The sequence below is a fragment of the Betta splendens genome, chromosome 9 (genome assembly GCF_900634795.4).
Source record: "Betta splendens chromosome 9, fBetSpl5.4, whole genome shotgun sequence".
Lineage (NCBI taxonomy): Eukaryota > Metazoa > Chordata > Actinopteri > Anabantiformes > Osphronemidae > Betta > Betta splendens.
Genome location: NC_040889.2, coordinates 27,332,143 through 27,604,642, shown reverse-complemented (window position 1 = coordinate 27,604,642; position 272,500 = coordinate 27,332,143). Strand labels below are relative to the sequence as shown.

Below are 272,500 nucleotides of genomic sequence, written 5' to 3'. Positions count from 1 at the left end.
CAATCTGACGTTTCGTAGTTGTCGTCACAAAAAACAGCCACGGGGGAAACGGAGACTGTGATTGAGACTGACACCGGTTAACGTATTCGTTACAGTAGATCAATGTGAAAACCTTTTAGTCAACGACGAAAGGAAATTACACCGCGGGAATGAAGCCGTCACTTTGTATCGACAGCTCAAGAAAAATAAACAGTTGCACACGTGACAAAAGGCTTCAGTTTGCTTCAAACCAGGCAAACGTTGGTATTTTTTGCAGTGTTTTGTGACAGATTAAAACAATATGAGGAGACTTGAAAAATATCTGCTTGAGTCACAAACACCGAAAAAGATTAAACAGGAACCAGGACTATTTACTGGTCTATTAGATTAGGTAAAATACATACGTGTATGCAAATGCAATGCATTCTGGGTAATAGCTGTCTGCCCCCATTTACTCAGAATAGATCGGAAATTGATTTGAGTACAATTACACCTGAAAAGTAATCAAGCTAATCAGACAAACACTTAGCTCATTTATTCAGATCACTGGGTTTCATTTGGCGCCGACGGTCGAACATCTGGGAGAAAATCCTGTCCTTCAGTGCTCGTTCTTTATTTACTGGTTCCTCCACGTCTCGTCCAGCGCCGCTGCGTTCAGCTGTGATGACAGCTTGACGCGCTCACGGCACTTTGGCATCTGAGGCACGGCTCACGTCGCCTCCGGCGCTGTGTGTGACACTTCTTACTGCCTGAAAATGCTGATAAAGTTCCCGTTTAATCACAAGCACGAATGCAACAATGTGCTCTTATTCTTATATTTAGTTCCTGTTCAGAACCAGGACGGACGTTAAAGCATCATAAAAACGGACCCTGAAGAGGGCTCAGAACCGACATGTTGGGCCGCGGCGCCGACCCGCTCAGAGCCGCTTCCTCTCTGCCTGAACCGGGTCAGTGCTATCGGCTGCCGTGGTTCCGGTCCAGTGGAGAGGCCTGGGCCGGACCGGACCGGACCGGACCGGGCGAGGGGGCGTCGGTGAGTCACGGCCGCGTGGAAGCGCTGATAGAGACGGGGAACAGCTTTAAAAGCTTGGGCCTAATCGACTGTGGCACCTCCTGAAGCCCAAAGCGGAAGAGCTACCAGCTTTTCATCTTTTGGCACCGATGATGAGCAAAACAAGCAACGAGCATTAATGGCCTTTAGCTGCTCTGATTTACGTCACCTCCATTTTACTTCACTCTGAAATATCACTTCATAGTTCCTTTTCTCTGGATGCCACAGCTTTGCGAGACAAAGACGGAGCTTGGCTGAGCAGGAAGACGCTTTCCAATGTGATTTGAAGCCAGTGGGCACGACCTTCTGCCCCACTGAGTGTGAGAGTGAAACCTGACCAAGCGTGAACGCCTGTCGTGTCCACTCACACGCTGACACACTGCTGATTCATAGACGGCCGCGTCTTCGCTTTTTATCTTCAGGTCTGAATACTCGACGCGCCGACAAGGAGTGAAAATACAGCAAGTTTCTTCTTCTCCCCATTTCAGAGATGGGAAACAGAAAAAACAAAGGCGTGAAACCGTTTGTGCTGATCCCAAGGCCAGGAGGCGCTTTCACGGCTCGGCTCATGTGCGTTTACAGCGAAACGCGTTTACAGCGAAGCCGCCGCACTGGAGCCGATTGTGAAGGAGCTGAAGTCGAGGCTCTTTGTTTCCGGCGCACGCTGTAAACAAGCAAAGTCATTCAAAGAGCAGCTGCTTCGTCACTTTCACCGATAGCGGTTCTTCATGTGGTTTTCACACCGTCTCAGAGGAGGGACGCACACTTTCCACCTTTAACAGACCCGTGTGACGTTCAAGGGACCTCAGACCTCATTGGCAGGTTGTGGACCTTCAGACTGAGCGCTGAAAGAAGGCGTCTAATCCACATGCATGGACTTAGAGGGAACGTTCAGATCAGCACTGAGGAGGTTTATCTGCCTGCAGGACGGCAGTCCTCCAGCTGTTTAGCGTGTTTTCAGGATCAGAGAGCTCTCAGCGCGGCTGGCGCATCAAATGTATATTTATGATGTAAAAGGAGATGAATTAACAAGCCCCGAGATTCTACACTTACTGTAGCCCATCACAGGCTCTGCCGGATTCAGGGCCTTTAACAGCCGTCAGCGCTCGCGCTTTAGTTATTGCAGCATTAAGGTCGGAGCTTTGCTCCCGGAGGACGGAGGTTCAAACCACGCCTCATAGACACCAGTCAAACACCTGCGAGCGCTGTGGCCGGTTCCTACGTCACACCGGTCGTTTGTACAGGGACCGAGCAGGAAACGTACGATTCATCAGGACGCGGGGAACGAAGCTGTCACGCGGGTTCGATGTGCTGTGGAAACGTTTGGATCCAGACGAGTTCTGTCTCAGGTCTGATTCAAACCCATTTTTAGGCTGAAGACGACTGTGAGGATTCTGGGTCCAGATGTCTCCAGCTGCATTAAGCATTAGGAGCAAAGGCTGATTTGAATAATTTACATGAAAACATGACATTTACTTTGCCTGTTTTTGTCTCCGATTATCACGCGCTCGGGGTTGAGCATGAAGACGGCGCTCTATTTACATCTGAATGCACGTCTGCATCATTGCCCCACTGGAATAGAAACGGAGTGAACGGAGTGGAAGCAGGATCGAAGGAAACCGTCATGTCTGTGCGAATTCACGATGGGAATCGCCCGGAGCCGTATGCAAATCAGATTTCACATAAAGATATGAAACTATATTAAACGTGCGAGTCCAAGCTTGTGTGTTTTGATTTAGATTAGCGGGAAGGCAGCACGCTGGCTATTGAGTTTCATGACTCCGGGGCTCCTTCTCTCAGCATCACCCTCTGCTCACTGAGATAACAGCAAATAAGAGCTTAAACACCATTTTGGGCTGATTTCTCCATTCTGGCGTGTTGAGTGTTGCAGCTGATCTTTGTGAAATTGATTTTTTTCCGTACATGTCCTCGGTCGCCTCCAGCTCCCGTTACACCCGGCTCACCGCTAAGTGCCAATCAGCGGTGGAAATCACATTCGGCTCTGTGTCTCCCTCCAACGGGAACCGTGGACCGTCTTAATCAGGCTCTCGCCGCCGACGGTTTTGTACAGTAATTAAATTGCGGCCTGCTAAAACGCCGGCCGATCGGCCCGCCTCTGTGCTGTCAATCACCCACGCTGCTTCCTCAGGGGATGTACAGTAGAATAGGATCAGAGCAGGATGAGACGTCTGACTGGGAGCTTCAGTCGTATCCTCAGCGGCTCATTCTCTTCTAGCAATCGATGATGGAAACCAGTGAAGTGGTCACGACATGAACATACAACAGTTGATATACTGTACAGTATAAATTGTTGCTACTGGTTAACTTCAGATGGTTTTGGGGGTTATTGTCTCCACCAAACGGCCCACGTGGTCATTTTCTGGGGTTGGAGCTTCCTGTGAGTAACGTTGTGCACACATTATTGGCATCTGCTGCTTGATCTTTGCGGAAAAGTAATGATGCTGCCCGACACTGTGACAAGTCAGACAAATGTGTGGGCGCCGCATCATCCCAGCGTGGAACTCTGGCAACCATGAAATGTTTGGTCAGACATCGATCTGGTTTTCTCCTTAATGCAGAAATAGAGGTTGTGCCTTGTGACGTAACGCGATGGAAGTCTAGCCGATTTCAAGGTAGACTGCCCGGCTAAATTTAGGAGCTGTAATTCATTCATCACCCAGTTAGTGAATCCACCAGAGACGCCCATTCTTCTTCCTGGGTGTTAAATCTGTCCTTCAGGGTCTCTGCCCATGACTTTGAAACAGTCTGGTGAGCAGGGATTCCTCCACAAATCTACCTGCCATCGGCTGCACAGCTCTGTCACGCTTTGATGTGTCCAGAGAGAAACTTTCCCGTATTAAAGGTGTTTTTCCGTATGTCTTGCAGGACCTGCACGTTCTGCACCGTGTGCATTTATTACGAGGCCAATTTGTAAAGACCAAACACTGCACGCGGGCATCGATCTGGGCCGGTGGTGGAGCAGGCTTATTGCAAGTGTAAATCAACAGTAGGACAGAGAAAAACAAGGTGAAGCTGCTTATGCTGCCCTGAAGTCAGTCCCAGCCGCTGAAACGTGGGGGAAACGTACACTTATTAACTTACACACAGATGAATGTAAGGGAGTCTGACCACTGACGGAACAATGAACCTCTGACAGGTTAGAGAATCTTAAGACATTTTAAACATGAGGAATGCGATTCCCCCACTCATTTCTATTCATGACACTCGTATCGTCAGGCAGTGGCTGCAGAGTGTATGAACCTCAGCTTTCTCAATAAATGAGGAAGGACAGAATAAACAGCTCCCTCACTCAGCACCGGTCCAATCATTGTTCTGCCAGCGTGACTAAGCAGATCTGTCAGGCTTTAGATTCCCCCACATAGACGCAGTGTGCATGGGGCTGTGATACCAGTGATACTGCGCTTGAACTGAGTTTGGTAACAGTTTGCATGAGGGTCATGGGTGGATTAAGCTGTGGGCCTGTTCAGGCCCACTTTCATGCCAGTGAGAGCGGTTCCCCTCAGTGCTGGTTCCAGGTCACGGTCTGTGAGGCCGCGTGTTATTGTCAGACGTTTGAAGGAACCGCTCATCGATTAACTGGACCAACGCTGAAGCCTTCGTTGCCAAATCTCACCCACTCGTCTGTGTTTTCAACCTGGAAGCGGAGTTCTGGTCCAACAGGTCCACCATCGTTCCCATGGTGTCATGGTGATGCCTGTGGTGTGTAAACTAGTGAGGACAAAGGGCGCATTAGCATTAGCATTAGCGATGGAAGCGCTTGGTTTATCAGCCTTCTTCATCCACTGCAGCGGTGTGAGCGCCAGCGTTTCCTGGATGACGCCGTTCAAAATGAATGTTCATAAAGACATTATGTCCATTATTCATGTGAAAATGCTCTGACTCCATAAGTCAGCCTTCACGTGTTCTCTATCCTTTTCCCCTGTTGTTGTTCAGTTTTTTCGAGGAACAGAAGTAAAGCTATAAATACAAACACAGAGGAGTTAATTTCCCAGCAATGGACGCGATGATTCCTGATGCAGGATTCGATGGAGCTTCACGAGGCCCTAATCGGCTGAGAATGAGAGCAGGACGGTCGGTGTGTGTCGCTGCAGCAGCAATCAATTACCGGCTTCTCCCTCAATAGCATTAATTGATGTGAAATTAGCATCCACGCCTTCAGCTCTCAGCCCATTATCCAGCGATTACGGTGCAGAAATAAAAAATGAGCGTCTGTGCGTTCGAGCGATTTCACGCTCCGAAAAGCCCACTCACAGACACGGAAGCGGAGCGATGGCGTGAGCTGCTGAGTCATGGCTGCTGAGTCATGACTGACTTCTGTGAGTGGGACTGTCAGCGGGCCGAACTCAGTGCCGGCGCCACAGAAAGTAAGGGAAGAACCGAGCAGGACGACGGAAAGCTAGCGGCTAACGGCTAGCGGCTAGCCGCTAACGGCTAGCGGCTCGCTGGGCTAACGAGAGGGTCACCGGCAGCGATGGCGCCCGCGGGGACGCGTTACTCAGCGCTTTAATGGCTGCGATGATAATCATCTGTGGCAGGAACTGCAGGGAGGCAGTTAGGGCCCATTCACAGCTCGGTCCAAAGCGCACACGCTCGTATTAATGATCTGCTGCAGCGTCTGAAGGAGAATGAGGAGGTGAAGGGCCGGGACCGTCACCAGCGCCTGCTCCTAAATGGGCACCACAGCGACGGTGGAACCAGTGCACTCCCTCATTTAACCAGTGATGGATGATGGTCGGATTTGACCTTTAAAGGATCGGGGCTGCTCCTCTTCCTCACTTCTCCTTTAAAGAATAAACAGACAAAACAAAAGCTTTAACCCAGAAAAGATGATTCCTGTTCGCTCTGAGGCTGCTGCAGTTGAATGTACAGTATCTGTGCCCATTTCTGGCAAACAAGCAATTAGTGTGATAGAGCCGTCCATGAAATTTACTGCTGCTGCTTCATTCCCACTTATCAGCGGCCAACTATGCAAGTTTCTATAACTATACAAGAGAAAGCAGAATTGATTTTTATGCGTCCCTGTCTACGGGTGTGAACCGACGTATAATCATATCAAAATATAATAATCCATTTGTCAGTCAAACTGATCCACCCCTTTGAAAAGTCAGGTAAAGATGACGAACGGGACCCAGCACTAGAACACAGCACTAGAACACAGCACTAGAACACAGCACTAGAACACAGCACTAGAACACAGCACTAGAACACGGCACTAGAAACACAGCACTAGAACACAGCACTGGAACACAGCACTAGAACACAGCACTAGAACACAGCAATAGAAAAGCACTAGAACTGTCATGATTTGGGTTTCGTTTCTAGTTGTTTCCTGTCGTCACGCCATGTCCTGTTTTATTTTGTTAACTTCCTGTTCCAGTCAGCTGTCCACTTACCGGTTCTCAGTATCCACACCTGTCAGTAATTATGTAATCATTCTGCGTATTTAGTCACCACCTGTTCCCATAGTCCGTTGCCAGATCGTCGTTCGTGTTTCTTGTGAGTTTCGAGTTTCATTAGTTTCCCGTGTTTCCCGGGCTTCGTGCCCCTCGTGTTTTGTTCCTGTTTTGCCTCGTGAATCCTGCCTGATCCTGGACTAACTTCTGACCGTGAGTTTGTCTCCTCCCTGCCTGTACCTTTGCTGAGCCTACTTGTGTACGAACCCTGCCTGGACATTGGACTCGAGATTGCCTGCTCCCTTGTTTACTGCTTACTGAACTCTTCCGTGTATGACCTGGACCGTCTGACTCTGCCTTGGAAAATAAACCTGTGCTTAATCATTATCCTGCCTCCGTGCTGTGCATGTGGGTCCGCCGCCTGCTTCGAGCCCTGACAAGAACACGGCACTGGAACACGGCACTGGAACACGGCACTGGAACACGGCACTAGAACACAGCACTGGAACACAGCACTGGAACACAGCACTGGAACACAGCACTAAAACACAGCACTGGAACACAGCACTATAAAAGCACTAGAAACACGGCACTAGAACACGGCACTAGAACACGGCACTAGAACACGGCACTAGAACACGGCACTAGAACACGGCACTAGAACACGGCACTAGAACACGACAATAGAACATGGCACTAGAAACACAGCACTAGAACACGGCACTAGAACATAGCAATAGAACACGGCAATAGAACACAGCACTAGAACACAGCACTAGAAAAGCACTAGAACACAGTACTAGAACACAGCACTAGAACGTAGCGAAGCTGCTGGACTGCGTCTCTGCTGCTTCTATTCCTGTGCCTGCACTTATAGAAATGTACATGAGCAAACAGTCGTCTCAGTGCTGGACCCTGGAAAACCTCCACAATCTCCATGTGTAAGTTTGAAGCTGGGAGTGAAGGGAGGCGCTGGAGACGTGTCTCCATTGGATTCGCATGGATGGGGAGTAAATCCCAGTGTGGCTGTTCATGTTAGTGGGCGCTGAATGAATAATGGATGCGCTGCTGGCTGATGCCCCCCCCCACAGCCGCCTCGTCCACTCCAGCAGCGGCCTGTGACCGTTTAACCTGATAGAAAGCCTGAAAGCCTTTAAGCTAATTCACTGAGTATCAGCTGATGCTTTCTATATTAAAGTATAGCGGCCGCCGGTTACGATGACTCTCTAATGTGAAGACAGGGACTTTATTGCTGCTTATAGACACACTCATTGGTGCAGCTCGTGTTCGGCTCCGTGCACCTGCAAACGAAAAAGTGCTGATGCTGCGTTTTACACCGAGCGTCTTTAAAGTCGTTCACGTCTATACATAATATATGCTCCGTTTTGTTTTTGCTCCTCTGTTAGTGAATAGACTTGTCATCACTTTTACTGCATGTCTGTGAGGACACAGAGATTCCACATGAACGCGTGGAGCTGAAAGATGCTCCACACGCGTCCACTCATCGCACAGCGAAGGTGAAGCTGCAAACGTGGATTCAGACCATCAGTCATGGCTTCTGCACCTCCTGCTGTGACCTTTATTTTGACAGTCACTTCTTTTTCACTCATCGTCTCCTCCATTCTCCAGGGAGAACTCCATCTCCCAGAAATCCTTGCACTGACCATGTCCTCACTAACAGCATCACATACTCTAATGTGGTACCTGATATAACATCTGATGGTTTATGATCAGATCTTAACAGTTATTATGAGGAGTATGTGCTGACAGTCTGCAGTAGGACGACTGGACTGAACTGGCTTTGGCTAATTAGATGGCGCTGATACGTTGTGTAGAAACGCTGTTACCTGAGAAGAGGTGTAAAAAATGAAACACACGTGACATCATTAAAATAAGCTATTATATTTCCTGGTTCAAATGACTTGAGTGTGTTTTTTCAGCCTTGAGATCGTTTTCACCAGCTGACATCCTGAACCCAGAATATGTTGACTGTTGTGCAGGAAACAGTGTGGAAGTGATGATAAATACGAGGCGTCAGAACGCACGGCGAGCAGCTATATTGTGCTTCACCCCAACTCAATCTTGTTATATTAAATCTGTCAGGCATAATTGGTTTCCTACCAGATTAAAACATAAAACTGCAGGGGAGACACTGTTCCCAGCTCACCACCATCTGTGCTCTGCGATGTGACGCTGCAGCGAGACTTAATGAATTATTAGGTCATTAAACAGGACGCGTTTGCGAAGCTCGATTTAGCACCTTTAACTCCTGCGTCTCTGCGTTGCCGCCTCCTCTCTGCTCCTGTTCTGGGCCCGTCTCACCTTTGACACGCAGCCCACGCCGGCCTCATGGAACCCGTCGCTGCACTGAGCACTGAAGGTCCGCGCTTGAAGCCAAAGAATCTGATGTGATTGTGACGTGATCTGGATGTGTCTCACACTGGTTAAAAAGCTTTGATCCTTTATGAAATCCTCTCCAGTACGACTCCATCGGCCACCGTGACCTCAATAATAAGCACATAGTAGAATTATCACCTTTTTGATGGCGTCGACTTAAATGCTTCTGACCTTGTGAAGGTGAAATTAATGGCAGAGCTGCCTCATTGAATTAGCCTGTGCAGGTGTGCTTAATAAAGTGGCCCACATTAAACCTGGAGGACAGCTTTTATATTCAAGCAGTGTTTTACAGGAAACACTTTTTTTAAATATATTCAAATTGAACTAATTACAGTTATGCGAGTTTATACTGAAATAAAACAAAAAATGCAGCACTATATAAATAACATATTTTTGTCCAAAGAAACCCACTAATCAAATCTAAATGACTTCTCCCTCGAACGTCGCAGTGACAGCAGCATTTACAAAAGCTACGCCGTCAGAGTCTGGACGCGTTCCAGTGTCAGAGAGAGAAATAACATCCTGCCCGAGGCTTTTAGCTCCGCTGATAGATTTGATTTGATCGCTGGCAGGGGAGAAGCCAGACATAAATTACAGCAATGGAAAAGGCGGAATGACCATGTGTCGCGTCTATTTTCTGGAGATAAAAGAAAGTTAAATTTTGCCATCATCCAGCATTGCTTGTCTCGTGTGGCGGTGACGCTGGCACCGAGCAGCAGCAGATGCCTGTGATTAGCTGCCATTACTCCTCTTTGGTTTGACTCGCCAGCATATTCCTGGGTTCTCCCACGGGCCGTCGCCGCTCCAATGTACGACAGCGATAAACAGGCGCATGAGAGACACATGGAACAATGAGGCAGAGCGGATGAGACGCAGCCACTTCCTGTCTGCGCGTCCAGGTTGGACAGAGCGGCCGGGTCGGCGTGGAGCCTCGCGAGGCCGCTCCAGGAGATTAAAGCGGGACTGGCTTTGAAGCGGGCTTTGCTGTGTGCGACCGGAGTGGAGCGCGGTTTGTTGTGGTGCCCGGTGCTCCAGCGTCTTTACCCGGATGAAGAGGCAGCCGCTCGTCCAAGACGTGGGCACAGAACCAGCACTTGTCCCACACTCGTGTTTGTTGTAAGAGCCTGGAACCGGAGGCGAAACAGAAGCTGTCAGATGAAATGAAACACCTGAGACAGCGAGAAATATCAAAATACCATTTTGTTGGATACAAGTAATTAATATGTACAGGAAATAACCTTCACCTTTGAGTCTTTCACTTTCTCAGAAACTTAACTTTATAAATCATTTTTTTGTGTTTCACGGTTTATGCTTAAATGCACAGTCACACATCACACACGGAGGCTGAGCTGCTCCTCCATCGTCCCTGCTGCTCATCACCTGGATCAGGCGTGTTGTCAGTTAGAGGCTGGAGGAGGAAGGAGAGTGGAAACGAGCAGGGCTGTGATTAAAGCCCAGACCTACAGTAGAAGAACCTCCGACCCCATTGGGACGAATCCAACTGCCACCGAGCGCTAGCAGCATCTCTGCATCCCAGCATTTACCTTGTTTACATCACAGCTTCTCAACCAGACTGAGTGCTTCTGTGTTCGTGACACGGAAAAATGCAACCTCTCAAATATCAGTGCTTGATAAATTTACACCCTCAGCCTCTTCAAGCTCATGAGTCATAACAACTTAAATGCATGAACATGTTTGTCTCACGCCTCAGTCCTGCTCCTGTCTTTTTCCTTCAGCCGTCTGGATCTCAGTCCAATCAGCACAGGCAGGAGTAAATCAGTGCAGTAAAGGTCGCAGTCATGGAGTGGATCACGAGGCTGTCAACACACTTACTTAGTCAGTGTCTGTGAGTAGTTGCTTGTGTGCCTGCTCTCGGTGATGATCTCGGGGGCAGTCGCGTCTCCGGGAGCCTGATTGCAGAACCCCCACATCAGCGAGCAGAGTCTATTAACATTAGTTACCCACAGATATGAGCCATCAGAGACAACACGACTGGAGGAGCCGGAGGGAGAAAACAGAAAAGACCGACAGACAGGCAGAAAGCTGGGATGAAGAGACGCGAGGAGAAAAAGTCAGAGCTATTGATCGTCCCCTCTGCACCTGCCACAGCTGTAGAACAAGCCGCAGACAAAGTTAAATGTCATGACTCGGGAAGAGCCGGCGGCGTCACTGACTCATCTCGCTGAAGGGCCACCGCGAGGCGTTCGCCATCCCCTCCGACATTTATCAGGATTCATCAGCGCTGCCACTCACCCAGAGCCGGGTTCATGGCTGCAGCGGACCGGTCCACCCAGCACCAGAACCCACCCACCAAGGGACGTTCTGTTGTCATGATGAATAGAACATATGGGAAAAAATTCATTCCATTGATTTATTGTTTACGAAGGCTTGTGAAAACGTGTTTGTTGGTTCGCAGACAGTCACTGTCGCTCCAAAACCTTTTAACAGTAATGATGCTCAATGAGACAAAATAATTCATTCATTTATTTAGTTTTGTAAAATGATCAAACTTAAATCTGTCACTTTGATGCATAATTTATGATATATAAAAAAAGACTCCACTGATTTAATATTTCTAACATAGATGGACACAGAATAGATGCAGCACAGTCTGCGTGAAGCGAGTGTCAATAACTCAAACGAGAGACATTCGTGGCGAAGCCCATCAATGATTCCTTAAAATGAACCTTTGATATGGATTTAAGGAATTTGATCCTTTTTACAGTTATCAATATTAGCTTAAACCCGATGAAGCTTCTCTTGCCTTTCTGAACACTTGTATGTTCTGCATATCTGTCCTCCCACTCTTCTCTCCACTTTTCGCCCTTGAAACCGTTCCAGCGCTGCGTTCAAGGACCTCTCCATCGACGCTTTATTGTCACAAGCAGCGCCAGGCTCCTTCTAATCTGTGCCGTGTCTTCATGCTGATTCTTGACCCCTTTCATCTCATGACATTCATTTTCTCACAGGGTCACACGGAGCCTGAAGGTTGAGGGAATACGATGAATGCAACTTGCCTTCAGTTCTTTCTGCCCTGAAACAGTGGTTGTGATAACGCAGAGGGCACTTTGCTGATGTCTTTACCAGCTGGGTACCGGTAGCTCTTCAGCAGCACTGACTCTGAGCCCGTTAAGGGAGAATTCAAGGTTGGTCTGAATACTCTGGAAAAAACCCTTTTCATTTCATTCAGTCTGAACTGTTTTAGCAAAGCAACCCACTCAGCAGCTGTCATCAAGTAAAACAAAGGAATCATCACCTGCTGCTTTCTAGGAAGCTGTGAACGGATCTTTTAGGAAACAGGAGCAGATCTATTCTGACACTTTGAGACCAGATTAAATAATTCCTCTATGACTGAGTTGTTTCCAAACCGCTGCTGCGTCTCAGTGGGTTTGACATTTTCTTTAAGTCCCGCGTGCATGGTTTCAGCCTTTTCTGTGCTGTGTTCTGGGAGGACCCTCCAGCCGTGCAGCTTCTAACAGGTGCCTTCAGTCTTTGGGACAATGTGCCGCTGATTGAATGTAATTATGCTGTGATAGTTTGTGGTGCCGTGTGTGACCTTGCCTTTGTGAGACGCACCGCACAGCTGGAGCTGAAGGCCGCTGGCACTCGTCCTCTCATTAGAGCCTCCTTCACATCAGTGCGACGCGATGCTTAGAGACACGGACAACTTCCGTTTGAGCTTTCGCTCTCCACCAACGGTGTCGCAGAACGGTTGGTTCCTACATTCACATGATGAGCGTGAGCGGAACGCTGACGCCACAGTTTCACCGTTCATGGTTAAAACCTTCATATTTACATGCTTCTGCGCTCTGTTCCATTCTTAGCCCCAAGAACTAAAACATTCAGTGGATTTTCATACGATTGAGTTTACGTTTATTATGTTGCATTAGCTCCATTACTGGAGTAAATGCAAAATAACCCAGGTCTTTAGAAAGATGTCATGGACAACGTGAACCCAGCTGATTTGAAGGTCTGTTGCGTGTCATTTCTTGTTGTACATAAATTAGTCTGTCTTTCATCACCGACTGGAGCCGTCAGTCAGAACCAGAGAGAAAAATGAAGTGGTCTCTGACGGACGCCCGTCATCGTCCCCCCACTACAAAACCAGTAGACGCACCAGCCTTTAACTGGAGCTCACATAACACACGTTAGTGCTGTTACCACGTTGTTCCTTTCTCTCAACCTAATTACATTTACACTTTTTGTCCTGGTCTGATTAATTTCATTTGGAGGTTTTTATTAACTTACAAGGCAGAGAAACACTCTGTGAACAACGGGAAACCAAAAGTGCTGAATATTAGAGTGCATTAATGGGACACTCATCTGGAGTTGTGCATTTCCTGGCTCCACTGCTTGTTCTGGTCTGTGTAACTTGTCTTAGTGGTAAATATGTTCAATTGTTTGGGTTTTGCATTTACAACAGGTCGACTGGTGACATGAGGCACATGTGTTTTATTCATTTTTATGAGTTTTGTCTCTCTTTCTGGTGAAGTCCTTTAACTATGACCTCTTGTGACTGTTTGTGCTGCACTTGTGCACCGCTGCGGGTGATAATGAAAACAGGGGAAGGTTGAGGTGAGAGCTGGGACAAAGCCTCACGCAGCAAAGTCTGCACAGCATCTCATCGCTGCCCTGAGGCTCGTGTGCTCATAGAAGCACGGACGCAGCCTCGACCGCGTGTCGCACCCTCATGTGTGGATGTGCAACCATCCACTCCACTCGCTCGCTCGCAGGGGGCTGGGGAGGGTGGGGCTCTGGGCCGGCGTCGATAAGGAAGCCCAGTGCGCAGAACCGCGTGCCACTTCTAGATAAAATTAAAGGACAAAGAGAGACGGGAAAAAGAAACAGGCAGATTTTGTCCCCGCGGCGACTCCGTTTCAGCAGAATCAAGGCTGCAGAGAGTGAGAACAGACACATTTCCAAACACCGTAACCGGATTAGTTTCACTATTGAGTTTAATGTGGCTGTGTGAGTTGCTGTGTGTGCGTTCACCAGCAAGGGAAAAACACACAACCGCCCCCACCGCTGGCAAACACATGCTTACACACACACACACACACACACACACACACACACACATGCTTACACACGCACGCATACAAAACACACCCGCACACACACACACACACACACACACACACACACACACACACACACACACACACACACACACACACACACACACACACACACACACTCACTTGATGCAATGGTCTTCACTGCACAAAGGACTTTATTCAGCTGTATGTGGATTGATTTCAGTCATGTGTTTGATTCGACTCTAAAGTGGGTTTTTACAAGCCATTTTTATAAAGTGCGCTGGTGGATTTTGGAGGGAAAAAGCATAATATGAGTAAATGCCACATTAGCATTTCCTGCTACGAGTCGATATGACTGTTGCCTCCTCTGCTGGAAACGATCCTCACCTGCGGCAAACAGCTAAACACATCTGCAGGCTATGAGCAGACTGGAGCATTCTGGGAATTAATCATAACATACCTGGAAGAAAATTGGACTCGTAAATCTTAACATTTAACAATTTCATAATAAACTCCAAACCGACACTGGCTCCTTCGTCTGCACGTGCGAATTAGGACAAAACGTTGCCAACCTGCATCATTTCACCTTAAGAACTAGCATCATCTGTTTCATAAAAGCAGAGTATGAACAGGTTGACAGAAGAACCATTCCTCACACATACAGTAATGCTCAACACCCTGGATCTATTTATTCTCCACATTTCACTGTGTTAAAAAAACTCCCTCTGTGTTTTAATACAGTGGCGGCAAAACCTGACCAATGTTATGTTCTTGCACATCAGATGAAAGGAGGAGGAAGAGGTGAAGGTCAGAGTTAAGGAGCTTTGAGCTGCATCTTTGACACTGGAGACCTGGGCAGCTGCTGGATGAGCTCCCGGCACCAGGAGCCCTGACATCTTAATGGGTCTGTTCCTGTGGGAGCGCTGAGGCGACGCCGGTTTTCATTTCCATGTCAGGTCTTTTGGCAGAAACCTGGGGTGTCCCTCCAGCACCTGACACCATATTAGCATAACTTCACTCTGTGTGCGAGTGACACATTGTAAACAGGACACAGTGTTCGGGTCCGACTGGCTGCTTCCCCCGGGTTCCAGTACCGAGGCTGTTAACAGTCCTCAGACTTGAACTTTAACTGGAGACTAGCAGTGGTGTAGATTTTTTTTCATCTGACGCTTGGCAAGAAAGCAAATAATTGCATTTCTCAGCTGTGTGTTTAATTTGCTATAGGATTATGTGAGTGACATGACAGCTGTGGCACACAAGTCTATTAAACGCCAAGCTGTGGCGCCGAAGCCTGAAGGTTGGAGATATGTTATGTCTTAAAGTTGCATTATTGTCAGGTAGCTCTCTGACAGTGATGTGCCTGGTGGCATTTTAATGATGGCACCCAAAATGCAAATTTGAAAATCTGTGATTTCAAAAATATATTTGATGTTATTATAGTGTCTGTGCTTTTCTTCCACACACACCTTAATTGCACTCGTTGTGTCAAAGCCAATAAACATCTTGTCACAGCTGGATCCTGGAACATCTGTGGTCCTGTCTGTGCTGTTCCCACTGAAGAACCCACGGCCTTGTTAAATCTCTGCTGTGCTGGCGATGTGCTCGTGACTGATGGCGACGTCGCGCTCAGCTCTGACGCCTGGTGACGGCAGCCATTTTGGATCGCTGAACGAGAACTTTGAAACGTGACGATGATTTGAGATTTGACTGCTCCGGTTCATAAATGAGAAAAACCTGGATCTTTTTACAGTTTAGCAAAGCACATGCAGGCACATTTGATCTACAGACTCCAGAGGAGTGCACCTGGAATATTAAGAAGTTTAGAGGAGCGATAAAACTCCAGGAAGGCATTTACTTTCTGTCCACAGATATTTCTAGTCACTGCATGGTTGCGTGAGATTGAACTCCACTGATACGGAGGTCCTGTCCCCAACCAGACGCTGGGAAGCACAGAGAGGCTTATCTCATCCTGAAGAACTCCCAGTGAAGGAATGTCTACGTTGCTCCCACTCGTGGGCCATGACTCACTTTAACAACAATCTCCGCTGCTGGAGTGCTCCTTCTGCTTGGGAAATAAATGTCAATTACCTTATAAGATTTTTTTTCTGTCCTGCAATATCTTCTTAAGAACGGCAGACGTTGCAAAGCCCCAGTGAGCTCACCGAGCTTTGGAGAAGAACACAGAGAGACTAATGTGCATCTGAGGCTGGAAAATTGAGTAAATGTTTTGAGGTGTGAACAAACCTTAACATTCGAGAAATGTAGCTGAAATCAAAGTTTGTGACTGATGTTTCTTAAACAGGTAACCTTAAATTTATTATTTTACCTCCTGTTTACCAGCACTAAATAATTCATGCATGTTGATTCTTTGAAGCCAGACTGCACAGAATAAGAACTAGCTGGGTTGCATGGACAGTGTCAGGCTTTGGTTGTTTTAGCACCCAGCATTTAGCTCCTACAAGAAGTTGGTTTAAGGGTTTCAGTGAGCTGCTTGTAAAATATATGCCTGTAATACAGAAAGTTGCGAAGCTCATTGCTGAAACGCATCCGTGTCCATCTGAGAGTCGGTCCCTCTTCCAGCTCAATGAAGCTGAACAAAGCAGAAACAAGGGGGACTGGCCAGAGGGAGCACTTAGACATGGACGTGGGGGTTTGTGCTTTTCTTTAGACGGAGGAAGACGCTTACGGCAGGAAGCTTTTTGTATAAATGGCTCATACTGTTGAACTGGCTCAGGTTCTAGCTCGGGGACTCTGGCAAGCTCCAAGTGGCTTCTGACCCTTTTGGAGTTGTATTCCAAATGTTCATCTCACGCAGCAGACGTAGACAATTTAATAACATTTCAAGTGATATTTTCACCATTCTCAGTGAAAACTACATGAAAATGACAAATCCTTCAGCTCGGTCTGGAGCAGAAATGCAGCCCATCACCTTCCTCAAATGCAGGTGCATGAAGCAAATGCTGCAGCAAATATACACAGGTTGTCACGAGGCTGTTCTTATCTAGGTAATCTTCTAATTTCAGAGGCATACTTTATTACTGTATGGAAATAAGCTGGCCCCTGAGTTAATTATATTTTACCATCCAGAGTTATACGGCAGTTGGAGACAGAATAAGTTATTTCCAAAAAGCTTAAGTGCGGTGTCCTGGTGAATATTAAACAGCAGGTTTGTATGATATGGGACAAAATGTGGCGTGATGCTGGAGAAGGTACAGCAGGAGGTGTACTGGTGATGCTGAGGACAGGAATGTCTGAGTTTTAAAAACTGTTTAGGTGTAGCCAGAGCTGTAAGTAGCAAAACTGACCAAACAAAGTATGTAAAAAAACAAAGATAAAGGCATAAAGTGCAACCATAAAAAAAGAGTATGTACGCAGTCAGTAATGGCAAGAAACCAAAGGGTATAAACCCATAAACTAGAAAAGATTCTGCTGGTGTTTGAATTTAAGCCAGCGGGTCATTAAATGTTCAATAATCAGACTTCAGTCATTTGCTACTCTCCAGCGCTGCTTTGTAGAAAAACATAACCGCCTCTGTTCAACAGGCATCAAGCCAGGAAAAATGTCACAATGACAGTTCAAGGCACAAGTCAGCGGGCGGCTTTCCAAACATGACAAAAAATATTTTTAGACTAGTTGAAAGAGGTTCAGCACAATTACATCACTGGCATCATTTTGGTGCAGTGACTGATGCTAGATTCAGACTTCACACATTCATGCTATATCTATTCAGGTACAGTGTGCTGCCGCAGTAGATGTGATCGCCCAATTCTAACTGATGAGACAATCAATTTCAATCATCGATTGATTGAGAGAATCGGTCAGGTGAGTTTACGTTCCTGTAGGAACGGGCATCTTGGCATTTTACGATCTAGTGACAAATTAAACGTTTCAACCTGAGAAGATCAGATGTCCCAGACTTCCAACTCTGGTTAGATTAATTTTTTATCCACTTTTTAACCTAAACATGACGTGTTATATTTAAATTAACATGTTTATATTATCATTTTATTTTATGATTTTTTTTTTTTTAGTTAGGCTTACATTTTATATAAATCTGTTATCTAAAAAGTTTGAAATTGGCACAACAGCGCCCCCTTCTTCTCCAACGCTCATTAAAGACCACTGTGCGTGTGATCAGATGTGGTTTTGCATCGCGCCAACACAAGGTGAGCTCGAACTCTGAAATCATTTGTATTTACAGTAGATGTTGACGGGAAGTTGTAAATGTACTGGAAAATACTGAGAAAACATTCATAACGTCACGAAAGCACCGAGGGAAGCCAGCTGTTTTAATTAGCTCGTTTGCTAGCAGGTTGTGGAGGAAGCTAGCGAGCTACCAGCTAACCAACGGCTAGCGAGCTACCAGCTAACCAACGGCTGGGCCGTTAATGCTTGCTCCGGAGCGTGTACTGCTTTTTGCAGTAAGCTTTGTGTTTTTACTTCACAGTAGTCACACTTTGTAACTTGTGTATTGTGTGTCGTGTGCCATAGATATATTAAATTACACGAAAAGCAAGTACGCTGAAGTTGGTATCTGTCAAATATGTTCTGTTGGAATTGGGAGTTTTCTCAGTTTGGTCGTTGTTGTGAGTGAGCGTCAGTTACAGCACAGGTGAAAACTTCAATTTATCCATAAATGCAGTTTATAACTTACCTTCGTTGTTGTTCTAAAATAACCCCCAATCCAATTCGATTTATTTTGTATTAAAAACATTAGACATTACTTTATTTCGTTTTTGCCTCATGTTCTCTCACATTCCCTCTCACTGTAGGTTTTTCAGTAGAAGCTGCATCACCGCCCTGCTGCACCGCTGTATCTCTCCGCCTTCACCTGTGGCTGCGTGCAGTAAGTGAGAAAAGTAGTGCTGCCACTCAAGCGTCTTAGTTTGAGAGTTTAAGGGCAAACTCGGGTTTGACTTTTTCACCTAATTTAAGCTGCTATTTCAGACTCAGTGACACTTAAACCAACACCAGCCTCCTCTTATTTTCACCCTAAAGAGATGGATCAGTGCACCTCAGCGAGTTTTTTTTTTTTTTTTTAATGAGTATTTGTTATTTATACAGCATCAGTATTATATCCATCTATTCAGGACCAGAATCTATGAAATCAAGCTATTAATATTAATTATAAAATGAATTAAAATACATAGGAACAAGAAGTAAGACATGCTTTTTATTGTATTTTGGGACAAAAGTTTGAAAAAGTTTTAGGCTGTAAATCCCTTGTTATTTTACTGCCTGTATTTTTTTTATTTATTTTAGCACGTCTCTGATGATGAGTGTCACAAAGTAAAATGACTGAGTCATTAATTTCTGTCTTGCTGTGTGAGGACAAATTGAGCCAGAAAATAACATTATAAACAAGGTGCCTGATGAATATTATACTGACGCTTTCCAGCTATTTCCTTGATTCAGGTACTGCTGGCCTCAAAGACACAGCATCCAGGCTAATTTTTAGATTCAGAATCTTAGGAAACTCAGCGTGTAGAAGGAAGGCTGCCCAGAGATGCTATTTAAAGCACAAATCTGTGGCTTATAACGTCGTCTTCTCTGTGTGAAGCAGAAACAATTGCTTCAAACACTTTAAAGCCATTTGTGCGCCACAGTAGAGAGCGCTCATGAAAGCAGTGTACCTGTACTACAATCTACAGCGACATTAAGGTTTCAAATAATGAAATGACTCGTATCCATGGCAAAATAGAAGATGGACACAAAAAGTACATCATCGAATGATGTGCAATATGTTGTCCCACCCACCGAGACGACCACATGAGATGGAGAGGTTTATCTTCCCAGAAAATCTAAGAAATCTTTACTAAAGTATTGGAAAGTATTTATTAAAATATTCCGCTTAATGACCACAGTATGAAGGTTAGTACAGAGCTATTGACCAGCATCAAATGTTAGTAGTAGCTTGCATGTATGTATCTCCATTCTATCTGCCATAATTTCTGGACTATAGAATTAAGGACCCATTGGATTTTATTAAAAAGAAGTTTTTTTTTTTTCATATATAGGCCACACGTGTCTATAAACCAAAGGCTCGTAGTGAAGGGAGCTACTGCCACAGAGTCGTCCGTGCCCTGATGGACAGGCCTTTTCGTCTTGACTTCTTTAAGGTGGTGATTGTTTTGGCTTTTGGTGAGCTAGTCATTTATTTACGTCAGAAAGAAGAGTTTGCTCTATCAGCGCTTTGCGTCTGATGTGGTCAGCAAGTCAGTCACATATGGGTGCGTCTTTAAGAAAACAAAAAGAGCTGTACTGTAACACCGGTGGCAAGAACACACTGAAGATTCTCAATGCTACCAAATGACAATGACTAAAGCAGCATACAACACTGAAGTCTCAATAGCTTTTCAGCTTTCAGGAAATTGCAGTAAATGAGGATGATGATCACGAGTCACGATTAGTCAGTGATTTAGTTTAACAGAACATTTGTCTTTAGATGTTTCTATGTAACTTCCAGTTGTTTATATGTGACAGTTTGGTGACATTCTTAGATTAAAAATACTTGTATAAATAGTATTGCTTTAAACTTTAAATACCTTTTTTGCAACCTTTCATAAACCAAACCGTTATAATTAAAAATAATTAAAAGGCTATTCAGTATTGAAGTTGTAGTTCCAGTCTTAGTCATTACAAACAATCCCCCTTTGTAAATGAAGTGGAGCAGGGGAGGGGCAGAAGATCCCAGAGATGTTTCACTGTTGTCATTTCTACAAGTCGTCAATATACTGTAGGAGTTATGGATGATTTAATGGTGCTTCAGTCCTAGAGAAAATTACACCATAGATTTTCCCTTTCATTCTGTAGAATAGCAACCAGCACAATTTACAACAACAAACATCATCTTTTGTCATATGTGCTTTTGCTTCCCCCTCAGCCATTACCCTCGGTGAAACATGCTGAGTGCCTGGAACAAGAATATTTTTATACACACTGTCATTATGTATGAGAACAATAGACACCCTGCTAGTCCTCTGTATCTGCATTTAGACCTCAAGTTGTGCCATTATCTATGTAGATTAGAGTAAATTCAAAGCTAGCAGGATAGCAGTTTTTTTTTAGTTTTCATAGCCAGAGAGGGAGATGGATGTTATTTCTGCACATCCTTTGAACGGTGCTGGATGACAGCTGGATAAATGTTTCCCTTTAGTTTGCAAGTCCAGGCCACTCACTTTTATAGCACCAGTTACAAAACCTCGCTCTTCAGACTTAATTAAAATAACCTCCATCATCAAGCCCATTGTCTGAAGGCAGGACAATCCACAAGCTCCAATGAGGCATAGGACAACACTTTGCTAAATTGGTTCCCTGTTCGTGGTGTTTCTTTAATCAGTGAAGTGCAAGACTCATGTATCATAGGTTAATGGAACCTATTAACCCATGTACAGAACATTTGAAATATAATTACTGGTTGTTGCAAAATGATATTTTTAGAAACTTCTCATTTTTGGCTACTTGCTGACAGCACAACATAGAAGTAGATCAGTCTGAATATAACAAAGGAGTTCATGTTTTTTTTTGTCCATTTTATTAATTTATTCTGACATTTCAGTGTTTGACTCAGACCATGAGATGTTGTAAAACTTTACAACATTTACTGAACAAACAATACTGTGACGACAGTTAAACTTTAAAAATTATTTTACTGTAAAATAGTCACAAATGTGAACTTTGTCCATACGTCCTAAATTAAATCTAATGTCAATTTCATTTAACAAGTCTGAGAGTCTTGAATTTATGCTTTGATGTGCAATACATTATGCTTATAAATAATTTGTGACAGAAGATGAGATGTCACTCTGGGTCTCTCTCAAGGAATTTGTGACATTAAACCCACCATTCATTCCTGAATTAGATAGAAAATGTTGTTGCTTTGAATAAAAGCGGCATAAAAAGCTGTTACAACAAAGCGATCCATCAGCGAAGGAAAAACTCCAAAACACTCCAGTTCCTCTATGCCCTCAGAGAACAGAAAGGCAATCTAAAGCTAATTATAATGAACAGCGTGCAACAATGGCATTAGAGTTTCTCTCTTTCTGGAATTACAGCATATCATTAATCCCATGGCAACCAATGTTGTGTGAGTGTGAGGCTCAGCAGTTTTCCACTTGGTTTCTGAACCAATCACAACACCGTCCAAGGTAATTTGCACCTCCAGCAAGTCAATTTAAGTTTCTCATCTTTACCTATTAATTATATATTCATGTTACTGGGCAGGACTGGTATATTTTGTTTTGTGCACCTTTTTCCAAATGAGCCATCTCAAAAGAACAGCAATATTTTTGTTTGTGTTTTTAGTCTCTGTGTAGCAAATTAGGTGTATTCCAGTTGTTTTTATTAATCAGTGGACTTTCAAAGTGAAATACACACCAAGTAATGATACTTGTCTTTGAAGTGGCCCTTGAAGGGACTTAAAGAACATTTCTCATCACCTTTATTTTGTAAATAAAATATTATTGGACCACCAAACTGCTGGAGAACATTACTTCAAAATCAGATTTTCATTCAAATTAAAGCAATGAACACTAGTATTTTGTGACAAATAGTCCAGTGATTGGTGATATGTAGGGGTTGAAGGCTATTTACTAAAAGAAGAACCAAACACCTTGTTGCCCATGAACCCTGAATAAAAGTGATTTGCCTTCAAATGGTTTCTTCTTACGGGGGCCATCTTCTGTGAGTGTCCTCTCCCAGTGTATTGTTGTGGCGTAAGAGCGCCATTACAGTGATTTACACACACACACGCACATAGACACTCATGCCTCAGGCCAAGGGACCCATCAATTAAAGTGGGTTCAGTCAAGTCATCATCATCTTCCTCTCTTTTTCTTTCCTCAGTGCACAGAACTGGCACAATACGGACTCTGATCCGCTCTGAGCGCTTCAAATCTGGAACACTTACATAAGACTCTATTTTATAGGCACGTAAGCAAAAATAAATCCCAGATTCCAACGTGGTGGATTGAGACTGGATCTTCATGCGAAGGACAGAAGGTGTTAAAGTCACAAGGGTACAGTATAAAGCTGGGCAGAATTAAGCAGAACAGCACAATGTATTTGTTTTGTACCTCGTGTTCACTTTCCTAAAGACAAAGTCTTTACATCTTTGATAGGACTATGATGACACTTTGCGTGAAATGCATAAAACTATGTATAAATATGACCAGTAAACGTGTACCAATCAAAACGGTACCATCATTTTGTATAAGATAACTACTGTAGATGCATTAAACTTTTGGCCCACTTATCCCTCCAAATATAAAAAACATTTTGTACATACCTTCATCCAGTGTAAATGCCACCTTGGTAAAAATAAAATGTCAATTATCAAATCAACAATAAATAAAAGCAAAAACATAGAAATTTGTCAAATTTGTTTCTTTATGCTAATTCCTTCTCTTGAAGATATACTTTTGTACAGTCATTTTAAAGCAAGGGTATTGTTTTGGTTTCAGGACAGTTCAATATTTTATATATTTTGGATCTGTTGTGTAATAAATTTGACTATTCTCTTGGATATATTTTCCAATGCATATTTGTTGATGCACACTTGTTTTATACCCATTTACAGTGTAACATTTTAACAGAAGCCCCAGAGAAAACGGATGCTATATTGTGTATTACTAGTAGAAAGAACTATCACATGCAAATGAATGTGAATAAGCTCCTATAAATTTGGTCTATAGAAAATATATTGTTACTACATCAAGTCATAATTTCATCCTTTTGTGCCAGAAGACTCTGGGTGAACCTCGTAATTTGAGTGACCTCCTCTGATGACAGCATTTGAAGTGACCCTCAGCTTGTCTTCGGGGGCTTTGTGTTACGTTCCACCGCCCAGTGTGGCGATCACCACCAATAAGCGTTATTCTGTGTCCTCGGGCTCGGTGAAAGTAGATCTGCTGTACAGTCGTCCCCCAACACTGTGCTTTATTTGCCCTAATGCAGACTCATGATTTAATTTGGCTGGATGGCAGTGTCCTTCTACCCTTGCCCTGTGCAGCAGACTGTCCTTCAAATAGTTCCCCCGAATGCCTCTTTCACCTGAGAAGAAGAAATTGCCTCAGTCAGCCTGTATTTACCTCAGTTGTCATTTAGTATAAAATATAAAGTCAATAATATAACCAGCCACCTCATTCATATCATGCTTTTTCTGTCTTTGCCTGAAAGATACAGTAAGTAAGTAAATGTTTTAATGTTACAACCTGTTTTTTCCAGTCCATTTTTTGTTTTTTTTTACCGATGTGTTAATCATATTAACCCTAAAAAGTTACACCATCACTATTGCTGGGCAGATTTGAGTCACTAGATATTCTAAGAGCATGTGACTGGACTACGTGGATTCCATTCCAACCATTATGAAAAATTGTTTTATCCTTTGGTAAATCATTAGAGTTTGCTATGATCACAATGCATGTTTCCATGGTGACAAATAAAGCTGATCTAGACTTATGTTAGTGGTGATGGATTAACTAAATTGTATTTATGCAGCTAGAGGGAAAGCTGGCATGATGGGTAATTACACTGAGAGACTGACTGCGTCTCTAGTTTTATCCGATGCTGAGACGCTTTCCTACAGTATCCAGCCCTCTCTGTGTGACAGTGCTGATGGGGAGATGGAAAAACCATTTGTATTATGAATCAAATGCTAATAGAAAGATTTATTAAAGCAACACATCCCACAACGATACCAGTCAATCCTCAGTGATTTTCTGTACAGCTGAATCAGTCATTATGACAGTAGTGTGTTGTTTGTGTTTGGATTCAGTTTAACAAACACACCGTCTCTATTTGCTCCCTGAGCTGCAGCGTTTATTGTGCTGTGGTCTGTAATGATCCCTTCTGTTAATTCCATTATTATCAGACATTGTCCTCACACCTTTGTTTGTCTGTGCCATGTCACACAATTCGGACTCTATTCAATTTCAGGTAGCGGGGGGATCAAAATCCACTTTTCATGGAAGTTATTCCAAAAGTGAAATAGCCTGAAAATAAAATATCTTATCAGGTTTGAGCAGCCTGAGCCAAAGCACCAGGACTTTGGGGTTTACATGTTAATGAGGTGGTTCTGAGTAAACTGAAGCGAAGCGCCTTTGTCTCTGTTGGCAACCATTTTATAACACATTGACAATACATCACTGGCTAAGGTGCAAATCACAGTATGTCCGACATCTTTCCTAATAAGCACAAAGTGAAATCAAAAAAAAATTATTTAATTGAGTTATTTTGCTGCTTTGTTTGAGTTTACCTGTTGCTTTTGTACTTTGCTTTTCCCTCAGTCAGTCAGTGTGTCTGAGTTGACTAAATAATTGTAGTAAAGGGATGTATGCCTGCTTTTAAGTAGAGCAAAAAGGGGACAGACATAATTGACTTGTCAAACAGTAACACTAATAAAATGCAGAGCTCAGAAATGTAATTTATTGGTATAGCTGTGTCAAATGTTTGAGAACGCTGCTCTGTGATGCAGTGAGGGCTTATCCTCAGTGCCAGTGATTGATTTCTTTACATGGAGTTACAGTATGCATGCTGAAAATGAAGAAGAGTAAGAAATGAACAATGCTAAGAAAAGGACACAGAGCTCAAGGTGTAGAAGGAAGGGTGACGTTGAGCTTCAGCGTTATTTTGTGAATAGACATACTGTAGCTTAAAAACGGAGCAGTGTTAGAAGATGCATAGTGACTTGAACTCTGATTGAAAGAGAGAAGGGACATTATACGTTCTTGAACGATTTGCCTTCTCCCTTTCTTCTTGAATAGATTTGCGTCTTCCATAGAGATGAAGCCTTCTGCTCTAACAACTGCAATTACTGTCAGCTTGAGATCTGACAGTGCAAACCCATCAAGCTCTGACAAAAAAAGAAAACTTTTTATTCCCTCTGCTTCTTTTTATAAATGCAGCTCATTTGTGATTTACTTTGAATGAATGCTCTTCGTGCTTAGAGTTGACTGTGTATCAGCAAGACTAGGAAATTATAGAGGGCTTCAGTTGCTTTGCTAATGGGCAAAATATTTATTATGTTTAAAGATGCATATACTGCATGTGAAATAATTTTAACTTTTGATGCTACATTGATGGGATGTCTGTACCATAAACACAACCATTCTGTTTTAAGTCATATTCTTTATGTAACTAATTCCTGTCACTGGGTGTAAATCTCTCCATCACAGCATCAAGGCTAAAACATGAAATGATTGTCTCTTTATCTTTTAAAGGCTTTTTACACAACAGCTTTGTGTCCTTCAGCTCAACTTTCCATATAAAAGCACTGCTAGCTAAAGCACTTCATGAAAACACTCAGCAGGAGGAAGTCCATCCCACTGCCCTCAGCACCGCTCTCAAAAATAACCTCAACTTCATCTCAAGGCAGTAACGGCTGTTTGATATTCCCCACCATAAATGAAACACACACTGTGTTTTGCAGGACTGGCTTGTCTCTGCCCTGTGGTTTGATTTGAGAGTGCCTCTGCTCTATCTTTATGCAAAGCACACTGATGAAGCAGCCACTTATAATTAAGTGGCTGTACATCAAGGTTTCATGTTATCAGCTAATATATGCATTATTAATCCAGACGAGGTATCGCATACCTATTAGCTGGCGGAGACTGAATTCCCACACGCCTCTGTACACTCCTCATCAGGGGAAAGAGGGATTCACATCACAATGTTGTCAGCATGGTGCGTGAAAACTTTTGTTTACAACATCTTGTTCACACTTGCAGTTAAAGAATACGCTGGTGTGATAATTGGGGCTCATTCTTTATGGAAATAATGCGGTGCACAGATCCTCATACATAAAAGAACCAGTTACAATCACCCAGAGCAGATTTATTTATAATTTCTAGTCAGTTTGCATCTGTGACACATTTAGCTTGACTTCATCTCTCACTATTTCTATTTGGAAGTTTTAAGCATACAGTAGCATTAAACATTTGTGTATGTTTTGGCCCACTAAGTTAGGGTTGGGTTCCAACTTTAATAGTACTGATGATCCAGGCTTAAGCATGTTCTTGTTAGCTTCTCATTTTAGCAGCGCTAATTAATGTTGTTACTAAGTAAAATGCTCAATCTACAGGTCAGATTAGTTGTAAATCTCAAGAAATAAATTGATTAAAGATGTGTATGTCTTCATCACATTGCTGCATACAAACATTGTCAGTGAGGCGGTGAGTTTATAAGATACAAAAACCAATTTATGACCATTACTAAAGAGCTGCTTCCCTATTATCACCTGTCTCAACCAGTGAGGCAATACAAGCCCCGGCTGACCAATCACAGCACCTTCAGTCCCTCTCTGTATGTCTGATGCTCAGAGCCTTATCAGCATTGTTATAGAGGCAGAACACAGTCCTGCAACCCATAATGCAATGCTGTAATCCTTACTGGCATTCAGCAACATTTTCCTGGATTCTGCGGAAGTCCTTAATCTACCAGTTCTAACAGCTTTGAGCAGCGTCTCTGCTCACAGTCGCTGTTCATTCTATAACAGAAGTACTACATGACATACATTGGAACACACACACGTGCACACACACATAAAGGTATGCTGTCTAGGTGCCCCTCTACTTCCTGACTGTACTGACCTAATTAGAGTCAGACCTCTGTAGGTGTCCTGTAGTTTCTGGTACCAAGATGCATTGGGTGTTTTTTTTTTCTTAGTCCTAAACTTATGATGCAGAGTACCTTGAAGCATAAGAAATGAATTGAACTGAATCTACAGACTTTTACACGCATAACTAAAGCACAACATATTATATGCATCTTGCTATCTTGAGCAGGGTAGTAGTATTTCCCACATCAATAATCCCTTACAAGATTACCAAGTAGAATCCCACATGTTACAAGAGTGGCAAACAGCAAATGATACGCAGCATTAGACACAGAGAAGAGCAGACGGGAGGAAGTACAGAGGGAGGGATGACTGGGGAGGGGACTGTTGAGCTGTTGCCCTGTGTTATGTGTCATGTGGAAGTAGAGTGGAGTGGAGTGGAGGAGGAGGAGGAGGAGGAGGAGGAGGTATCCGACAGCAGGGAAAAGCTAAAACCCCCGGGAGAGGTTTGTGTCAGCCACATGCTCTCACTGGTCCTGCCTCAGCCAGGCCTTTTGTTATGCTGATTTACTCAGCCTTTTGTCCCAGACACACTTATTGTGTGAGTGTATGTCTGTGAAGCGAAAGGAGAGGAAAGAGAGAAAGATTTGGATAGTTTACACACTATATATAGTGTGAATCACACAGTCAGTGGATACAGAGAACAGCAGCACCTTCACAACATCGTGCTGCTTTTGCAAAACTTTGTGTTGTTAATACAGGGTGAAAAAGAAAACATGTGCTTGTTCAGGATCAAAATTAGTTCATGGTGACGACAACAGTGCAATCAATACTACGGATAAAACAAGACGACCAAAGAAGTAATGAACAGCGACATTAAGGGTCCACAGGCATGATGACTTTATTTGTTTCTACTGTGTTGTTAATGACAGAGTATTGTTTTGATTGACTGCCAGAGACATTTCTATGCAAATATCATTAGGTCTCCAAAGCATTAAATTGTAATATTGGAGAATCAAAGAGTTAATTAAAGCAGCTAATTGACTAATTGGTCGGTAAAGAGAGCAGGGAAGATGTTTCAAAATTCATATTTAACACAGAGTGAAATGATGGAGGACTATGAAAGAATAAAAATAAAGTCAAGACCGGAACCAACAAAGACATGGACACTGTGCTGGCACTCGTCACTATAAGAAGTGAACCTAATTAAGGCTATAGAAAGAGACAAGAAATACAAAGACCTAGAGAAAAGGAGAGCGAGCGAGGATGACAGAAGGTGTTCCTCCCCACAGGAGCCGGCCCCTCACACTGACGTCACTGGCAGAGACACACAAAACCACCGCTCTCAGCTGAGCTCCTCACTTGATTTTCGCTCACACACGCTCCAGTGCACATCCGCGACTGCATCAGACGCACCGCTACACTGGTCTGAACACCTGCTCAGCCCCAGGCTGCCATGCGAGGGGCGCGCTACCATCTAGACCCTAAAACTTCACTCCAGCTACAAGAAAACCAGCCGCCTGTCACTCCTGAGGACTGAAACATGCTTTGTCCTTTGTCCTGCGATGGCTAATTCTCTGTGAAGCCGCCAACACTGTGGGAAAGGGAGCGCTCCCCCTACTTCGACCCAGACCCCGACCCAAAAAGCAGCAGATGTGACAGAAGAGCAGAGGCGGAGAGAGACATTGTCTTACGCACCCCTCCTTCCCTCAACTTGGAGAATGCCCAGCTTCCAGCTGGACTGGGTCGCCTTTTGTCTCTTTCCCAACGCTCCCGCTTAAGAGCATAGAGCAGACAGACGCTGACACATTGACCTGCTGCTGAAAGAAGGGAAAGCGGAGAAGAACACTGGGCTCTGTGGAGTTTGGTTCAGTACTTGGACAGCTCCAGCTCCAGCTCCAGCTCCAGAGCAGCAACTGTGCTGAGCGAGCAGTGTGTGGAGGGACCGTTGGACGAGCTGCGCTTCGGAGGGCGACGGCCAGAGATGCAGCCCCCGTGCTCCCTCCCGCTCGGCCCCTGCGGCCCCGCCGCCTCCTTCGGATCGCAGAGCAGCGCCCCGATCCTCCAGCGGCTGGAGGAGAAGCAGCTTTTTGAGAAGTTTTGGAAGGGCACTTTCAAGGCTGTTGCCACACCAAGACCGGAGAGCGTCATCGTGGCGAGCATCACCGCCCGCAGGAGGGTGACGGAGTGAGTTTAAAGTCATTTTAGTCAGAAGAAGCACAGTGAATGGTGAAAAAAACAGGGATCGGGATCTGCCGAGCTTTGCTTTTAATATAGACACAAACACAGTTTCAACCGCTGCTTAGACATTAATAGCTTTTTGTTTGGGATTCATGTTAGTTACTGACTGAAAACCTCCACTTTCTCCTGCCAAGTTCATTCTGTTGCAATTTTGATTTGCTTTTTCTCTACCATTTTATCATCAGTATTTATTGACAACAACAACAACCTGTAAACTTCAGGTTAGGAGATCGTTGAAAAATGTCAGTTTCGTTTTAAACATTTTGATGTATAAAACATTTGTGTGTTGTGTAAAAAAGCTTATACATAAAATACAGAGCATCACAATGTTTGGACCATCTGAATATATTTAGTCTTCTAAGGTCATTTAGTGATAAATACGATATCGATCTAACGTCATACATCTGTATAAAACACACATGATATAGACCCCAAACACAGCTGGCCGTGAGCAGTGTGACGATCAGTTAATTGCCCCCTGTAAAGGTCATGCAGCAGCCTCTTTGTGCCTCTAATGTCAGACCGGCCCCCTCCACCCCCGGTGTCACGGCTTTCTGCCTGTGTGTCTGTTGAAGGAGCAACATGTCACTTGTTTGCTTTTTCACCAAAGGTTAGCAACACTTATAGCCTCAGAGAAAAAGAGGTGGAAAGATGATCCCGTTCCACTTTCTCACTCCCAGATGAATCTCTTTCATCAGGCATCGTCCTGCGTCTATTTGTCACTACACTACACGATAGTGACTTTGATGCTGCTTTGTTATTTATTACACAGTAACAGACAAGAACAGAGAGAACAGCATGTAGGAATTAACGCCATCATACAGACGCGTGTGTTTGCACATATGTATTTACAGATGTCGACGCCCGCCTGGGTGACCTTTGAATGGTTGTGACACCCACTATCAACTTTGTCTTATGTGAAATTAGCGATGTTAATGAGGATTAGAATGGCCCATTTCATCCTACATCAGGCAGACTGTGGAAAGAGACACTGAACCAGATAATGTGTCTTTAATGACTTCTATTACGGCAGGATCAGAATGCTGCACATGGTCTGGTCATAAAAGGCGTTTTTTAGCTTGTGTGACGAGACAAATGACGTTCTTCCTGCAGGAATGTGTCCAAATATGCGTTATTGTGTTGTCTCAGCTTAGCGATCAAACATGTTGCCCACAGCACCAATTTTCCTGTCACACAACTCACAAAAAAGTGTAAAAATAAAGCTAATGGACCCGAGTAGAAAGGAAATGTAATTCTAGCTGCACTGAACTGAGCAGTCTTATAAAATAGCTGGACGCTGGAACGAGGCCGAGCTGTCTCCTCAGCTTTAGCTGCTTCTGGTAGAAATCTCTCCTCAAGTGGCTCCATCCCTCCACGGGCAGCGACCGGGTGACAGTGACGATGATGACGGCAGCATGGCAGCGACAGGCGAGAGCCACGTCCCCAGAGACGGGACATAACGTCGCTAATTCCCCCTGGTCTGTTTGTGAAAGACGGCTGCAGCGTCCTCTGCATCCGCTGCTCTCTCAACCTTTGCATGTGTACATTTGCAGCGGACAGAAATGCAGAGCGACTCGGGGGTGATACGTATTGTAAATAATGAGTAAAACACAACAAACAGCCTGAGAATGTGGATACTGGATGAGGCCCATGCTGCCGCCCCCCGCTGCAGTGCTGATTTTTGCCCAAGCACAGTGTGACTGGGGAATGCTTAGACCATCAGAATGTATAGCCTTAGGGTAGCTCCTCTGCCTCGTTCTCTCCAAGAGGAAACATCATTATTCAGTGTGGATAACTGTGTGTTGAACGCGAGGGGGCATTATGTACAAGAAGCAGAGGGAAAGCAGCGAGTAGACGGAGGCAGAGCCACTGGGCGACGTTTCATGTTCAATCAGCACTGGCCTTTCTTCTGTTTGCACTGTCCTCGTCTTCCTCCTCCGTCCTCCTCCCCTCTCCCCTTCACTCCTGGAATAAAAGTGCTGGAGGGGCCTGAGAGCCACAGAGGGGTAATTAGAGTTTGCCGTTTCCCCTCTGTCTTCTCCTCTTCAGGCCCATCGCACAGACGACGCTGGCTCTGTGCAGTGGGGTGGGGCGTTGCTCAAATCCATTATGACCCAGCAAGCTGTTTTGTTCAGGGGGGGGGGGGGGGTCCTCATTAAAAATGCAGCCTGGCTACTAACTTCGGGTGTGTTATGTGTGTGTCGGTGTGTTTTTGTGGCTTTGTTTACGCCGGTGTGCATCCATGCGCATCTGTACCAGCGATGTTTTTCCAGCGATTGCAAAGGTTTTAAATTAGTGCGAGTGTGTGTGCGCGCACGTACGTGTGCGTGTGCGTGTGTGTGTGTGTGGCTGCCATGTTAGTGGGGTCTTGTCCAACTTCGTGGCAGATGGCAGGCTCCAGAGTGTGTGTGTGTGTGCTACTTTGTGTGTGTGGTGTTGGAGGTTTCAGGCCTCTTACCTCAGCAGATGCCGGTTTAAGGTGAAAGAGAGAGAAAAGGTTTGGAGGAGCTTGTACTCTGACAGCACCAGTGGGAATATACAAAGTAACCAGAACACCGTGGAACAGAGAGTAGTACAACCCAGGTAGAGTCTGAAACGACCATAGAATCGAATTAGCACATTTCATTAAAAGTTCAATAATATATATAACAGAATTTTAAGCCGTACTTGTACTGACACCCTATGGGTGGATATTGAAGGGTAATCAAAGGCAGCTCTGTGAGTGACTGCACCTGAATTCACAATGGAGTTAGTTTAGATCTGCATGAAAAATTAATAAGAAAATATAAACAGAACCCATTCAAAATTATGGGTATAAATAAATGCAACCTTCTACTATTAACATCCACTGTCTGGTTAAACTTCATTATGAACTCCAAAAGTCATTGTGTCAGACTTTATTGTTCATCAAAACACAATCAACTAATGTGCAGTGTTGTTGTTGTTCACAACTTGCATGTGTGACCATTTGTGTTTCCTTTTGTCGCTTCAGTCTTGTAAACATTCAAGGATATTCCTGCCACACGCTGAAGTATAAACGCACAATATCCACATGTCCACCTAAATAAGATCATAAAGGACTGTGTAAAATGTAGTCACAAACGTCAAAAAGGAGCTTTGGGAGCTTCCCTCAGGACCCCGCGTGCCTCTCTCTCTGCCACACATGGTTTTGTGACGGACGGACGGAGGGTTTGTCTGCTGTTGTACATCTCTCTGTCTGTGCTCCTCTCTCCTCGGTGTTGTGTTACTCTCCTTACATCAGCGTCGATCTCCCTCCTTCTCTGTCGGTTCTCAGGGTGTGTTAACGCTCCCTCTCTGTGTCTCAGTCCTATTACCCAGAGCACATGGGATGCTCTGATGCATGCGGACAGGAGAGCAGACGATGAAGGCTGTTCCCCAGGCAGGAATCAGACTTATCACTGAACTGGATTCACACTTGATATTGATTCCCTGTAAGCAGCTAATGTGAATCAAACCAGTGACTGTGGCTCAACTCTAGAAGGACTGTTTTTACAACAACTGAGTGGATGACCTTGCTAATATGCAATTAAGACGTAAATCTAAAAGCACACCTACTGTAGACTGTAGAATGGTTTAGTTGGAAGCAGGAACAGTCTGAGACAGTGCAGTGGCCATGGCTCATCATTTCAGGGTTAGGAACCTCTGAAAACATTTCAAGTTCAGGTACTGTATCCTGGTGTATCTATAAGCTACTCCGTGATTTCTGAGTATCTCGTTTCCTCATTTTTCTGTCATAAATAATTTTCATTTCTTAACGTGGATGTGTGCAGGGTTTTATTATGGCCCAACTCCAAATACAGTAAGTTCCCAGTTGGAGAATGAATTGAAGAACATTTCTGAGCGCAAACCGAAAGTGGGACTGATGTTGCTCTGGTAACTGTTTTAATTACGATTAGAGTTAATCTTACAGGAGGCTGCGTTATCTCCGTTCAACCTGCAGAACTTTGGCTTTTATATTATGTTTTTCACAACAATTTGCTAAATAGAAAAACTTCAAAGGTTAATTCATTTTTTCATTATATCTTCATGAGGAAGCTTATGGTACCATAAATAATTGGTCTATGGAATCTGTCCCATCAGTCACTCAGGCTGCTTCTAAACTAACAATGTAATGCAAAGCTGCTGTTTCTCTTTATCTGCTCTGGATCAGGTTGGGTCAGAATCCCTCTACCGTCCACCTGAGAGTTAAATACATTTAAAAGTTCCCTGATGTGAAGTTGTTCACATTTTTACCACCTGACAGAACATTAGTGCAACAAAGCCAGAGGAACAGACATTTATTGGTTTACAATGCAGAATTACTGTAATGTTTGAGTGGAGGGTTTAAAGGTGCTGTAGGTAAATGCCAGTGACTCAGCACTTACACTGAAGGTGATGCCTTATAAAGTTCACTTTGACATTTCCAAATGTGTCGATCATCCCCAGCACCAGCTGATACTGTACGTTACCACAGCTTTAACTTCAATCACACACCTGTTGATTTTAGGATCCTACGACGATATTATTAACGCACTCCAGTGCTTACCTGTAAAAGGTGTTTAATATGTATGAGCATAATGGTTTTACGCTGGCTGTGCATGAAAGCTGCACAGTCCTCTCAATCTATGATATTTTAATCCAGGAATTTCTTTGATTTGCATACGCTACATACAGATGTAAGGTTGTTTGTGGTCATGGCTTAGAGGATGGAGCTGCTCTAGTAAACTATGCATTTAGGTCCCAAAATTCATCAGCAAGCCCACAATGAACAGTGACATGATAAAATGCAGTAAAATCAGCTTATTCAAATCTGCGTCTCGTGGCAGATTTGTATTATTCATTGTTTTACCCGTCATGGCAGACAGGCAGGCAGCATTTACACAACACAGCAGCGGCTTTAACCCAGATAAAAAGGTACAGTATGACATAAACAAATGGAGACAGGGATATCAGAAGGACGTGGCAGATGTTACATTCGCTTCCACACAGCTGATGCTGTTTGTGCCTGTTGTCGCTGTTTCCTGTCGAGGCAAATGGTCACTCACACTGAGCCCAGTTCTCTCTATAGACCATAGTCATGTTTTTGAGTTCTGTAAGGTCTTAAACCTTAAACCTCACGGTGCCGTCACTTTTGTTGTGAATCAGAGCTATAAAAATAAACTGAATTTCATTTATTGCAGTGTTACAACAGAAACAATCATCACACTCAAAAGTAAAGTAGAAAATGGCATTTGAAGAAATGATGCTGTAAAGACTTCAGATTTATTGCAGCGTGCGTTACATTTGGTGGCCCTTGGCCTCAAACCTGCCAACAATTATTTATCTTGGTCTTGGCAGCAGCAATCTGTCACCTTAACCTGTACTTTCACCTTATTACAGTTATTATATTATCATAAACATAATCACAACCTTTAAAAAGTGTAGGACGTAACACTAGAGGATTCTCCTGAGCATATTTGGTCCTTTTTATAAGAACAAATAGAGTTATGCAGCATTCACCTCATGCACGTGTGACATACGGCACGTTTGGAGACTGACACACATTGCACCATAGGAGGAATTGGACATGATAATTCCTCCAGAGCTAAAAAAGCAGCAGCAACAACATTTCCAAAGATGAAAGCGGAGAGCTGAGCTTTAACCCTTTGCTTCCTGAAACATCAACTCAAAGCAATTTCCCCTCAGGGATCACAGTTCCTAGCCTGTGGTCTACCTCTGATGAAAATGCCACACTCTGCCTCCTCCCGCATCCCCCGTCCAGGGCCTTCGTGCAGAAACGGGCCTGACCTTGTCTGTTTTATAGCCCCCGACCGCATCTAGTCAAAGCAGCTTGTAAGTTAACTGCTCTCACCGCACTGTTCCTTTTATTTATATTGGCTTTTCTTGAAGATATCGTTTATTGAGTCTATGCACACACATAAAAAGTAAAATGTCAAGGTATTAATGGTTCTAAATGTCAAATGTTGTAATGAATAAGACAACTAAGTAAAACAGGAATAATAATATGTCATTTAAAGAGAAAGTCTTCTGCTTCAGCAATTTTTTTAAGCATTAATGACCTGAATAAATTCAACAGAATATTTTTTATCAGAGTTTAAACTGTAAATGTAAAGAAAGCTAGTGCAGCACAGCAGAATGATGCATTCTGGGTCTGGTTAAGTACACTGACATTTAAAAGCAGCTATGGTTAACATAATAAATTGCACTGCTTATTCATAAGTGTGTGTTTACCACTTATGAGTGTAAACTGATAGAATAAAAAATTGAAATAGAGACTTAATTTATTTTTTAAGTCTTTTTGTGGTTTATTGTCTTGTTCGGGCTTATGAAAAACACAATTGATGCCCTGTTTTTAATTTTTCGTTTTAGCTTGCGTTTAGGCTTGTTCAAAGGTTTTAAGATACACTTTGAATTTGAATTGTTTGTACACATTCAAGGTTAAAACCGACTCAGCTTTGGTCATGTACAGTAAACTGAACAAGGCTCTGTGACTCAGTACTGATTGTTAGAGTTACGTACTTTTTTTAAATCAGCTGCTGTAGTTTTTAAATTCATCCTATACTGTATAGAGAAAGAAAATTTCTGATTGTTACTTTTAATAATGTTGAAGCGTAGTTCAAATAAAGGCTGTAATGACGGTCTGAAAAAGAATATGAATGAAGCAAGGGAGAAAATAAAGTAATAAGAAGGGGAGTGACATTTTGGTGCCCAAGGTTATTAGATTTAGCTGAATATCCTATTCGGCCTATGAATAGAATTCCTTCCTTGAGCCTTGGCCAAAGAGAATTGAATTATATGAAGGCACATAATGTACAACATTGAATAAACTCATACTAGACAATGAGAGAGAAGGTGAAACGCTCCTTTGTCCTCTAGTGGCTCCACTTGAAAAGGACATTAGTAAATCTTAGCGACAGTAGGAGATGACCTACTCCTCTGAGCAATTCATTACCTCGGAGTGTGGGGGTACTTGCTCATTACAACATATTATATCTTCACAAACCAGGGACGTCTCCGGACAAGAAAATGGTATGAGCCGAGTCTCATCTTTAACTGCTAATCAGCTGCCCTGCAGCGTAGACCTCTTCCACTAGAGCAAAAACTTCCATCCATTATCCTGACTGCTTTACCTTGTACAGGTCGCAGGAGTGCAGGGCTAATCCCAGCTCCAACTGGGCTGGAGACAGGCTCCACCCTGGACGGGTCCAAAAAAAACAGATGTTTACACATTTACTTTGTGGTTAAAGCCAGTTTAAGTAGTAAATACTTAATTAGATACCCTCACAAAAAATTAAAGCCGTCCTTATAATTTTGTTTGGTCCCACACATACAGTAGCTGTATTCTGTCATGTGACAGGTCCCAAGTTTATATGAACTGGAACATAAATGACAGGAGGTGACAGGTTTTGAATATATACCTGCTGAAAAAGTCATAATGATAATAACATCAGTGGTGCTTCAGGGTACAGACAGATAGTTATTGCCACATCCAACTTGAATGTGCTATGAGGTAGCGCAATCACTCATAATGACAGCAGACTGAAATCCTTCCCCATCTAAAATTGCACTGAGGCATAGTCCCCATTAAATATGCATACACGCTCTAGAGTTGGCATATTGGAAAATCTGAAAAATCCTACATATTAGGCAGAGGATTTTTTCCCCATGGCAGAAAATGTGAGCGGGTCCAAGTCATTTTATTTACTGTGTCCACATGCATCCACACATAAAGTGCATTTAAACAGGAGCTCCAGTTCTCATTGCTCTCTTTTTCGTGTGTTTTCTTTTTCGCGAACTACGCTGTTTTTTTGGTAACTGGACCCCTGAAGCGGTCATAGTATTCATTATGAAAATGCAGACTTATCAAAGTCAGCTCCTCATCACTTAAATTAAATCATTTCAAGGCTGACTGGCTCCCACGTCTCAGCCTCCTCCTCCATTTTTCATTTTCGCTTCTTGCCCATCCTCATTTCGGGAAGACGATCTGCCATTCATGTGAAATTGCCACCATTTGCATAACTGATGCAGGGGTAAGGGTGCAAACTGTGGCCGTGTTGATGTCACAAATGCAATCAGAGATGGGATGGGAGGAATTAATTAGCCTACTGCATTACTTCCTTCCTTTCTGCTCACCCTAACGTCTGCTGTTGCTTCTTGACACTAAATGTCACACTGACAAGTGTTTCCAAAACTGACACTTTTAAGAGTCTTAGTGAAACACAGAAAACCCTATGTTTAAGTTGTGTCTGATATTATGTGCCTTTACATTCAGTCCTTGAGTAAAAACATTTCAAATAGCCACTAAATGCCTACATCAAGGTTTTATCCCAGTAAACTGCTTATGATTTCATTTAGGTGGCCCTAACATTCCTAATATGTTATTGTCCCTGTTTTACAGTATTAAGTCATAAATAAAGAATCCATTTTGGTGCCTCTTGCTTTACTGGTCCTATATGAGTATAAAAACGTGCCCAGCAGCCAGAATTCATTTCTTCAGCTTCCTTTTTAAAGCTACAGTATAATATGATTTTACTGCCTTTCTGCTGTAATGTGACTGTTATATCTGGGGGGTGACACGGTTGTTGATCAGGAACAGTGTTTCCCAAATTTAAGACACTCCCAGTATATAACAGCTACTGTAGTCATTAGTGGCATTATAGCTGCTCCGGGGATGAGTTTCATGTAACAAGGACACTCTGAGTCACAGACAATGAAGCAGCCTTCACAGTTCAGCACTGTCACAGATAATATAGAAAAAGTCTTAGTGAATATCAGACTTGTGTAAAGATACGTGGACTTAAACATACTATATCACTGCAATTGTTATAGAAGAGCTTTCACAAGTGGTTTAACACACGGTGATGTAAAGAGATCTGGTGGAAGCGCTGGTACCATATGGGATGCTCCATCTTCAGTCATGGTTCGAGGCTCGTACAGTCAGATGAGCATAGACGTCTAATCGCAAGCATGAACTTGACTCAGAGCAGTGGACGTTCCTGCCATGTGAAGGTCAAGGACAACCTAGTAAGGAAGGTTGGCCACTATCCAGTGAACAACCTGTGCAGAGGGTGCAGACTTGTTCTTCAAAGACTGGCGCTCACTCTGGGACGTGTGCTACTTCCCAACGTGACCGTTATTCCCACTGACACGCCAGTAGCCGGCACGTCCTACTAAGAACTGGGTAGGACAAATGGAGCTGACAGGTTTGTCGCTCTTCCCAGAGTGAGAAGGAAGTAGAGTAGAAATTTCCTGTTCTGTCAGATTGGATCACACAGAGAAGAGCAGAGCAGTTATGATCCCTCCAGCAAAGTAGCTCCACTCCGTTTAGACTTTTTTCAGAAATGTCTCCATCGCCACCTTTTAGTTGCCCAATGCGTTTTTTGTCATATAGTGGTCCAGGTTTAATGTGCAGCTTTATGTTTGCAGACTACGAACCTTCATTTTTACACTGCATCAGCATATTGGCTGAACACCAGGCTTGGTCTTTCTGTTCCTCTAGTTTGTGGAAATGGCTCATTTCTTCCTTTAATTAAGCTTAGTTGCAGCCCAGCGAAACGCACAGTCATTAAACATATGTTTAATGTGGTCAGTGTGAGCACTTTGGTTGCTGTGGATATCATGAGAGCAGTAATGACTTTGCAGGTGCAGCACTGCAACAGCATTACTGATTTATTCTCGCTATGACTCCATGTTTGAATAGTGGGAGTTTGTTGGTAAAGTGTGTTTGATGATAAACCAGTCAGCCAAAAATAATAAGGTTTTCTGATTTTTGCTTTAATTTACTGTTTTTCATTACTGGATACTGGTGTCGTGTCCTGATTGGATCCTTCTGTATGCGGGTTTAACAGCACATCTGTCTTCTACTGTTAAATGTCCATGTTTGAACAGGTTGTTTTTTCCCAAACACGGCATCACCACATATACCGGTAGCTGCTTCCAAGGCTGTAACTATGAATGAATATTATGTAAGATACTTTATATTACAACCATGTGCTGAAATACACAATAAAATCTAGATTTACTGAGCACAAATTGACAGTAAAACCCTAAAAACGAAGACGTCTATTAGTGTTGAGGATGGTCTGTCGTATAAAGATATGACCACTGCATGCGGAGTTGAATTTATCCCCTAATTAAATTTATCTGGCACAGATCAGGGCTATCCGGGAGCATTCTACCTAATTATAAGAAATGTAATCAATGTCTGGCATATGAGCTAATTTCAGTGGCTCCCTATCATTTTTGATAGAAGCCAGAGAGAGGTTTTTTTTCCTGCATCAGTGAAAGAATTGGTTATCACACTTGGCCTGATTCATTTGGAAAACATGAAAGCCTCTCCGATAGCCACATAATTAAACTGTTATTTTAGGGCATTCAATTTAACTTGGGCTCAGCAGTGCCCTTGTTGGAGAAATAGGATCGCTTTGTCTCAGCATTCTTTTTGACTCAGACAGTTTAAGGAAATCTACTTGCAATAAAACATCAGATCTGACTACAACTGGAAGCTCAGAATTAATGATTTGCTTTGATCCGACCAGGGCGATTCAGAAGTGCCTTTGTCCTCATCTAAATGAGGTCCTGGTTCTGCTACTAAATTATTAAGCTAGTGCTAGAAGTTGACTTTTTGAATTTCTTTTTATCCATTGCACAGAAGAAACTTTTGGCAAAAAGGAAGCTTTTAAATAGTAATCGTCTGAAACATGTTTGCAACAGTCAAGATGTCTCAGCTACAGAACATCTGCCTAAACTCATCAACCACCGCATTGACCTACTTTGTCTTTTAATTGACTATGAAACAGGGTGAGGATCGCATCGCAGTATCTGTCACATAGAACCCATAATTAGCTGAGGTGAAATGATGGGCAGTGATTTACATAAACAAATATATCCTGACTGGTGGCATAATCCTTGTCATGAGGGGCAAAGGGCAAAGCTAATGCACAGAGGTCAACGTCAAAGTCAGATGAACAGAGTAGTGCCTTTTTTACTTATCTGTGGCCTTAATTTATTCAGACTGGTTGATCCAAATGTTTTTGAAATACTGGTGTGTATGTGTTTGTTGATGAGGAACTGTTGGTCTTGTGTCGGTACCAAGTCTGAATGATTAGGTGTAAGAAATAGGTTGAAAAAGTGAGGAAGTTGGTTTTGTGACTTTCCTTCCTTTCTCTAAGGAAACCTCTCAGTTCCTGCTTCGGGTGATTGACATATTTACTTCTTCCTCCACCGTCACTCTCTCCATCTGTCGCTTCCACCAACAACACCTCATCATGCTGAGAACGGTCCGAGAGAGGCAGGAGATTAGGGGCTAATATTGTACTGGAAGGACGAATAATCTTTTCATAAGCTCTGAGGCAAAAGGCCCCCCCCCCTCCCCCCAGTCTAACTGACAGACCGGTTCACTCAGTGATTGACAGCTGCCAAGGTTAGGGTACGCAAGATTGCTGGAGCCAAGTTTAAAAGCAAGTTAGCAACGCGCGCTCGGCCCTCGGGTCATCATTGTGCTATCAGCACTAATCCTGGCCTAAAGCCCCCTTCCACATTCACGTAAAGCTCTGATTGCTCAGGGACGTGAGAAGGTTTTGTAATAATTCCAAGGATATATGGTGATTTTAAATCTGTGCAGATCTATCAAATCTTTAGTTCCTGTTAAAGTTTGTTAAAGTCTTATAATAATCATGTGTAAATTGAATTCTGGGTTAATGATTTCTTTTTTCCTAATGGGTCTTTCTCTGTTTCATCCTTGTCTCAAAGAAATTATGTTGCCTCTCCTCACCGTGCCATAAGCAAGTTGTGTAAATCATGCTAAATTAAGAATAATTTCCCACAGTGGGCAAATTGTGTCTTACAACAGTGTTGAAATACATTATCTAAAGGCTAATATGAGAGAGCATTAACTAAATGACGAGAAGAGCTAAGCAGTACAAAACTATATAAAATGAGTGAAGTGAGTAGTGTACAGAGTCACGGGAAGTGATTATTGCACATTATATTAAATTGCATAGGTTTACACAAAATCTTGCAGAGAAGAAGTTTGCAACCCAACCACTGATACAGTGTGTGAGTTATGGACCGAGGAGGAGTTAAGAGTCTGATTGCAGCAGATTTCTATGGAGCTGAGGGAGCTGGTTTCAACATTATAGTGAGTGATACAGAGAGTGTGACATATCCACTAGACTGTAGTCGCCCCAGTGGAATCCAGCTTTTCATTAGGCCTCCTCAGTTTTTCATAATCTGCATCTGTCTTCTCCAGTTCTCCTAGGAATGAAAGTGGACTTCCTGCCTCTGACTCACTCTTATTTTGTCTTTCCTTTGCAATTAGTTTCTCTGAATAAATACAGGACTTCTATGCTAAAAAGGAGCAAATCAAGTTCGCAGCTGCATTTGCATTTGCCAGCTAGGTGATTTAAAATCATGTTGCCGATACGCTGATGATGTTTAAAGCAGCTGACAGGCTTTGTGCCAGATGCCTCACACAGTACATGCCTTAGGGGATTATTGCTGAACATATCTTATTTCCCAATATGTCTTGTATAGTGGAAAACGATATGAAATATGCAATTTATAATGTTACGCCTTTTTACCTGTGTACCTCAAAGAACGCTTAAAATAGAGCACGAATGGATGTGCTGCATGCACCAATGTTCTGTTACACTAATCCTTGAGACTTATTGAGTTAGAAGCTGCAGGAGAGACTTTAGAACAATTGTTCATAATGACAGAAAATATAAACTATTATATGTTCTATTTAATTTCTGTATAGTTTATTATACAGTGTCTTGCATTTTCCTAGAGAAGTAAATATGATGGATATAAATTTGTAACACACTCGCATAAAGAGCTCATCCTTAAATCACCATCATCATAGTGCAATATGCTGTAATACTCTGCAAGAATATAAGTTTATTTCATAAAAATACCCAAAAAGTAAGCGGGGAGGCAGCGATACACAGGCAAATGTCACTTTGGAGTTTATGCCACTTAACAGAGTAGAACACATGCAGCCTGGCTACGCAATGAATCCTTTAAACAGCACCTTTGACTTTGAGGAGGATTATACTTTTAATAAGGGTTAAGACTCTTTAATTAAGCCAATCATCTCAATCCATGTGGCTTTTTAATTAAGTGTCATGACCGTGTTCTGTTTGTCAGATACATTACTGCAACAATACAAACACTAGAGGCGCATCATGGTGTAGAAGAGTTTTTTGTTTTGATATCATGTGTACTAACATTCATAAAACAACCATGTGTGAGCATAAGGGCACCTATCTGTCACTTTTTATTTAATTTCATTGTTTCCTCGTGAGGAACAGAGGTGACATCGCTAAATAAATCCCCCCAGGACCTTGGTGGCGTTTGTCTTCCCACACACTAAAGATAATGGAATAATTCACTTGCCCTTGAGCCCCTCGCCGTGTGTCCGTACAGAACTCCTTATTGCGTTGGCAGCAAATTGAATGAACCTCCTTTCCATAAAAAGCTAATGGACTTCTCACATGGCCCTCTAAATAACACAGATGCTAGGGGGAGGTGGGATGAACCAATTTATAATCCAACGTTGAAGAAGATGCATATGGAAGGAGAAGGTCACTCATTCATTGATCACTGGTTGCCTCCCTGCAGGGAGATGATAATTATGTGTAGCAACATGGACTGAGGTCACCTCTAGCCAACACCAGGAGCTACAGACTAAAAGCCCTCCACTGCATTTGTTTGGGTTTATGGTGCTGTACAAACCTGTTTCTGCAGAGACATGGATTTCAGATGCACACTATTAGTTACGGTGAGCATGCGCTGAGCATGCTTGTTATGCAAACCAGGCCACGTGAGTAGATCATGATGTTGGACTACAAGACAAATCTCCCAATTAATTAAGAGGGCAGATAGGAAGTAAAACTGCCATCTGGCTTTTACATTGTAACTCCGCTAGAACAGCTTCAAGAAGGAAACTCTTCACCTGTAAATGTTACAGAAACTTATTGGAAATTACCTCTTGCCTCTTGGAGTTGCAGATAAGTAAACAGTCCTAACCCTACACATTTTAGCTCAATATGAGGCAAAGATAAATGTTTTTGGACTAATCAGTGACAACATTTTTTACATCTTGCCCATTTATTAATTTAAACTCTAGTAAACTTGCTGGTAAACAAGCTACGATCACGTTTACTGACAAAATTACAAAACTGTCTTAAAACAACATGGAAGAGTTCAAAGGTCAACATCTCTGCAGCAGCTTCCTTTTCATGCTCAGACGTTCAGGATAAGAAGATCCTTCCAGAGAATTATGGACCACCGTGTCTTTTTTGATTCTAGTAGCTCATGTCAGCTGCTCTCCTTATCTTTTACAGGCTAATGGTATTTCTGTCTTTAAAATTAGATCAAGGCTACTAGACAGCCAGCAGCACCCACACTGATTAGCATCAAGGGGGGAAGGGGGAGGTGGGTGGAAGAGGGGGCAGTCAGTGGGAATCTTGATTGCTCTCTTTAGTCGTTGTTGTCTGCGTGCACTTTAAGACGCTTATTTTAGATGTCAATGCCATCTTGCATGACTAAAATAACTCTGCTTGTAAGTTTTTCATCATTTTAGGCCTTTAAAGTATTTCTGTGCACATTCCTAGCGTAAAGTATATCTATACATGTATAACGGAAAGTAGTACGGTAAATACTAAATCTCTGCCAGCAGCAGAGTGGTGGACATTGTGGAATGTTGCTGTAAGATACAGACACTGGCTAAAATAGTTTCTCAAAGGACGGCGCAGAGACATAAACTAAAATGATAGAGATACTGTGAAGAATGCATGTGGGTGAAAAGGAAGAAAGTGAGGTCCCACTGTGGATACGACAGCCGTAGCCTTCAGGGTGCAGCAGAGGACGTGGGAGGAGGTTCTGACTTTGATGCACCACACACAGCCGTGTTACGGGACCGCAGAGCTGTACTTAGCTGTACTCACAAAGCCCAGACTCTGATTCTTGGACGGCACTCAAAAAGACAGAGACAGAAGGTTGAAGCAGCACGGAGTTGAACGCGTGAGCCTGCGGTTCCGACATGGGCTCACGAGGAAGGCGGTGCGGTAGTTGGCCGGAGGCTCCATGTGATGTCGGGCACTGAGACACATTTATAGCCTCCAAACAACCCAATGCTGTTTGCTGGCGCTACCGGATGCTGTGCCGACCATCTGCCCTTGTGGCAACCCGATAGGTGTCTGGAACAGAGCAATGATGAAAATGTGAGAAAAGGTTGTCAGTGCTAAAAGCAGCATGATAAGACAGTCCGTGCACAGCGGGGGAATGTAATGAGCACAGGAGACGGGCACTTTAAGCTTAGGCTTGTATGTAGCTCTTATACTTTCTAGAGCTTTTCTACATCATCATCATCAATGCAGTTTAAGTTCTTTTCTGCTCAGTGAAGAACCTGCTTAGGTTTAATTTAAATTACATTTCTTGAATCCAATCAACTTTTTTTGCCAAGGCCTCATTTATAATACACAGGCCCCTTTGTATATTGGACTGTGGAAAACAACATGTAACAGAAGAGTTAATAAAACACAGTTACCCAGGAACCCATATTACGTGTGGCATATTTTTAGGCCTCATCCCTCCCTATATCAGATTGCACACTGCTCCTACAGCACAAGGGCACATAAATCCACCTGAAGCAAAATAGGAAAAAACTCTGGTCAATTTTCTCTTCCTCTGCCCTTGATTATCTCACGAGGGAATAAATCTCAGGGAATGTGTTCATGAGCAGAGCTTGGTGAATAATTTACATGGTTCTTTTCATTGTAAAGGGCGTCACAGCTGAGTATGAGGCTGAAGAAAAGGAACGGGAGCTTGAAAGTCTGAAGTAATTGAGCATGTTGCTTCATTCTGAATCCGTTCTCTAATTACCGGCATACATCTAGATCTTGTCAGGAGTTTCCTCACTCTTTCTCCCACACAATGTGTCGACTGGCCCATTGAGTTTCATTCTGCCTGTCATGGCTGGCTGCAGACCTGATATGTTTACTGACACAAATTAGTGTGGAACTCTTGCAGCTCATTAAGACAGGGGCAGATTGAAATAGCAAAATGGAGGTTCCAGTCTGTTTGGCCATTGAGGTCTGTGCACCTAGACAGGTGTGTGGAGAAACCCTTAAGTTGATGCCTGGAAATATTCCCAGAGAGCAACTACAAGGAAACGTGATGGTGGATAATTGGAGACAGAAGTGGGAGAAGGCAGTTCAGAAAGGTCCTCCAAGCTCACAGCTCTGACTACTGGCCTGTCAGAGTACGCTTCAAATTAGCTCCTGCGTCAAGGAAAACTTCTTAATGGTTTCTTTGCAGTCACTGGTAAACATTACTTGTATAATTGGCTAATTAAGTTTCAGCCAGATGGCAGTTTTATTTTCTCTGTTCTGTATTAATTGGAAGAGGTGTGCTGTGAAAGTTAAAAATATTTGTTTAGCTTCTCACAGAAATGTGATTCTCCTGCACGAGTCCAGGATGCACAACTGAAATGGAGCGAGGAAGATGTCCAATCGTGAAGCCATCTGTCAGCTGCCGTTTGAGTGAGCAAGTTAGACTCAAGTCCACTGACGGCGGAGACTTGCAGGCTCATTTTTCCCCCATCCAGCTTCCCATTAAAGACTCGAGTCTTTGTTTCCTGCTTTGGTCAGACTCTGCGGGAGCACCTTCCGCCAATCATCCAGAGGATTTCTCCCCAGCAGCTTCTTCCTGATGCATTGTTCATTTGTGGTGTCATCGTTGTGCTAATTAAAGACGGTGTGCCGTGATTACTGCTCCATGCACTACACATGCATTAGCATCTGCAGAAGGCTCTTGAGTAATCTCCTTCACACAGGAAGAAGTGCAGTGAGGAAGTGTGCCTCACAAGCTGCTAATTAAACCCAACTATGCCTGCTTCTATCCCTTCGCCTCCACACAAAGAACCCTCTAATCACTTCTAACTCGATTTGGAAGCAAGCAATTCATGTACACGTAAGCTTTATGATGCGTGAAAGGGGAGAAATACTACCAGTTTAGATGTTAACAGTCTGGGCTAATGGGACTGTGCCATGGCAGAGTTATTCCTCCTAATGCCTCTGAATGAGCACTATTGAGTTTGACCACAAAGAGCATAATCACTATGATGACAGTGACGGCGATGATGATGGTCATGATGATGATGGCGATGGCAGCACCACCGTCCTTTATGAGCTTTTGCTAATTAACGGTGAAGCGAGCTTTGTTGTGTGTGTTACTTTGTGCCTGTGTGAAAATGTCTCAGATCTCTTATTGGTGCTGAACTGCTGCTGCTGCTGCTGCTGCTGTTGGTTTTGGCGTCGAGCTCGTCATTAGAATGAACCTTTTTTGAAATAATGTACTTCTCAGGCCAAAGCTGTTTCTAAAGTCGAGGCATCTGATGGACTCGTGCTTCTTTTGTCAGCAGTAGTTCACATGGACCAGCTGTGATTTGAGCTCACATCTGGAACGTTGCCACACAGACAGCGCTGACACATACGTGATCATGTTTGACATGTCGTCCAGTCGCACTCTGTAGCTGCTGCAGCTCATCTTATAAAGATGTTATTCAAATGTTAACATCCCCTCAGCCTGCAGTGGCTCCTGTAATGAAGCACAGTGCTTGTGAAGCTGAACACTAAGAGTGTGATTTGATTTGATTTGATTTTAGTTTGACAGAGAGAAGGCAAATAGAGAGAGCTGCCAATAAAATCTAGCAGGTTTACCCAAGTCCAACAAAGCCTTAAGGCGATGACTCACTGGCTACAAAATGAATTTACTTTGCAAAAGGGTTCATCCTTCAGTCAGTTCTACAGTTCTTACATACAGAACTCTGGACAGGAACGTCCTGAGCTGTTATACCCTGGATATTCCGAATTCAGAGTTATGTTCACAGAGAACAGCAAAGAGTTTCTTGAATTATGATACACCTGCACCAGGATAGCAGAAATCTTTGAGCTGAGTTTGCAGTGTTTAAGGGATTTTAAAATATGATGGTGCCTCACAAAACCCATTTTTAGAAAACATTTCTTTAAATTCTTTATGCGGCTATTTTATTTATTTATTTAATAATTTCAGCTAAAGAGAGTTTTGCCCTGTTTTTACTAACCAAACTGACCTCATTAAAACTGTCAGCAAATCCCTTTACATAATATGAAGGCAAAAGTTTGTAGTGATGTAACTACATCATCGGTTTTATGTGATAGTTTCTCTTGGGAAATTAGCATTTTGATTACTACTTTGTATGGAAAGCAGCTGTGGATGTGATTGGAGGTCATAAAGTTGCTCCTGTGTCATTAGGCTCTGACTTTCGATCACAGCCTCACATTCATGCGGCAAAGTGGAGATTTCTGGCACAACTTCACGCACTGACAGGGTGCATGGATGACAGAGAAGAGAAAGGTCTCGCAGTACTCAGGATTAAGAACTATTTAAACAAAAGATCAATTGCATTTTGTGGACATGCTTTTCCAAAAAACGACGTGCACTGTATGTGTTATTTCCCCAAATAAAAATGTCTTAATCCTACCCCTAACCCAGAGCGGCAGGTAAATACCGAGTGAGGTGTGAGCAGAAGACAAAGCTGGCTTCGTGGTGACTGGCGTGAGGTGGTGTGGAGCTCCAGTTGTTGGGTAGGCGCTTCGCTGGCCGGCGGCAGGGAGTCTGAGCCCGTGCACTCATTTGTTCTTCTTAAGAGATTGCTGCAGAGTGGAGACCGCTTTAATTTGGCTGGTGTGTGGTTCACCAAGTGGTGGATTTGGTCGTACTATAATTACTTCTTGTGCTCACCTTGATAAGGAAGTTGCTCTCATTTTATCATCAGGACACAATAACTGAATAAACTTCACCCGTTGGCCTGCAGCATACCTGCCTGCTGGATGTGACTCACTGACTACAGGTACCAGCAAAGCGAGGATGTGCCTAGAAGCCACATATCAAATCAATAATTAAATTGCCCAGTTTGTTTTCAACAAGAGATTGAATAACTTTGTAAAGCCACAAAGGGCGAATGGTGAATAAAAGAGTTTAATTAAAGTAGCTTGTAATTATTACTTCTTTTTTACTTAATTTCATTTTCATGCTAAATTCTAGGTGACAGTTGCTTCTTGAATTGATTACAAATATATTATGAACCTTGAAATTTATACAGAAAAACAGACGCCTTCCTCATCGTGACAATATTGCAGCTTAACGTGGTCTCAAAGCTTTATACTAAAGTTGTATGTTAGATTTTGATCAGACTAGCAAAGACTGGAAATTCCCTGGAGCCACTGATACAGTACTTCCTAAGTAAGGCTCAGCAGCCATTAAACCTTTGATGTTCATTTCTATCACTCTGCCTTCCCATCATGCATTGGAAGGAAGGAGAGGCAGCCAATTTGGGTCTGATATTAGCAGCCCAGAAGGATTTGCATCCATCCTTGCAATGTATTCTGGCAAGAGGAGTGTCACCAAAAATCTATTACCCATCCGCACATGAACGGGAGAAATCATTTTGGAGGAAATGCATGAGAGGTTATTTTCTTAGCCATAAGAAAAGAAACAGCATTCTAACATGACTCCAGTGGACGAGAGAAACTTTCCAGCAAATGCATGCTAGATTAATTTCACAGCAAGTGTTATAGTTTTATAGCGTAGGTTAAAAATGCTTCCTACAGTTCTAAATGTCATTCCATCAATCTAAAGTGCTCAGCACACAAACATTATGGCATTTTCCTCAAGTCTTAAAGCAGCTTTAATGATCAAGTGCTTGGAGCTTTTGCTTCTGTCTAATTGATTGAAACTGCTTCGTAGCCTGTGTTTGTGTTGGTTGCTTCCAAATGTCGTAACACTGAATCCATAATACTAGGCATAAAAATGCCTAAAAGTTTCAACAGGTCTTACGTTTTTACATGTTTACCCTGAGACCCATTGGTTTGACTTTCTCGTGAGCTTGATTGCTCAGTTGTGGCCTTTGACCAGTTGACTAGTATATTAGTTGTAAAATGAGCCACGGCTCCGTGGGACCATCCCACTTCCTGCTCCTTAATTGTGGCAGTTCATGTCTTTCCTGGTAATTTTACCAGCTATCATTCCTATAATAGTGATAATCAGTTGTTCCTGGCTGCTTTGATAGGGATAATGAAAAGATTATTGGCCTCACTGAACCTCACGAGTGGCTGGGGAACTCTTAAATCATCTGCAGAAATGGAAAAGAAGAATAAAATGCCTCAGTTCAGGACACTTATGCAAATTCCTCTTAATTCCTCACAGAATGAGGGTCACGCGAGTTCTTCCTCGTTATCAGCTGCAATTGACTTGTCATGTTTACAAGCTTTTAACTTAGACCAGACCCCCTTAAGTGCTAATTTGGACAATTTGGGAAGCTTCCACTTAATAATCAGGATGCTTGAATTGTTAGACTGAAGGGCCACTTCACTCTACATCACACTCTGAGGAACTGTTTTTTGCAATATACTCTATGTAGATGTTTCTTTGAAGAGTTCTGCCATTAAAGTCAATATTAAACTAGCACGAAAGCAACCAGACTTCAATCTATAATTTCAAAATGACTTTTTAATTTTGGTTTACATCATATTCTCTTTGGAAATCTAGAAAGAAAATATTGACTGGTAAATGTGTTTGGGCTTAAATTCTCCATGCTCTTGTTAAGACTTGTCAAACTGATGAATCATCCATCGACCCTCTGATGTTGTTTTTCTGTTGTTGCTTTAGGCTTTGCTGCATTGATCTTTCTCGTTTGCCACAGTTTGTTATTCACTTGCTCTATTAGCTCTGAGTCGTTCCTGCACCCAGCAGGACGGAGCACCTGTGACGATGGCATGGAAACCAAAATGAGCGGGTCACCAGTGGATCTCTGAAGGCTAAACTGTGGCCGGGCGTGTTTTGTACTGATGTGTCCCAGGCATCATCAGGGTGAGAGGAATGGGTCATCCTGCAGAGGTTACCATTCTATCACTGGGTTGAGCATTTAACTACACCACCTACTACCTACTACTGTCTGCAAAGGAACAACATACACATTTTTATAACCCCATCAGCTATGAAGAAGCACCAAGTGGTCCAATAATGGATTTTTTATTATCTTTAATTTAAAAATACATTTTAACCAGTGTGTGTGTGTGTGTGTGTGTGTGTGTGTGTGTGTGTGTGTGTGTGTGTGTGTGTGTGTGTCCCAGCATACACCTGAGGCCCGTATGTGTATGATTAAAGAAAATAAATGAAGCTAAATAGATATTGGAGGCAAAAGTTGCCTGAGTGTATTGATTTACGCTGAGAGCATGATCAGATGAAAATCACAGAATAGAAAAGGCACAAAATCCCCTTGAGTTTTTCTCTCTGTAAAACAGTGGGACATCTAGATGCAAAGGTTAGAAAGAAGTAGTTGCGTTCAAGTGTTTTGTGTCCCCACAGATCCTCATGCAGCACCGCACACACTCCTACGCCCCCGAAGACCCAAGGAATTAAGCTGTCAAGCCGTTTTCTTCACGCGCTTGGAGTAAACACTTGATTTGGAATAGCAGAGTGCAAATGCAGGCGTAATTTGCAAAATATAATTGGGGCAGCTGAGAATGTAATCTGTGTTAATCGCCGGTGTGATTTTGACAGCGTTTTAATGCAAACGCTGGAGCCGCGTAGCACAGTTTCAGCCAGTTAGTCTAATCGCTGCCTGCGTGCGTCGTGCACCTGTACTATATCAGCTGATGCTGTGAGTCTGATGCGCTGGTGTTGTGCAAAGCAGGTGGCAGCTCCTGGCAGATACAACAGCAGTTCATCTCAATTTCACATCTTAAATGGAGTGTGGACAATGAAAGTGTGTACAAGCGATGATCCTCCTGTGACTCTGGCATTAGATACTGTTTAATGAATGCGGCACAGACCCGGAGGATCAGCACAGGCAGATGGTTCAACACAGTATTTCATTTTAGCATTTTCATTTTTTTTTAAAACCAAGGTTGTCTTCATTTACAAAATAAAGTCCTTAAGATGAAGAAAATAGATTTAAGATATATTCATATAATTTAATTCACTGTCAGATACAATAAAAAAAATAAACTGCAGCGCTCGTCACTCACTGATGTGCTTTTAAAAGTGGAATAAATGCCTAAGATACATCAGCAAACACACACAAGAAAAGAAAATGTTTTTATTAATATAAAATTAAATGATAAACTGACATTATATTATATTCATAAATTAGGACAGGCCTATTCAGGACATATTCAGGATTCCCCCTCGTTAAAAAACAATCTTTGTCTTCGCAACATGCTTCCTGCACCATCTGTCAGCGTCCGGTGGTGTGTCCGCTCGGTGTGACGGTGAAGAGAAGCGTCCTGTGATGGAGTGAGAGGAGCCCCACGCTGAGAGGATTCCTCTGTGAGTTTGTCACAGCGTGGTCACTCCTCTCAGCCCCCAGTGACATTAGTCACTGCGAACGCATGTGAGTGGAGTGACGCGAGCAGAGAAAGAGGTCAGAAGGCTGCTACCTCCATCCTTGCATTGCTATCAATCAGTGCCTTAATTCAGCAGTGATGGTACGGTACAGTAAGCGAGACGAGCCCGGGCTGTGACTCCATTTTACCTGTATTGTGGTAAACAAATCCAGTCAGGATTTTGGAGGATTAGTGTCCAGGTAATTCTCCGTCATCGAGTGCTTTCACTTAATCCTCTCAGTGTTTGCATTCATTTAAGGCTGCCAGCTCGGTGTTTTGAATTGTCCCTTTAAACGCCTGTGCCGGCTGCCTGGCTACGCGTCGCGGCCAGGATTCTCCGTGCCTGAGGCGGGACCGCATGCACGTGTATGCACATCCGTGAAGGAGCGCGAGGCGCCGCCTGACGGGTACAAGCAGCCGGCGATAAATCCCCCGCTTGAAGTTAGGGCCATAAATTGCACGGACGGATCAAGGGAGTGTGCATCCATGATAGCAAAATCGATTTCGTTTAGAAGTCATCAACCGTGTCTGTTAGAGTGACGAAAGGTAACAAAGGAGCGGAGGCGCCAGTGAAGGGCTTTGGGACAGAAAGTGGAGCAGGTGTTTGTCATGGACGCACACGTCGAGCATGCGCAGCTAACCTGAAGGTCAGATGAACAACCTTCACACCAGCAGAGTTCACTGTCTGACTCTTGGCTTCATAGATGTCGATTATCGATTCTGATTTCCTAAAAATCCTTAAATGATCCTCTAATGAGTCTTATCTTTCTGTCTTAATGATGCTACTTATTCAGTGTTTTAACATTCATTCATTCATTCAAAATGTTTAAAACTGGGTTGAGGTTTATTTGTTGGCGTTTCGTTGTCATACACTTTCAGTAGAAAAGCACAAAGAACATTAGAAACATTCAGCATGTTCCAAAGCTCCTCCTTGATCACACTAATCAAGCGTCCGGTGGCTGTCGTTATCTCCCCTATCACCTTTCAAATCCGCGGTCATGTCGGAGCACCCTGTCTGCCGCTTTACATTATTACTCCTCCGCCCGGGGCACGAGCTCCTACGCACAGAAAGTGAAGGTGAGGCAGATAGGAAGCGACGGCTCCTGTCTGCTCGTCGCAGAGGGAAGAAGAAGAAGAGGAGGAGGCAGCGCTGACGGCCTAATCTCTGGCTCTGATTATCTTCTCATTACAATCAGACGGGAGCCACTCGAAGAAGAGGAGAATGTGTAATTATGCTCAAATCTCCCATGACTAAAACAGAGGATAATAAGCAGCCCTAGAACTGTGTACTCACATCTAATCATTCAGTTTAGTTATTCGTTCTGCAGCCGCATTTAACTGTGGATGGAGAATTTAGTGAGGTTCAGGAAGTGGTTTAATCATTTAATAACGCAAACATCTAAAAATGAATTGCTTCAAATTTATAATAACATGTTTAACTACATGGAACTTATTGTTCCTCTTGAATTTGCTTCTGCGTTAATATAAGCTTAAGACACAACGTTTCACGTCTTCCACGTTTTCTTCTGGACCGGCACAAGATGGAAAACGCCATCTCCTAAAATGTCAGGCCAACTGAAGCATGTAAATAAGTACATTTCAATTGACACCTCGATTTGAATGACCTCCAGTTTTCATAGAGAATGGCTGGCAGGGAGAAATGGAGGGGAATAAAATGCACGCGCAGTAGACCAGGGGGAACACGGCTAACCAAGCATGCTAAATCCCCCTTCACTGTCATATGATGGAAGCATTTACTGTGTGGGCAACTTGAAAACCACTAGAAAAAGTTCTCATGAGAATGCGCAGGCTGGACTAAGCCCTTTGCTTCCTTACAGTGTGGAAGCTGCCACCTCCTGCCAGCCCCTTAAGACTGATGAGAGGACGGCGGTGGACGCTGCGGACAGAAACGGCTGCGTCAGAGCAAAAGGACGCAAACGCCACGGCCATCGCAGGCTCAGGAGGTGGGTCTTCATGCTTTAACAAAGGTCTGGAAGGTCTAGAAACTCAAACGAGGCCTTCAGCAGTTCTCCCAGATGACGTGACTCAGTGGGAGGTAATCGCTGTATTCTGATGGGGGGAGTGAGGGGGGTAAATAGTCTTATCGTGTCCGAGCCAAACACAAAGAGTAAATTCCACACTGTGTTACTCACATCGTCTCTTCCACCATAACCTTAAACTCAAAGCCTCTTTTACACGCTGAGGATAATTTTCAGGTTTTCTTCTTCAGAGGTGAGAAAATCAATTCAGGAAGAGTTTTTTTCTGAAGAAGCCTCCTGATTCATCTAACACCTCCCAAAGCCTTTGGAGCTATGCAGCAGGAAGCGGGCAGTGATGTGTAAAACACAACGTAGGCTGGATCTGAAGCGTCGGAGAGCTTCATAAACATAAATCACTTCTCGTTGTGTGAACCTAACCTGGTGGATGCTTCACTTTGTGAAAGTAAGAACCACAGGGAACACATAAGCATCCAATCTTCTAGTAATAGTGTTTCTGATTCATGCAGACATGAAAATATGAGAAAAATGACAGATATTAGTCATTCTTGGAATAACTTTACTTAACTCTGTTAGAGTTAAGTTTGTAAAATCATCACCTAAACATGGCCTTGGGTTGAATGTGGATGAAACCACGTTACCTGGGATTTATGCCATTGGTCCTTGGATGTATGAGGTGAATGTATTTAAAGGTTGTAAATGCTAGAATGGGTTAAACTTCACAGATATAATTACTTCGATAAAACCACAAGTCACATCTCTACCCACAAGGTCAAAAGGTGAGAGCAAAACGTTCCTTCACACACTGATTCCAGTCTCCTGAGGTCATGTGGAGCATGACCTCAGGACACGTCTCTCAATAAAACCCACAGTATGAAAACCAATTAATAAAAAGCAAGGAAGAAAAGACAGGATGGTTAATTTCCATTTAGAAGAGCTTTGTCTTAATTACAGATATCTTGCCTGAAAAAAAAAACTTCTCTATAGAGACATTTATTTTTTTAATTGTCATCGAGCTAATTGGACATTGGTCCCAAATATGTGAAACTACACGCTTTGACTTTGACTTTATCTGGATCATTACGCAGCCCCAGTGTGTTTTATACCGTAGTTATTACCAACCTGGTTCGTTATAAACACAAGATTACAACTGTACTAAGCATAAAACAGAACCTGGTTTCCTGTGATTTGTACTTTGTTTATATAAGGATCTATACAATAAAGTTACATCTATACATTTATAGTTTACCAGGAAAAAAGCAGGGGATCGGCTGCATTCAGCATCAGATGTTCTCAAATCGTGTTTTTATACTCTATTGTTTTGCACAATCACAATCTCAAGTGTAGCTGGCAATTGACTGCTCTCTCATTCTCCCTTTCATTCTCTCCACCTCATCAAAAGGAACCATTTCTGCTGGCAGGAAGAAATGCAAATGCTTGCCTTGTGCTTTCATCCTACATGGCCAGAATGGTAGAGGTGTTAATGAGTGACAAAGTGTTCTCATTACTAGGAGAGGGTACTTGGGCTGGGTCTGTCTAATCAGCCCTAATGTATTTCAGTTCCTAATGCTCCCAAACTGCCGACTACACCAAGAAGAACCATTTATTACAGCAAGACAGTCTTCTGCATCCAATGAAGCAGGCACATCGTCTCGAGAGCTCTGTGCTCGCATACATCAAGGACGAGGGCAGTTTATCACTGTCTGGATCGGTTCTGCTCATAGTCAGCTGTGCTCATGACCCAGCGTTTGCATAACGTAAAGGTGCATTTCCAAGAGTTAAACATATTAACCCTCTAGTGAGCTAAACCTTATTTTGTGCTATGAAAATCTCAGGATTGATCTTGATAGTGTTATTCTGAAGATACATTCATTTTTAATGCTGCCTTTTATTCACAGCGCTGCTGATTTACTTGTTTTTGACAGTGATATGGAGGAAATTAAAATTTGAAAGCCCACATTCATTGTAGCGTCAACACTGACGTACACAGATTCAACATGACAGATTGTCGCCTGCGTTTTATGAGCTTGCAGATGTTATACATTAGTTTCATGCGTTCATCTCCTCATTAGCAGCAACCCTGTGCTCAAAACAAGCACTAGCTCCACATGCATAAACCTGTTTAATTTCTATTAATACGACAACTCCATCCACTGTGGATGTGCTGGGAAGTCTGCCTTAGATTAAAGCAGTGCAGCATGTGTAGTGTCTAACTTTCTCCTTTGCTCCCATCCTAATTATTGCTGCAGCTGGAGGTCACCTTCCAGTCAAATCTAACTTTGGCTTGTAATAAGCTGCTCGCAGAGATTACCTGTGGAGATGTCCTTATTTTCCTCCTCCTCATAAAGAGGTGAGGCAGCCAGAGTAAACTGCATTTAAACGCATCTACCTGCACATCTCCTCTTCATTCTGTGCGACCCTACACGCTGCCTGCTCCCTCCTGCCTTTGCTTCTTATAAATTTCTGTCAGACTAGACTTGAAAGATCCATACGGAGTTCTGGTGGTACTTCAAAGACTTTCATCCCCTTTTCTACACAAGTCACTTTCAGAAAGTAAATAAAATGGATCTCCTGACAACAATCAAGCTGGTCAACAGATGGAATCTGACAAGGCTTTTTTTCTGTGTAATGATGAGGCCTGGGGAGAAGAGTGGGAAAACTCTGTCTAGCATGAAGCATGAGAATGTGTGTCCATGCATAAAAATGTCTTGAGGAGTGTTGTGTCCATGAGAGATATACGGCAGCATGCAAATGCATCACAGCCATGAGGCACCATAAACCGTAGACGTCAGCGTCTCCGTTTCAAACAGAACATTACAGATCTGCAGGTCTGTTAGAGCATGAGCTGTCAACAAGCTATTTTCCTACGGGGACAATTAAAAATACTATCCAGTAAAAGTAATACTGGCCTAATGATTGAGATGTGCAGAGCTGCTGAGATTTGCAACACCTTCCTAACGACAAGGGCTTATGAACAGGTGCATGTAACTGCAATATATATATATATATATAAAATCATGAATGCTGACAATAAAAATCCAAAGGAAGAATAAAATAATTTGATAATTGGCCAATCAAAAGCACTGCGGTGCTGTTTTACTCCTTTCCACAGGTCATAAAGGCAACCGCTCATAGAAAGTGCTGAAGGACTGGTTCTGTGTGATGGAGGCAGATGATCAGAAAGGACTAAAGAACCAATGGCTTCCAGGTGGTGGAAACCTCCACATACTGTACATAGAGCACCTGTAGGAGAGTATCGGCTGGTCAGTCGTCATCAGTCTTGATTTCGGGCTTCCTCACAGACATGCGATCTGTTTGTGTTCTCAACTGCTCTGGATTGGGTTTTATCATTTCGTTATGAGGGGATCATCTCATAGGGGACATTTGGCTCAGAGATAATCTTTCTTATGCCGGTTCTGAGAGGGAATCAGGATGAATTTATGCAAAGTTACGTGATGCGTGTTGAGTCATGTGGATTATTGTTTTACTCTGCTCGTTCTCTTGAGGTCATTTATTTGCGAAGAATTAAACAAAAAAATTGGAAAACAAGGTTGTTGTTTGTAGTCTATCAGTAACAGTATGACGTTCACAACTGTTTCTCTTGTTCTCATCTCTGTAGTTGATGTGGATTCAGAGACTGAAGACTATTATAGGAGCAGTTTCACGCTTGGTTTGATTGTGAAGTGAAAAGCAAACTGTTATCAACACCTACAGTCTGTGAAATCAGAAGAATTACAGGAGATGAGGAAATTGTTTCAGTGAAAGTTGACACATTGTATAAATAGTGCTCCTCACTACAAGTCCACACTTTTTGAACTGTTTCACTGATGTCATCATTTTAGGTTCTTATTTACCAAAGTGCTGGCTGAAACTGTTACATGAGCATTTTAGTGCTGTTATATTATCATTATTATGTCATTATGTCATTACTTCATCACATACTAGAGGCAGCTGTTTAGCTAGTTTGGTTGCTCACGATTCAAGTGTTAAACAAATTCCAAGTCCATACTTTATTCATCAGATGCTGTGACTCGCTCTTTGCAGCCATGATTCAACATTTCCCCTCCCGGAAATAAACACTGAGCTGTCCTCTGCGCTCTGTCTCTGCCTGCAGCCCTTCCTTTGATGAGGAACTCTCGCCTCGGCCCAAGGCGAAGAAGAAGAAGAAGAGAAAGTCAGAACGCAAGAGAAAAAGGAAAAGGTCAGCTCCCAAAATTAGATGGCTCTGCAGTGAAGTGTGCTGCTGGACACCTTTGTCGCGTAAATAAGTGCGAGGTGCACAGGAGCATGTCTGCCGCTCCCTCGAGTTCATGTTTACTTGGTCTCCTGCTTCAGGTCACGTTCCCGCAGCTTGTCGCCCCTGAGGAAGAAGAAAAAGAAGAAGAAGAAGAGCTCAAAAAAGAACAAGCGGCACAGGTAGCGACTGTTCCTCCAGCTGTATTAGAAGCATGGCCTGGTATTTATTCTGAGCTAAGCAGAGAATGTTGTCCATTCCAGGTATTCCTCCAAGAAGTCAAAGCACAGGTGTGTATGGGATCGTTGTCTAAATGTAAATGCTTCCACCTGACAAGCAGCCACCGTTGTGCTCCTTAACATTCGACACTCATGAGTTTATTCTCTCTCATTCCACCAGCTCTTCAAGTCTAAAACATAAGAGGAAGGATGAGCGCAAGCACAAGAAAAGGTCAGTCTGTGATTGTTGCATCAAAATCACACACTCTCTAATCCCCACCCCCACCCACACACCCCCTGCCTTGTGCCCTGTCCCCATGGTAAGCACATCCACTCCTCACATTCCTCGCCGCTGAGGGGAAAGTGAGACGACGGCAGCTTTCACGTTTTATGTGTTTGAGCAAAGTGCGGAGAGAGAACCCTTGCAAAGAGGAGAACAGATTGAAAACGTGAGCCTCAAAGACAGGACGAAAGGCTGAAAGGGGGGAGGAGAAACCAATTTCATGCTGTGATCTTGCAACATTTTCTAATTCAGCATGGGATGAGCGGGCTGTTGGTAAACACAGAGGCCAGTTCAGCTGCTGCTTTGCAGCTCACTGCAGCGTCTCGCTCCTCCTTTATTGTCCAGTGTTCAACTACTTCAAAATACAGCCTGCAAGAAGCTGTAACTACTGTAATATTTTAGTTGGTCTGGTGTTTCTTCAACAGGGGAAACTGAGCTAACGCTACTAGAGCTCTAATAAGGGTCACATGCAAACAGGAGCTGTGCTCACATTCTCCACATTTAGAAACATACGTGTATAAAAGGTGCTGTTAAGTCGAGTTTTCTTTGGATGACAATGTATCTATGGCACAGGAAGTTCTAAACATTAGAAGAAGCCAGAGAGATTTCATTCTACACTCAGGCAGAGTTGTTTCACACTATATTTAACTGCATTGTGATCTTATGTTTTTCATTCAAAACAGTTTCTCAGTCGTTTCATTCAACTCATGATGCATTTAGCTCCTTTTCTGCCTGAGTCTTTTCTCGTCTACTCTCCTAATGTCCTTCTTCAGTTCACGGACCCACTCGCGCCGGAGACGAAGCTATCGGAGGTCGGAGTCGGACGGCTCCTGCTGCCAGTCTTCCACAGAGGACAGGTAGGAAGCCGGTCCTCGCCCCCCTGCTCTGACGCTTTATCTCATCAGGCAGAGTTCCTGGTCACTCCACAGTGATGACTGATAAGCTAGAGGTGACTTCCTGATCTCAGCCAGGACCAGGCCTTATCAGTGATTCACAGGAAATGGCCCCGAATCAGTCCACAGAACGAGGCACTCAATTATAATCTCATTTCACAAAATCTGGACGTGTGAAAGTGTAAAATATGTCGTTTCTGGAGGTTAATGGATCAAAGATGGTGATCTTCAGATGGTGCTAGGAAGACTTCACCTGAAGTTGACTTCATGGTGAAATACCCTGAGAACTAAACATTTTACAATATTTTCCCGCAGACACTATTTGCAAAGCGCTGTGGTCCACCAGCCGTTGGGAGGACTGGCAGCTGCAGCAGAAGAAGCCAAGCACACGGACGTGAAGTGGAGACCTGCAACCAAATCAGTGTGTAAAACGGCTCCAAAATATCGCTCCATCCTCTCAACCAGCACCGTAAGTCCTCTTCAGCTCTAACAAGCAAACGGTCCAAGTGAAACGCTCACAGCTGTGCAGCTGGACGCAGTCCGAAAAGCATCAGTTCTTTTGTTTTTAGCTCTGAATTCTATGTCCTGGTATTTTCATAGTAATTGTTTAATGACAGACTGTAGATAGAAGGATTCTACACAACGCTCACAGTCACATTTGCTCATAATATCTGTCAGAACAATGCAAATGTTGTGGAGATCAATGACTGACGCTACTAACAGGAAACAAAGGCAAAGCCTGAGGTCCTCGTGCTTTAGAGGGCATCTTGTTTTGCTGCTCACATAGAGGATGACTTTACCCTCTAATGTCTGTGACCTAAGCCATTGTTTAGGTCACAGACATAGGCCTAAACGATGTTTAAACAATGGCACCGTAGCATGTTCCTGGAGATGCTGAAGAAACACAACACTAAAGTGTTGACTTTTCATTTTAGTCCAGTCATTCACCTACTCAGACCTTCAGAAAACTGAAAATTAAATCAAAAGACAACAATACACAAGATGTGATTGACAGCTGATTGCCTTGTAAAATGGCTTTGTTCCCTTTTATATGTGATGCTCTCCCAGAGTAAATATAGCTTCGTCCTTAAACTCATTGCCTCGTGCTTATCTGAGCATAAAATATATTTCTCTCCAGCAATCATTAAATTATGCTAATTGCACAGACGGATGATTTTAATTACACACCACAGGGTTTTAATTGAAATTCAATAAATTAATCCATATATTGAGTGACATTTGGTGTTTTGAGGACTTCACAGTCGGTAACCGAGGCACCTTGTCGCTTTTGCATTTATAAATTCTTCAAGACTAATTCAGACTTGAAAATAAACGTAGGTATGGCTGGACAGAAAACCCAGGAAATATATGAATAACTGATGATTAATTACAATCTGTCAGCCTTTTATATACTGTATGTGTGTGTTGTATTTGTGAATTTAATTTTACTAAACAAAAGGGAAAAGAAAGTTTTTGTAAAATACAGAGACAGGGATGACATGTTTATTTGAAGGCAGCCTTGTCAAAATATCTCAAGGTGGCATTGAAGAATGTCTCGTTAAATTGTGTCTTTCTTTAAGTGTAATCTTTTACTTCTGAGGACAAACAGATGTGTGCAGATGCGACTGGTAATAAGGATGCTGGAAATGAAAATGTTTCAAATTCTCAGGTGTTGACTGGAGACTAGATAAAGGAAAACCTTGGGGAGGACAGAGCAGATAAGCCTCCGAGAACCTCGCAATCAATAAGTAAAAAGAGATTATAATTTCATAAGATTAGCCGAGTGTGGTCCTTGGAGAGTCAGTATCGTTATTCATCTGTGGACCGGAATCATTCAAAGCATTCCGTGTGCAGGAGTTCTCACATGCAACCTCCCATTTAAAGCAGCTCGCTCCGAACAATGCGCCTTCAAGGAAAGAAAAAGGAAACGTGCCAGTCAAAGTCAAGCTGGCTCTGGGTTTGAAGAGAGGGTTATTGTCTTTTTCTTGTAATTTACGACTCTAATGATGCACTTATGTTGCCCGCTCTTCCCTTTTTCTTACACCTTACCTACTTAAGGAGGAAATCTTGATTGGTAAGTCGATGCTATCCGCAGATTTAGGGATTTACTTGTAGGTCGGTGCAGGCTAATTATTTACTTCTTGCAGGAGAAAGACACAGTGATCTGTCCTTTTCTTAGGGCTTAGTTAGACTGATGGGATCTCTCTTTGTCTCAATCCTTTTCATTTCTACATAAAACCCATTTTTGTGATGTTTGTTTGATGTTCTTTAAATGAAGCTTTTCAATGGGGCTATTGTTTACTCTTCTTCTCTTCACTGGAGTTAGAGCCGGTAGATCTTTCTACGCATAGTTTTTCTTTCTTCTCTGCTCTTTCGTTGTTCCTTTCATATACTGTAATTGTTTTAGTTTAGACTTACTTAATCTAAATTTGTTTCCTGTTGATTTCTTTGACTTTAGTTGAGTTCACACTTTCTTTTGAGGTTAATTGCATGCTTAAAATCTGCATGATGTCTTTATCTTCAAAGTTTTCTGTCCCAAGAAAAAGAAAATCTCCTCTCTGTGTTTCAAGGGAATTTGTGCCTTTGTACTAGAATATTGAAAGTGCATCAAAGCAGGTTCAAGTTATGGACACCTGCCTGGCATTGAGCTGTGGCCCGTTTGTCTGTTTGCAGATTTCCTCAACCAAACCTGGAAGCGAACTTTTGCACGGAAAAGGGCCTCAGCACTTACGGAGCAACAGCGAAGGTCCACGCGATTACGATTCTGGGAATGACACGTCCTCGCCGCCTTCGAGCAAAACTAGTGTTTCTCGGGCGATTGTTGCTGATAAGAAGAACCGCTGTCAGCGTGTGGCCTCAGAAGAGAAGCTCAAGTTCACTGACAGAGATAATGGCTCAGATTCAGGAAACTCTGTGACCAGCTACGCCTCCTTGTGCAGACCTTATGGGGAGGAAGGCCTTTTAAGTGGAAATGGCACGAGGTAATGTTGTGTTTGTAATAAATAATCCATCTGAATGAATGCTTCGCAGGAAGCTGTTTATCTTCTGTCTCCACGCTCCCTTTGCTTTTTTGAAATATTCATCTTGCGGCGGAGACTAAGTGAGAGCGTTTCTCAGAAACAACCCCGGATGCAGTTGGAGCCTTATCACTCAAAGCAGTGAAACATCTTAATATGTTTTCTTCACAGAGAGCAGATAACCTTGGGCTGTCGGGTGGAGGCGGTGAGATCTCCAAAGGCTTCCAGCTGTTCACGGGGGGCGAGCGAGTCGTCGCGAAGGCAGCTGGAAACCCGATCATCCAGCAGCAGGAGCAGAAGCAGATCGTCTGGGAGCTCCAGATACTCCAGACACCACTCCCGCAGCCCGTCTCTATCTTGCAGGTGAGTTATTTACTGTTGTGCTCTTCATGGCAAACATCCGTCAATACCCACATTGCAAGTGCAACCCCATACCTATATGTGTAGCCTACACAGAGACAGTGTGGATTATGATTCTGATAAAATAGCCGTATTTACTGGCGGAACTAATAAAGGTTATTGTTATATTTGTTGCAGTTCATATTCTCGGTCGAGTTACTCCTCCGACCCGAGGCGACGAGGCAGCGTGGTCAGCCTGAGCTCCAGAGGAAGCTACTCCAGACACAGCGCAGACAGGTGAGCTCTTCACAAATAGACCTGCTAATGGTCATTAGCCGTGTGTAAAAGGACAAACGTGCAGTGAGTGCGTTGTTGATCACATTGTTCTGTCCACACGCCAGACTACGGGACAGAAAAAGAGCATCTAGCTCCAGAGAGACAGATGTGAAGTATGCACATAAGGTTAGTGGGAAGAGACGGAGACGCAAATCTTACTCTCCTATGAAGAAGAGGAGGAGAGACTCGCCAAGCCATCTGGAAGCACGGCGAATCACAAGGTACGGCTTTACCCACGTCAGCTGTTTATAGCCACACTATGCATTTGAACGCCTTAAGGCAGCAGGACGGAGCGGCGGTCCGTTCTGCTGCCCCTGAGTCGGACAAGACGCCAAGCAAAAATCCTCCTTTCGTGATGAAATGGCTGGAATTCAGCCCGAGGATGAGACAAGCGTCCTCTCTAAAACCAGCACAGGTGTTCCACAAGCAGATGGCCAGGACAGTCAATCAGAGGAAGAGAAAGGAAACTTACTGGCAGCTTCCAAACTGCTACAGCAGCGCCCGTAAATATCCACCAGGCTGACACACAGTGATTCCACATCACTCATGGGACTGTTTATCTAAACGCCGCACGTTCATTACCTGCTGCGCTACTGCGTTGGGAAAATGGTTGCTCACAGTCACCACTCTTAAAACTTAATGTCCTGAGTGGGCACTTCCTTCACATCGCATTCATCTTTTATACCCTGTATTGTTCCTTTTACTACTTTTAAACTTTGTCCCTGCAAATTAGATGTTTTATTTAAACGAATGGTTAAATTATTGCTGACTTCTTCCTCTTCTCTTGGCTTCTTCCCTCTGGGGTTGCCACCGCAGATCATCTGTCTCCATTTCGCTTTATTCACTGGCTCTTTCTCTGTCAAACCAAACTTTTGCAGCTCCCCACATCAGTAAACCTCGTCTTCTTCCTCCTCGTCCCCATCCTGTCCCCTCAATATAGTCTGTGTCTTCCGGTCAAAAGCAGAACAAACGGGCAGGAAAAGAGTTTGAACGAGTTTGAAAATATCCAAATCCTTTAGGTTGAACATCTGTAAAGCTGCAGTGGTCAATGTTCTACTGAGAAGTGGCGTCCTCCAGCAGACCTAGCGGAGTCCTTCCTGGTACCCATGCTTTCACTGTCTTCTGTCTGACTGTCCACAGTGCCAGAAAGCGGCCCATTCCATACTTCCGCCCCAGTCCGTCCTCCAGCAGTCGCTCCACCAGCGTGTCGTCCTGGAGCAGCCTCTTCAGCCGCAGTCGCAGCCTGATCCACAGCGTCAGCCGCAGCCGCAGCCGCAGCCGGAGCCACAGTTACGCGTCCTACAGGAGCTACAGCCGTAGTTCATCCTGGAACTCCATCTTTGGGACCCGCAGTCGCAGCCGCAGCCGTGGATCATTGAACAAACGCAACAAAACCAGGCACTAGCTGGAGATTGAAGCAGAAACACGTGTGTGTGTGTGTGTGTGTGTGTGTGTGTGTGTGTGTGTGTGTGTGTGTGTGTGTGTGTGTGTTCCATACCCACAGACTGAATGTCTTTGTTTGCTTTCTTCTGCATCCTCCTGATTCAGCGTTCAAAATGGCCTGAGACTGTTCTTTTCGATTATACAAAAGCAAGAATGACTTCAGAGGAGCTTTGTTCTTGCTGTTCGTCAGCTGACGTTGCCATAAGTTCCTGTGTTTATTTTATTAGGTCTAGTCTGTTATAGACATAATGCAGATCCAGTAAACCGGCAATACAAAGGAACGTACCGGACCGTCCCTCGTCGTTATTTATGTGCATTGCACCCAGAGGTAAGGTCACATTTGAGCCATTTGATCAATGTGTTTGCAAATGGCTCCGGATGGATTGTTGGGAAAAAGGGGAACGGATTATTGCTCTGATCTCAGCACTTCACACGGTGGAGAGCGAACATGTTTCCTCTGAAAAATGAAACAATGAGGGCGTCCCGACAGCGAGCAAACTGCCTGTCAGCTCAAATGTCAAATTAATTTATCCTCTGATCAAGTGGAAAACAATTGAAATGTCAGTCCATGCAACGCAACAGAGAGCAATCAAAACAGAGCGTGGGGACAGGGAGGCGCGTGGACCAGCGCTGCACCGCGTCACAGGAAGCGCCATGCTTTCACGGCAAACACGCGCTAGACAGGAAGTCACACCTTCAGCTGTCTGTAATTATTATTGTGTGTCAGATGGAAGAGCAGATCTCATCTGTTTGCAGCATTTTAAACATCATTTATTTAGTAATAAGTCATTTACTTGAATAGTGTTTTCTTGCTGCAGTATGTATCTTGAACCAAACACATGCATCTTCTGTTTTTGTTGCTGTTTTGTGCAGCATCATACATATTTATTACTTATTTAATATTTATTGTCCTCCCTGGTACTGGTCAATTTTTCTATGCAACACTGTCAACTGTTGTTATTGTTATTCTAAAACGTCTGCTCATTAATCCCGGACGCGTTTTCCTGCTTTGAGTTTGTGTTTGTTTTTTTAATGTCTTGTTTTCTTGCCAAGTGTTCAATGAGAAGCTCAACACCAGCGTCATTAGTTTGTTAAATATGAAGCTTGTAGGTCTAACTTCGCTGAACAGACGCTGTTTACCCACAGGTGTGAGTGACATCGATCTTCATCTCTTACTCTTGGCAAGAAAGCAAGTAGGCACATTTCTCAAATTGTCAAACTGTTCCTTTAATATTAATTTCAAAACTGCAAAAAGTTTAACGGAAGTTCTGCTTTTTCGTATAATCAAGAGATTTATCTTTCAGAATGATTTTTAATCCATCATCCTGGCTGTAGAACTGCTCCAGGCCTGACAGACTGCTCTCTATGCACTCAATACTCAACTTATTTTCCTGAATGTCATCCAAATTGTACAAATGAGGGAAATATGACACTGGAAAAGGAAAGAACTTGGCACAGAGCTCCTCCATAAACTATGAACTGATGCCGACTGGAGTCAGCGGATGATTTGTGTCGTCGCGCTGATGAACTTTGATGAACCCGTCTCACAGTGGACGTCTACGTTGGCTCCTGTGGAAAATAATTTCCTATATGTAATTACTGTGGTGTAAATACGCATCGGCAGCGTATAAATTATTCTAAATGTGTTATTATGAGTTACAGAATGTGATTTGGGATTTGCTGGATGTTAAATTGTTGGTTCGGAGGAGATAATCTCCCCATTAGACATCAGTCGGTGGAATCTAGACGTCTTTGTGCTTTAATCCATCTGAACATTTGTTATTTTGAATTTCCCAGTAACAAGGTCATAGCAGTAGAGCTTTGGGTGTTAAATGATGCGTACTCCTCCTGTTTTCCGTATGAGCGAGCATATTGCAGAAGCATATGTTTTTCATACTGTCACATGTTATCTTGTGTCAGTGTGGGCTGCACATTGTAATAATGTGTCACCTGGAAATTGAATTGTCCCCGCCACAACCCCGTGAAATCCAGTCCCCTCCACTGCGTGTTCAGAATGAGCGACATAAAACCAAGCTCTGAATAAACGCCGGTGCAGTCGTGTGTTCTATTGTGAATGCGGTTCTTTTACGCGTGTTTCTCGAGGTAAATACAGACGTTCTTGCCAAATCTGACTCCTGAGCTGTTTTCTTTTATGTGTCCTGTGACATCAGCGCGTTTGACCTGAACATCAGCCGTATTTTCTATTAAAAAGCCGGTGAGTCACCGCGGGAGGACGTGCACCGTAACTGGATTTGGAACTGGGGGCTGGTCTGCGGTCAGCTGTTGTCTGCGCTGCAAAAAATACCCACATATCAAAGTTTTTTCATCCTGAAATCTGTTCTTCGGCCCAGATGATCAGCTGACCATGTCCAATTAGAGTAAAATAGGTTGTAAGCAGGTCAAATCTTTCGTCTTTCTGGATGTGAAGCTTTTCGTGGCTGAAGTTCTTGTTGGTTCTTCCCGAGTTGCTATTTTTTGCAGTGTGGGTTCTTCTGATCCTCCCAGCACTTTCCGGATACTTGTTCCCCGCAGACTCGTCGTCTCAGAAGTCGTCCCCCATATAAAACCTACAGCCAGAAGGAGTTGGATTAGTTGAGTGAAGACGCTTCAATAACTCGGTGCGCGCTCTTGGTTTTGTTTTTGGATCAACTGGTGACTGCGTGCGTAAACGTGACGCGCGTGATCCGACGGGGTTCAAGTTTTTCCACAGAAAGTTTAAAGAGAACGTTTGGTTGAAGTTTTTTTTTTGCAAATAGTCGAACTTCGCGTTGCTTCGAGGTCAGCTGGACATGGCAGAGGGAGACTTCTACACGATGGGAAACCGGCAGAGGTTTCCCAGGGATCCGTTCGGAGAGTCGCCGTTCAGGGATCAGTCCCCGTTCAGGGACCAGGCTCCGTTCAGGGACCAGGCCCCGTTCAGGGACCAGGCTCCGTTCAGGGACCAGGCTCCGTTCAGGGACCAGCTCCCCTCCCGGTTTATGGAGGATGACTTTGGGATGCCACCTTTCCCCGATGACCTGTCCATGGACTGGCCCGGTTGGGCCCGTCCGGGCCGCTTAGGCTCGCGCCTCAGCTCGTCGCCCTTCGGCGGCTCGTTACGCACCGGTTTCCCGCAGCGTCCGTCGCCGGGAGGCTCCCCGCTGTACACCAGCAGGTACGCGGAGCCCTGCTCCAGGAGCTCCCCGGTCACCACCGACGGGGAGCCGTGGAAGGTCTGCGTGAACGTCCACAGCTTCAAAGCAGAGGAATTACACGTCAAGACGAGGGACGGCTTCGTCGAAGTGTCAGGTGAGTCGGGAGGAACGGGACGTGTGTCGTCAGGTTCACGTGGGCTCTTTAAAAGACGAGAAACTTGACATGCGAGTGAGCGCACGTGGTAATTTGTCCCAGTGACAACCATCAATTCACAGTGATGTGAAAAAAATATTTTTAGAACTCAAAGAACGTGGTGTCAAAACTAGCTGTAAATGGGGCAAATAAAAAGAATAGAACACGCTCACATATATTAGCAAATCATTATGAGTTTGATGTTTTTATTTATGTATACTATATATATAGCTTATTGTTTTATATATATGTCTATAATAATTGTATTCAACAACCCAGATCTAAAGACTAGAAAGAACAAAAAACTGGAGCCAGATAATTAGTGGAGGGAACTTTGTATTGGCCACACGGCACTGATTGCACCAGTTACACAAACTCTATCTGCTCCTAATGGACCCCGGCATCAGCAGGAGCTGAGTGGGTCCTGGTTCTAACAGTGTAAACGCCCTGTGGTGGAGCAGGCGCCGCTCAGCGTCCGGGGACTGGGCCTCGATGTTGGCAGCAGATCCTCAAGCTCCAGCACCTGTTTCAAATTCCTGGAGAATCTTTCCCTGAGTCACCCGTGCTCTCGATTTAGATTTAAGGCAAGGTCCTCGACAACAGGAAGACACTTCTGCCGTTAACACAACAGAACGTTCTGGAACCAGGGCTCCTCTCGGCCGCTTTCGTCTCCGCCTCCGCGCTCGTGGATGAATTCCAGGGATTCCCCGGTCCAAAGAGGCCGCAGAGGACAGCCGGCCCCGGCCCGGGTTTTTTTTAAACACGACGTTGGTATGCCAGTTGGGTCGTTCAATCAGCGCCATGTTGGGCCCGACCTTTATTCTAAGAGTGTGACTGGGAGCGTGGAACAGGCTCGGAGGAAGTGTTCGCGCTGGAGCTAACCTTTAACAGCCTGTTTCTGTCTGGTTGAATGTTTAATGCCAGAACCCACAGAGACGGACACAGAGGGAAGCTGCTTGACCCGATTAACCCAGAACACGAACGCTTCCACAGCAGCCCATTTAGGTCCAAGGTTCACATTAATGTTGACGAGGGATGAAGCTCATCAACAGCTGTTGGACACATTCTGTGACCCACATGTGATCGTTTTCTTCCCCGAGTGACTCAGATAACGTTTTTAAAAGTGGGCCGTTCCATCTGTGCCCCTGTCTCATCTGATCTCTGGACAACAACAAAGATGGAGCTTTAGCAGATGACGATGTTCTGTTCAAGGCAAACTGGAAAAGCGATCTCTAACAAACAGGTTTTTGTAGTTGATCCATAATAATATACTGTAGGTTTGTTTGACCATTAGATTCAAATGAAAAGTCCCTTAAATTGTACGTATGAGCTCAATGCTGGAGTTTAAATGTAATAATTTCTTTAGCACCTCTGGATTTCAGCGTTCTGTTATTACTGCGACCTTAGGTTGAAGCTGAGCATCAAGGCCTCTGATGGAGGCTTTTAGGATGTGTGCTCACTTTGTGCTAATGGGAGGCAACAGCAAATGACTGAGGGCTTCGCGTGCGATAGCGTAGTCGTGAAGCAGGTGAAACCAGGCGCGTCGACTGAAACCCGTCTCAGCAGCAAACAGCAGCTCTGTCCTTCACCTCCGCACCAGGAGGCTGCGACTGTCGCCTCTGCTCCCAGAGCACACCATTACACAGAGCGCTGGAATCTGACAGCGCTGTCATGAAATGAGGGAGAGGCAGCTCCTCGTTGGACTCAGTCATTCATCAAATGTCTCAGGGAGGCGATCGGGGGACCAATTCTACGTCTTAAGTCATGACGGCGCTGTTATAACAGTCTCATGACTTCACCGTCGCGCTGCCGTCATTGTGGGGTTGTCGGGTGGAGCCATAAAGGTGGGGGTTCAGACCAGCGTGTGTATGTGTGTGTGTGTGTGTGTGTAGAAGAACACACGCTGGAACCAAGGGACACGTCTGTTCCACGCGTTCACCATTACACTGACATGGTCTCTAAAGTCTCTGTCTTCTTCCACACAGGGACACATGAGGAGAAGCAGGAGGCAGGAGGCATAGTGACCAAGAACTTCACAAAGAAGATACAGTGAGTGGACTCCAGTGGTGGTTGATGTGGGGCCCATCAGGCCTCAGCCTCCAGGTCGCGTCCACTAGTGGGGCTCCGGTGCCGGGACCTCAGACTGTGTGTGAATCGCGTCACTCCGGTTCCGCTCATTTCCTGTGGGCTCATCACCGGCACTCGCGTCTCCCACACTGTTCATTAGACCTCGGGGGCGTCGGCACCGGAGGGAGGGAGGGGTTGATGCGGCGTATAAATAACTGTCCTTGATGCACAAACGCAGTGCACGGTTCCTTTAGTCCAACAGCGACGTCGTCTGCGGGCGCTTTCACAGGCGGTAACGTGAAACCTGCCGCTCCAGAACCATAGCCGGTCCCAAAGCAGACGCTCAGCGCTGTGGGGTGTTTGTCATTCAGGAATAGGCCTAAAGTACAATATAAGACCAACATGTGAGCAGTAAAAAGACTGGAGTCTAAGTGGATTCTTCTGTCCAGCAGTTTTTCACCAGTCATTAACTAAACAAGTTGTTGGAGCGGTTCTGAGGGCAAAGGTAGCGTTCTGACCTGAGGTCACCGGGCTCAGCTTCACACTTTCTGCTCTCAGGAGGCGGCTTTTTGGCAGCTGTACAGAATCAATGGCTGAGATAAAATGTGCACTTGCCACAGGTAAATAAACAGATAAGCTTTCTGCTGGAGTCCCACGTAATGGGCCCATGATTTGACTTTGGCAGCAGGGCAACTATGCTTCACGGCTGTAGGCTATTTAAGAGGAGGAGGAGGGGGAGAGGGAGGAGGAGGAGGAGGAAGAGGAGGAGGAGAGGGAGGAGGAGTTGGAGGAGGAGGAGGAGGAAGAGGAGGAGGAGGAGGAGGAAGAGGAGGAGGAGAGGGAGGAGGAGTTGGAGGAGGAGGAGGAGTTGGAGGAGGAGGAGGAGGAGGGGAAGGAAGAGGAGAGGGAGGAGGAGGAGGGGGAGGCTGGAGTTGATAAACATATTCAGCATTACTTGCACCAAGAACCCAGGTTTAAATGGAGTCTCTCAGTGTGTAGACTGAGCTCACACCCGCTTGTCTCTTTTTTAGGTTCACTAAGCTCAAACTAATCCAGTGGAGTCAAACATTGCTCCATTCGTGAAGGTGACCGTGGTTTCATGTTGTCACAGCGGCTCCAGCTTTTTCTCCCGCTTTTTGCTTGTTTTAGTGGAAGCGGTGGATGCTTCCTGGCCTCCGCTGTGACCCGGTTCAGTCGGAGGCTGCAGCTCGGTTAATGAAGGAAGAGGAGAGTGGCAGCGTCCTGCAGCCAGAAGCCTGGTGTTTATAGCAGCTCAACACGTGGCCTCACACTGCGAATCCACCAACGCCATATTTGGCCACGACGTCTGACAGAGACCAGAGAGAGTGTGTGTGTATGTGTGTGTGTGTGTGTGTGTGTGTGTGTGTGTGTGTGTGTGTGTGTGTGTGTGTGTGTATGTGTGTGTGTGTGTGTGTGTGTGTGTGTGTGTGTGTGTGTGTGTGTGTGTGTGTGTGTGTGTGTGTGTGCGTGTGTGTGTGCTCCTCTGGTGAATTATTACGTTAGTTAGTTATTAGTCGTACATTTCTTGCATGTTACATTCAGGTGACTGCATCACAGTACGTCTGTAACGTCTGTTGCGGGTTTTAGTTTTTGACGTGTTTATAGATGCAGTAATGAAATGAAACCCTCCCATTCTGCAGCTTTGGCTGATTTCCCATCAACACTTTGTGTCTCGCTGTCGGTTTTTGGAGCCAATTATCCCACTGAGCTCTGAGAAATCTAACATTTCCAGCAGGAGGAGTGTCGACAAGTGAAGCAAAGAGCGCAGAAAGAAGCCGACGCCGAAGCAGCTGCAGATGAAATAAACAGATGCAAACATGCGGCTGTTGCGCCGCTGCAGACAAACATGCAAACGAGAGGCCCGCTGCTCCTCTGACCCTCAGGGTGAAGCAGAGTCTGACAGTGAACGCTTTTAGTGGCTCAGAACACCCTGAGCAAAGCGGGTTGTGTAACGACTGGAGGCTCTGGAGGCACAGACTAACTTATGGCTTCTCTCCACAGGATCCCGGTGGACGTGGACCCTCTGACGGTCTTCGCCTCGCTGTCCCCGGAGGGCGTCCTCATCATCGAGGCCCGGCAGACGCCGCCCTACTGCCTCTTCAGCAGCGAGGCGGCGGCGCTGCCGGAGGCCGAGGCGCTGCGGCCCCAGGAGGCGCCCGCCGTGTGAGGGCGCGGCAGCGACGCACACCTCCAGATTCAGTGAGCACACGTCTGCTGGAGGAACAGCGAGCTCCGCGTTAGAGCTGCAAAGGCCAAACTTCACAAAGTCTAATCTAAAGCCTAATCTAAGCTTTAATGTTGCCTCATTCGTTCAGTATCACTATTTATTTTAACATAAGGATGATTTAATGGTGAGATCTGTTGGTTGTGATTTAAATCTAAATACATGTGCCTTTATTTACTCGCGTGTCTTGATTACACTCAGTTCTACCTTTTGCTGTTTTTGAGTTAATGAATGTCTCTTAAACTGACAAGAAACTAAATGAAGCCACTTTTTGCCGTGTGCATCGTTGTAAATAGACGTTACCGTGTGGTTCGTCATCACTGCTGCTCTGACGCTCCCGCCTGTGTTTTCTTTTCTATTTGAGCCGACGGCTGCGTGGCTGTTGGAAGGGACGGAGCGAGTCGTTGCCAAAGACATTTGTTTCCTTCCTCCTCCATTGTGGTGCCTTTGTTTTGGCTGATGCAATAAAAGCGTGCAGCCAGTCTCTCCGTGTGTCTTCTTTGAGCCGTGCCTCTCGTGGGCACAGATCCAGGGATCCAGGGATCCGCGGAGCCGCAGCGGATCACAGAGGGAAGCGGGCGGCAGATTAGCGAGGGCTTAGCGCCGGGTGAGACTGGTACCGGTGTGTGCTGCAGAACGGGCCGGGCCGCTCCATCCGGCGATGATGCAAAAGGAGCTGTTCTGCTGCTGTTCTGGATCCGGAGCGGTGAGCGGATCGGGTCCTGAGGTTCCTGAGTGGCAGCTCCGCCGTGGCACTCGTTGGCATCAGACAGCGTGTATGGATTTGTGTTGCCACGGCAACCGTATAATCGGTGCCACTTTCCTCCGGGGCAGGTTGATCCTGTCCAAGTGAATAATGCACAGCTGTTCAAACGTATAGTGATTAGCGTCAAGGGCTCGAAGCTGAACCTGCTCAACGACCTGCTTTAAACTGCACTAATATCATATACTAACTTTGAATCAGAGTCTTATAATAATGATATCATCTATTTATAAAACCCATAGATATGCTACACTTTGGTTTAAGACAAAGGAGGAGATCAAAACACGTATTTTCAGATGCTATTTTTATTAAAGCACATTTAGAGCGATGGCTGCTGATTATTGGGTTTGTAGCAAAGCGAGCTGCTCTGCTGAAGCTCTACTCTGCCCGTTGAGTGAGGGGAACCTCCGGCTCCCGGCTCTGGACCTGGCCCGCCTGACTCTGGCCCGGCTCCGGCTCCTCACGCCGGCTTTTCTGGCTCTCGCCGCTCATTCGCTCGGGCGCGGGCTCTTCGGGTGTGAGCGCGTCTGGGGACTCCTGGCTCTGCGTTGCTTCGCGGTGCTCGGAGGAACCCTGACAACGCTGTGTGTCGCCGCCATCTGCAGACGCTGAAGGGTGGGACTCTGCAGCTGGCTTCCCACGGGTCTCCTCCTGCTCCCTGCTCCCGTCACGCGGCTGAGGCTCAGCTGAGCTGCTGCCGGGAGGGGCTCTGTCACCAGGCTCCTCCAGTGGAGAGTCCTTCCCATAATCCTCCGGCTCCAGCGTTCCCAGAAGCCTCTGGGCCTCCGGCGCTCCGCTGCTGTCTGGGTCCGTCTCGGGGCTGTCTTCTGTCTCTATCTCCACCTGCATTCGCGCATAATCGTGTAAAAGAAATGTCAGCAATAAAATGAAATAATTGCTTCTAATGAGAGGAGATGAACCACATATAAATCGGAGCTGTACAGACGGTCTCATCAACTGAACCAACAGGCGTCACCTTTATGGGAATGATGACGGCGGCAGGAACGGAGGCTTCAGGAACCGGAGCTTCCACCGTCAGGATCCCGTCCACAGAGAGCGTGGAGGTCATTCTGGCAACGTCGAGCTCAGACGGAAGCCTGGAGGCGACCGAGGCGAGGCTTCAGTCACACGTCACACGTGGCTGTGCTGCATTCGGCCTTCACGTACCTGAACTTCCTTGTAAAACATCTGGCAGTGGATCCGTGCTCGTCCGGCCTCTCGCCGTGTTTCCCTGGGGATGGATCAGCGTTTATGGGGAAGAACGTGAGGACGTACGGAGGAATCCGGCAACTGAGAAACCACTCAACACAGAAATTAATTTCTGCCACAGAGCTGTGATTTTAATTTCCCTGAGCACATTATTTAAGCTTTCTAATTTTGTTGCATTCAGCTTCCCGTCCATCAGTGTTTAGTTCAAGGGGACTGAGAGAAGTCTTCAAAGACTCGATGAGATTATTAATGTTTTATCAGAGGAGAAACTAATTAGTGATATTAATAGAGAGAATGTTGAATGTTATTTAATTAACAGAGCTATAAGCAAATCGTTCCGCACCTTCGACCTCCAAGAAGCCGCGTCTGACGCTGACAGAGATGTCGGCGGAGGAGAAGTGGGCCACGTCCAGGTCCACCCTCCACATGTGCTGCTCCTGGCTCATCTTCTGAATGGGCCGCGGCGCCGGCCCGGTGATGAAGGGCACGAACAGGGGGGCGGGCGTGCGGTTCTGGAGCCGGTCTGGATCCTGACGGAGGACTGGGCCCGGCTGCCGCCGCCTCCTCAGGGGGTCCCCGCACAGCTCAGCATGGGCTTCAGCCATGTTGCAGGGAGGGAGACCCAGAAACACGCAGGACCCCGGTCGGGTTCTGAGGGGAAGCAATGGGGCTTTATATAGCGGCCCTGTGGGTGTGGGCGCGGGCCGACGGGTGCAGGGCCGCTGCCTCTCGCTGGCCCGAAGCAGCCGGCCACTCATTAGCTGTATTTATAGCTTTTCAGGGCCTGATGGCAAATAGCTCTGATCTGATCTGCCAGAGGCCGCTCCTCCTTGAACGGACGCTGCTCCTTCTCACGTCCCGGTGAAGTCCATTCTGCCGGCGGTGACGGGGCCGATCGGTCTGGTCCTGATCCAGCGTCTCCTCCTTCATTTGAGGCCTCGAGCATCTGGAGCACGAGCGCCAACCGTCCCCTCCTGCTCGTGCTCGGTGCAGACGATGAATCGCCCTCACACGGAATGGCTGCCGTTCCCTCCTTCATCAAGTGTGACAGACTCGTCAGCGGCTCATGGCCTGAGATGGCGACTTCCTGTCGGCCGGAGCGCAGAGCAGATTGAACAGATGTTTGCGTGTGCGTTCTGTCTGTGGATGAGGTTAAAGTGGGAGCTGCTGCCTGTGAGGCCTCCGTCCTGTTTCCATCCAAACCATAAGGTTTTCATACTCTGCTCTAAAGTAGCTGCAGCTAAAATCACCTCTGTTCCATAGAAGGACGCTACTGTGATGTAGTTCAGTTTTTACTGTCTCATCTTCAGCAGCTGTAACTGACGCAGCATTTAAACCCTGGCGTCGTGCAGCCAAACAGCAGAGGCCGATTCCAGCGATCACTTCTCGTTTGGCTGTTAATTAGCGGCGCAGGGTGGAGTCGTGCATCTCTGCGGACTGACCCGCGCTTCGCTCTGTCTGGATCAGACAAATCGGATCACAGAGATTTGAATTTTACAGGTGTGATCTGACTTTTCCAGGTTCACGTTTGAGGAGGACTGCGCTCTCGGGCGGTAGAAGCTCAACCGAAGGGTCAGAACCCTGGCTCTCACTGGGACCGGTTCTGAAGCAGACTGTTGTTGGACCACAGAACTGCTCCAGGATCTCAGGTCCCATTGACCTGTGGCTGATCAGAACCCAGTGGCCACAACACTGACTTAAAGCTTCAGTCAAATTGACTTAGACACAACAAACACCAAAATGTGGACCTGCTGGGCTCCAGTTAGTGAAACCTGCAGGGATCGTTCACAACCAGAGGACTGAAGTTCACACAGGCTCAATCCACAAGTTTGCCCTGAATCACCAAACATTCCGTGTATGGGTTCAACCTTTAAAATTCATTAAACTGTTGGACAGTTGAACAGATTCAGTCTGTGTGTTATTCTGTACGTCTTAGACTCTGGTAAAGGTCAGCGGTTCTCACAGGTGGAACAGTGACAAGAAAAAGGTTAAATGTGTTTAAAATGGGATTTAGACCTGAAAGGACAGACTTCATTTCCCCTCACAGCCTCTGGACACACACTGATTATTATTCTAATCATTATGAGGTACCAGACCTGATCAGGAACCACTCCCGGCGTGGTGTCGGGTTTTGGTGAGAGCTGACCTTTGACCCCTGTGTTTGCGTGGCGTCTTCTGCGTCTCCAGCTGCACAAACTGATGGGATGATGCAATTCAGATGGACCAGTTTGTGTGTAAATAAGCACAGCCTCTTCCAGACCCTGTTAACGCATCATCACCTCATCATGTTGATGTCTAGACTCCGCTTTAGCCTCAAAGTTGTCTGGTAGCTTCTTCATCTCGCCCACAATAAAACCATTTTAAAGAAGGTTCTGTTCTTCTTGGGAGCTTCTGATCGTCTGAGCCGCTGGAGATCAGACGTCTTCTTGCATTTCTTCCCTTGAACCGTTAACACCCTTGTCAAGTGATGTGTTCCCGTCTGTCTGTGTGAGTGCAGAGGTTGTGTATCTGGTGCATCGAGACCCCCCCCCCCCCCCCCCCCCCCCCCCCCCCCCCCACGCTGCACAGAGCCCATCCAACACCAGTCACTTCCCTCCTTTTAATGGACATTAATCCTTCGACACGTTCACATCAATCTGTTGCAAAGCAGATTTTTCAGCTCAGATGGAACGCGTTGCAGACGTGCTTCTGGTTTCCAGGCCCAGTTTTCCTTCTTCTGAGCGTGAGCCCCACACCTGCTGCCACTGACCAGCATCTGAAGTCAGACCTCACCTTTGTGGGATGACAGCGGTCCAGCTGCAGGGCCTCAAACATGGATGTTTGAAGCTAATGCATCACGGGGACGACGTGTCCAACGGCTGGTTTGTTCCTGTGGACTCTGCATCCATCAAAGTTATTGTGTGCCTGTCGTGGAGACGAATAGTGAGACGACACAAATGACACATATTATAAAATGTATTTGTGGAGTCGGAGGTGAAACAGACGCACCCCTGAACTTAGATGTTACGTACGTATCCAGTCCAGCTGATCGGACCTTGTGTCCTGCTCCCTTATCGCATTTACATTGTTGTTAGTACAAACACCATACTCAGCCTGCTCCGTGTGTTTTTACCTATTCAAAGCCTTTTCATGGGCTGCAGCCTATACTCTCCTTGTCCACAGACGGAGCAGAAAGGCAAAAACAGGGTCCCGGATTGACCCGAAAGAGATTTGCTGCAAATGAGTTCATCCATCAGGAGACGCACGTGGCGACAAGAGGGAGGATGAGGAGAAAGAGGGTGAGGAGGAAGGTGGAGGGAGGCCAGGGTGGAGCCGGGCGGCTGCTGGGAGTGAAGCCTGAGGCCGAGGCCTGTTTGCTCTCAACACCTCCTCTTCTTCAGCACCGCATGGCGACGTTGCCGCGTCGCCGTGGCGACGTCACATATCGATAGCTGTGACATTTGGACGTTTTTAACCAGATTCAGTTCAGCGTTCGCTTTCTGCAGCTCGACTTTCTGTGATGAGGTTATTGTGGCTTCTGGAGCCGAGTGAACGTGTGGAGTAAAATGAAGTGGGCCCAGGACGGAGCTGGAACAACACATGATGTTTAGCCACTGATCCGTGGTCAGTTTGAGGCACTTGACTGAACGTTGCAGCAGCTGATGAGGTGAAAGAAGGTTTTTTACAGATGTGCTTGTTTTTAATGGGGTCATTGTGCTTCGTGAAGCCATAAAAGCAAAGACGCTTTCTTTGCTTTCTTTGCTTTTTGACTGTGAACACGTGCTTTTCATTTAATGCTCTGAATCCACGCTGACGCCTGCTTTCTTCCTCTGCTGATCTGTTCACAGGCCACTGCCGATGACCCGCCAGCGATATTAGGCCAGTCCGTTTACAGCAAACCTCCAGATTCCACAGGAGGAAGGAAGGTGTGACTGCACATCATTAAGCTCGCGTCCAGACTCCTCTCACAGCCGCTCATCTAATTTATGCTGTAGAAAATGTCCGTTTTTAACTTGTGATTATGTAGAGACTAATTGGCTGATTATGTGTCATTTACATAAAACATGTAATATTAGAGACACAGTTTCTGCTCTTGGCCCGTTGCCCGTTGTGCCTCTGCAAAGGTCACATGTGGAACCGACTCATGAGAGAGAAGAAGACTGAAACGCGCCTCGTTCCTTTGTTCTCACACCTTTTTTTCCACGTTCGTCTCAGATTTTGCTTCTCTCCGTGTGGAAAACAAGCAGACGCTGTCTCCCCAGGGAAGCACCGGGGTCGCGCCAGGCCAGAGCGACGTCAGTCGGTGTGTGGGAAATGAGGGTAAAGTGAGTTTTCCAGGGGACATTGCTGACGTGTGTTTGTGATTCTTGTGTAATTTTCCATGTGAAGAGCTGCAGAAGCTCCAGTTTATGGAAAAAGCCACGGAAAAGAGGAAAACTGCAGGTGAACTCAGCCTTCAGTGGCTCTGTGTGGAGGCATGGAGAACAAGGTGGCATTTGGCCCAGTGTGTGTGTGTGTGTGTGTGTGTGTGTGTGTGTGTGTGTGCGTGTGTGTGTGTGTGCGTGTGTGTGCGTGTGCGTGTGTGTGTGTGTGTGTGTGTGTGCGTGTGTGTGTGTGTGTGCGTGTGTGTGTGTGTGCGTGTGTGTATCTGTGCATGTGTTGTATGTGTACATGCGTGTGTGTGTGTGTGTGTGTGTGTGTGTGTGTGTGTGCATGTGTGTGCAGCCCTCTAACCCCTCCAGGGTGCACACACATCCTCCTCTAGGGGCGTCTGAGGGAACTTCCTACCAGCTGACATTTCTGACGGCCTGTGATAGAGCCGGTGCTGAATTATTCATTCAGGTGTTATAGGAAAGGTTGCCAATTCCACAGGAGGAGCGAAGCCCCGGATGAGTTGTGGCTGTTTATCCCTGCGAGTGAATACAGTAGTGGTGATTTGGGCTGTGATGGCTTTTAGGGGCCAAATGGCAGCTCATTTCCTGTCAGCGCCGCTCTTTAAAGCTCATCCATCTGACTGCGTCTGTGGCCGGAGCGAACCTCTTCAGCGCGTGTGTTTTTCTGCCCGAGCAGCTGGGTGAGAGCGTTTGACACGCGCCGCTCTGTTTCAGCGAAGCTGCATATTAGAATGTCTGCATGGGAATTCATCATTTATGTGCTCCACCGTCGCACTTTAGGCCCAGCTCAGTCACATCAGCACAAACAGCCATTCTATGATTTGGTTTCATTCAAAGGTTTCACAGCAAATGTCACTGGAACCTGTGCCGCCGTCGCTGCTGCCGCTGCTCTATAAACCTTTAGCTGCACAAAGAATGTCTCCTCTTCCATCACAGGTTCATTTTATGTTCCACCTGAGAACGAATAGACTTTCATTGTTGCTCATGTCAGACAGAAATATATAAAACTAGAAAGAGGCAGTTTTTCATGAATCTGTCCTTGACAGCGACGACGTCTGGAGCATTTTCATAATAAAAAGCTGAACACTTGTCACTTATTTCTTTATTTCTTACTTCTTGCTGACGATGAAACGAGCTGCTTCATAACACTGGTGTCTGAGTGAGTGTGAAGCCCGGAGGCTGTCAGTCCACAAACAGAGGAAGCAGCCGAGACCCGGCTGAAGTGGAACCTTCTGACCTGTTGGAGGAAGACGAGGGTCTTTGCTTCCATCTGCTTCACATTCCAAAGATAAACCGCATTAGGAATGACTTGGTTTTACACAACACAAAGCGCTGTGTGTAGCGCATCCCTGAACCCAGACTCCTCTCGGCGCCAGCGTGCAGTGAGCTGCTGTGATGCTGCTCTGCTCCAGCAGACGCTGCAGACGCCTAATGAGCGCTGCTTCCTCCTCGTCTGAGCCTCTCTGTCATTCACGGCTGCAGCAGCTTGTGTTGTCGCCGTCTGCCGCTTGTTGACGTGAAACATCCCGCGCCGTCTTGTCAACACAAGCGCGAGGCCTGTTTCTGCTGCATTCTCCTGCACCATTCATAATCAGGACTTCATTAATAGAGGTGCTGGATCGGCTCCCGTCTTTGTGATGGGAGTGGGTTCAGCATCTTAGTTGGTCTAATCGCTGTAAAGATCCCTCACCTACCACGAACCCTGTCTCTTTTGTTGCCTGGCAACAAGCTGCCACCCAAGGATGCGGAGGAACTGCCTCCTGCATCACCACCACCTTCCTTTATGCACACGAACACGTCTGCCTCCTTTTTACATTGCAATCAACTTTTAAGCACCCGTCAAATCAACATGTTTTCGATTCGGCGTCTGATTTGTGGTCCTGATTCTCTCAGCGATGAATAACTTGTTGTCTGGAAGGAAGGACGGTGGCGAGAGACGGCATAATGAAGCTTCTGCGGTTTTCATACGCACAAAGTTGGATTGTGTGTTTGCATGTTGCCGACGCGTGGCTCCTCTCGTGCGCCTTTTATTTCCTCGTCACACCAGACAGCGCAGCCTGTCATTAACGTGGCAGCTTCCTGCTTCCTCCCCTCAGCACATTATTGTTCAGCCTTCATGTAGAGCTCCGGCACCAGCCGGGCCGTTGTCACGAGCGTCTGAGGGATGTCACGATCTGGGTTTTGTGTCTAGTTGTTTCCGGTTTTATTTTGGTAATCTCCCGGTCTCTGTTTTTGGTTTGAGCCTTACTTCCGGTTTTTGTTCTTCTCACAGCTGTTCCCTGTTAGTACCGGTCCGCATTATCCACACCTGCACTTCATCGGCTATTAGTTCACTTTGTATTTAACCACCACCTTTGTCCTCGGTTCCCCGCCAGATCGTTGTTTGTGTTTCTTCAGTGTCCCAGTTTCATCAGCGTATTCGAGTTCCATGAGTGTATGTATGTTTCATCGCCTGACCCTGGACTGCTATTGACCGTGAGTTTGTCTCATCCCTGCCTGTACTTTTGCTGAGCCTCTTTGTGTACGAACCCTGCCTGGACATTGGACTCGAGATTGCCTGCTCCCCTTGTTACTGCTTTAAGCCCTCCCGTGTATGACCTGGACCGTTTGACCGTGCTTTGGAGAATAAACTTCCTTTCGATCATAACCCTGCCTCCGTGCTGCGCATGTGGGTCCTTTCATTGCCGCCCCCTGACAGAACGATCTGGCCAAACTTGGACCCAGCCAGCACTTAGCCTCCGGTCAGGTCAGTGACTGTTTTTCCTTGTTTTTTTTTACGGCGAGTATAACTCTCCCGCGGAAGTATGGAGTTTACCTGCGCCGAGCTACCCAGCGACCTACATGTTTATTTCGAGATCCTCGCGGAGGATTACCGACGGGCTAGTAACCCGAAGGACCAGCGCTGCGCCGTGGAGGTGGCGATATTGACGCTGGAGGACGATGACACCGCGTTAGATCACCCCAGTGTTCGTCGCCTCTATGAGCGACTGTGCGCGAAGTCGGACGAGCTAAGCGACGCGCTCTGCACCACGCCAGCGCCGGTCGCACCGCCGATGGTTTCGGTTTCCTCCTCCCCGCCCCGTCGGATCGTCGTGCCTGCACCAACCTGCCCAGCTCCATGGTTGTTTCCCTGGGAGGATTTCCTGCTCCCACGCGGTCCTCAGTCTCCAGTCCAGCCGCGCGCTGCTCAGTCTCCAGTTCAGCCGCGCGCTGCTCAGTCTCCAGTCCAGCCGAGCCCTGTTCAGTCTCCAGTCCAGTCGAGCCCCGTTCAGTCTTCAGCCCAGTCGAGCCCAGCCCAGGTCTCAGTACAGTCGAGCCCAGCCCAGGTCTCAGTCCAGCCGAGCCCAGCCCAGGTCTCAGTCCAGTCGAGCCCAGCCCAGGTCTCAGTCCAGTCGAGCCCAGTTCAGTCGAGTCCTGTTCCGGCCCCAGTTCAGTCGAGTCCTGTTCCGGCCCCAGTTCAGTCGAGTCCTGTTCCGGCCCCAGTTCAGTCGAGTCCGGTTCCGGCCCCAGTTCAGTCGAGTCCGGTTCCGGCCCCAGTTCAGTCGAGTCCTGTTCCGGCCCCAGTTCAGTCGAGCCACGTTCCTGTCCAGGTTCCAGTACAGTCGAGTCACGTTCCTGTCCAGGTTCCAGTACAGTCGAGTCACGTTCCTGTCCAGGTTCCAGTACAGTCGAGTCACGTTCCTGTCCAGGTTCCAGTTCAGTCGAGTCACGTTCCTGTCCAGGTTCCAGTTCAGTCGAGTCACGTTCCTGTCCAGGTTCCAGTTCAGTCCAGTCACGTTCCTGTCCAGGTTCCAGTTCAGTCCAGTCACGTTCCTGTCCCGGTTCCAGTTCAGTCCAGTCACGTTCCTGTCCAGGTTCAGTTCAGTCACGCGCAGGTCGTGTCCCAACCAGAGGGCACCACCTGTCGCACAGGGGCTATGCACACCCGATCAGGCCCGACGTCTGTTCCGTCGAGCTCGGCAGCGGCAAGTAGCCATGCCAGCTCCAGAGGAGACGCCGTCCCAGTTTCTTGTCGGCCATGTTGCGGCCGTTCCTGTCGGCCATGTTGCGGCCGTTCCTGTCGGCCATGTTGCGGCCGTTCTAGTTCCTGTTCCTGTTCCTGTCGGCCAAGTAGAGGTCGTTCCTGTCGGCCAAGTAGAGGTCGTTCCTGTCGGCCAAGTAGAGGTCGTTCCTGTCGGCCAAGTAGAGGTCGTTCCTGTCGGCCAAGTAGAGGTCGTTCCTGTCGGCCAAGTAGAGGTCGTTCCTGTCGGCCAAGTAGAGGTCGTTCCTGTCGGCCAAGTAGAGGTCGTTCCTGTCGGCCAAGTAGGGGTCGTTCCTGTCGGCCAAGTAGAGGTCGTTCCTGTCGGCCAAGTAGATGCCGTTCCTGTCGGCCAAGTAGATGCCGTTCCTGTCGGCCAAGTAGATGCCGTTCCAGTCCCTGTCGGCCAAGTAGATGCCGTTCCAGTCCCTGTCGGCCAAGTAGATGCCGTTCCAGTCCCTGTCGGCCATGTTGCGGCCTCTGTCGGCCATGTTGCGGCCGTTCCAGTCTCTGTCGGCCATGTTGCGGCAGCGCCCGCCGGCCTCCAGGAGGAGGCGGCGCCGGCTGCAGTCCCCGCGCACCTCCAGGAGGAGGCGGCGCCGGCTGCAGTCCCCGCGCACCTCCAGGAGGAGGTCGCGCCGGCTGCAGTCCCCGCGCACCTCCAGGAGGAGGTCGCGCCGGCTGCAGTCCCCGCGCACCTCCAAGAGGAGGTCGCGCCAGCTGCAGTCCCCGCGCACCTCCAGGAGGAGGTCGCGCCAGCTGCAGTCCCCAGCGCACCTCCAGGAGGAGGTCGCGCCAGCTGCAGTCCCCGCTCGCACCTCCAGGAGGAGGTCGCGCCAGCTGCAGTCCCCGCGCACCTCCAGGAGGAGGTCGCGCCAGCTGCAGTCCCCGCGCACCTCCAGGAGGAGGTCGCGCCAGCTGCAGTTCCCGCGCACCTCCAGGAGGGAGGTCGCGCCAGCTGCAGTCCCCGCGCACCTCCAGGAGGAGGTCGCGCCAGCTGCAGTCCCCGCGCACCTCCAGGGAGGAGGTCGCGCCAGCTGCAGTCCCCGCGCACCTCCAGGAGGAGGTCGCGCCATCTGCAGTCCCCGCTCACCTCCAGGAGGAGGTCGCGCCAGCTGCAGTCCCCGCGCACCTCCAGGAGGAGGTCGCGCCAGCTGCAGTCCCGCGCACCTCAGCACCTCCAGGAGAGCCCCCGCGCACCTCCAGGGGAGGTCGCGCCAGCTGCAGTCCCCGCGCACCTCCAGGAGGAGGTCGCGCCAGCTGCAGTCCCCGCGCACCTCCAGGAGGAGGTCGCGCCAGCTGCAGTCCCCCCCCGCACCCCCAGGAGGGGGTCGTCGCCAGCTGCAGCCCCGCGCACCTCCAGGAGGGGGTCGCGCCAGCTGCAGTCCCCGCGCACCTCCAGGAGGGGGTCGCGCCAGCTGCAGTCCCCGCGCACCTCCAGGAGGGGGTCGCGCCAGCTGCAGTCCCCGCGCACCCCCAGGAGGGGGTCGCGCCAGCTGCAGTCCCCGCGCACCTCCAGGAGGGGGTCGCGCCAGCTGCAGTCCCCGCGCACCTCCAGGAGGGGGTCGCGCCAGCTGCAGTCCCCGCGCACCTCCAGGAGGGGGTCGCGCCAGCTGCAGTCCCGGCGCACCTCCAGGAGGGGGTCGCGCCCGCGCAGTCCCGGCGGACCTCCAGGAGGGGGGTCGCGCCCGTTCGCAGTCCCGGCGGACCTCCAGGAGGGGGTCGCGCCCGTCGCAGTCCCGGCGGACCTCCAGGAGGGGGTCGCGCCCGTCGCAGTCCCGGCGGACCTCCAGGAGGGGGTCGCGCCCGTCGCAGTCCCGGCGGACCTCCAGGAGGGGGTCGCTCCCGTCGCGGCTCCGGCCGCACCTGCATCGGTTCCTGGCGGCTCGGCTCCGGCCGCACCTGCATCGGTTCCTGGCGGCTCGGCTCCGGCCGCACCTGCATCGGTTCCTGGCGGCTCGGCTCCGGCCGCACCTGCATCGGTTCCTGGCGGCTCGGCTCCGGGCCGCACCTGCATCGGTTCCTGGCGCTCGGCTCCGGCCGCACCTGCATCGGTTCCCTGGCCGGCTTCGGCTCCGGCCGGCACCTGCAATCGGTTTCCTGGCGGCTCGGCTCCGGCCGCACCTGCATCGGTTTCCTGGCGGCGTCGGCTCCGGCCGCACCTGCATCGGTCTTCCTGCCCTCGTCTCTGGGCTCGCCGCCGGAACGGGTGGCCCTCCGGCCCTTCAGGGGGTAACCTCCCGCTGCTTGGATGGCGCTGCCTCCTGCGGCGCCGTCCGCCTCGACTCCTCAACCGCCTGGATCAGCGTCCGCCAGGAGGACATCGCCGTTCGGGGGGATCCCCGTGGACGCTGGCCCAGCCCAAGGGCACTGGGTGGGGTTCCCTGCCTCAGCGGCGGCTGGGCAGGCTCACGCCGCGTCTCCACCCGCCTTAAGAAGGAGCAGCGGGACTTTTCTGTTATTCATAGCAACCCTGGACATCTCCCATGGACTCTGTTCTTGTTTCACGGACATTCGTGTTGTCTTCTTGATTTTGGGACTCGGTCTTGTTTTGTTTTTCTGTTGGGTCCTCTGGGTTGTCGTGTTTGGGCGTGAGTTTTGGTTTTGATGGGGGTTCCCGTTTTTCCCTCCCCCAGTCCGCCCTCCGCCCGCCCTGTCGGTGTTCTGTGCGGGTTGTTTTTGGTTCTGTCCCTCCGCCGGTCCTCCCTCCGCCCGCCCTGCTCGGGTTTGTTGTTTTTTGTTTGGTCGTCTGGAATCCGCCCTTGGGGGGGGGGGTACTGTCACGATCTGGGTTTTGTGTCTAGTTGTTTCCGGTTTTATTTTGGTAATCTCCCGGTCTCTGTTTTTGGTTTGAGCCTTACTTCCGGTTTTTGTTCTTCTCACAGCTGTTCCCTGTTAGTACCGGTCCGCATTATCCACACCTGCACTTCATCGGCTATTAGTTCACTTTGTATTTAACCACCACCTTTGTCCTCGGTTCCCCGCCAGATCGTTGTTTGTGTTTCTTCAGTGTCCCAGTTTCATCAGCGTATTCGAGTTCCATGAGTGTATGTATGTTTCATCGCCTGACCCTGGACTGCTATTGACCGTGAGTTTGTCTCATCCCTGCCTGTACTTTTGCTGAGCCTCTTTGTGTACGAACCCTGCCTGGACATTGGACTCGAGATTGCCTGCTCCCCTTGTTACTGCTTTAAGCCCTCCCGTGTATGACCTGGACCGTTTGACCGTGCTTTGGAGAATAAACTTCCTTTCGATCATAACCCTGCCTCCGTGCTGCGCATGTGGGTCCTTTCATTGCCGCCCCCTGACAAGGGAGACGTTTAGAGGATATTAAGCAATTTTTAAAAAAACGTTAGCTGAAGTGAAGCGAAGGAGTCACTAACAGAATTAGTCACGTCTGGAGGAAGGTCACTGAGCAGCCTCCCACACGCTCGGCAGCCGGCAGCGACTCCAGGGAAAAAGTTTTTGTGCACGTCTGAAGCTACGAGTCATTAGCGATGCTGATAGAAACACACTTTAATTAAGACTGCTGCATTTTGGGCTTAGATGTCACATGGAAAGATTAATAAGTAATATCAGGGGTGTGGTGGTATGTAAATAGAGCAGACGTGCCTCCGAGCGGAACTGCTGCACTTGGTGTTCCACCAAACGGAGCAAATGAGCATGCTGGAACGCTGAGCTCAGTGCCCCCTCCCAGGCTCAAGTGCTTGGCTCCACTCGTGAGCCAGATATTAGCAGCCAGCTGCTCGCTAGATAACAAATAAGAACCGGAGCAGCAGCGGGTTGGAGCATATGCAGGCGTTTGTGTCGCTGCACGTCTTGTTTCACGCTTTCACGTCGCGGCTGCGGCTCCGACCCTCGGCCTTCTGCGTGTTGGCGTCCGGGCAGGAAATCAAGGCTTCAGAGCTGCTGTCCTCACCGAGACGCGTTTACTGTCCACAGGCAACAGCTGCTGAGCTCCATTTCTACGGGAGAACAGGATCCTCACTGTTCCTCACGAGACTGGACTCAACTCACAGACAACTGGAGTTGAATTTATTACAAATGCTAAATGAGGATAATTGTGCAAGAGGCACATTCAAATAAGATATCGAGTCATTTTCTCTCCCTGTAAAAAAGGAGCTCGAAAACGTGGTCCACGACAAGATGCTGGGGAACTGTGACAGACTGATTGAAGGCTTCACCCAGAACTGGGACTGTTCCAAACTTTAAAAATCTAAATATTCACAATTGCTACAGAATGACCACCCTTTTACAAACTCAAACAAAGGTTCTGCCTATATTATTTTCCAGATGTTCTTACTGGATGCTGCCAGTGGGTAAAATGGCCTCACTGGAGGAGTAGAAACGGTCGATTATGATCCAGTTTCTTGTATGTTACCTGTGCTTTGACGTCTTCTGCTGCATCCAGAGGCTAAACCTCAGCCTTCATGTGCCGTTAATTCACTTGCGGCTTCTGACTCCCAGCTGATTTCAGCTGCAGCGCCGTCAACCACCTTGACTCCACACTTGAGCTCTCTGTAACGGGGCCGGCGTCGGGCCACACCCTGACCCGCTTTCTCTGCCTCCTTCACCGGCAAAAGGGCGAAACTCGCGTTTCCTCGGTCTCCAGCAAAGTCGCCCTGACGGCCGCCTTCTGTGTCTGCGTTTACATTTACAGCGCAGCGTTAATGCAGCAGTAATTAGTAGTAGGGGAAACAAGCAAACAATGCTGGTGGAAGGTGATGGTTGGAGGCTAAATGGCTAAAATGGAGTCATCAATCTGGCCACATGCAGCACGACGCATAATTTACACTTTGAACGTGCACGACCGTAAAACATCAGCTTTGATGCTGTTTTTATCTCTGACACCAAAAAGACGAATGCGTAGGCTCGACATTTGTGGTTTGTGTCATTTGCGTAGTTGGAGAGCGAACCATTAACATCGTAGTTATGACTCCATCATGTGTATATTTCACCGCTTTGCAGGCAATTAGCAACTAAACTGGTCCAGAGCTAAGAAGAGGAAAGGGAGGAGGAGGGAACCGCGCCCTCCTTCTTCCTACACTCTATATATTCAGCTATACGTGTGTCTTGTTTTCACCCAGTCGAGTCCTGGATAGAATGAAGAGAGGAGACCACCTCCGACCATGAGCTCTGTCACCAGAGCTGCGTTCGTGCTGTTTAACAGTTGCCTTTGGAAGTCACGTGACTCCAGCAGTCGCGACACTTTCCACCTGCTCCTGTCACTCAGCGCTCACGCTTTGGATTCACGTCAAACAGATGTGCTACTACACCTCAGCAATCATCAAGCACGCGAGAAAAAACGGCAGGTTTCTGAATGTTTAATGCAGAACATCAGACGGTGACAGACACTGACGCGTTCACGCGCTGTCTTTCATTGCAGTCTCCTCTGATGCTGCGTGAACTGAACCCTTTCCAAAACATTTGTCAGGAAAAGTTTCCTCTGACAACTTTGCCTTGTTACAGACTCAGGTGTTGGTGTCGATAAACACTCGGTTCTCAAACGCGGCGTTTAGTGGGTTCTGGCGCTGACTTGCTGCAGAGGATCCGATCGATATGTATCGCACGGTTTGCTGCGACTGAAGGAGCGGGTCCATTTAACGCTTAGGAGCTCCTATTACTGTCATTTTACTGACGTTCCAATGCCTAAATACATGTCAGCACTGAAGCGCTTTCCTGAGCCACAGACTTTTATGTGTTCGAATGTGATGAGACCGTGTTACAACCTCACGCATGACAGTCAAGGTCAAAAGGTCATGTCACACATGTTGAATGGTCTCATACACAATAAAACCCAACTCTTTAACAACCAAAGGCACCATGACTCCCAATAACAACCCACAGCACGACGTACGCCCACGAGTAGCAGCTGTATTGGTGTCATTGATCTGATTAAGCTGTTCTGTACTGGATCTTTGTCTTGTTCTGTGTATTTTCCCTAATGGAGGATCAACAGTCTTTTGTTAAATAACAAACGCTGGATGGGTTTTCACGCCTGTCTCTCATCTTTTCATTGATCTTACAGCGGATCTTTCATGCTTTACATTTCTCTGTGCTGCTCCACTGGGACAGATCCACAGTCTGTGTTTGCATCTCTTCTGACTCTCTGACATCATTGGCACTGTCAGATGCAGCCCAGTCCTCCTTCAGTCATTTAATCAGCCGTGTTTTCAGCCTGACCTGTGGACGTAACCACCCTGTTTGAAGGCTTCTAGCTGACGTCGGACCGATCCTAATCCACAGCAGGAGAGTATCTGCTCGACAGACAAACAGCCTCATCAATAATGAAAAAAATAACACCTGACCCGAGGCAGCGACATTTGTGTGAGACAGAATTCATATTGTGTTTGATGTGTTGGGAGAAATCCGGGGAATGGATGTGGTCATAAAGCCTCTGAGCGTGAAAGTGTCTTGTTGACGGACGGCACCTCTTAACTGCAGGTGACGCGCTGTAACCGGCTTGGTGAGAGGCCGTGTTTTACATTGGTCCCCAACACAGCAGCTCTGTCTCTTGTCGAACTGTTGCCTTTTCATACACTTCCTTTGACAGAAGACTTGAGCAGAACTGAACGCTGTTACGAGCCAAAGGGAGCAGCGCTGCACCGCTGGTTTCTGGAGCGCTGTGTGGGCGACTCACATGGTGAGAAAAGTTAACAAATGGAATCATTTTGGTTGTATATTAAACTCTGTGGTTTTACATGAGAAAGGCTTTATTTTTGTTCCTCTGTCATGTGAGGGTCTGTGTCCAGTATAAAGGCCACAATTTAGGGTATAAGGCAGAAAGGTTCCATAGCAGGTTTAACATGGTTTAAACTGAGCTGAATCATCACAGTCGGGTTATTAAATAAAACAATTTTATAATTAAAAATGAAAAATTCATAATTTCAATATGTTTTTGTGTTCAATGACGTAACCGAGCATCATCTAGTTGGCCTTGATCTCCTGCTCAGACATCGATTACTTTAGTCTGCGCCCGTGCGGAGGGGGCGGGGCTGCACCTTCATCCAGACGCTCCAGTATCTCTGAGGAAACCGCTCTTTAACGGCCTTAACTTTTCCTGAGGGCAGGTAGTGGATGTTTGTACTGAAGCAGTGTTGGGACAAGTGGAGCCGTCAGAGCCAAGTAGACCTTTGGTGGAGTTTAAAATAAGCTCCTGCGCCGTGGCCGCTCCGTTGTTTTAAGCATACCTGCCAATTAGCGGCCAATTAGCCAATTAGCGGTATATTTTTGCCCTTGAGTTGCATCATTGACTCTTTTTAAACGTCGTTTCGTATCGGGGCAGAGAAGCATGGAAACCCAGCGCATCGTGTGTGAACCTGGAGTTGGGCCGCCGACATTCAGCACTTTGTTGAAAAAGTTGTCTCCGCCTGCACCACAGCTTCCACAGCCACAGGAGAGTGTGCTGGAGCCTTCGTACCAAGCGGAGGAGTCCGGCTCCGCAGGCCGCCCCGTTCCTATAGTGCTCCACTTCAAGAACAAGGAGGTTCCCAAAAAGGTGTGCTTCAAATATGACGTGTTTCTCAGGCTCAATCACCAGTCGAACACCTGCGATGTGAAAGATCAGGGACTTCAGATGAAAGGCTGGTCAAAGCTGGAGGAGTACTGGTGGATCCAGGAGGGGGTGGAGTTGACTGTGGGGACGGACCAGTAGAGTCCACAGCTGCAGAGGAAGGAATCTGTCCAGATACAGATGCTCATCTATTCACTGTTCACTCTGCTCCTCCTCCCAACGCCACTGACAGAGTTCTTGTGACTTTTGACCACTCATCTATGGCACGAGGGCCTGTTTTCTCTGGTATAAACAGGTGCTTTAGGGTGTGAGGCAGGAGACACACACCCTGTAATGTTGTCCAATGTGTATCAGGTTTTTTTCCCGACAGACTCCAGACCAGAACAGCAGCTACACCTGGGTTCGTCCTGAGTTCGTCTGAGTAGCAGTGATTCTAAACCTTCTAAAAAGACCTTCTAGACGATGCGATATTCACCCACACGGTCGTCACGGAACAATCCTGAAGAATGTATGAAAGACAAAGAAGGTGTGAGTTGTTCACCTACACCTGCCAAATCATATACGATGTGGGAGAAGTTAATGAAGGGGAGCAAACATTTGTGTCTTTAATTGGTGCAGATGTAATCTCTCCTAAATTAAACTGTTACATCATTGTACATCTATTTCCACTCTATTTCCCTAAACTCTTTCCAATAACCTGAATACGTCCATTTAATGGTTTACATAAACACATAATGATGGACTGAGTCTAACTTCATGTGTGCCTTTGCAGGAAGCTCATCTCACCGACATCCCATCGCTGCTGCAGATTCGGCCCCCTCACCGCCCGCCGGGACCCCATGTGAGTTATTCAAGGGTCAAAGGTTATTACCACCCACATACAACTGACCAGTGATCAGCTGGAGTGACCACACGGATAAAAACGTGGCCGTATTTATGAAAGATTCATGTCTAAAATGAGTCCACTGTTGCTCCTGTTCAAACCTTGCAGACTGATTCTATCTCACTTTGCAAGTAAAATGTCACCGTGCTGCTGAATCTTAAAACCTCGTGGAGGCGTGTGTGTCACCGATGCTTATAATTATAAACAGCATCCGATGAGCAGTAGGAGTGAAAAGCTCATGGGATGTTATTTACCCGTAAAGAGCAGCTTTGCTGTCTGGAGCAGCTTGAAAAGCCACCAGCGACGGGCTCGTTACTGACCCCTCCTCACCGACGGTCCCCGTTTTGAAGCCCGTCTCCTGAAGAGACGCTGCATCTGCGTCGTGAAGCTAAGAGCTGCAGCGACGGCTCAGCGCTGGATGAAGGATAAGGTCCACTGCTCCGCAGGGGGTCCGGGCTCAGAGAGGAGATTGCATTCTTCCACCCCCTTAGTTGTTGTGGTTTTGACCCACCACAGGGAACTGGGCTGGAGAAAAGCGTGAAGCAGCAGCCTGTGAGCGGTGCTTAAGCTGCGCCGCTGCTGTGTCTCTGTAGTCCCCAAAGGCAGATGTTCCCAAGGTTCCTCTACATGTGGTTTTACCTGGAACCCTTCCTTACTCTCATCGTCTCATGTTCGCTTCTCCGTTGCTTTTCATGGTAAGAATAGACGTGGTGCATGAAGATGTTAGAGCTGCAGTCAGAGGACACCTGGATCTACAAAATAGATGAATTCATAAAGTTTAAAGGCGACTGTGCTGCCTTCATGGCTCCTTGCAGAATGTGCTACAGGAATATTATTGCACAGCCCTGAATAATTGATAGAAAAAATGAAAAAGAAGCGAAAGAAGGACACGAGCGGATTTCTTTTACCCAAACATCGTGGTGTTACAGCCTCCGGGGCCTTCACCCAGCTTCAAATGCAATTTCCCAGGAAGTCTTAAGCTTTATGGGCCAAATGATCCGGCTGAGGTACGAGTGTACAGGAAGACAAGGAGAGGATGAAATGAAACATTATTACAAGGTTACGACACTGCCGGGCCCCGCGCCGGGCGGCCGGCCCTGATGTCGGCCATCAATCTCCACCGCCGCGCGCTTTTACGATGAGGTGAATTATAATTTTGATAATGGCTGCAGCGACTCTCGAGCTGTCTCTGCCTCGAAGGACGCTCTCGACCAGCGGCGAGTTACAGGAGGTCACTGGACTGATGAACGTCCCTCACCTGCACCTATTATTCTGAGCCTGGTGGAGGCAGGACACGGACAAAAAGAGCAGTTTGTTTCATCCAAAGCATTCTCAACTCTGATTTACTTTAATATTAACATGACACGTCTTCAGAATTCATCTTTGTATTTGCATTATAGTCAAAAACACCACAAGCCTTTGCTTCTGACACATTATACCTTTAGCTTTTTGCTCCTTGTCTGGTTTCTGCAGCTGCATATTCACAGTGGACAATTACTAACCTTCCTAAAATATTGATGCTATAACAAACATGAGACCCTTCCTGTGCTCCACGGGCCCAGAAGGAGGCCAGTAAACTATTGTTGTCCTCACTGACCTGCACCTCAACTCCACGTGATCTTCTTCGCTGAAACAAATTCAACTGGACCCCATGAGCCCAAGTCAGTGACCCGGCTTAGTGGAGCTCCTGCAGAGGGACGGGAGCAAATCCCTGCAGCCACGTTCCACAATCTGGCAAAACGCTTTCCCAGAAGAGGAAAGTCCGTTAAAGCAGCGTAGTGATGGACTGAGATGTCCAACAATCGCCTCTATGTAATCCACCGATGCCTGTATACTTCTGGACATGAAGGATATTCATTTTCTCCATCTGCCCCCCGGGGTTCTGGCCAAACTTTGATCTCAGCAGGAGGTCGGACTTTGCTCAGAACTTATCTTTTCAAAGTCTTGTACCTGCCGAGCTGAGCAGAAAGAGATGAGCAGTGTGGACCCACACACACACACACACACACACACACACACACACACACACACACACACACACACACACACTCTCCGTAGGGACTGACAGCGTGGCAGTAGAGGACATTTGGAGAGCTGTTGTCGCCGTTGCTGAAGTGTTGTGCTTCCTTCCACCCTGATAATTAGGCTGATGGGAGCGTCGCACACACTTAGGGCCTGGGTCCTCGGTGGCAGACAGGCGGTGGGGAGGGGAGGGGAGGGGAGGGGAGGGAGCGGTGGGGAGGAGAGGCATGTCTGGGCTCCTGTTGCTCCCGTGTCCTCAGTTGAGCGATGGCTCTACCTCTCGGCGTGTGTCAAGCTCCCACCCGTCAGCTCGCGTGCACGTGCGCGTGTGTTTCTGCACGTAGGAGGATCAAGTTTAGGACTTCGCTTCAGGCTTCAAGCTAAACAGATTCTTATTTAAATACCAGCCATTATTATGGAAAAGCGTTTCAGGGATTTGTGTGGTGTTGACGCTCTGCTTTACTTTTTCTCAGGATTAATTGGATAAACGCAGATGGCGGCGCATCACAAAGATATTTCTGTCACGGCAGCAGTGGAGCCTGATGCACAAACACAACGTCAGAGGCTCTGGACCGTCGGGTGGAGGCCAGGGTTTGGTTCCATTCCTGCCACGGAGACAGAAGAGACAATCGGCCTGTTAAAAGTCCAGCACAGGTGGAGGACGCCGGTAATCGAATATGTTTGACATCTTAATATTTTGACATTATTCCTTGAATATTAGGAGTGTATTACTAGGTTAGGGTTAAAAATAAATCCAGAGCTCCTCCCCTAATGGTTTCCAGTAGAACTGCTTTGTTGTACTGACCTCTATGGGCTGAAAGTGTGAAGCTTGTTGTGGCCGCAGCAGACGTTTGTCCTCCCTGTGTTCACATCAAGGTTCCTTTACTACGTTCCCATTTTACCACCAGGCAGAGCTCCACTGCAGCGCCGTCCCTGCTCCGCGTTAATGTTAATGAGCCACACTTGGTTCTTTACAACAGACAACAGGGCGGATGACACGGAATCAAGAAGCAGCAGTGGGGTTTTTTTTCAGCACAGAAAATCTGACTTTGGACCTGGAAGAAAAATGAATCAGTGAAACTATGTGTGTTTGCAGAAACGCCCCATTGCGAATGTACTAAATCACCAAATTGTTCCATGGAAACATTGCTCTGTTGTCATAGAAACAGCTCTTTGACACCAACACAAAGCCTTAAAAAGTCACTTTATTCCTGCGGCTAGAGATGGAGTCAACCTTAGAGAGAACACGGGCGCACCTTAATTCTCTTTCCAGCCTCACGGACGCTCACGCACCCTCACAGACCACCTGCTGAGCCTGAGATGGAACCGAAGGCGTGAAGCGAACTGACCCCCGGCTTTCGCTCCACGAGGTGCTCAGAGCCGTTCTGCTTCCCTGAGAGCACTGCATAATGAGCTGTCTGACCCCCCCCACCCCACCGCCCCCGCCTCCCGCAGATTACAGGGTTATCACTGCCTCCCGATGAGCGGCCGCTCAGCCGGCCTTCGCATCCGCAGCCATTGTGGCGTTGTTGTTGTCTTCCTCTTCCTCTTTGCTACGCGCCACCTCTCCCCCTCCCTCTCGCGCTAATCATAAAAGGAGTCCAAAAATCAAAGGATTAATTCAGCGTCATTGCTTTGAAGCAATTAACTGCTGTACCGGCTAATCCCCAGAGTTATGTCTCAAATCCAGAAATTGGCCACTGGAGATGTGCAGCTCTGCCCACGCCGCATTGTTTTGCCTGGTGAATGAAGTTGAAAGACGAGTTCACTGCTTTGAGGGGAAAATAAGCAGGCTTTGAAAGTCTTTGATAAAAATAAAAGGAATTGTAAAACTCCGAGTAATTAAGAGGTTTATCTTTGCATTTCAATGTACGGTGGCTTTTTTTAGCAGCGCAGATAGTTAATCCGCCACATTCATTTTGGATAATTAAAATAGGAGCTCTATTTATTCAATCTAAAGCCAGCCAATTTGGAAAAGTTATAGGCTATTACAGTTTTGGCTGCAGGTTTTTATAGCTGTTCCTCATGAGAAATTGCACTATACATTTTAATAAGTGCCTCATCTCCCTGATTTTCCACACTGTGATTAATTTTGTCACAGCACACAGAGAACTTGTTTCATTTAGGCCGGTATTTAACAATTTAATGGATGCTTTATGCTCCCAGGAAGCTCCATAAAGCTTCATTACTCTGTGTGACAGCTATGTATAAGCTACGAGCTGCTGCTGTTACAGTGGGAGGACAGTAGATCAACTTTTCTGTCGGTTTATGGCGCAATAGCAAGATGTGACCACCAGGGGGCGAGAGTAGATTAGAATTGAAAACAAGTGGCACGTTAACGTTAACTTACATCAACATTACATGTAGTCATGCACTCTCTTACATAAAGCTCTTTTACTCTTGTAACAATTTGCCGGTTTTGCTTAGCGCCTGTTCATTTCATAATGTTATTCATACACGGCTATCTATCAGGAAACCAAACTGGGCAATGAAAACATAACTGTACAATAATTGTTACACATTGACACGATTTGCCGGTTTATTGAGGCAGCGTGTTGTAAAGTGGTGAGTCAAACCACGTGCAGTGTGTAGAGAGTCACGATAAAAGGTGGAGGAGGAGCATGAAAAGCTTATATATGTAATAGTTATAATGGGTTGTAGCTCTGTCCACACACATCATAGCCTCAGACTGTGGCCTTGACTCTATGATCCAGGCCTGTGCAATAACAGGAACAATAGCAAAGGTTTTAGTTGTTGGCTCAACAACAGTTGGGGACGAAGCCAACAAAGGTCCCAGTGATCTCAGCTCCAGGCGGTGTGTCCTCTCCTGTTATCAGTTCCTCCTCTGCCTGTTCATGGGTTTAAAAGCTGTGGCCACAAAGAATCAGTGGAAATGGATGAGGGACAAAAGAGCAAAGAGTAAATGTTATCACTGGCACTTTGTCCTGAGCAGCTCAGGTAAACACGCGTGTGTTGGAGGTGTGATCACATCATTATCATCATTCAGTGATTACGTGCCTTGTAAGTGACACTTACTCCATCTTACCGATCCCTGTTTTAACGGACTCTGTAAACGAGTCTTACCCGTTGTACCTGCCGTCTGTTTCAGTTTAAAAACATCCGAGTCCAAACTGCAGCCTTTCATCCAGAGGACGGACAAGCAAAGCGGCTCCAGGGTCACGTGGCATCAGGCAAAAAGGAACGACGACGACTATGTTTGTTAGTTACCCCAAAAACGGAGTCAATTATCATCCAAGGTCAATTCTATTGATTTCTGAGCTGAATATAATAAAGTCAGTGCCTTTAAATTATACAGCAGAACCCAACAAATGACTGGGTGACAGAAGGACCAGTCTCAGGGTCGCAGCTGCTGCAGCTACCGCTTAATGACCTTAGACTCACCTGATCAGGCTCAGACAAGAAAGCTGTGAAGATACATTTGCATTAGATATAGAGACGTCTGCTTCCAAGTCTGAACCGTGAGCTGCTTCCACAGGAACAAACGTCCAACCACAGGTACCAGGCCTCTGAGGGCAAACACCAACACACTTTCACTCCTCCATTCTGACATTAAATCCTGTCAGATGAACAGAACTTGGCATTTTACTGACCTTTTTACCTTTTTAAAAGCCTTTAGGGCCCATTCACAATAAATCTACTGTATAAACGGCTATAAACATCGATTGTCTTCTGCTTCCTGCCACAACAACCATTAGCAACCTGATGAACAGCATCATCCGCTAACGTGAGTCTGCAAAGCTGCGTTTCTACAAATGGTTGTCATTGTCTTGACTTTTACAAAACCTTGAAATACACTTAGTTTTATTTTTGTTAATTGATAAAAGCGTTTTCATCATTTGCTCCTTCATCTCATGCAAGGAGCAGTTAAACAGTCTTCAGATGAATCAAGCCTTGAGTCATGTGACCAGATCCCAACAGGAGACAGAAGCTCCAGACAATAAAAACAGCCATGGCAACGATAAGTGGCATGAAGCCTGGTGGAGATGTTATTTATGGTGGAGTCTGGGGTCGGGGGTGAGGGGGTTTATGGGGGTGAGGTCAGATTAGTGTTTGCATGTGCTACACAAACGCCTACTGTGATGTGTTAAATTCCAGTTGTTTTTGTCATTTCAGACCGTCCAGGTACAAAACAAGACCCTGTCGTCAAACATTACAAACGAAATAAGGATTAAAAAAACATTGAACATTCATGGGACCAGATGACAGAACATCCCCATCTCCAGCCTCAGTCACTCCCAGGCAGAATTTAGAGGACAGGCTGCTTTGTGACCCTCGGATCACGCTCCGACCGGTCAGACATCAGGAGTCGCGCATTCTTCCCACACTGAGGAGGACGGATCACAGATCACAGAAACGGAAAATAACACGGGGACAGTGAAGATGAGAATGAGTTGTGTCATTTCAACATCAACGAGTAACAAATTGTGGGAGGCTTTCATTCCAGACTTTAGTGAAAAGCTACAGGTGTGTTAAGTATTCAGTAGTAGACTTGAATATACTGTTGTTGAGCGCATCTAAGCACTCGTGACCTTTAACCCCACCGTAGCTTGTGAATTAATGAGCGTAAATCATGATTCCCTGCTTGTCTGATATGAATAATGACCTTTAGTTCAGTCTTTTAGATAAATCAAACCTGCATGTCTGTGTGATCATGTCTTCAAATACGACGTGGAGGGAATGTTAGGTCTGTTCATCCGTGTGTTGGTTCAGTGGAGGCCCGTTATCAGGAGGAGGAGGGCCGTCCTGGAAATGATGGCAGCACTGAGCTCGCACACGTTTCAGGAATGCCAGAAAGGGGGGGGGGGGGTGCAGGGCGTCGGGCCACAAACATCAGGGGGAACAAGCACTCTTTCATTTAGACTCATGCCTCAGGCCCAACGTCTAGACCCTGCGAAGCTGAAGAGGGCAACTGAAAATAAATAAACAGATGTCAAATATCAAATCCAGTTTCAGCTACAAACTAGAAGCACTGGTGATAAAAGCCAGTGGATTTATCTGAATGCTGAAATTACAGAGGAGTTAAGGTGCCGCATTAGAAGGCAGTTTAAGGTTGAGCATCATCTCTCAGCACGGCTGCACATCAGGGAGGAATCATTACGTCCGGGTTCTTCAGAACCGACCTGTCCAGTTTAAACCGTGGCCTTTGCTGATGCGGTGGTTTGCTGCCACGTCAGTGACATTTTAAGTTAATGATCCCAGAATATGCATGACTCCCACCTGTATATGTACGATGCTGAGCTGAGCTGGTGGAGCAGTTCCTCCTGCTGTAAATAAGCAGAGGCGTCGTTATGAGGACGGCCCCCTGTTTTTTGTGCACGTTGGCCCACGGACACATGCAGATTAGAGCTGCTGCGAATGATGAAACCTGTGTGTAACCGCTGGCCGACGGTGACTCAGCTGCGTGGGACAGGCCTCAGGAAACAACAAGTGGTGCCGCGGCGCTGCTCGGCTGGAGGCGCAGTGGCCCGCGGCTGTGACCGAGGCGGGTTGGGTCAGAACACGGTTTAAAACACCAACGCAAAGAGCCCATGACTGGAGGAGACTGGAGGTTAACGCTGCCTGTGGGTGCGTGAAGTCATGGCTGCTCGTATCGTAGGAGCTCAGTGACTGGAAAAGCCAATATTGACTCTTTGTTCCCGTCAGCAGCTTGGGAGGTGCAGACACTGTTTGCTCCCTGGTAAAAGCAACAACCCTGGCAGTGGCTGCGTTCACAGTGAAAGTCAGACTTGCACCGGTTCTGCTAACGGCTCGGTGGGCGCTCCAGGCGGCCGTGGTTCTGATAAGTTCCCAGCAGCTGTCTCTTTGCTCACGGTGTTATCGCTGCTCAAACAGCTCCGGGCGCCGGCTGTTCTCCAGGGCACACACGTTTCATGCTCAAACATTTTACCACACGTACCCGAACAGAGACCTGCCGCTCATTTGACTTTTATGTCACAGCGACAAAAATCATGTAGCGGGTTCAAAGCGACCCGACCGAAGGCTTCACCGACCACGGCCTGGACTTTACTCGCTCACACTGACGCTCTGCTGTGGTCCTTTTTTCCTGTTCTTATTAAATCCAGATCAATCAGCAGGAGCCTCCAGGTGATCATCAGTGTGTAGTGATGGGACACATAGAAAACTGCGACACTGCTACTGCTGCCACTATATGTTTATAAATGTAGACCGTGGACTGCTGCCGGTGCCTCACTGTCTGATCTTTTCATGTTTTTCTCAGTAATGGTCCTTCAGGCTGTTGGTACCAGCATTTAAACAGAATGTGCTGTGTGTGTATTTATCCAGACCTGATTAACAAACCCAAGCTGAGTTCATGCCTTTAGACTCTGAATGTCAACCTCACTTTGTTTCTGAACTTTCCCAAACTCGCACAAGCCAAAAGCTGAAGCCAGGGTTAACAGGCCCCGACACCTGGGCTCCGCGGGAGTGTTCCATGTTACGACACCCGCAGTACGAGCCGGGGCGGCCCAGGCTTGTTTATTGACTCACAGCCGTAGGTGGTCCTGATGAAACCGCATCAAGGATGAGGTGACAAACAGGAACTTAGGCCGCGTGTGCGTCGGCCTGCGCTCATGCTGACGCACACGCCTTTAACCTCAGGCTCTGCTTTGAGCAGGAGTCAGGATCCACCTGAAAGGTTCAGCCACGCTCCCTATCTGGCAAAGTCGGGACCTTGAATTTGAATTGGATTTGAGTCAAATGCAAAGCGGTATCAAGGTTGAGGAAGCCCGAGTCACTTATGAGACATGAAAGGATGTTTGTGATGCACAGTTTAGGCTCATTGATCCGCTGGCGGCCTCGGAGGCAGCTTCAAAGGGGGACGCGGCCTGTGATGAGCGTTCCCGCCAGCAGACAGGCTGCCACATGAACAGGAAGTGAAACCATGGCAACGACGGCTGACGCCAGCGCTCCCACTGCCTCTTTAGCTGGTGCCTGTTAGACATCAGGCCAGTTCACCGCCCCTCACTGGTCGTGGACGTCCCAGTTCCTCATCTCTGACCTTCGCTGTTGTTGTACGGTGGTGGCTGGTTTCCCTTTATTAACAGCTTCACTCTCAAATGATTAGAGTCCGTCTGTGTTGCCATCACTTTTTCTACTCAAACATATTTTGGAGATCGTTTGGCTTTTTTGATGTGACAACATCGTGCTCGGACACGTAGCAGGTCCTGACCTCCGGGGACACGTGTGACTCCCGTAAGGAGCCTCCCTGTTCCCTCGGCGGCCATTCACACGCTCCACCGACCCTCCTCTGTTGTCGTGGAGACCGAGGATAAGGATCTCTCCTCACTGAAGGCGAGACAGCCTGACTGAGCGCAGCCCTGAAGTGTGTTCCGCCGATGACATGTGCCCTCAATTCCTCGATGGGGTGTAGTTGTAGCTTGTTTCTCGGAGAACAGCCTGAGCAGGTTGATTCAGGTCAAAGATTAATAAGTGGTAAATGATGGAACGTAAGGCCTGACGACAATCTGGCCAAACAGGCCTGACGAAGCCATTTTCCTCCTGAATGTACATGTTGGAGACGCTGACAGGTAGTGACTCACTGTTCCTCCACTAAATCATTCATAAACCCCCTCCCCTTGTTATCAGCCACTCATTAGACTCTTGATGATGACTGATAGGGTTAGTGATTCCCCTCCCATTCAGGTCATGTGACGCTAATCACGCAGCCCCTCAGAGCCTGTGACTGCAGAGAATGTGACCCCGGCTCATCCCCTCCAGCGTTCAACAAAACCCCTCACATGAGAACGCTCAGAGCCACTTTACATGCTTTACGCTGTGACCTTCCTGTGCTGAACCCCTCTGTGATCAGTCTAAAAGCTGAGTAGTTGGTCCTAGTCTGCCTTTACCAGGTCTGCACTCTGTTTACGCCCTGGTCTGAACAGTGAAATGGTCCCGCGTGGAGGCAGCAGCTGTGCGACGGCTTAGCGCTCCTCTTTATAGTCCTGCTGAGCGCAGTAACTGGAGCTGTGGAGAGGTTCATCCAAATCCAGGCAGAGGCGACGTCAGCATCGTCATAATACAGCCCATCTGGCCTGAACACAGAGAACATCAGACCCCCGAATAGACGTACAAACATGACAATGATTAATGAATGCAGCGTTCACAGATGGTGGCGTCCCAGAAATCACTTAAGCAAGAGACGTCCAGTCGCTCAGAACCAGTGGAGCCCATTAGACACTGACGTTGACCAGTCTGGGTTTGGGTCGACTGAAGGCCAGTATTATTATTATTATTACACAGGCCACAGGGCGCAGTACATCCTGACCAGCTAATAGCTTACACATAGTCATTTATTACCATTAAATATTACCCGGTTATGTCCCCGTTTTTGACTGAAACATCTGCACATTTACACTTTTTCGCCTAAACAGTGAAACAAAACTAAAAGCGGCAGCTGGCACAAACTACAGCAGAAACAGTGATTCAGGTAAATTAACCAGCATCTACAACCTGAAACTGAGAGACCTCTTTCTCGGTTTCAGCTGAGCAGCTGTGAGGCTGGTTTGGCCTTTGCTGTGGTTTTGCACTGAACTCTTTCAGGTTAGCTGAGGCGAGTCTACGTCAAACTGCTGTGGTTTCCTTCAACCTACGGCGTAGACAATGTGGATCCAGTTACTATGAAACAGCTGAGTTGACATTTTTTGTTATTCCGCTTTAAGTGCCTTGTACAAAACTTGAGCTACATATCACACAGTTCAGCATTAAAGAGCTGAAGGAGACACGAGGATCCAGGTTCAGCATCTGTAAACATGATCTAATCAGCGTAGATGATAGTGGCTTTTGTTCTGCGGTGGCTCTTCAAGCTAACAGGCCGGCGTCTCCTCTGACACCTCATTGTGATTAGAATAAGGCCTTAAGGGAACACTGGGACAAAACACCTCCAATTGTTAGAACAACCTATTTCTGTTGGGAAGTAAAACTAAAACCTCCCAGAAACTTCCAGTTACATGAGAAGACTTATGTAACACAAGCAGGGCTTCTTCTCAGAAGGCAGGGTTGTGTTGGCACAGGCCGATAGGAAGCAAACATTGTCTGCATACGCAACTATTTCACAATGATGATACAGAAAGTTGGTTAAAACCACAATTTCCTGCTAAACAAACTCATTACATTCAAATGTTTTGGGATAACATTGAAATTATCTTTGTTATGAAAAGGTGGTTTTGTAAATATACATCTTTTTTAACTTTTATACTAAACAGTAGCAAAATGTTTATCTGTATCAGCAGTTTTAGGTAAACACTTTGGTTTCAGATGTCAGTGGTAACTATGCATTTGTTCCAGTAATTGCTTAGTCATGGTGTTTTCAACTTCTTTTGCTATTACTATGTGTAAGCTATCCCTAATTTACTTGGAATGGACTCCCAGTAAATTAGGGATAGTTATGGAAAAGTACCAAGACCTTGAGACGGTTTTGTTCTGAATGTCAAATGTCTGAATAGAAAACTGTTGAAGTCAGGAAAAACAAAAGATCCTTCGTTTACCACAATCAATGAGAAGAAAAACAGTGAACTAGAAAAGCTGGAGTTAAGTTTGAGATTTCTTACGTGTATTTCAGTGGAAAAACTAAACAGTCCTTCAATAACTGGAAAAGAGACAAGATGCAATGCAAAAAAAATTTTTTTAATGCTGCAATTAGACTACAAGGAGAGCGGTGTACAAATTAGAAGAAAGCTTTTTGTACATGCGAACAATACAAGGACTCCAAAGACACCACACAAATAAATAAAGTTATTTAAATGCTCGGTCCCCTTCCCCCTTTCAATTTACAGAAATACTGGCTCCCACCCATATTCTGAGTGAAAGATTTGTAATAGATCTCTGCAGTAATTGTGTGAAGCCAAAATGAGTCTATGAACTCCATCTACCACAAGTCAATGTGGCGTTGCCAGTGGTACAGACCTGCTGTAGTAAAGGAGATTATGTGCTTAACTGAGTCTACGTACAAGCAGAATCAGTGGCGTTATTATAAAGCGTTCTGAATTCGATGAACACTACACATTAGCGCTTACATGTATATGAACGTGTACTCGTTTGGCTGAGAGGGGTCAATTTAGACACTGATAAGCTGGGGGAAAAGTTCATTAGCAAACACGTCGTCCCAAGAGCCCTCACAGCACAGGGGAGAGGACATGTCGCTGAACGGGGAAGGGGACCCTTCGTATCCGGAGTCGCTGTACGTGTCCGCCAGGCAGGCTTCCTTTTCCAGGCTGCGGATGGCCGTGGAGGAGGTCGCAGAGAGAAGGTCATCCGCCTGACTGGGGATCACCACCTCCTCCGGCTCGTCTTTCACGCCGGCCTCCTCCACCACCACCTCTATAATGGGAAAGTCATCCTCGTCGTGGATCTTCTCGTCTGCACCGCTCTCCGAGTCGCTGCCCTGCCCGTCGCCCACCTCCTCCACGGGTTTGGTGTAGATGTGGTCAAAGTGGATCAGTTCATTAAGGGCTTCCAGCTTAGCTGGTGGGGCCCCCAGAGACGCAGGTGTGGTGGCAGGTACTGGGTCCCCCCCTCCGACCAGCAGCACCTGCGGCTCCTGGCACTCCTGCTCACAAGACTTGAGGAACAGCTCTGGGTCAAGGATGTCCAGAATGCCCAGTAGCAGATCAGACTAATGAGGGGAGAGAACAGAGAAACCCAGGATTAGCCTCATAACCCATGACCCAATGGGATCTTAAGGACGAGTCTTGGTCGGGGACTCACCTCATTGTCTGTAGTGTCAGGACTATCTGTATCCATTGAGAAGTCTTCAGATTTAGAGACTGCTGGGCCTGCACCTGCTGCGGAGGCACACGTAGCCTGAGTGCTGCGGACTCAGAAGACCCGATCCCCAAACCTGTTTCGTTCCCGTTGGACAACAGAACCTGAACCTGATAGAAAGAACGAACAAGGTGTCAATCGAGCTCAGTCCATTTATAGTCGATCAGTGCGAACGCACCCCTTTCCACTTTACCCCCACGGTGTGAGCCACAGACGTACCTCCTCTTTCGAGTCGAGGGTGTCCAGCCCAAGTCTCTGTCTTAGTTCCTCATTTTCTGTCAAGAGGCCGTTTGTCTGTTCCCGAAGCAGACTGTTCTCGATGTGAAGTTTCTGATTCTGCAAGACAAGCAACAGATGTTTGTACTCGCAGCTTGTCAAGGAGGAAGTGATGCATGAAGCGTTTAGCGTGAAAAAAAAAAAAGGAAACTAGATGTTAATCTGCATTAGGTCAAAGGCTGTTCGTTTGCATGGCTGAAGACAGGCGTCTGTGATGGGGCAGAGACGGCGCAGCTCACCTCCAGCTCCAGCTCCAGGACCTGCTGTTCCAGCTCCCCCATCTTGGCCTTTTTTCTGTCTCTGGCAGTCTGAGCTGCGACTCTGTTCTTGAGTTTCCTGTGAGGAAAAAACACAAAGAGGCATTTAATCATTTTTCATGACCAAGCGCTTCGATAGAACTGCTGCGCAGGCACCGGCCATGTTCGTGCCACGCAGACATTCCAGGATCTCAGTGTCCTGCTGCGGCTCGGAGAGGCTGGAACGCGGCCAGCGCCGGGACGGGCTCGGTGCGGCTCCAAAGGGGACGTCTAACAACGATTAACGGCCCGCTCGGCCTTTTTGAGCAGCTCGTTATCCACGTTCAAAATTCATCCATGTGTTGTTGCACCTCTAAATCTGTGCTGTGACTCGGCTCTAAAGACGGAGCTGCGCCGTCTCTGGGCGTGTCTGTCACAAACCCCGAACAATGGCCGCTTTGAGCAAATGGAACAGTAAATGCGGGTCGTGCTCCGCAACCAACCTGCGTAGTGCTTTCTCCTCCGGACTCAGGTGCGTGAGCCTCTGTCTTTTTCGTACCGGCGGCCCGGTCGAGCTGTTCGAGTCCGAGTCGGACGACGCCTGGTTGGCCGCCGACGGCAGCACGACGGATATGGGCCGGCTGAAGGCCGCCTGCGAGCCGCCGGACGAGCCGGCGTGTTTCCCGGATATGAGGAGCACTTTGTGAGCCCCCCCGGCTCCTGCTGTGACCACCACCATGTTGCGTTATCCCGCTGGATCAGAACCGACCGGGTATCCTTATTAAAGTTGGCAGAAACCTCCGGGTTCCGCTGCTGATTCGGCCCGTGCTGATTCTCAACTGCTGAAGAAAATGGGCTGCGTCTGCGATCTTTTCTACCGTCGTGGTGAAATTTGATTGGCTCGCGGAGGCGCCTACGTAATCGGGTTGTGCATTGTGATTGGTCGACGGGCTGACGCAATTTCACTGAAAAGTAAAATTGCCCTGCATTCATCCGAAGTTTAATTTCCATCGTGACCTGGTGTCACTTTCCTTATTATTCAACAATCTGTTCGTTTAACAATGCTTTACTGTGCTATAGAATCGTGGGAATAATACACTTGTCCTAACAACTTAATAGACTACACAGAGATTCCTGCGTGTTATAGTGTTTCCCCTTTTTTCTACATGTTTGAACCACACATTTCCTCTGAACACAACTACATGCATCAGGCTTGCTGTACTTTTGCTGCATTAATGTGAGGGTTTCATGCACACAACAAACCTTTGTTTTTGGTTTTGGGTTTGATGATCTGATTTATGTTCATCCTGAAACTGTGGTTAGAGAATGTGAATACTCACATTCTATTTTAATGCACCTGGAATTTTTATGAAAGTGTATCTGAACCTAATTTGATGCCCCTTAATTTGGTATTCTAATACAGAAATCCCTGTCCTTTAGCCTCAGACTGATGAAGCCTTTCCTTAGAAAAATCTTTTCTTTGCTACTAAACATACAAGTCGATAAAGAAGGAATCTTCAAGGCGAGTGTTACAGTAAAAAATGTTTGTGGCATCAAGCTACATATTTCATTACTATCATATTTTGCTCGGTCTTGTACAATTACATTTCCTTGTTGTTGCTTTTTAAAGGCTTCTAATCAAAAACAATGAAACAAGCTTTACTACCTGGATGTGTTTCCCTGAAGTGAATATGGCCTTCCTCATTCCTTCAAACGGCTGCTGATTTAGTAGAAGCTTCCTCCACTCAAGTTGATGGTCACACCTTGAGTGGCTGCAGTATTCGCATTAAGTAATTACCAAGTAAATCATGTAACAGCATCACACATTGTTGTTACATGTTGGCATTTGCACATGTCGGTGAATCATTGAGACACAAACTGGCAAAACTTTTGTTTGTTTTTTAAATCTAGCATTGGTGACTGAGGGCCAAGAGTGGGAAGAATATACATTATTATAATCCTATTCTACAGCCTTGATAATAAGACCGCCAACCACTGGTCATGCATTCAGATAAGGTATCTCCCAGCCAGAAAGCAGCAGTTGGCTCACGGCTACGCTCCTATTTGTTCAAACTGGAATTCACATTTTTGCAGCATCCAAGCACAGTTGCTGTTTACAGCTTGTGGCCTTCACTTTTCTTTAGACTTCACCTTCAACGGCAGCAACTACAGCAGCTAGAGCAAACACTGGCCTGTTTGCACAGGATCAACATGTGGGAAGCTGAGAACACTGGTGTGTGATGGTGTCCGTGTCGCTGAAGGATGAAAAGCAGGATTTGAATGCAGGATGTGCCTTACGTCAGATTGCACAGTACACAAAATATGAGACCTATTCTAGTCACATGGACGTGAACAGTAATGGCACAAGCTTTTAAGCAAATAAGGAAATAAGTGATAATTGAACTTCCATTTCCTGTGTTTAGGTTTCTTTATGTCACTTAAACGCACAGCCAATCTAAATTAAACTCTGAAATATAATACAGTCAGTTTGGGGATCCCCCATGATGAGTGGGACAAGTGTCACATTTGGGATCAGTGAGGTGGCCTCTGATTCATATGTAGACCTAAAGTCACAGCTCCTAACATTTCTCCTCCGGTTCCATAAAAACAATTATTAGTTTCTGAATATAATTATTTTCATGTTTAAAAATGTTCTACTTTACTTTTGTATTGGAAATGAGGTGAGACTTTTCATCAATCAGACTGTAACTGTCCGTCCTATTGGAGTGTAGCATAAAAGCTTTCATGCATATTTAGAGTGCAAATGATTGGTTTAAATGTCCACTGTTTAACCACAAAACACACAAACACTTTGTATGAAAATCCTCTTAACAAATGATGTGCTTCCACCCACAGCATGAAGCTCATCATGCACAAAGACAAAGAGATTCAAGATGGGTTTAAACCTTCTAGGTCTTTGTTCAGTAAAATGTTTTTGCCTCAAGGAGAACTGAGTTTTTTTTTACTTTTAATCTTTAATTTAAAAATCCCTGTTGAAACTTGTTGAGGCTCAGTTTATGTTAATTACTTCTTAAAGGACCTACAGCAGCTGGAAGCCTCTCTGAACTGAGGCAAACAGCTGTCTGGCTCTGTAACAAAGGTCACTAAATAACACATCATCATATATAAATTCCCACACATGGTGTTACTTAGAAGTCTGCCTCAGTTTAGAAGATTGGGGAGTTTTTCAGACAGACGAGAATTTAGTTCCCTTTGACAGCAGCTAATAATGAGCTGAAGGCCCTTTGTTATGAATAACTAAAATCTATTGTTACAACTGAGTCAGTAGACCAAAGTTTTATTTAAAGGTAGATTAGGTATCTGTGGTTTATTTTAAAGTACTGAAGTCTTCAATGAGCACGTTCGACTCTGACTCTTCTGCCCGGTCGCGTCGCTTGGTCTAGTCTGGGATTACTGCATGTTAACACCTAGTATTAGCCATGATCTGCCTTTGCCTGCATGCGTATTTATGAAAAGTGTTTTTTAAATGACATTAGGTTTCACACTGACTAATATTAAATATCAAATGTGCTGTGATATGGATAATTAACCCCACAGGACCTGAGTGGCGGTGTGTCTGTCTTGGCTGCTAGACTCAGCTTAGCAGGTACTTAAATAAACACCCATAGACACACAGGCAAAGACTGAAATACCCACAAATGCAGAAGTTGGGCTCCTCCCTGGAGCTCGAAGTGGAGCCTGTGATTAAGGCGGGTGGAAGCTCAAACCTACAATTGAGAATGGACCAATCCCTAAAGCAGAACAAAGCTTCTCTGGGCATGCGAATGCCTGCATGAAGTTGTCCAAACGAAGATTTCATGCTGCTGTTGTGAATTAGAGTGGATGGAGTCATTTAGCTAATAACTATAACTATTGTGCATTTCCCTTTTCATCCAAGTCTTACTCAAGGTTCAAATCGTTAGTGCTTTCATGTTTCAGGCTATGACAGTAATTTTTCTCCAGGTGTTTTCTGTATTAATCCTCTAATGTGTGTTAGTTCACTTGTCCAGCTCCATAAAAGCCTTGAAAACCTTCCTGTGGGTGTGATTGTCGCTTGTTTGACTTCCTGGAAGGGAAGCGGTGTCTGCGGTGGCTGGAGGCAGGGAGACGGTGACGCCCGTGTGTGTTTACTGGGGTGGGAGCTGGTGCAAACGGCAGCGTAAAGCCTGGACAATGGAGGCAGGGCCAACGTGGGACGGCATCCAGCTGCAGGGGGCCGTCGTGTGTTTGCATATACCTCCTCCCCTGTCACCTCCCAACCCATAATCCACTGGGGTGTTTGTTTGGACTGGCGTCTTCCCACACCCTTCATCTCCTTGTAGGCCTGAACTGCCTCCGCCTCTGCCTTACTACCTGGAGCTGCAGCATCATTTCACCATGACAGTGCAGCGAGTCGTTAATTCTGACATCTCTACTCAGTTAGTCCACAGTCCGTTGGGGTTTTATCTGCGTCAGTGTGTGTGTGTGTGTGCGTGCCTCTACTTTTGTGCCTGCAGATAAGCCATTCACCACTTTGCATACACAGCGGCGGGTAAAGCAGATGATACACCGATGGTTTTCAGCTCATGGATCAGACAAATCCTCTTTATCGTCAGCGCTTCACGAATGTTTAATGAATCCATCCGTCGTACAGTCCCAGTGCCAAAAGACACATCTACCACTAATTAGAGGACATCACAGGAAAGAAAACGTTCAAACCAAATGCATCTTCCAGTATAAATGAAGCTAAATTCAATCAGGGGACCAGTTGTTGTCCGTCCTCTCTGTAATTGCCTTAGCGTCTCTGCCAGCACTTTGTCTGGCCAGATAAGCTGCGCTTTGTTAGTGCAGAGAGCTGACACAGCGCTCGTTTTGTTCCATGGGCCACATTTACTCCGCTCTGTACTGGCAGACCAACAACAACAACAACAACAACACTGTAACGTACGAAAGGTCAAGGTCGCGCAGTGAGTCCCATAATGACCTGTTTGTGTCTCGTTGATCATCTTAATGTCCAGTCTGTGGTTCATGTGTGTTTTTATCCTTAGGAGCAGCATGAAACTGTTTTTCAGTAATAGTGTATTTAAACTTAAATACATGATGCACATAGTGGCCATCTGTGTTATTTAAAGGCAGCCTACTCTAATCTAACCTTAATCACTCTAATTGCCAGCTTTAGTTGGTTAGTAAACTATTTGTCTTATCTTATCATATCTTCTTTCTTTAGCCTCAGTTTCACCAAAAAGGCAAAACAAAAAATTTGCTGTGGCAGATGGAGCATAAATCAGCAGAAATACAGGATATGATTATGTTGGTGCATTGTGAGAGTAACATGCATGGACGGATCTGATAGGCTCTGCTATGATGCAACATTGGTCTGATGCAACACAGGAGCTGGAGAAACCAACGCGTTCATGATGATGAAACCTGCTGCAAATATCGTACATATCACAACCTGTCACCCCTACGTCTTAATATAGTCTAATTAAAACGTGTGTGGCTCACTCATCCTGCAACATGACCTTTATTGGGCTTAAACCACACTTCATCCTAGTCATTTTGTCTGGTTCAAGTGAGGCCTGAGCTGCCCACGCAGAATTCACACCATCTACTGCCCCCTGGCGTCTGTAAATGCACATTACACACATGGTCTAAAGTCTTTATTTAGTGTCATTGTATCTTTCTTCAGCTACAAATGTATATATCCTTATTTAATGCAATAATTAAAAACATCAAAAATAATGTGTCAAACACATTTCTGATGAAAGTTAAACTGACCCAGTTTTTGACCACAGAATTCTCAGCTATAATCTTTGAAACTGATCGAAAAGATGTAAGAAAAGTGGTTCCTAGCATTAACAGAGCAACATCACGCTTTGGCCCATGTGATAAATGTAAGTTAGTCTTCACTTTATTCAATTATTAGGTCATAGCACTTTAAAGCAAACATCCCTGACAAAGGCCTCTCACCACAAGAAGTGGACCTGACGCGATGAAGCTCATCTGCAGAGGAAAACCATGTAACACGATCAGAATTCCTCCACTCCTACTGAATTACGCTTTGCAACATGAGCTGTGCGGCTGCCGTGTCCGAGCCCGAGAATGAAATTCCAGACAGTGTCGCTGTTAAAGGACAAAAAGACTCGTCTTACATTAGTTTGGACGCTTGTCCCACATCTGAGTCAAAAATCACATTACGTTTGAATGATTTTCAAACATTTAAACGTCAGTGAGCTGCTGCTTCACTCATTCGTCTGATTCTCTAAAACGATTGGATTTATGTCCACTGGCGACTAGTTTGAACTGAAGTCCCTTTGATGTTCCCTCCAATGAGATCCCATGCTGGTGTGGGTCTGTGTGAGTGTGTACCCATCACCACAATATCAGCTGAAAACAAACTAAGTCTCACAGACATCAAAGAGACTCAGGAGGGAAGATGATCTGTTTTCAGTCGTGGTGAGCCACATTTCTCTCCCCGGCCGGTTTTCCAGTCATCCCCCACGCCAGCCCCGTCCTTACATCTGCACTGCCACAACCACTGGGTGGCACATGTGGCCGGGCCCAGCGCCATGTCAGCACGTCCTCTCACGCTAACCTGGCGCCCCTGCATGCTGCCAGCGATGTGCAGACCGGCCGTCTGTCACAGAGGTGCTCCTTTTGGATTTGGTGCCGTGACGTGTTGTTTTCCTGCTGTGGAGTGAGGAGAGCGTGGATCCATGCATGCAGTCAGGCAACATGTCAGAGTCATGGTCACTTGGAGAAACGTGAGGAGAAGCTGTGTGAACACGATTCAGTGCCTGACAGTTGCCACTACGCAGTTTAATAAGGAGAAAGCATATAGATACATAGAAGATAGATAGAAAGGGGAAAACATTCAGCAAAATCATTTATCTCAGCACAAAACAACACAAACACTGGATGCTGGAGCTTTAGAGTTTTACATTGTGTCTTAACAGCCAATTGGTTTATCTTTATCTTTGGTCTGTAGAAAATGTGTTAAAGTAAAAAAATTTAAGTTTCAGCTGTGACAATGTGACTATTGATATGTCGGATTATTTTGGTCTTATAAACCCACATTGATGCATCAACATTTTCTGCCTGTTGCCATAGAAACTGCCTCTAATTCATGTTTGCTACATGTGGATAAAACTCTTTGAAGCTCTGACAGTTGCGATTGTAAAGTGGAGGAAGTTGCTCTACCAGAAATAACAGACACACACACACACACACACACACACACACACACACACACACACACACACACACACACACACACACACACTGTCCTGGGGGGTGTCATCTATCTCCTGTTTCCAGCAGTTTCCTCATCCACTTTCCTGTCGCGACACCACTGGGCAAATTGTGCCCGTTATTTCAGTCTTTGATCATCGATGAGGACATCAGCCTCTAACTCTTTCTCCATCAAGGCTTCGTATAATATTTTCTGTTTCCTGTTGCACCACGTTTATGAAGTGCTTCACTCTGCATGTGAGAATGTACCGGTTCCATCCAGTCCAGACGACATGTTCACGCCTGTGTGTGTACCAGCATCACATCCTCCTGCCCTCCCCGCTTCTCAACAGATTATGAGCGTTGCAGTTGACTGATATGACTTTGACTTCTCCAAAGCCCCCTAACCCCTGGGAACGTACCTGTCCTTGCAAGCCTCAAACGTACAGGTGCCTCTTTTCAAAAGCCTCCAGTCCTCGTCTCTTTCTCTGCCTCCCTCTTTTCCTCTCCCATTTTCCCCCTTTTCCCCTTACGGCTGCAACTTTACCCCTCAACTGAACTAGGGGCCTATTGAAATACCTCCCTCTGGTATAGTCTGCACTTCAAAGTCAACTTTCACCCTGCAGGTAGATCCGAGGGGGGCAGACAGACCAGAAAACGACCCAGCCCCTCAATAGTTAGGACTTCAAAGAGTGTAACTTAGTTATGAGCTGTTTGAACTTTGGAGAACACTTTTAAAAAGTATTTGATTGATGCTATCGTCCACTGTAAAGCCGATACTGTAATTATAATGTCTGACCAAAACTTTCTACAGATAGAGTTACTTTTAAAACGTTATTATTATTATGATAACTTTAAAGCTATTGGGAAGAAACTTATTTTTGGTATATTAAAGCAAACATATAACTTTTAATGTGCACGTTGGCCTTAAATCATGATAACAAACACATTAAATACATTCATATTAAATAGACTTAATGTGTTTTATTGTTTAGAATGTTTTTTTTACCGAGGCATGAATTAGTCTTAGCATAGTCTCAACTCAACTCACTTTTATTATAAAGCATCATCAGCTGCTGAAAGGTTGTCACCTTCGTTCACCAGCACGTTGCTTTGTATGTCTGTGTGATGTCTGATGCATTTATAGCTGCAGTTTGTTGCAATGGCACAGAAGCAACTGGGGAGAGTGAACCCGTGAAGTTGTGTGTTAAATAAACACTGGGTTAAAAAAGGAGCTGCAGAGTCCACCACTTTCACGCTGCTCTTTTATTAAACTGCCTTTATAAAGGCATGGATTAAAGCCATCTCAGTGTCACGTCTTCATGAGAGCACATCAGTTGGGAAGACGCTCCATAAATAACTCCTTTATTATTACGAGCTCTCTCCCCTCCCTCCCTCCCTGGGTGCCGGTGTTTTTCCCCTCTGTCCTGTTATAATTCATTGCAGACCATTTCATGAGAGTTTCCCACTGGGATCTGTGCAGTGACATCACTGCAAACATGCACCATAACAGCCGGCTGGAGTCAATAGTCATCACCGTTCTGTGTCATCATGGGGAAAGCATCTCCCACAATCTGAGGGTTCGGGGCCCCCTAATTGCTTTATGTAATCATTTGCTGCACTATGCGCCCTTCTGGGAGCCATGAATGTAAATGCCCCCCTTCCTCATCATCTCCTTTCTTCATTAAAGCATAGCGTCAGCACCATGCCAACAAAGGGACGATTCACAGAGGATGGGAGCCCAGTTGGTAAACGCAGTGCTGTGCTGAAGGACTTCTCCAACACACTCAGATGTTCCCTTTGGGTATTATTAGTTACCCGTGAAATTGTGCTTCATATTTATTTAGCCAGGCAAGTCAATTAAGGACACAATGTTTTTCAGGGTGACTGGTTTGATGGAGGGTTACACGGACAATGAGCAGTTAAATGACAGAGACTGCAGCAGAGGCTCAGGAAAGGGATGGACAGACGTCAGTAACAGATTTTGTCCAAATAACGGATAACGGAAGTATTAAACGGTACATCAGAAATCCGCGACTTTCCTCGTAATTACAAAGAGGGGACTTATGTTGGAAATGATGCAGTGTTTCAATAGTTGCTTATTAGTTCTGGCTGTAGATGAGTTTACACTACAGAGTCAGAAGAAGAGACAAAAGAGACGTGTCTGACTAAAAAGTAAACATGAAGAGAAGCAGGAGTCCTAAATTGACCAGTGAATCCTTCTCGAGCTCAACTGGAACCAGTGAAACCCCCAGGTGTCTCCTGACCGAGCGGCCAGGCCAGTCATCAACTCGTCCCCAGCGCTCCCTCAGTCTAAACAAGCACACAGCTGATTCTTCTCAGCTTGGCCTGAGTTTAGACACCGGTGTAGGGAGAATCCAGCGTCAGTGGAGTTTCCACAGCTGCTGTGAGTTTTTTTAAAAAAGAGTTCTTGAACCTTGTAGACAATAAACAGTCAGTATAGACTGTTTAAGTAATTCATTTATTCACTATGTAAAGATCCAATGTAAAGAAGAACAGCTTAGGATTGTGGCCTGTGAACTCATAGCAACCAGCAGAGGGCAGACTTGCAGTGAAGGAGGAACAATACCTGCCAGTGATTGGACCCTGCAAGGTGTTGTTGTAATGCACCTTGTGGTCCAATAACAAGTTGCTTTAATTTTACCATTAATCCTCCAAAAAACCTTTAAAGCCTCATCACTGGTGGATTTTATCACTCGCACCCATAACGTGTCTGCTTTTGTCGTGTGAGAAATGGAAAACTGTTCAGTTTCACAAGACAGAGATGAGACATGTGGTGTGGATCAGGTTCATAAAACAGAGTGACGTCCAATGTGATCTGTAAATTATTGTCACGCTGGAGGAACTTCTTAAGTTTCCAGCTTTTCTTTTTTCTCGACTTTCCTTTCTTGCTGTTTTTGAGTCTGAACACATGTTGACCATCTCGCTTTCTTCCAAAGGCGGCTGCATTCTTGACCTAAAAAGCCCTCACAGTTGGTTTTCATAATCACACTGCCACACAGCTGACAGCAAGATGAGACCGTGCTCTTTTTTTCTTTTTTGGCTTTTTTGAACATCTATCACTGTGTAGACCTCACCCCTCACTTGGAAGCTGTAAAACAACAGTGTGTTTTCTTTGGTAGAATCATTGAAAACAGGCCTCTTCAACATTGTATTACTCAAATTAATTATTTGTTTTAATAATTTGAAAAACTGGTAACTGAAACTAACGTGCACAGATCTGTGCATGCATTGCAGGTCACTATGTGGCTATATACTGTATATGTGCAGTGCATGGTACAGATTCATGAATGGCTCCAGTTGCACAAATCATCCTCTCTTGCAGGAATGAAAAGGTTTAATAGTGTTTATCTGTTCTTTCACCGTTGCTTCAAGACACAGTGCACTTAATTGTAGACATGAATGGACAATGAATAGTTTCAGGCTAAAGGCACCAAGCAAAAGAACTGGTCAGTTTCACAACAGACACTTCATTCTGCACCGAGTGTGACTGAAAATAAATGTTCTTCTTCTCTAATAAATTTAAAAGCAACACTTTGTTTCCAATAAATCCAGGACCTGCCTGCACATCTGAACGAGCGGATGATGAAACTCCTGTTTACGGTTTGACAATCAATACAAGATGACACACAAGTCATAAACTTCATCACAATTATAACTTTTCCATTCAACCACTAATTTGACTTTCTGCATATATTATGTCAAATTACATTTCCACAGTTAGAGGTTTGTAACATGCCTGAAATGATCTGTGATTAGCTGTCAGGCCCGTCCTGAGGACGGCAGCTACCACCAAGATCAAAGACAGCAGTTGACTGGAGATCTGTCTGTCTGAACTAGTGCTTTTAATTTATATGCAGCGCAACAAGCTCCAGACTAAGTAGTGACCCCGTAAAAAAATGAGGATGATCAAAACGTTTATAAACTTCTAATGTCGTTTCATTCTGTTTATATAAAGCAAATTAAAAAAGAAAAAGGATCAATAGTGTTTCATGCAGGAAAAATTATGGAACCATAATTAGAACAATTAGGCCAATAACTGATTATGTTTCATTTTGGGGGTTTGTTATGTGTGTGTGTGTGTGTGTGTGTGTGTGTGTGTGTGTGTGTGTGTGTGTGTGTGTGTGTGTGTGTGTGTGTGTGTGTTTTACAGCATTGGAGCAGTCACTCGGTCCCGGGGCTTAGAACCCGGACCCTCCCTGGGCCTGTGTTCAGCCCATTCAGTAGGAGGAATATTTTAGAGCTACAAACTGATTTTCCCGTCAAACAACTTTCACCAAAGTCGCTGCTTATTGTTGGGACAACGTGCAGAAACATAACTACCTCTGCAGCTGTTAAAAACTATTAGCCAGGTTGTAACCTGTAGGTGAGCGGCTCTCATTCACACTGAAAAATTAGCCCGGTTAAAATTATGAAGCGTCCTGAAGAGGGTAGTGTTTGTTTTAAGGTGGCGCAACGTGTCACGGTAGAGAAAAGGCGCTGCCGCCCAGCGCAGCGTTAAATCGGCGGCTCGAAGGAGTCTCTGACTCATTTTTAGCTCGATAAGTCTGGACCACGTTAAACTCGAACGAGGAACTTCAGCATTTTCAAACATTAGGCCTCCCTGACTCTGCGCCCGCTGCGCCTCCTTAACTGAATGCTGGCACTTCATAGTGGGGAGTGCAAAGGAGAGGGTCAGAAAGATTGGTGGGTGGGGATAGAACCCTTTTGGGAAAGAGAAGAAAAAAAACTAAAAAAAATCACGTGTTTGGAGATCAAAGGAGATCCGCTTTGTAGAGGAGGAGGAGGAGGGGGGTGAGAAAGAAAGAGGGAGAGAGAGCAGGAGAGGGAGGGAGGAGGAGGACAGAGCGTTTGCAGGCAGTGTAATTGACAAAGCTTGCAGTGGTGAAATAAACACGCTTGAGCCCAGACGCTTTTATTGCACAATTTCGTCTCTTTTGACGCACCGCACCACAGCGCGCGCGGGCCGGATTTCAATTACTTTTCCCCCCCGACTAATTAATCCGTGTGAAATTATGTCCCGATCGGCGCAGATCCAGCCGGCAAGATGATGATTTTACCGAGGGGAAGCTCAGATCGTGTGCCCGACTCGGTGCTCCTGGTGATCTTGGTGGCCGCTGCTTCTCTTGGTACCGTCTTCGCCAAGGATACTGCCTTTGTGGAAGTGGTTCTGTTCGAGTCCAGTCCCAATGGAGATTATACTACTTACACGACTGGCTTGCAGGGACGGTTCTCCAAAGCAGGAGCCACTATCAGCGCGGAGGGGGAGATCGTTCAAGTACGTGCAAAGTGTCCTTTTCTTTTTTTATTCTTCCGGGGGAATGACAAGCGGCGCTCCCGGGGATCAGCACCGGGACGCGGGTGTAATTTAACCAGGCTGCCTGCCCTAAAACTTTTCCAGGGGGTTGACAAGAGTTACGGCGCGTGTGTCGGTGTGTGTGTGTGCGCGCGCGCGCAGGACGAGGATGGTACTAAGCTTCGCAGGCATATGCGGTCACAAGATGGCTCCTATCTTGTGGAATTCATTCACAGGGAAAACATGCTCCTGCAGGTTGTTTTGTTGACGTCTGGAGCTCAGCGGAGCGCTCGTCGGTGTTAATTGAAGCTCGTTTGCACACGCACACGCACACGCGCTGCTCGGAGCCGTTTCCCCCCGAAAAAAACCTAGCAAAGCTCCCCCGCGTCTCGAAAAAGTTTGTAAACGCGGCGCGAGCAGGAGGCTTCACGCGCTTCACGGCGCAGTCAAACGCCGCCAGGCTGCTGTCTGCGCCCAGGGTTCCGGGACTTTGTCCCGCTCGGCGGTGAGTTCGGGCTAAATGCGGAGTTTGAAACGCGAACGGCTCGGTTTAATGACGGCTCGTGTGTTCTTGTTGACCGCGGCGGCAGCGCGTGAGCCGCTGCGAGTCCCGCAGCGTGGAGCCTGTTGCTGCGGCCGACATCCGCGCCGCCTTTGAAGTCTGCACGTTCTGCTTTAGTTGTCACTGCAACTTCAACAGTCAATACTCTGTGTGTAGTGGGTTTATGACGAGCTGCTTCCCTGCGGCATCTTTAGTTCCGTGACCACAGCATGACAAGAGCACTGAGCTGCTCGGGCTCGGATCAACCGTCCAGCTCCGACTGAAATATTACCTTTCTTCAGTTCCCAGTGTTTATTTGAAGTCTCATAATTCTTCCTTAATCTGCTTGGCTGCTGTTCCTAATGCGGAAAAAACAGCTTCTCATGTGCCTAAGATTAAATCATTAATGTTTTATTTCGGACCGCTGACATCTCCTGTGTGTTTGGATGAATAACTGTTTGGCCTCTAACCTTCATGTTAATGTTTTATCAACATAATTGTACACGTCCTCTGACATTTAGACTGGGGTCTAACGCACGGGAAGGGAAGTTTGCTGTTTGTGTGAGTCCAGCTCCATGTGACAGACTCCTGTTGTTGTCACCAGAGGCAGATGAAGGGTTGACTGCATGAATGCAGTCACACAAACCTCAGCAGAGACCGTTCAGGTTTTGCCTTCATCTCTTTACCAACGCCAGCAGCTTCTGAGTTTAGGCCCGAGATTGAAGTAAGCGAAGGCGCTTGAGCCTCTTGAGGTCACTGGGTTTTTAAAAGAATCTGAGTTTAATGAAGTTCATGGTGTTGCATCGAGTGCGTGCCGCTTGGCTGCACCACGAGAAGCCTGGACTGCAGCCGCTCTGCTCGTCCATTAGCTGTCAAATGCAATGAGTTCAGACAGCAGGTCATTAGCAAACTCAGATGTGTGTTCATGCGACAGTGCTGAAATTACACAGCTAGTCGTCCCCATGGTCCCTGCACTATATGCAGGAGCATCCTTATGGCCTCAGTGGTCAGTAGGCTTTTATTCTGAAGGAACGAAGATATGTGGCTGATCAAAGGAGGAGATACTCAGCACAAAAGCGCTCGCTGTTTATACACAGTGATGGCCTTTTGGCGCCACTCGTTAACCACACAGAAATGTCCAACCTCAGCTTTACGTCGCAAGCCACATCTATTTAGGTTTGCTTTCTTTGCTAACATAGCTTCTGACCACTTAGAGGTTTTTATTTTGTCAGGCTATAATGAGGGGCCGTTTGTCCGGCACTGCGCGCTGTCTTGCACTTCTTACAGCATATATTCTAGATTTATATAAGTTGAAAGTGACAACAAATGACAAGCGTGCAACCCGAAGAGTATAATTTTGAAGTGGTATCATATTCCCCACTTGCCGATTCTGCACTTGTGAAATAACATTGCAGCAGCATGTTGGGAATTTGCTGCGGTATTGTAATGGAGATAGTGTTACACTGGAGTTAGGTGCACACAAGTATGTAGGTCCTTGTGCTCTTAGTCGTCCGCTGTGACCTCTCAGCATTTATCTTCAAGGCTTTGGGTGAACTGGACGCCGGCCTTTGGTTTGCTCGGGGTTTGTTTGGCCTTGTGGTCGTCCTGTCTGCATTGCCTTGTGTGCACAGCGGTGGCAAGACCTCAGCAGGTATGGGTTCAAGTACAGGGGAAAGGTGGGGGCTTGGCAGCGTTCCTGAGCAAAGACCCAGCTACTATCACCACTCGTATGTTCCCAACTCGCTCACATCTGCCTGAAGAGCAGAAAGACCAGGAAAAAGAGGGTATTTGCTTTAACGCTGCTCTGATGGGGGACGGGTACTGGTCCCGGTGGAGGCTGTTCTGATTGCTCTACTTGAACTCTGTGAAGCCATCGACCCCTTCGAGTCATCCTGCGTGGTTCTGGCTGTCAGGGGGCCACTTTAAAAGCGCATTTAAGCCCTCTTTGCCCGACGCTTGGCAGCTGGAGGAACGCAGGTCGTCCTGTCGGAAAGACAGCTGACGACACTCCCCTCCTGCCCTGGATTTAAATGAGCTACAGGAATAAAACTGTGCTGGTGGTGTTGAACGCACCAGTCGTCTCCTGATTGAATGGCTCAGGTGTGAGGACGGACACCTACGCTGGCACGGGTGCTCACGGCCAAACAAACGGGAAGCGCTCCGCCTGTAGATGTGCTGATAATCTAATTTCAGGAATGGCCTCACTGTGCAGGAAGCTCATTCAAAGCGCCCGGCGCTGTGATTCCTTTTTTTCCACCTACGCCTCATTGTTGATTAGAACCCGTTTGATGTGAATGGAAATGCCATCTGCCGCTCATCATTCTCCGTTGTCCCCCTGTCGCCACATTGTTTTTTCCTGTAGCGAGATGAGCCGCGATGCCTCGCTCGAGTGCACATCTGCCTCTGATTTCCAGCGCCCGTGCCGTCGGCATGTGAGCGCGGAGTCGAGGCAGGGACGTGGCAGGGGCACGGGGCGGACCAGATGGAACTCATGGTGTCGGCGGCCACAACCAGAGGGAATAATGTGGCTTTTGCCGTCTTCCTGTCTGACGGGACGCGGAGCATCCCGTGAATCCTGCGTCAGGAAGAAGAGGCTCTCGTTCCTCCCAACACCCACAAGCTTTTTCACCTTTGAACTCCATCATCGTGCACGTAAAGTGCCAGTAACTATGACCGGGAGACTCTTTGATGTGGTTCTTTTGCAAGGGGCAGTTCCTTTTCTGTCATGAAGTGCAGGGGGAAAGTGGTGGTTTCCAGCTAAGACAACGATGAGCTTCAGTGCCGGAGCTCCTACCTTGGAGCTGGCAGGAGTTGCGTCGCGCTGCATTTAGACTATAATGAGAGCTTTAGTGGTCTAAAGCATCCAGCGAGCTTTCTCACCACAGGCTGGAAACCCCAAGAGGCCATAATGGGCCGGTCCCAGACGGGAGGTGCCAGGGACCGGGCCACTCCCAGCGCCAAAGCAACAGTAGCCGTGCGCAGACGCTGGTTTAAAAGGTTAAAAGTGCTGCTCCCTACTTTTTTCCATTTATTGGCTTGGCGGTCGCAGCTGTATTTTAAGTGCTATCGTCTCTTAACCGCTAGACTCTTCGCCTTTCATGTCCCGGCCAAAGTAATTTGAGGCTGCGTTTCTCCCCTTTTCGGAATAGAACAGACTAAACTGTTTTCCTCTTTCTCTTGCTTAACACCCCCTCCCACACTCTCTCCCCCACCGCCGATTCGGCTCGTTTTTGACGCAGCCAAATTTTGTCATGTGTCCAGTGGGAGCTCATGATGGGGACATCAAGTGATGATTGCAACTATTTCTTCGCCATGAGGCTCTGATGAATTGTCCCTACTGGCGTGTCAAGGCGACCTGTTCGCCACCGTCCCTGGGCCTTAGATGCCAGTCTCCTATTTGTTGTACATCTACAGTTAATGAAAAAACATGAGTTAGTGTTCAGTTGTGTTCTTCTCGAGTTTATAAACAGTTTTCCAGGTGATTTAATCTCCACTTCTAGGTCTCTTCCAAAAGCAGTGATTGCCCAAGGTTAGCATGTAGGTGTGTGTCAGTCAGCGCTCAGCTTCCTGTTGGATACTTCCTTTAATTGGCCATGCTCCTGGAACACGTGCATGTTGGTACTGGTGGCCCCAGTAGCAATGTTAGTTTCCACTGGGCTGAGTGGCTCTTTGATGTTCCCTCCAACAGAGATTAGCAGTCACATCCAGGGGGGCTCTCCCATCAGACCCCTGTTCCCGTGTCGCTCTACTTCTTATTTGTTATTGACTAGATGTCCAAGCTCATTTGTTTGAATCACTCGAATTATTAGGAAATGGTAAATCAGCTTTGCCCTGAGGCAGTGATTTTTCTACGGTGAGTGCTGGGAAGAGCTGTGTAACAGAATGTCACACCTTCTCAGATGAAAGTGTTTTTTTCACACCACCTACCTTTTGCTCTGGTTATTTTTGAAGCGCGTTTGTAACCATTCAGAGATGAATAGGTAGTAGCACAGAGCGGGGTTTTCACTCTGAATAGAACCTGATGTGTCTGTCTGTGTTTGATGAGACTCTGCTGAAAGGCCCAGTCCATTTCTTCAGCCCACATTTTGATCCACTCGCATTGAGGGTGTGCAAAACAAAGGCCACAGGGTCGAGGGTTATGAAATGACAATGCTCACAGCGGCTCATCCAGGCAGAGGCATGCTTTGTTGTTGGCCAGGAATGTGCTGACTAACTCTGCAAGGCCACAACGCCAGCCTCCCCCTTTGTTGTACTTTTTTTTTTTTTTTTGCCAATAGACTAGGATGATGGCTGTGCAGAGTCCACTTCTCTCTGAGCACCACGATCCATCTGCCTGCTTCTCCTCCTACCTGTCAGTAAACTTGGAACACTGTACATTCTATCCTCCTACTTCTTTCCTTTTGAAAGGAAGCGTCTGCCCACTCACCTAAGTTAAAAAACACAAGGTTTGTTACTTGTAGTTTTGAGTATTATCAGACTGGATGATTTAAAAAAAAAAAAAAAAAAGTTTCTTTGCAATGTTGGGTTAGGATACATGCCGCTGTAGCTACGCATGGACAGACAGGTGGTAGTGAGTTAAAAGCGACGTAAGTAGATGTGGGTAGTTATACGTCAACCAGCAATTGTGTCAAAAGCATTTTCACACACAGACGGGCACCAATGTGGACCATCTGAAGCAGAACCTAAGGAAGGTTCTGCTTCAGGTGCACTGTGTTGCACCTAATCACAGCAAGCATGGTGGAGCCCATGGTAGTAGGTCCATACCCAGGCTTTCTGGTTGGTGTTCTGCCTTTGTTCACGTGGTGGTCCTCCTCTCCTTCACCTTTCTTGTTTCCTTTTATTTGTGGTAAATAGAGATCATTTGCAGACCTACCAGATGGGGGGTTTGGGTGGAAGCTCTGACCACATCTTGTTCGTTCCTACTCATTTCTAGAGGCTCTGCGTGTACGTGCAGGTAGTCGTTCCTATAATGAGGAAGCTCCTGGCTGTAACGCAACGGGGCCATAGCTATGATGGATTGGCTGTGCTTGGTCAGATGAGAACAAGCTGGGTTATTGCTGCATTCTGTTCTTTGTATCTTCCACAGTACTCGCCTTGTGCCGCAGTTGAGCTCTATCTTCTTTCCTTCTGCGTTTTTTTTTAACTAAAGATGTGTCCTAGATTTTTGAATTGAAAAATTGGGTTTTATTTTTACACTGTCCCTGTGTCATGGGTATACTGCAGATGTTGATGATGAGGTTTTCTGTTCTTTCTCAGGGTATATTTATAAAAAGTGGTTTTAGTTGAAACCAATGAAAGGGCATTAGGTTAATGCCAAACCTTGGCTGAAGAATAGAAATGCAAGTCTTAACACTGCTGAAATCCCAAAGGGTCAGGTGTAACAGTTCTGTTTACAAATCTAAAAATATAGTAGGTTCAAATAAAATACCATGCCAGTGAAAGCTCTATAGTACAGCTAAGAGCTTTGATAAAGCCTCCAGGATTCCTTCTGTCTCTCCCCTTGACCCCCATCGCCGGCTCAGGCTATGTGGACTCCCTCACCAGCGCTGGACCCTGAACAGGGAGGGGCCTATAGGCCTGGGTGAATAGCTGCCGGGAGTCGTGCTGCGGGTGTAAACCACATGAATGTGCCGCCTGAGCAGATAGGATCAGGCGAGGCGGGGAGGCCTGGGAGGCCGCAACGCTCGGCTCAGCTCCACGCGCTCACATCAAAGGCATTGCCGAAGGGGGTGGTGGAGGGGAGAAGGGAAGGGAGAGAGAGCGGGAGGGTTGGACCAAACTCTTCAAAGGCTTCTCTGACTAACGCCGGCCCTGATATGCGAGGCTGCAGAACTGAATGATGATGTAATTGCAGACCTTTGAGGTAAATCTGCTCCCACACAAGTAAAAGCAGAGGTGTTCCTGTTGCACAAGAAATACTGTGAATGTTTAGCAGGAGCCAGAGAGTTTAGAACAACAACCTCATGCAAAGGTGTAAGTTCAACTCCTAACACTAAACTAGTGAAAGGATCCTGGTGGGGGAAAAAAATTATTTACATTTTTGATGGAGGACTTGGACCATGAATCAGTTTTTATCTAATTCCAGCAGATAGGCTAATCCACTGGGCGTTTCTAAAGTACACAACAGGTGGAACAGAGTTGACTCTGTTCTTTGTAAAGTTTATACAGGGCTTGTGTGTGCTTCCGAGTGTGTACATGTACTTCCCTTGTAATGTGTGTTAAACCGTGCGTGACCACAGATCCTTTCAAAATGCCCCCACGATCATCAAGCTGATAACTCATTGACAGCTCCCATGACAGTTGAGAGGCACCCACTGCAGGAAAGGATCTCGCTCGCTGAGAGCGCGCGGCAATAACTCACTGTTGCTGATTTGGTTTGCCAGCGGGTATTTGCATGCCTTCGACTGACGTTCTCCTCACCCCTGTTTTGTGATTGTGTGCTCCTTTGATGTTAAATTAGCGGTAAACAGCTGCACTTTTATTTATTTGCCGCTCATGCTGAGGTCGGTCTTATAAAAGTGCTGCCTCCTGAGTTGGACTGGAAGTCTGAGCTGCTGCTTGTAAAGAAGAGACTTCCTTGTTTCACTGCAGCACTTCATGACTATCACAGGACCGTCCTGCTACTAGCTCTACATGAATGGACCAAAACAAGAGGCAATTAATGCCAAAGCTTTTTTTATACACAGCTTCTCACTTAGTTGTGGACAAGGCTAAACCTCAGTTCCATTCAGCCCAAACATGTCGAATACCTGATTGTCGCTTTGTTTTATGGCTAACTGCACAGTGAATATATTATGTAAATTAGCTTTGTCTGCGCAAACAGGTAGCCCAGCATATCCTGTCTGCTTTATCAAATAGAAGCCAAAACAACTCGCTTCCACCATGACTGAGAGAGCATCTTACTGTTCACTTCATTTATTATTTAATGCTGTCACATTCACAGTGGATGTTGGAGTAATGTGGCCTAAACAATAACTCTAACGTTCGTGGCCTTGTAGACTAATAGATGTGACATTTTCTGTCATGCAAATTGTGTCTGCACCGTCCTGTCATGTTCCTATCCTGCCTGTCGGTGTCCACCTTAGTGCATATAAAAAAGGTCAGAATAATTACTCTTGGCCAGCTGTGTCCATTTGTACCCTTGCAATCCATCTGCTCACTACTCGCACTCACTCAGGTTAAGGGGGTTAATATGAAGGAGGTGGGAAGGAATACTCCAGTTTGTCTTGTAGGAGTTAAATTAGAGCATATCTCTATTCTTGGGCGACTTTCTCAATCGCAACCCTTCTCTGTTTATCCACAGTTACTCTTCTGTCATATGTCGCCATAAAAGCTACTCTTCGGTGCTTGGCAGTGTGGGGTCAGCTTGCCCTAACACACTTGACTTGCTAATGATAAGTTGTGCTGAGACATGTCAAGGAACCGGGTTTCTCAGAATGCTTTTTTGAGCGAGGAGAGATTGAGTGGGAGAAGATGCGTATGACAGAAAAAGATGGGGCCAATGCAGCCCTTTGCTATTTCGACTCCATCCCACAGGCTTGTGACAAGATGTGCCTGTGGCATGTGACAAAGTCAAATTGTCACCCCCGGGGTGATATACACCCCACAGGCATTTCGAAGTAAACGCATCCGAGGGAATGTGGCTCTGAAATTTGGATAGTGGTCTTACCAATTGGTTGCAGGCATCGTTTTCTTTCAAATACCTGATGCAGGAGAATTGTGATTTGAATATGGTAATGCAGCTCCAATAAATTAATTAGATAGGCATCATTAAAAGACCGGGTCAATATTTTAGGAAATGCACTCCACTGAGCAGTAAATGAGAATCAATACCACTTTTGTGCCTGTGGTAAACCAAGCAGAGTCAGTTCAGCGTGAGCAAGGAGACGGGAAGACCTCTAGACTGGTTTTATTACAGCGCACCACTGAGTGGTAAGATTTTAGTGTCCGTGACTAAGTGCATCTCTCAGTTTCTAGTCTGCATCCTTGGTAACCGTGGAAGAGCAACTGACACCAACCAAATCCAAGGACATTGCAGGGAAATGTGCCACACGCACATGATGCAGGTATAAGATTCAGTATAAACTGATTCACCACAGTTCTGCAGGTTTGACTCGCTGTCAGGAGCTCACACAGCTGCAACCAAGTCTTTTCTGGAGAGGCTCAAGAATCCGATAATGTCGGGGGCACCTTCAGCACTTTAGTAAATCAGATGTGATGTGATGAGACATGCTCGTCCTATGGTCCCACAGTAACTAATGATATGTTTTAAACTCCACATTTTTAAAGCGAAAACATAAAATAAATCTTCTCACAGGTTTTTCTGTGCACCCTCGTGCCACTGAATGCACAGAAAGAGGCCAGGACTAATTTTACACAACCTAAACCCCCCAGTTGTGAGCATTTCTTATTTACTATGATTTAATTTGACACAAACTATCATTTCACCCTACTCTGACCCATTTCCTGTTGGCAACCACATGTAGCATATTTGGACCAGCTTTTTTGCAGCATTGCCTCAGGCTAAGCTCATGGACAGAGGATTTGGGGAGCTAGTGATGCATACGTTCGTCATAATTATTGTTTTGCTAAAGCTAGAGTTAAAATTGCTCAGGCAACGGGAAAGCTTCAGAATTTAAATTAAAGTGTGGGATCGAGCTTTAAAGTTGTGGACAAGGACTTTTTCTGTTTTTGGTTATTGCAAAACTCTGAAGCTTTGTGTTTTGCACTGCAGTTCGTCTTTGTTGCTTGAGTTGGCATGGTGCATTTTGTAGTCTCCTTGGTTAAGGTGGCATGGGAGGAAGGTGAGGGGAAACCCCCTGGGTATTCAGTAGGCATGAGAACAAGACAAACAAAGCATTTCAGTATATGTGCAGTTTCAACTTATAATTGCATCATAATCGAGTACAAAGCGAAAGCTCTTTCTTGTTCTCTTTCTTTCTCTCTGCCTTCTCTCACTCTGTTAAGCATGGGAGCAAAAGAGGGGGAGGAGGTATAAATGTGGGACCACACATGCTGTGTCAATGTTTGCTGGAATAATTAGAGACAATGTGGGCCAATAACGGGAGGAGTGCAGTAACCTGAACTCACTTTGTTCTGCCTCGGCAGCAACACAAAAGCCATTCACAGACGCACGGATCCACGGCTCGGAGTAGGACACGCTGCACTTTTAGCCAGCGTGCACCACAAGGAAATGGATTTGGTCTCTGTCAGAACTTGAGCAGCCATCTCCCAGTGTGCTGTTTAGTCTTGGCTCAAAGTGATGTTGATGTCACTCTGAAGGACTTTTAAGTTTTGCCTGTCCATCCCTGCCACCACCCCAAAAAAACGCCTGTACCCTTTGTCACCCTCCCTGGTCGACCAACACATGGCCCCGTTTGAGAGCCCTCTTTAACTGGAGGATATCCGGCTGTTATGCAAAGAGCCTGTGGATTCCTAACGTGATCGAGCTGGACTCGGAGGTGACTTTCAGCGTAGCCAGACAACTGTTGGATTAGCAAGACACTTTGCATTGACACTGAGCCAATGGGGGGGTGTTTCTGGTCGGCTGGTCAGGACCACGACTCACCTGATCAAATGCTTCAGGACCCTGCATGTAGTACACATTTGAAGCATTACAGTGCAGTCTGTATCCAAAAGATGTATTTTTTTGACCTATCACAATATATGAAGCGCTGCCTATGTTTCCTGGCTGGAGCTGAGCTCGCACCCCTGGGCTGACCAACTGGTTTGTCCCCTCCGGAGTCCATCTTGAAAGGGGACACCGCTATGGGATGTATGCATCCCCTGGAGGTCGCTGGTGTCACACCTGTCCCCTCCACTCTCGCCTTGTGTCAACAGCTCTGCTGTATTTACATTTACTGCTGTTTTCCAAAGGAGCAAACCAGTAAATGCGCAGGATTAGGTTGATTCACTATCATGCTCATCATGCCATTACTCTGCCTATATCACTGACTATTTTTCAATTCTGTCTTTTTGTGCTTTTATTTATTAGCAATGTTTCTTAATCTTGTCCAGGATTATGTTTTGGTCATTTCTATGCATTACAGCTTCCAGAGTTGCTCTTCTTACCAGTTTTCCACCAGCTCTCTCAGGGGGGTGGGGTAGCTAATGCTGTGAGCAGGTGGAGATTTCACCAGGGGCCCAGTGTGGCCAGAGGGGAGGGTCAGACCGGAAGGGTCTGACATTGGAGCATGCAGTGTAAACTCTGAGCCAAGTGCAGCCCATTGTTGTGGAGTAGGGTTCTAGTGTTGCAGAAACCTATCAGAAAATAATTGCAGGTGTTATTTTGCAACAATTTGTGTATATTGTTGGTTTTTTTCAAATAATGAATCAGGAAAATTTGCTTAATGATGCTAACAGTGGAATTTGATGTTAATCTTTGACACACTGTATCACATGCTCGCAAGGTTCTTGAACCACAAATCGGACGCACTGCATCGCCAACGTGTAAAAAGCAGAGAACATGGACAGTGAAGCGAGACCGGCGGTTAAACCAAAGCACAGGCTTACAAAAGACTAAAATGATATCGCTGGTGGATATCTGGATGCCTGGGATGCCTTGGATTGCTGCTGTACACTTTTGGCTTTGTCTTTGCAGGGATGAATAGAGGCCTCTGTGGTAGTGATGACAGGCTCCTCCGGGCTGGACCCTGGCTGGCTGGCAGACTAGGTGCTGGAGGTTGAGAGACTTCAGCTCTCATAGGGGCAGCAGAAGCCACAGACAGGGGATGCTGGTTGTCCTGGTTCTCCCTACAAAAGACACTCTGTTCTCTGCCTGTGAGGGGTGCATGTTATGAGGACACCAGGTAGACAGAAGCGGAGGCGTTAGGGCTTGCGGCGCACCTGTGTTCAGATGTTTTGACATGGTTATAGAGTTGAACACATCATTGTTTTGCAGATGTCAGATCCTCTGTGAATTTAGATTTTTTTTATCATCACAGCCTTTTGAGGAGGAAAATGTAATAAACGGTAGCAGAGATGGAGCGTGCACACGAGCAGGCAGCAGTGGAACAGCCCTCCCATGTCTCCTGCTTACCTAGTGTGGTATAGAGAAGCAGGAGCTGCCACGGCTGTCATATGAAGTTTCATCATTCCTTTTTCAGCTCGATGAAACACCGCAAAGCTGTCCAACACAAGCGTGAGGTAAACAGTGTGTGACTCACACTTTGACATGCTAGCAGCACCCCCATGGGATGCTCCTGGCTGAGCCTAGCTGTGGTCTTTTCATGTCCTCCTGAATTATTAAAGAAACAAGGAGAAGCTGTAAACGGTCCAAGAGGACGGCGGGGCTTCTTCAAGTGATGCATTAAGAGAGTGGACTCTTCACATGCCCTATGACTTTAGCCTGATGTCCCCCCTTGAAGATTCACAGAGCCTCTTTGATCCATATGCTGGGAAGCAAGCGTGGGGATGCAGCCTGCTCCCATTTCAAGTCACACATTCTTTCTTAAGAACCCAGAGGTCCCAACCCGTAACTGCACTGGAATTACTTATGCAAAAATAGGCCAGTGTTGCCAAAGTGTTTGAATATACACGCATCCTCCATTTCTCTTTCATGTTTAAACACACAATTAGGAGTTATTTGACGTATCCACAGACGGTTCCTACCTCCTGTAATGTTTAATACGAGTCCGTATCTCATGTCAAAGAGACAAAGTCTAGCCCAACAAGCGCCTCGCTGTTCAAGACAAACACAGAGGTGCCAGCTCAAAGTGTTCGCCCCTGCCGACCAGGTGTGTAAATATAAATCACAAAATCAGTCATGTTTTTTTTTTGCAGAGATAATAAAATCGTATTTGTTGCGTGGTTCGTTTACCGTCAGCGTTTTTGGCAAACGGCTGCAAAATCCTGTAAACCAAACATTCAGCCTTCTCAGAAACCTCTAGTTGGCATTTCTTGCAACATCCTGTGAGAATTACAGTAACTTTTCCTGCTGATTTCTGTCTCCAGAGGCACTATTTGGCATGACTGTCCCTTTTCAGAAACTGGCTTCCAATCCTGTTAGATGTGGAGCCAAATGCCCCAGAGGTTACAGCCAGCTAAGTGGTTCCTTGTTTCTAATAAAAAACAAATCAAATAACATGGACCCCAGGGGTTTATAACACTAGAGTCATGAACTCTGGGGCAGATAAATCTCTTCCAAATATCCCCATACAAAGGCATGGATGTGGGAGGAACTTGTTGGCTTTAACTGTATAATTTATAAGCCACAATGTGCTGAAGAGTCTAAAGTAGGATAGAGGGGGGAAGCTTCGACCACTCAGCAATGCAACAGCCCTCTCAACTGTGAAATGACCTCATCTTTAGTAGTTGGTCATTACCTTTTCAAACTGACCTCAGTAGCAGATGATGGCAGAAAGTGTTTCTGTGTAATGTGGGTTTGATGTTTAACTCTCGGTGGCTGCTCACCCCCAGGCTTTGCTCGTTCCTCACCCTCAGCCCCACAGGCTTCTACGGCCCCGTCCGCCTGCATGGCTGGCAGTGCCTCCAGCGAGAATGGGTGGAACAATACTGCGTTTGTCTCCGCTGCGCACTTGGCCTGCTGCTAAACAAATGTTCTAAGGAATTCTGGTGGCTAGACTTGCCCCTGGACCCAGGCTGATCCCACAGTGACTTCATAAACTCATAACTCTCTGGGGTGATCAAAAGAACAAATATCCCTTTATAGGAAGCTATATGGTAATGGAATTATTTGCACACCAATTAAAGTTTACTTCTCTCTGCCCCTGCCCTCATGTAGACTATTTGTTTTGCTTTTGTGGTAGAGGGGAAATGCTCTGTTGCCTAGAGCACAAACTTGCATTTTTGGGCCAGTGTCATTTTTGTGCCAGGGTTTAGTGATGACGTGTAGTTTATGTGCCAAATACCGATGTGTTGGTAAAATAACTTTATTTGAGTTAGCTTATGTTACTTTTTATTTTTTGTGGTATTAATGAGAAAATTTGAAGCATACCCCAAATTTAGCATTGGCTTTAAACTAGGCCTAGAACATGTTTGAGGAAGTTTTGGACATTTGTTGCTGGTAAATCTGATGCAGAAGGTTAAATAATATTGTAATTTTTCTTCAGGTGCTGTGGGTAAACGATCTGCAACTTGATCTAAAATCAAGGCGTCCTACCTGAACCCCAGCCTCCTGCCACTGTGGTTCTGTCATTCTCCACCACCTTGGCCAGGCCTCAACTTGGCCTAGCACCTTTCTGCCTTTTATCTCCGCCCACTGATCGAACCATTGAAGCAGCCTGAATGCTACCCGCACCCCTCCCCAACCTTTCTCTGTCGTTTTACCGCACCTCCACAATAGCCTCGCTCGGCAGAGCTCCAGGAGCAGTGTTTGTCTGATCACCGCTGCAACCCCACCCCCTTTTATTGGTGTGAGTGTGGAGGGACAGTGAGTGAGTGCGTAGATCTGTGTGTGCATTCTGTTTTTCAGGCAGATAGGAGGAGGTGTGGCTGGATCTTTATGGTAACTTAAATTGCAAAAAAAAAAGTGTCTTTGCTGGATAGATGCTTTGTAGCTGCACAGTGGGTGGAGTCATCTGAGACTGGTTGTATTCGCCAATAGTGGCTGAGTAGCAGTTTCAAGTCTTTAAGGGGAAAATGGCGAATTATTACAAAAGAGTGTTGGGGATAATTTAGAAAAAATATAAATTCTAACCTCCAACATGTGCCATTTCATGTTTGGTTGCTCAGACTTGAGAATCTATTTTGGATGCAGCTGCTTTGCTTTGTTGTGTTGCTTCCTGCAGCAGGAAGGTGTAACACTGAATTTGCTGCAGCTCAGATTTGGGCCTGTGTCTCGTTTCCTCAGTTAATTTGATTGTTTCTGTTTTGTAGAACATTGATTTATTTCAAACACAACACTCAAACGAGAATTTACTTGAACTAGTGGCATCTCCCATGTTGTAACTATAGCAGATTCGGGCAACACTTCCTCTTTTGCTTGCTTTCTCTCCTTTTACCCCTTCATTCTCTCCCGTAGACACAGTCTCAGAGCTCTTCTCAGATCTTAAGCTTCTGTGCGCTGAGCCCAGCTGCTCTGCCAGGGTGCAACCATTCCATTCCCTTTTGTCCGTGCCGCTGACCTCCGTGCACACTGGGAGCGCACCTTTGCGGGGCCTGGCCCATAGCCGGACGCTTAAAGTGAACATTGTTGGAGCTGCGGGTCCCCCTCACCCGGGCAACGAGGCCCCTTTGAGCCCTTACCCCTCACTGTTTGCCCAGCCACTCTTTCCTCCTCAGCCCACTCTCCTCCTTTTTCCCCTCGCCATGGGACTGGAAGAAAGCTTGAAGGACAGCATGTTGTTTTGTGCTTATTGCTTGGTTGTGCGGCTGGTGGCCGGCTTCCTATGGCGCACCAAAGCTCCCATTCACTTTCTCTCCCCTCTTTCTTTGACCTCCTCCAGCGAATGAACCCCTGTTTGATCACATTAGGGGGGAAAGAGAGAGATCAGTGGTGCTTTTGACATTGCCACTAGCTTTTGACAGTCCATGCTGCTGATCAGTTTCCTCAGCCTAAGCAAGTGGCCCCTTTTTATGTTTTTTTTTAGGCCAGCCATTATGACAGCTTTTGATTAGTATGTGTGGGTACAGCTTAGCAGGATGGCTGCATCATTTCTTATTTCACACTTTCCCTCTGATTCTCCTCCTTTTTTAAAACTTGTGTTTAGCACTTTTTTCAACAACAACTGTCAAATGTGATCTTATCTGCAGAAAAACATTTGCTTTTAGGAGCGAGGACACCCATTTACCACACGGACAGCCTCTGTCATGGTCAGTGCTCAGCCTCACAAAAATAACTTAATTCAGTTTTATTTTTTACATTCTAAAGCAAGGTTGTTTTCTTTTATTAATGAACATAAGACTTGTTTTTTATGAGCTACTGGACAGTTAAATTTCAGGATGAATTAGGCAATAATTACACTTGGTTTGACTTTTCCTTCACTACTTATAATTTAGATTATTTTTTTTATGAGGACATTTTTGGAAGCCTATGGTTCTCTGTATGATCACTTTACATCCATCCCTAAATAAGCAGAACTCATAAAAGGCTTAGAAGGTCTCTGGAATCTTCGCTTTATTTATGCCCAAAGATCTCCGGCCACAATTAACCAACCACAACCATTCTGAATGTCAATTTAGGTCATTTTCTACCCTCACAAAAGCGCTGGACTTGGAGGCCGTGAAGCAGAAAAAAGCTGATGTAATGGGTTTAAGAAAATCTCCAAGGGGAGTCGAACCTCACCCACACACTCCCAATGTCCACACACTCCTGTCTCTCTGTCCAAAACGCCACCCTTCAAACTGGTCAGCACCCAGATGTGGTCACCTTGATCACAAGTACATCAGGTTTTAACTTTAACCTTTTCAAAGAAGTTAGACGGAAGATAAAAAAGTTTTCTGATTCACTGATTAGTGTTTGGGGTGGGGGAGGGGAAACAGGAGATGAAGGCAAAGAAAGAAAAAGGGGAGGGGGGTTAAAGAAAACCCAGCCTTGGCAAACACACACACACACACACACACACACACACACACACACACACACACACACACACACACACACACACACACACACACACACACACACACACACACACACAGACTCTGTGTGCAGCGCAAAGCACAAAAGAAACCTGTAACGCCTCCAGATTCCTTCTAGTCAAGTATCAAAGACATGCTTTGCTTTAGAACAAGAGACTAGTGGGTAAGATTGGACTGAGTGAGCCAGTGAACCCAGCACTGGCTCGGTTGGGTGCTGCGAGTTAATCTCTCAAATAGGATTTCCCCCCTTCTTCTTCTGCACCTCCTCCCTCTCTAAGGGGATATCGATATTACTGTGTAGCTTTGAATGCAGGGCCTTGTCTAACCTGATCGCCGGTCATAAGAAGCACAAGGGGGAGCCTCCACAAACGCATGCAGAGATGGCTGCTGCTTTCAAGGGCAGTGGTGGAATGAACTGGCTCACTGGTTCATCCTGAGGCTTTTAGCGTAGATTGTGTCCAACAAAGGTTTCTTGAAGTCAAATGGCCTTATGTAGATTCACTGATGATGAAGGATGAGGTATTATTAAGACTTGCTTTGACTCCAGTGCGTTTGTGACTCAAGTTCTATGCGTTCTTGACTGTCAGTGACTCTGTAACTAACCTTCATTACTGATTTACTGATTACTGAAAGGACTTCCTCAAAGCATTTTATTTGTAAACTAAAGCAAAATTTGTAACATTCATTTGAAATATGTACTTGCACTTCAGCCCAACATTTCATAGGTTTGGTATAGGATAGCAGGGGTCTGTGTACAGACAGTGGCAACCGCAACATGGTCTTTGTGAAATTACAGAAGACCCATATGAAACCCAGAAACCCACATCAACTGGACAGCTATATGTTGGGTATTGCATCTTAAAACTACAGTAATAACATCAGGATAGAAAATGACGGTACCTCAAATATGTTCATTATAAAAAGGTAGTTGTATGTGCTTCTTTTCTTGTCTTCCATTAACTAACATAGGTAGGAATATTATCGATGATGCCTCTCTGTGTTCCCTCTCTTAAAATGGTTCTCTTTTATTTGTATCCTCATTTCTTCTGGAATATCCTTCGTTCCTCAGAGGGCCTTGAACTCCTCCACCGGGCTGTCCTCCTGTTTCCTCCCTCTAGGTTGTCCTGAAAAGTGATCATGCAGCCGTTCACATAAACTGGAGAGCTGGTGAAGGGGGACAAGGAAAAAAAAACACAAGTGAGTTTAGAAAACTTGTGAAAGTGTCAGAGGCGAGTTCTGCATGTTCACAGGAAAAATCTGTCCTTCGTCCCCCACTCCTCACCACATATTCCAGTGTTTTCTTTAAAGGCTGGTACATTTGAAACTTGATTCATAAAGTTAATTGGTAGCGACAATAAACGCATTCCACATGTGGTTCATTGATGCCCCCACTCTTTTCCCCTTCCCCTTGTGTTGCGTGACCTCAGCTGTCCGACCTGGAAGTGATGTAGGTGAGCACTTCCTTTGGTGTAGTTAGAGTCCCAGTAAGTGTTTCCTAAAGAAAACAGCTCAAAGGCAGCTGAAACATGAAACCAGTGCTAATACTTAAAGTCTCTCTCTCTCTCTGTATCTTAACCCTGTGGCCAAGGAGCAGCAGCAGCAGCAGTGAGGAGGGGGATTTACTGCACTGGTCTATCCGAGCCCTGACGGACGCTGGCGTGCGTGGCCTGTACGACTTGTTTGTGCAGTTGTTGTGTGGAAGGTCATTCACCACGTTAAGTGTGAGGACGAAATGAACCTGACCTTTGCAGAAAGCCCTGTCTGTCCGTCCCAGTGAGGAGCGGCTGGATTACAACACTAATATCCCACATTCACAAACGCACGTCTGTGGGAGAATCCACTCGCTTACTCGGATTTCACATTGCGGCACTCTTATTTGGATACGCTGGGACTACAAGTGGCTTTGGTCATCTGAATTGTTTGCCAGTCCCTTAAGCTAATATCTAAGTATCAGGGTTTAGCTGCTGCAGATTTTGATTACCGTCCAGCTGGATGCCAGGGACGCGTTTGATCTCTGCTGGCCCTCATACACAGAAATGGTTTATTTTTCCAGCCAAATTTGCTGGCATGTTGTCCACTACAGAGGAACACATGGGAGGGAGGAAGGGCAGATTGGGTCTATGCTCTAATCCCATTGCAGCGCTCCCGGCCGCAGCAGCAGCTTGTGCCGCATTCCACAACTTCGGGGGCTTTTTGGGCCGCGAGGGAGGGCGAGCAAGCGAGCGAGCAGCATTCCTCCACGGCTAGGGCCATCAAAGATGCCGCGCGACATCAAAGGCCACTCTGAGCCTAGGTGTTGATGACTGCAATCCTCCCCTCAGTCCACTTTTAGCAACCCCAGCCCCTCGGCCCTATGACACATGCAGACATGCACGACGAGCTTACTGCACCAGGTATGTGCGCCCTCCAGCATCTCTCCTTCATCCCCGGGGCTCACCAGCTGTTCCGCAGCAGCATTAATCATAGCTCATCAAGTAGCGACATTAACTTTTGTTTTATGGCGAGGATGGAGGAGGAGCGGGCCGAGGGAGAGCTGGATGCCGCGGATGTTTAGGGTGGTGCTGGCAGGGGCTCTAATACAGGTGCACGAACACTGAATGTCATGTTGAACGCGGCAGAAGATTGTTGTTGTGCAGTGTAATGCTGAGATGATTAGTCTGTAAAGTGGCGACAGATAAAGGGAAAAAATGGCTTCCATACAGGGATTTTGCTGACATTATATTAGGTGATATTTTCTAAAACCTCTGAGGAGGAAGCAGATGTGTTCCTCCTAAGTGCTGTGTATTAATGTCTATTAATGAGCTCAGTTTGTGTTGTACATTGTTAATCATGCTAATTAATTCACAGTGGCACCTTGATGCTGACACATAATTTATGCATGCGCTCACCTACCTTTGTAGCTGTTCACGTTGGTGGATGCTGCGACCTGTTTACGGAAGTGGGCTGCACTTTTCTCCCTAGATCCAAAATGGTGGCATCCAGCCCAGGGCCGACCTCTGAACTTTGTCGGCTTGTCCTTTGTTCATGTCACTCTGGGGTTTTAAAGACTGAAGAACTGAAAATGACACCAGGGCAACCTTTGTGTGCGTGCACACACACACTAGTGACTGTTCTGGATGCACTCAGTGAAAGTTAATAGAGTCGCAAGCACGCACCCTGCTCAGTGTTAAAGCTGTCAACCCCAGAGACTTGTGCTACATATCAGGACATTTACATGATATTAAGTATCCTCTGCCAGCGTCTCCCGCTCACGTTGAAACTATGACACTTGTTTGCTTTGCCTGTTGCTATGAAGGTGGCATGGAGGTGAATTTTGAGTAGGGCCGGTTAAGGAGGGGCTGGTGAGGAGTGATGAATGACTAGCATCACAAAGGCCGTCGCTGGATACGTCATCAACTTAGAGAAGTTTATTACACTTTTCAAGTTCACACTGAGAAATCAAACTTTTCCAGTGACCATCGTTGTTTATATAATTCATAGCAAAGCCACATTTGCATTCGTTTAGACTGTCAAAACAAAAGCTGGGTGCCACACTGGGGTTGACTAATTGTTCCTTTCGGTCCCAGTGGAGAAAACAAAAGGGAGGAAGTCTTTATTATTTGAGAAGAGAAGCGGAGGGATTCCTTTACGCTGCTAATGTTACAGGGGGAGGAGTGTCGACCCCACCTGTAGGGCCCTCCCAGCTGCTCCGCTGTAACTGGATCCTGCTCCCTCTTTCCTCAAGGCTACCAGCGCACCTTTGATGTTATTTCTAGTGCTGGGAAAGATGGGCAGAGAGCGACTGAGAGGGGCAAGGAGTGACTGAGAGGGTGAAAGAGGAGGTGCAGCGTGTGTTGGAGCATGTATATAAGTTTGTGTGCAGTGTACACAGAAGGCTGCGATTCCAAACCATTGTTTCCCGTGATTAGTATGGAGTCGAATGAGGATAAAAAAAAAACCCTGAAAGATATAGAGTTTTGTTGAATTTCATATTTTCCCAGTCTCTAGAAATTCTACTTGGTCTAATGGACTTATCTTCTAACACTGGAGATGACCCTAACCTGTCTGCATCCAAGGGCACTTCCTGTAAATCCTCCTGCTGAGGTCTGAGTGTCTGCACCAGAAGCTTAACCTCATTGAGCTAGAACTAAAATGACCTACTACAGAGACTCCCTGTCTTTGTGCATGCTTCACTGCCTTTTTTTTGGTGGGGGGATCATCTTTTGGATTGAGGCTCAGTGGCTCTATGTCAGACGATTTCCTCCCACCGCCTTTCTAATGTGATGCCTGAGCTCCTCGGGGTTCAACGTGTCTGCTGGCTGGTGGGGAAGGTGTGATGGTGAAATAGAGATGTGGCTGAGTGGAAACCAGAGCAGACGTTGCACTGAAACAAATGGCAGCAAGACGTGAGAAGATTTAACCTTTGACCTGTAGCTGTCAATCACTTGTGAAGGTGTGCATGTATTTGAGTAAATATGAATTCATAAATGGACGTTTCCCCATCATAAAGATCATTTCGACTGTATCTCCTGCTTCTTCAAGCCTGAACAACATTCACATTATTACTGGAAGTCATCATATTTGAATACGTGGCAGCTGGTGCGAGTATCTATCAAACACTTACTAGTGTGTGTTGCATGTCTGTGTGAAAGTTCTTTTCTCACTTATTTAAATTAAGGTTTCACTTTCGCCCACAAGAATTGCCACTCACATAAGTCTGCAACGAACCCGCCTCATCGGTTCCATCTTCCATATGTTCACTGCAGGTCCGAAAAGTGTGTGCTGGTGAATAGAGGCTTGAGGGGTTGAGCACTGGCAGGTGTGTGTTTGGTGAAAGGACGCAGGGTTAGTCCAGCTCGGTGGCAGGTGCCGGCAAACTGCAGTGTTGATACTAACTGGGTCATTGTAAACCTGTGCAGTAGATAACTAACATGTTTTATCTCTTCTGAGTGTCTGGTGACACAGAGTGAGTCAAAGACGGAGGCAGTGGAGCCCTGTCTCACATTGAAGTCTCTTGGTTTGCGCTCTAACTTTGCGTGAACCCAGTATCTTTAATCTCTCTATCCAACTCCACCACTTTCGCTCTCAGTAGTTCTTTGTCCTCCACATGTGTTTTTGTAAAACGCCGCTCACAAACCTGGTTACATGCATGGCAGATAAATCATCTTTCTCTAAGACACTTGACTAGAAACTCAGCGTTTTTCCAGGCCCACTTACTCACTCTGTGGGCTGTGACCGGATAAATCCACATCCATCACATCGAGACAGTCCTCAATGGTCTGCCACCTCGATTGGCAAAACTGGTGCGTCTTGGAAGGATGTTGAAAATAGTCCCTCCGCAGAGTGAAGACCTAAGCAGGGTGCTGAGGAGGGCCGTGTGTTGATGGAGGTTGTAGTGAGGAGGGGCACTTGGGAAGGGTGATGGGGTCGGATGAATGAAAGACACGGTTAGGTGGGCGGGATGCTTCTTCACTAGGGTGAACGAGTTCACGGCCAGCAGACGGTCAGTGAGAGATGCCACTGAGTTACCCCTCGGTCACCCATGATGTGTTTCAGACTACACACCCGCCTGTGCTCAAACAGCGCCATACGTAAACACATGCGTGACACGGGGGAAGCAGGTGGGTGCGAGGACTGGCCCGGCGCCCAGGTTTTTCTTGTTCCAGACTTCGCATGCATGTAAAAGTCGTGCCAGCTCCTCTTCATGACATTCATAAAAGAAATGAATGAACTGCAGATCTGTCTGGTTAATCATTCAGCCAGCTTCACAAAGAATACCTTGTAAAAGTTGTCTTTGGCTGGCACTCACCTCAGACAACAAGGCAGCTTTGATTGTTACAGCAGAAACTCGTCCTCGGTGTGACCCAAATACTGCTGCAAGATGTGTTGGAGCTCAGTTCAGGGTAGAATACTGGTGCACAAGATGTCTAAAAAGATTCCCTTTTAGTATTGACGTTTCAAGGACATGCCGTATATGCATGTCTAAATCCGTATCCTGTACAGATCGGTTTAGCTCAGGGATCATTCTACTCTCCAATCCGCCTACTTGCCTTTTGATGTTTTGAGCTCCTGGTGTGTTGTAGCGCGGATGCCTTGTTGTAATGCACGGCACATTAAGTGCCAAGTTTCAGGAAGTGCTTTAAATAGACATATAATTCACCAGCTACTTTGAGAATTTTAGATCTTGGTACCTTATGAACATCTTCAAATTCAGACTTACTTGGCCAATGGTGCTAAAAGCAGCAGCAGCAGCAGGAGGATAATCTTTGTAAATCCTTTTTCCTAACAAATAAAGTTTTTCTCTAAACCCTTGAGATGTTTCATGTGCAAATCCAAATAACTGGAGTAGTTCTATTGAAATTTTATAAGGCATTCTGAAGATTGATAAGAAAAATTAAGCAATTAAAAAAACGTTTCGGGTTACATACCAGCCTCCAGTCATTATCCAGGGGTACTGGGCCGTGTTGTTGTTGGACATCAGCCCTGGTTGCAAAGAGCTGAGGCATATGGTCCTATGAGCCTCATAGTCTTGATTTGTTTTGGTTATCAATCAGCTATAGAACCAAATGGGTCCAGCCAGACACTGATTGGCGCATCTTCCAAACAGCGAGGTTCATTCAGTGGCCACAGACTGCAATGGTGAGTTGCTATTAGCATTGGTGAATGCAGGGGCACCAGTAATTTACAGGGAGAGGAAAAGGGGGGTGTGGTCAAAGCCAGAAACAGGCTGAAGAAGTTGGGGGGGGGGCATCAAAGGCTCAACGAATTGTGTCACAGACAGACAGACAGAAGAATGGTGTTGTATGGTGTGACTTGCATTTTGATTGGCTTTGAGAAGTGGAGGGGGGTCAGAGGAGGTGATGGTGTGGCCTTTTAAAGTGGGGCCCTGTTTTGATCCCATTAAAGACTATTATCAGGTCTGTTGTTTGTCAGTCCAAGTCCCAGATAACTGTAAAACCATAATAAAAGTTATTTTTAAAGGTTTTTATTTTTAGTGCTTTATCACAAATGCAATCTCACATTTAAAGTTGTATCAAGGCATTCAAATATCTCTTATAGGAAAAATATATGTAGAAAAGTAAAAAAGGTTGCTGCTTAATTGCTTAAAGTACCATATGGTGGCAGGTGACCTGGTGGTGTTGGTAAGCTCTGTCACCGCTAGGCTAAAAGAAGGCAACTAGGTTAATCTGTGACTCTGCCCATAGGTGTGATTGCGAGTGTAAACAGTCTCTGTATCAGGACTGGCCCTGCGCTGGACCAGACCAGGAAATGCAATTAGCATAATGGATGGATGTTCTTCATCCACACAGATTGGTTAGTTTTCACATGAATTGTGGGAAACCTTTGGTCTCTCTTTTAAAAAAAAAAATCTTTTCTATTTGAAAAGTTTTCTGTTTTCTTCTTTTTAAGGTGGACAACATCCCACTATTCCTGCTTGTTTAGGTTTTAGAACTTATTGGGGGTTTCAAGATGTGTGTTCATCTTGAGTGACAAGTAGAGTTCAAATCCCCGCCAGGATTTCATTGATAGTGTGGCCTGAGTAAGTGGATATTCATGTGAAAGGCTGCTTCCCCCAGGGGCCAAGGCAAGCAGGGCAGAACAAGAGCCGCCCCCTAGTGGTACTTCAGGGGTGCCAGATGCCCTTCACCCAAAACGGACCAGTCCAGCCGAGTGGTGCAAAGAGGGGCTCAGCGGAGCAGCTAGGCCTTTCCAGTAGGTTAGGTTTGTGTGATGTGGGGCCTAGCAGGGAAAGCTAGCAATGGGAACACAAGCGTGTGTGTGTGTGTGTGTGTGTGTGTGTGTGTGTGTGTGTGTGTGTGTGTGTGTGTGTGTGTGTCTGTGTGTGTGTCTGTGTGTGTGTCTGTGTGTCTGTGTCTGTGTCTGTGTGTGTGTCTGTGTCTGTGTCTGTGTCTGTGTGTGTGTGTGTGTGTGTGTGTGTGTGTGTGGGCACGTTTGCATATGCGCTCGTTATTCTTTTGTGTGCAAAGCCAGTGGCTGTGACCCACTTCACCAGCTCACCGTCTCTTATCCTTTTCCTTTTGCTCTCCATCCGCACATCCATCAACGCCTACGTGTCAATATCTGACAAAAAAGAAAAATCCCTGTGGTGGAGTTAATGGTGCAATGGCCAGCCTCTAAAATAACAACATGGCCCACAACAACAGTGCTGCTCCATTTGGAGAGCAGGAGCCCCCGCACAATGGCCCAGTGTTCAGGACCAGAACGCAGGCGGGGCTCCCTGCTGCCATCCAAGCTGTTGGACAAGGAGAGAGAGGTCATAATCACACAGCCATAAAAGCACTCTACCTTTAGAGTGACTAAGAAACAGCAGCTGATTCAACCTCTGTTTACATCCTCTCCTACACAGGCTCTCTTCTAACATAATATTCCAACTCCAACCATCACCATAGTTGACTTGATTTGTGGGGTGCACTGGAGAGTTGTCATCTTTTGTACAAAGGGGTTAAGCTGTCAGGATGTACACGCTGTCTCCGTGCTCCTGTCACGAGGGTAATGCAAACTGAAGCCTCCATTCAGAGCATAGCACCCTTCTACTCATCTGCGTTTAAGGAAATAACAGCGTGAGGAAACTACACAGTGAAATGTCTGATGCAGGCAAACGGAGGACTGCGTCAAGTGAAAACAGTTGTTCCATATTCCATCATATTGTGGATGGTCTATTCAGTTCCAAACAGTTGTGATTTGAAATTGTAGCTTAATGTCTCGCCTTTGATCACCTCACACTTGGTTGTGTGGGAGGCCGGAGGTGAAATATGCACAGACAAGTGTTCTTTCGTCTAAAGGTGCGTTTCAGAACCTGAGGGAAAGTGTGCGTGTGGTCTCAAAAGTTCTTGCGCTTTGAATCCCTTGAAGGTTAAGGATTCTCCAGTTCCGCATCTGCCCCTACTATTAAAACCAGTGCCAGTCTCTTTGGCTTTCATCCCCAAGGCTGAAAGGAGAGGTGCAGAATGGCACATTCCTTCCACGTGACGCTTCCATAGTTCACATGATTTGCATTCGACCCTCTTACTTTAAGCTGAAGCCCTCCCCAAAAAAACCCTCAGGTCAGGGGCTCGAGTCTTCAGCCTTCAGGCATTGAAGTGACCAGGCACTTTCTGAATCTCCTCACTTTGTCCTCTGCACAACTAACCTGCTTCCAACGTGATGAAGTGGGGTTCGAAGGTCGAGGGGTCGACACAGGGACAAGGGTATCTTAGGTCATCAACAGCGGCCCAGAGGCTGGAGTGGCCAGTCTTGGCGCCACAGCGGTGGCTGATTGGGGTGTTGTGGTCATTGGGTTAATAGGATAAGTGGCCTGCGGGTCAGTTTGGCCCAGTTCTAATGCTAATACAGCAGCTTGTCTTTGCTCTGTTGCCAGGGTAGACTAGATCCATCCGGACAGATTTTGATACTTGTTACTTGATGTGTATTATCAGTTTGCAAAAACCTGACAACCTTTAGTTGCTCCTAACTGCATTAATGCAGTTCAGGACAACTCCAGTAAGGTGACAGGCATCCACGGAGATAAATGCTTTAAGATAAATGGTTTCACTGGCTTACAAGTAAGCAAACAGCCACTTCTTTCTTTTTTTTGGGCCCAGTGAGTGAGTCAGTGTTTGTGATGTCTGCCATCCGTTGGCTTTAATCTCCTGTAAAGACATCGTCTAGCCGCTGGCTCTGCACAGCTTTTTTGGCGCAGAGAACTGGGCCAATTTAGTGGCTTTGAGTGTAATGAGAGGAGAACTCAAGACAGGCTAATAGACGCTGATCAGCTGTGCAACATGGTTTTAGGTAAAAAGACACAGTTGCTGTTCCTGCATGCACAAACAAGAGCAGGTGGCGGCATCTTTTCACATTCTCATGAGAAGGAATATGTTGATGGACTTGGCCATAAGTGGAAAATTTCTTTGTCCCGAGTTAAGCTTCTAAATCCCAGGTTTGCATGTGTGCTGCGGTTCTGAGAGCCTGGGTGGAACTACAGTACACGTCTACGTCAGGTGTGGATTTTTTTGGCCGTGCACAGCAAATATTTCTGAGATGCCTAAAGCTTTTAAGCTTTTACATTTCATTAAAGTAAATAGGCGACAAGTGGATTATACTTTAAACTGTGGTACTCTTTCAAAGGGAGCGAGGGAGGGGGTACACGGGAGAGATTAGTTAAATTCTAAGCTGGTCGCTCACCCAACGCCGGGAGCAAATTACGAGCCTGTGATGCCAGAACCCTCGAACTTGTTGCGTCGCGTGGGGCAGCTTTTCGAGTCGCCTTGAATCACTGAACATCTTGACTTCTGATTCTAAATGCCATGTTTGCATCAGGTTTTATTGGGGTTGTAATTAATCACTTATCACTTCTGTCCTTTTGCAGATGCATCCTTTGGGACTATGTAATAATAATGATGAAGAGGACCTTTATGAGTACGGCTGGGTCGGGGTGGTGAAGCTGGAACAACCTGAGCTGGACCCCAGTTGTCTCACGGTGCTGGGAAAGGTAGAGAATTGTTTTTTGTTTTTTTATTCTGTGTAGACTATGCAGATGTATTTTATATTGTATATGTATAGTTTAAATTTGCACAGTTTTATTTACACGTCTGATTTACACCAAATCACTGCATTCAGATGAAACAGGAGTCTATTAACCTGCATTTTTTTTTCAACCATAAAGAAGTTGGAATTTTGATTCTTTTACAAAGACGGTGACAGACTAACAAAAACTAGAGTTTATTTCTTATCTCCAAACAATTCACAGAAGGATAGTATTTTGTTTAGAATGAGGGTGACCTGAATCCCCCTCCCTTTCCTCCGTGCACCGATCTCTCTGGAATCCCCAGGTGGTATTTTATCATGGTTTAATTAAGTGGTGTTCTTAATGGAATGTACCAACATTCCCTGGAGGATGGAGGCGGACTGCCTGTAGTCTCATTTATCCTGTGTGCCTTATGATGGACATAGGTTTTTAGGAGTTATTTCTAGAGCACAGTGAAGGAAACTATATCTTATATTTGTACCAGATTTGTTAGAAGTGACCTTTTGAAGGGCTTTGGAGCATTTGGGTGCCAGGGTTTGACAATGAAGGTATAGATTTTCGTTGTTGTTCACATCTTGTACCAGGTTACTGGGCTTGATTCAGTTCCAGAAAGTTGTAGCAACAACGCATGTGCCTTCGCCAAATGAGCCACGAGGACACCCCTGGTACCAGAAACACACAGCTTCCGCTCAGCGCAGCCACTCAAAGACGAGCGCTAATGAGACGGCCATTTTTATACATGTACATGTCCTGTGACCCTTTGGCCTTCGGCCAGGCTGCCGAACATCTACATTACTTTGTTTCCTCTGCGACTATTCAGCCAGGACTATAATTAGAAGAGGGAAAGCCCATTGTTGCATCCTGACAGTGGGTCGCCCGGGGCCTGAACACAGCTGGGTGCTTTTGCCAGGCCCAGGCCGTGAAGCGGTCTGCTTACGCTCCCCGGTCGTGCCCAGCCTCGTCATGCCCGCGCTTCCTTGCGTGGCCTCACGCTCGGCCGCCCCCACCCCTCCTGCCCTACCCAACTGGCCCCTGACTGAACCCAGGAGCCCACTCTTCTTTGCTGCCACTTCGCCACCAACAGTCTCAAGTTCCTGTCTGGTCTATTTAAATTCCATTCAGTTATTGGATGCCACAAAATGAGGTTGTAGGGGAAAAACTGTTTACTCTAGAGCATGTAAACCTAAGGCTCTGCTGTGGCCAGGAGCTGGTCTGTGGGTAATGGCAGTGGGCATTCCCCCTCTTCCTACTGCTGGCTCCTTGTTCTTCTACAGTCTTTGATAACTGTGGCTTCTTTACATCATTTAGGAGTGTTTGTTTCCTTTAGTGTTATTGTATTTTATGCTGAATTACTATGCGTGACTCAAGGCTTTCAGGCTACTCCCGCTGCTGCAGCAGAGGTGTTCTGACATTGGCAAATATTAGCAGTGGAAGAAGAGGCGGGAAACGGGGCGGTCATGCTGACCTCTGAAGTCCATGCAAGCCTCACCAGAGTGCTGGCGTGTCATATATATGTACACAGTTTTTTCCTGAACTTCCTGTCTGGTTCCTGTGAGCGCTGCAGCACTGTAAAACCCCTGACCGCTGTGTGCCACGGCAGTAGCCACTCCTCCAACAGCAGGAAGAACTAAGAGCAGATCAGTTCCTCCTTTTTTTTCCAAGACATTCTTTGAAGTGGGTTGTTTGCCGGAGCTGTTGTGTAATGCACAAGTGACACTACAAGGTGCCCCCCGTGCGAGCTGGTCGCATCTACAAGTAGCTGCTTTAGCTCCAGCTCATTACAGCTGAAGTCTCTGCTTTCTTTGAGGCGTTTGTAAATGTTGTAAATCACGCTCACACCTCTTCACAGACATATCTGTTCTCAAGTTCAACTATTTATTGCACTTGGAAACGTATTCCCGGTTGTCACTTCCTCCCTTCTTCCCTTCACTGTCTTTCGCACACATGCGATTCAAGTTTTGGCAACTCTTCTGAAACATGAAATCATGCCACTGGTTTTCATCGGCGGGGCCCGAGCCGGTCGGGGCCTTTGTCGCTGTGCCAGCCAGATATCTCTTCTTTCAAGAACCACAGTGTCGATGGCCACGCGGGGCCTTAGCGCGGCGGCGGCCTCCTTTTCATCCTGCCCCGGCTCTCATGACATCAGCTCCCAACTTGGGCACCCATGGGAAGAGCGTAGCGGTGGCGCATATCGAGCAGAGTGGGATTTAGGAACAGAGGTTGGGGGGCTCGGCTTCTCGAGGAGATGACGAAGGCAAATGTGTCTGGTTTAGTAAGTGGGTGGCTGAGATTCGTGTCTCGCTCTGTGCAGTAGAAAAACGGGACCCATCCTCCCACGCAGTCCTGCAGCCTGTGTAAAGCAAGCCTCCTGGCTGGCATGCCATGTAAAACTCCCCGGTATGTGCTTGTTGTGTGTGGCCTGGCGCTGCCCTTGACCAGTGCGTCCCCACACCGTGATCAGTTCCACCTTAAACCCGGCCAAAGACAACAGTTCATGGCAGTGGAGCACGACCAGCCAGCGACCGACCACTACAAAGCACTCAAAATACCCAGCGCAGCAAGGACAGTTTTTAAGATCTTTATTGACATATTCTCCCAAAAATAAAGTTTAGCTGCTTAAATTTCCCGTGTGGGATGTTCTGTCTTTGACACACACATACAAACACAACCCTAAAACCACAGCTGCCATGAAACATTGTGAGTGTGTGTCTGTCTTTCAACCATGGCCTTCGAGTTGGAACTATGGGACAGCAGACCAGGGCAAACAGCTGCTGCATCTCAGCGCTAAGTGGCTTTTGGATCTTAACCGTGTCTGGCATTGTAGCCAGAGCTGCAAAAAGCCCAGTGTGTGTGTGTGTGTGTGTGTGTGCGTGCTAAAGGAATTACCCGGATATAGTCGGCACACTACGTCTGTGTGTGTCTGTGAAAAAGCTAGAAACCAGCATTAAAAAGAAAGTAATGGTACCAGACACACGAGTGTGATATTGCGGGCGACTGGCTCAGGGCTGGAGCCAGGTTCACTGCTTGCACACTCAGGTGTGTGCTAGAGGTCATCCAGAGGCCGCAGCAACGGCAGAGAGGTGTCATACCGCAGGGCTTGTTGTAGCTGGATCCAGTCTCGGAGTGAACTGGCTGCAGTTTGGCCTCCTTTGCAGGTGGCTCCTAATGCGCCGCACTGGGCCAAAAACGCCGTCTGATCAGTGGGTGTATTTGTTGGTGCGCGCATTAGCTCATCCGCTGTTATCAGTCTGGAAGAAGAACGGGAGGCTGACAGATCAGCTCGTGTTTTCATGCAGACGGCTGAATGACTCACCAGCGCTCCTTTCTCGCTCTTTTTCCTTGTTCTTGCCTTTTCCTCGTCGTTCTGCAGGGACCTCAGTGAGGCAGAGAGCCGTGATGGCAGAGAGACGGAAAATTGCTGTAGTTTTCTACTCGTCAGTCTCCAGAGTGTTTTGTTAAATTGCAGTGAAGCCACAATAGTGATTGATTTACAACTGCAGCTTTTGTTCCATACAGATGATTTTTTTTCTTTTTTAAAGAAATCATTTCAGAGCCGAGGCCTGAAGATGCAGGCTATTGATGAGCCAGTTGTCCTCCCTGCCTGTGCTACGAACGATGGGCCTGCTTCCTTTCAGACGGGTGCAGCAAATCAATTTGTGGTGGTTTGAATCAGGAGGCAGCTGTAGCATGATGTAAAGTGGAGGCTGATGTTGCAGTGAACCTCTCTCTCTCACTTGTTGGGGGAGTAAACGGCTTAAGCTTCAGCTTCCTTTCCACCTGCCCCAAACACCAACACTTTCAAACAGCGCCTTAAGGGGGGGAGTGGGGGCTGAAAAAGGGGCCTGCTTCTTGGGCTTCCCTTTCATGTTTGTGTAGGCCTCAACTTGCTCATATCATCATGGCTGCTCCTCCTGGTGGGGTGTCGGTGGAGGTTTCCACTGTGACAACACGGGGGTCTCTCTCTTTTTGCCTTCTTCCCAGGCTGCGTTGGAACCCTCTCACGTCTTCCTCCTTCGATCCCGAGACACCCACCTCCCCCCACCCGCCACCCCCAAAAAGTGCCTCTCTTAAATCACGGCTTCACCACGTTTCACGGCGCTCGGAGGCACCCGGGGTCCCACTGCGCCCGTTTCCATGGTCACTGGGAAGCTCCTTGTGTCATGTGGCTCAAAGTGAGCCGTCCCTGGGCCGAATTACCCGGCTTTCAATGGGAGGCCAAATGACCATTATTAGACTTCACAGCTTAGGCCCCTATTTAAAGAGAAAAGAAAGGAGCCCCAGGGACTTAAGATGAGAGAGTAAGATGGAGATAGAAGGAAGGTGAGGGGGGGGGCGGCAAGAGAAGAGAGGAAATGAGAGAAAAGAGGAGAGAGTGCAGTCGACAGTTTTTCCTCCCTTACACAGTTTTGTTCCTCACATTTGTTACTTGAAAGTCAGACACCAGCCACAGCTAAAGCTCTCCTGTCTGTCAGACAGCACCTAGAGGAGGCAGGGCAGCGCCGGATCAAATGAAGTGCTGTGGAAAAAGTAAATCTTAGAAAAGATAGGAGCAGACATCCACCCACGTCAACCAAAGCCCCGTCTTTTCTCTGCTCATCTGCACCTAAGCCTGTTGCTTTGCAGAGGAATGTGCGTGCGTGCGTGTGTGTGTGTACTTGATATTCCTGCAACGTGGGGACCATGAACCATGTTTTTGCTATCAAGGTGAGGACATTGTGACAACGTGGGGACATTTGGTTGGTCCCCACAAAGTTTGAAAGCTTTTTTGATGGTCAAGGTGTTATTTTAGGGCGGAGGTTAAAATTGAGTTTTGGTTCGAATAAGAGCTCTTTTTAGAGAGATTAGACGTCTGCCTTTATTTGTGATGGTTAGGGTAAGGGGCTAAGGAAGCATTATGTCAATGGGAAGTCCCCACGTTGATGACAAACGTGTGTGTGTCTGTGTGTGTGCGTGTGTGCGTGTGTGCGCGTGTGTGCGCGTGCGCGTGTGCGCGCGCGCGCGTCCGTCCGTCCGTCCGTCCGTCACTGTGAGGTAATGGAAGACGTGAAAGAGAAACGGTGAGGGGGGGGTGAAGGATGGGAACGCACCTGCCACAACCTTAAAGACGCGGTAACATTGTTAACTGAGGATCAATAGAAAATAAGACTAGGAGGCTTCTGCGTGGACGATGCTGTGTTAAATTCAAACTGCCGTCTCAATACTATTTCTCCAGCAATAATGTTCAAGGTGCAGCTGTGGTCAGTCATGCACATGCAGGCGTTCATTCACGGTGGATTGCTCTGTGACGTAAATGAGTCTGTGACATTTAAAAGCTTTAAAGACACATCTGTCCTGACTGGACATCCTGGATTCAGTTGTGAAGCAAATGTCCATGTTGTAGTTCAGCTAAGTCTGGTTGTGCTTTGTAGGTTCTGACGCATCATTTTGATGGAGTGAATCTGGAAATGTTAAACCAGTGACATAATGGCAACTATGGCATAATGCTAATCAAAGGAAATCCAGACCTTTCAGGAAACACGGACAATCGTTAAGGAACCTTCTGACTACGGCTGCACAGAGGGAGGGGAGCGGTTCAGCAAACAGCGGGGTCTGTAGGGCCGAGTCCTGACCTGCTCTGCCTTGTTTGTGCAGGGAGAGAAAGCAGCAGCAGCAGAAGCCCTCCACCAGCAGCAGGGCAACAACAGCAGCTTGTCTTTCATGCAAGCATAGACACGGCGGCTAATGCAGCTTCAAAGCAGCGAGGGCTTAGAGAAAACCCGTGTTGCTGCAGCCCAAATAAAGGAAGGAGGGAAGTGGCTGTTTAGCGAGACGCCGTGTTCGGATTAGCGTGCGTGTTCATGTGCGTGTTTACGTGCGTGCGTGTTTACGTGCGTGCGTGTTTACGTGCGTGCGTGTTTACGTGCGTGCGTGTTCACGTGCGTGCGTGTTCACGTGCGTGTTCACGTGCGTGTTCACGTGCGTGTTCACGTGCGTGTTTACGTGCGTGCGTGTTCACGTGCGTATTCGCGTGCGTGTTCGCGTGCGTGCGTTAACCCTCGGCGAGGCCGCGGCGCTGCCGTTTCCGTGGCAGCGCACCTCAGAATGGACTCTTCTTATTGGCTGTGAGCGGCAGGTGCACACATGTTGGACATGTGGGTCATGGGGCCGATTACTGCACAGGTGTTCAGTCTCCTATTCAGTGTAAATCACGTTATGCAGCCGTTCAAACCGCGTCACCTCCTGCTGTGTCGCCCATTTAATCTGTGTCTGTACAGCACTTAATAGACAACTTTATCATGTGTGAAATAGGGTAATGCAGAATTTGTAAGAAGGTTTCTTGCACATTCGGGTTTCTTCTGCTTTAGAGCTGATTCGTTATCCATCCATCCTCGTTCATCTAAAAGCATGAAGACGTGTGCGATTCAGAAATCCCTTCTCTAATCCTTTTGATACAAATTAAGACTTGAAACACATGCTTTTTGGACCGACGGGGGTTTGGAGTGGAGCCTCTTAACGAGGGATATTCTTGTCCTGCGGAAACATTGTTTATTTTCCTGTTTGACAAAGGCTGAAAGCCCAAAACGGGTAAGAAAACAACTTGAGAGGAAACGGGAGGAGAAATGGAGGAAATTTAATTAGCGGTTGTCCATTCATCTGGCTCCAGGCAGCGCGGGCTGGTGGGCAGCGGCAGCAGAGGAGGCTGAAGCACGTCTTGATTAGCGGCGACCTGAGTGAATGCACTCGTGTGCACGCCTGACGCCACGAGACATCGAACCGTGGAGCCAGACAGGAAATGCTGGTTATGCAACGGTGGGTGGGTGAGCGGCCACCTGACACTGTGCACGCAGGTGGAAGAGGGTGGGAAAGGCGAGGTGAAGAAGAACAATCGGACACAGGAAATGGAGGAGGAGGATCTAATTGGAACGAGAGGCTCTCATTTTAGAGTAGAATGGACTTGGAGACGTTCACTTCATCAAACAGTTCCTACTCAATGGACATCAGAGGGTTTAAACCAGTGATGGGAAGCTCTGGTGGAAGGCAGCACAGTGGGACACATGGAGGATCATCATCAGCTGGTTACGCTCTCTTCCCCCTGAGCAAGAAGCCCGTGATGAATAGGCCTGTGTTCACTCCCTGACCCGGCTTCTTGCTGCTCACCGACTCAATGACTTCTTCAAGTGATTCTTCCTCCTGTGTGTTTATGTGGGGCCAACTGTGCGTTTATAAGAAGGCGAGCCAGTGGAGAGGAGCTCAAGGAGCCCCCCCCCCCATCACCCACCCGTGTCACACACAAGTGGATTTTTATGGGATTCGTAAACATTCTCTTTACGACGTCACCGGAGACCTGAGAAATGCCCCAGTCAGAGATCAGCATCATCGAATTAATATTACACACAACTTTATATGTCTGGGAAGGTGGAAGGAGAAGTTGAGCAATGCCTGGTTCACGACGCCAAGAAAGACACAGTCACCAAAGCATGCGTTTTGTTTTTTACCTCCTTTTAATTTATGAGTGAAATTCCACGAGCGTGAGTCAAAACCTTGCGAATAAGAGAGGCTGTTGGCAGGATTTAGCTCTGAGAGGTTACTGGAGTTCGTGCTGTGCCCTTGTAAATGCTTTCAGGATAATGTTTATTTGCCTGTGGGAACGGGAAAGTTCTCGCTTTGCACTTATCTTGACGCGGCAGATAACTGGTCCAGCACGACGAGCGCCGAACCAGTCGATCGCACACGGCACAGCCAATATGACCACGCAGCCGGAATAACGTGTTGCGACAGACGAGCCGTCAGTTAAGTGTTCACATAAAGCAGTGGACGATCGGGAAGATGGCGCCTCGCGCCATGAATCCAGGATAAAACCGTGACTCGACGTGCAGAGGAACGGTGTGTGAAGGAGCGGAGGACCCTTTTTCCTCTGGGCTGCGCAGGCTTTCAATCCGATGACGCACAGCCACGTTGAAAACTTAGATTTTATTTTAGCTGAATGTAAATAATACCTTGGCTCACACGACTGCTCGGAGGGAGATAAAAAGGGGCGACCACATATAAGAAAATCCACGGGAGGAAAGTATGCCTTTATCTTTTAATAAACCGTAGAGCCAGGAGGCAACATGAAATTACAGCATAATAGCAGTGGAGAGTCCTCTGAAGACTTAATTGCCTTAATTATAGCAGTGCGCAGAGAGAGAGGGGGAAAGGAAAGCATGAAGGGCAGGAGAAAGGAGGGATGATGGAGGAGGACGGCGGGGAGCCAGATGTTGGCAGGTGCAGGGCTCTGGTTCATTCCTGAACGCAGCGCTGCCTTTGTTTGGAAACGCAGGCGCTGCTGCGTTAACGTGAGAACCCTCAGTCCACGCGAGGACAAGGTCTCTTTCCGGACGAGCGAGGAGGCCTCTCGCTCACGTCTCCACAGCTGGCAGCCGCGCTTAGCGACGCTAAACATAGCTTTCATTTCCCTCCGCGTCTAGACTGGGTTCCCAGGACTTTCTGCTGTGGCTTTTTGTTCATCCAGGGAAGATTGTACCTTAATTCTCGTACATTAGGGCAAATGCAAAGTTTGTTTAGTTTAGAAATAGCTGTAAATCCTCACTCTTTAGGTTTAGAACATCTAACAAAAGTGTCATTTAACTTATTATCACTTTTTACCTGTGATAATTAGCAGAGCCAGGATTTTAAACTCACTTCTGCTGAATTTCAAGCTTCCGATTGTCTTGTTTCACCCCATGAATCTTCACAACACGCATTCAGCTGCTCTACAGGGATAAATGCAAATGTTGTCAGACATGGCAGCTGAGGGCCGCGCCCGATCAGTCCAAATCCACTGAAAACACGGTAGTAAAACAACAACTGCCCAGTCTGAGCTGAAAATGCAAATCACACAACACAACACACTGAACTGCAAGAGCTGCTGATTCACGAGATCCAAATCCACTTTAGAGGCGAGAGAAAAGAAAACTTTAAACATGCAGCTCAAAGTCAAATAACTGTGGAACGGTACAGGGATGCTCACATCCCGAGGCTCTTCCATCTTTAAGCTTTATCGAAAAGGGAAGTCTGAAGCCCAGTCTTCAAAGCAGAGGTACGACCGGACACTTTGTGTCTGCATGAATTATTAGACGTTGTCTCTGGCTCCATCGGTCTGAAACGTGGAAATTGAAAAATGCGAAGGATGTTTGGATTTTCTCCAGTGTCTGGAGTCGCTGCTTTATCTCGCTCACGATATCTGCGCTTCTCCATCTGATCCTCAACCACAAACAGGACCTAAACGTCATCCTACAGTGAAACCTCTGTTGTTGAGTTATTGGAAAGTTTGTGAGGAGCGGAGAGGAGTCACACAGGAGCTCTGCCACTTAAACACCCTAATAATCAGTTCTGAGTTGCGTTCGTCCTAAGTTGTAGTTTTTCACAGGCTTCAGAAAGAGATGTGTCATGTTTAACAGAGCCAGTTTGCCTGTGGGTGCATTTTTGTTGTCATCAGGCAAGTCCCTGCACTGCAGCGCAGGCTTGCCTGAGTGGAGATTCTTTGGGAGGGAGATCTCTTTCTTCTCAAAGCGTCTTACCAAGAGCTATTAATTATTAACTGGGAGAGCTAACATCAAAGGAGCAGACTTGTGCTGAATTAATGGGGGCTGGAGCCTGGCAGTGCGGAGCTGAGAGAAAACTGGGTGAGAGAGAAAAACGCAGCGAAATCTCGCTTTTGAACTTTCCAAGTACAAAAAAAAACCCGAGACAGAAAAGAGCAATGTTAGTTTATGTAAAGGAGGCAAAGGGAAGAAAGTGGAGGCGCGTTTCTCGCCTGAGCCGCTCTGACTGTTTTGTTGCTTGATAAGACTTTGGTTCGCGCCTGTGAAAGATCAAATCAGTTTGCAGGGTTAATTAGGCTTTAATGAGCTATGAAAGCCAGAATCATAAACATGGTGTCTGTGGACGCAAGCGAAGGGAAATTTCTGAGTCGTAACTTGGAGCTGCAGAGTTGTGATGTGTTTACAGTTTCCTGACGCGGGCTGATAATGTGCGATGCACATGGACCCCTGCCTGCATCAGACGGCTCCGCTCGCGTCGCTGCTTTTCTCTCCCTGCTGGAAGCGCTTCATGCAGCGGGAGTCCCGCCGGCCGCACGGAGCCGGCGCCGACCCACGTGACGCACTGTGGAGTCAGTGCAGACGCCGGTTCAGCCTTCAAGGAATTAAACAGGAGCTGGTGATTAAATTAATTTAATCATTAACGTCACTGACAGGAAGTAGAGAGGATGCGGTTCAGAACGTTGTAAACCCGTGCCGCTATGGCTGGAGACGAGCATGAGAGCTCAGTGAGGGTGAGTGACAGCTGGAGGCCTGTGACCAGCATCATTTCAGGCTGTAAGTCTGAGTACGAGCTGCAGTTTAACGCGGGCTGATAAGTGTTGACAGACGTGCTTTAATGATGCCCAGGTTCCTGTCGATGCAGCTACATCCCACTATTAAGTGTCATTAGCTCAGGACTCAAGCTGACGTTGAGCAATGCGCTCACACACACACACACACACACACACACACACACACACTGAAGCGTGACACTCTGCAGCCACTCAGCAGCAGAGTCACAGCCCGGTACATTGTCACTTTGATCTCCACCCCCCATCCTTCGCCGCCTCTTTCCTGCAGTTATGAAGCGCTCTGGCACCAACCCAAGGGCACTTGATAATACCAGGATATGATCCCAGCCGCGCGCTTTTAGATCATGTTCTGCACACATCAAACCGCTGTCTAAATAGGGCACTGTGAATCAAGCAGGGTGAGAAGAGGTAGCGGGGAAGGCAGGAGTTAAGATAAAGGAACTTTTTCTGTGCCTGACAATGGGAAGCCAATTTGGATTCTGAGAGGAGATACTCGGGGGTTCTGCAGATCCAAGCGCTTCCTTCATCTTTTGCCGTCAGCAGGCGTCTTCAAAAGACCTCTGTGCTGTGACTTTTCCTCTGCTCTCACATGAAAGCGGCCTGAAACCCCCGGCATCGTTTTTGGGCCCTTACGAGCGTGCGCGGCGGAATGCGGTTCCGGGTGGGCTCGGTGCGGACCGGGGTGGTGTTGGGCTGGTTCTGGATGCGTCAGGTCGATCACAGGTGCTCACAAGCAAACAGTGGCCGGGCTCAACTTGCGTCTCTGCTTCGTGATGTGGTCGTGGGCAGAGAACTCCCTCTAGTGGCGTCGACGTGAACCCAGAAACGGACTTTGAATGTGATTTGGAAACTTTGGGTTGCTGGTTCCGAATGGATGAGTGATCACGGTGTTCTGTGTTTGCAGGCGAAGAGAGCAGTGCAGCGCGGCGCCACAGCCGTCATCTTTGATGTGTCGGAGAACCCAGACGCCATCGACCAGGTCTGTACACACCTGGGCTCACGCTGCCCTTCTGCCTGGAACAGTGTTTGCACAAACAATGATGGTTCTATCGCTGGTTCCGCTCCAAAGAACGTGGCTCAGCTCTGCTCATTCAACCATTCTGGGGCCTTTGAGCTCCCGAACTCATGTTTGGAGAAGCACACGGAGCTTTGAGACCACTGAAAATGGATATCCAGGTTCAGCTTTCACTAGACCATGACCAAACTTTGTTGAGCTGATAATTGCACAGGTCGCACACATTACCTCATCCCCTGAGACTGTGGATCTGTCTCTGAGAGCACGTTTCAGGGCTGCAAACACGCTCTAGTTTATTCCGTCTTCACCGTCACACAAACACGCCCAGACGTTCACATTCCTCCTCCTTCAGTCTCTCCCACTCCGGTGTCTTTGCTGTGTAGAGGTATAACACGCGTTGGTCCCCTGAGCGCCTTTGTTGCAGGAATTCTCTGCGGTATTCATCCTCGCCACGCCAGGCCCGGACTTGCAGGTTCTTCTTTCCTTTTTTTGCTCCGCTCGCCTCTTCTTCTCTGCCGCTGGGTCGTAAAGCGCGGAGCTGAGATGAAAGGGATTGCACGGCGACCACATGAAAGGGAGCGCAGGGCTGCCGTGTTAAATTCCCCCAAGAGGCTTTTCCAGTCAGAGCAGCCGATCGGCAGAGCCGGACCCACAAGGCCGCGGGGCAGGGGGGAGGAGCTTAGGGAGAATTAAGGTCCCAGGGCCAAAATTAGGAGAGCAGCTTTATAAACTTAATGTACTTGACCTCCTTTTCATTTCCCACTGTAAAGTGAGGCCAAGTGGCTGAAACGAGACGCGCTTTCGTTTGGACCAAAGTTTGTAATCAACTTTTATTTGAACAGGGACAAACATTTGCCGTGCGTGTTTTATTAGTGTCTCGTTTGCCAAAGGCCAAAGCGAGTCTCCGTGGAGTCCGTTCCCAGAGAGGAGAGATCAAAACCTTCAACATCTATACTTTGTAAACCCAAAACATACAGTAATCGACTGGGGAATATGACGACAGCAGAAGAAATAGAAATGTGAATATCCCTGGTATTTCCCTTGGGCTCTACAAATTACAGATTCCAACCAGCGGCAGCCGAGGAGGGAGGAGGAGAAAGGAGAATGTCGACTGACTCATACGCCGGAACATACCATGCATTGACTGTTTCCTTCTGCTCCCTCTGGCAAACTGTGACCACAGTTTCCATGTCTCGAGTCTATAGGTCATTTTCCCCCAGTTTGTAAAAGACTTAACATTCAGGCTCTATGCTTATTACTTAACGCATTCATCGCATAAATGCAGTGAAACATGGGGCCTGACATCATTGTTGACGTGTTGTCTCTCAGCCATTTTCGTTCACTCATGGGTTTCTGGGTTTCAACTGAAAGCTTGAGTGATGTAATTGTGTCTCTCCTCAGCTGAACCAGATCGCAGAGGACCCTCTGAAGCGGCCGGTGGTTTACGTGAAGGGCAACGATGCTGTCAAGCTAATGAACATCGTCAACAAGCAGAAAGTGGCTCGTGCTCGGATACAACACAGACCACCGAGGGTGAGCGCTCGGGCCGACGAGCCCAAACCGCAGTGTAGCCGATGCGAGTGTGAAGGAGACTGATTTAAGGCACATGTGAGGAACACGAGGACCATGTGAACATGTTTGAGGCCCGCGCGGCAATAGTCACAGAGGGGTTTCACATGTGAAGACAAACGAAAATTCCAGCTGTGAAATCTGACCCTTTCCCTTTCTTCTCGCTCTCCGCTGCCCGAGGCTGAGGACTTTTTCGCAGCACTGGGAGAGATTAATATCGGCCTTTAAAGACCTGTTTGTTTGCTCAGAATATTTGATAAGAGACCAACACACTTTGAGGTCAAATAACTTTAGAAAGGAGACTTTCATCATCGTTTCTCTCGAAGCATAAAATACACACAGTTTGAATATTTGGCAAATAACTTTGAGGTTTAATTGATTAATAGTTTCAGCTTCATTCAGAATGACATCGAATTGACTTTTGCATTTATTCATATTTCATATATTTCAAGTGGAAACAAATGAAAATGGTAAAATAACCTCTGTTCTAACAACAAGACAGGAATTCTGTGAAGATTATTTGACAAGGTCTTGTTTCCCTCTCGCTCCTTTCCCACAGCAGCCCACGGAATACTTCGACATGGGCATCTTCCTGGCTTTCTTCGTGGTCGTGTCGCTGGTTTGCCTCATCCTGCTCATCAAGATCAAGCTCAAGCAGCGCAGGAGCCAGGTCGGTGAATGAAAGCACAAGTGTGGACGAAACTTTGTTCACGATCCAGCCTTGAGTCACACCGCGACAAGCGTCTGCATGCTTCTGGCACCGCACACGCCCAAATCCGCAAGGTCGCGCCTTGTTTTCCAGCGAGCTGACGCGGGTTCTCGGGCAGCGGCGCCGGTCGGCTCCTCTCGCGTGTCCACAGAAAGCTCCGTTGAGCCCTACGTCATCTGCATGAATGGGGGATTAGCATGTCATTAAGGCAGATGAGAGGTCAGCCGCCGGAGCCGAGCGCCGAGATGGAACCCGCGGCGGCGGCTGTTGAGACAGGTGTAATCCTCTCTCACACCTGCGTGGAGCATGCGTGTGGTGTCGCCGCGTGCGTGGGAGTGTAATGGGCGTGTGTCACAGCAGTGGATTAGCCTTCATTAAGTCGGTGCCAGTGACAAATAACAACTTCACGTCATAGAAGGTGAAATGAATGAACTGCTCCTGCAATAAATATCATTATATTGCAGAGGAAAAACATTTTCTACCCATTAAAAATAAAACTGTGATGAAATGTCACATCTCCCCACCATCAGAGAATGACTGTTAGTTTTAGTGAAGGATTCCTCAAGGGTTTGGCCACACAAGACTACAGTTAATTACAGTGAATAACAGTGAAAATACAGATTTTTCAAGTCTCCACATTTCATATTTCTGTCAACTCTGATGAGAATATCCACATTTCCTTAAAAAGTCTGCAATTATCCAGTTCTGAGGCAGCTTAAAGGAAGAAACACCCTGGTTCAGTTCAGCTCGAGCAGAAATAACTGCGCCCTGTGCATGAGCGATGCTCTAGCGTTCCAGGCTGCGACTCCCGTAAATCATAAAGGCTGGTACACATGTGAGTCATTACGCTTAATCCCAGTAAGTGGATCTTTATGTGTCAACTCATCGGTCACGGTTTTTAATAACTTTGAATTAAATTAGAGATGAAAAAGAGAACAGAGAATTGGAGCCAGATGCAGCTGCTAACGCATCGGTTCGACACTGCAGAGTGATGTATGTCTCAAACCACCGAAACATCAAACCTGTCACATTAACATCAGTTAGTCACTTTCCAGCGCTGACGTAAAGACGCTTCGCTGGACGTTTTCCTAAAAGCATCATCAGTGACTTGGCTCGACTCTTCTGACGGTTCTGTCAACGTGATGTTTTACTTTAGCTTTGTTTACTGCTGTCGCTGCTCCTGACGCGTGCAATGTTCTCTGTCCCACCCTCCTTCCCCACCTCAGAGCTCCATGAACAGAATGGCCATCCAGGCTCTGGAAAAGATGGAGACGCGAAAGTTCAAGGCCAAAGGGAAAGGCCAGCGCGAGAGCAGCTGCGGAGCTTCGGATTCACTGAGTAGCAGCTCCACCTCTGACTGCGCTATCTGCCTGGAGAAGTACATGGATGGGGAGGTAGGAGGCCAGGAATGGATTATCACATCAGTCCAATACAGCAGCTGTGACTTCAATTCCACCTTTACATGGTTGTAATTATGAGTTTTGACTGTATGCATGATCTTCGTTTTCCCCTCTTAAATGTGAGGTTGAGCCTATAGTTAGTTAGTTATGTTAAATGCTTTGTGTGTTGGTTGGTTGGTGGTGTTGTCGTCATGACAACATGTCCAATGTAGGAAGGACTAAACGCTCGGCCCCCCACTGATTTCTTCTTTTAAGGTGTACCAGGGTTAACTGTGCACCACTTCAGGCTTTATTATCTTTTGAACCCAGGCCTTTAAGCTCTGACACAGCGAGTGTGGTCATCTACCCTCTTGTTTTCTTTCATGACATACGTAGTTTGCCAACATGAAACATAATGCAGTTAGCTGGACAATAGAATGGAAGTTCCCTGATGAGCTCGGGGACCACAGTCCTGCGATCTGTGGTGACGTTCTTTCCGGCACCTTTTTAGTTGTTTGGTTCCATTTTTTTAAGAGCACCTGGAGAGATAACGGTACCCAGAGTGCAGCGGGTGGCGACTCTTCCTGTTTAAGCACTGTGGCCTCCTTTAATCCTTTTAGGACTCATTGTCAAAATACGTGGCCTGATCTTTGACTCTGAGGACTTACTGTAAAAGCATTGCTCATCCTCATTCATGAACGCTGGAGGGACAAATCCCAGTGCCCAGAAGAGAGAGAGAGGGAGTGTGTGTGTGTGTGTGTGTCTTCGCTAAGGAGGAGAAGAAAACACAACAAAGCAAGGCGCCAGGATTGCACAGAGGAAGTGGCGATATAAAAGGCTGAATGGCATCAAAGCGGTTTCTGAGCACTGAAGCGAGCAACAAAAGCTTGGATGGAAAAGAACCCAGAGATGAGTCACATTAAGCCGCAGAGTAAAGTATTTATGGCAGTGAATTAGCTCTCCTTGGAAAAGAATTTTATAATTCATATTCAGAGCTCATGCTTTAGTGCCATGGAATTCCTCCACATTCTGCATGTGAATGCAAAGTGCTGGCATTCTTTTCATGTCGGTCCTCAGGAGTCGCCTGTTTGTTTTGTTCTACGGAGCGGCACAGCAGCGGAGTCGGGTTGATGTGGTGTTGTAGCATCTGCTGAGGAATTTTGTTTGTGGCGTGACATAAAACTGGCTCCTCGGAGTTACAGACTTCATTAGACTCGTCAGCTGTGTGCTGTTTTGCTGCCACCTCCTGGGTACACGTCAGTTCGCCCTCTGAGAAATCAAACGTTGCAGGTTTTCATGTTAAGAATTTAGGCCGTAGTTACTGCCTAAATTTCCTCCAACTAAAGACTAGTTGGATATCTGTAATATAACTGTTTAATCAGGAATTTCCTATATAATTATTAACTAATTGTTACAGTGTACGACTTGGATCACAGTGTTCTGTGGTGTTGTGTTGCAGGAGCTGCGGGTTATTCCCTGTGCTCACAGGTTTCATAAGAAGTGTGTGGACCCCTGGCTGCTCCAGCATCACACCTGTCCCCACTGCAGACACAACATCATCGGTGAGTTGACAAAAACCCTTTGATTGGGTGGTTAGAAAAAATGAAAACATGCTCCCACTCGGATCGATTCTTTTTATTGTGAGGTTTTAGCAAACTTTTTTTTCTTTTCACAGAACAAAAGAAGGGAAACCCTGGTCCAGCGTGTATGGACCCTGGTAACCCACTCCACAGCCGCCAGCGGGTGGTGCTGCCAGTTCATTACCCTGGCAGGGTGCACCGAGCGGGCCAGGTCACCGCCTACCCAACCAGAACCAGCATGGACCCCCACGGCAACCCCATCACCGTGCTCACTGTGGACCAGCACCCGGACCCCCAAGGCCTGTATCCGCCGCAGTCGTCGGCTTTTCTCCGGAGCTACCACCCCGCCCTCCATCTGGACCATGCGCTCAACCCCCACCACTGTGGATTAGAGCACCGCGGACCCCCCGGCTACCCGGCACAGCCGCATCACGCTGCTTTTAAACGACCCAAGTTCCATGGTCGCAACTTTTCACGTACAGCTTGCTTCTCTCAGTACGAGACTATGTACCAACACTACTATTTTCAAGGGCTGACTTTCCCCCAGCAGCCTGACGGTGGCCCGGGGCCAGCAGTGGCAGGGCAGCTGGGCGGAGGAGGCGGGGCCCACAAAGGCCACCACAGCAGGGCTTTTCAGCAGGGACTGTTATACCCTACAGTGGTACACATGGCACCTGCCTCGTCCTCAAGGATAGGGGATAACGGTAGCACATCAGGTCTGAGCTGTTACCACGGCCACCGCTCCGTATGCAGTGGTTATCTTGCGGACTGTCCTGGCAGCGACAGCAGCAGCAGCAGCTCAGGCCAGTGCCACTGCTCCTCCAGCGACTCCATGTTGGACTGTACTGAGGTCAGCAACCAGGGCGTGTACGGAAGCTGCTCCACCTTCCGCAGCTCACTGAGCAGTGACTACGATCCTTTCGTCTACCGGAGTAAGAGTCCGTGTAGGGGTTCTACGGGTGAAGCAGGGGGTGCAGCTTGCACAGTTCCTGCTGAGGACTCGTCATCACTTGCTCCCCTGGGACATGACTGCCTTCAGCTTCCTCCTGGAGCTTCAGGATACAACTCTGGGGACCACCTCTCCAACTGCAGTTTGGAGCCCAACTACAGCAGTCGCTCATCACTGGAACCCAGGGATAACAGCAACACTAGCACTACCTCAGCTGGAGCTTCAGACGCTCCTGGAGCAGACAGGGGCAAAGGGGGGCAGGAGGAGTCAGGGGAGCTGGGAGCTGCAGCGTGTAGCTGCTGCTTCGAGGTGCTTCCTCCCAGTGTGGAGTGCAAAGGACAGGACTCGGACCAAGCTGGGCCTCTGGCCTCGGGACACTGTCCAAGAGGGGGGGACTTTCAGAGCTCCACATCCAAGAACTATTTTGCTCCTGAGCACATGTGCCCTTCCTCAGAGCCGGTGAACTACGAAGGCTTGCCTTGCTGCTTCTACAAGGAGATGAAGGTCCACAGGGCTGCGGCCGGGCGCTATACCGAGGATTATGCCGTTAACGTGCAGTATGCACATGCAGACTCGGAGCCCTGCTCTGGACAGGGATGCCGCGAACTCAACCAGAGAATACCCATAATTCCCGAGGACATAGATTGTGAACTAGGCACAGGGGCAGAGACCCAAAGCAGTCTAGTGCCCATCAGTGTCACTGTGGAGGCAGAGGTGTGGACAGGAGAGCAACGCGAGCCCAGGGAGGCGTACTTCACCTCAGGACAATTTCGAGGTCAGCCATACCCTCAGCTGGAGGAGACCAGGGCTTTGTTCCACCCTCAGCTCTCTGCAAGCCCCACTGCATTGGGAAGCAGTGCTTCAACAAGTGAGGGAGGTTTGGGAATATGAGCCCAGAGAGAAGGGACTCAGAAGTATGTATTTGGTACCATAACTGTCAGTCGTCATTGAAACCCTCAGCTGCCTTGTTGTAACCTTACTCTCCGAGCGCTGAATGTTATCATCTTAGATTGTGTGGAGTTCTACTGACATGGCCTCTCATTTCTAGATAAACTGTGCATTGAGTTCATTCCCAAGGCCATAAATGTCTCAGCACCCACGTTGTTACAGCAGCCCAGAGATAACGTCAATAAAAAAAAGGGGGTTGTAACCTAGAAGTAGGTTGGTAGCAGCATCTATTTGCAGTTGAGCCACTGGCATCAAGGTTCAGGCTCCTTCAGTGCAGAAATTGGTCAAAGTCTTTGCATTGTCCAAGATATTCAGACGCCATCTTCTGTGCAACATTTGTACAAAAAGACAAACTCTTAATACATAAACATCTGCATCTTCACACATACGCTTAGACTATGTGCGCACATGAACACTGACTGCCTATAAAAGCTTCAATTACCAACTTTAGGTTGTACAAACATAGCTTTACCAAAACAGAAAGACATGATTGTTGTTTGTTTTTCTTAGTTTTCAAGAGGAGGGAAATGCGTTTGAGTCTGTGACCCACACATTTCTCTGAGGAGGAGGAGAAGCTATATTATACATTGCAGAGGAAATGCATAGAAATGTGAATGCACGGCTGACACTGGTCTCTACTCGATATAACACAATTAGTTTTATGCATTGCATTTCTGTCCAGTAGTGGCCTACCTGTATGAGATGTGCCAGAGCAACATGAAAGCCTTATGCTGGGAAGCTATTTGTAGCAATATCTAAAGATATTCTGATTCACTCTGGTCTGATCTGCAGGCCACAGCGACAGTGTCCAGGGGTCAGTAGGCTTCTCCTACAGTAGAGTGCAGCACTCTACCTCTCATCTGGAAGTGTTCATTTTGCTGTCACGTACCCAATCTCCTCTATGAGGCATGAGCTGGCAAATATCGAAATGTTTCTAGCAAGCATCACAAGGCCAAAGGAAAGTAGCTGGAAGAAGGGGTCCTTATTGTACTGTGACTTTTTTTTTTTATAAACAATGCAGTTATATGAACCACAATGTATCCGTTTGAATCATATCGTGCTGTGCATAACATAGTCGCTTGTCATTCATGCCTTTCTGTTTGTCCTGCAGACTGTTTTTATACTGTTTCTATGAAATATACACATTCTCTTCAGAGGAAAACCTTCTGAAATAACACTATTTATAAAGTTAACCCAGTGCTGTAATCAAGTGAAATCTAATCTTGCCTTTTGCATAGAGTTATGTACCTACTGCAAATATAACATTTTCGGGTACTGGAGTCACTATTTAATTTTTGTTATTGTTTCTAGCACTTAAGATTAAAATGTGTACAAAATTAATATTTTTTAATTTTTTAAGAATATAATTATTTTGTCATTACCATTACAAATGTTTAAAAAAGGCTAGAAATCAATCTGTGTATATTTCTGTATCTGTATAGCAAACACATTTCATAAATGGAAATATGTTCTCTGAATATTTATTTACTAATATATTTATCTTTAAGCCATGTCTTATGTTCAGAGTGTATGAACGTTTTGAGTTGTTTGATTGCTTTTATTTTCAGAAAAATCACTAACATGAGACTTTGTATATACATGGTAATTGCACACAAGACGATTAAATCTTCTGACCAAAAAACTGATTTTAAAACTTTAGTACCATACAGTTTTGTAATTAAAGTGTACAAAGATCTGTAAAATATACAGTTTTATTCAAGTAACTCTCCTTTCAATTGTTTTTTATTTGCATTTTACACTGTCACTGCTTACATAAATATGTTTTGCCGTTTGCAGCTTTAGGAAGATCCTACATGTTTCAGCTTTTAACTGTAGTCAAATAGTTTCTCAGTTTCCCAAACACTGTCACCTCTCGCACACAGTAGAAAACTAGTGATACAAATATAAAGCACAGTTTCAGTCAGTTAACGTTTCTGCACTGACCTGATTTTTGGTCACTGAAGTGGCATCTGTAGAGATGAGAGCTCTGAAGTCTGCAGACAGTTGGCATTTCAGGCCTTTCTGCCGTAGGTTGAGTCTTTGGCTTTTTATAGGAGTTACTTGAAGTGTTCGTCACAGCTTGAAGCCGGAGTGAAGCGCCACCACGCCACCGGTGAGGTTGTGGTACTGCACACAGTAGAACCCTGCGTCCTCAATCATTTCTTTAAACCGCTCCTGCTCAAAAGCAAAAAGGGAAATAACATGAGACACTGGTGCATAACGAATGGTCATAACTCATTTGCAGCAATGAACTAGTTCAGTTTTTTTGTTCCTTTTATCTGTTTTAAGTTTTAGATGTTGATGTAACACTAAAACATGGTAATAGACTGACCAACTCTCAAATTTAAAAATATAATACTTCAATTGATAGACATACATCAATATTTATAAACAAAGAAAATTGTATATTATTATTTATAATTATTCGACTAACAAAAGACTAGGACATGGCATCTAGAAGAGTCCAGACCCAACTTAAACAATCTCAGCTGGATGACAGATTAAAGAGAGTAAAACACTTCTACCTGGTCTGGGAACTTGCGGATGCTCTCCACCAGGTACTGGTAGGATTTCCAGTCTCCAGCTATCACCTCTCCCAAAATGGGAATCATCTGGAAACTGTATGCATCGTAGAGACTGAAACGTTCAAAAGGATGCATGTTACTTGGGAAGCAGAAGCAAGATTTACCCAGAACTGGCTGAATATGTCAAATATATCGTATCGCTATTGAAAAGCTTTTTAATAAAAATCTGCAGCCAGCTCACGTTTAGAGGCCATTCAGTGACGTTCTATAACCACCAGAGGGCAGTGTTTATCTAGACAAAGCAAAGGATTGTTGCGCTTCTCATGCTTTATTATAGAAACGCATTTATCTGGGGTTTATTAGGTCCAGCTAATTAAGACTAATTCAATCTACCCTGCAAGAAGCCATGTGGAAAAACCAAAATGATAAAATTGTTAACTGATCCAACCCAAAGTAAACATTGTTACAGAATCCTTTATCGGAGCAGATACCTAATCTGTCAATGAGTAAACACACTGGGGGGGGGGCATAATATTTTAGGTAGAAATTAATTAAACTACTTTAATTTATCCTGCCATTAAAAAAAAGTGACCACATCTGGAACGGTTAACCAATAATCATTAGCTACAGAACACTGCAAAACAACAGCTTATCTCCAGGCACACAACACCCTCCAGGTGCATAAACAAGCCACTGTTGTTTGTATTATGTTCCTGGATTCAGGCGATGGCAACAATAAATTAACAGAGACCTTTAACAAAATGACAAGCCTGACTCAGGACTCCTCACCTTGCAAGGACAGGATTTGTCACTTTGCTGAACTCTAAGCACATAAACCTTCCACCAGGTTTCAGGACACGGCGAGCCTCTTGGAGAGCCTTAAAAATGAGACAAGAAGTCAATTAAGTTGTATCTTATCTGTCCTTTACTGGGATTATATGGCCTCTAATCGGATACCTGATCTATGCGAGTGACGTTGCGGATGCCGAAGGCGATGGTGTAGATATCAAACTGCTCATCATCAAACGGCAGCTCCTCTGCATCCCCCACCACCCAGGACAGACCTGATGCAAAACAAGACAGACAAGACACACAAGTGAATGATGTACATATGTTTTATGTATCTGTGCTTCCAGTCTGTTGATCTCAGACGTGTGCTGAATGTGGAGCTGAATAGATGTACAAACTCTATTTATACTCATGAATAGATGCTTAACACCCTAGTTAGGTAAAGTTAAGTTATAGATTTTCCTCCATGTATGATTATGAGACTAAATATGACCAGTCAGGGGGAGCATGTTGTCATGAATCACATGTGATTGACGCTCAAAGACCTACCGCTGACAAGTCCCATGCTGTCAGCTTTCTGTTTGCCCACTTTCAGCATCTCCTTGTTAATGTCACAGACCACAGCCTTTGATTCCCGGGGCCCATCCTCGTCCTCTGTCGAGTAGTTAGTGGAAAGCTCCTGCCACGACGGTGTCTCCACGGCACGTGTTTCCCTGCGTCTCTGACGCTCTTGCTGAAAACGAATATACTCCAAGAATCGGAAGGCAATGTCACCTGTAGCGAGGAAGCATCACAGACAAAACGTGAGACCAGGGTGGGTTCCGAACTGTCACACAGGAACACATGAACTGTTTTATACCTGTTCCACCTGCCACATCCAGGAGTCGGGCACCAGGCTGCGGGCACATAACGTGCAGCAGCTTATCCTTCCACAACCGATGGATCCCCAGACTCATGGCATCATTCATAACATCATACTTCTGAGCCACATTCTCAAACACTTTATACACTGAAAGAAGATAGAGAGAAGAGGCGTTTTGGATGCTGAACAAATACACTTTCTGTGTTTTCTGCTATCATGATGTTTTAGAAATCATGAACTCTTGAGTGAAGACATTTTAGACCATACTGAAAAAATTGTTACACTTCATTATCTATAAATCAAAGATGACACAACATATTTTATAGCAGATTTACAATCAGCACCAAAAACCGTGTATTCGCTTTACAATACTTCCGTTCATGTATAATTCACCTTTAAACACACGCCGGAAAACAGAAAGGTTAACTTCAACATCCTGAAATAAGTCAAGTCCTGTCTCCAACCATCTAAAATGCTCAGTATTTTTAGAGATTTAAGTTCGGCGTGTGTTATCTGACTGCGCTAACACTGACCTCGCTTCGCTTTCTCGGCTTCTGGCACTGTTTCGAAGCCAAAATGTGTCTGTTTGCCTTCCGCTGCATCGCCGAAACAACGGCAATACGATCCGGCTGAGCAGCGATCGAACCGAACCGAAAGTCCACCAGAGGCGCCAGTAATATTAGTGTGAGAAAGACGGATCACCCTGCGAGCCCACTGTCTCACGGACGCCGCCATCTTGACAGGTCTAACACGCATGCGTCAGTCTGACGTCATCTACCGGCGACGACGGATTTATTATTATATTCATTATTAATGTATTCAAAAGGGAATCTATAATGACATAGTTTGTAATACTTATTAACACAGTTTAACATATATGTACTGCAATAATTCCTAATTATGAGGTACTCAACTCTCTCTGTCTCACACTGTAGACTTTAGATCTCTTGCTTTTTCTTTGCCTTGCCTCTCAACAACATCAAGTAGTAATAAGAGATTCAATGCCATTGAAGAGGATGCTGGGAACGTGTGTAGACAGCAACAGGGCCAGAGGTCACATGGCAGTTGTAGCTTGGCCAGAGGAGAGTAGCTCCTGCTCTTTCTCCAACCCACCTGACTTCAGTAGCAGAGTGCAGACAGTGGCAGGCATTCTGCCCCATTCATCTCACCTTCTCGCTCTTATAGTAACCAGACCCTGCCACCTATTGTCCCATTGTTGCCTTAATTACTGGTCGACCCGGGTTCAGGGGGATCCACTTCCACTGCGCTCTTTTCCTCGGCTGTGGGAAGGTTGATTGAGGGGCAGTCTGCAGGCCAAGGCTTTTCACTCGGCCTCAGGGGAGTTGTGATAAGGCTCAGAGGTTCATAGAGGATTAATGTTACAGATGCACAATTGCTATTGAAAAACAATTGGGGTCAGTTGAAGTCTGAAAGAATTGATTTCATTCTGTGGTTTTACAGAACTAACAATGGAGACCTTAGGTTCTTGTTATTGTTTAGATGAAAAGAAAGAATTTTAGCCTTTTTTTAACATTTTATTTATTTGTGGAATAAAGAGATTAAATTGCTCAATGACACCATCATGAGGGTCCAGTGCACAGAAAACGTGTTTGAACATCAAATCCCCAGTAGAGGGAGCGATGGAATACTTCACCATGATTTAATCTAGTCCTATGCACACATAAGTTTTAGATGAATTCATTTTCATCTGTGTTTACTCGGCACATTACACAACACAGTCACTGGCCACAGGATGAATGAATGAATGCTGTTTCACTGTAGGTCACAGCTTCACTGAAGAATTTTGGAAGCCTAGCAAGAGTTTCAAGCAGCCTGCTAACGTTTGACAAATTGTTAGGCCTCGTTTTTACATTCAAGCAGCAGCTATTTAACTTCTCTACAGAGTTAAACAGCAAGCTGCTGCCCAGGGACCAGGCAGACGTAAACTGTTTAGGAGCGAGCGCTTGATGAAAGAAGCCAGAAACACCTTTATTGAATTGAGAAATCATCGCTGCAAACATCGCAAGTGCTGCAATTCATTACACATCCTGCCGTGTTTGTTTTTTCACAGTGCTGCAGTTGTAAAGCTGGACTCCTGCTGTTCCCTCTAAAATGTGCAGGTTGCATGCTTGACCTCATCCCGGAGGGAAGCCAATGGGTTACACATGGCACTCCAAATCCTCACTCCGTGTGTGTGCATCTCCGAACAGTCTGGGAGTCATTTCGCATGTCCGATAAGTATTTGGCTTCACAGGAGAAATGAAAGACGGGGGTGCAGATGCCCCACCATGAAAACACTGAGCCTCAACTATCTCTAACTATTCCAGAAAATCACCCTTTGATTTCCACAGACAAAAAAAATAAACATGGGATTAGTTTGATCTGCCGTGATTCAGTAATTATGTCCCATATGATGCAGCAGCTTGATTATGTAACACTATTGTCAATGATTAAAAAGATGTTTTATTATAATGAGTAAAACAAAAGCAGAGAGCAACACAGGCTTAAGAAACATGCATACAGTTTATTTGCAACCAAGACACATTAAATAAATCTACAAAGGTACTTCACTTATACAAAAGATAGATTATGTCCCATTCACGTACAAAATAACAATAATTTACTGTATAAATTAAGAATTTCACTATTTTAGTTTCCTATTTACAATTCCATGAAAACAATGTTTTTACCCTCCAGGTCATGGTCCGGTTCTCTCCCTTCTGGCGCAGAGCTTCACCACACATTCACATCACTAAAAATCTGAACGTATTGTCGCTTAGAACATAGCGAGGGAGGGATTTTTCCCACTCACTGGAGGACAGGACAGAAAACTGTACTTTGCATAAGAAGCCAGGCAATCCAAACAAGCGCAGCCCTGGTAGGTTTTGACTGTCAGCTCTCGTTAGGCGGCGTTGATTTGAACCCACACACTCGTGTCGCGGTCACATCGCTGCTCTCTCTTCTCAATCTATCCACGCTTGGCCTGCTCTGAACATCACAAACCTGGGGGCAATAATTAACATGAGTTCCAGTTGAGGGGACAGGCAGAAGAGAGCACACGGCGACATTCTTACAGGCTTCTTTATCGGACTCCCCAAAACGACAAACCCTTTGACTTTGTGTAGCAGAGCCTTGTTTGTCAAGTGCTAAGGTTGTTGCGGAAAGTATGTGCAGTTGTTGTTTTGCAGAATTGAATAAGTACTGTTTTATCTTTTAGGCAGATCGTTTAAGTGCAGTAACATTCAAAGCTCTTCTTTGTTTATTCCGACAGTGATCAGAAGCTTATGAAGGAGATTTTCTGCAGAGAAATCCAAGTTAACGTCTGGACCCAAAGCAGTGAAGACCAATTACAATTCCAGTGGCACAACAGCAGATTTTGACCTTTCACAAGTAGTTAAAATGTCACAGCAACGCACTCAAAGCATCACAGCTACAAAAGTGCTTTCAAGCTTGTGCGCAGTGCCATCGAGTGCTTTTGATATATTCCTGTGTGGGTATAGTGTTTGCAGTCGACCTTCTGGCCTGAAATCAAGGTGACAGGTAAAAGCTTCAGGTCCTGCAGTGTCTTGTGATTTTAGGCAATTTACTGCAAAGAGAAGCGAGAAAGAAGAAAGAAAAAAAGGGCCGCGTTCCACTTTTAAGCTAAGAACAAAAAACACTTTGACGAGTCTTTCAAACGCTTCGCAGAGACACAAAATGAAAGAGCGGGACATAAATATCATCATTCCCACACTGAATTACACAATATACAACAATGCTCATCCCCCTGTAATCCAAAGACAACTTAATGTGAACAATATGTTCAGTAAATGTCCGTGCACAAAGAAACCAGAAATGAACAGTTGCTTTAAAGCCTTTAAAGTCCATGACCACGTAAAGTCTCTGGTTCACGAATGCTACTTTTTACTATGAGACAAATCATCCGGTATGAAGAGGTGTTGTGTTGAGCATGTCGATCACCAAACAGAATCTGGCATCCTTTCCTACTGTATGTTACATGTAAATGGTGGATGCCCTATTTGAAAAGTGAAGCTTCCCGCATCCACTGATTCGGAGACAACGGCTAAGAGGGACCCAGAAACACACGCCGGGGATCAGAGCCGAGGGAAGAGGTGGCTCCGTAAGGCACTTGAACAGCATCAGACCGGCGAAAAACAACAAACCTCACATCTGCCCTAAAAGGCAGCTTAGTCTGCCTCCACCCAAATCCACACGATCCCCCTCTGAGGCGGCGAGTGGGCGAGTGCGCTCTGATCTCGTTTTACGGGGATGATTCATCCCTGAAGTGCTGTGATTTCTACCTTCTGCGTCGCATTTGTGTCCTGCTTCCCTCCCAAAAGGACAGTTGTCACATACAAACGGGTCAAACATTAGCACTTTGCATATGGGCAAACACAGGTACTCTTTGGATGGGATGATTCTGGTATTTGGCAGGTGTTCATAGTCAGTATGAGGCAGTTAAAGGAGACTGTAAAGCTGCTACAGTCTGTGGGTGTGTAGTAAAGACTCCAGTGCTTCATCTTCTCCTTGATACTGATGAAGATTTGGTTGCCACCGAGACGAGTTAAACCTCAGCTGAACACAGACGGTGACGGTACAGACTGCTGGGCTGCTGTGCTGTCTATGCAGCGAGCCCACACACGGACGGGTTTCTGGAGGTTTGTTGACTGGACTTCTGACGATGAGGGAAATGGAGCCCGTTGGGACAGGAGAAGCTCGCTGCAGACGAGAAGCGTCCTTGAATCTGTGTCCGAGCTGCAGATCTGGCTTCAGCCGACTGTCGCTGCCTGTTCCCACGCTGCGGCCGCTGCCTCCCTCCTCCACGGGTCCGAGAGGCTCGGCCACTGGGACGCGCGGGCCACGCGGTAGCAGTGACTCGGTCCGTTGTCATTTGATGACCTAATAGAGGCTGGTGGAGTTTGAGTCTGAGGGCCAGCGTGGTCATGGTTGATGGCAGCGTTTGGTTAATGGCGCAGGGCGGCAGTGGCGCTAGTTGCCCACCAGAGGGCTGAGGTCACCGTGGTGGTTCTTTAGTTTCTTCTTGAAGAGGGAGATGGTGGAGGGACGGTACAGGATGATCCAAGGCTCGGAGGACGCGGTGCTCTGGCTGCAGCTGTCTGAGCCGCTCACCGTGGGGATGTTTGGAGACCTGGGAGGGAAGAAGAAGAAACACGGTGATAAAACAAACGACCATAGTGACTAAATGTGTAGTTTTGTGCCACTGCTTCTATTATAAATGCAAACCAATAACAGCAATTAACTAATGAACTTGTTCATGTTGCCCAACTAGTATCGATCTCAATCATAGACATAGTGCTCTGTGAGAGTTGTCCGTCTGTCTAAGATCAGACACTCTCCGGTTCAGTGGCTCGACACTGAAGGCGACAGGAATGCACGTGAGTTGCTTCTGCAGAGCTTCTCACTGCGTCGTGGAATGAAGAAACGCATAGTTGGAAAACACGTGGTGGAGACAGCGAGTTGTCACCACCAGTTGGCAAAGTGAGCGGGATTATTAGACTGGGTGTAGTTACTCTGTAAAACACTGACACCGACTAAAAATTTATAGCGTCAGAAGAATTTGTAACATGCTGTAATTACACAAAACTCTGCACATTGAGACCTGCATCCCGTCCTCCATAGTTTGGAGAACGGGTAGCGTGAACGCAGCACAGCTCTGAGGATGAAATCCTCGGAACGCTCAGTCCAACACGACTCCTCACACTTACTTGACGGTGATGTGCAGCAGGAGCTTTGCCACCATGGCGACCACAGTGAGAATGAGGAGGGCGGCCAGAGCGTAGATGGTCCACACTGCAGAGAAGGACGGGACATGGGATGTTACGCGGCCGGCGCTAATGCAAACAAACCCGAGCAGCCGGGGAGGATTAACAAGCAGCGCTGGCACACCTGTTAGCAGCGTTCAGCCAGCAAATTGTCAAGATGTGGTGATGCATTATCAATGCACATCTGTTCCCCCCGGTTGAGAAATGCATCTGAGAGCCCTTTGAGACAGAGAGCTCATAGTTTGGAAAGAACAACATTGGAAGGAGGCGGAAAAGAAAGGAATGTGTCAATCCAGCCTGGGTTGACAAGAAGATCAGCAGGGAGACCCCGAGAAGCTCAGCCCGAGTCGCTGACAGGGAAAGAACAAGCGCGTCACGTAGCATCAGAGCTGTGAGCAACAGCAGGGAGTCACTCTATCGCGACACCCAGGTGATCTGAATCTGAGCAGAAAGCAGGCCATGCCAGTGGGGAGGAGCTGCCGGCGGGTGCAGAGCGTGCAGTGGATCATGTGTGAGGACATACTGGCGTTGTGGCCCGTGGTCTCGCCGCGTCCAGCCCACTGACCTGGGATGTTGTGCTCCGGCTTCCCGGGGCTGGACGTGATCACGTAGAGGATCTGGGAGGACCGTCCGTTGGAGGTGCTGTTGGACCGCTCTGTGACGGCGCCGGCCGGACGCGGCCCCGCCGTGCTGGACACGGCGCTCTCTTTGTCCCCTGCAGCCTTCGCCGTCAGGTTGACTTGGCTTCTCAGGGCTTGGGAAACAAGAAGAAAAGGTATCAGGTATCAGCAGAACCCACTGAACCTCAAAGCCAATGTTTTAATTAGCCTTTAGAACCACAGAGTGACCCACACACAGCGCGGGGCGAGGTTTACTGCTCAGTGTAAGTGACCCAGAGATTATTTCTCTCTGGCTCTGTTTGGGAGCAACATGTTCTGACCCGCTGGCATTTATTGAAATGCACCAGCCTCACCTCTGCACACACGTCCAGTTTACTGGCACGCTCAGTGATGAACGAGGATACAGTACGTCTGCACAAGTGGTAGAAGGCCTTGTTCTGAAGCCAGAGATACAGACACAACACTAACACCAGTAATAGAGATGCAAAATGAATGCGGGGCCGAGCTATAACTCTGGATTATCGTTATTCGACTATGAAAGCAATTCCATCCTGGTGAAAACATACTATGTCATATTTTTACAATATTCTGTTAATCAAATTTATGATTTCACGTTTTCTTTAATTAAAATGAAAAACGGGCTCAGGCCTGATGACGCTGCTCGTTCTCTGATGCAAACTGACCCTGGGTTGGGTTTGTCTTTTTGTACCTTCATATGATTTCATTTATACTTAATCAAACATTTAATGTAAACATCAGCAAGTCGACAGAATGTGTGCAGAGACCAGCTGTAATTCCATCACTCTTGCATCATCATTCTTCTACAATTCTTTCTCAGTATTCACATCCCCATCATCTTTGTATTTAGAAGATTTAGTACTTTCAGCCATATTTGCCAGCTTCACAAATTGGTTTATTATATTATTAGTATTAATGCTCGGCTGTGATATATCACCTCTTCAAAGTGCAGCTATCTGTGTACATTAGAGGCTTCATGGCACTTGGGCGGTGGAGTGGAGGACAAGCTCTGTTGCTGTCATTTCTACAACTCGAGGACACAGATCACTTAACGCCCCTTTAATTTATCACCGTGGGGTAAACAGGCTGCTGCAGTAATGGGACACATGTTGTGGATCACGTTGTTGAAAGTATATACAGACGAGTCACAAGTGAATATTTAATCCTAAGTGCGTTTGTTAAGAAACCGGCTGCCTCTGCAGAAACACTCCAGCCTGCTGTAAACATCTGGTGCTGAAAGATTCTCAGTCTGCTCCAGATTTGATTCAGAAAGTGTTTGCAATAAATTTGGTTAGTTTTAACCTGCTTACACGACCAGATGGGCAGAGTTTGCTATTTCCACTCCTTCTGTGTCCCTGGAGGAAAGCGATATCCTAAACAACATATTCTCCGCCGCTCATTCACCTCTAAACACAGATGTGATGCAATGAAGACGTCAAAAATGCTGCTTGTGATAACAAAGTGTGTATCTGCCATCCTGCTATTTATGTGTGACACTTCATTACTCTCTTAGACTTGATAAATTTAATATCAATGTGAAATCTAGCACAGAGATGAAAGATAGACTTATCTCTACCAGTTGCTTCACATATTAAAGAACATAAACTACTCAACGCTAAGGTTAGAAGATACAGAAAAGTCTGTTTTGAACTTTGACTGAACTATTTTGCAAAAAGAGTAACACCTAAACCTGAGAGTAGATGCAGAAGCATGAAAGACTGACAAAGCCAAATATCCCCCCCCCCCCCCCCCCCCCCCCCCCCCCCATGTTATCAGCAACTACCTCCAAATCCTATTTGATTCATGGCGGATCTCACTCTTCCGTGAACAGCGGCTGGATGTTTTTTTTCACGTAACAGCTTAACTTGACTGTGATGCAGAACTTCTCACATGTTCTCCATTTGCAAACAAACTACCGCGCTTTAAATCTGGGCTCGGCTGAAACTCTCTGCCGTCGTCATCTGAGAGCGTTTACGCTGAAATGACCCTTTCAACCACTCGGCCGCCACGAGGAGACATTAGTCGCTCTGATAATCGACCGCTGGCCTCTGTTCCAGTACCCGTCTCTGTCTCTGCTCCTCATCGGCTGGGATTTGTCTCCATTTCTTACTGTAGAAAAACTATTACTCCAAGAAGTGACCTTTTCCCGTAGCGCCTCAGATTCCATTTCTTGGCTACACGATGCTTCACACAGAACAAGCACAGAGAAGATGATGCCTGACCACAGTTCAGAAGACTTTGACCTTGAAATATTGTTTTTACAGTAATGCCAGCGGGCGAGAGAAATGAGCGGAATGGATGCGGAGAGGGAGGAGCAGCGACAGATCTCTGGTCTCTCACTGTGGCGGGATGTGAGCTTGAATGTCACCTACACTGAATTATATCAGGGTGTGCTTCGCTCATGTCTCCAGAAATTAATCCATTAAATCATTTTCAGTGCTTTCAGAACGTTCACAGAGGGAAAACAACAGAGGAAGTCTTTCTTTTCCCGCATCAGTTTCACACATTTTCCACATTAGTCTGGACTTCAACTGGCCTTCGACTTGTGAGTTCTGCCTTTGCTCTGCTGTAAGTGTCCTCTACGCTTAAATCATCATATCACAAAGCCCAGCGCGCGGTATCACATTACTTTATATGTAGGTGGTAGAAAGATTTGCTGTGCAATTCAGCGAGGAACAAACTCTGGAGAGGCAGAGCTGCCTGCCACAGCTTGATAAGGGAGCCAGTTCCTAGAAAAACAAAAGCCGATTTAAATATGCAGCGTCACCCGGGGCTGTGAGACATCCGCTAGCAAATGAAATGGGAAAAGGGCCTGTCAGCGGCGTGACAGCGGCCTGAGCGCTGCTACACCAGGGCTGCGGCGGAAAGCGGCGGCGTGGGGCGAGCGGGTCAGCGGGTCAGCGTGCAGGAGCCCCATCCTGTAAACGTGGCTGTAGGTGGGCCGGGGGCGGGGGGCGTTTCCTACCTTGGTAAAGCAGAGCGAAGCCCTGGGCCTGGTTGGTGCGGTCCGAGTAGAAGTAGAGTATGACGAAGTCGCCCGTGACGTTGAGCAGCTGGCGCGGGGGGCTGCGCCAGTCGAAGCGCGCCACCACCCGGTTGGTGTAACCATCCAGCAGCTCCACCATGTCCCTCTGATCGGAAATGTCGAAGAAGGTGAAGTTGAAGAGGATGGCGAAGGACCCGGGGACCCTGATGGTCCAGTAGCAAACACGGCCAGGACTGTATTTGTCGGGGAAGTCGGGGGAGTAGACAACTCCTGATGGAGCGGTGTAGTTTCCACCACAAGCACCAACTCGAGCTGAAGGACAGAAGGAACGATGGTGGGTTTAAAGCCTGCCCTCGCCGTTGGAGCTTTGGAAACTCATCTCTGCGAGGATTCATTCAAATGAACTGCACTCACTGTCGAAGATGATGACCCAGCCGTCTCCGCCGCAGGGCTGCGTGTGGTCGCCGAAGCAAACGTGGTTACACTCCATGCCGGGCGACTCGCCGTGGTCTCGCAGGTCCACCTCGTTGCCACAGAAACAGGCGTAGCCCGACTCCATGCCGGCCAGCTGCAAGACACAAAGGGAGTTATGCAAATCACCACATCAGCAATTCAAAACAAAGTTTGGGAAACGCTTCCCGTTTCATTGGAAATCCATTTGGCACGGCTGCCGCCGCGGACGCAGGGATGAAGGCTTTGGCTTTTCTCTCCTCAAATCTTTTCCCACAGAAGCTATAGATGATTAGGAGATTTTGCATATAATTACAAACGATTTGCAAATTCATAGCACATTCAAATAAAAGTGGCAATATTAGCTTGTTGTTCAGCTTCACGTGAACTCTACATGTCAGTGCAGCTACTTTCTCTGAAGTGGCCTAATTGGCCTTTGTGTCTTGATTACGCCATAATCTGCGTGTGGAGAAGCACAAGCTCTCAGCTGATTAGAAGCTTCCGTTCAAACACTCACATGGTCTGGAGAGCAGGCCTTACACAAACAGGACCATTATACGACTCAAATCAAAACTTCTCTCAAAAGTGTCGGAGGAGGAATGTGAAACGTCAAAAAACCTTTACGCATCCTGACCTCGCCTCCCATCGGCTGCGTTTTCAAAAGAGCTATTGTCATTCGCGCAAAAGGACGCCATTGTCCGATAGTCTGGCCCTAAATGACTTCACACAAGCGAAGGTACTGCATCATTTCCCACTCTGCAAATTTTCTCATGGAAAAGGAATTTATGGAGGCCGTGCTCTCGCCAAGACGTATCAGGCTATATCCTTGTTGCATTATTCTAAGTGATGAAGTAACGTTTGAGGATCCTGAAGTGAACACTGGCGGCGCGAACAGCCGATGGATCGTCTCCCCATCAGGCATGCTCTTTGTCAGGCAGCCCATGGGATCCAAACTTCCTACGCTGGAGTTTCACATGCGCTTTAAGGACGGCGGCGGCCCAACGGTTGGCGGAGGAGGCCGATGCCGCCACATCGTGAAACATCTGCTGAACCGGGAGCGGAGGGGGAGCTGTCAGGAGCTGTCAGTGCAGATAGAGCTGAACTGGAGCGGCGGAGACCCGAATGAACACCTGGCACCGTTTACAGCGGGGACAATAGCGCCAAACACAGATGCACTGAAAAGAGGGAGCCCACTGGGCCAATAAGCGTTTATTTCCAGCTGTCAGCCTTGATTGCTGTGATGATTTGTCATCCAATGGTTGGTTTGCAACAAAAACCTTGATGGCTGTATAAAGAGGCTATAGACTGCGCTTGGCACCACAGTGGTAACTGACAGGGATCCAGTAAATGGATACGATTTACATAAAAGCTTAACTATTGCAAAAACAGCTTGAGCTGAGCTTCCAGATGACAAAAGGACGTGAATGGACACTTTTTTACCAGAGATGTAACGTCAGGACTTAACAACGTGGTTCCCAACAACAGTGCATGTGACCGATATTAGCAACCTGTCCATTCAAATCTCACCTTGTATTTCTGCTTCCTGCAGAAGCTGATGCAGTTCTGGATGGTGAGTTTGTTGGAGGTCTCGCTGGACCCGGACAGGGTGGGCGGGTCGCCGCTGTCTCTGAAGCAGCCCAAGTTCCCAGGCACTGCGGAGAGACGAGGACAATCAGCAACACGACAGCGCAGATCTGTATCACAGCAACAACAACGCTGGCTGTTAGCGTTTCCTGTACCAACATCACAAGTGATTTTCTCCTGATTTCATCCAGATTTCCCTCAAGCCCCATGGCAGAGATCCGTCCCGAGTTGAAACTGTATTTGTTTGCGTCATGGTTTCCTCCAAGTTGTCCAATTATGTTTAGAATTACCATTTTCCCACAAAGACCCACCCCCAAACTATTTATCAGAATCAGAATCAGCTGTAATGGCCAAGTTTGCACAGGAAAACGAGGAACCTGTCGTACACGGGAAGGAGCTGCATTTTACTACGCATTTGCTGTTTCCTATGAGTGTGTGCATGTGGTGAACATTTGAACTTTCCAAAACCAATAAAAAACAACTCAGACTTTGGTTTCTTCAGGGTTTCATGAAGTAGAAGCACATACACATACAAACTTTTTGTTCGTTTTCAACAAACTACTGCAAGTTACGACGTTTCCAGGTGAAGCTTGGGACCACATGACACAAACAGGCCAACAATCACGTATGAATCACAGAGCGGACAGATGGATGGGTGGAAGACGGCTGCTGACACCTCTCCAGATCACATACGAGCCGGACAAATCGGCCTGCCTGCCTTCATCCGCTGCGGATTCATCAAACGCTGCGTCTACGGTCCTGCTTGGGATTCGTTTTCCGCTGCATTTCAAACACGTTTGTTTCATCTCCACGTGATGGGGCTAAAACGAATTTGACAAACAGAAGCAAATGCATGATCTGAAATTCTTTTCCACAGCGAGTACCAGCAATTTCCCCCCGCAAAGCTTCTCAGACTCCTCAGAGCTGGCGTGAGCCTCACAAACAGCCAACGATGCTGCTGTGAGAAACACAACGCGGAAATAAAAAGCACGTGATGTTACAAAAGGAAATCAAATACAAAGCACCTTTAACGGGCTGTGATTGATGCTGGCGCTCCAGCAAACCAAACACACAACTCGAAACCACGTACTTGCTCATAAGCTACACATCACACAAGGGCCGGCATTGTCTGCTCATGTGCCACATCGGTGTCACGCTTCATAAAGTCTGACAAGAAGCTCAGAGGCACTTTGTCCCATGACTGCGTGGACCAGCGCTGTCCTGGAACTGAATCTCCCCACAGCTTGTTCGATGTCGCGTCGTCTTCTGCTTGTCTCATGACAGCGAGTTCCACCGCTGAGTGACTGGAAGCCACATGCACAAAAAGGCTTGATCCATTTTCACAAGTCTGCCTCGATTTGATTTTGGGGCATAGTAAACAAAATGGGGCCGGGATTAGAATATTTATCCCATCACAGTAGAGAAGCATGATACGAAACTGCCGTGGTGAGCGGGAATCTGTGAGGCCACACATGTGCCGTCTTCAGGGTGCCAGCTGTTGCCAATGTGAACTTTTTCGCAGACACGAAAGCAACTCGAAACATACACAACTGGTTTCGCAGATTCTTCCTGTTTATGTAAAAGCCGAGCACAAAGGATTTTAGAGGAAAAGTGCGACATGTTTTTGATTCCACGCAAATTGTTTTCCATTAGAAAATGCGCCACAGAGTGGAAAAGAGAAGGAGAGGAGACGGGAAATGAAGCGGGTCCGTCTGGCAGCGACGGAGCCGGTCCCGCCTCTTGCCCGCGCTGATCGGACTGCGAGGGGCTTTTGGCTGCAGCCATGATTCACTGCCATGTGGAAATGTGTTTGACAGATGACTCAAGTCCTCAGACCAGTAATAACTGCAGCTTTTTTCACCATCATTGCACTAAAGTGGGTTAATGTGTTTGTTTGTCACTTGTAGATTAAGGTCTGCATCATTTGACACGTTACAGGAACATTATACTGTAAAGTTTAGACAGAACTGCTTTTTAATTCCAGTTTGTCTTCATCCACTGATTAACTCCATTGAAGTGTGCAACTGGGGAGCAGAAGAGAGCAAACGGATAAACACCTGGTTGGGAACCAGCAACCTCCCTCTGAGCAAGGCAGGCATTTACAACTTCACTTAAATGAAAGGTGGAGGCAAAAATGCAACCGTGGGGCTCAGCTGCTGGATGAAAAGCGGCAGTGACTCGTCCTCCTCTCGTCCCAGGGGCCGTGGAGCTGAGGCTGACGGAGCAGCAGGTGGTGCGATGGCATCGGGCCAACGGGCCGCGTTGGTGCAAACAGAAAGGGTTGCGCAAAAACTCCTGAGCGGTGCCTCGTTGCCTCGGAACATCTGCTTTGCAGGCGCAACAAGTGCAAATATCTGCACGTACAATAAAAGAAAAAACACAAACACGATCAGCCGACTTCAAAGCTGCTGGTGGAATTCAAACTTTAACGAGCCAGGAGGGGGGAGATGGAAGAAGCACAAGGTGCATGAGTGCTCCAGGCGGCCCGGCCCGGCCCGGCCCGGCCCGGCCCAGACCGGAGCGCCGTGAACCCCAGGAGAGCACAGCAGGGGAGGGGTTAAACGTGAGGCGCAGACACAGCTCTAAACAAGCCTAATTGCAGCCAGACTCATCACAAGCTGGCAGCCGGCTGCTTTAGCTGGGGCCTAGCCTTCCCACAATGCAACAGGGCACGAAAACAACCACGCTCGTCTAGTAGGAAACAGGAGACACAAAACCAACGACCAGAACACATCAGAGGGAGAGGGAAAAGAGCAACACATCAAACACGCGAGGCAGCGCACTGGACAGAGAGCGAGCAGGTTGTTATCATGGACGCATGATTACAACTAGAACACTGCTCGACATCTAGAAAGAGAAGTGGGAAAGAAGTGGAAAAGAACAGCGTTTTATTTGATGGGAGTCCCGTTGTCTCTCCTATAAAACAGGACTTTTAACAGTCAGACCGCATGCACCCACCCACACGGCCTCAGATATGTTCACTTAACACATGAGGTACTTTGAGAGAGAGACGAGAATACGATGCCTTCAGGAACAATGAAGCTTCAAACTGCCGGCATTATAATTACTGTTAAAACACCAGAGGCTTAGTGCAGAACAGTCATTCTGACATTCAGCCCAAGTCGTATACTTCAAAGTTTATGAGTTAATATATGAAGATGTAAAAAAACAGGGAACGCAGCAGAATCATAAATTATTATTATAAGACATTAAATTAGAGCTTGATGCCATTTATTTTGACAGAAATGTGTCCTGAGGTGCTTACATTCATGTTTTGTAACATTTGAACACTTGAATGACCAGTATTTGATTTATGAGCAAACCCAATAATAATGAATGGCCACGCGTTGTCTTAGCCTCCACTGAACAAAGCATTAACATTTACAACATGACACCTATGCTTCTTTTTTCTCACAGCGAGTCCGTCACCGCTTGAAGAATTCTGGACGTGGGAACTTGAAAGGTCAGTAAAGGGGCCGACTGCTAGCGCCCACTGCTGTGTGCGGCTTCCATAATAAATTATCACAGTCATGGTGAAATGTATTATTCATAACGTATTGTTTTATGTAACAGATCTGGATCTGAGACCCAACCTGCCCGGTGGTGCATCCCAGCTCGGCTAAATATTCCTGAGCTGTTTGTTTATCCTTGACATAACAGGACATGTCATAGCTGGAAAAAATTATATATATAGTATATAAAAAAACACATCCTTGTAAGTAAAACAGCAGTTTAGCTCCTGGAGTTGAAGCCTTTGTCATTCATGTTTATATGTTAGTCTATTTGTTCTGACACACTTAGATTCCCCTCTGTTCTACCTCATTAGGTCTGAAACACTTTATTGGATTATTTTATTAAATCAAATCTGACATCTCAGACCTTTTACTTTCGATATCACTTAAGCGTAAAACAAACTAAACCACATCTAGCAGCCGGGAAATCTCATGAGCATCTCTGATAACAGCCTGTAAAAAACCTACAGGGGAAACAGAAAATAAAGCTTTCTATGATTAGTTTCTTTGTTAACATCCAATTACGCTGGAGCTGGACCACATTAAAGAAAGGACGCGAAATTGAGGAGGTCCAAAGAGGAGCGGCAGGATTTTAAAGGCACATTCCACAAGTGCTAAAAGGCTTAATGCAGGTAATTTAAAACACAGGTATGTTGGAACCTTGGAAACACTCCCACCAACCCATTATAGCACCGCAGCAGCTCAACCATTCAGATTCACCGCACACACACACACAAACACACACACTGTCTGCTGAGGAACTCTACAGGCAGCGAAACAACACTTATCGCAGTCTGTGTTTATGCGACTTTTTTCCTCCTGCGTCCCATTCTGTCTCTGCCTCTCTGTCGCCCTTTCATTGTGTCTCTGCCCCATTTATTACCCCTTTTGTAGTACAGTATACTCAATACATAAACAAATACAGCTGCTGCACTTTATCCAGCCTGTGATTAGTCTTGTCTACTGCACCACATCTTGTGAGAACAACCAACGAAACAGAGAAATATGCCACAGAGTCCCCCAGGACGAGCGTTTCTGGAGACTCTGTATTGTTTGTAAGGAGGTGGGAGTCGCTATGATGTGTTTCTGTTGGGTTTATGCTCTGCTTTTCTATTGAGGACATAAATTCCCCAGCCTTTAAATGGGAACAGTTTACAGTCTGACAATGAGGCACTTATTGGAGAGAATGTGAGAAATATTTGCATTTAACAATGGGATGCTCAAAACTCACAGCTGGGCTGTTTGAGAGACAGAGAGAGAGGCCCTACTGTTTATACACTGAATGCATGTTTGCTGTATTTGTAGTCCCATTTCATCCCATTCAAACTCTCCTCAGTGTGAGTATGTGTGAGTGGAGGCTGTGTTGCAAAAAGATTGAGATGGAGGAGGTCAATGCCACAGCCCGGGGCCCTGGGAGAGTGACTAACCATCTAATTAGAGGGAAGAGGGATGAGTCGCAGCTTTAAATGAATAATTAGTGCCTTTTCAGAGACTGGGCCGAACAATGCAAGGGAAGAGATGAGAAATGACTGCCACACTGCATCACTCCGCCTCCCCTGACAAACCAAACAGCCTGTGTCCAGAGGAGTCACCGGGGACTCGACACCAGGCGACGGAGAGAAGAAAAGACGAGCGGACACGTTGTGAGCACCTCAGGCCTTAGATGAGCTCTGTGACCAACTTCCAACAAGAGATTGCGCTTGTCTACCGTGGCAGGTCGTCCAGGCTGTCACCATTAGTGGAATAACACACAAAGTTATGCTACTTTGCAGGAAAAGAAATTCTGTAAAACAATCATTCACTATATAGCGTATATCAGCATGTATGAACAAAGGGAAACCTACAGGTGAACCATTACGGCCTGATGCCGCAATGCTCAATAATGAGTAGGGATGAAAAGCATCGTTCACATTGTTTGCACCGGTCCTTATGATCGCTGAGCTCAAACAGTCGTAGCACTTAGGATGAACCGAATAAAACAAAAGACGCATGTGGTCATAAATCAGAGGCTTATTAAATTAATAGGAACATAAATTTAATTGTGAATTGCATAATTACGTACTGCATCTTGTGTGTGTAGTCGACATCGTGGCTTGAGGGCAGCACAAGACAATTAAGTGCTGGGAAATAAAAGACGGATCTAGAAAGATATATATCGTCCAGGGAGTAATAAACGAGGCCATTCAACTCCAGGACAAATACAGATTTCAGATTTCTTCTGTCATGTGGAACGTATGACCTGCCCACGACACTGAACACATTTAATGTTTTGTACAATAAAAGACCATAAAAGACTCCAAAAGAATTTGGTTAAAAACTTTGTCAAAGTGTGATACGCCACAGAAAGCAAACGTAAATAATAAAATAGTTCCATGTTAACTGGACAGAATTCAGTGTACCCAATCTACAACCAGTGGATGCACTAAAAAAACATTTCTTTATATAAATATATTTTATATAAATCATTTTGCATGTGCAGAGCCAAGCTCATCTACATTTGCTGAGCTCTGAGTGTTACTTCGCTATTTCCCTTCCTCTCTTTCCCAAGACAATCGCTGAACAATGGCCATCAACTTGTTCTCATTAGCAAACATTCTACACAACAAGCTCCTCAGTGTAATCAATATCTGTAATTCCCTAATGGCCCTGACTGATGTAACCCTGGCCATGCTTGGAGAAGGAAGGAGACACAGAGAAGAGCTGAGAAATTAGATCTAACTAATGTCCTTCGGCTTGTTTTCGTGAGCTGCACTCTCTAGTTTTTGTCTAGAGAGTTTCCTCCCAACAGTGCAGGCAGGTATTTCCCCTAAGGGTCGGTGTGGGAGGAGCTATGTTGAGGTCAGAGGTCAGCGTAACATAACAACAAGAGTGCTCGAAGCGCCAAACACCTTCTTCACCAGGTGAGGAAAAGCAGGTGAAAGGGGACGCAACAAATCGTAGAAATCATCATCATCATCAAGTACACTCTCCTCTGTTTATTTAGGTCTTGGGTTTCATGAAGGCTACGATCGTCGCTATAAGGAGGCCGGAGCCGAGGGAAACAATGAATATAACAGTTGCATCCTCATGAGAGGCGGGGTACACCTGGACCGCTCACCAGCCCATCGCACCCACTCATCCCCACGTCCTCACTCTGATCTGGCTTTTACACACACCGTCCACTCGGTGATGCCTGAACCTGCCTCATGCTGGCTGGGAGGCTTGGTTGTGGTGAAAGCTGGTACAGGACCACCTAGGGGAAATGTTCTGCCTCTCAAAACAACGACGTGGAGCGAGATAAATACTGCAATAACACGACCTGAAAGAAACAGGCAGGCGACCGCACCGGCCAAGGGGCAGGGCTGTGGTGTTCCAGCCCCGGCTCCGCTTCCAGACCACATGTCCGGCACGTCCGACTCCTCGGCCTCCTGCTTTTTTTGCACTTGTCTCAGACGTTTGTTCAACTGTTACAACTTTCCCACTGGCTTCACATTCTTCGTCACATTTAAGTAATTTAAGCATACTTAGCCTAGCCTAGCTTAGCTTAGCCGGCACAAAGACACTATGCTTTCATGTCTTATCTCTAATTATATTTATGTAAACATGATCTATTTCAGTCAGCTGATGAAACTAATGTCAGCCTGGTGCTGCTGCTCTCTGCTGGTGCTAAAGACAGCTCGAAACGCCGACCAGACTTCCTCTGAAGCCAATGAATTTCATGCAGATCCATCCAACAGTTGTGGAGGCATTTGAAAAATGTCCAGCTTTTACCATCTGGAGATACAAATCATACAGTACACTACTGTACATCCTCTGACACCTTTCATCCACAACGCAAAGAGTAAATTATTTTTCTGTATAATGCAATTAAATAGCACAACATTTGAGCCCAAAGCAGTGGAACTTGTATGAAGTAAACTCCTTATCAAAAGCTCGGTTACGTCCTAAAATGGGGAATAGACAAACGAGACACGCAAAGCAGGAGGCTGACTTTAAAGTGATATTAATAGGTTCCATAAATCACTGCTAATGAATGCAGTAGCTCCTAATCGCACCTTTTCCTCCACATTCAAGAATAAAACCTTGGGTCAGACTCATCGCTATGTCATTTGATTACCTTCAAGGTGTGGCTGCGTACGGATGCATGCGATGCTTCTGGCATTGAGTCTATTGTTCCGTGGTGACAAACAAAGGTTAATGAGACGTTCCCTCAATTGTTCACAAAAATGAAAGCGTAACTTAGAGTAAGAATGGCTTAATGTTCAGGTGCAACAGGAACAATTTAGTATTTTATAGAAAATGATGGTGCCTGCTAGTAATGAGTGTCATTACACAGCAGGTGTTAGCAACAACACAATGAATAAAATCATAGAGCAACCGTTACACATCAGTCCAATACCAGTTGATCCTATTGATAGAACCTCATGACGACTACATGACTTTTAACTGCAGGAAAACGCAGTGGCACAACAAGTTTTTCTTGGTTATACGTTGTTGAGGGACGAGCTCCTAAGACGCACATCAAAGCGTCTTTGTCTTGGCAGGCGCTCGAGGACTTCACCCTGACAGTTTAGTTCCGCGTCAGTCGAACTCAGCCAGGGAATTTCGTCAGCCAAATGAGCGTCGGCCTGAAGGAGCCACACCAAGTAGGAGTTCACCCAGCGTGGACGCTGGGAAAGACTCACCAGAACCCATTTAAAGAGCACCTGTAGGTCTCAGCCTGCTGGTTCGTACAAACCTGACTCTACAGGAACTGGATTTAAGTGTCCTGGGAAAGAGGAGGACCTTAAAACCAGCATCCTCTTGCAGGACAAAAATGTCAATTTGTGCAGCGGACGGCTCGCCTCGACAGAAATGTTTACATAATCCCACGGCTGCTGCCACGAAGGATCAACAAACGTCAGGACCCACACTGTAATCCACACGGGTAGACTATGTGTTTCCTGCCTGGCGGTGGATGCACCAGCAGGGCGTGTCAGCCTCGCCAGGGTGGCATGACCCCAGATGACAGTGACAGCATCTGGATCACAGAGCAGCCGCCGGCAGGCTCCAGGTGCCCCAGCGCACGGCCACCAAGGGCCCTCCATCAGACGTAAGCAAAGACCAGACAGAATGAAGACGCAGACAAAACAAGGGCCAGACCAAATGAAAACAAGACCACTCTCGCCCGTTTCCCTGGAACACCACAGTGTTGTGTTCCACAGGAGACGGAGGCAGCCTCCGCCGCTGAGCGAGCAGCGCGTCCTCTCACTCGGCTTTAAGTGGCAGCAGGCGCCAGAAGGTGCGGCACCACGTGACAATTGTGGTGTCACAATAGACGAGATGGAGCGTTCGGGTCTGAGAGCTCGTCGTACCCCTGCAGGGAGAAAACCGCCTTCATGACAGTGAAAAACCATCTTATTCTCTGACACAAGTTTTTCAAGCCTGAATAAAAGAAAAAGAAGAAAGAAAGGAGTGTTCGTGTAAGGCTGCATTTGATATGGGCGAAGCTCTCAACCGTTAGAAAAGAGCCACACGTCGCAAGGATGAGTTACGCGCCGCACAGCACCGGATCCCAGACAGAAACCAGGCGGAGGCAGCACATGGAACCGCCATGAGGAACAAAAGCTGTCCTCGTTTCACCAAAGACGAGGACGCGACGACCCGGGTCCCGTCCCCAAAGAAGCCGAGACACACGGAGCTAAAGGGCCAGTGGTCTGAAACAGGTCAAATGCAACGCACGCACGCACGCAAGCACGCACGCACGCAAGCACGCACGCACGCACGCACGCACGCACGCACGCACGCACGCACGCACACACGCACACACACACACACACACACACACACACACACACACACACACACACACACACACACACACACACACGCAGCCAGCAGGCATTATTAGCTGGGTTAATGTGTCTTGAGACATTCAAACGGGCTTCAGTCAAGCATGCTGCTCAGGGAGGATAATGGTGGGATGGCTGCAAGGGTCCTTGTCCTGGTTGTATCATAACAAAATTCCTGTAACGCAAAGGTCAAATACTGTAGAACACAGAGAAAGGAGGAATGTGTAAAATTGGAGGAGAACAACGTAAACATGTGAGCAGACATTACTATGTGCATGTTCATTTCGAGTCTTTTGAGACTTTTGTTTTGAAAATCACGAAACAACAGAAAATGTCCATGCACAACAAAACAAAAACATGCTTGCAGCTAATCGCAAAATCTGAAGCAGGAATGATCTCTGTGTAGACTGATCCACCTGAGTCTGAGTCAACAGCAGCCATTAAAAAGGTGGAAGGGTTTAAACTAATGGGATCAGACACCGGCGGCTCCTTTGGAATCGTGTGCCAAAACGGTAGAGAAGCCGCACAGAGGCACTGAGTGTCTCCACGTCGGGCGCCAGCCGGGGACGAGGACGCTCCCTCACCCGCACGGGAACACAACATACGAGACGTCCACGGGCACCACGATGCACAGAATCACTCGCGGACGGTATCACAACGCGTGTCAAAACAGGCTGCAAAGCGAAAGGGAGGAACTCATGAAGACACATCAGAAAAACGCACGCACACACACACTGAGCGGATGATTGACAGCTCGCATTAAAGTGAGGGCAGGCCTGGACAGGGCCGGGGAGGGGTGATTGGAGGCAATTAGAGGCATTTCTAGATCATAACAGCTGTGTACAAGCCGAACAGCCTATAAAAGCTATTCACAGCAGGCCAGCGGTGAAGATGGCTGCTCCCATCGACCGGCCCACACGCATTAAAGAGCGGAGCAGATAGGACAGAAGGAGCCTTCCTTACTTTGGCACGTAGGGATGTCGCAGTATCTCCAGTAGATCCCGTCTTCGTGATCTGCAATGTAGCACCACGGCTGAACGTCCCCGTCGGGGTTCCTGCAAACACACAAGGGTGAAAGTTTGAATCACATGAGACCCGCTGTTTGTCTGACTGGGCCTAATGCGGACGTGGTTTCTGCCGAGGTGATGAAGGATGAGTAGAAAGGGAGCGTGGAGGACGGTGCAGGGTGAGGAGGTGACGGAGGGGATACGAGGCCAGAAAAACAGCGGGGTGAAGGAGTGGGAAACCGGCTGCGAGGGCTGAATGCTCATCGTTCCAGAGGGAGGTTATCTCTGCTGTGTCAATCATCCCCGGAGCCCCGAGCGCGTGTTGATTCAGCCTCTTCCTCTGCGCTCGGACCACGCGTGTCAGTCAAGGGCCGGACCAACGGGTCTTTGATGGGTGGTTGGAGATCAGTAACGGGGGGGGGTTCTTTGTTCCAGGCCAGACACAGACCTGAGACGGAGCCGGTGATGGAGCAAAGCTTTTGTCTGCGGCTGGAGCTGCTCTTTGAAACGCTGTCGAGGCGCTCTCATGCCGTCACAATAAGGCTGACAGCCCCTCGGTGCTTCCGCGCTTAGAAAAAGTGATGAGAAAATGGATTGAAGTTGAGAACACTGGATCTGTGAGCAGTATCCATATCTCCAGGGTAATCAGCAGACTGTAAATCATGACCCCAGTTCTCCACTGCAGAGACTTTAATGAAAGGAGCCAGTGTAGCGCGAAGCAGGAGCTCGTCGCACCGCTCCGTCCAGAACCACGCAGAACCGTAGCCGCCGTGTCGTTTTTCTGTAACCGCGCCACTCGTTTCATGCTCCTTTTGTGACACGCCTCATTGTAGCGTCCTGAAAGCGCCCGCGGCGCTGCGCGATCCCGTTTCGCCTTTTGTGCGCCGAGTTGTGAAGGGCGTTTCCATTCCTTTTCTTCTGCTATCAAAAACACTGTCCTGAGTTTCCTCTTCTCCTTTCACGCTCATAATGAGGTACTGACAAAGATTAAAGTTTAAACGCCTCAAAGCCCGTCTCTGCCTCCGTATCTGGCAAACCGCTCGCTTTCTGCCGCCTGTCAGCAACGGGGAACACGTGAAGGAAGAGTTCGTCCATTACACATTGTTTACTCCAACCTTCTGCCATCAAAACGACTCTCACGCTGAGATTTTCCCATGTTCACAGGAAACCAGCCTTGTTTTCAAGTAAGTTTCAACACTGTCTCATAAGCCCAGATCTGTTTGTTGCTCCACCCAGACAGGAGGCAGACACCTGTTTGTTCAGCCCCAGGCTACGGCAAAAAGGCCTAAAAAGGCACCAACTGGGTCCAAGCATCCACACGCTGCCCACTCGCCGCCGCTCTGTTGTGGCTGTTGTTGTGGCCCATTTGAAATCAGACTCCTAGGAGCTCATCTACCGCCAGTTATGTCATTTACTGCACTTTCTCAATCGTCCCCCAAGGACACAGACGTGAATTACAACCATCAGTGTTAAACATCCTCAGTAGACCACCCGTCCCAAGCCTGACCCACCGGCTCCTTTGATCATCAAGCTAAATGCGACTTTCTCCGTGACCTCGTCCCCAAGCGCTGTTTCATCCCGACCTGTGCCTCACACACCTGCACACACCCTTTTAATGGAAGCATGGGAACATTATCCACACGGCTGAGGCCAACAGGCCCACGAAACAGAAACTAAGTCAGCTTTCCCTGAGGTGCCAGCGTGTTTATTCGGGTTTGGCAGGGAGCACGGGAGACTCAGATTAGTGCCACGCTGCAGTTACAGTGAGACGGAGGACGGAGATTCATTCATTTAAGCCAACGGCACAGAGACACACAGAGCGATGCTGATCGTAAATCGTAGATCGTAAAAAAAAAATGTGACAAGTCGTGAACAAATAGTGATCTAAAATCAAAACTCATAATCAGCTGTTTTACTACCGTTTCCGATACCTTTACCGTTACCGTGTCCGAGTGGCACAGGCAACGTGGAGGCGTGTAACAGCGTGTGAGTGTTTGGTGTTTGATTCACCTCATGTCCGTCGGCTCAGAGCAGCACAGCTCGTCCTGCTCAAACACTCCCATACCCAGAGGTGGATCAGAAGATGTTTGGACACTTAATTGGCACAATTACGCTGATTGACTCATTTTGCTCGGAGAGAGCCGCACACTTTGGCGCGCGGCCAATTAGAGCCACATTGTGTTTTGCCCAGCAGACGCGATTCAGCTGCTCGCAACTGGCTGCTGTTCAAAAGGTTTTCAGTTATTAACCATTTTCCACATACCTCAATCAGACAGTTTACGACCACCTTCAAAACGCCTGGCTCAGTGGAACTACATCAAAATATGTGGTCACATGCAGCAAATGACACGATTCCGGTTTATCTCATGGGCTCAGCTTTAAGTGATATTCTGGCCTGAGTCTTGTTTAGTTGAATTAGCAGACGTGTGAAAAACACATGAAAGCTAAACCTCGTTTTGCAGAATTGGAGAGCGGAGAAATGCCGATTGGAAAGCGGTGGTGAGAGGCTTGTCTGGATCGGGTTTGAGGTCAACGGCAGATCAGAGTCTGGTGAATTACTGCCTGAGAGGAGACTCTTTAATTGCCCTGGATGATTTAGCATGCAAACTGCTGTCTGCTGCTTCACTGCATGAATGCACGTATTGAGGAGCGAGACCCGTTGCCTGCGAGCCGATATGTATAGCCTACTGTCTGTTGTTGTTCTGTCATGGCCCACTTGTGCTGGATACAAGGTCACGATGTCCGTAACAACAACCACTATCTTCCTTGACGAACACAGACTCGCTTACACTGCAGACAAACCTTGACTCACCTTCCTCCACTGGCTTGGAGCCACATAGGTAATTGTGGTGTTATTTGCCAAGCATTTAAGGTGTTTCTGCCTCCGGTACAATAGAGTAAACTCATTGAAAGCCACTTTATCTTTCCTGAGAAACACTCCCTAATACTTTTTCTTCCCCGATGTTCTAACGAAAACTGTTTACCGTGACGATTAGCCACCATAACAGGACACTGTTTAGCAAAGGAGAAAGCTAATTCGAGCTTCACGAGTATGAAGGATGATTTGTTTAGGCCAAACATGGTGGCTGCTGTGAAAGACTAACAACTTTTCCTACACAGTGTTGTGGGTGATTTATAGTTTGAGCGCTTCTAATGCTTAGGTGAGCGTTAAGCTCTTCTGCTTTTATCACCAGTACAAAAGATGATCAATCACCCCCGAAATGATCTAGTTGGTTAAAAGTTTGTTATAGTCCCATGAGCGCTTTCACAGGAAGCAGTTCTGCTGTCCAGAGAACTGGACCTACTGAGTCTTGTTTCCAAACAATTTCCTCTGGGGAGCATATTTCAAGTAATCCTGTATTAATTTAGCAAGTACAGCACAAATTCAAAACAAACCCTCTGACTGGTTTCTCCTGTAAGTGCTGAACAAATCAGTATGATTGTTCTAATGTCCAGAAGACGTTTCCCTGAGCACTCGGTCAAATGCTGAGTGGGGAAAACATACTGTATCCCGCATTTCTCAGAGTTTAAGCATAGGATCTAAAAACCTAGCAAGAAAACACTTACGTGCAAGGACAAATCTCCAGACTTTAATGTGATGGATAGCTGATGGCTGTCACACAGTCCCTGGTCTCACTGCATACTTGAATAAACAGTTTGATCCAAGCATCACAATGAATTGTTGCCTCGTCCTACAACAAAGTGGACAACTAGGCTGCAGATTTGCACCTGACATCACAGTGGTTCAATTACAATCGGCTTGAAGAACACAAGTCCCTCAGGCATTTCCATTATCTCATTCATGTGAGGGAAAAGCATTAGAAGTCATAGTGGACAATCATAAATTCCCCTGCGCGCACGCACCTGCATTTAAATAGGCAGGAAATGGCAAACTGCCCAACACCCACTGAACGGCTGGGCTCATTCATACCAACGCAGCAGCAGAATAGCAGAAGACTTAAAAAAGTATAGACCTGAGCTTTAATCTGTGTGATTCTCGTGAAGTAATGAAAAGGTTAAAGTACTTCACAAGTGAAAAAGCAGCTTGTTTTAGTGCTACTACACCTGGGAACAGTCCCAGACTTAAGAGCAGATCGCTTACTTTCTTCAACATGAAATGATTTCTGGATCGAAGGGGCAGATTAACAGTAATGTGACTGGTAATGTCACCGATGAGAGTCTCAGCCCGGACACAAGAGCTCTTGTCCTTTTCCTGAGGCTTTGTGCTCGCTCCTCTTCTGCAGGGGAATAATGTGACATTTCCCCTCCACTCGGTTTCTCCCCGTTTTCCCTGGGATATTTTATGGCAGGCTATAAACATGACATGTGGGGGCTGTTAGGGTTCCTTCTCCAGAATCACTGTGGTGTCGCCCTGGCTAATGCAAGTGATGGGATGAGAAGTGAGATTGTAACGCTCTGCTTCTGCATCTGATACATGCATTTAAAGACATGTAGTGATTCCCAGCTCTGTGTTTTACAGCTGTGCCTCAACCTCTGCTCTGAGCTCATAAACCTCAGACGTACCAAACCTGCCTTAGGTCTTCTCTTTGGCACTCCTTCCTCCTTTCATTATCTGAGATATACCACCTAAACATATGCAAACTTCCGATACAGTCCAACCAGTGGGCGCACAGAGAAAGCAACAGGCTGAAGGTTAGAGGGGGGCTAAAGAAACACTGGAAGGAGAATTTGAATTGCACGATGCTCTTGATGCAAATCCAAATTTGCACATCCAGATTTGCAACCCAAATTGAGCAACACGTGGCTGCAAATAAAAACATGTCTCAAGTCAACATCCTGGGACAAGTCAAACAAGTCAAATAGTCCACATCATTATCACTGCTGGCATGAACCTATCCTTTGTGTGCAAGTACGTGTTGACAACACGTGAACCCGGCAACACACACGCACAACGCACGAATACTTGACCCTGTGCAGACATGCCATACATGCCATCCCGTTTCACCCCACAGTGAAGTGGCCACTTCGGTCCCTATAGCCCTGCTGATGGCTGACTCTCCACAAGAAGTGTGTCTGAGTGAGACTGAGAATAGTTGTAGCTCCAGTCATAAGTGACAGAAATCCCTCTGTCAGGAGAGAAACAAAGCACTGGGCTGTCAGTGAGTTGGAAAAGCTGTTAGCTGCTCCAGTGGCCAAAAAAACAGCCAAATCCAAACAATGATGATGTCCGTTGTAAATCGCCTGCTGGCCATAGTCCCCTCCTAGTGTGCAGGGAAAGCCTTCATCGATCCTATGTGTGTATCCTACTCATAGATCTTGCAAATTCCCATACAGCTCAAGTAAAAACAAATCTGTCCAGTGCCACTTCAAAGCATTTCTGTGTTATGAGTTTACAACACAGACTTAGAGAAATGTTTCGGCGGCTTTGGACCCAGGAGGGGGAGGGGATGTTCTGGCACCCTGGGCCAAGCCACTGTTCTGGACGTCTCTGTGAATTTGAACTGACTCACCAAAGAGAGTGTGGCTCCCAGCAAATACACAAGTTTGACAGTTGCCCATACAACGCTGACAGCCGTGCTTGGAGTGTGACTGACGGATGGAGAGGGTTTCCTAGCCACCGTGTCCCTTCACATTCCAGGGATGAGGGATGGAGATTTGCTTATACAAACCCCTCAAGCGTGTTTGTGTCCTAGTGCTAAATGCTCTGTTTGAGAACTATGGGTAAAATATCGAGCATCTTGACAAATGACAAAGACCTGGTATTATATTGGTAGGAAAGTTAAATGGGAAGATTAAAGCTGCATTCAAAGGCGCTACTCATGGGTGAAAAACACGGAACCTATTGGACTCACCTGCAGTAGTTGTGGCTGCCCAAACCGCCCTCTCCGTTGGGATATTTGAGGGTGTTGTAAGGGTGCTGGAAGGTCTCGTTCCAGAAGAGGCAGGGTTTTCCACCGTGCAGACTGGTCTGGTTCTGGAAACCCCTGTAGTCCTCTCCGTTGGCAGTGTAACACTCTAAGGAAGGAAAAATAAATAATAGTGAAACATCCAACTCAGTCGAAATGCTTACATGTGATTAGACGTCCATTAAAGCGAAAATCAAAAGCTTTGTGCGAGCTTTTTAAGAGGCATGCAAAAAAGCTTCATGTGTAACCGGTTTACGGAGAATCTGGATCGAGTGAAGCGCTAGTGTGTTATTAAAAGATTTTAATGAGTTTAGAATGAGCAGACACAAGTTTGGAATAACTGTGTTCTCTGCCCAGGCACAAGTCATTTAAAGCTCCGGCCAGAAATATTAAAGTAAGATCAATCACGGCATTGTTTCAATTAATGTGAACATGTGAGCACAGAGAGAAATGCCCCACAGACATCTAGCAAACGCAAACATGGCTTGAATTTCCAGGAAGTGTATGACAACCACATGGCCGAGTGGGAGACGGAGACCGAGAAAGAGAGAGTTTTGGGTTCCCAAAGCAAAACAACGGCCGACAGACGCTTTCTTCCCTGAAGAGGGAAGTCAAACAAACACCGGCCCCGTGATGAGCTATAACCACTCATGGGGCCCGGTGAAAGTTTTAGCAGCTACAACCTAATTCCTCTTTTGATTGCATAAGGATGGAAAGCATAAATTCATCAAATGACTGTTGAGGTTACTCATACTGCAGGTGCTCTGAACTGCCATGACTGTTGACAGATCCCCACTGACTATAACCAGCGGGGATTTGAACTGGTTCTTCTCTTGCTACATACGACTTTAGCCTGTGAGCGAAACTCATATGCAAAGAATTGCCACGAGGTCACATAGTGGAGTTCTTTAAGTGACTTTTTTGTGTGCACAACATAACATTCACATCACGCCTGTCAATCAAACATTAGCAGGAAAAAAAACAATCCTGGCGTGTTTGGCTCGTCTCCATGGGGTCTTGTTGCTATGTACGCGGTGAGCCAATGACCGGCCCCTTTCATCAAGTCAAGCTGTCTGCCTCGAGCATGAGCTAATGCATTGCAATATGACAGTCATTATACCCCTCGGTGAGCCAGCTGTGCTCCAAGGCCCTTTCTCATTCTTCTGTCGAGTCCAAGGTTTCCCAACTTCCTCTCGCTGCCTCGTCTCATTTGTTCTCCTCCCTCACCTTTACTCTGCTCTTTCCTCCTCCGCTGCTTTTCCCTTTTCTGTCAATGCCTTTCAACTCATATACAAACATTTCTTTGGGGATCGTTTAGCCTCTCAGCCTTGTAATACGATGTCTGTAGTTTGCTGCCAGATCCGCCCTCAGATGGCAACCTCTCAAGGTAATTTGACAGGTCTAGGAGTGCAGTAGAAGTACAGTTAAAAAGGCATCCTAGCTGTGGGACATAAATTAAATTAATTCTCAGTATACTAAATACTTTAGGATTTAAAAACGATTAAATATATAATTACAGGGTTTCATCTGCATTCACCTGTCAGTTGCATGCGGACACGCATCCCAACGTCTTGCGCCTGCTTTGCATTGTTAACCTCTAATCTACAGTAAATCAGTGGGATGTGCCGTTCTCAGCGTGCAAGCCAAAGTTGCATTTAATTAAAGTTGTTTTAGCTGTGTTGTTCAGTTAAGCTTATCAGCCATTCGTCATCAGGCTGACAGGAGCTCAACAGCAGCAAGGAGCTGCAGGGTGTCAGGTTCCTGCAATTATGATGCCGCGCCATTGTCTGTAAATGGCTCCCCTCTCTCTCAGCAAATTAATACCGCCTCGGCATGCAAGGATATCAACCACTGGATCGTAAATCCACCTCAGAGTAGCTGAGTCAGAACACGACTCCATAAAATTAAAAAAACAACTTAATGGAGCTACAACAGGGGTCGTGCCCCTGCCACCCGTACACTTGGGAGTGGTTAGTGGAGCAGAGGCTTTCTGTTGACCGGGTCTCACCTGAGGACAGGTGAGGCCCGGTAAACAATACACATATAACGTATTTCTGCAAATGATGCCCACAAAGCAGCTTCCTGTAGAAATGTTGCTCTGATAGTTGCATTTGTTCTTGCACATGGAATTTGGATATTCATTGTTCAAGGTATAATACTGATTTGGTGAGACAGGATTTCATTGCCATTTCCATTTTTTCCGAATGCCACAAGCCACGGCGAAAGAAACAAAGCAGGGGAAACGTTGCTATTGAGAGTTTGGCAGTGGCACAAGCACAATCATGAGTCACCACTCCCTAAAAGCAATCATGACTGTTACTGCCCCAGTCAGAGAGGATAACATCAGGCAGGGACATGGCAACCAACTGCATCCCAAATGAGCTGACGTCCTTGAAATAGCGGGCATCAAAATGACTGAAAATGCAGGATCAAGAAGAAAAAACAGATCACTTTGTAGCCGCCTCGTCTCTGTCTTCAAAAAACTTTGCTCCAGAGTTTCAGGATGAAGTAGAGCTTGTCTGCACATGGTCCCCTTGGAATGCGCTGGTGCTGGAAATCATCCCGCCCTCCTGCGGCCAAGTTAGCTTTCCAGAACGAGATGGCAAATATGGCAGCGCTTTTGCCACTGGAAGGGATGTTGGGGGGGGGGGTGTTCCATGTGGTTTCAAGGCACCATTTGCTTGTGGTGGGAATGGGAAATAGTAGATCTGCAAGGACTCAGAGATAAGTGAGGCCATCGTAAAGATGAATGGGCCATTTAAGTGCCCTGTGGACTGCCACACATCTATCACGACAAAGTGAAAAGGCCAATTTTATGTTGAAGCACTGTGGATATGGGCATTTTCTCCTTGTCCTGGATGAGACAAGGAGCTCATCTGCTGATTGGACCATCGCCACTTTAGGCCCACTCCCCTCCGAGCACGCTCAGCCCCTGCCTCGCTCCCTTTTCCATGTCACCAAGGAACTGTTGGGCTCTCGTCACATGGGCTTGGGCTTTCTTGTGGTTTCATCATGAGCCGTGATGGGAAACAGAACCACTGCTGCATGAAAGACGGAGAAAAGGGGGGAAAAAAGGGCTCATATAAAGAACGTGCAGCTCTACAAATAGAAAAACTACGGGAAAGGGAAGAGGAGGACTCGCCTTTGACCAAGCCCTGCGTTTAGAACCCTGCACCACCCCGGCAACAAGAAAAGAAAAGTCAAAAACAGCAGAGGACCACTCCGAGGGAGCTAATCGCCCTGTTATTATATTTGTTGGGATTTGTGGCTAATGATTTCCACATTGCAACTTCAAATGCACTTGATGCTCTGAGGGGTGGGGCCGGAGAAAATGGGGGGTAGAAGTGTGGGGCTTTTGGTCACATGAGCTCAAGAACACAAACAAACAAGCTAACAAACAAATGGTTTCTCTGAGACGTGTTGCCAGGTCACACAAGAGCACTTATTTGTTGTGCTTTGCTACGAGGGATGAAAAGCAGGTATAATTACAGACGACTGCTTCCTCACTCAGGGCTGACATAAAGAGCTTCCTTCCATCTTTATTACATGCTTGGAGCTGTAGGACCAGCAAAACAGGCTTAGTGCATGAGCAATATTTCTTTAATAACAAAATTACGCTGAGTGAGTTTATGAAAGAAATGATACAGTGTCATTTGCGCAGACACTAACACCAAAATTAGAAGCTGCACAATGAACAGATAAAACATTCACACACTCGCCAAAGTCTACAAACAAATACTGGAGAAATGGCAGAGCATTAATACACAGTCTACCACAATATGTTCCCCCTCCACAGCGTGCTGGTAGTCATTACTGTTGTGGTGCTCATTACTGTCAGTGTATTAGGAACAGAGGCCGGGGCCAGACCAAACCAGGCCAGATGTACTGGGTTACAGAGTTCTTTTCTGGGGGGGCACAGCTGGCTGCAACGCAAGTCTGGTTCCCCTCTTCCCCATCAGCATCCATTTCCACATCAAAACCACATCAAACATCAGACGGCTGCAGGAAGATTGCTTTGCATTTATTATTCAGATAGTCACAGACACAGTGAGTTTTTTTTTAATGAAGTTGGTTCTTGCTGAGGTGAAGTCAGAGATTCAAATTCTCTCCTCAGAAAGGAGTGAATTTACAAGTTAATCAACCCCACCTCGTCTCCCTGCCCCTGCCGTAGCTTTTTAATGCTCGTGTGCCAGGTCAGCGAAAGTGCAAAAGCCTAACTAGTTCAATGACTTTTTCCTTTTTGCTTTATGTGTTTGTCGTAGGATGACCAGGCCGTAAACCAAGACCTCATTCAATCCCAAAATAGCCTCCATCATCATCATCACTCTTCCTGAAAAAAACCACCACCTCCTGAGTTCACTACCACAGTAGCCACAGACCCAGAGGACTCCCTGCCAAGGTTCCTGGGTAGCACCTATAAAACATGGCCCCATCCAGCGTGGACCCTATTTTTTAGCTTAGTACTGGAAAGAATCTGATCTTGTGCAGCCAGTGGTGGGTGTAACACGCTGCCACACCCCCTCTGCTGCTCGGTGCAAGAATGGAAAGCATAAAAGCTTCAAACTTGTTTGGATCGCAATTTTGTTGTGTTTTGAATGATTTAAGAAAACACAATCTGCACACAAACCGCGGCGGATAAAACATCCACGACTGCGCTGGCCATAGCGTCTGGAACGGCGTGCCGATGCAGAAGCTCAACACAGATGGATGCGAGGTAGTTTTGGCTCCGTGAGTGGACAAGGATGGAGGGAGGTGGGACAGTTTTGAATTGTGCTTGGCAGACGTTCAGGGAGTGACTGATGGCCTGCAGACTGACAATGACGTGAAGGACGTTCAGGGACTTCCTGGGGAGGGGTGGGAGACGCTGGCAGTGCGTCGGCGCCGGGGACCTGCCAGCCAACCTGACATGAGGGCAGATGGGGTGTCGTGTTCAATTACCTCCTTCTGGCACCTCTTCACCGTTTCTTCAAGTCATCCTCTGCTAAAATAATTCTAACCGTGATGCAGAGCTTTTGCACCTAACGCTATCCTCACTTCTCACAGTTTGTCAAGAACACACACACCGCAATCACACATCTCTTCTTTTTATAAGAAGTCTCTCACATACTCAAAATACAAAACAGAACCTGCAAAATCTGACACCAGGATAAACAAGAGAGGGGAAGAACAGGCTGGGAGACGGCAGAGGGGTTGACTGAGGGGGCCTGAGGTTGCACAATTAGCGCATTTGAGATTGATTCATCTTAAATTAAACCAAACTGCAAATTACAGCCGCGAGCGGAGATGGCAGGAGGGATTGTGAAGACAAGAGTAATGGCAGGGGACACAAGACGAAGCCGAAACGAAGGAAGAGAGGAAAACAGAGCGAGTCAGAGCGAGCCAGGGTGGGACAAAGGCTGTTTTTATGATCCCACAGATTGTTAACCCAGCCTCTAATTTTCTCCTCCTTGTGCGCAGCACCAGAGAAGTGCTTGGTTTAGTTCGCATTTCCCCATGTTACAGACGAGGCCGACAAAGCCCCAGCTTGTAAAATTAACAGCATGCGCAGAGTGAGTGTCTCCAGCGGCGGGGGTCTGGGTTTGGAGGGAGCAGCTGTGTGCTGGGGGCCCTGATGCAGGGCAGCAAACAGGCCGTTAGTGCCGGCGCTCACGTCCCCATCCAGCGCTGCCTTTGATGAGCGGGGGATCTACGGTTCACGGTGCCGGGCGTGACAGCTAACGGCCCTGCGTGCATCACATGGGGGCCTTTGAAGCCGCCCTGTGTTGCTTCGCCTGAGTCAACCTGCACCGTCAGATACTGTGATAAACGTCTACAGTGACAAAACATGCATTAATCTGCCGGACCCGCATCGCTCCTGCTCCTCCTGCTCCCACAGACCCACACCTCCTCCCCCAGATGCAGTTACAGTGAGAATGAAGGAAAGGAATTTTCATCAGTCTTACAGCCGCAGTATTTTAAGATGTGGAGGGAATGGAGGATACCCATAAACACGCACACAGGCTGCTTTGTTCTCTTAGTGGTAGGGTCTGTATCGTTGCGGCGATGCCATTCTCACCCACTCATCACAGAACTGTAGATATCGCCCACTGAGCGTGTGTGTGTGTGTGTGTGTGTGTGTGTGTGTGTGTGTGTGTGTGTGTGTGTGTGTGTGTATACACGTCTGTCAATTCGGGTTTTCTCCTCACAATGAGTCGGCCTCTCAGAAGCAGTAATCAATTTGCGGTAACCTTATGTAAGCCGTGGGGCCAGTACGGCTTCAGTTCACCTCCCGTCCGCTGCCTCCTGGATGACTATCACGTACCACACTGCTGCTCCATTGACGTTTATATTCAAATCCCCACACAGGCTATGTAGATTAAAGTACCGTAAGTTGAAGGAAGACAGAAAGCTGCTCAAAGAAAGGTAAGAAAAGAACACACCTGTTTTCCATGGGCCTGTTTGTGCTCAGGTTAGCTGGTATCTGAGGAATGTAAATTATATGTGGTTTGGTTTGGGCTCTGTCAGTGCTGTTGCAGAGGAGTGTGTGCACCCATTACAGACCCCCCCCCCAACCCAACACACCACCTTCTCTGTCTCTTCTTTCTCTCTTAAAGGTCCTGTGTGATTACAGGGTTCAGGGAAGATGAGTTGGATAAATAAAGGTCTCAGTCTGAGGGGAGGGACCCATGTGACCTACGCTAGTTAGGAAAGCTCAGATCTTTTTCCTCTTTATTCCAAAGAGCGAACAAACAACACAATTAAAACATTATGTTGTGTCATCTTTTTTTAAGAGTGAATCATATTAAGACCAGGGGCAGGAGGATCTGAGGCCACTGTGCAATGTAGCAGAACCGATTCAGAGAACGTGACCTTTTAACTTTTTGCTTTGTTGTAAGACAGAATCATGGTGTCAGGAACCTGCACATCCCTGATATTCACAAAGGTGCGGAACAAACGTGGGAGTTCGTCCAGACAGAGCAGTCATTTGCTGTTGTTCGGAAGAAACTGTACATTTTGCGTAATAAGTAATTTCCTGTTGTTTGGAGCTCTTGCCGGGAGCCACATGTGACACTAAAATTTAATTTAGGTAATGAGAACAAGAGCGAAATTTGGGAGGTGGGAAACTTCTGTTGTCTGTTTTGCAAAAACCCAAAGAAGCTGTAATCAACTCAGAATGATATTAAACAGAGGATGTTCTCACCCTGTAGCAACAGAATTAAGTTGAGTGCAAATAATTCAGATCAGATCAACAAACTGCTCCAAGCGCAAACGCCAAAGTCTATTCCTTCCACTTCCATATTCACATATCAACTAGTATCGCACCACCGAGGCCAGTGTCCGGAGGTTTACCGGCAGCTCTGAGGCCCCTCTCTGGTAATTGTTCCCTGCAGAAAAGGAAATACACGGTTACTGGAAATTGGGCCTAAGTTGATCAAATGTCCGAGGGAGGCGTAGAGGCATGTGTTGTGATTAAATGTAACCGAAGCAAAGACGGGACTTTGGACGAGCGTCGCTAAAATCATAATAGATGTGTATTGTAGCTTGTCCTTTGATAACTCGTACTGCAGCTTTATTTGCTAAGCAGTTGACTGCAACCTTAGTTGTTTTAAAGGAACTTTTACTTGTTGCTTGCTGGCAGCGGTGGATTAACACACCCCATGTGTGGAGCACAAACAAGCACACATCTGCATCCAATGTGTCTGCACCAGTGGCAAACACGTCACAGGCGTGTTCGTTTTGTCTATCTCTGTAAACTACACATGGAGGCATTAGTCTTTTCCCTCAGCATTCCTCAGCGTGTTTACAGTTTTCATATTCTAAATCCATGCAGACAGCGGAAAACAGACCTCCTTGCGTCACCCTTTATCTCCCACTACGTTGAATCACCTTGTGCTTTACGAACCATCTGCCACCTCAAGCGCCACCGTGCACCTCCATCTCAATCTGAAGAAGTATCTTGTAAACCCTCGCCTGGACGACTTGTTCAGAGCTCCAACGAGGCACGATTTCCTACTGTATCAAATCACAAAACGTTGTCAGATAAACCGCAGCACAGTGCACTTCCAAGGACACAATAACAACAGCACAATAGGCTGCTACGGTGGGGAACGGTGACAGCGCTCAGCATTCAGACCCCTTTTAACCAGCTACGGCTCTAGTTCCTGGTCTCGGCTGTGAAATGGATCCTTTTTCACTGTGGTTGTGTGGCTGTGGGAAGACTCGCCGTACAGGGAACCAGATGGCTCTGGTAATGGAGCAGGGGCATCCCAGTGGCCCCACTCAAAAGGGGATACCTTACGGAGGATCTTTTGAGGGCCGGCAGATTCTGTTTCATGTCATCGCCCGAGTGTGACCACCCCTCAGTTGACACTGGTTGAGGGCTGGTGCCATGGAGGCTGCTGCAGACCCAACCTGTTTTGTATTCACCTTGGGGAGCTGTATTCACCTTCAGTGCAGGACAGACAACTAAATCACAGCCTTTGGTGACTTGGGTTTCATCCCCATAGTTCTGGTCTCTTTCAAAGGGCCTCCCTTTGCAACATGATATCACTGGTTCCACGGATTGAAGGACAATGGCAGTTTGTGAAAATGGTTGCCTGAGATGTTCCTGTGCACTGTCATGGCTCCTTGGCTCTTTGTTCCTTTGTTTGCTGTCCACTTAGCTACGCCTGTGCCTTTCACTTGTCCAAACGTTGACTCTGTCCACTCGCTTGGCCTCGTCAAATCAGTCCTGTCTGTGGGAGTTTCCTGTGAGGACCGAAGGTGACAATTTGCCTCTTCGGCCACAAGCTGCTGAAGCTGGACACAAACCAGAGCCCGAGGCTCGGCAGCAAAATGACTCTCCATTTATTTAAAGTGGTTGCTATTACTCTACCGCAGTGAAGCCCAGACCTCAGTGGCTCGGGCCCAACCATAACTGCAGTATAAAAAGAACTAAAGTTCGCCGGACAGGTCATGTCTCGCACAGTAGCAATTCAATATCCTCCTGTTATGTTCCTGGTTACGCTTCTCAAAGCTCCAAACGTGCTTGTGACACCACAAAACTACATGGTTGCTTTGAAACTCACCCTGTGGAGACTTGCAATACACCCAACCGATCGCTGATGAGATGCTTGGAACATGTTTAAATCAAAGAAAGAATAACAGCTAATTTACCTTAATCATACTGTGTCAAGGGCTTTATTAATAGCGCGTTAAAGGAAGCCAGAATGGGTCCGTGATTGTACGGAAACAAATCAGACCAAAGTCTAATGGTGTTTTCCTCCGCAAAAACTTCATTTATCAACACAGATAGCAGATAACACTCTACTGACTTCATGCCACCGTAGAAATCTACTATAAACACTGTGTCCACCACTTCCTCTCCAGGGCCTTTAAATTCCATGCCCTACAAATTTAATTGAGTTTTGACAATGAAAACAATTGTTTGCTTGAGATTTAATAGAATTCATAGAAGAACATAAGGCCCAACAGTATTTCATTACTGTTCGCTGAGTATTTGATTTGGCCCTTTACCCTGGAGTGTGTTCTGGCTGATGGGCTCTGACTGCTGCACGGAGCACCAGCAACGCGGAGACAGAATGTCATTTGGCACCGACTGGAGTGGGTCTCCTCATGCATACGCAAATGTCAAGGTACACAATGAGGACAGGGAACACAGCTCATGCATAATGGTATTAAAATGAGCAAAGGAGGGAAAAGAAACCACTGAATTGTAATCGTATTAAAAAAAACTTTGAACAATCCAGAAGAATCCTGATGTAAAAAGGCTGCAAAACAGAGTAAAGATCCAAAACTAACATGTCACAGCTCATTCAGGAAACACTTCACCTTCCTCTGATTAACCTTTGCGCAACAAAACCTCATAAACTACTCCTCAGGCCACATGAGCGCCCTCTCCCACCTAAACACTGTTTATCTCTCTGGAGTTTGACAGTTGCATCGGACCGGTAGTGACTTGACAGTTTAATTCTATGTTCTCTCACGGGACCGCCTCCGTGGATCAGGAGCCATGAGTGACGCGCTCAGCCTCGCAGCGCCCGGTTACGCGACGCCTCGTCCTCGCCGTGTTTTACACAGCCTTGGCGTCCGTCGCGGCCCGCCGCCTGTGACGGGGGCTTCCCATGCGCCGCCACCGGCATCAGAGATCCTGAACCTGGAAGCAGGCCACTGCTTTGCATGCCGGGTCGCGGGCCCAGCGGCCCAGCAGGTGGTGATTTGCACAAGGTGAGGGAGAAAATGAAAGAGCTGCACTCGGCGGATGTTTAAAAGGAGAAGTGGGGAATGACACACATAGAGGCCCTTTGATCAAACATATGTGAGCTTCTCAACTTGACAGAGCGAGACTCACAGAGGCATGATAATAGCATGATTGTGTTTATAATAACAAGGTCTGTTTCTGCGCCGTAGCGGTCGGTGGTTTTATGGTCGGCTCAGCTCCTTGGCATGGAAGAACCAGGGCGTCGCCCGCAGCTTGACCTCCTCAGCGCACCACCCAAAGGTCAACAGGAAGCGGAGGGGCAGCGCGCAGACACCCAAGCACATTTCTCACAGTTTGTTTCTGAACCGCGAGCCAGATTCACCTTTTTGCCAACTATCTTCAAGAATCTTCAAAACTCTGGCGTCTTACAGTACAAGTTGATGCTGAGGACGATGAGTGTGGAGACACTCAAGGGAGATGCACTACTTGGTGTCAGGCTTCTCCTCCGTCATCTTTTAAGGTTGCTGCTGTGACCTACGCAGTGGCCCTGAGACCCTACATTAGGTTTGTGTGATTATGCCCCGTATCATTTTTTTTTCAGAACTGTCAATATAACCAATATTTGGTGGTAAGACTCAGATCTTATGTTGTCTCACACAAGTTAAAGTCCTTTTTCTAATGGAGTATATATTAACAATGATTAAATTGTTGATCATTTTAATATTGTCCTGGCCTGTTGTTTGTAATTTCATAGTCACACCGTTAGTTGTGTCACGTTTAACTCTTGACCTCCCGGAACATTCCATCGAAGATTTATGGGAGCTGTAAAGCTGATTATAGATGGACACGACACAAAGAGGAGCCACGCTGAGGGTCAACTGTGAAAACAACCAAGAAGCGCTGACTCGACCTGTGTGAAACCAACGGGTCGTTTAAGGTTGTTTAAGGTTTTAAGGAAGATCCCACCTTCAAGAAATGAGACAACAGACAGCAAAAGCAACCGTGTGTCCCTAGGAGATGATCCTAATGCAAACACGTTGGCACGACCTTGAGCAAAAGACCAGACACTCCCTTTGTTGTAGAGAACAGCTTCAAAAGTCATTTTCTCTGAGCCTGTTTATGCTGTGATAAACCAAAGCATGAAGGTGGTGATTAATATCAGAGAGCATGAGTCACTCAATAGGCAAAACACATACGCTTCACAAACCTGAGCTTCTGTTGCTGATGAACAGCCACAAATGTTAATTTTTTACCTTTAAAAAGGTAATTAGGTAACAGCTGGTGGTGGTTTGATCATTTACTGTGTCATTTCAAAAGTCAAACAACTAACGATGTAATCCAGAAGGACGTTCAGCCCAAAGTCCAACAAACTATCAACAAACGGGCCTCGTTCACCAAATGCCCTCACTCTGAAGAACACGCAGTCACGTCTTTAATCACGATCTCTGAACACACGCACAGCAAACAGCAGCGTCCACCAATCTGCCAGCGGTTTGTCTGAACTTGTGTCTGCTGCACAGAAGCTCGCCGAGGGAGGAGAGGTTTCCATCTCCATCTCCGTACCGGAAAAGTGGGTGCAACCGCAGGGACCCACATGTGAGACCCAGACCCCACGCTCCCTCTCCCCATAATGCTCAGGCACTCCCACTGCAAGCACACGGGGGGGGCTCAGCCGCACTCCCAGTGCCCTCATGGTAAACTCCTCAGGAACCCGCGGCCTCCTCAGACCAACACTCCAGCACCATCAGCTCTGCCAACACAAGCTTGTGTGTCTTCAAACGGCTGAAGATAGTCTGTTATTATCTTCTGAGGCAGACGATTCAAAGTGTCTCTCTCCTTCTCCCTTTCTCACACACACACACACACACACATACACACACACACACACACACACACACTGAAGAAACACAGAGACAGAGGTCCCTGTGTCTCAGCGCTGAGGTCGATGAACACTGATCATCAACGGCACTGTATGGACTGCATTTATGAGAGAGGACCGTGGCGCTGGTGCTGGTACTGGTCCTGGTGCTGGTGCTGGTACTGGTGCTGGTGCTGGTGCTGGTACTTGTGCTGGTGCTGGTACTGGTGCTGGTGCTGGTCCTGGCGCTGTGCGTGTTTGGGAATGACAGAGGATGTGAGAGCTCTCGGTTCGACACTTGACGTGGCTCCTTCAAAGTCTTAGCAGAAACACTGGGAGTTTATAGCCTCCAGATGGCTGCAGCTGCCTCGCATCTGAACCCGACGTAAACACACGCACACTGCAACGCTGGAATGATAGACTGATATTGAAAAGCATTTCAGGTTTACACACTTTTCTGATTGCATTTACTTTCCTGTTCAGGGCTCTAGGTTAAAACTACTTTTATATATGTTTCACGAGGAAGAAATAGAGACCCACACAACTGGATTTAAACCTCCAGTGAACTGCATGTGTGCTTCCAGGACCGGACCCGAGCTCCGGCCCGGTCCTGTCTGTGGCTGAGTGAATCGGATCTGAGACCAGGCCTCCATCGATCCGTTCCTGCAGCAGCTGCCCGTGCTTTCATTCATGTCTGCAGCCCGCGCTGCTCCGGGACAGAAGAAGACAATGGAGGCGAAAAGCTTAAATATCTCGGGTTCAGTCTGGAGGTGACGCTCGTCGCTTAACCGTGGCGAGTCCGTTTGATAAGGTGCTGTATAGAACACAGGCCTTTTCACATCTTTCCTTACAAGCTATTTCATGCACGTCTAGTTCAACAGAGACTTGGCAGCGGCTGCAGACGAGCCACAGGCCCACGAGTGCAGCCTTCAGCCTGGCGTTAACCTCGTCTGGCTGCGTTTCCAACGGCTCCCACCGTTTGTGCCGCGGCCGGCGCCGCTTCGGGCCTCGGCTCCACACAATGAAAACTGTTTTCCTTTTGAGCCGAGCGAACAAAAGTCTCCTGACAGGTTGCGATGCCGTCTTTCAAGCCGCTGTCACAGGTAGCACATGACTAAGCCCTGCGAGGAGTTCAACGCGGGTGCGTAGAGTTTCACAAGAAAAGATGACATGATTGATTTGGCTCTCGGGTCCGTCCATGAATACGAGGCTCCAGCCGGGAGCTGGTTAGCTTCACCCAGGAAAACGGATGAAAACGGGGATTAACAGCTAGTCAGGCTCTCTCTAAAGGCGACAGATCCACCCATCAGCACCTCTTAAGCTCATTCATTAGCGTGTCATATCCTGTATGTTTTATATGTACAAATATGAAATGTGAACAGCAGTGGGGACTGGAGGAAGCCAAGGAATGAATGACGTTATTCCCACTGAATAGTGAACTGTCAGCAAACCCAGTGTGTTAACTGGAGAGCTTTGCATTAGCCTTCACGCTACGTTGATGTAGCCTCGCAACCCAGAGGCTGATCTGAGGGTGGCAACCAAGCAAATAGGCCCTTCTCTAATGCTGAACAGGTCCTTTGATCGTCCTCCGGGCTCAGGCTCAGGCCTGATTACAGGCCGCGCCCGTGCACAAACAGCAGCGCCGCCGCCCGCCGCGCCACCGGCTGCTAAGTGGCTCATCTGAAGCGTGAGCCGCGCAAACAAATGAACGGCTCATCCGCCACTTCAAACGCGCCATGCGTCATTTCTCCAAACGAGCGTCGCGTCACCCTGTCATCACTGCACCAGTACCACCAGTTACGGACGCTGGGAGCATCGGGAACAGCGCAACTCCCTACTCAGCTTGTTCACGACACCATCAGCTGCGTCATTAGCGGCTTAAAGAGCAACTCATCTACGCCTCGTCGTGACAGCTGTGACAGGACCCGGCTTCCACTTGTGTGTATGTTTGTGTGGAGGCCTGAGCAGCTGCCACGCGAGCAGCGACGGCCGCAGCCTCACAGCAGCAGGGGGTCCGTGGATGAAGCGCCGAGATCGGAAGGAGGGAGCGAAGCGTGCACATTATGGATGGAGCCACTGGAGCTGCGCCGCTATAGTGGGAGCATGAGGTGTGCTCCACAGAAGAGCTGGTATCACAGGCACCAGGACCTGCAGCGTTCCTGCTTCACGCTTTCTGATAATAAACCTCCGCTGCACGCGTGGCCGCAGTCCAACGCGACGCCGCTCTGACTGTTTCTGACGTCCTGTCACTGGATTTCTGCAGTCGTTTTAAAAGAAGCTGCTGTGACGCAGCTGTGCAACGTCGCCGTTTAGCGATTCACACTCGCACATCCCCAAGTTTCACATCACAGACGCGGATTCGTCTGACAGACATCGCTCACACCCGATCGGGATGAAGCTGCACTGATATTATCCACCATCCACTAATTCCAGGAGCTATTTTGCAGCTCTCTGTGCCTCAGTGTCCACTTCCTCCGCTCAGTGTGTGTCCGCCGCGTCCCTGAGGTCTCTGGTTTCCCTGCGCGTCGCACCAAACATTAACCATGATCGACAACCACGCCGTGCACACACCAATGCCCTGCTGCTATCGGACCCCGCGTTAGCTGCAGACATTAGGCAAATAATCTGCAGTTACAACACAAATAAACCATTAAACAACAATGAAAGCTCAACCGACTGTGTCTTTACTGCAGGAGGGTTTAAAGCAGGTTTTCCTTCAAGTAGCAGTGTCAGGTTTCACATTCAGTTTGACCTTTTAAATTGTACAATCCAAACAATTAAAGGCATCTGGCTAGAATACAGAGAAAACAGGAAACAGTCACCGGTTGTGTTTACACCAAGAGACTGGCTTCTTGTACTAGAAATGAAATTATTGTTTTATTGTGTAGTAAATATGGCACAGCTGACTTAAACTAAACATAAACTTGGCATGTCTCTCCCCACTGTTATGAGGGGGAATGCCATTGCTTTAAATACTTTGTTAATACATAGGTACACATGGGAGTACTTACGCACTAGCCCAGATGGCCGACCCTCTAATTTGAAATCGAGGGGTATAATTAAGAGACAAAAAAATTAAAAAGGAAAGCACGAGGATTTGCTGCTCCGACATGAAACGCGGCGCAAATTACAGCAAGGAGAGGCTCGGTTTGTGTGGTTGTCATTATTAGACGTCCACATTAAAACTAAATATTGTCCGGGAAAGGCGGCTTTGAGCGCAGATCCGGCTGCGACTTTGAAGTCCAGCAGATAGACGCAACCATATCCCCCCGCAACTTGATGGTCCCGGCGGTAAATGAAATGGGTGATATCAGATGACGGAGCTGAGGGTTTAGGTTCGTACCGACGGGGGCCCGCGGGGTTCGCCTTCAGACACAACAGCGCGTACGGCGGCGCAGTGCAGCGGACGGACGGTTAAACATGACGGACAAACGTCAGCGTGGACGTGTGAATAATCGATCAAACAGCTGATGCACAAGTGCAAATCATCAGAGCTGCGAGGGCAGGACGTGGAGGCGTAGTGCGTAATGGCTGCTGTTTGGCCTTAACTTTACTTTAAATCCAAACGCACGTACAGATCAACGGACTAAACGTGACAGAGGTCTCCTCGTCTGCACGGACCCCGTCTCGAACCGAGCTCCGGGTCCGAGGACACCTTTGGACTGGACTGGAACCAGATGTGTTTGCGCTGAAGGTGTGGAGTGAACAGCGAAGAGCTCGCGCTCTGTGAAAGTGTAGAAAACACGCAGAGCATTCGCCTTCTGCGCTGTCTGCTCGCTGCAAAGCCTCAAATTAAACGCAGCGTGTGGGAAGCGGCGCCGTAGTCGGAACTATGAATGAAGTGTCTGTGTGACATTTTCCATAGCAACTCTGAAAACATCCCTATAACATTGAAGTGAACGGCGTCCCGGTGCGTAAGCGGTCCACTTTGGGAGCGCGGCGCGCAAAGGAGCAACTTTGCAGACGCTGCCGCCAGTGAACGTGCGCGTTTATCGGGACACGGTGTAAGAAAAGGCGAATACAGAAGTTTCACGTACCGGTGTCGAAATGAGTAAACGCCGCAGCAGACAGAGCCCCGAGGAGCAGGAGCGCGGCGGTGGCCGTCCAGGAATCCATCGTGCGCCCGAAGAGTCAGAAGCAGCTCTCAGGTGAAGTGCAGCCTGACGGACGGACGGAGGGACGGATGCGCAACCGGCGGACGGACGGACGGACGGACGGTCTGGCTCTGTGCACGAGCCGATGTGTGGCCGGCGTTAAAAGTCCCGGAACTTCAGCGCGGGTCCTCCAGCCGCTACTACTGTGACACCGCAAAGACGGGACCAGATAGTAGAAAGCAGGGATCCTATTTCCAAGCCATGTGACAGGAAACTGGGGCAATGGATTCAACCTGCAGCGCTGTGGAAGCGGCGGAGAGGGAGGAGGAGGAGGGAGGAGGAGGAGGGAGGACAGCGTGCTGCATGAAGAGCAGGTTGGGGGAGTACAAATTGATTTCCCCCTCTTTAATACCTGGATTTAAAGATAATGCCACAGAAATACAGTCATAATAAGTTTAAAATTACAGCAAAACTAAGTAAATCAGATAGAAAACTACGCCAGAGCCTCCAAGAACAGGTCGTTCTCGGAGTCATGCAATTAGATATTTACAGGAACACTTCAAGCAAAGAGCTGGAGTCTGACAGTTCACTGCAGAGCACGCGGGACAGAACCAGCACCACGAGCTTGTTCTGGTGCTGCTGGGTCAGCGGTTCGGTGTTGGGGTTTGTCACTAAATGGCTTCAGAAGCACAGCAACGACTTTCACGTGATTCTAAAACAGTGGTTGTTTATGCAGCATCGTCCCTAAACGCATTAAGCTGCAGAGACGCTGAGAAATGTACTTTCTGTAAGGATTTGTCTGAGAACAGACTCGGACCATTTCTGCTCCTGCAGCTGGAGCCGCGATCAAAGAGGACTGTTAATAAAAAATATGTTGTAAGCTCTTCCAATAAACACGAGTAACATCTTTGGTGAGATTGATGCCTGGGGACAGATTTGGCAATCAAAGACTTTCTTTGTGTGAGTCTGAGGTTTTTTTTTAACGTTCAGTTATTTATTACATTTTTAGAAGAACCAAATATGTGTGATTTACTTAAGAGAGCTGCTGAAAGAAATGAAAATATTAATCATGCTGCTGTTTAGACTTTAATAATAATTTTAATTGGTTATTCCTTCAAAAATATGAATAGAAAATCAGGGCGTGGATAAAAGCTAACTTCGGTTTCCTGAGATCCGTTCCCTGCGCGCCTCCATTAAAGCGCTTCATGTCTCATTCGCCGGACAGAAACAGGTGCGCGGTGTGTGTGCGCGCGTGCACGTGCGCGCGTCACCGCTTCGGCCCGAAGCGTGAAACAGCACCCTCCTGCGTCTCAGCGCGCGCATCGTGCACCTCAGCGAGGCGTCCCCGGCCGCGGCAGCCGCCGCCCGGCCTGAAAATAGCCTCATCCGCGGTGACCTCAGCTCCGGAGGAAACGAGCGGCGTCTGTTCTGCCGAGGCGGCGGGTCGAGACGGGGGCGCCGGGGACGTGATCCAGCGTGACGCGTGGCCTTTTAGGAAGCGTACGTGCGAGGCCTGGAGACGCTGCCGTTAAAGGCCGAGCTTCAGGTACGGCGGGTTATTACGGTTTAAACATACTGACGTTTTACCGTGGTTTCCTGAAACACTTGGTTTCAGTCTGAAGCAGACGTTTTGATGTAATCAGTGGTGGAAACTGGCTGAATTCGGTTGTTCAGGACAGTTGAGTGTTGGTCTGATACTGATACAAGTACTTTACTGTCTGACGTCTGCCTGTGGGGCTTCTCAGCAGGGGGCCGAGGCCTCGTCGGTCCCTGTGATGGACGGGCGTCCACTCACGAGACGCGTGACGGACGCTGCAGCTTCTCTGCTCAGAGTCGCCTTCTGTGGCGACGCTGGTGTGACGTGCGCGTGTGCGTGCGCGTGTGACGTGCGCGTGTGACGTGCGCGTGTGACGTGCGTGTGTGACGTGCGCGTGTGCGTGCGCGTGTGTATGGAAGGCCAATCAGTCCGTATCAAACTATTCATGCGCTTGATCTGGGCATAAGCATGCGCAAAAAGCATACGTAAGACACACAGAACGCCCGTAAATTACGCGCGATTACATTAACGGGTGAAAAATACGCATGTAATGTAATAAAGACAAGCGTAAAAAACAGGTGTCTCGTTGCTGTCTCAAAGCATGCGTAATTTACGCTTGCTTGGCAGGACATTGCAGGCGTAAAATACGCCCGTTCGGCTGCAAAAAAAGCACGCGTAAAAAACGCCCGTTCGGCTGCAAAACAGCATGCGTAAAAAACGCTTGCTCGGTTGGACTAAGTTGCGTTTACTCGAAATCGGAGAAACTACGGTCCCGCCGCAATACACTGAGGATTGAGTGCTTCTTCAAGTCATTTGCGGTACATCCACAAACTATTGTACCAGGACTATTGCGAAGACAACACGCAAAGTACAACTAGTTTAATAGGATTTTTGTTTTGTACATTTTGATTGGCGAAGCTGGTTTTTCCCTCAGTTATTTGAGGTCAAAAAAGTACCTCCAGACTCGAGCTACGGGATGACTCGGAAACCAGAGAAACCCTCGTACCTGCGTTGAATGCGACATACATTAGGCTCATTCACCAAAACAGTTCGTTTCACAGTCTAAAACGAACATTCACAGATTTATTGGGTAATTAATTATGAAATATCCACAACCAGACTCATACATTCCCAGAGCAAACAGTGATTATTATTGGTAAAACAGTGATTATTGGAATTTAAATCCAAGCTACTGTATGTTTTTCTATTGTTGGTATCCATCACTCAAATCTAAGTCAAAAATCTAAATCAAATCCTTCTAACTGCACTTTTGCTTTCACTGTTTTTTCCAAAGACCACTAAATTATTTTTATTCCGCTATGTGCTGTCATAACATCTAGCACTTGTGTCCTAATGGCAATTATTTCACTCAGAAAAGTTTGTTATACAGCTTTCCATCAGCACAGGCGCACCACAGGGATGTGTCCTCTCCCCACTGTTCTTCCTCTACACAAAAGAACCAGTTGGAGCTCAACACGCTCTAGACTATGAAGATTACGGTGGACTTTAAGAGGAGTTCCTAGGGTCCACAAGCTCCTTGGACCTGAAGTGGTCCCCACACATAGACACGCTTCTTCCACCAGAGGCTATGCTTCATTCAGATATCATTTGGGAGGTGAATTTTCCCTTGATCTTCGGGAAGATGTAGCCGAAACCTTGCTTACCTGCTTAGTCCCCAGCGCTGTTCACCCGATCTTCATCAGCACTGATGATCTTCCTGGTCTCTAATATTATATGCTGGATATTATATGTCCTGATTATACCAACACCATGACAAGGTCTAATCTGACATTGTTTAGAAATGTTACAACCCCAATTACATAATGTGTCACATTCTACCATGCAAAAGATGAAACAGATCATGTACCTCTACTGTAAAATACAGACGTAACTGTGGACATTTGTAGAGTTTTTTTTATTTACTGGGGAATACTGAAATCTATTTGAAATACTTCAGTCAAGTGTTACACGTGACCACACAGGCGTCGGTGCTATACAACCCAGTACTGTACCTTCTTTATCTTTCTAAACACTAATATAAACATTACCTGCTATAATCAAACAGAGACAACAGATGTTACAGAATTTGTCTTTGTGAAAAGTGACATTAAGTGTACACACCGAAAACTTTGTATCAGGAGCAATAACAACCACATCATCTTAGGTAATGGACTCTTTAATGCATGCTTGAGCCCTAGTTGACAGCATTAAAACCAATGGCCACTTGTGCTTCTGGTCTATGATGCGTGTGCACGTTAATCTGTAGAGGACAAAAAGACAGTAATTGTTTAATGTAGAAGGCATAATTCATTAGCCAGTAAAAGTCATGTGATCACATGTTTGATAATGATAAATGATCAAAACACATCTATTGGAAAAGGAATTACTTGTTTGTGACAGACTTGTTCGACTGAAGCATCTATATATGTCATATTTAAGAAAAGTTATTTTCCTGACCTCACCTCTATTACAACAGAAACAGCACTTCAAGCAGCCCTCAGCTCAACGAATATGCAGAGAGTCAATTGACTCTATGACTTGTGAGTTTTACTTTTGCTGACACCACCTCGCATGACAGTCCAGCCATCACGTGCCTCTTTATCGCCGTAACAGCTTGTGTCTATAAGCACTGTGGAAATAAAACAAACGACATGAAATTACTGAAATAGTTTTAAGTCTCAAAATACATATTACAGTACACTAAACAGCAACAGAGCGTAACAGGTTTCAACATATACCTCGCTCTGCTCACTAAAGTGCAATTACTTCTTCATATACAGGGTGGCAAAGAAAACGGGAACTAAATTAGGTCCGCTGAAAAGTTCTAAGTGACCGTACTGTCACGCTGTATTAGCGCAGCTAGCTAGCTAAAACATTAGTCCCCTAAAGAGCAGAGGCATAGACGTTTTAACAATTATTGATAAAGCAACCGAACAGCTGCTGAACAAAGCAAAACTTACATAACGACACCTTCATAACAGTTCTGCGTAAACACACACCTCCATGTGTTGATGAGTGTAATTCCCACATAATTAAACAAATAGGTAATGAATTAGCATGTAGTATGCAGTTAGTCTTTGTAATTATAAAGGCCTGAAAAACAAGATTTCACTTGTCAGTCTGCAGTTAGTACCTTGTTGAGCCCCCTGTTGCATTTCCTTGACCTCCTGAGTATATTTCTCAATGTTTTCTAGGATGTCTTGTACTGCTGTTGCATCCATCAACCTCCCTCTTGAGCACTCCAGACAGCGTTTAAGGGTTTCCATTCTGAAATATGTGAAAAAATGTATATATTAAACAGGACGGATTTACCCTTATCATACACATACAGTAAACATATATACTGTATATATGTTTGTTCTTTTTTGTTGCAAAGCATGCTATAACTACTGACATGACAATACCACTTTAAGAACTTATAACTATTAATAAATTGTTAATGTATGCATGTATGCAACGCTTCTGCAATAGTACTGTAAAAATCTGAGTACATTTTTGTGCACCCAGTAGCGAATCTGCGAATAGCGTGCTAGCTTGACCACAGTTAGTGCATGATAATGATAATGAACAGAATAGCCTAGGACTTTCTTACCTTGTTAGAACTGTTTGAAATGCGTCATCTGGTGGACTGTCCCCTTGTAGAAGTCGAGTACACTCATTAACGATTTGTTTGCATCGTAAAAGGAAAGTTCTCTGAGCCATTATGATGCTAGTGGTAGCACATTTTTATTGTGTCATAATCTTTAATCTAACGCAGACGACAAGACAGTAAAATTCACTATACTTATTGTAGCGCCGCTCGCTGTACACATGTGCTACTCATTGTCATAAATAGATGCAGTAAGATTAATTACCGAAAGGATCAAACAAGCTACAGTTGCCGTTTGCTCCGGTGTGTCACCACGGTCAAATGAACCGCCGTTTACTTTTCCGTGGTCAAATGAGCCGTCGCTATATTCAAGGTGCGCGATTCGTGCTATAGTTACGGTAACTGTTGCGATCACTGAGAAAAGCCGAGACTCTCACTTTTAGGAGCATCTGGGGCGATATTAAGATAAATGTTGCAAGGAAATGAATTACATTTAAGAAATTACAGAATTTACAGTGAATGTCTAAATATATTCACTAATGGAAAATATAAAGAGGCAATTTGCCTCTTTTCTAAATCTTGGATTTGAATAAATTACTCAAATCGGGACATCACTAACTAGTACTTTATAGACTACTACCACAGGAAATATCAACTTATTTTACTGCATAGTTTTTAAATAATGCATAAAGTATCATTCAGTAAGTTCAACTGACACCAGTAGCTGAACTTTGCCCTTTGATAACTCCTGTTCTACTACAGCAAATATCCGTTACTTTTACTGTATATTTTTGGAGTAATACATTACTAAGTTTTCGTATAGTTAAATAAATTTAAGTCAATGACCAAACTTGACCCTTTAATTAAATAAATTCTGCCAATTTAGAGACTGGATTCCATCGAAGTTGCCTCATAGTTCTACTTAGTACTTCATATACTACTACACAAAGTATAAGCTCATTTCACTGTACATTTTAAGAGTAAAGTATCGATCCACTGTCACATGGTACGTAAACAGACAACCAATTAAGAAACTTTGATTTTGAATAAATCATGTTACTAAAATTATTAGATTAGTAATATATAATCTACTGGGGTAGTAGATTAGTGTCTTGCCAATGGGTAATAACTAATTTTACTGTAAACTCTGTGCAACGTACCACTTTTCTTGTGTGAAACTACATCATATTGTGGGGAGAAGGTGATAGTGAGGCAAAGAGGATCAGCTATTGGTTGTAATGCTAATTACTGTACAATAGTTTATGAATGCAAAATAGGTTGATATTTGCTTTGGTAGTAGACCATGAAGTACTTAGTAGAACTGTAAAGTAATGATGATGTACCAATGTGAGGAACTCATTTTATGGAAGGTCAAATTTCAGCTATTGATGTCAATTGAATTTACTGTACACTAGTTTATTTATATATTACTTCAAAGCTATACAGTAAAATAAGTTGATATTTGCTGTGGTAGGAGTCCATGAGGTATTAAGTAGAGTTATAGATGGTCAGACACTTTTGCTCCAAAACTATACAGTAAATATATTTGATATTTGCTGTGGTAGTCGTTCATGAAGCAGTAAGTAGAACTGTGAAGGAAAAGTGATGTAACATTTTGAGGAATAGGAGTTGTCAAAGGTCAAAGTTCAGCTATCGTGTCAGCTGTGGATGAGAGGCTATGAAACGGTTACAAAAGCTGGATGACAGACCTTTTTTGAGTGAAATAATTGCCAATAGGACACAAGTGCTAGATGTTATGACAGCACATAGAGGGAGAAGAGCAGTGGGGAGAGGACACATCCCTGTCGTGCGCCAGTGCTGATGGTGCGAATGCTGCCCAGCCTCACCTGCTGCCTCCTGTCAGTCAGGAAGCTCCTGATCCACTGGCACGTGGGTTTGGGGACGGTGAGCGGGTCAGTTTGTGGTGGAATATTCCAGGAGTGAGCTAAAATACAAAAATAGGATCCTGTTCGTCTTCATGACCACAGACGTCAGGGCGACAGGCCTGTAGTCCTGTATTCAGTCAGGCTGGAGATGGTGGACTGGAGGGGGGTGGCCTTTTGGTTTTTTGCCTTTGATAGAATTGTGTATGATAATTGAGACATTATTGCTGACATGACACGTCTTACTCATGGTCCTGGTAAAACGTTCTAAATTTTTTTTCGTTGTTCCTAGTCAACCTACAAACTATTTGCAGGATGAGGACTCGAACAGGCAACACTGTGGATGAGAGGCTGTAAAACAGCTACAAAAGCTGTATAACAAACTTTTCTGAGTGAAATAATTGCGATTAGGACACAAGTGCTAGATGTTATGACAGCACATAGCGGAATAAAAATAATTTAGTGGTCTTTGGAAAAACCAGTGAAAGCAAAAGTGCAGTTAGAAGGATTTGATTTAGATTTTTGACTTAGATTTGAGTGATGGATACCAACAATAAAAAAACATAGTAGCTTGGATTTAAATTCCAATAATCACTGTTTTACCAATAATAATCACTGTTTGCTCTGGGAATGTATGAGTCTGGTTGTGGATATTTCATAATTAATTACCCAATAAATCTGTGAATGTTCGTTTTAGACTGTGAAACGAACTGTTTTGGTGAATGAGCCTAATGTATGTCGCATTCAACGCAGGTACGAGGGTTTCTCTGGTTTCCGAGTCATCCCGTAGCTCGAGTCTGGAGGTACTTTACTGACCTCAAATAATTGAGGGAAAAACCAGCTTCGCCAATCAAAATGTACAAAACAAAAATCCTATTAAACTAGTTGTACTTTGCGTGTTGTCTTCGCAATAGTCCTGGTACAATAGTTTGTGGATGTACCGCAAATGACTTGAAGAAGCACTCAATCCTCAGTGTATTGCGGCGGGACCGTAGTTTCTCCGATTTCGAGTAAACGCAACTTAGTCCAACCTAACAAGCGTTTTTTACGCATGCTGTTTTGCAGCCGAACGGGCGTATTTTACGCGTGCTTTTTTGCAGCCGAACGGGCGTATTTTACGCCTGCAATGTCCTGCCAAGCAAACGTAAATTACGCATGCTTTGAGACAGCAACGAGACACCTGTTTTTTACGCTTGTCTTTATTACATTACATGCGTATTTTTCACCCGTTAATGTAATCGCGCGTAATTTACGGGCGTTCTGTGTGTCTTACGCATGCTTTTTGCGCATGCTTATGCCCAGATCAAGCGCATGAATAGTTTGATACGGACTGATTGGCCTTCCATACGTGTGACGTGCGCGTGTGACGTGCGCGTGTGACGTGCGCGTGAGCGTGTGACGTGCGCGTGTGACGTGCGCGTGTGACGTGCGCGTGTGACGTGCGCGTGTGACGTGCGTGTGTGACGTGCGCGTGTGCGTGCGCGTGTGACGTGCGCGTGTGACGTGCGCGTGTGACGTGCGCGTGCGCGTGTGACGTGCGCGTGTGACGTGCGCGTGCGCGTGCGACGTGCGCGTGCGCGGCGGCCTGCGGTTGCTCCTCGCCGCCCCTGTGAGCGGCGTGCGATGCTGTGCTCCACCGGTGGTTCCTTCGTGCTCGTCGCCGCTGCCAGCGTGTGATCGCGCGTCGGACGTGTCGGCACAGGCCGCGCGGCCGCATTCCTCTGCGTCTGCTGGAACCGCTGCATTTCTGCCGTCTCCAGGTAAAACTCAGCTCTGTGGCATTTTCGCATCAGCTTGCGTCAGTGAAGCCTCTGTGACGCCGCGTCGGCGGCTGCAGGAATCATGCACTGAGATGCATCAGACAGCGCTCTGCATCCCTGACCTGCCTGCCAATGGCAACTTATGCATAGTTGAGTTAGAAGTTGGCCCAGTCGCTCTGAATTCACAAACTCCGGAGCCAAGACGATGTCATGTCCTTCCTCTGTCTCGGTAAACACGCGCGTCTGGCCCTGCATCTTAATGCCACATTTCTCCCCTTTGCGGTGAGGACTCGTTCTTCTTCTGGGCTTCTGTTCTTGGCAGTGCACAGAATCTGTCATTGTGTTGAACCCGATCCTCCGAGTCGTACTTCGTCTCCTTTCACCTGGTTTACGGCGCCTTCTAGCTGCAGATGAGCCCGCGCTCATTGTTCGGACCGATTCTGCCGCGTTCGTTACGACACAGAGCAAACGGCAACAAGCCTCCGTGAGCGTTTTTCCAGTGAACTCACGCCTTCGCTCCAAGGCGAAAACGTCCCGCGACAGCGTTCACCTTCAAAAAAGCCTCCGCGCTTCGTCAGCCGGCGTTTGGGTTTTGGCAGCGCCGTGACACGCAGAAGAATAATGATTTTGTCTGCTCAGACTCCAGCGGTGACTCACGCTTCGCTGTCGGCGTCACTCTGTTCGCTGCCAAAACAATCGGTGCCATCGCTCGGCTCATTACATTAATTAAAAACCAAGCTCACGGTGACGCGTCTGCTTCTATGGGGGCCGCAGTGAGTCAGTGCCGTCATTCAACCGAAGCATCTGGTTGTTGTCTGAGGTCTGTGACCCCCCCTCACACACACACACGCACACACACACACACACACACACACACACACACACACACACACACACACACACACACACACACACACACACACACACACACACACACACACACACACACGCAGCCACATCAGTGTCTATATGATCCACCTCGTTAGCGGCTTCACACACTTCAGTGTCTCTGACCTCAGCAAAGCAGCGCCGTGGCCCCATCTGCACCAGGATCGGCCCCCGACCGCAGGCCCCTGTCGGACCCCCTCGGCTGCACACACCTGCGCGGCCCCTGGGCTCCGCCCGCGCCGAGCCCAGGGGCCCAGATGAAAGCTGGCCTTCACATTCAGCCACCTGCACGGCAGCAGCAGCCGCCGCGGCACCGCAGCCTCCCTCCACGCTGACGCACGCAGCCGTCAGCCGTCTCAAAGGGCTTCCCGGGTCTCTAATTATGCTCCGGGTGGGCGACACCCTCTGGAATGTTCATTGTGACACAGCTGAGCTTTATTTCCTTCAAAAGAGCAACGAGAGGAGACGAGGAATAATAGAAAACAGAGTCAGGAGAGGAGACGGAGCGTGTTTCTGTACGCACAAATCAGGACTAAATCGCTGGTGGGGGGTGAATCGGAGTTCATTACAACGTGAGCCTCGTCATATTTCAAACGGGACTTCTAACATATAAGAACAAGGTCAAAGTTGAAGCCCAACGTTTGCCTTTAAACTGTGACAGATGCTGACAACACACAGTCTGGAGCATAAATTTAACACACACCTTTGCCGCCTCCTCCGACCCGAGGGCCTGAACCTTCAGCCCAGACTCACGATTCTGTTCAGTGACGCTGGGGTGCGACAGTTTAACGGAAACAACGTTGTCTCATAATCTAGAAGATGATTAACAAGATAAAAAGACAAATTCTCATCATTTACACACAAACTGAACCGTATAAAGACAGTGAAACGCTGCCCTTCACTCTGCATGTCTACACTCATAAAGGGCAAAAATACTGTGTCACAATGTTTGAAACCAAACCCAAAGCCAGCTGATCGCGCTGGTCCTCGTAAAACAGGGCCTGGCCTTTGCATAAGCGATCATAACATTTTCGGGAAACCCTATGAAAGTGAGTGATTTATGGGGTGATGCAGTGACACTCATTTGAAAGTGGGTGGTGGTAGTAATGTGTTAAGAAGCTGAAGAAAATCAGGACAAAGAAGCCAATCTAGTCGTTGGGTCTGGTGACGCTGCGCTTCCTGTCCCAACACAATGTCCTCACACACAGCATCCGCTTCCCAGAATCTTCCCGAGTCACATCTGTTGTCGTCCTGCGACTGTGGAACACGACAGAGAACCGGGACCGAGGTTCAAGCGAGGCCTCTAAACAAGATGTCTTTACTGACAAATCGGAATCGTTTTCTTGGAAATAATCAGCGACGGAAAATCCCAGGACGCTGAAACGGGGCCCATGAATTATCTGAACATTTCCTTTACATGGTGGAGCGGTGTTTTCTTTACACAGGGACTGTAGTGGTCACTGCGCTGATTCAGCCTCAATCCCAAAAGCTCCATCTCTGCACAAACAACTGTGGGGGGCTCTAGCGTGGAGAGCTGTATTGAGGCCAGACTTGTTTTCACGCTCAAGCTGTTATTTATTCTTATTCTCACATCTCAGACTTGACAACATGGCAAACATCCCCCGATGGACGCCTTTTTGTTCCCTCCATTCAGGGAATGCAGTGTGAGAACCGCAGTCGCCCAGATGCAGCGCGGAAGCCGCTGATGGGAACCACACTGAGGACGCGAAGCCGCTACGCCTGCACTGTTTACAAGAGCTGGGAAGAGAAAAAACACATGAAAAATCTCTTGACGTCATGTTTCATTTCAGCAGCTTCGCGTTCGTGGCCCAGGGAAAACAAAAACACGGGCTCTCATGTCTTCATTGACACGACCCATGAGCAGACGTCCAGGTGACAGACTGCAGGGACAAACACACGTCTGCAGGTTTGGATTCCACACACACGTGCATTTGATGCTCGGCAGGTCGCCTGCTGCACATCAGACCCAATTATGAAATGAAAGTAGTCAAGGAAAGCCCGGGCAGCCGGAAAAGTTCTGTTTACATCTGAAGCATTGCGCTCCACAGACGCTGCTGCAGACTCAACTCAATGGTGACAGTTTGAGAAGATTGACGCCGCTCCTGCAACTGGAGCTGCACCGAGCGTAAACAGAGAAACTCCAGAACCTACGCGCGTGTAAACCGACGGGCTGTTTACTACATAAACAGGAGTGGCATCAATCGTCTTATCTGCTCAAAGGAGCAGTGCTTAAAATAAAATCACAGTTGACTGATTAACTCCGTAATAATTAATTGGAAAGCTGAGCGAGAGCAGAAACCATTACTGCGCGAGCAAAGACGCTTTCAGCCCGAATGTCGGAGACAAACAGGGACTTTTCCTCCCCTGAATGAATAACAACACATTAACCTGATGATGCTGCGGCTGCTGTGTCTACTCAATTAGCTCAGAGCTGAGCGTGGATGGGCATGAATACTTATGAGATCTTTGACCTTGGCCGCTCTGACACAGACGAGGAAGCAGAAAAAATCACAAATCACAGTGGTGGGGATTCATGAGAGTAAGAGAGCGAAGCGGAGGCCGTGCACTGGTCCTGTGATGTGACTCACACATCAGGTATAAGCAGGTGTACACAGGCACACAGCACGACAGTCGGGCTACAACAAGCAAGCGTGTCTAGACTCTATATAAGCTCAGTCGACTAACTGCGATTGGACCAGATTAAATGACAGATGCACGGCAAACGTTGAATCCCTGAATGCTGAGATGCTTCTATTTAGGCCACTGCAGGCAGCAAATGCAGACGAGGAGACAAAGAGGCAAGACTGGACCTGAATACAGTGATATGGCTTCACCCGGGCTCCAGCGCCGTGCACGTGTGTGGCGTCTCCGTGCGACGGCTAACGAGGCCTCAGACCACGCGCACACACACACGCAGACACGCAAACAAGCCCTCGGATTAAAGCCCACGCTCTCAGAGCTGCTGAGCTTTAGTTCCTTCTCTATCATATCAGTGCATCATGCAAGTTCCCCGCGGCCCAAGAAGAAGAAAAGGGGGGCACAAACCAAGCATGGAGGAATATGTTTCTTTTGAAGTCAAGCTAGCTTTGGCGTAACGCGGCCAGTTAAGCAGATCATTAAGCGTAATGGTGGGGAGGATTGTAAAGCTTTATCTCTGAGGAAAGAACAAAGTTCTCCATGATCTGGGGGATTCTGGGGCTGGATCTGATGGGAATTCCCAAGCCTGCTGGAACAGTTCGCTTTGAAACAGTGTGATCTGCGCTAACAGACAGGTGTCACCATAAATCCAGCCCAGGAATTACTTGACTGGATTTATACTTGAAGATAAAGTTTCCTTTGACAGATTATATGTGTCTAGAGGCTGAAGGCTCTGTCCCAGACTGACAGCACTGCTGGTAAAGTCTGCTGAAACATGACAGGACAGTCAGACGGCGTTACACAGAAACAGGGCATCGACGTCTTTACATTCAGGGGCTCAACGCACAGTACATGTTGGCGGCTCCGGTCCGCTGCCAAACACCAACTCAGAACCTCACCTCCAGGTGTGTCATCGGCTTCATCTGATTGGAGCCTCACCCGGTCTGTCACCTGGTCCGTCACCCGGTCTGTCACCTGGTCTGTCACCTGGTCCGTCACCCGGTCTGTCACCTGGTCTGTCACCTGGTCCGTCACCCGGTCTGTCACCTGGTCTGTGACTTGGTTCGTCACCTGGTCGGTCACCTGGTCTGTGACTTGGTTCGTCACCTGGTCGGTCACCTGGTCAGTCGAAGCCCAGAGCCTCTTCATGAGCTCCGTCTGTACACGTCATTAAAACAGAAAGTGAAGCAAGGTCACAAGAAACAGCGTCTTAAGTCTACAAGGACTGAACTTCTTCAAAGGAAAACAAACCACAAGGTCTGAGACCAACTTTATTTTCCACTATGCAAATACTTTTTCATGAGCAGAGTCCAGTCATGTGAAAATGACTTGTTTGAATATTATCACCAGTGAATGTGTGTCTCGGGTAGAGAATGAACGTTTCTCCTCTGGAGCGGTTAAAGGTGAACGCTAACAAGTCTGTTATGACTCTCTCCTCTCACTACTCGGTCGTCTGGACTCTCCACAGCTTTTCACTCGAATCCCTCTGGATCTGGAAACTGCTTCCACCCAAGTTTCATGTTTATGAAAACACTAGTTTCCAAGAGCCTGCAATGAATTTATATTTGGTGCAAGCAGCGTCGTGCATCTCAACCTCTGGCAACGTGCCCTTCCACAAGCTCCGAGAGGAGCTGTCCCCCCGGTTTCCACACTGCCGACTGATTGATTTGCTCTTTAATGGCTTCCTGTGTTGGGCACGGCTGGGGACGAACATCTGTAAGGGCGGAGCGGGCACGCCGGTCTGCTTCGCTCATCTGCGGTGTAGTAAAGTGCAAGTAAGTGAAGTATCTGCCTTTTCTGTGGCCTGCGAGAATGACGTGCTCTATTATAAAAAGAACTGACTCCAATGAAAAACGAGCCTCGGGTCCTAACGGCCGCTGGTCGCTGAGTGGATTACGCAGCCTCGGGGGATGAAATCTGGCCTCTGATGTTGATGACTGAGTGCGGGTAAGACTAGGAGCTGGCCCATGAGTGATAAACTTATACTGAGGCTTAATGTCAAGCGTCTTTGTGAGTCTTCACAAAGGCTGAGGTTCAGCTGTAGGTTGTGGAGTGAGTGGATTTAACATGGATGAAGAGGAAATTAAGCTCGCAAATATTTATAATCATCAGACGCAATGAACCGAAGCAAATCACAGGAGATTGAAAAGAGCAACAGGCCAAGACTCAGTTCAGACGCAATTCCAGACAAGATGCTGTTGCTGACAAGTAGACGACACGTTATAGAGAAAATGTTTTAAACGCTTTCTTTCATACTTAAAACATGACTTTTTGATCAACTGCAGTATAAAACACAGTGGTTTTCATCTGCCTCAGGATTCAGCTGACTTTGCTACAACTTTAGGCGTTCATGTTGTCAGAGGCTCTGTTTGGGCAAACACCCTAATCCTGAAATCAATCTTTATTTCAACCTACACCTTACAATTAGGGGTTATCGTCTGAAGACGCTGCTCAGTGACAGAACACACCTGCGAAGCTGGAGATGACATGAAACAAAAAAGAGCACACCCAAAACAAAAGCCACTTCAGAAGCCGTCATCGTAATCCAAGGGCGCAGAGCAGATCTGAGGAGTGGGAAAAGTCCCACGCGAAAGCGACCGGCTTCGCAGCGTCCAATCCGCTCGCGCTTGACTTTGATTGAACTAATTACGACAGGTTGTGGGAAAGATAAGCGAGCGTAAACACTGGAGGTTAGAGCGGCCCCCCCACCGAGATGAAACCCAGCTATTTTCATCCGTACGCAATTAGTCTGCATCTGACTCTGCAAACAGACGCGAGAGGCTGCACGGCCGCCGCCGCTGCTGTGAGTGACACATGAAAGCAGGGGAATTTGCACCCGGTTAGGAGATTATGCAGCGAGTGAGTCGCTAATACTGTACAAAGACGTCAGACAGCGACACGCAGGGAGGGCCGCGAGTCGCTTCGGGGAGAACAGGGCTGCTTCCATTAAGTTACACAGCAACATGTGGACTTATTTAGGTTCCTAAATAAGATTAATTAGTGTTGGCGAGGAACAACAGGAGATCCCCACAGGCCTGACGGAGCAACAGGCAGGTAAAAAACAAAAAGCAGCGTTGCACAACTCCTCAAAGGTGGAAAACAGTTTTTGCATGAGTCACAAAACTTCAAAGCGTCCGATATCCAGGTTATTTCAATTAGTCGTCCCCGAGCTGGTCCCACCTATCAGTAACAGGGATCAGCCACTTGAGACCCCAGCCCTCCGCTTCCTTTTACCCCCCAGGGGCTTCATGAGCCAGGTTCAAAGGGGAGGAGACCACAGTAACACGAGACCACGTCTGTCCATGGGGCATGTGGTGAACACATACAACACGCATGTACAGTCAATGACAGGCCACTGGATAAAAAGGTATGGAAGATATAAAAGGGTCCCGGACACAACGCAGCATTCACTCATTTATTGTTTCACCAACTCATTTTGAACTGAAGTATTTACAGAGGCTTCTATGGGCCGCGCTTTGTAAATACAGATGTAAAAGTGCGACAAAATCTCATAAATCACGTGATGATATGTCACAAAGTCGTGACCTCTGAGTAGCGTTTGTGGTTGTTTCTGACTCAGTCACTCAGCGAAGCCCTTCGTGTGACTGAAGGCTGCGAGGCCACACGGAGGCTGCGCTACGAGTTCAAAGGGTTTCAACCCAAGAAATGATCAGGTTCACCTCACGCTGGCCGTGAGCACGAACACATCTGGTCCCATTTTAAAGTGAGTGTTGATTGTGAAGATGATATCTCTCTGTAGTGTTTATACAATTCTCTGTAGCGAAGATCGGATGTTCAGTCATGCAAAACGGGAAAAAAGCCTGGAAGCAACCATGGCATTTTTTCCTTTACTTCATTGCCCTCAATCCTCACCCCGCACACACTTTACCACAATCTGGAGGCTTTCCAAGCTAAACAAGAGGAAAAACACAAGGCCGAACAACAAGCCCCGAACCCGAGGTTTTCCTGCAGGGTCAGCGGGTCGAGAGGAGCATAAACAGCACATGACGTCCAAGCGCTCGGCCTCCGCTGAACCACCACGCAGGTGAATCCACACGCAGCTGCTTCAGCTTCTGCCGGACCGGACCGGCGTCACCGCCTCCTCTGGGTTCACTTTCCTCTCTCTGGAAACACAAATGAAACAAGATTCACTGAAGCAACTTTGAAAGTTACGAGTTTAAATTACAGATGAAGCAAAACCACCACTCATATTTAAATACCGTGTGTCAAAAATGCTTTTCCATAGTTATTTTGGGCAACCAGCCATGCAGACGGCACGTCCTGCTGCTCAGAGGGAGCTGCAGGAGGGAAGTAACGGTGGACGCTGGTAAATCAGAGCTCACGTAGGAAAGTATCGCCCAGCACCAGATCAGTGGATCGCTCTCACTGCTACAGTTAATGCGCCACCATTAACAGTGACGTTTGATTGAAGCTTTTATTACAACTTCATGACGATGGCGGATTTGAACAAGGTTAAATAAATAGATATGAATTTAAGAAATATGTGGGAAAAAAAAGTGAAATAACGAGCCCAGTTTGTTCTAGGTGGAGGTTGGGTGACGTCACAATGAATATGTTTACAAATACGTATATCTGTAATAATAACAACACAATTTAATGAGCGCAACAAAGTGATACTGTAAAAGAAATGAGATAAACCTGAGATAAACATCTGAAGGCAGCTTAAGCTCGATTTGACGTAAAACAAGCTACACGTCTATGTCAATGAGCAGAAACCGTTTCCTGCATCACAGCAAAAAAGCTTTAATGCTAAAAAACAGACAGAAAGAAAGGTTGCGACTTCATGAAGAGATTCAAGCTCAGCACGACTGAAATGTTTACTCAGATTATGAATTCACTTTGACAGGTTCCTATTTTTCAAATACAAAAGTGAAGTTAAAAGCATTTCGGGCCATTTGCTCTTGAGACAGTGCAGCTCAGGTTTTTTTTTGCGTGCTTCCCCCACCGTCCATCGATCCATTTTAAGCCAAGTTCAGACACAGCCGCCCCCGACCTTTGATGTGTCATACAGCAGAAGAGGAGCAGACGCACACAGTATCTTATGGAGTAATGACTTTCTTGCTGCTGCTGTGAACCTGTTGAAACCTGCCGGGAAACCCTAGATGAGGAAAGCACCCCTGCAGCTCTGAGTGAGACGCGGGGAACAGAGGATCAGGAGGTGTTCACCAGCTGCCTGCTGCACACAAACACCACACATGCTAGATGTGTAGTATCACTGCCTCTCTCCTCCAGACACGCAAAGCAGACACGCTCTGAAATACAGTAAGGGCCCCGCTACTGCATCCTGCAACGCTCGTGATGTCGGGGAGGAACCAATATGTCTGAACCTGTTGTGTGGGGAGTGAGTGTTAATGCGGAGCAGAGGACACCTAAGCTACTGTATGCAAAGAATGCTTCCTGGCTGCGTGCGCCCCGGGTTCCCATATAGTATGTGTATGAGCATGTTCCCTCACATCTGCAGACCTCCTGACACCCGCCGTCTCCCTTTACACCTGGCCTCCTGTGATCAAGGCTCTGAGAGGGGGCAGGTGTGCTGGAAAACACAGTGGCCTCATCGCCGCCCGCTCCCAGTGCTGCTGGGAGCTTGACTTCTCACATCCATCTTTCTTCCTCCCCTGCAGGAGATATGGTGGGGAAAAGCCCACATGAAGTGTATGAGCCCATAAAACCAGCTCTTTAATTTTCCTGCACACGCCCGGGAGCTACTGCGGTCGCAGGTATGATCCCACGGGGTGCATGGGTTTGTCAGATTCAACAAGATCAGAACAATGGCGTAGGTGTTAACAGTCAGGTGGAGGGAAGACTGAATTCACTGCTTTTGGGTTACGACAGGAAAAGGTTTCATCGTTAGAGGAAATGGAAGGGAAAAACACAGTATACCACAGCAAGGAGACAAGGCGCAAGCAGCTTCCAATGGAAATAACTTCAACTGGTCAAGATACCAACTCATTTTAGTTTTTCACGTGTCTGGGTTTTGTCTTGAGTTTGGTGGAGTAAGAGGCGACTCCTCAGAGCTGACTGGCGTGTTACCCACCTGCTGTGTTTCCTGCTGTGTCGTACGATTATCACTGCCATTGCGATCATGGTCAGGAGGGAACCAGAAGCACCAAGTACGAACTCCAAGTGATCATCTGTGAAATCACCAGACAGAGAATTCATCAGCACCAGCCATCGATCGGCCTCAGCGGCCCATTCATCACCCACATCTTTAATATCTGGATCAACACAAGCTCAAAAAGGAGGAATTGATGTTGGAAGTAAAAGCACGAGTGAAAACAAATATCAATCAGCACTCGGTGTTTCTCTGAGCACAACATGCAGAGCTGCTCCGTTGCCAAGAGAGTTGAGCATGAATCTCAAAATAAAGATGAGTGTATCGGTTTGTGCATGAGCTAAAACAATGATCACACATCGCCAGTGTGACCTGAACGCAGAAGAGTTGGAACATTTTATTTGACCACAGATTCATTTTAATGATGCTCCTTAATGAATCTGCTGTTACACTATATAATAAAGAAACCTGAAACCTTCAGTGAGACACTCGATCAATTTAACTATGCATAAGCATAAAAACCCTGTAACGCATGAACTACGCGGAAGTGCAGGTTCTGGAACTCAGCTTTGCAACAACAAGACAAGCAACAACCTACACGTCTGAGTCCATCAGTTCCATGTGTTACTGTGGGAGCGTGACTGTACTGGGAGCGAGAGTGGGACTGGCCGTCAGTCAGTGGTGAGACGGAGTCTAAAGCCTCAAATCTGGCCTCATGACGGAGTCTACACACGTCATGAGGCCGGAATAAAAAAAGTTAAAGCAAACTAAACACAAGTAGAATTCAGAAATTTCTATTCTCCGCTTCGTAACACTTTGCTTCACATTCAGCCTCTTCTTCATTCAGTGTTTATCTCCTCCAGTAATTGCAAACAGACGCCAGCGATAAGAAATTCAGGCCTGTTTTCATAACTGGAGCGTACCCACACGCCCCTGAGCTACACTCTTATCATTAGAGCCTTTCTACAGATAGAGATGAGCTTCTGTCGTGACAGCGCTGATATCATCTTAAAATAATGGTGTTGATTTTCCTCTCTTTGGGAACAGTTTGTGTCTTTGTACCAAGCTGCCGTTTCTGAAGCAGCGCGTCCACCTTCTCTGTGGCTTCGTGTAATAGGTGGAAATCTTTCAGTCGGAATCAAACGTTCCTTGTCCGGACTTAACAGGCTCACTGCTGCAACCTCAGCGCCTCATAGAAGCCGCATAGAAGCGTCATGTTTACCACTGACTTACATCGTGTCTCCTTTTAATTGATCGTTTGCAAACTGGGAACAGTTCGTGTTCCCATTGTTCTCCATGCATGGCCGCTGTCTGAGCCTCCTCCTCATGATGCACCAGTTTTAGACAAGCTCCAGCACAAACACTCAGCGAAGCCAACGTGGATTCATCAGAGCACTGGTCTGAATCGAAACTCAGTCAATCTGACACAAGCTCAGAGCTTTTTCTGCACAGAACTGATATGTGGCCTCCTCCATGACTGCTGTCACAGTAGGTGTCGATTGAGACAGAGGCTTCAGATCGGACACATTTAACAGTGGTCGCCCATAGAAAACCTCTCCCTGGTACAATGTGGCATAAATTCAGTTTAGTTGACTAGACTACATTTCCAGCAGCCTTATACTGAGAAATGTTAGTTTGACTGTAAGATAAGAAAGGATTTAAGGGACTGACAAAAATAAGAGATTTCACATTTCCTGTATTATCGAATGAGCAGCCTTTCCAGACATCAGCTGTCTGACGTTCCCTCACAGCTTCATCAGATTAGCCTCATGTGACCCTTCACTCACTTCACGTTTCAAATGTCAGGACACAAACTGAGCTGGAATCATGGTTTGGTGCGTTCTACTAACTTAATGATTTTGTTTGGGCTTTCTGAACAGTTTGTTTGCTTGGTTGATCCCACAAACAAGCAGAAGGTCTAGTGGCTTCAGATGCTGCAGGATAAACACGTTCTTTAAAGGTTACTCCAGTACAGATGTGTGGTAACGCCAAACGACTCGAGTCCGAGAGAAACTTTTTTTTCTCCTGCACTTCCAACAATACTCTCTCACATTCTAAAGACATCAATCAACTGCACCACCCTCTTCTCAGTGCTCCGAGCAAGTCCTTTAACGTCATCAGTGTGTCAGTAACGGGAACGCGGCTAATGAAAAACAAGAGGAGCGTCAGGAAGTGGGAATGAGGGCTCCGCTCTGTGGATGCCGGTTCAATCCAGCCTCACTGCGCAGGGCTGTGTGTGCACAGGTTCAAGGGTGCACACTCCCCCTGGCTGCACAAGCTGCAGCTCCATCTCAGCGGAACGCGACGGCCGCGGGCACAAACCCGAGGCTTTGTCTCGCAAACCGTGTCAGTTTTTCCCATTAACATTGCTCTGCCCCGTCCCGGCAGCAGTCACCTCTCCTTTAATCACTTTGTTCCCCTCTTCACGAGGAACAGTATTAATGTAATAATGCCATTAAGGTGGAGCGAGCCGGTTGTTGGTATGCAGATCCTCAGCCAACGCTATTGTCTTTCAGAAAATCGTGACAAGGTGCAGCCAAGCTGGTGAACGCTGTGACCTTCTATTAAGTTTCTTGTGCCTCACATCCTCATTCTAGCCGTTACTGATGGGTGATAAACGTACAGCAGGAGACCAGCCTGTGACGGAAGGCTCTTACTGCCACCTCTGCTCACAGGTGCCACTTCAACAGGACAGCAAGTCAAAGTGGACCTTTCTGTGTCCGTTCAGCGAACACATCACATGCAGTGATTCATGAGAGGAGGAGACGCCTCCTGCCTCTTGCACAATACAGTGCACACAGGCCTGTGGTTAATATTGTTTACATGGCTGGAGGTCGCATCTAACGGCGGAGGTAACAGCTCAGGCAACACCTGCCACTGAGACCCTCAGGTCATGTTGGCAGTTGTTGGCTCAGATTTTTGTAATGAGAGTGTCAGAACAACTGTGGTCATTGTCTGGTTGTGTGTACGAGGGTGTGTTCCATCACCCAGGCATTAGAGAAACTTTCTGTCTGATGTCTGCAACGTTTCTGTTGTTTCTCTCCTCTCTGTCCCTTCAACCCAACCCGTCAAGGCAGATGAGCCTGGTTCTGTTCTCCACTGTCTTCTCGTGCTTTGTAGTATTTGTTACAAATAATGATTTGCTGACTACAAGAAAAGCAAGACATCCACAAAGCCTTTTTTGTGGTTAGCAAAATGAAAAAGAAGCAAAAAGAACAAAAGGAACAGTTCTAAACAGCTCTGCATTCAATTACATTATGAAACTAATATGTTTGTCTAATAAAGGAGTTAAGGTGGATTGTGTCCAGCTGTGGCCAGTTGTTAGATGGGCCCCAAGATCTGATATATTAACTCTGTTCATCTCCGATTACAATCACAAGGAAGTCTCTGCTTGCAGCTCTAACAAGGAAAAGATGGAGACAGGAATGAAGCCAGAATTAAAGTGGAGGTGGATCACAGGTCACGCTTTAGGTCACTGAGATGTCCAACAAACTGATTATATGATAAAACTAATGAATAATTACTGTACTGCTAATTGTTAGGTCCTCTAAGAGCCAGTCTTTCCCCTAATGAGACAAGAGGAGGCGTTTATCTGCTAGAAACTCTGTGGCAACTTCTGCCACCTGGTGGAGACAATAGGTAACTACAACAACACTGACAGTTCAGGGTGAAGTAATAACCTGAACATACATGTGGTTCTAATTTTTCAATCCAAATCCAGGCCAATCCTGGTTCAGAGGTTTATACCTTTGTAGCTAATGACCTGTGTGTAGCTTGAGACGAGTCTACTGAAGCCTGGTGAAAAAGAGTTTAAAGAAGAAGCAGAGGCTTCTAAACGCCCCTCATGCTTTTCATTAGAGGATGTAGCCTGTTGCACTAAATATGAAACACATGATGATTAGCATGACAACATCTCTCTAGCGAAAAAAACAGGGATAACAAATCATATCGTACAGCTGACAGTGTTGCTTCATGTCAGAACCGACCTGTTAAACAGTTGGGCTCTTCCCCTGTCCAGGTCCCATCGTCCAGACAGTGGCGCTGTGCTGATCCATACCGTTTGTAGCCTTTGTTGCAGGAGAAGCTCAGAGTGTCACCGGCGAGGTAATGTGTCCCATTCTTCTTTCCGTTCCTGGGCGAAGCCATCCAGCCACAAGACACCACTGAGCAACAACAACAACAAAATCAACCTTCCTCACCAGCCACGAGGAAGCTCCAACTGCAGAGGTTGAGGTGTGCTGATTGTGTACTGCATTATATAAATAAACATATTATTGTAAATGATATACATGATCTACTACCTGGCGCCAGAGCGTCCATCAGGGCTCTGTGATCTTCATAGGCTCTGAGTGTGGCGTTTCCCATCGTGAGGCTCCGAGTGGCCAGCGTGTCATATTTACAGACCTGTGCTCCTTCTCCAACACACATCTTCACCATGTTCTGCACCAGAGCGTCATCATCAGGTACATGAGGCATGGAGAGGGCTGGAACAAAGGCCGGGTGGTGGTTTGGTGGCAGACTGTAAGTGTCCATCAGGTACTTGGAGTCATATGTGAAAAGGGAAACCTCCGCCGAAACATTCCCTGTTGATAAGACAAAAACAGTGACATGACTGACCACGAATGGAAAGCGCTGCAGGGCGATGCGCGTTGCCCAATCACTGTACTTGGCTAAAACAACTGTAGCTAGTTTCTAACAGATGGACATAAACTGGGAGGGGCCGTGCCATAATTGGGAGGTTTGGCCATGCTGTAGCATGCTGCAGACACACCCTGCAGCAGGGCGTCATTAGCTGCTTATGCTGCAGCCTTTGATCCAAGCAAAGATGTCACTCTATCAGCACCTGTACATCGAAGTGGCCCACAAGCTCAAACAGAGAATTTGCTGCATCTATAAAAGTTGATTGTAATGATTTAATTCGAAGGTTGAACTCCAGACTCCAGTGATATTTAATGTAATTCCACCTGAGACACTGTTATCATGAACAGAATCCATGCAGTCTGGCCTCGTCGTGGTTTCCCTTCCACTGCATGGCCTGCTCTCTCTGTAATGCATTAGTCTAACTCCAAACATGTGTCTAGTTGTGCATTCATTTATCACGGTTTGAGCCAAATGTGGCTCAGACACAGTTTGTTCATTTACAAAGAAAGAAATAATCTGTTCCTAAACATGCAACAATAACATATGAGTCTCACTGATTGATTGCAACAGTCCTTCACACTCACAACCAGATGCGAAGATGAACACTTCCTGCGACGTGGCGTTGGCTGAGGAGAAGACCTGTCCTTGTGCGGTGACCAGGTCGTCGGATGGGTCAGAGTTCATGGAACCCAGTAAACCCCAGGTGTCGTTGGTAAACTCCAAAGGCAACAGGACGGTCACAGCCATGGTTCCTTCGCGTAAGCGGACCTCCACGCCAGCACCTGAGAGGAGCGCCACCGTCACGTTCTGAGGGGTGGGGCTGAACACAAACACTCCTAGAAAGGTAAGATGTAGAATGAATTAATAAAAATATTCTTTACAGATGGTAAAAAAATATATATCTGATCTGATATTTTGACACAGGCACGGAAATATGATAATTCTGTAGATCCTCAGGTTAAAACCTTTGTCTCTTGCAGCCAACTGAGCCTAGAGCAGCTCTGTTGTAGTAAAAACCCTTTAAAGCCTCTCACCATGCAGATCCATCCATCTCTGCTCACTGAAAGGCAGGATCCTTTGGCCTCGGAGCACCTGAAGCTGGCCCTCGGCTACTCGCACCTCAATGATGTCAGAGTCCTTCTCCTTCACAGCCACAGATGACAGCTGCGTGGCTTTGGCCAGTGCACCTGTAGTGGTAATATTACTATTATTATTATATCAAATGATCCAGATGTTCATTCTCTCCAAATGTTCTTTGTTCATGGCTCTTGTGCAGTGGTTCACCTGACATCACCTGGTGTCACAGCTGAAAAATAAGCCTTAAACAGTTCTTTGAAGAAGACCAATAAAACCCAGTAAGATATGGCGAGCTCTAGGGTCAGGGTATAAATCCTGATCTTTAAAGCAACACTCATCAAACCATAAAATAAAACTCTCTGAAGACGTTCTGATCCAAACAGTGCTCTGGGCTAAAAGAGAGAGGTTCATGTGGATGAAAGAACAGACAGACGGGGCACTGACATCAAACGTAGGCTCACCGTTCTTAAGTTTCATCTGCTCAGTTCGGGCCTGAACACTCAGCCCTCTGTCCGACGACACCAGGTGGTACTCGCCTTTCCCATTGAAAGTGTAGCTGAGGCCATCGAACGTTATGAAGTGTGGATCCCCGAGCACGACGCCTGTGAGGCGCAGAGAAATAAAAGATGCAGTATTTTGTGTTAAACAATTTTCAATTAATTTATTTTTTAATTTATTTTATTTATATAGCGCCAAATCACAACAAAGTTATTTCAAGGCACTTTACAAAGTAAGGTTTAAAACCTCACACAACTAAACCCAACAAATCCCACATACAGCAAGCATTTAATTTGACAGCAACAGTGGAGAGGAAAAACTCCCTCTCTAACGAGGAAGAAACCTCCAGCAGAACCAGACTGGAAACAGTCTTAAACAGTCTCTAAAGGTCCCGACTTGGACTCACCAGCTCTCGGGGGCCGGTAGTTGCGACATCCACTAGAAGGCCGATGGCTGAAGTAAACGTCACAGTTTTCAGACCACAAGCAGCAGTAGAACAAACTTGTGACGTCGTACAGCCAGTGGGAGAACCCCGGGACGCGCGGAGGGCTCCTGTAGGGGGGTGAGCCCCAGGCGTGGGCCCTGTCCGGGCTGCTGCCACCAACAGAGTCCCCGGTCAGCACCAGAACTCCGGTACTGTCATAGCAGCACTGCTGCCCCGAGCCAAGGGTCGGACTGAATAAAAAAAGAAACAGAGGAAATGGTTTCTAAGTCACTAATGATCTTCTATTAGCTTCGGACAATGGTCTAGTTTCTGTCCTTGTCCTGTTAGATCTTAGTGCTGCATTTGATACAATTGATCATCACATTCTATTACAGACACTAGAACATAGAATCGGGATTAATGGAACAGCATTGGGATGGTTTAAATCCTATTTGTTGAACAGATTCCAGTTTGTTCATGTTAATGATAAATTCTCCACACGCACAAGGATTAGCTATGGAGTTCCACAGGGTTCTGTGCTGGGTCCAATTCTGTTTAGCTTATACATGTCTCCTCTAGGTGAGATTATTAGAAAGCATTCTATTAATTTTCATTTTTACGCAGATGATACTCAGCTATACATGTCCTTGGAACCAAATGAAACAGATCAACTAGTCAAAATTCATTGTTTAAAAGACATCAAATCCTGGATGTCCCAAAACTTCCTTCAACTAAACTCAGATAAAACTGAGATTCTTATTGTTGGGCCTAAAAATCTGAGAGAGACACTATTGAGTCAGATAGCCACCCTGGATGGCATAACATTAGCTTCAGATTCTACTGTGAGGAACCTTGGTGTCATGTTTGACCAGGATCTCTCTTTTACATCATACATTAAACAAATCTCCAGAACCGCCTACTTCCACCTTAGAAATATAGTTAAAATCAGAAGCATCCTCTCTCAGAGCGATGCAGAGAAACTGATCCATGCATTTGTTACCTCTAGGCTGGACTACTGTAACTCCTTACTCATAGGATGTCCTAACAGCTCCTTAAAAAACCTACAGCTCATTCAAAATGCTGCAGCCAGAGTTCTGACAGGACTTAGAAAGAGAGATCACATTTCTCCTACATTAGCTTCTCTGCACTGGCTGCCTGTAAAATGTAGGATAGAATTTAAAATTCTCCTACTCACATACAAAGTACTCAATGATAAAGCTCCTTCTTATCTTAAAGACCTTATAGTCCCTTATGCTCCCAGCAGAACACTTCGTTCTCAGAGCGCTGGGCTACTTGCGGTTCCTAGAGTGTTTAAATGTAGAACAGGGGGCAGAGCTTTTAGCTACCAAGCTCCTCTCCTCTGGAACCAGCTCCCTCTTCAGGTTCGAGAAGCTGACACACTCTCCACCTTTAAGATTAGGCTTAAAACCTTCCTTTTTGATAAAGCTTATAGTTAGAGATGGTTCAGGTCACTGGCAATTATTGTTAGTCACAGGAACCATCTCTTAGTTAAGCTGCAATAGACATAGACTGCTGGGGGACTTAATTTATACACTGAGCTCCTCTGTTTCCTTCTACCTCCTCTGTCCCATAACCTCCCATCATTGTCCCATGTTTAACTAACCTTGTCTCTTTCTGTCCAGTAGTTGTGCTTCTCTCCTCTCTCCCCCCCCACCCCCACTCTTTCTCCCTCTCTGTCCTCACCCACAGGTATCATTGGACTCAAAGTTTGGTGTCTGTGATGGGCAGCTGCGGATCCAACCATCCTGCCTGCATCCAGTCCCTGGTCCTACCATCCTGCCTGTGCTCTGTTGTTGCTTGTTGTTGCTTGTTGCTGTTGCTGTGCTTTTCTATCTCTCTATCCTCTCACCCCAACCGGTCGAGGCAGATGGCCGCCCACATCCAGTCTGGTTCTGCTGGAGGTTTCTTCCTCGTTAGAGAGGGAGTTTTTCCTCTCCACTGTTGCTGTCAAATTAAATGTTTGCTGTATGTGGGATTTGTTGGGCTTAGTTGTGTGAGGTTTTAAACCTTACTTTGTAAAGTGCCTTGAAATAACTTTGTTGTGATTTGGCGCTATATAAATAAAATTGAATTGAATTGAATTGAATTTCTACACAGAAGAATTTATGCATGTGTTTGTAAATCCTACCTGGCTTGAATTGCTCTGACACAGTGGACGCTGCCTGGGTGATACGTGCACACACTGCCCCTCTCAACGTCACAGCTGTAATCAGCCTGAAATAACACGATGAACGCATGTGCTTCTCCATAAAGGGATACAACTGGTGGTGAAACTAGTTCAGTTAGCACAAATACACGCTCACTACACTGCTTTTATTGGCCTTTCATGAACCAGCAAAGAAAACAAGTCAATAAAGCTGGTGGACGTTTGTTCGTCCTTTCCTTTAGTCACTTGTTAATATTAATACAAACATAGCTCTATACAGTATACAGTACGTTAAAAAAGTAATTATAGTAACACATAAGAGGAATTTTCTTGTGATGGATGTTTAGTACTCACATGAAACCTGCCTGTGTCTGCTCTGGCCTGTGTCAGAGTACAAGGGCAGTCAGCGAGCTCCTCCAGAAACTCTGGGAGTTTCTTCTCCAACGTGTCCCATTGCAGACACTTGGTCGTGGCCCAGGAAGAAGAGTTGGCTCTAAAAACCTGACCCAAGTGCCAGGCCAGGACATGAAGCCCACTCCAGAGGCACTGTACATCTCTGTGTATAAAAAGATAAGGACCAGTCAAGGCTTGGAAATCTAAGAACAAACCGAAACAATGAATAAAACCAACTTAGAGAGTAAGTGGAAAATATATTGAATATAAAAACAGATTGAGATATTTGATAGATTCGACCTATTTAACATTTGGAAGTCCTGCATGTTGTCATTGACAAATCCATAATGGATACCTTGCTCCATCACATATAGAACTAGCAGTTATGCGAATATTCCCCAGCTCCCAGTCAGAGTAGACCTCGGAGGGCTCTGGGATGAAGCCGAAGGAACCGGTGTTGGGCAGGTTCCTTCCCAGAGAGTACAAGTAGCTCAGCTCTGCCTGTGAGTCGTTACTCTGAGCCTCCACGCTGCTGAAGGACTCTCTGTAACCCCACAGCTCTATGTTGACTCTCTCTGAGCCGATTAATGAGCTGTTCCACGTCATCTGCAGCTGGCCCGCTACGCTGGGCGTGCCATAGTACTGCCACTGGGTCACATTCACCAGGGTGACTTCAAAGGCAGGGTCCACTTTGCTCGGATGAACTACGCAGTGGAAAAAGGAAAATACATTGTTGTCCTTGTTTTACTTTCTGAAACCACTTACATGTATTTTAATATTTACCTGACAAATATTCTCCAGATCTGTCAAAAGTAATGTTGTCTACTGAGACATCAAGCGATATCCATCCTGTCTCAAATAGTAAAGGAGTGACACAGTGGGAGCGGCCTTCAGAATCAATAAATCCTTCTCGATCAGTCTCGCCATTGAACCTAGAACAGGTGATTGATTGATTAGGGTTCGCTGCAGGACAAAGCACTACTACAGTGTCCTTATATATTCTCTGTAAACACATTACAAATGTAATTCTAGTGACATTTTAATGTCTGTATTTAAAATGTAAATATACTAGATACATAAAATATAACCAGCAAACACTAGATTAGATATCAACACCTGTAACTGAATGCAACAATGCAATTTTATTGATTGATAAGCATTGGACAATGTTTCCAAAAACCGAACATGTCATTAGGACAGCATGTGATTTCCAAGTGTTTTTTCCACACCGTATTTGCATATATTGCATATATCACACACTGAGTGCTCACTGGGAGAATAATTCAGAGCCACCAACCTGCAGACTAGTCTCCCTCCAGGGTTCAGGGCCAGATTGAGGATCCTGAGCGCGCGTCCACCAAGCATGGAGCTGGAGTGAGGCTCCACTTGTAAACAGAACTGCCTGTAGTCTGCACAGCAGTTCAGCAGAGACACACAGGTTACATGGCAGGAACATTCCTGCAATGTGTCTCCACATGCTCCTCTGCATGTTTGACCTACACCACAAATAAATACCCACAAAAGAAATAAAACGACTGCAAACCACTCCGTTAAAGGTTCAACCTACACCTGGAGGTGTCAGTCCCTGAAAAACTCTAAAATGTGACTTACCAGATGCTTTACAACAGCAAATAAGGAGAGAGAGAAAAATCGTGTCTCTCATGTTTATCTTGGAGAACAAAATAACACAATGTGTCAAGTCCTGTCCGTGTTACACCACACTTGGCTGAACCAGGGTATTGAAGGGTAACACTCAAATAAGGTCATTCTAATAACATACTAACCTCATTTTTAATGGTAATCGTTCTGTTATAAATTAACAAAAAATATTCTCACGAAGGTCAACGGGGTTTTTCTTTCGACGTAGCAGCACATGTTATTAATGATTGATCAAACCCACGTTGTAAAGTTTTAGAAAACTATTTTAAAGAGTAACCTTAACATCCTCTGCTGGTCGGGTTAGATTTTCTCAAGTTGGTCATGAAATCTCGCGAGACGTGGAGATACTTCAGTATTTGGCGCATGCCCAGTTCGTTTCACTTTACATGTAAAAGACCAGAATGAATTGGATCTGATAAATATACGGACAATTTTAAATCAAGCTGTTAGCTGTCGCGGTCGTTTTAAGTCAGTTTGTGTCATCTCGACCCTGTTTATTACAACGAGAACCCCAACGGAGAAACCGCAAGAAAACAAATGAGTTTTTTTATTGTCAACTAGAGCGCTAACGAGTTAGCTAACATTAGCTGCAGGCTCACAGCGCTACAGGAGCCGAACAGAGCAGCAGCATAAGTAGCAGCTCAGTTAGCCAATAAAGGAAATATCAGAACCATGTATTTTCTCTATACAATACTCGCATCTCTGGTTTCTTTTTTCATTTTAAAATGGCTGAAAAAAAGGAGATATTGTACCGACGTGAAGAGACTCGATGGCAAAACGGTTCTCATCACAGGTAAAATGAACATATTTCAGGACCCGTGTCTCTTAGATCAGCTCATTAGTCAAATCATTCCGTATAGTTTTACATACTATAGAGCATGTCGCTATTGCCCTCTAGTAATAAACCCCCATTAACACGGACCCATCCCATTCGGGCTTTTCTGTGCAGGTGGTAATTCTGGCGTTGGGAAGGAGACAGCAGTGGCTCTGGCAATGAGAGGGGCGCGTGTCATTATTGCTTGTAGAGATGTGGGCAAAGCTGAGAAGGCCGTGAGGGAGATCAAGTTCAGGAGCCGGAGTCTGAACGTCCTTCACATGGAGCTGGACCTGGCCAACCTACAGTCGGTACGGGACTTCTGCAAGAGCTTCCTCCAGGGAGAGAAGAGGCTTGACGTCCTGGTCAATAATGCGGGTGAGGTGTACTCAACAAGTGGTGTAGTTCTGTCTGACAGCTAAGCCACACAGTTGCACTTAGAAATGTTATTTAACATAATGCTAAATTTGATTGACTCTACTTTTCTGTACAATCTGTGTTCTTCATTCAGGCATGCCTAGTGTCCTCGACTGGACAGACGACGGCTACAGCATGTGTTTTGGCGTCAACCACTTGGGTCACTTTCTTCTAACTAATCTGCTCCTGCCTCGTCTGAAAGAATGTGCCCCCAGCAGAGTGGTCACGCTCACGTGTTCTAACTACAAATACCAGAAACTGGATTTCCATGACCTCAACTACAACCTGCTCCCGTTTTTTACCTATTGTCGCAGCAAACTGGCCAACATCTATTTTAGTCAGGAACTCGCCCACCTCACAGAAGGAAAAGGAGTGACTTGTTTTGCTGTGCACCCTGGTAAGCGACTTTATGGTTGGCAAGGAGCAAACCAATGCATCACAATATAAAACTTCACGCAGAGATTAAAAGTGTGACCCCGAACATACACTGACATTCTGACACTCATTCTTGTTCTGTGCTTTACATCTGTTTCTGTAGGCTTTGTTCAAAGTGGGTGGACCTGCCACTACTCCATCTTGTTCCGGATGCTGATGCAGGTGATCATGTGGATGTTTTTTTTGCCATGCGAGATTGGAGCTCAGACTGTCATTTACTGTGCTGTGTCAGATGAAGCTGCCAAACACAGTGGTGGTTACTTCGTGGACTGCAGACCTGCCACTTTGCGTCCTTTCGCAAGAGACACTGGTGTTGCAAAAAAACTGTGGGAGGCCAGTGAGAGGCTTGTGAAGCTGGCCTGATGTCAGATGGATGGGAAACCAGTCGTTTTTTTATATTTGTTTATTTTTAACAAGCATTACTAATGGTATACCTTCATGACAATTTTCAAAATGTTTTTATAAAGATGCACTTTTTAAAATTTTATTTAAAAAATCTATTACTTTGACTGGAAAAATTATGTGATAATTTCATTCAACATGTTTACATTTATTCAATTATTTAGATTAGAGTTTTTGTATTGACTAGTTTGCAGTGTAAGTTCCACATAAAAAATTGAGTCAGATCTATTAATTAAAGTGAGAACTTTAAGGACAATGTTGCATAAAATGTTTTTGTAATGGCGAGAAATTATGAAGGTGGTGAAAAGGCAAAAGTAGATTTGTTCACTTGTTTTTTTTTTTTAAACAGCACCATCTGATGGTGGAACAACGAAATAGCAGTTTCATTTGAATCAGTTCTCCACCCATCTATGCAGTAAATGAAACTGAAAGATTTGTGGTGGTGTTCACAACTGAGCTGTGACTACTGGACACGATCCGACCTCTAAAGGATAATACAAATAAAATACAGGGGTTGTTGTCAGGTGAGTCTTCCTACTTTTCAAATTTAAAGACAATTAATAAACCAGAGGAAATGGCGAAACAGATAGCTTTTGTTGAAAGTTTCCTGAGCTGCCATGTTTGTTCAGAGACGTTCAGTGATCCTGTGTCTCTGAGCTGCAGCCACAGCTTCTGTTCAAGCTGCCTGACACAACTCTGGGAACAACCTGGAAACAAGAACTGTCCCATCTGTAAAAGAAGATCTTTGGAGGAAAATCCAACTATTAACCTTTCTCTCAAAGAACTCACTATTCTGGGCTCTGAGGGCTTCAGCTCAGGGAAACACAGCTGGGAGGTGGAGGTGGGAGATCATCCTGGCTGGGTTGTTGGTTTGGCTAAAGAATCAGTTGACAGAGCACAAGGTTTTGCTTCACCAAAAAATGGATTCTGGTGTTTATGGCATCGCAATGGTAAATACACTAATGATTTTGGTAAAACTCTGATAGTGAAGAAGAGTCTCCATAAGATCAGAGTCCAGCTGCACTATCACAGGGGGGAGGTGTCCTTCTATAACCAAAAAGACATGACTTTCATCTACACTTACATAGACACTTTCACTGAGAAACTCTTCCCATATTTGAATATTGGAAAAGCTGCTGAAGCAATAACCACTGAAATTAAAATCTGTCAATCTCAGATTTCTCTTTCATGTTCACGGAAGTGAATTGAAAACATCATGAGTGTTTGTAGCTTCTTATCATCTATGTTTAGATACAACATTGTGTCATTTGTTTACATTGTTACATTTTTCTTTATATCAGACTAGATTGTGTTTCATCCCATCTGTTGTCCAAACATTGTCTCTTCATAAGAGCCACATTGAGTCGACTTCAACAAAGTAAGAGGTGAACACTTGATGTTAACACTTTATGTTGATTCACTGGTTCCAGAATGTAAATCTTTTCACTATTTGTTATTCAATTTTTAACAGAATAGAGAGTAATTTGTTATAATGTCTTAGAAATTCATTTTCACTATCCACATTATGACAAATCTTTGTTTGCCATTATGAGGTTTTGCAAATATATATTTTTTTATTTCTTCAATATTAAATGATGTTGTCTACTCAGAGGCGCGTAAGAGAGTGGTTATATATTTTCAGTAACTTGTGTGATTGTTTTTGAATATTTTCACCTTTAGTTCAAGAACAGTTCAAATAAAGGCATATCTGACTGCTGCTGCTTCAGTTTAAAAGTGAATTCAGTGTGTAATAGTCACATGTACTGTATGGATCAATGCACTCAATCACTCATCCTTACTTGTTCCTTGCAAGGATTGCGGATTGAAGGTGCAAATACGATACATAAATACTACTCAGTCTAATTCTTCCCATCAAACATTTATGACTAAAAAGTTACTTTTACTTTCTCATTTGTGAATATTTATTAACGTTGAGCTGCTGTTGGTTCCTGCAGTAAATTCGTAGTTTGTGCCAGATGTGAAACAACACAGCAGCACATTTAATTCAGGGAAGCACTGGTGCTTCATCCTGGAGACGATGTACTCTCACAACACAGAGCCCAACAGGAAAGCCTGCAAGACAACCTTCATCACATCATCATCATCACTGTCAACATCCCCATAGTCATTCTTAGGGCTACAGTCAATAATATAATCATCCTGTTCATCATTGTCTTCAGACAAAAATAGCTATAAGCACTTAAAAGCCAGTGAAAACAGAGAAAGGTGGAGTTTATCAGCATTCATTAGAAAATGAGAAACCAAAGAAAAGGAAAACATAAGAAAGAAGAGTCCTGGTGTCTGTCATGCAAAGAAAATGCCAGCTACACTGATGGTTGGCTTCAGGGGTGTAATAGTGAGTAATCTCTGGTTTCAAATGTGAATCTTACTCTACTGGTTTCAAACCTAATAATAAAAATAAATAAGTAAATAAGTAAAAATACGGTGGTGCGGTGGGTAGCACTGTCGCCAGGGCCGCCTCGATTCCCGGAGGCGGCCCTGGAGCTCTGTGTGCAGTTTGCACGTTCTCCCCGTGTTTGTGTGGGTTCTCTCCGGGTTCCCCGGCTTCCTCCCACAGTCCAAAGACGTGCGTTAGGTTGATTGGCTTCTCTCCATTGCCCATAGGTGTGAGTGTGTGAGTGAATGGTTGTCTGTCTATGTGTTGCCCTGCGATGGACTGGCGACCCGTCCAGGGTGGACCCTGCCTCTCGCCCGTAGCCAGCTGGGATAGGCTCCAGCACCCCGTGACCCCGCATTAGGGAGTGAGCGATTTAGACAATGGATGGATGGATGGATCTTGTGAAGGTTGTAAATAGCAAACGTCTCACCAACATCAGTCTCTGGTTTTGTTAATTCATTTGACAAAACCAGCACCATCTGCTGGAGAAATAATAAAACAACAGTTTCATTTCAATTGGTTCTTCGCTCATAACAGCAGTAGACGAAAGCGGAAGTTTCGACGTGTTATTCAAAGCCGAGACATGTAAACTCTATCGAAGAACACACCTTCAGGATATTATACAAGCAAAGTAACGAATTATTGTTTGGTGAGTCTATTTTTCAACTTTAAACGCTATCAGCACAAATGGCTGAGAAGATTTCTCTTGTTGAAAGTTTCCTGAGCTGTAATGTTTGTTCAGAGACGTTCAGAGATCCTGTGTCTCTGAGCTGCAACCACAGCTTCTGTTCAAGCTGCCTGACACAATTCTGGGAACAAGCTGGAAACAAGAACTGTCCCATCTGTAAAAGAAGTTCTTTGGAGGAAAATCCAACTATTAACCTTTCTCTCAAAGAACTGGCTGACTCGTTTGCTGGAAGAAAAAATAGTGATTCACCTGAAGGAGAACAGGAAAAAGAAGACAAGAAGAAGGAGGTTGTGTGTGATAAACATCCAGACGTCACTTATTGGTTCTGTAAGGATGAAGACAGAGCTGTGTGTCCTGTCTGTGACTTTTCTCTGCACCACAGTCACCAGGTGGTTCCTGTAGAACAAGCAGCCAGTGACCTGAAGGAGCAGCTGAAATCTGACTTAAAGTCTCTACAGGACAAGAGGAACAAATACAAACAAGTGGAGCAAAGCTACAATGAAATGATCCAACACTCCAAGAAGCAGCTGTCGTCCACAGAGAAGCAGATCAGAGCAGAGTTCAAGCAGCTCCACCACTTCCTGGAAGAGGAAGAGGAGTCCAGACTGGCAGCTCTGAGGGAGGAAGAGGAGCAGAAGAGGAAGACTATGAGCAGAGAGATGAAGAGGATTGAGGAGCACATCTCCTCTCTGTCAGACAGTATCTGTGCTGTTGAAGAAGAGCTGCACAAAGACCACGTGCCGTTCCTCAGCAGTTATAAAGCCACTCAGACCAGAGCCAGAGCCCAGAGCTCAGTGTCAGATCCACAGCTGCTCTCAGGAGCATTGATAGATGTGGCCAAACACCTGGGCAACCTGTCCTTCAGAGTCTGGGACAAGATGAAGGACAAGGTCCACTTCAGGCCCGTCATTCTGGACCCAAATACTGCACATGGAGAACTCCATCTGTCTGATGATCTGACCAGTGTGAGACGTGGAAACACAGACCAGCAGCTTCCTGATAATCCAGAGAGATTCACTGAGTGTCCTGATGTTCTGGGCTCTGAGGGCTTCAGCTCAGGGAAACACAGCTGGGAGGTGGAGGTGGGAGATCATCCTTATTGGGTTGTGGGTTTGGCTAAAGGTTCAATTGCGAGGAGAGGACAGTGTTATGTTTCACCAAAATATGGAATTTGGTGTTTATTGCATCGTAATGGTAAATACACTAATGGTTGTGGTAAAACTCTGATAGTGAAGAAGAGTCTCCAGAGGATCAGAGTCCATCTGGACTATAACAGGGGGGAGGTGTCCTTCTATGAAGATGAAGACATGACTCACATCTACACTCACAGAGACACTTTCACTGAGAAACTCTTGCCATATTTCAGTATTGGAGAAGCTGCTGATGCCAAAACCACTGAAATCAAAATTTGTCTAAATCAGATTATACGCTCATGTTCAGGGAAGTGAGTTATAAACACGATGACTGTTTGCAGCTTCTCATCATCTGTTTTTAGAATCAAACTTGTGTTATGGGTTTTTTTATGGGTATATTTTTCTGTTGAAACATTTGATTGTCTTTCATCCATTGTTCATGTTGTCACAGAAAAAGGTGACATCAGGTTAAATCACAAGTTAACTTTCATATAAGAATTACTTATTCCTTAGTATTTGGATTTGGATGAATTCAAATCAAACCCATAGTAATTAATGAACATGGATATTAATGAAAAGAAAAATCTACAATAAATCTATTAATTGCAGTCTAGCTTCTATGTACAGTATAGTAGCAGAAACAAATGGGTTTAATTCAATAAATAACTAGACAGACACCAGCTTTCTCTTAGATAAGGGACAGTAACGTTCAAACGCAAGCACGCACGCACGCACGCACACACACACACACACACACACACACACACACACACACACACACACACACACACACACACACACACACAATCAATAGTGTGAGAGCTGTTGCCAGCTCTCCCATTGTACTACTGTATCATTGAACATCCAGGGAAGGGACCTACCTGTACGGTAGAGAATAGACTCTTATAGGCTGGACTGGTCACAACACAGATGCACTGTACCGGAGGGGACGGAGCAGACTCTTCCTACTGAGGAGGCTGAGGCTTTGGGGAGTGCAGGAAGCACTGCCTAAGACCTTTAATGACTGTGTTGTGGCCTCAGCCGTCTGTTATGGAGTGGTCTCATCAGCAGACAGGAGAACGACTCCCACCCACTGTACGGTACCGTCACGTCTCTGAGCTCCTTCATTGACAGAATGTTACATCCTGCAGTAAGTGTCTGAAGGGGCGACACAGAAGCCTTTTCTCCTGCTGCTGTGAGACTCTACGATCAGAGCTGCTCCCAGTGAACCACTGGAATCTAAACACACTGTGCAATTTTTTTTCTTTTTCTTCTTATACTGCAATAAATAATGTACATAAGTGACATATATTCTTATACTGTAATTGTTATCATTTGTATATACTGTACTATTACTAATATTATTATTTTACTAGTTCTCTACTGTACGGCTGCCGTAACAAGGAAACTTCCCACTTTGTGGGACAATTAAGAAAGATTATCTTATCACACATGGATGCTTTCAGGTGACCTTTGACCTGACAGGTTTACAACATGGTCAGTCAGACATGAGCTCAGGGACTGTGAAATAAGAACTGATTTATGTGCTGATAGAATAAGATGAAAACGTTTTGGTGGAACAAATAACTTCAACAAGGAGACGTAGTTGACACAGTTGTTTTAAGCCAGTTGTTTAACTTTGGCAAATAACGTCAAGCTGCATGACACAATAAAGGTGTGTAATAAATAAAAATGTTTAGAAACTTCTAAAAGAGGTGAAAGAGAAAAGTAATATCTGATCAATATCTTCACGACTTCAGGTTTGTTCTCGTATACATCTACTGTAGTATTTAGTAAAACCAGCACCATCTGGTGGAACAGAAGAAAACAGCAGTTTCATTTCAAAAGGTTTTCTGCTCATAACAGCAGTAAACGAAAGCGAAGATTTTACTTGTTTTGTAGGAGCTGAGACAACAAGTCTCTATCGAAGAACAGACATTCAGGATATTATACAGAAAAAGAATTAGTGTTTGGTGAGTCTTTGCATTTTTCAACTTTAAACCCTATCAGCACAAATGGCTGAGAAGATTTCTCTTGTTGAAAGTTTCCTGAGCTGTAATGTTTGTTCAGAGACGTTCAGAGATCCTGTGTCTCTGAGCTGCAGCCACAGCTTCTGTTCAAGCTGCCTGACACAATTCTGGGAACAAGCTGGAAACAAGAACTGTCCCATCTGTAAAAGAAGATCTTTGGAGGATAACCCAACTATTAACCTTTCTCTCAAAGAACTGGCTGACTCGTTTGCTGGAAGAAAAAATAGTGATTCACCTGAAGGAGAACAGGAAAAAGAAGACAAAAAGGAGGAGGTTGTGTGTGATAAACATCCAGACGTCCCTTATTGGTTCTGTAAGGATGAAGACAGAGCTGTGTGTCCTGTCTGTGACTTTTCTCTGCACCACAGTCACCAGGTGGTTCCTGTAGAACAAGCAGCCAGTGACCTGAAGGAGCAGCTGAAATCTGACTTAAAGTCTCTACAGGACAAGAGGAGCAAATACAAACAAGTGGAGCAAAGCTACAATGAAATGATCCAACACTCCAAGAAGCAGCTGTCGTCCACAGAGAAGCAGATCAGAGCAGAGTTCAAGCAGCTCCACCACTTCCTGGAAGAGGAAGAGGAGTCCAGACTGGCAGCTCTGAGGGAGGAAGAGGAGCAGAAGAGGAAGACTATGAGCAGAGAGATGAAGAGGATTGAGGAGCACATCTCCTCTCTGTCAGACAGTATCTGTGCTGTTGAAGAAGAGCTGCACAAAGACCACGTGCCGTTCCTCAGCAGTTATAAAGCCACTCAGACCAGAGCCAGAGCCCAGAGCTCAGTGTCAGATCCACAGCTGCTCTCAGGAGCATTGATAGATGTGGCCAAACACCTGGGCAACCTGTCCTTCAGAGTCTGGGACAAGATGAAGGACAAGGTCCACTTCAGGCCCGTCATTCTGGACCCAAATACTGCACATGGAGAACTCCATCTGTCTGATGATCTGACCAGTGTGAGACGTGGAAACACAGACCAGCAGCTTCCTGATAATCCAGAGAGATTCACTGAGTGTCCTGATGTTCTGGGCTCTGAGGGCTTCAGCTCAGGGAAACACAGCTGGGAGGTGGAGGTGGGAGATCATCCTGACTGGATTGTGGGTTTGGCTAAAGAATCAGTTGAGAGGAAAGGAGAACATTTAGCTTCACCTAAATATGGAATCTGGTGTTTATTTCATCGTGATGGTAAATACACTAATGGTTGTGGTAAAACTGTGACAGTGAAGAAGAGTCTCCAGAGGATCAGAGTCCAGCTGGACTATAACAGGGGGGAGGTGTCCTTCTATGACCATGAAGACATGACTCACATCTACACTCACAGAGACACTTTCACTGAGAAACTCTTCCCATATTTCTATATTGGAGAAGCTGCTGATGCCAAAACCATCCATCCATCCATCCATCTTCTTAACCGCTTACTCCCTAGTGCGGGGTCACGGGGTGCTGGAGCCTATCCTCTCGCCCGTATGGCTACGGGCGAGAGGCAGGGTACACCCTGGACGGGTCGCCAGACCATCACAGGGCAACACATAGACAGACAACCATTCACTCACTCACACACTCACACCTACGGGCAATGGAGAGAAGCCAATCAACCTAATGCACATCTTTGGGATGGGATGTGGGAGGAAGCCGGAGAACCCGGAGAGAACCCTCACAAACACGGGGAGAACGTGCAAACTCCACACAGAAAGGCACCAGGGCCGCCTCCGGGAATCAAACCCAGAAACTTCTTGCTGTGAGGCGACAGTGCTACCCACCGCACCAGCGTGCCGCCCAATGCCAAAACCACTAAAATCAAAATCTGTCTAACTCAAATTTTACTCTCTGGGAAGTAAGTTATAAGCAAGATGACTGTTTGCAGCTTCTCATCATCTGTTTTTAGAATCAAACTTGTTTTATGGGTCTTTGTTTTTGACCACAGGGAGTCGATGTCAACAGAGTGAGAGGTGAACAGGTCGACACTTGTTGCATTAATGTCTTTTATTTTTAAAACGTCACGTTTCCCCTAATGTTTTTATTTTTACACAGGGACATAATCACCGTAGTTTAGGTGATCATTAATAATTAGTTTGCTTTTGAATTCTTTCATTTTTCATTGTTCTTCAGACTGTTATTGTCTCATTAAAAATTTAGTTACATGTTTTTAATTCTTGTGTTATTAGTTTTGAGTATTTTCATCTGTTCTTTAAAAACAGTTTAGATAAAGACATACAGTAGCTGACTGTTGTTGGTGCTTCAAGTTTTTTTTTTGTTCTGTCCAGCAGTTCAACAAGCAGCATGTATTAGGCTGAATGCCATATTGTGATGGACAGCTTTGCTTTAATAAGAGGAGTATATAAGAAATATATATACTCTTCCTGCTTTATGGTTTATTTAATGCTAGCTAATCCTAAATGTGTGTGATGTTGCTGTGTTGGTGGACAGGTTAAGTTTCTGCTTTGGTGTGTGTGTGTGCGGGAGGGGGGGTAAGGGGTGCAACCAGCTGCTGAAACCAAGCAAATCTGTTAAGTAAACAATTGGTGCAAAATAAGTAAGCCATGAATTACCTTAGGCTAACACATTCATAATTAAACTGATGTACTGTGGTTTACTTTGGAGATTAATACTAATACCAATAATAGTGTTAAGGTATGTACACATACTCATACAAACATATACTGCTTCATGTCTGAAAGGGTATTTAGTGAGTAACAGAGTCATCTTCTGTAATGGATCAATTCACTCACTCATTGTCCTGCTGTAGTTACTTAAAAATGCAAATACGATACATAAATACTACCGAGTCTGATTTTTATTATGAAAGGTTTATGGTTGAACAATTGCTGTGACTTTCTCATTCATGATAATCTATAAACGATAAGCTCCTGTTGGTTCCTGCAGTAAATTTCTAGTTTGTGGCAGATGTAATTTACTGTAAATTTTATGTTCTGTTCATTTCTTTGTGGTGAATAAATATTCTAAACTAAATACAATGAACTACCGTGTTGATTTCTTCAATATTAATCCAAACCGTGCTGCAGATTTATGTCAGTGAACACAGAAAAAGGTGAACGTTTCTATTTAAACTCTTATTTTATTGATAACACCTTAACACAGTTCGTTGAAGTTAGAGAAACACGTGTAGCACATAAGAGAACAGAGCAATAATCTGAAGAAGATTCATATTATTATACAGAAGAAACCCAAAGTGACAAAAAGAGACAAAGGGAAACTAGGAAGAGCCAAGTGCAGAGAGATGAGTGAGTCTGAAACAGAGGGAGGGACCCTACAACGAGAAGCCGAGTCCATGTCGTCAGTGCAGCTCAGTCACTGGATGGAGACTCTGATGGTCCTCAGTGACCTGCAGGCTCAGGGAAGAGACGCTGTGCACTGACAACACAGACCCATAGGAAAGCATGCAACATAACCTTCATCACATCATCATCATCATCATCACTGTCAACATCCCCATAGTCATTCTTAGGGCCACAGTCATTAATATAATCATCCTGTTCATCATCGTCCTGAGACGAAAATAGCTATAACCACTTAAAAGGCAGTGAAAACAGAGAAAGGTGGAGTTTATCAGCATTCAGTAGAAAATGAGAAACCAAAGAAAAGGAAAACACAAGAAAGAAGAGTCCTGGTGTCTGTCATGCAAAGAAAATGGTTGGCTTCAGTGGTGTAATACTGAGTAATCCCTGGTTTTAAATGTGAATCTTACTCTACTGGTTTCAAACCTAATAAACACACTAAGAACAGAAGAACAACAACTTTGTACTGTACATGCTGCTATGTCTTCATTTTTGGAGGGGGTCATTTTGTAATAAGCACAATCACACATGGACGCCTTCAGGTGACCTTTGAGGTTTACAACATGGTCAGACACGAGTAGTACAATACAATGACCCAGTTTAACTGTAAAAAGAAAACCTTTATTTGAAAACCTCACCTTCAACAAAAAGGCCAAAAGGCTTTTAGAGAGATAGTTCACGTAAAATACAATCCTGCATTATGAGATTTGAAAACAATGCTAATCTAAGTTTGCATAAAAAATTGCAGCAGAAAAAAAAGTATTTGACACCACGTTGGTCGTAAAAGAAAAAGACATGCAACAGGCAAATGGGTGTACTATCCCTTTAAAAAGCTGCAAACAGCTGTACAACAAAATGTAAAAAGAAGAAAGCACAAATCAACATCTCTAGAATAAATAAATAAATATTTCAAATAAATAGAAACCTGAGGACTATTCACCAAAGCAACTGTCGCTCTCTTATGCGGTATCTTGGTCTGACCAACAGGCGCGAGACAAATGAAGGCAGCCGACGGTGGACGGGCAAAGAACAGTAGAGCTAAGTGAAAGGGTGAAGTCTGTCCCAACAATCCTGTTTGTACCACGAAAAGCTCGACAACACTTCACTGTAACGCAAGTCAGAGAGCACAAGAGAAGAAAAGCACGAGAAGCAGGTTCAATCATAAGAAGGAGAAGCTGAGGGCTGAAGGCGGGGACTGATATGTCCTGTCAAATAAAGCCTTCATCGCTCACAGCACTCACCCACAGACACAGACACGGACGCAAGGCAGGACTTCAGTGACAAACCGACCCAACAGACAAGTTCTAATCAAGCCTCACACGTATACAAGAGTCTGTGCTTCTTATTGGGAAGTAGCACCTCGTTTCTGTGCTTGTTTCTGGGTCTGGACGTGAGAAAAGGTCCCACGTCCTCTGGGAATATTTAATCTGTGCTCACTTTTTTTTGGTTTGTCATTTTGTTGAAAAATAAAGGCCTCGCTGTCGTGTTCCAGACAGCACCAAGATGTTATGGAGTTAAAAATACTGTATCTCAACTTTTAGGAAAATGGGGTTTCCAGCAGTTGCCTAGCAACAGCAGCAGCCTCCAACAGCGCGTCTCCCCCTCTCTCCCCAAGCACCGTTAGCGTCCTGCCAGAAAATAAGGCTCCCACTGGCACCAGGGCCCAAAGCTGGACTCCTGCTCACTGAGGCTCCAGGAGCCGTCACTGTGAGGAAAGCAGATGTGGGGCCACGGCCGTCCAAGCTGTGCTCCCCTTCAGTCCCTTCAGGAATCTGAGAGAGTTGTCAAATGAGTTAATTTCAAGTCATCCCTCTAGATTCACAAGTACAAGTTTGCGTAATCAGTACAAAACGTTCTGTAAATTTGACCCACATTCTGTACGGTCCCTGAACGCCTCACACGTATGGCACCAGAACCGCTGATGAGCACTTGCTAATGTTTACTTTTAAATAAATAACAGGTTCTGTTGTGACGAGAACAGAAAACTATGGTGAAACTGACTACAACTCACAGAGAGAGGTGGGATGTCCTCAGACGTTACTCATGTAGCGCAGACCCCTGATGCTGTGCCACGTGGGCCCTAATTATGTGCGTGCAACAAAATCATTGACGGACAAAGAAAAGCACACAGGAAGAATCAGGCACTTCAGGCCACAAGAATCTCTGCAAAGCCGACGAAACCCTGGAGGGACTGAATTCTAAAGTCAATCAATGATGCTCAAAGTTGTGTCTGTGTGGGAACTACGGGGCCAAATAACAGCGGTTCAAAATAGGTCTTAACATATTGTAGCTCTGCAGCAGTTAGTCAATTCATCAACAGTGATAGTGACCAGCTGGAAATAACTAAAAATACTTCAAACTTTATATAAGCAGTTTAAAAATTCTAGCATTTAACTTTCATATAAGAATTATTGTTTCCTTAGTCTTTGGATTTGGATAAATTCAAATCAAACCTATAGTAATTAATAAACATGGGTATTAATGAAAAGGAACATTTACAATAAATCAATTAATTGCAGTCTAGCTTGTATGTACAGTATAGTAGCAGAAACAAATGGGTTCAATTCAGTAATTAACTAGACAGACACCAGCTTTCACTTAGATAAGGGACAGTAACGTTTCATGTTAAACCCAATAGGTTTGTTTTGTTTATCTTAGCAAAAAGATGTCATTCTAACATTAGTTATCATGTTCTAATAAGATAAAGTTCCTCATGTGCATCTTTAGTTTTCTGGGTGCGGGAACGAAAAGCTAATTGACGTTACACCTGTGACGCTGTGACGTAGGAAGACACTGAGCTCAGCAAACCCTTGCTCTCAACACACACACACACACACACACACACACACACACACACACACACACACACACACACACACACACACACACACACACACACACTCAAACTCTCCCCTTCCAAAAAACAAAAGCATTGAATCAGAAAATAACAATAGAAAAACAGAGAACCTAAAATGAACAAACCATTGTGGGTTTGGGCGCAGTATCATATCTAACATACGAGAAGCAAATTACAAAAACGGCCAATATCAATGTTCACTTAATAGCCACAATAAAAAACAGCCACTGTTAATAAGGGAAAAACATGCTTCCTTAAAAAGTTAGAGAAAAACAAATGAAACGATTCCCTTCAACTCTAGAAACCACTGGCATCGATAAATTCAAATTATACAAATTACATATACAATTGCAAATGTGTAATAATAATATTAATATAGTAATGATAATAATAATAGATTTTACTTAAAACTTTACATACTGTATTTCCAGTGCAGTGTTTATGTCACACAAGTGTAGATTCACAGGAGGACAAAAAGGTTGGTGTCACAAAAATAGTGGGGAAGAGACCACAGGAAGAAGGAATCACACCGAGCACTGAGCCCCCACCCACCAACCATCACCCAGTGTCCTGGAGGGAAGAAGAGGAAGCTGGACGGAGGTGAAGGGTGTGATGAGGCTGTCTGTTGGTGGCAAGGAGAAGCACAGATGCATGCTGGGACTTGAGGCGGGCGTCCGGTGGGGGGAGGTCGGCTGATGGACGGCGAGGACTGACACTGGACCTGTTCTCTCATCCCTTCCTCCTCCTCCTCCTCTTCCTCCTGCTCCTTTCTCTCCAGCAGAGCACTCCTGACGTCAGTGGGGGACAAAAAGACATTAATGCGCATGTCTGCCGGCCTTCGCCTCCAGATGCTCCTCGCCTCCCTCGTCCTGGTGGGCTGTGAACGCTGCCCGTACCTCACTGCAGCGGTGCAGCTGGGGCGCCTGAGCAGTGGAAGTGGATGTTCTGCCACTTGCTGTCTCTGCGGTACCAGACGCGCGTCTCCTCCGACTGGCTGGAGCGCGGCCGGCCCTGCCCGTCCACAAACTGGGTGAGGCGGATGTAGGCGATGCAGGCGGCGTCCTCGCCGATGAGGTGCACGTGGGGGTTGAGGATGGTGGTGTGGATGGGCTTGCTGTTCTTAGCCAAAACTGAAAGGACGAGCGAGGGTGGCGTCAGCGGAGAGAAGGAGCAAAGAAAGGAGCTACTACGTCTGCTAGAATCAACCTTACGGTTCTCAAAGTAGAATCTGTGGAAGTCCATCCCCTCGACCAGGTTTCCCAGCGCCTCGGGCTCAAAGGAAGTCAGCCCAGGGTCGCAGATCTTCCTGGAGAGGAAAGAAACGATAACAAACTGAGACGCTGAAGTCGCATCTGAGCGTCGACACAAAGCACCAACAACAAGCAACAACCGACTCACGCGTAGGCCTCAAAGTCTCCGTTGTTGATGGCCTCGATCAGCTGCTCCGTGATCTTGATGATCTCCTGTTTGCGCGCTGCAGACGACAGATGCCGGAGTCAATCACAGGTTCATGACGGCAGCGAGGCTGGAGAGCGTTAGTTCATGAGAGCAGCAACACAAGCGCCCGTCTGTCCCCAGTCGACACAGTCCAGACTCACCACTCACTGTTATTTGTGAAAACTATAGCAATGTTTCAGCTTCTCTGTGTCACAAGCCTGAACAGAACATCGGTTAAAACACATCTACCCCTCAAACACCACAACCCTGTGCAGCCTGCACACACACACACACACACACACACACACACAGGCCTGCAGTCGGACCCGGCTGCCATGCTCAGGCCCGGTGGGTCGGGCCCGGTACTCACTCTGGGAGGAGGACAGGGAGGGGCTGGAGGGGGGGTGAGGGGGAGGCGGGGGGGGCGGTGTGTGCAGGTGGAGGGACGGGCTTGGCGCTGGGCACCGGTGCAGCCTCACTCTCGGGCGCCGCAGTCGCAGGCACCTTGCGAACGCTGCTCACCAGGTCTGTGAGCCGAGACACTGAGAGGCGGACGGACGGATGGACGGATGAATGGATGAATGGATGAGTGATGGAGGGACGCACAGGAACAGACGGTGAAAGAGTCACAATGGAAACAAGAAGAGAAATAATCAAAGCTATCTGATACGTGTGCGTTTACAGAGTCACAGGCTTCTTTAAATCTTAATATAGATGAGCAGTAAATAGCTTCTGCTGTGGGACCTGCGGGTTTTAAAACAACAATAGTGCATTTGTTTGGGACTATTTTTAGCAGAGGATTAATTATTTGGTGCAGCATGAAGTATTTACAGCAAGCTGAGTTTGGGACCGACTAAAAATAAATGACGAGACTCCTCGTTTGTTGTGATTGTGAGAAAATGCAATCTGCAACCAACTTTGGCTGCACAGACCAGATAGATTTTTGACAATAGAAATAGTGAAGTCAGACAATTAAAAGGAACTAAAGTTGGGGGAAGTGGAGACAGAGAGCATCCTGAAAGGCCTGAGTCTGCCTCATGCATCGTCCTGGTGCAGGGACACAGGAAGGGGGAGATGCCAATCTAACAGCTACTCTTCCTCGCCGGCTGCACGCTGCTCCTTTCTACTTACTCTGCATGGGGACAACGGGGGTGTGTGGAGGTGAGGGGGCCGAGTGGGCGGCGGGAGGCGAAGTGCTGGATCTCCCCTCCCCGTCGGACGCGGGCCCTGAGCCCCTACGCACTGAGCCCAGCAGGTCAGCGAACTTTGCGGCAGCTGGGTTTAAAAGGGGGCAAAGGAGGAACACAGCACGCTTAGAGAGAACATACGATTCAGTGCCTGGATCATTAGAGCAAAGGTTAAGACGCTGAGCCGCAGTATCTGTCATTCAGCTTCTGTCCACCGGAGGGCGACAAAGACACATTGTAAACACTGGGTGGATCAGGAGGACGACGTGATGGTGGAGGTGTAACACTACACAGCCGCTACATTTCTTAACAACCAGATTTTTGGTCTGATGTTTATGCTATGTTTTATGTGTAATGCTGAGCCTTAGGCAAACTGATAACATGAAAACACACTTATACACAGAGAATGGTTTAAAAAACGAATGTAAGCACAGACAGATGAAGACCAGTAGGACGCCTGAGATCACAGTGTTCTGTTAACTGGTCTAATTAAAATAACTAGTTCTTTCACTTAATGGCTTAATTTCAGCAGGATTTACAACTCTGGCTGCTGCTGCATGTGAGACATTAGTGAGATTTTAATGGGACTCGTGCCAGCGAGCCGAGGAAGGATGGTGACAGCGGCGATGGCCAAGATAACGAGAGAGAGTTGGATGCTGCTCATTACTGCCTTAATCAGCACAGAGGGGAAGAAAAGACAAGCACTCATTGACAAACAGGCAAGAAAACGGCACGAGACACAGTGAGTGGAGATTCTCTGGCAACGAAGGCTCAATCAGAAGAAACCTCAAGACCAGAACTTAAACAATCAAAGCTTTCATCAAGAAAAGTCAAGCTATTATGTCCAAGAAAAAAAACTTCAGCCATAGCAACTCATTTCTAACTATTGCGAAAATAGTCAGTTCAAAAAAACATTTGAATTAATGACCCACAACAACAACTAATTCTCCACTATAAAAGTGCTGAGACTAATGGAGCACATATGTGTTGAGATGCTCCAAAAGCCAGCGCTCGCGTTGGGTTACAGCAGCTGTCAGGCACCCGCTGACCCGACCCGAGCCGAGCCTCCACAGCCCAGCGGCACTAAATCAGCTCCGAGCAGCGCGGGGCCACTTCCTGCCACACTCACCTGGCTCTTGTAGTTCTCCCCCGGCACTGATCCTGCGACTGTCTCTACCCGCTCGCGTCTCAGGAGCCTCGAAACGTCTGTGCGACACGAACTGGATCCACGGGTGGCGCTAGCAGAGCGCTAACGCTTCTGGACCCTCTGCTGCGTTCGCTGCCACCAGGGTTAAAATTAGACACCTCCTCTTTCAGCCCGACCCCCGCCTCCCAAGGTGCCCTTGCCCCCCCCGACCCCCCCGCCCCCGCCGCAGGGGTGAGGGGTGGGGCCCCAAACCGGACCCCTCGAAAAAGCGACACTGTGTTCACAGAGCTGAGGTACAGTGGAGCCAGGTGAGCTTCAGGTGATGTAATGCACCGCTTCAATCAAGGGTAGGTTTTAATAAGCAACAAATGGAGCGAGGCTCTTTGCTCAGATGACATTCAATTATAGATTTTCCAGCTACAACACTGGATAAATACTCATTAAAGCATTTCACAGCTAGTGAGTGTTCCTTCAGTCTCACCTGCCGGCAGAGAGCTGTGCAGCACAAGGCATCCTCCTCCTGAACGGCTGAATTATCCACTCAACATGTCACCGTCTCTATTAGCTCGCCGCTAACGCGTCTAATAAAGCCAAAGGTCAGATGTTTCTCCGGTGCTGTGGAGCAGAGGCCGAGTCCCGACAAGCTGCAGCTAAAAACGGTTCTGATCACACAGATAAAACTTCTGTTCCCTCCACCGAGAGACACCACACCACTGTTTGAAACCAGAACGGACTGTAATACCAGCATAGTACTAGCAGACAGAATACTTCTACCTCAGTACTACTGAATATTACTAGCACTGGGGGGGTTCAGCATGATGGCTGGTTGCTAGGGAATTTGTGACATAGCAGCAAAGCCTCAATAGGGAGGAGGAGGACGAGGGGGAGGATGTGGACGCTCTGTTTTAAGCCAGGCACCGGGTCGACACATCCACGACCCGAATTAGACGCATTGTGCTCAGCTCGAATCTGGAGAACAGGGGTGGTCGTGCAGGTACATTAGTAGATTAAGAACAAGCTGCAGTACGTTGGATCTACTGTGTATGGAGCAGCGCGCACACACACACACACACACACACACACACACACACACACACACACACACACACACACACACACACACACACACACACACACACACACACACACACAGGCCTGCTGGTATTTCACGGGTGTGATTCTCAGCCAAACCACAGCGGTGTCATCAGGTCAAGCAGGGCAGAAACCACAAAAACACAATTATCCTAAACTATAAAGCAAAGCAAGACACAAGAGAGTCTTTGAGGCGCTGCATTTCCATCCCTGCTGTCTAATAATCTCCAAGCCGCTGTCAGGCTGCATGGCTCTGTGAGGGCTCCTCCGTCTCCCTTTGGGTTGTTAGAATGTTTAACTGTAATTTCTGAGCTTTTAGGAATGAAAGAACTGTCAGAACGAGAGACATTAAGGGGCAACAATTACGGCGCTGGCAACAAAGACAGCTTCTACTGCCGAACAGAAAGGTAAGAGCTGAGACAGTCAAAAGCCGCGATTAGAGTCCAACACTTAACGAGCACAGATTAAAGACAATCACGCTAATGGCTGAGCATCCGACCACTTCTCTGATGTTTAAGAAAATACTTGTTTTACCTCTAATTATATTTATGACACAAAAAACTGGAATTGTTCAGCAGGTTGTTCAGAAAACAACAGAGGAACAGATTTATTGCTCAAGGCTGAGGAAACAAAGTGTTGATTCTCACTTCAGTTCCTTGTGTGATGCATTTCTAGTAAAGTAAGATGAGAGTCACTATTAGTTGTGATGGGCAGGTTTGGGGCAGTAGCGGTTCCCTTTGGGCGGAAGCCTGAACCAGATTCAGCGAGTGCTCTTTATTTGCTCGGTCTGAGCTCAGCATGAGATGCTTCAATTAGCCTGAGATGAGAACTGATCCACTTGTGATTTCACTGCCTGAGATCAAAATGTGAAAACTACTTTAGAGATTCATCAGAAAGCGTTTGAAATTTAAAAAGGGGCTAAATTGAAATCGAGTGTGCATCTGTCGAGAGGTGAAAAAGCCACAGTGTCATTTTGGATTCTAACAGACTTTGTGCTCGTGTGGGAGAAACTCTGAGCAACAGCATCAACGCAGCAGAAATGTCACGTGATGCTCCCCAATTTCCCCGACGTTTTGTGGATTGTCATTCGCAGACTTGCTGTCTCACCTTTCACATCTTCATCCTCCACGGTGGTGTTGCTGCTGTCGGAGGACTCCTGCAGAGTTGACAGAGACAGAGGGTCAGACTGGGCATGTGCAAAGCAGCGCGGGTACAATGATGCTGAAGACACAGAGTGATAAATGTTTGACTGACAGAGTCAGGACACAGGCCAGCAGGGAGCCAAACCCTATCATCACGTAACGTTGGTACAGAACCAAACGTGGATCAACCCAGAGCCCAGTCAGACCGCGCCACCAAACCCATCGGCCTAGAACCAGCACCTCCACGCTGACCTTGCTCCTTCCTAATGTCTGCTACATCCAGCGTGTGCGTCTTCTACATGTATATGAACGTATGGACGTCTTGCCTTCGCAGGGAGCTGCAGATTCTCGTTGAGACTCTGAGAAACTCGATGAGATGTTCGGTCTGTTCCACCAACGCGAGCTGGCAGAATCCATCCTCATGCTACTGCAATAGCTGCCACCAACATATAATCTATCAGGCACCTGCCTGTCTGCATCTCTTCACACACTTTCGCCAGAGGAGAAGTCGGCTTCTGATTTCAATTAGCAGAATAAATAGGTCTAAATTCCCCTGCACATAGAGGAGAACAGAGACTCTGTGACCTCATTAGAAGTCCACACGTGTCGGTGCAGCATCACAAGCACAAAGGAAGAGAAGCACAAAAGGTTTCATGGCTTCTTAAAGATCAACTGAGGAAGAGGAGGACAGAGTGAAGACAAAAAGTGTGTGTGCTTAAATAAAAATACCCTCAACTGTGTGATCACACCTACAGCTGATTATTTTGGTCTGAATCTGTGATATTGTCTGGAACTTTTGTTTCATCCTGACACGTTACAATAAAGACGGGATTCACAAAGTAGCACAGACAAAAATATGATGCTAATCATTTTCAGCTGATCCTGCTATCGAGCTTCAGAGAGCAATCAAACGGTGGTTGATTGGATAAAGCAGACAGATCAAATATAACGAAGCCGCATGTGAATTTATATTGTTCTTCATAGTCTCTAATGCAAAAGTTAAACTGGTGCGAAGCGAAACCAAGATCTTTGAACCAAAGATCACAACTCAGAGCAGAAACAATTACAGCAAACACACAGAGGTGAAGTCACTGCTTGCTCATGACTACGAGGAGGGGATCCAACTGCAACGTCATGCAGGTTCATGCACATAAACACAGTACAGTAGCTGCAGCAGCTTTAGTAGGAGGGCAGAACCGTAACAGGAGGTGCAGTAACTTCACCACATCAGAGCTCTGTGCATTATATGATACAAGTTTGCACAAACAGGAAAAAGCCGCAACTCAAAGCAGTTTGTATGATTTACTTGAGTTTTTCTCCTCACAGTCAAATGTTTCTGTAAATTCATCTTCAGCTCTGACAAAACTGTCGACACCATCTGTCTTTATAACAAAGTGACTCTGTGCTTATTAGGCTAATTTTCCTGCTGTCAATTAGTTTCCGTGCGCTGTAATTTCTATTTGCAGCACATTCACGTAGTAATTACTGTTGACCACAAATCAATCAATGATCATTTCTTACATTGTTTAGTCGAAGCTAATTGGAAACTCAAGAGCTCTGCAGTTACTACGATTAATTTTACTACAGCTCAGCTCAACTCAGGCTTTTTCACCACGGCTGTGGAAAACGTGCACTGACATAAATTAACATTTCCATCTCTGATAGATTAAAATGTCAGTTTGTAAAAAGCCTCCTTTCTGGTACACGTCTCTGAGGAATTAAATCTCCAGCAACACACACAGATTTATGCACACACGCCTCGGTAAAAGCCTGCCACAGTGCGCTCACACAGATGCATGATAAAAAGATGGATCAAAGGGCAGGAGAAGATGAGGAAGAGGAGAAAAATGAGAAAGAGGGATGAAGGGCTGGTCGGGACTGGGGAGTGGTGTATACCTTCGTCCCGTCCACTGGGTTATGGATGACGGTTGTCTGAGGCTCCTGGAGGAGGAAAAGGAAGAAGAGAGATGGAGAGAGATGGAATAAACCAGAAAAAGGGGAGAGAAAGAGAGAGAGTGAGAAAGAAAGAGAAAAAAATTTGACATAAAAGTCGACGGAAATGGACAAGTAAAAGTGTAAAAAGGGCACAAAGTACAGGAAGGAGAGCCGTGTGAATGTTAGGGTTGACAGAGGAGAAAGGGAAGAATCCTCCGAGGCGACAGAGTGGGCGGACGAGCTGAAAACTGTAATTTGGAGTCAGTTCTGCTTTCTGAGCAACACGCACGCACACGACAAAACAGGGGCGGCGCCGGAGCTCAAGGTGAAGGTTCTGCCTCGTGCACATCTGCCACACGCGCTCACAGCCCGCGGGCAGCGGCGACACGGAGCTGCACTCAGAACTGTTGCATTTTTCAGCCGGCATCCTGCTGAACCCCCCCCCCCCCCGCTGTGCAAGCACAACCCCGACCGCCGGCCCATGCACACGTCAGCACCAGGAGAGTTGTACAATGAAAAGGACAAACAAACGAAGGGAGACGTCAGCCGGCTCGTGTGAAACGCGCTCGGACTCGGGGCCTCGTGAGGCAGAAGCAGCAGAGGTGGAGGTGGAAACGGGCCGCTCTGTGTGGAAGCGGGCGTCAGCATCGTTCAAAGCTGCGGCCACGTCCTGCATGTGAGCAGCTCTACTTCTACGTACAGCAGCAGCCTCAGGTGTCATGGACGCCCTGGTTGAGCTGGAATGAAAGAGGCCACTGCTCCACGCCATCAGCAGCAAGTCACGGAGCAGGCGTTTACTGACATCTCACACTGAGAGACTGCAATCAAACAGCAATTTGCCACTCGCTGCAATTCTGACTGCAGTTATTTGGTGTCTGGTGGCTAAATAAACAGCATCCACCGACTGCTGTTGAATCAGAATAGCGACAAATATAAATACAGAGGTAACAGTATTTTCTCGGTTTTCTAAGAAGAAGTGGATTAGACCAACCACCGCTTATTATTGTTTGTTGCACTCCAGGAAGTGACACGTCTGTGATGACCAATAATCAGCCATCTCCCTGGTGATGATGGTGATGTTGTCAAGGCAACTGTCGTCCGGGGCAACAGACACCGGTGGCAACTTGTAATGAAGGAGTTAATGTAGCAAAACGGCTAAATGGTACAGTAAGTAGCTCCAGTCCCTGGCAACAGCGAGACCAGAGCTGCCCTCCCACTCACGATTCCCCTCGAGGTTCAGAACGAGCCTCTTGTTCCACGGTTGTGCCCACACCCCCGTGCACATTCTCAACAGAAAGGTCCCATCGAACGCTTCTGAAAGTATGTCTGCACTTGTGCTGAGTGCGGTGACGCAAAGCCAGTATCCACTCAAACACCCGAAGGACTGTGGGCATCACACAAATACACCCACAGTGTCTACGCCAGTAGTTTGACTATTTTAACATCTCAAAGCAACTGGTTGTCATCGTCTACCACTAATAACACACCATGAGCACGTGATGCCCAAAATACCACTAACACTGACCGGTGGGTTAGAAACAACCTGCAGCCAAGACGTACATCAAATGAGCTAAAACACGCTCCTCTGCTAATGCTAGTGCTGATCCTGGTTACAATGGAATAAACAATAGTGTAAAGAGTAGTTGTGGCTCATGCAAACACTACTTAGTGACAGTAACACCGCCTTCTGTTAAATATGGTGAAGTCAATAGTGATTCTTTGTGTTTGCAGCTGATGGCACAGAAAACACTGCACATTTAGAAGAAATGGATTCAGCTCAGAAGCTGAAACTACACAGAACCTGGCTTCTACGGAGGTCAACCTCTAAATACACCCTCAACTACAGCCTGAGACTTCATAAAACACGGCTCCATAGAGGCAGAAGCTGGTTTAGTCCAATGACACGATAACAAGGTCTGTAATGAGACACGGGCAGGAAACACCCCAACACGTCTGTGCACTAATATACGTGACTGAAGCTGACATCAAGTAGTTTCAACTAAGTTGCGACGTTAGTGTTCAGTCTAGTTACGCCTGTCATGCACCGTGTCCACACAGATTAAGAAGAAAAGTGCTCAATGAGCGTAAATAACTTGGAAATCTCCCCTGAAGCCTGACGCTGAGGAAAAGAACTGCTCCTGCTTCTGGACTGTCCTCAACCATGGAAATACGAACAAATCCCCTCTAATAAATGAGTTTGTGACTCTGTGCCAGAAGGCCGGCAGCACTGGGCTTTTCATTACAGCTAATTTCACAGAAACCTAATGAACATAAGAAGGAAATGTTGAAGTGCTTCTCCACGGGGGCATTAACAGCACGGAGGGAGTGGATCACACTGACAGCACAGCGGGCACCGGCCGTCTGCTCACGTTGGGGAAACTTCCCCTGACAGAGACACTGACCCGACGATGTGACTCCGAGCACGCAGCATCCCCACCTTGTTCCTTGACACCACCTGCTGGAGTCAGAGCTTCATAGGGCTCCACACACAACAGCCAACAACACGAACAGAGAGGAGACCCAGACAGAGGCCATGGAAGAGGAAGCTGGTGGAAGGTGGAGGTGCTGAGGGACAGATGGGCGGTGGGACCGACGCACACAGACACAGACACAGACACAGACACAGACACACACACACACACACACACACACACACACACACACACACACACACACACACACACACACACACACACACACAGACAGACACACACGTGCACGCACGCACATGGGCACACGCGCGCGCACACACACACGCACGCACGCACGGACGTGACGGGGGTTCAGAGGTAAATACCAGAGCAGGTGAAGGGATGTTTCCTTTGGGGCTGGTGACTATGCTGTTTTTGGTGCTGTTTGTCTGGGGCTGTGCAGGAAAGGAAGGAGACACAAGAACAAGTGTTAACAAAAGTGGGAGCGTGTGTGTGTGTGTGTGTGTGTGTGTGTGTGTGTGTGTGTATGCGTTTGCGTGTGTGTCCATGCATGTGTGTGACTGTGTTCCCTCTCTGACCCACTAACCCTGGGATCTGGGCCCAGTGCTCGGCGCTGTGGGTTCACACCTGAGTGTGGAGCGTCCAGTAGGTGGCAGGACGCAGCAGCCGAGGAGCCGCTACCTGGAGCATTCATTCACAAGTGTGGTTTGTAAATGTGAGCGGTGACATGAGGGGGCGCGTGGAGCTGTGACCTGTGACGTCACCGCTGACTTCCACTGCTTTGGATTCAACATCACAGCGACTCACCTTTAAACGCCGGCATTAAACGCTGCTTTGAAGGACGCACATCAAACACACGGCCTGTGCTATCGTAATGTTAGCACTGGATCCGCGCTGCACTATTTATAATCTGGTTTGGAAATTATTAACACGAAGGTGCTAAATGAAGCAGAGTCCTGGGCGTGAAGTGACTCATCAAAATGAGTGACTCAAAAAAAAATCATTTGCCTCCATTATATAAATCATGTAACACGGTTTCTTCTCACTAGCTGGTGATAGAGGTCAGGAGAGACCACAGGTCCCTGAACGCCCCATTAATCCCTCATGGGCTAAATGAGGTGAGAGCTTTTCAACTGACTTTCACTACAGTCCAGTGGTGTTTGTGTTGTGTTGTGCTGTGATGCTGCCGGGCACGGAAAGGAAGTCACGCAAGGTGTGTGATCACGAGGGTGAAGGTTTACCACAAACCCACAAACCTGAAATCATTAGAGAGAGAAAAAAAGAGGAGAGGAGAGAAGCGACCAGACGTAACATAAGACACAGACACATAAAGCTGACGTAGACATTTTACACAATCGCATGCAGTGAATCCACTCACACCCGTCTCAAACAGTGAACCCCCACTGGCTAAAGGCCGCGTCAGCCATCACTCGCGTCCCTCAACAGTAACGATCAGCTGAAGCGATGCCGTCACAGCTCGTTTGCAGCATCAACTCAGGGTCGTAGCATTTGCATCTGTGACGAGAAAACAGCTTTCAGGAGTTCTGAGCAGAGGACGAGGTCCAAACCCGCAGGGAACGCAGGACTGTGGTAAAACAGCGCATCAGAAACACGGTGAGACTGTCCAGCGTCATCATTATCACCGTTCAATGACCAACAAGGAAAAAGTGGGAACAACTGGCAACGAGAGCAGTTCAGGCCGATCAAAGGAGGAAGAGGAAGCGGAGGAGAAAGAACGTGTGGGAAAAAGCCTCAGAATGAAGGAGGAAGGTCACAGAAATAGAAAATGTACTCTCCTCATGGTCCCAGTGCTTTCACTCATGTTTGAACATCATCTCCTGAGTTTGGTATGAAAACCACAAGTACAAGCAACAGCTCCTTTCTAAAAAAAGTGAATCCCTGACAGATCTGGAGCAGCCTCCCTGGAGAAGCTGGGGTGGAAGTGAAACATCCTGCCTCCATTACGTTTCCAGAATATTGTCAGGGTGCACTTTGCAACGGGCCACTTCCACCTGGCATTTACTTGTCAGGACTTTGTGCGTGTTGTGGCACATGTTTAATTAAGTTTCTTTAATATAAAAGGTTTCACTTGTGCACAGCAGCATCCTTTCCTACTAGCAGCACCAAGAAACCAAGGTAGAGTAAAGGGAAGGTATAAAACCAATGGAGGAGTGTAAAAGTGAAGAGAGAGAGAGAGAGAGAGAGAGCAACTGGACGAATGCAGAAATAACTCGCTCACCATGTACTGGACAGTGGAGCTGGACTTGCGTTTCTGTCCTCAGGCGATTGGATGGATGGGTTAATTGGTGGATGGATGGATGGGTGGGTGGTTGAAGAAGGCATAAGGGAGTAAAGTAACCAATGAAAACATGTGAATGCGCTGGCATGAACAGAAATCTGCTAAAACAACACTTTACATTTGATTAGAGATGCGTCCTGAGGGCCTGGACCAAGCAGGAGTCAAAGATGAGACAGAGAAGGAGGCGGATGAAAAGGAGCAGAGCTTCATGTCGGGACATGGTATCACAAGGATTGTGCAGATGGCAAAACTGACCTGCTGTTCATCTGTCAGGAGCATTAGGAGCATCGGGGCAACAAGAAAGCGAGAGCGAAACAAGCCACTGCTGCATGTATTCTGTCAGAATACTGATGCATCCTCCCCGCTCTCATTTTGAATTTAAAATCATGACTGAGTCAGTGCTGGAGTTGTTGCATGTAGCATTCACACATTAATAAAAGATGTGGACACCAGGGTGGGAACAAACTGTACCGTGACTGGGTTCACTGAGAAGCTCGTCGTTGGCATGTTTTAGTTTAAATTTTCATACATCATTTTGTAGCAGCGCATCAGTCTCATTTTGTCCGTTTGGATTTGATGCTGCGTGCGTGAGTATGACAACACTGAAAGGATTGGCTGTAATTGGCAGGAGCTGGCAGCGCGGGGGGGCGACGCTGGTGTGCAGTTAGTGCCAGCGAGAGCAGGTGCTGCAGCTGAACAGCGTCAGGTGTCATCACGCATTAATGAACCCAAGGCAGCGACACTAATCAGGAGGAGAGGAGGTCAGAAACTCTGCGAGAAGAAAAGGACATGTGGAGCGGAAGGCGGAGAGACAGAGGCGAGCGGGACGCGAGGAGGAGGATGCCTTTAGAAACGGTTTGGGGCGAGTGTGTGGGGAGCCTGTTGCTAGGCGATGAGCGGCTGCAGTGGAAGCAAGCGTCTATTTCTGTCGTCTGAGTTTCCAGGGTCCAGACTGGCAGCTATTCCTGGAACCGGAGTCACATTCCCCGCTGAACCGCCCGAGGGGGGGCGCGCACACACACACACACACACACACACACACACACACACACACACACACACACACACACACACACACGCACGCACGCACGCACGCACGCACGCACGCACGCACGCACACACGCACGCACGCACGCACGCACACACGCACACACACGACGCTGCACATAAGCGAGGCACACATGCGCACGCCCACGCTTACGCACACGTTATGTGCAGGCATGCTCACACCCCTGTTTGCGTATTTGTTCTCCTTTCAAACTGAGAAAACAAGTGTAACACACACACACACGAGCGAACGTGCGTTAACACACACCTGCTCGTCCACGTGCACGCGAGCAAAGCTGAAGCGCATCAGATGTAAAAATGCCGAGGAGAAAACGCGCGTGTACACAATGTTCCACGCTTTGTCGCACTCGAGCTTGCGTCGCTCGCGCTCGCACACACACACACACACACACACACACACACACACACACACACACACACACACACACACACACACACACACACACACACACACACACAGGCGCATCAGTGGAAGCTGTGCGTGGGATGTGTCACTGGGGCGTGCGCATGTGCGTGTGCACAAGCGTGGGATGGTGAGAGATCTTCATTAAAGGGATGAGCAGGAATGTGGGGTTAAAGACCAGATGGGGTGAGCAGGAAATGAAATCAGTGAAGGAAGAGGAAGAGACGGAAGAGAAGGGATGAGAGGAAACGAAGAGGAGACACATGCAGGACTGACAGATGGTTACATGGAATAATGGAGGTGGAGAGAATAATGCTGATTCAAAATAGAGCGTCCTTTCTGGCAAGCGACGTGCAGGATGACACATGCGCTGCAGCCACAACACAGACACACAATCTGCTAACAAACCACGTGTGACACAAGACGGACACAAAATCAGAGTCAATAAAGACAAACGAGGTGAGAGGGAGCAAGTAAACAGACGAGCGGAGAGGAAGGACAGCGAGGAAAGTGAAGCAGGGGAGACGGGAGCGAGGGGGGGGGGGAGTCGGACCCTTACCTTCACGTCGGCCTTCTTGTTCAGCATGGTCTTCGCTGCTGCAAAAACAAACACAGGCAGAAAGAATGAGTGAAACAGTGCAAGGACGAGCATCTGCAGGAAACGGGTACTTTACACTCAGAGACTGATAAAGTCTGTCTGTGCACATTCATTTACAACAACCAGCAGGTTCACGACACAGACTGACTGACGTATGTGTCGATCCGTTTGTTTTCCAGAACAGCAGGTTCTGATGAAGTTGGGTTTCTTACATTTGGCTGCATTGGACCCATCTGAGCCCGTGCGAGGCTTTTGTTTAGCTGCTGGAGCAGACGGTTAAAAACAGTCTGAGTCACTATTTCCCTTCTCTAAATACAACCTATGTGTAAAATCCGACAAATAATGATAACGATAAGTTACCAGTTGGTTTCAGGACCACAGACACTTTTCATTCAGTGACGCTTTTCAGCCAATTACAGCATCAAATGAAATATGCAATTATAAGGTCAACTAAGCAACTGAAGCTCAAACTAGAAAGGATGAACATCACCATATTTATTCAGTCTGTCTATTAGCTCGGCTGCTGATGTTTAGACATTGCTGAAGTCAGTGAAATAAAAAATATCATTGTTCATTGTTTCACATCGGTCCGTGTGCCAATGCCCCTTTAACAGCAGCCACGCAAACATTAAGCCCTGCCTTAAAGAAGTCTGTGGGGCCTTAGCAGTGGATTAGTCTTCAGTCTGCTTTCTAATGAAGGGTAAAGGGGGGGGGGTGTAGAGGAGGAGGGGGAACGATACTGCAAACAGTCCACTGATGAGCCTAATACCCATAATCCCTCAGAACGGTAAAACAGGAGACGGGTGCAAACACGGAGAGCAAGGTGGTCTGTTCACCAAACAGGGGCCCTGAAATAACTGCCACGCTGTTGTCTGGGCTCAGACTCAGAATCAGACTCAGCACCAATAAATCACCACACATGAACACGCCTGGGGGCGCAGGCGTGTATTTGGTACCAAAACGGCTCATCCAGTCCATCTAAGAACTTCTGACAGGCTCTGAAGTAAAAGTGTTTTACATCTGACACTGGTCCAGTTACTGAATCACCAGCAGGGTAAAATAATAATGCCGGTGTCCGTGAGCTGCCAGTCCGAGCCTCCACTGCTGCTTCCTGACGTTCCCGCTCCCTAGACATAATCCTTCCTGGGACTTTTTAAGGGCTGAGTGCAATTTCAGGTCTAATCAGATGCAATCGCATCAGAAGCCAGTCGAGTTACATAAAACGCCTTTTCTGGCAGTCGGGGATATTTCCTCCTTTCTTTTTCTCTGCCCCTCTTTCTTCGCTCTCTGAACATGAGACATAGCTCCTCTCTGAATTTCTCACTTCCACTTCCAACTACACTCCAAGCTCCAGCTACCCTGAATGTGACAGAAGACTGAATCTCCTGACAGTTTCCATGGGGCAGCGACAGAGGTGCAGTCGAAAGGAGGAAAGTTGAAAGTGTGACGCAGTCCTTTAAAGGAAAAAGTACAGAAGAACTTAAGATGTGACTTGAGAGAGTGTAAATGTGAGACAGTGATCCAGGGGAGAGGCGGCGGTAGAATACACAACCACCACCTTCTGTAGTGGTTCCCTTTGTATTCGCTTGCCTCGGTGTTACAGTATATCAAGCTCGAAGCGAGGCTCTCATATATTCAGCAGTCGAGGAAGGAGTAATAGGAAGTGATAAGGAAGCTCTACATAATTCAGCGGGGTGTGAGAGCGGCATGAACGTGCATGCTTCATTGTTGTGCGGTGCGTCCTCGCTCTCCTTCAAAGGCTGGATGTTACGGAGGAACAGAAACGGGGTCAGAGTAGTGTCGCGTTCACTCTTAGTCTCTGATGGCTTTGCAGAGGAGGGAGGATGTGAAAGGAGAGCAGAGAGGAACGGTAAAGAGGAATAAAGGTGAGAAGAAACTGGAAGTTGTGGAAACCTCTGAACTAAAAATGACTCTAACTCCACAATGAAGATGAAACATCTGCAGGAAACCTGGAAATCAAAAGGAATCTTAACTCGTACGGGAGGTGAAGCAGCAGAGGGCGCTTCCTTACCTTGCCACAAATTACACATGAAGCAAGAAGAGAGAGGAGGAAGAGATTAAAAACAAAAGTACCAGAGTTAAAGCCCCAGTAAAAACAGGCAAGATGCACCACTGCAAGAGCAAAGCAAGGATGGGCATGAACTTTGAATGGAGATATTAACACAAGGCTTCTGGAGATGGAATCTATTTTAAATGAGCCACACAGGTGGCAGGAGTGACTGAGGACCGGCTCCTACAGCAGCACTGAGCTGCATTGATCACCTCCCTGAGGACAAGGTGAGGTCTATTACTGCAGATGAGGACTGGGTTTGTGCACATGAATGTGCTCTGATACAGAGTGATGCCTCCAGTGAGGCAGGATGAGGCTGATGTGGGGAGGCAGCCCACTATAAATATTTGATTGAGGCCTGGTGAAGGCTGAGGGACACGAAGAAGGCGGCAGAGTCCCAGCAGGCCGCGGAAACAAGGACACCGCTCCGGCCTCCTTAAAATACAGACGAGAAACACGTGCGGTGCCGAGCGCCTCTGCAGATTTACATTTACAACGGGCCAGAGCTCCTGTCAGACCGACGGGGTTGGTTCGGTTGCTCTCTGCAGCATCATCTGTGGTGGAAGCCGCCTGCTTTCGCGGTCTGACGCCGTGCTCAGACAGGAAGCTAAGTGCGTTTAGCGTTGGTTATTCTGCATTAACTTGACCGCTGGACTGTTTGTTCAGCCTGTGGTGAGTCACCAGCAGAACCAGCCCAGCCTTGCATCTTCCACAGTGGTAACCATGCACCACAACCCCCCCCACCAACAACCCTCGTGTTGCAGCGCATGCACCACGTCAGTGCCCCATGCAGCATTCACCGACAGCTCCATCAGGCAGTTCCATCCTTTAAGTGACAGGGGTGAACTTTCCAGTGTCATTGTCAGACAGAGAAAAGAGAAGGTCGATGGAAAGTAAAGATACTGTATGAGAGGAATGCTGATGAAATGAAGAGGGTGCCTGAGGAGAAAACAGTGCTGAGAAGAAAACATGACTCGACATGAGGAAGAGAATGGAGTGATGCAGTGGAGTGGGAGAAAAAGAGATGAAAGAAACAGGAGAGAGAGACAGGAGAGGAGAGGGACTGGGCCGAGGCCATGCTCCGTGATGGGTGGGTCAGCGATGGCGCTGCAGCAGCAGGGACAGGCGCAGCAGCCAGTCTATGGGATCTGACAGGACAGGAGGGGACAGATGTGATGACGCTGAAAACAACAGCAGTAGCTGGGCTTCGGTAAAATATGATGCGTCAACATAAAATGAAAAAAACAAATGGAACCCAAGTATTAAACAAAACACCCGTTTACTGCAAAGAGAGACAACAGCACAAACAGGCAGGGTTGAAAGTAAATTAGTAGAAGCCTCACAAATATGTGTCCCTTTTATTTATCGTTGTATCGACAGGTAGGAAACAGAGCTAATGCTGCTGAGAAGTTCATGAGAGATGCACGGTAGCTTGCAATGGGGGCGGCCATCATGCTCTGAGCTCCCATGCGCAGGAAGGGGGGAGGAGCCAGAGAGCGATGGGGGTGGGGGGTAGTAGAGGTCAGTGAGGGGGGGGGGGGGGGGGGGGGGGGGCATGCCCTGGGTGAGCCGCCACGCTACCTTGTTCCACCAGCCCCGCGGTGGTGCCGGCGGCTGCAGCCACCGCCGCCGCGGCCGCAGTGACAGAGGCTGGAGCGGTGGTCTGCCTGCTGCCCACTGTTAGAGAGTCCGATACCCAGTCACACAGGGGAGAGAGGGGGAGAGAGAGAGGGGGAGAGAGAGAGAGATAGAGGGAGGGAGAGAGAGAGAGAGAGGGAGAGAGATAGAGGGAGGGAGGGAGAGAGAGAGAGAGAGAGAGAGAGAGGGAGAGAGGGAGGGAG

The 272,500-nt window shown here is 46.5% G+C and overlaps 12 protein-coding genes and 3 long non-coding RNA genes across 36 annotated transcripts in view; 7 read left to right on the top strand and 8 right to left on the bottom strand.

Annotated features, from left to right (window-relative positions):
* Positions 1–14,588: 14,588 nt before the first annotated feature.
* LOC114861941 (uncharacterized) lies at positions 14,589–19,321 on the bottom strand. Of its 2 annotated transcripts, XR_003786899.3 has the most exons (3): positions 18,535–19,299; positions 15,347–15,945; positions 14,589–14,872 (listed from the first exon to the last, which is right to left on the bottom strand). It is a non-coding gene; the product is annotated as an uncharacterized LOC114861941 (long non-coding RNA). The 2 variants fall into 2 exon arrangements; XR_005898047.2 differs by having other exon boundaries at positions 14,589–15,942; positions 18,535–19,321.
* On the top strand, positions 17,353–66,998 carry srrm4 (serine/arginine repetitive matrix 4). 5 transcript variants are annotated; one of them, XM_055511588.1, is made up of 16 exons: positions 17,353–18,046; positions 18,193–18,301; positions 18,653–18,726; positions 53,945–54,070; positions 57,216–57,311; positions 58,218–58,304; positions 58,439–58,519; positions 58,601–58,627; positions 58,737–58,787; positions 59,612–59,695; positions 60,047–60,200; positions 62,405–62,712; positions 62,920–63,111; positions 63,286–63,384; positions 63,489–63,644; positions 64,564–66,998. In XM_055511588.1, the coding sequence occupies exons 5-16, from the start codon at positions 57,301–57,303 to the stop codon at positions 64,826–64,828; spliced, it is 1,515 nt and encodes a 504-aa protein (XP_055367563.1). In that variant the 5' UTR covers positions 17,353–18,046; positions 18,193–18,301; positions 18,653–18,726; positions 53,945–54,070; positions 57,216–57,300; the 3' UTR covers positions 64,829–66,998. The 5 variants fall into 5 exon arrangements, with proteins under 5 accessions (XP_055367563.1, XP_055367565.1, XP_055367562.1 ...); XM_055511590.1 differs by lacking the exon at positions 18,193–18,301; XM_055511587.1 differs by having other exon boundaries at positions 17,353–18,301.
* A 141-nt stretch (positions 66,999–67,139) lies between these two features.
* hspb8 (heat shock protein b8) lies at positions 67,140–72,989 on the top strand. Of its 2 annotated transcripts, XM_029161699.3 has the most exons (4): positions 67,140–67,775; positions 67,812–68,154; positions 70,179–70,242; positions 72,283–72,989. In XM_029161699.3, the coding sequence occupies exons 1-4, from the start codon at positions 67,656–67,658 to the stop codon at positions 72,446–72,448; spliced, it is 693 nt and encodes a 230-aa protein (XP_029017532.1). In that variant the 5' UTR covers positions 67,140–67,655; the 3' UTR covers positions 72,449–72,989. The 2 variants fall into 2 exon arrangements, with proteins under 2 accessions (XP_029017532.1, XP_029017529.1); XM_029161696.3 differs by having other exon boundaries at positions 67,140–68,154.
* Positions 72,990–73,555: 566 nt separating this feature from the next.
* On the bottom strand, positions 73,556–75,111 carry si:dkey-1k23.3 (heat shock protein 67B1). The gene is made up of 4 exons (XM_029163118.3): positions 74,821–75,111; positions 74,436–74,499; positions 74,245–74,365; positions 73,556–74,111 (listed from the first exon to the last, which is right to left on the bottom strand). Exons 1-4 carry the CDS (start codon positions 75,080–75,082, stop codon positions 73,647–73,649), a joined length of 912 nt encoding a protein of 303 aa, XP_029018951.1. The 5' UTR covers positions 75,083–75,111; the 3' UTR covers positions 73,556–73,646.
* A 14,515-nt stretch (positions 75,112–89,626) lies between these two features.
* On the top strand, positions 89,627–99,484 carry LOC114863233 (uncharacterized). 8 transcript variants are annotated; one of them, XR_008695652.1, is made up of 5 exons: positions 89,627–90,907; positions 91,154–91,222; positions 93,760–93,953; positions 96,396–96,802; positions 96,917–99,484. It is a non-coding gene; the product is annotated as an uncharacterized LOC114863233 (long non-coding RNA). The 8 variants fall into 8 exon arrangements; XR_008695650.1 differs by having other exon boundaries at positions 96,396–97,031; positions 97,421–99,484; XR_008695649.1 differs by having other exon boundaries at positions 96,396–97,031; positions 97,166–99,484.
* Positions 99,485–102,907: 3,423 nt separating this feature from the next.
* On the bottom strand, positions 102,908–105,440 carry xbp1 (X-box binding protein 1). Its single transcript, XM_029163561.2, is given in 6 exon segments — positions 102,908–103,916; positions 104,009–104,116; positions 104,119–104,175; positions 104,285–104,401; positions 104,581–104,677; positions 105,081–105,440. Coding segments are annotated over 6 exon segments (1,173 nt in total). The 5' UTR covers positions 105,317–105,440; the 3' UTR covers positions 102,908–103,358.
* Positions 105,441–116,429: 10,989 nt separating this feature from the next.
* On the top strand, positions 116,430–163,915 carry znrf3 (zinc and ring finger 3). 3 transcript variants are annotated; one of them, XM_029161966.3, is made up of 8 exons: positions 116,430–117,085; positions 143,530–143,652; positions 154,947–155,021; positions 156,459–156,590; positions 157,189–157,296; positions 158,562–158,729; positions 160,174–160,276; positions 160,390–163,915. In XM_029161966.3, exons 1-8 carry the CDS (start codon positions 116,855–116,857, stop codon positions 162,132–162,134), a joined length of 2,685 nt encoding a protein of 894 aa, XP_029017799.1. In that variant the 5' UTR covers positions 116,430–116,854; the 3' UTR covers positions 162,135–163,915. The 3 variants fall into 3 exon arrangements, with proteins under 3 accessions (XP_029017799.1, XP_029017798.1, XP_055367751.1); XM_029161965.3 differs by having other exon boundaries at positions 157,186–157,296; XM_055511776.1 differs by lacking the exon at positions 116,430–117,085 and adding an exon at positions 117,150–117,608 and having other exon boundaries at positions 157,186–157,296.
* On the bottom strand, positions 156,969–167,126 carry coq5 (coenzyme Q5, methyltransferase). 3 transcript variants are annotated; one of them, XR_003786922.2, is made up of 8 exons: positions 166,901–167,126; positions 166,365–166,514; positions 166,055–166,279; positions 165,674–165,780; positions 165,506–165,594; positions 164,717–164,828; positions 164,136–164,366; positions 156,969–158,591 (listed from the first exon to the last, which is right to left on the bottom strand). XR_003786922.2 is itself a non-coding variant. In XM_029161967.2 (7 exons), exons 1-7 carry the CDS (start codon positions 167,121–167,123, stop codon positions 164,265–164,267), a joined length of 1,008 nt encoding a protein of 335 aa, XP_029017800.1. In that variant the 5' UTR covers positions 167,124–167,126; the 3' UTR covers positions 163,917–164,264. The 3 variants fall into 3 exon arrangements, 1 of the variants encoding a protein (XP_029017800.1); XR_005898053.1 differs by having other exon boundaries at positions 156,969–157,511; XM_029161967.2 differs by lacking the exon at positions 156,969–158,591 and having other exon boundaries at positions 163,917–164,366.
* A 1,745-nt stretch (positions 167,127–168,871) lies between these two features.
* On the bottom strand, positions 168,872–210,469 carry kremen1 (kringle containing transmembrane protein 1). 2 transcript variants are annotated; one of them, XM_029161363.2, is made up of 9 exons: positions 210,080–210,469; positions 193,951–194,113; positions 188,094–188,185; positions 177,752–177,876; positions 176,189–176,342; positions 175,754–176,086; positions 172,674–172,904; positions 172,094–172,178; positions 168,872–171,516 (listed from the first exon to the last, which is right to left on the bottom strand). In XM_029161363.2, exons 1-9 carry the CDS (start codon positions 210,156–210,158, stop codon positions 171,357–171,359), a joined length of 1,422 nt encoding a protein of 473 aa, XP_029017196.1. In that variant the 5' UTR covers positions 210,159–210,469; the 3' UTR covers positions 168,872–171,356. The 2 variants fall into 2 exon arrangements, with proteins under 2 accessions (XP_029017196.1, XP_029017197.1); XM_029161364.2 differs by having other exon boundaries at positions 172,716–172,904; positions 210,080–210,468.
* A 3,075-nt stretch (positions 210,470–213,544) lies between these two features.
* Positions 213,545–216,571, bottom strand: LOC114861776 (uncharacterized). Its single transcript, XR_003786864.3, has 4 exons — positions 215,266–216,571; positions 214,807–214,940; positions 214,136–214,302; positions 213,545–213,933 (listed from the first exon to the last, which is right to left on the bottom strand). It is a non-coding gene; the product is annotated as an uncharacterized LOC114861776 (long non-coding RNA).
* Positions 216,572–226,200: 9,629 nt separating this feature from the next.
* On the bottom strand, positions 226,201–239,679 carry susd2 (sushi domain containing 2). Of its 2 annotated transcripts, XM_055511777.1 has the most exons (15): positions 239,509–239,679; positions 239,336–239,393; positions 239,022–239,220; positions 238,508–238,656; positions 238,080–238,428; positions 237,686–237,887; positions 237,314–237,399; positions 235,147–235,415; positions 234,704–234,844; positions 234,200–234,352; positions 233,750–234,001; positions 232,826–233,107; positions 232,511–232,687; positions 228,507–228,603; positions 227,509–228,087 (listed from the first exon to the last, which is right to left on the bottom strand). In XM_055511777.1, exons 2-15 carry the CDS (start codon positions 239,385–239,387, stop codon positions 228,024–228,026), a joined length of 2,472 nt encoding a protein of 823 aa, XP_055367752.1. In that variant the 5' UTR covers positions 239,388–239,393; positions 239,509–239,679; the 3' UTR covers positions 227,509–228,023. The 2 variants fall into 2 exon arrangements, with proteins under 2 accessions (XP_040928147.1, XP_055367752.1); XM_041072213.2 differs by lacking the exon at positions 227,509–228,087 and adding an exon at positions 226,201–226,575 and having other exon boundaries at positions 239,336–239,679.
* Positions 239,680–239,762: 83 nt separating this feature from the next.
* Positions 239,763–243,190, top strand: si:dkey-174n20.1 (uncharacterized protein LOC796174 homolog). 3 transcript variants are annotated; one of them, XM_055511781.1, is made up of 5 exons: positions 239,763–240,176; positions 240,333–240,575; positions 240,709–241,011; positions 241,153–241,211; positions 241,801–243,190. In XM_055511781.1, exons 1-5 carry the CDS (start codon positions 240,056–240,058, stop codon positions 241,840–241,842), a joined length of 768 nt encoding a protein of 255 aa, XP_055367756.1. In that variant the 5' UTR covers positions 239,763–240,055; the 3' UTR covers positions 241,843–243,190. The 3 variants fall into 3 exon arrangements, 2 of the variants coding, with proteins under 2 accessions (XP_055367756.1, XP_029017201.1); XR_008695636.1 differs by having other exon boundaries at positions 239,766–240,176; positions 241,153–241,477; XM_029161368.3 differs by having other exon boundaries at positions 239,766–240,176; positions 241,153–243,062.
* A 1,209-nt stretch (positions 243,191–244,399) lies between these two features.
* Positions 244,400–246,384, top strand: LOC114861771 (nuclear factor 7, brain-like). Its single transcript, XM_029161362.3, has one exon. It carries the CDS (start codon positions 244,537–244,539, stop codon positions 245,983–245,985), a length of 1,449 nt encoding a protein of 482 aa, XP_029017195.1. The 5' UTR covers positions 244,400–244,536; the 3' UTR covers positions 245,986–246,384.
* Positions 246,385–247,548: 1,164 nt separating this feature from the next.
* Positions 247,549–249,080, top strand: LOC114862966 (nuclear factor 7, brain-like; the record flags this gene model as incomplete). Its single annotated transcript, XM_029163751.3, has 1 exon — positions 247,549–249,080. A coding segment is annotated over exon 1 (1,395 nt), but the record flags the coding sequence as incomplete, so codon positions are not given.
* A 2,734-nt stretch (positions 249,081–251,814) lies between these two features.
* Positions 251,815–272,500, bottom strand: part of camk2b1 (calcium/calmodulin-dependent protein kinase (CaM kinase) II beta 1) — a 44,532-nt gene continuing 23,846 nt past the window's right edge. Inside the window, 12 exon segments of the mRNA XM_055511779.1 lie at positions 251,815–254,636; positions 254,745–254,978; positions 255,060–255,154; positions 255,247–255,322; positions 255,656–255,707; positions 255,709–255,827; positions 256,417–256,560; positions 259,819–259,867; positions 261,750–261,794; positions 264,586–264,654; positions 268,550–268,584; positions 272,241–272,336. Of these exon segments, the coding sequence (XP_055367754.1) occupies positions 254,746–254,978; positions 255,060–255,154; positions 255,247–255,322; positions 255,656–255,707; positions 255,709–255,827; positions 256,417–256,560; positions 259,819–259,867; positions 261,750–261,794; positions 264,586–264,654; positions 268,550–268,584; positions 272,241–272,336 (1,013 nt within the window). The 3' untranslated portion in view covers positions 251,815–254,636; position 254,745.

Bases quoted from the DNA above. Each gene is read 5' to 3' on its own strand.
- hspb8 (XM_029161696.3), top strand. From the start codon at position 67,656: ATGGCAGAGGGAGACTTCTACACGATGGGAAACCGGCAGAGGTTTCCC. The intron at 68,155-70,178 runs GTGAGTCGGGAG...TCTTCCACACAG, and splicing joins CGGCTTCGTCGAAGTGTCAG to GGACACATGAGGAGAAGCAG. The intron at 70,243-72,282 runs GTGAGTGGACTC...TTCTCTCCACAG, and splicing joins AACTTCACAAAGAAGATACA to GATCCCGGTGGACGTGGACC.
- srrm4 (XM_029161695.2), top strand. From the start codon at position 29,417: ATGCAGCCCCCGTGCTCCCTCCCGCTCGGCCCCTGCGGCCCCGCCGCC. The intron at 58,788-59,611 runs GTCAGTCTGTGA...GTCCTTCTTCAG, and splicing joins GAGCGCAAGCACAAGAAAAG to TTCACGGACCCACTCGCGCC. The intron at 63,112-63,285 runs GTGAGTTATTTA...TATTTGTTGCAG, and splicing joins AGCCCGTCTCTATCTTGCAG to TTCATATTCTCGGTCGAGTT.
- si:dkey-174n20.1 (XM_029161368.3), top strand. From the start codon at position 240,056: ATGTATTTTCTCTATACAATACTCGCATCTCTGGTTTCTTTTTTCATT. The intron at 240,177-240,332 runs GTAAAATGAACA...TTTTCTGTGCAG, and splicing joins CAAAACGGTTCTCATCACAG to GTGGTAATTCTGGCGTTGGG. The intron at 241,012-241,152 runs GTAAGCGACTTT...CTGTTTCTGTAG, and splicing joins TTGTTTTGCTGTGCACCCTG to GCTTTGTTCAAAGTGGGTGG.
- susd2 (XM_055511777.1), bottom strand. From the start codon at position 239,387: ATGAGAGACACGATTTTTCTCTCTCTCCTTATTTGCTGTTGTAAAGCA. The intron at 238,429-238,507 runs GTAAATATTAAA...TCCACTGCGTAG, and splicing joins ATCTGGAGAATATTTGTCAG to TTCATCCGAGCAAAGTGGAC. The intron at 232,688-232,825 runs GTAGTAGATCAT...GTTGTTGCTCAG, and splicing joins GATGGACGCTCTGGCGCCAG to TGGTGTCTTGTGGCTGGATG.
- si:dkey-1k23.3 (XM_029163118.3), bottom strand. From the start codon at position 75,082: ATGGCTGAAGCCCATGCTGAGCTGTGCGGGGACCCCCTGAGGAGGCGG. The intron at 74,366-74,435 runs GTACGTGAAGGC...GGTCGCCTCCAG, and splicing joins TGTTTTACAAGGAAGTTCAG to GCTTCCGTCTGAGCTCGACG. The intron at 74,112-74,244 runs GTGACGCCTGTT...GCGCGAATGCAG, and splicing joins CCGTCATCATTCCCATAAAG to GTGGAGATAGAGACAGAAGA.
- coq5 (XM_029161967.2), bottom strand. From the start codon at position 167,123: ATGCGTGTTAGACCTGTCAAGATGGCGGCGTCCGTGAGACAGTGGGCT. The intron at 164,829-165,505 runs GTGAGGAGTCCT...TGAACGTTTCAG, and splicing joins ACAAATCCTGTCCTTGCAAG to TCTCTACGATGCATACAGTT. The intron at 164,367-164,716 runs GTAGAAGTGTTT...GCTTTTGAGCAG, and splicing joins TCCGCAAGTTCCCAGACCAG to GAGCGGTTTAAAGAAATGAT.
- LOC114861771 (XM_029161362.3), top strand. From the start codon at position 244,537: ATGGCTGAGAAGATTTCTCTTGTTGAAAGTTTCCTGAGCTGTAATGTT.
- kremen1 (XM_029161363.2), bottom strand. From the start codon at position 210,158: ATGGATTCCTGGACGGCCACCGCCGCGCTCCTGCTCCTCGGGGCTCTG. The intron at 177,877-188,093 runs GTAAGGAAGGCT...GTCTCTCCGCAG, and splicing joins CGACATCCCTACGTGCCAAA to TGCCTGGGAACTTGGGCTGC. The intron at 176,087-176,188 runs GTGAGTGCAGTT...TCTGTCCTTCAG, and splicing joins CTGGGTCATCATCTTCGACA to CTCGAGTTGGTGCTTGTGGT.
- znrf3 (XM_029161965.3), top strand. From the start codon at position 116,855: ATGATGATTTTACCGAGGGGAAGCTCAGATCGTGTGCCCGACTCGGTG. The intron at 155,022-156,458 runs GTCTGTACACAC...GTCTCTCCTCAG, and splicing joins ACCCAGACGCCATCGACCAG to CTGAACCAGATCGCAGAGGA. The intron at 160,277-160,389 runs GTGAGTTGACAA...TTCTTTTCACAG, and splicing joins CTGCAGACACAACATCATCG to AACAAAAGAAGGGAAACCCT.